The sequence below is a fragment of the Melanotaenia boesemani genome, chromosome 3 (assembly GCF_017639745.1).
Source record: "Melanotaenia boesemani isolate fMelBoe1 chromosome 3, fMelBoe1.pri, whole genome shotgun sequence".
Lineage (NCBI taxonomy): Eukaryota > Metazoa > Chordata > Actinopteri > Atheriniformes > Melanotaeniidae > Melanotaenia > Melanotaenia boesemani.
The window spans coordinates 25074045-25325283 of NC_055684.1; the positions used below are offsets into that span (position 1 = coordinate 25074045).

Below are 251239 nucleotides of genomic sequence, written 5' to 3' on the forward strand. Positions count from 1 at the left end.
TCTGAAGAAATACACCTGCCAATGTGGAGATGAATATTGTTCTCAAGGCAGAGTTTTGCTTCAGCTCGTGTTTGTACAGAAAACACGTTGGGAATTTATGTTAAAGAACAAAAACAGCATTTAATAAAGCTCAATGCATCAACTTTATCTCAATATTTCACCATGATATTCAGATCCAATAGCATAAGAATATTTTGCTATTAATCATTCATTTTTACATGTAATGAATATAACACTATTTTTTAATTTTGCATTTGTTTTTATTTTTATTTCCATCCGTCTTATACCATGATGTTGAGTTTAACATGACTTTTTTACATTAAAAATTGGCTTTATATTGTATCATTTGAGGATTGTCTAAGAAATTAGAACTGAAAGTCTCATAAATTGGTCTGAAAAAGCTCTTATAATATTGCATTTATTGCTCCTCAGATATAAATGATATATAGACAAAACTAAATCAAGGAGTGTTGTAAATTAACAGGAAAAAAAAAACTTGTAACACCACATTAACATATACTTTAAGTACATTTGGCACTCTCAATCATCCTGGGAATAATCCGACAAGTTTAGCACAAGTTTTTTCTTGTTCTATTGGCAGACATTTTCAGGCTTAGGTTGGACGGGGAGTGTCAGTGTACACTTTCAGGGCTCTCAGGAGATTCTCTCCCAGAATCAAGTCCAGACTGATTGCGTTACTACACCATTGCGTTATTTACAAACCCCAAATTTCAATAGGCTATTGTAAAACTCTTCAACATCATCCTTAGCTCTGGGATTTGGAACTTAGGATTGATGGAAATAAATTTGACTCCAATAACTTAACTGTTGAATTGACTTGAATAACGACAACTCACTCACATTCCCTCCTAGGGAGAACTTGATAGAACATTGAGCAATTGAGCTAACAAACATAAATTCATCTTTTAGTAAAGAGTTGCTTTTGTCTGACCTTGCTACCGTAAGACCTGCTTGGTTGATGGATGCCCTTTGTTAACTCTATAGTCACGAATAAACTCTCATCATTAGTAACCACCAGGTTGTGTGTTACATGTCTGACTCAGGCCTTTCCTTCAGGTTGCCTGGTCACTGTAAAATTCTCTCAAACTCATGATTTGGTTTTCATGTTGTAAACTATCAACAAGCAAACTGTTTCAAAGCAGCATGCAGAAAAATAATCATGTGTTACATCCCAATGTTGCAATAGTGGAAACACTCCAGGTGTGCATGCTATGTGCTTTGGCTAACCAGCATTACCTTTATTAAATAACATTTTTTCCAAGTGAGTCACTAATTCACGTGCTGTTGAACATCATTTACCGCCTTATGGTGTGACATTCCAGATTTTTCCACTCAAATGAAATGACAGATATAAATCAAAATATTTTCAATTATTCAGACTCACCATGGTCATGGGGCGGCGTGGCTCAGTGGATAGAGTGGTTGTCTTGCAGCCTGATGGTTGCCAGTTCGATCTTCGGCCTGTCAAGCTCATGTTGAGGTGTCCCTGAGCAAGACACACAACCCTAATGGGTTGTGGTTGGCAGCTTCCACCGTCAGTTTGGGAATGTGTGTGTGAATGGGTGAATACGATGTATAATGTAAAGTGCTTTGGATATCATATCATTTACCATTGGTATCACTGACACAAAGCACATGCTAACTTAGCATAAGTACAAAATAAGGAGCCAGCCTGGTAAAACTAAATAAAACTTAAAAATTTTTTTTTTTTTTTACTTTTTTTTTGTGGATTAACCAACACCAACGAGCACGTTAATTTTTGACAGTGTAGGTAAAGGTGGCTTAGTTATAAGAATGGTATCAGATGCAAGAAACAGACCTATGATGATTTAAATCTACAGGATAAGCTAAATTAAATTGTTGTGCTTTAGGCCTTCAGTCCTCAACACAACTTAATACTAGTGTCCAAACTGTATGTGAGGAAATGTAAGTGTGGCATAAAACTTAACAATGTAAGAATAACTGCCTTAGCTCTCTGCCACCACTGTTAGTCCCACTTACACCTTTTGTGGTTAAAACAACCTCTGATTGGTCCATGGACATCTAGTCTAAATTTGGATTATATTTGGTAAAGAAGCGAATGTTTCATAAATAGCTTAGCGGAAGACATTTAGATTTAGCCAAGGTTTAACTGTGATTGGCAGTATTTTATTATTGTCTAATGTGGGACTCAAACCAAATAGTTTTTCCATAACTCACTGAGCTATACAGCTACAAAATTATTCAACCAATGCTATATAACATCAAGCTTTCCTGCTGATAGTCTGATTTTATCATGATTGACAGACTTTGTTTACATATTTGTAGTTGTTTGTGTTATATGTGAATTAAGTGATCATTTAAATTAAACCGTTACACGTCTACATTTCGCAGGATAAATTTAGGATTTGATGCAATATTGACGTCAGGTCTTGTGTTCAGTGGTTTACTGCATCTAACTTTTTCTGTTCTCTGACACCTGAATCCTGACACAGAAAAACATCACCTCAGAGTGATGATGATGCAAATGAAGTGATGTTTAGTGATGTCATCGGACCACAGGATTTCTTGTGGTCTGAGTCATTCAGGTGAAGGATGTCATGTGACTTTTAGTAACAAACTGCTTCTGTCTGACCTGTTGTTTGATGGTTGTCCTTTGATGAACGCTCTCTAACTTCACAAATTAAATCAGGATTGCATTATTAGTAGCCACCAGGTTGTGTCGTAAGTGTCTGACTCACACCTTTCCTTCAGGATACCTGATCGCTGGAAAACTGTCTCATTCAGAGCTTTTTTTTTTTTCACTGTGTTCATCAACAAGCAGTCTGTTAAATAAAGGCTTGCATAAAAACGATTTGTTGCGTCACAATGTTGCAATATCGTGGAAACGTTTCAGGTGTGCACGCACACCAGCAATCACTTTTTAAAGGGGAATTTTTTCCAAATGAGTCACTCATTCATGTGCTGTTGAATAATGTTTATGTAAAGCATTATGGTGTGACATTTCTGATTTTTCAGATCAAACACATTACATTTGTTCAGACTCATCAGTTGAAACATTGACACAGAGTGTGTGGTACCTTAGCTTAAGTACAGAATAAAAAGCCAGCCTAGTAAAAGAATCCACCTACATATTGCTTTGTCATTGCGACCTGCGTGCAAACTGATGATGAGGAATATTTAATGAATGTAAAGCTTTTCAAGATTAAGTTAAAAAAAAATCTAAATGTGAAAAACTTTTCATGGTCTGAAAATCATCTGCCACGTTAAACTTCAGGGTTCTCTGTCCATTCATGACATTAGTGTTAAAGTCGTAGTCGTTAATTCAGTTTGATGTCAGTGTCCATAATTTCACTGTTGCCTCTGTGCTGCTCTTTGTCTGCTTTGTGAGGGATCTTCATAGGTTTTGGTACACTCATTTGTCTGCTTTATTTCTTTTTGTGTCACATCATAATGCACATTTAACCTGTAATGACTTATACAATCTGAAGAAATTTTAAAAGAAGTGGTCATTATTCCTTTGTTAAACAGCCCTTGTAAAGAGGTTACTTTCATTAATCATCCATCCAACCATCCAACCATCCATCCAACCATCCATCCATCCATCCAACCATCCATCCATGGATTGAGGGGGGGCTGGAGTATATCCCAGCAGTCATTAGACAAGAGGCAGGGTACATCCTGGACAGGCCGCCAGTCTATTGCAGGTTTAGCCCTTCATTTTGATGTTCATGTATTTGCATTTGAAATACTGCTTAAAAAGCTACTTGAATAACTTCAGGAAACTCCCAGAGGCACTGCTATAATATAAAAACGATCCAATAACTCACCATGATCGTTTACTGGATAAGCGCAACTATATTATCTCGCTTTGGGCCTTCAGTCCTCAGCACCACTCAGTACTTGGTAAGCCAAACTCTGTGTGAGGAAGGGTAAGTGTGGCATCATACTTAGTGAGGCTAAAAAATAATCCCTAGCTTGTTTCCCAGTCATATTTCACTTCAGTGGTTACTTGCCAAAGGTTTCAGTCATTCCTGTGTTAACACTTTTATTAACTGATGAAAAGCAAGCGTCGCAGACTGTGTGAACTGTGAAAGAAAGCTTTTTTCTCTTCTGCCTCTCATATTAGACTGAAGGCAAGCTGAATTTTACAGGCAGCATGTTTACATGGTGCTAAAATTCAATAATTTGTTGCATTAAATTTGATTTTAACTGAACTTACAAAATGCATGTAAATGTATTTACATGCAACCAAAATTGCATCAAAGCTCCTAAACCCGAACTGGCACACCCAAATAATATGACTTGAGTTCAAATAACTCTTGCATATACATGCTAGTTTGAACTCAAATTGTACTAATTGTACTGCATAAGCTCAGTTTAATATCTCTGCATCTTTTTGTAAAAAAAAAAAAAAAAAAAGTCATAGATTGGCCCCTTTCTATTCAGTGCAAATCTGTGATAGAAAAATGGTTAAATCTGCCATGAATGTGAACAAAAACTACCCATCCCTTCAAATGATCTTTGATGAATGGTGTTTAATCCTTTTTCTGGATACTTGCCTGTTTATGATGTGTGGTCATTGATTGTTGATTTACTGTGACTGCAGCACTGCTACACTGTTGTCCATGGTAAATAATAAAGTTTATTTATTATTCTGATTGAAAAGAGCAGTGCATAAGTGTATAATTGTATTGTCAAATTCTCAATAAAAACTTGGGTCTTAAAGGCGAAGTAACCTGTGAAGACTCCATACCAAGTTAAGGTTGCATAAAGCATTTAAAACCTGACACATCATGATTTTATAAACGCAGCATCACTTGATCAGATCAGCATTTGAGTAGCTTAAACACAACATCTTTGAAGTGTAAAGCTAATATATAAGATGATCTCCTATAGAGTTAGAAGTGACAGAAAATGTCTTAAACAGTTTTTTTAAGTCCCTGGCCTTCAAATGAGAGTTCTCTGATATAAATCCCGTTCTTTACAACTTTTTCTTCAATCCATTGCTTTCTATTTCCACGTGACCTAATTTCCTATTTCTGCTCTTACACAGTCTACGGCATCACAACACTAGTCTAAAGAGAGTAAATGGATTACCCTCCCACATATATGTATGAGGACACGAACAAAGGTCCAGTTAAACATTCATGTTGAGCTAAAACCCTTAGCTTGATTTAGCTCAACATATAACCACAGTCAGTTGTTTAGTAGTCAGTCGTTAAGCACAAGAGCACAGACTGGCGCCAACTGGTCAGTGACTTAACGTCCATCAGTTTATGACACAATGTCTTTACTGTTTTTTTTGTTTTTGTTTTTTTTGGGGGGGGTTTTTCTAAATTTCATAATGCTTTTTAACCAACATATTTCCTAATCTTTAATGAGTTTTAATGAATGCATTCAATTTACCTAAGAAACTCTGAAAAGGAAAACATGTTTTATCAAAGCATGAATGAATATATTCTGTTGCATCACAATGTTGCTTAATGGAAAAGGTCCTGTCATTTATCACACTGTTTCCAGTCACCAGCATCACTGTGTCTGATTAATTATTTCTGACAAATTGTCTCTTCCGGACTATTTATTGAGCATCCTGCCTGTCATTCCTGAATCGTCTGATCAGATGACAGATGCTAGTCTCTTAAAAAAATAAAAAAAAAAAAAGATATTTTCAGATGCACCAGCTTCAGGGTTTAAGTTCCCATTTGTATTTTTTCTAGCCATGCAGAAACAATCCTGTGACGAAGAAAAACAACACTAGCACCAGACTCATGATCCTCTGAAAGAGGAATTTACTTTAAAGACTGAACAGGCAGCAACCAAAGTACACTGTCACCACAACAGAGGACTGATCAGTTCAATAAAGCTGTTTTGAGATGATTCTGCAAACAAGTGTGCTCAACTGAAGATAAAGAAGTAGATCAGACCGACAGAAATGCCTAGTTAGCAAGTCTAGTTACATAAAATGAAACAACATCACCCTCTGCTGACTGCTTCCACTAGCGTCACAACATCGGGTATTTCCTGAGCTAAACCAAACCAAACTGTGTCAGCTGCGGTGGTGTGGTGGTCACACATCCTGCCCACAGCTGCTGATTCTGAAGGGAAAAAAACATTCACTGCTGTATCAATGTTGTAAGCTGCTGCTGTGATGACACAAGGAAGAGGTGATTATTTTGGGGCAGCTGTTCAGATTGTAAATGGATAAAAATGATCTAAAAGGAGCAAGGATCATCACATCCAGCTAATTATTGCAGATTTTCTGTAAACATACATTGATTTGGGAGAGTTGCAGCACCTCAGTGGTTGTTGTATTGTTTCAGCTGGTTGTGCTGAAGTGGGAGAGGAACAATAGAGGCCAATAACAATACTGTAGCTGTCGGAGCTGTGAGGGAGGCAAGGTCAGTGAGGTGATCCAGTAAACAGACCAACCCTGTTCCCTACCATATGGCCTCATAGCTTGACTTATTGAGGAGTATGAAAACTTTACACTATTTTCAATAAGAGTCTGATTGATGTCTTTGCCTACTAGCTGGAGTTCCTAAGCTTCAGGTCAGTTTTAGTCAGTTTTACTGATGCAGTCACTCTGACTTCCATTTCTGATTTAATTGTCTAATGTTTTTTCTTTATTTCAGTTCCAAGCCTTGGCCCTCTGCTCCTCTTTGTCTGGCAATCCCCTGCTTCCTTGTGTCAGACATAAACCCTCTTAAACCAGCCAGCCTCTCCCATGAGGACCCCACTTTGCTCAACTTGTTTCTCAATAAGCTCTCTGCTCCACTCGGCTTCACCTCCAGTGTATCCTTTTAGTTCACTGCCACTGATTGTTAAACTGTTTCGCCTTTGTTTTGCTTTTACTTGTTTGTGTCTTCATTTTGGTTCTTAGGTGCCTCAAATTGGTCCTTTCATTTCATTTTCGTTTAGTGCTGAATCACAGGAGGACAAAAAGAAAAGTTGCATGACTCCTGAATAGTGGAGGAATATGATGAAATGCAGACTATAGGGGCAAAGTCATGGTCAAGTTTTTCACCACGCTGCAGAATAAGCTTGTGCATGTCATCTGTCTTGTTAGGGTTTTAGCCTCCTCAGAAACCAAACATTACTCACATCCCACCACACTCTTACTGGCTGAACTGAATCACATGGGATCTTATGAAAAGAGGATTTTGTTTGTATTTCACAAATCAGATTCTGTTTTGAGCAGCTGCAAAATGTGTCTATAATGAGGTGCTGAAATCAGTGCAGCAGTAATCCGTCTCACTTTTCAGCGCATGCCTCAGTGGGACCATGGACGGTCAGAAGGGGTATCTCCCACTCAGCTGTCAGAGTTTATGTGTTTCATTCCAGAGGCGTCACTTTTTTCTCAAATGAAGCAAACTAACAGCTCATCTGGATTGTTTGTTTTCTAGTTTGATGATTATAAATTCTCTGATGAAACAGTGAGGAATTTGTGTGTAGTCCTGACCCTGTTTTAGATCTGTTTTAGATAGATTTCTCTCTGGGAATAATAGATTTAATTTACTTTTAATTTTATTTCATTTTAGCTGCCATTTACACTGCCTGGAAGAAACTCTGCATCTTTTTTGCTGTTACAACAGGTCACACATAATGTGTTTCTGCACATTTTTCGAGTCACGTCTCAGCCCTCATGAAGAACCTAATCAAAGAGAGGATGGTTATCTTTTATCAAATTCCTCACTGTTTCATTTTAAGTCATTTTTTGTTGTTGTTTTTATTTGTTTGTTTTTGTCTGTTATATTTGGCACTATGATGCAAGTTTTACAGCATGGAAAAAAATGCACTTTTATTTAACTAAATTTTAGCTTTTAAATCACTTGTTCTTTTTCAGATCAGGTTGGATGATCTTTTCAAGGGTTTCTTTTGTCTTTACATGGCAGTAACTCAATCCATTTAGACATGCACACATGATCAAGATGACTTTCTGAAGTTCAAACTTAGCATAAGAATGGGGAAGACAGGGGATTTAAGGGACTTTGAAGGTGGAATGGTTGTGGGTGCCAGAGAGGCTGGTCTAAGTATTTCAGGAACTGCTGATCTACTGGGATTTTCATGCATAACCGTCTCTTGGGTTTACAGAGAATGGTATGAAAAAGAGAAAATATCCAGTAAGCCGTATTTGTCTGCACAAAAATGCAATGTTGACGTCAGAGGTCAGAGAAGAACAGGCAGACTGATTCAAAATGACCTTTTGGATGTGGTGGAACTGGAGAGTCTGATTGTGGATGTAAACAAATTTGCAGCAACTGTGTGATAATATCGAATAAAGTGGACCAAAATATCTGAGGGATCTTTCCAACACCTTGTTGAATCTACGATGCAAAGAATCAAGGCAGTTCTGAAGCTAAAAGTGGGTCCAGTCTGGTACTAGCAAGGAGTACCTAAAAAAGTGGTCAGTGAGTGTATGTACTGTTTGTGTGTAGAGAAAAAAGATTATGTATATGGTGATAAATGCGTTATACTAATATTTATATGACTGCTAAGCAGCTCAGTTACTTCAAATAAGATATGACAGGAAAAAAGACTAATTTAAATTACACTGAAAATTCAGAAATTGTAAAAAACTTTTCAGACTGGTGAAGCATTCTTAAATTAATTGAACTACAAAAGCCTGGCCACAAGATGGTTTATAGTCAGGTTTACAGTCTATGATAAACAGATAACTCTGTCTATCAGTGCTGCCTTATTTTTCAACTGTCTGCAAACTATCACCCTCCAAAGGCATGCATGTCGGGTTAACTGATTACTCTAATTCTCCCTAGTAATGAATGTGGGCATCTATGTTTTGGCCCTGTAATGGACCTGCAGAGTGAGATAGGCTCAAGCTTTCCTGTGATCCTAAATTGGACTAAGCCAGTGTTTCTTAACCCAGGTTCTCAGGACCCACTGCCCTGCAAGTCTCAGACGTGTTCCTACTCCAACACACCTGATTCAAATGAATAAACTTCTTCACCAAGTTCTTTGCTGCCTTTTAATTAGCCATTCATTTAGTTTAGGTTTGTTAAAGTAGGGTTACTTCTAAAAGATGCAGTGCTGGGTGTCCTGAGGGCCTGGATTGACAAACACTGGACTAAGTGGTTTAGAAAATGAATGGATGTTTTCAATTGTATGTTTTTTTCTTTTTTTTTTTTTTTTTTTTTTAAACAAACTAGCCCACAATATAAGTTGCCTAATGACTGTGCACACATTTTAAAATCAGTATATTACAACACTACTTACAAAATTACTTATTAAATTATTAAATACTGACACTATTAAAATAGTGTAATTTTGCATTATCTTGACCAGCTAGCACAGTTAAATGCAGACTAATAATAATGCTGTTATCTTATAAAGCAATCATACAAAAAGATATTAGAGTGGCCATTTCTTTGCTTCAGAGACATTTTTACTTTTTCTATAATTCTTGCACTTCCTTTTTCACTCAATTAATGACTCATTATTCTTACATGTTGAGTTAAGCGTTTATAGTTTGAAGCCATGATGATGCTGATTTCATTACTACTTTTTAATAAAAAAAAAAGGGGGTGCACAGATGGGGGCGGTATTGCATCTGTAACTCAAGGAAATGCGTCGAAGAAGAAAATGAACCGGAAGTACGTTTTGTTTTGGTTTTTGTTGGAGCGGGAAAGCTCGGCTAGGAAGCCCACAAAGCACAAGGTAAGTTTTCAGTCCAGTTTCTAACATATGTAGTCTTTTATATATCATGTCAATAAAATCTAGTTAGCTGGTAAGTGTCTGCACAAGCTGTTATTGATAAGACAGTACAGAATACATAGGTGTTAGCCCGATTTAGCTGACGTTACCGTGCCCAACGAAAACAACTTAGCAAACTGCATCCTGTTCATGTTTAAACACCTGCAAAAAGATAAAACAATGTCAGTTACAAGAAGGTGCTATGTATTCTTATGCAGTTGTATTAAATCACGTTAATTTAATAAACAAGCAGTTGATTGACTTGAAATTAGTAAGTTAACTGACTCATATACACTACCGCTCAAAACCTTTCCATCATCCCAATCATACATACATGTATGGAAATGTCATAGCAAGATGTTTAATTACTTGCTTAATTACAGACTCCTGGATGAACAACAGCTGCAGGGAAAGTCTAAACTGCACTGTATGCACATTTTCAATTAAATAACCGCTGAAAGACACTCATTGTTGTGGCAAATCAATTTAAAACCAAATCAGGGTAGTTCAGAGTTCATAAATGAGTTATATTGTTTTTATTATTATGGCAGAGTAACAGTTTTTATTTATTTATTTTTTTTTAATGAGCTATTGCTATCGCTTAACTGCTACTTTAATAGGTATTGGCTATAATGTTTTCTTCCAGGTGTTTTTACCATGCCACCCAAGCAGCAAGATGTGCCCCCATCTAGCTCCCCAGTCCTCTTCCTGTCTGTGGATGGTGTACCGATGTCTTTCTTTCTGCGACCGGGTCCTGTTAAATGCAAGCTCCAGCCACTCATCACAGCTGGAGGAGGAGTGCTGTGTAAAATTCAGCAGCCAGGAGCCATCCTGCTGATTGATCCTGAGGAAATTAACTCTATGCCTCCATCTACTGTTCACTGGTAGGTGCTGGACTACTGTGCCATTGGCAGCTTTTAGTATTTTTAAGAAATACAGTATGAACTATTCAGCCAATTAGAAGAGGTGACATCTTGTGTACGGAGGCCGGTTTATGCATGGCCACTTTACCAAGGTTTATTTGCTTATATGAGGCTACTATCTAATTTTTATTTTTCAGGTATGTGTCCACAAAGTATATTTATGACTGCATTGAGAAAGGGGAGCAGCTGAATTTAGAGGACTACAGATTGAATCCTGAAGTGGTCCAGAGACAACCAGCTAGTCTCAACAGCAGCAAAGACAGCAGTTCTACTCGACTCTCAGGAGGTACAATGTAAACAACAACTACATTAAACTTCAAAAGAAGCATATCTGCGTGTTATATCTTCAATTTACTTATCTTACCTGAGACAAGGACCAGTTAGTCAAAGTAAAACTCAAAAATATATCAGATCGAGGAATTGTTGCTTCTAAGTTGTCATTTTTAATTAATTTTGATGTGTCCCTTATATATGATGTGTTACAGCCGTTGCTGTGTTGCAGAATTCAACTGCATATGGCTTTTTTCTGTCAGACAAGCGTTAGATGTGTTTCTGACATATGTTGTATATATTTATTTCTAATTAAATTACAATGTGATTAACGTTCCACACCCATTTTTTCTTAGTGATGCTAAAGAGACCTCTGCCAAGGATATCCTCCCTCTTCCTGGTACACTTTGTTTCAAATCACGGCTCCCTTCAATAAATATTCCTTATATCAACTTGTTGGTCACAGACAGAGAAACAGAAAAGAGAAATGACGAGGCACAAATTAGACTAATGAGATAAGCTCTGCATGCAGAGAATAGCAGGTTAGAGCACTTTGCTGCATCCTAAACTATACACCACCCAAGATGGCTGTGATTGGATTAAAGTAATACAAGCTATTTTCTTTGATTGCATCCATGCTACATCTTTGTAGTCGGATAGAAAAAATTAGCACAACACTGTGGTGATAGTTCTGTTTTTTTTTTCTTATTATTATTACATAAGGAATGTAGTTGAATTACTTCAAAAGCTTTTAAACTGTTAAACTGCTAATTGTGAAATAGTTTCTTAAATTAGGAAATTGTTTAAATCTACTTAATAATTCAATCTATTCATATATTTACATGTAGCCTTTCTTTTATTATCATCAGGGCGCGTTGCCTACACCTCTGAAGATGATGCAGCTATTTTGAATTATGTCAGCAAACGGAAGACGGAGACTGGGGGGAACCGTCTTTGGCAAGAGATGGAGAAGCAGGGTGTGACCACTCACAGCTGGCAGTCGATGAAATCCCGATACAAAGATCAGCTGGCTAAAAAACAGGCGGGGGTTGTGGAAGTGGAAATGGCAGAAGAAGACAACAAGGCGGCAGAGAACACAGAGGTAATTACCTGCCTGGAAAATACAGTTCAGTCACACACTCGTCCAACATCACGTTTCTATTGAAAAGTACAACAGTAGGGCAGCTTTCGAATGTACCAGAGTCGAGTTTAATCCAGTTCTGAATTTTCCAAAGATAACTTTTCTTGTTAGAATTTAAAATGAAAGCTTTATATGTTTGTATGTCCATCCACTGGTTGTACCTGCTTTATTAGGTGGGACTGAAATACAAACTATATGTATATAATAAATAAAATAATGATAATAAAAAAAATATATTTTCTATAATTTTTTTCCCCAAACTAGACACTAATAACAATTTATTCACATCAGTGCCATCCACCGACATTACATCACTGCAAGAGTCTGCTGTAAACTTCACAAATCTTTTGTATTAAAGCGTATTAACATTATATACTAATAAAGTTATACGTTCATTATTCACTTTGAGTACAACTTAAATTAGATTCAAATTTCCCTGTATTGTCAAGCTTATACGTCTCTCAGCTAAAAGAGGTTTTTACGTCTTGTTTTGACATCAGTTTTTATTTTCCTGATATCAGACAGCACTAACGGCTTGTCACGCAGTGGAGTTGATTGACTCAAAAGTCTTGAACCAGATAACCTTTGGATGATATTTTGCTTTACATTTTATTATTCTATTTGATGTGTGTAGATACGGCATTAAAGCTGGTGAAACACTGATGTTATTAGTTAACAGACTGATATGAAACTAATTGGACTAAAAATAAGTAGTTGATGCATGTGAGGGACATTAAGAGCATCACAGCTTCAAGGATTCAAGGAACTTTATTGTCATACCAGCTCACATTTACATGTTTATGGTACGAAATTAGAACTGAGGTCCCGGTTTGAGCCATAAGAAGGAGGAGAAGGAGCTTGTACGTTTAGCTTAAATAAATATTATTAATATGAGATTATCTACTGCTTTGAAATGTCTTTAGTCATTTAAACCATTTTATTTTCAGTTGTCATTTGGAGTTGAACTGTTAGTTATTTTCAATACACCAATTATGATGACTATTCATGGTGTATCATCATAATCATGAATTACTACTACACACCACTTTACATTCTTATTCTTTACATCAGATCTGAAATGTCTCTGTTACTTAGAGATTCTCAAATTTTTCTGCTTTCAGGTTGAAACAAATCAGGAGATTAATGATCAGAAACCTTCAAGTGAAATGGATGTTGCTCCCCCGCAGACACATTCAGCAGAATCAGACTTGACACAGGTACAGCAGAGTCCACAGATCAGTTCTTGTTTTCCTTGTGTTGGTGTTGTAGCTGATGATTTGAAGATGTCACATTTGGATCTAATCTCATCCTTGACAGAACTGGTTTGGTGTCTCCACAGATAAGTGTCCAGTGCATACCAGTACAAACCACACTTGTGGACCCTCAGACATCAAACTCTCTGAAAGAAGACGAGCAAAATAACCAACAGATGGCTGAACAACCAGATGAAAGCACACAATCAGAAACTGTGAAAGCTGAAACATCTCATTCCCTGCAAACCGAAGAGCCCGGTGCAAACTTACAGACTGTTACTGAACCTGACGCCACAGAACCAGAGAGAGATGGACCTCAAACTACTTCATCTCCACAAAAACAAAGCTCAGACGAAGAATCTCTGTCAGCTCAGCCTGAGTCTTCCCCCAAAACTACATCTTGTCAAAAACAAGAGGAGAAGCAGAAAGTCTCTGATAATCTGGAACAACCACAGCGTCGAGTCACTCGCAGGCAGCTTGAGCTTGAGGCAGCGTCATCTCCTGAGCCTTATGGGAAAAAACTCAGATCATCCTCAAGCAGTGCTTCGCAACTCACATCAACTCACCATAATATGAGGAAAACTAAATCAGTGAAGTCTGGTCCGAAAAGCACAGCAGACCAACCACCCCCCAAGAGAGCCAAAGGAAAGCATGTGGAAGCAGTGGCAGAGAGTCGGAGTCGACCAGAACAGAGTGATCATGATGCCAACTCTGAACCAGCACAAGCAGGTTTGTCACACACCTGCTAGTCTGAGAAATATTACATGACACAAAGTTATTGTTATTCCTTTCAAGCTGTGATTCAGGTACATGCTCTGTCGTGCAGAATAATAGATCTCTTCTTCTTCTCTGTTTTTCAAGATGAAGCTAATACAGCACCACAGAAAGCAGAGAAGAGAAAAGGGAAGAGACAGCTGGGGATTCTGGAACTGGCAACAAAGGAATTTGAGGTGAGAGATTTGCTGATCGGTGCCTTGTTACACCAGTAAAGGTAACTTTTTTAATTCAGTAACATAAGTTATATCATTGTCAAATATTAGGTACATCTCTATGACAACATTTTCATCACCTTTGGCAGAGCAAGTATAGAGAATGTGAAAGTAGCTAACACTGTGATGGATTGGGATTGGGCTGACATCTTGTAAGGATTGCTCTTCAGTTACTTGCTGCCATTATTTAGTGATTAGTTCGTGCTTTACTCAGCTAAAAATGGTTAAATCTTTAGGAGAATGAAACAGATGGACCTTACCAGGAGTATTTGAATAATGCTGGTAAAGTACTGAAGTCCGAGCCTTCACAAAAGTCCGACCTTTCTTTTTTGACTAATTTATTAAAGTAAACAAATTATAATTCTTCCACATACACTCAGCTGTTTTTTGTATTGTTTTTGTATTGGGATGTAACAATAATTTGATTTGACCCCGTCATATTCCTGTGTGATAGTCTGACGAAGATGATGCTCCAGATCTCCAAAACCACGCTGAAACTGCAGGCACATCAGCAGAACTCCTCCCCACTCTTACAAACACAGCTGCAGATCCTGCTTCTACACAGTCCATCCCTGAAACTAGACCCAGCCAACAGGGGAATGTGGAGGGATCTCAGACCTCAGATGACAACAGTGTTCCCAACACCGGTTCCCCTCATCCTGCTGCTGCTGAGCCGGCCGTCCCTGAACCTGTCAGTGCAACCTCAAAGGCCCACCTGTTTATATTTGAAAGTGAATCTCAGGAAGACAATTCTCAGTCTGTTGACGGTAACTCGTCAGCTGCTCCACCTGGCCTGCGGCCCACCGTAAACAAGGACGTTGCACTGTCTCTGACTCAGATGCAGCTAGAGGAGGACAAGCAGCGAATCAGAGAGCTGATGAAGCAGACAGACCAGGTGAGTGTTTTTGGTTTGTAGCTGCAGTTTTGTTTTCATTTCACACCTCAGTTGGACATCTGTTGTGTACATTTTCTTTATCTACCAAGAAACTATTAGGTGGAGTAATGATACAAATCTCATCCCTAATGTCAGATCATTTATACTGTTTTTTTGTGTAGGACTTGGTTAGTGTGACCAAAGCCTTATTAAAGACCAGTGGAGACTTCTCTCTTGCGTTGGACCTGCTTTCAAATCCCTCTGTGTCTGTACCTTTATGGAATCGCCATGACAACAGTCTGTTGCTCTCAGCTGATCCTGATGTCCTTCAGCAGCTGCAGGAGAAATATGGTGAGGAGAATGTGGCCAAGAGGATGGTGTTTCTTGAGGTGGAAGGATGAAAGTGGTCGACGGTTCAGAGACAAAGAATATGGACAAGAGTATAATTATCCATGATGTAGAATTTCAGTTTCCACGTTTGTTTATTATTGGCCATGCCAACACTTTAACATAAAACTACACATTTTTTACTGTTTCTTCATATTGCTGTTCTTACTGACTTTATTTGAAAAACCAAATATAAATTTAGATTTAGAATGAATGAATTGAAAATTGTAATGTAAATTATGGCAGTAATATTGGCTGTGATGCACCTTTTTGTTAGATTACAGAATCTTTGGTGTGTTTTAGTTTAAAAATACTTATTTGTATGTTCATCCTTTTTAATGCATTTTATGTGCTTCTGCTTTAATTCCATAATAAATATGTTTTTACTTCTTAGTAAGATGTTGTTTTCCTCTTCATTTTATCAAAAAGTAGCATAAGTATAATAAAATTTAGCCCTGCTCTGTAGTGATTTTCTGGCTCTTAAATAAACTGGTACATTTAACTAAAAGTTAAACTCACAAAGTGTGAGTTTGATCCATGAGCATCTACAGCACAGATGACTGAGAATAATGATCTTATATGAGCAAACACTTCAAACAAAATATAAGAAATTCCATAAATAAAATAATTTGACATTAAACCAGTAAATGTAATTTAATATCTTACCTTTCCCTAAATTTGTGGGACTCATGAAAAACAGATTAAATGGTAAATAGTTGGGATTTAGATGTTCTGATGGAGCCATGTATTAAACAGACCTGCAACAGTGTGAGTGGTTCTACTTCATGTGGGCAGTTGTGGTTAAATCAGGAGCTAGAGAGGGCTCAGCTCATGAAAAAGGTTATCATGCCAGGTACATTTTCCCCATTATTTAACTTCATTCCACAATTTCTACACAGTGCAACTGAAATATTTAAGTTTTTGTTAGATTTCTGTGCCTGTTCTCTTTTCCTGACTAATGCTATCCAGTACTTTAGCCAATTACACTCAGAACGACTAAGTTTCTTAAAGTTATGTTAAATTAATTTGATGTCCGAGACCCTCACCAACCATCCATTTCCAGTGCCTTTTTTAAATTTAAAATCACATATCAAGTTAATTTGCTGTTTTTAAAAGGGAAACGAGCACTCTGAGAAAAACCCCAGGAACAGGGAGAGAATCCAAACTCCACCTATAAGGGCCCTAACCAAGCCTTGTGTGACCACTGTACACCACCGAATGTCACAGTAAGATTGATCGCTTGAAAAATAAAATCATACTTGTAACAGATTCCCCACAGCTGCAAAATATATCTACAAACCTTAGAAGAATGAACAAAACAAAATGAGAGCTGTATGTGCCAAAGACATGAAAAAGATGGCAGCTTTTTTTACCAATCCACCACTTTATTTTATTTTACCCCAATATCAATTGAGTACATTCATAACTTTAAAACTAAGTTTGCCCTACACCCACATGAATACATTATATGAATAGTTTAAACCAAAATATAAATTTACAAATCTAAGAAAGAGAAAAGCATTCAAATAAACAGATAAATCAGCCATTCAAATGAACAGGATGCTGCCTGCAGGGCAGAACAAACATGAAGACCAGTTTTCGATACAGTTCAGCAGCTTTTACCCAAATGTTGCTGCAACCTTTAACTCCCAGTCCTGTATGTGATATTAAAAGATAATGACATTAACAGCAGACACATATGCAGGTAAAACTGTATGTGGACATAACAGTTAACACATCCATATATAATCCCAGTGTTTCACGGATAAAAACCGCTGGTATAAAACCTAATTTAATATGAAACATTCACATCCACCAGGACCTAGTTTACATACACGTTGATCACACTGTAAATTGGTCAGGTTGAGAACTTTAGTAAAGCAAAACATACCAAGGTCTCCAGTGAGTAACAGAACACCATGTATCCCTGGGTTTTTAATAGCTACATGTTTTTGCTCAGCATTTACTTGTAAGATATTTAGAAGATACCTCCAGTCAAGCTACACCGAACAAACAAGAGTTGCTACAATATCTCCATTTGATGTATGTGGAACCTGCTGCAGCTGATGGAGACAATGCATTTGATGTCAAAAAGTTTTCATGAATGACTACTGTTGGGAAAACCATATTCTAATAGAATAAATCTGCAAAAAAACACCTGTGTACACTGAGACAGAGACTGCACAACTTTCCAGAGTTTGCAGGATCATAGCTCCATGTACATTTTGTCACATTACTGTAGACGTTTGCTTTGGTCAGCTGGTTATAGTGGTGGTCGGAGTTTTTGTGTCAAAGAGAGCAACCTGCTCTTTCCTAGATGCCATACAGTCATTAAATAACGCGAATCATCGCCGCTGCAAAGTACAGTACCAATAAAAGAAAGGCTCTTTGTTACTTATCAGGCTGGTTTTATATCAACTCGCATCAAAGTTTGACATGTTTTCTGTGAGTGAGGCAGCTCCTCGCTCTCGTCTGATGTTAAGAGTTAGATTTAGAATTATGGCATGTGAAGAGTTAAGTGTCACTAAATGAGCAAAACTTGGGAATAAATTTAATGTTCCTACAGAATTAAGAAAAGATGAAAATGGCGACACAGTTTTTGGTTAACACATACTGATTAAAAATAGTGAAAAATACACATTCTCCCACAAGTATCGTTATGTAATGATTAGGATAGACACTTTTGATTAAAAACATGGCGTACAGTCTGTATTGCAGCTTTTTAGTTCAAAATATTACCTTATAAAAAGACCCATAGCTCCTGTCCTCCCTACAAGCATGCTTAGACAAAAGGCCAATATTTCAACTTTCTGCCTCTGAAAAACTTCAAGATAGAAGTAGCACTTAATCTTTGATCCAGCAAAATGTACATACATAAGAATAAAAAGATCACTTCTGTCCCCATGCGTCAATCAGTTTCTGTGGTAAGCAGCAAAATCCATAGCAAAAAAGACTAATATAAGCACAAAAAGGCCCCTGGGGTATGTACGATCACATGCCTAGAGCTGCTTACACAGCCCTGACGTTTCTAGCCCCATTCAGAAGAAACAAAGCAGGAAATGCAACTTGTCTGCAACAGAGTCCCCTTGCAGGACAGAAGGAAATAGCTTACAAACACAAGTATAGCAACTCAAACTGAAATCTCACATTAAAAATAAAGTTAAACTTAAAATGAAATGATTAAAAATAATGTTATGTAAGGTTAATGGGAAGAGAAGCTTTTTAAAGTGTCCTTTGGTTTTTCTAAAAAGTTTCGGGGAGTTGTTTGGCTTTGATTGTATTTGTCATTCATTTGAACAATTTTCTTTTAATGTAACTTATTTTTATTTTTTAAGGATGAAAGCTGATGTTTCCTCAGAGACATTCATCTGAAAATCAGGCCTATGCGATCCCCACTTTAGCATTAAATTACATCTGGCAAACACTTGGATAGATAAGGGGGCACTGTTCCAGTTGACAATCATTAAAACAAGTCCCCCCTGAAAAAAAAGGATTATTATAGGACTGTTTAACATACATAAAAAACACCTGCTTTGCTTGAAAGGCTAATGGCTTTAAGAAAAGAAATAAGTAGGGTGACAGCCAGTCCAAAAAATACGGCCAGCTAAATTGCATAGAACTTCAGTAGTGCACCGATGCATCAAAAGGCTGTGCTCCTTTCCTCTGTCAACTTTGGCAAGCTTGCAGAGTTCCCTCAGAAACCGCCAGAACTTCAACACCATTTGTTTCCACTTCCTTTTGTCTCCTTGGCAGAAGACACTTAAATCCCAACCGTTAATTTGGACTGTAAATACCGCATCTGGACTAAAATAACATAGGAACAAAACCATATGCCAATCAGGGGGAACCAATGTTTTATCTTACATAAATATGATCAAATTTAAAAGATGGACATGATTTAGTTTGTTAATTAGAGAGTACAATATGTACTGTATTTAATTCCTTTAGAAAAAAAGGACCATAATAGGGTAGAAAATATTTTTTAGCCAGTGTACAGGATTTTTTCTTTTTTGTTTTCTCCTCCTGACAATGATGTGAAGACCTGGACAAGGATCCAGCAAGGCAGCAGTGAGGAGGAGAGCACAGCTTGGTTTCTGAATTCATTCCTTTCTCTTTTTGAAGCCAAGACACAACCCCACCACCATTTTCTTAACAACAAAAATTGTATACAAGCACCAGTTCTGGGCTTGTCAAACAGACCCAGATTATGTTATTACACCTCCAGTTTGGTGGAGGTCTTTATGCATTTAAACCCCCATGATTAACAGGAGGTAATTGGACAGAACCCAGCAGTGCAGCCATCAACTAATAGGGACTTCAGCCTCTGCGTCCTTGTCAGAGATCTCGTCCTGGATCTCGTCTGTGTTCCCTGAGTCGCTGCTGGCCACAGAGCTGATAGAAGGAGAGTTCCTGCCGCCTTTAATCATCCGCCTACAGGTCTCCATCTGCACGTCGAGGCCTCGCTTCATGCTGCACATCTCCATGTACTCATGCAGGTGACGGTTCATGTCGCTCTTTGCTGTGGCCAGTTCCATCTGAAGGAATAAAAAAGTGATTTAAATGAGTGAAGATGGTGAAAATATGAGTAACATTCTTCAGCAACTCAGAGGCGCTATGCTTAGCTGAACAGCTTGACAGATATAAGCAGACTGGTTTCATTTAAAAGCCATTAAAATGTTTAACATGTTAACCGTTTGGATTAGCATGTTGGCCTGCAAACCTAGCCTGACTAGCATTACAGATAAAGCTGAATCAAAGGGGGCTTGCAGTTAGTTTTGCAGATCTTTTGTCACACATCAAACTTCTGGACAAATTGAAAATTGTAAGTGATGGAGGTTTAAAAAAAGAGTGAGAGAGAAAGAGGGAGAGGAAGAGAAAGAAGATTTCACAAATGTGAATACATTTGTCAAATTTTGTGACATTTCCAAAACTACAAATGTGGTCGTGAGTGTTGTGAAAATATTTAAGATTAATCTTTTTTAGAACAATGCATGTCTATACTTTTGGTACCAAACTGTCTAAATTCAGGGATTTCACAAGTAAAGATAAAATACTGACTTGCTGGTGGCACTACGCAGGACGTCTAGATTACCAAAGTCTTTATAAAGCATCTTTTTTTTTTTTTTTTAAACTTCTCCTGTCCAGCATCGTAGTAAGGAGAATGATCTGGCTGCTGTGTTGTGCTGAATAAATTTGCTTTGCCAAGGGGAGCTTTATGGGTATAAGGGTGTTGTTGATAATCTGTTTTGTTTTATTTTTTTCTTTTTTAATCTTATTTATTTATTTTAAATTATGGAATTTGCATAATCTTGCTGGACCTGACCGGAGGGGACAGAAAAAAAAGGAGAATAGTAAACAGAAGAAAAAAGAAGAGTAGAAAAAAAGGTAAGGTAAAAATGTGTTGCATTCATTTAAATAGCTTCAGTCTGAACCACAACATTGGACCATTCATTACGATGACTAAAATTAATTATCCTAAATTTCTGGACCCAGTGTTTTTAATGACATCCTTTTGTCTCCCTACATGAGAGCACTTTTTTTCTTTAAATTGAAAATGAGCCTACCTCAATCTGACCAATGGTCTCCTGGTACTCTTGCTCTCTGGTCTTAAATAGGGACTCTGTCTCATCAATGAGGCTGCCAAGACTTCCATCTTGGGAATCCTTAGAGAGCACAGACAGAGACCTCATTCATCATGCATGAGTAAATGTCTTACACAGCATGCTTAGCAACGCTTTAAACTTTGACTTGCAGAAGAAAAAAAGACATCTACTATCAAGGCACCTTAATGCAGATGGGACTCACCGGATCAGCCGCTTCACCGCCACCATCACAGGGGCAGGCCGTCGTGCAGGCTGTCGTGGCAATGGCGCATGGCACGTTGTAATTTGCAAAGTCTTCCCACAGCAACAGAGTCTCCTCATTTTCTTCCCACGTCAGGCTGTCGCAGTCATCGTCGATTTCAAACGTCTCGCGCCTAGCAACAAAGGAGTTATCTGAACAATGTCTGTATGGGACAGGGACAGAGAATGGGAGGAACAAGAAATACATGGAAAGAGGGAAGAAAGCAAGGACAAGTATGACAGCCACCAGATTCAGCGAAGGTCACATGCAAAGAGAAAGATGCACTTACAAAGATGACAACACCAAATAGAAGGAGTTCATATTAAAAAAGAGAAATAAAGGATGCAGCTGTTATGTGTCTAACAATATTCCAAAGATTAATAATAAGTAAATAAAAGAGCAAACTAATGCCCTGATATGTTTATAAATTGAGGTTTACTGAATAAGCATGCTACCTGTTAGCTGCAACATTTCATATAAACAGCAGAGGGAGAAGAAAGAACACATTACAACATCTGGAAAAACCACTGAAGCAGTGCAGACAGCACAGTCGGTGGATGTGAAAAGATCTGCCGTGTGAAGTGCCACTTACAGCTGGTTGAGCACACGTTTCATCTCATCTGTGATGTTGAGCGATGCAGGAACCTCCTCCTCTGAAGTGCTCGGCTCGGCATCCATCTCCGAATTCTCCTCGTCAGACACCGCTTTACGCTCTTTTCTCCTGCAGCACGCCGCAGCACCCTGCAAAACACACAGGCATAAAAGCATGCTTTGCATGAGTATCGACTGATAACCTAAAGAGCTGTGCAGCGAAACAGAATTTTGGTTGTTCAGCACACACTAGGTCACTAAATACATGTTTATTAGTGAGGAAGGTGATGAAGGTGAAGAAGTGCATTGACTGATAAAAAGGACAAAACCAACAGTAGTTGTACTGTACTGTACTCTTGGGTGTGCGTATATTTTTGTATGTATACACACCCTACTGTACATTTAAATTGCCTGCTGCATTTATTGATCTACAGATCAATACTTATCTGTATAGAAATTGGATGAAATGACAATTTCCATTAAAGATTGGAGAATTTACCAACACATGACGTGAGGGAGCTTCATTCACAGAGGATTTATAAACCTGGACTTCAGCCAGCAGTGTCGGCGCAATTTGATAACCTTGTGTGCAGTGAAGAGATGCCGCATCAGCGTTTGACATTTCTGTGTGCGTGTTTATGTGTGCGTGTGCATACTGTATGTAAGATTCAATACAGTAAGTGTCTTGCATGTCTACTGTATATTTATTTGTTTATGAGTGCATTGCAAGCATGCATCCCTGCACCTTTAGAGGGGTCACTAAGAGCACACTCAGTATCACTTGTCACTCAGAGAGCGACTGGCAGCTCTGATTTCATTTGTGCTGAATGTTTCCTCTGCAGAAAGATTTATATAATTACTGCGATTACTGACAACCTTTCTGACAAGCGGTGAAAATGCCTTTATGTGGATAGGATACTTGCCTTTTCTGGGATTGATCTGGCAGGGCTGACGTTAAAGATTTTTGACATATCCTCTGAGTTGCGTTGCTGAGCCACGTCACACAACTTGGCCGTGATGTCGATCCGCCTGCAAATGTCCATGTCCACCCGTCTGGCTTTCTCCTGGATCTTTGAGTCCAGGTCAGACATTTGCTGCAAAGGGATGGAGAGCTGTTAGAAGATGACCTGCTCATTAGACATTTAATCATGGATTCTTTCCTCACTATGTAAGGCTGTATGTAGAATCAATAAAATAGGTAGCACTGAATGTTGCTCTGACTAGATCAAATAAACCCAAAACCTCAAACTTTAAAGTTCAGAAAAGCCTATGCGACTGTTTCTGAACCTTTTGTCTTTTTCTTGTGAGTTCTTTAAGTTTATGATGTTGCTGGGAAAAATGCTGATTATCCCTTCTAGGTATCCTTATACATTTTTTTAACCAAATTTTGTCTTAGTTGGTTTAAGCTGTAACCGTATAACTCACCTTTACTGCTACTTATCATAACCAATTATAACCAAAACTCCTCTGACAACAAAAACATTCATTCGGTGTGAATGAGCTCATGTGAGCTCTAAAACAATACTTCTACATCTTTATTTTGTCCACATAAATTTACAAAATGTTAGATTCTGATGAGGTTTGCAGGGACAGATATGGAAGCATTCATGTATGTGCTGCTACAGTATTAGCTGTAATTGGAGGACCACATTTTCCTGTGCAATGACAGAAGGTTCACCACATCCACAAAGACACAATACACAGAGCAGCTAACATCTACAAGGCAATAAAACAATCTATAAACCCTAAGCTATTCTCTGATTCTAAATGACTTACTTGTCTCTGGATTCACAGGGACGAAGTCCAGCACAAAAAATAACATGAAAAATTGCCAATCACCAGTTGCCAAAGTGAAGATAAACAGGATAAATAAGAGCAATATCCAAATACAGTGTCTGGCTATATTTATTTTTGCACAAGCACCAGCTGTGACTGGCCTGCTGAAATATATCACAACCGTATATCACACCAGAGCACACTTGCCAGCGAACAATGCAGGGCTGCAAAGGACAGGAAGTGCTGTTGATCTATAGCGGCTATTTGAGCTCTTTTCAATGAATGCTTGTCTTGGAAGCTTTGAGGTATTACATATTTTCATAAATCTAAATAAGGAAGGAAGGAAGGATGTGAAGTACTATTCAGACAAACAGAAATGAAAGCGTAATAATAAATGCTTAGGAAAACAGCTGGAACTGAACTGTGTACACAGTTGCTTTTAGTATAGGAGTTGGCACACTACTTTGAATGAAAGGAAATCTTTGTCAGGCTACAGAAAGCAAAGGTGACATCACCACAGTGGCGAACAAATACTTACATCACTCATCAGGCTCTTGAAGACCACAAGTTCAGCTTTCAGTCTGTCCACCTTCTCATTCAGTTCATCCTGGATCTCTGATGACTCCTGGGCGCTCTGGTGGATGTCACAGTGAAGAAAACATGAAACAACTGTTAAGCTAATACTCTTTAAAAACAATAATAACAGCTATGAAATAGCATGAATTCAACATTTTGGTAAAATACTTTTGTTTCTTTCTTAGAGATGAATAAGAAGTTTCTTCCTGTCTATAGCTGGAAACTGGCTAGCTTAGCTTTGGGACTGGAAACAATGGTATTGCTGTGCCCCGTTTGCTCCACAAAATGGATTTCACACCCAGTTTTCTATGTTCTAGTTGAAAGTTGGGAAATCAGTAGAAAAAGCAGGCTATGACTGGGTTTTTGTCATATTTATTATTACCAAGAAGTTGGTTTGGTGGTGAGGTTTTTCAGGCTTTCTGAGTTGGAAAACAGACTTTGATGTGTATTCCAGTTCATGTTTTCCACTGCAAACATGAAAATTCTGACTTTCAAGTTAAAATGAAACACATTCTTACCTCTAATAGTAACATACATCAATGAGCACTCCTAATATTCTTAATTAGCATGTTGCACCTTGTGTTTTTTTACAAACACCAAAGCACACAAATGATAAGATCTGCTGTTTGCAGGTGGCACTCCCTCTGAGTCAAAGGGATATAAGAAAATACATATTTTAAAATTTTATTTATGGCATCACAAGTGTATGAATGAGTGTGAACGATGTGGATTGGTTGTCATGTTTCTTTCACCCTGGAGCACCTGTAGCTACACATGCAACCCAACACCATTAAGGTGTGAATGTGGAGTGAATAAATGGATTTAACATGAAGAGCTTTGAATGGTCAGCATAAAAATGTGCAAGATAAATCGCATTCATTTTTATTGCTATTTTCAGAAATACAGCAATGTATCTCATCACAATATCTCCCCAACACTGTGAAACTCTACACAGAGCTCTGCACTGCAAATTTAACCTGTTTTAGAACATTACAGACTAATTACTCTTCAGACTTATATTTGATTTTCATTATATTTCCTAGCAACTTGAAAAATATCCCTAATCGCACTATATTCCATGCCTCTCAGAATTATGAAATAAACAAATAAACATGGACTCAACAGTTTAAAGGTCACATTTGACTTATGTTAAAAGACAAAAATTAGGACAAATCCTGTTTAATTTCTCACTAAGAGAGCAAATAATGCTTCTGTATAAAGTCAGCATATGGTATCAGTCTACTGGCTCTGGTCCATGAACAGTAAATGGCTGTTTGTACTGAATTTACTATCTTTGAACAGATTTCCGGCTCTTCTACACACAGCGACATCTGCCTATGTACTATACAAGGTTAAGGCCCTCAGGGGGATGGCACTCGTCTCTAGCTGGCATGTTGCTGACCCAGAATCCAAGAAAAACATGCATGCTGTCAAAGATCGATTTGTGCAAAAGCAGAAAGAGGGAAGGATGCTTTATGCAATAGTTGTGCTATAGCCTTAAGGTGTGACACTTGATTTTCTCTCTACATCTATTTCCTTTGTAGGCTCTGAGCCGAAACACAGTGAAAGGCTGCTGTTGATTTTTTTATATTTATATCTATATCTCAGCCAGCAGGCTCCTCTTGATGGGTTTGTAATTTGATTTTTCTGATCTGACATTAACTTCATGGTCTTTCCAATCCAGCTGAGTCCATACTCATCAGTGTTCTAAAAATGGGTGTGATGTATGAAATGTTTTCATGTACTGAGTGATTCATGGCAAGATGTCAAGTATCAGTCTATGTGTACATAGCAGGACATAATTCATTGTCCAACCTGCTGCAGGGATTTCACCGTCGACTCCAGCTGCTCCCGTTTAGACAGCTCTTCTTCCCATCTGCAACACAGAAAACATAGGCTGGTCAGCTACCACCAGGCCCAGTCCCCAAGGGGCCCACCATATGGGGTAGTGGTACTTTTGTTGGATAATACTCCCATCTCTGATTACAAAACACCCTTTGATGGAGTGGGATAACACCCACTACCCCCTCCATTTTCATTCTTTTGTCTCCTTCCTCCTTTGTCATCTTTACAACCCCTCTGCCTCAATAAAAACTACAAGGAAGAATGGAGCACTAGCCTTTTACTAACACAACCAACATTGCTCATGAATAGTCTTTGAACCTTTGAGCGACTGCAGGGTGGAGTATTTCTGCTGCAGCCTGAATTCCTTCATGCTAGCTCATGAGTCATGAGTCTCAGGAGTGTAAGATCAGTTGCTCATTTGGAACTATTTAAAACAAAAAGAAATGTCTGAGTGACTAAGACTTGTGCAAAGAAAACTATTAAATTAAATCCCAATATCTATTGGGGATAAATAGTACTGAATTATCTCATCATCATCGTCATCATCAGGAATGATCTCATCATATTCAGTGGTTGTGCAAAAAGACAAAAACAAACAAATACATTCCTGATTATGAAGATTTAAAAGCAATATAAAATGACACAAGGCCAGCCATGTTCTCTGCAAAGCCTCTTTTGTTAGAAGGCTAAGTGCTAACCTAACTGTAAGCTTCTTTTACGCTCAGTGACAATGTTAATGTCGGGTGTGGTGGTGACAAGGTTTTTTTTTCTTTCAAGAATCCAGTAAACTCCAGAGTCAAGTCTTAAACATCAAGTTTCAAAACCTACAAGTTGTCTTTCGCTTTCAACCAAATTTTATTTTACTGAAAAAAAACACATATCTTAAAAGCATCCAGGATTTTTATCATTTAAACATAGAAATTCTCTGGAGCTTGACTTCCTGATGTTCTGGATTTGCTTTGTGAAGTGTCAGTTTGTTGTGGATGAACTTCAGTCAGAAAAAAAAAGTAAATTTAACCAGATAGAAAAAACCCATTGAGATCATGGCCAAGAGGTCTGCAGAACGTCATAAACAGACAAAAAAAATTGTGGCATACTTTCAAAATCAATTTAATGATTTACTTTGGATTTGTTATAATACATTTTTCGGTCTAAACGTTCAAGTTTTGCGTAGCCTAAAGTCACAGATATGAAAAAACATGTTTAAGTTACAATTTTTTTCGTCTCACTCAAGTCTAAAGTGGTCACATTTTTAAATTAATTCCACAGCTGTGGTAGCAAAACATATGATAACATTTGTTCAGTCATTTAGTCATAAACAAGTTAAATAGTTCCCATGATTATACTTTTTATACTTACTTAAAAGTTCTCTTCATACTTGGCTTACCATCAATACTGTACGCATTGTCACTTAAAACAAATCAAGACGTATTGGGATTTATTTATAAGCCAACTTTCTTTAGTTATAAATATAAAAATAAAAAGAGTTATTCAATTTTTTAAAAATTAGTATGTGTGGCAAATTTAGTTTGCCAAACAGAAGCAACATTTGACTCAAATGTCAACCTTTTGGTCACACCTTGTGGAACATTAATATATGTACAGTACATACTGAAAATCAGTCTACAAGTGGCGTGCTCACCATCCAACACAACTGACATTTGCCATCCACAGAGTCACACCAGTGTTGCTAAAAATAAATGTCCTCTAATTTTCTGTAAGCTATGATTAGCAAGACAGTTCTTGTTTCCCTTTCTCTTTCCCTCTCTTAATTTCACTCTTCTGCACCACAGCAGCTATGTAGTAACAAAATTTGCCGTCGATTCAATTGTATTAGACAATGTATTGCACACAAAGCCCAGAGGGCTTAGCCTTTTGCATCAGTCATTCTCCTAACAGACACTCATCTTGTGAGACAGCAGCCATGCTGAGTCACTGACTCATCCCCAAAGACTGTTTAAGGTTCTGAATAAAGAAATTCATTCAGGAGTGTGAAGTAACCAAACTGTAGCAGAAACCCATGTTATGAAGCGCCAATGTGGGCCACATGGAAGAGAATAAAAACAAAAAGGGGATTTTGTGTTTTTGTTCATGTTTGTGTGAAGTTGTGTAAGTAATGGATGTCATATACTATGTTTGTTGAAAAGATTATCTACTTTTTCTCCTCATTAAGATTGGAAACTCAAAGTAAAAATTAGGTTCTATTTTAGAAATAAATTATGCTTCACATTTTCTGCAAATAAAAAACTTGCAGAAGCCACTTTTCTATCTGTGAATGATGATGGTGATGTACAAGCACGCAACCGCCTCCACTTTAAGCACCCTCAACTTAGTTTATCATGCTTTCCAATGTTTTATTTAAAATAAAAATCTCTCACTCAACACTGCATCCTTTATGATCTATTTGGCTGGACTTTATTTAACGTTTTAACGTTTGTAGACAACAATACTGGTTTATTGTTATATGTTTATCTGTGCCACAGTGTGTGGAATGTAAGAACCCAAATGCAGGCTGACAAGGCAAGAGGTAGAAACTAAATGGTATATATATATATATATATATATATATATATATATATATATATATATATATATATATACACATACATACAGGTGAACTAACAGGAAGCAAATCAAACCAGGTGTACTAACAAGCAGGAAGCAGAAAGCAAAAACAGAATGACAAGATTAAAAAACTCAAACCAAACCCCACAGATAATAACAATCTATAAAACTACGCAGGATAAACTTCCAAAACAGCTGTCATTTGTTTTCTTGTCATTTATATTTTATATGTGTTTTAAATATTAGATTTTTTTATATAGTTTATTTTCTATGGCTGCTATCTTGGCAGGGTTTCCCTTCTAGAAGATATTTTTATTCTCAATGGGACTACCTGGTTAAATAAAGATAAAATAAAAAATGAAAAAGAAAGAAAGATGACATATGGCCATGAGTGAATTCTGGGTTTTAGCTTATCTATAGTGCTTACCATAGAGACACTCAAACACAGCCAAAACTTAAAAACATGCATCACTATAGATAAACTTTCCCAACAAAACTTAGCCTTGTTTCCATTCATGACCCGCTGAATATACACTGTCTAATTAGAGAGAAGTATTCCTTGGCAGGGCTTTCCAGCTCACTCTGCGACTGAATCCTTGTTCTGAAAATGCTGGCAGCGGTGCTTGACTGTGCCCACAACACTCGGCCTGTCTGCCGCAGGACTCTGGCTAAGGTCATCGGAGTTCACAACTGCACTACATCCTCTGCAGACACACACATTTCTCGGTATCTACATAGCTCATGTTGTCACTTCCGGAACGCCCATCAAAGCCTTCAGTTTCAGACTGTGGGTAATAACTGGACAACAAAGCTGAATGCCCACATGGGGAAAACTCTATAACAACATGTCGAAACTATTCATGTCATCTATCAAAGGTAATGGAGTCTTTTAAACAGCAAATGCTTCCACTTTAGAAATCAGCAATCCATAAGAGTCCAAAAAAAAACTACAAAATATTTTCAAGCATCTGGATAAAAATGGTAGGTCCAAACAAAAGTGACATATTTTTCCATCTTTGCCTGTGCCTTAGTTGTGGGTCTGGTCTTCTTTTGTCGTAACTGTGAGTCAAAACGAACACAGCAGGAGTCTCCTTACAAGGACAAAGACAGCAGGAGAGATGGAGCCTGCGACAACTCCTTGACGTTTGCTTACTGCTAAACATATCCTCAGAATTTATTCTCAAATGAATCAAAAACTAATGTTAAAGATATGTTGCTTCAGCCTACAAAAACAACTGGAAATACACTGATAATTAAAATGGATGTGTTTTCACTTTTGGAAGGCTAACTACAAGTTTTATGATTCCAATGAAAATTAAAACAAAATAATGATGAGCCAGTGTTTGGAGTCATCACACATGGTTTGAAATGTTCCAAATAATTAAACATAACTGAAACATAAGGCAATGTGTTTTAATTTTCCAGTTGCAAACACAGGAAATTAAATGATCTTATATCCAACAGATAACTTTTCACTTTTTGTTGTTTAATAATAGCATTCCAGCAGCACTTCCCACTTTAGACTACCTGCCTCATTCAGTCTGTCTGGAAGTTTACGTTTGCATGCAAGGCACCTCACTTTATTCTCATGACTGCGCCTGAGGATACAGAGCAGTCCTAACACATCGAATATGGATCCAGATCTGATGCACTAATGTTCCCAAGCTTAATTGTTTATAATGAAAGAGCTGAGATGCTGTAATAGTACTCATAATGATTTATGGAGGTGACAATTAAATGACTGAGTATTACTTAAATGGTCAAACATCTCTGTGATGTTCAGCTTCCAAAGGTCATACAGTGTGGATGATGATCTTATGCAACAAGCAGTAAACACCAAAATGAGCGTGGGGAAAACTCTGAGGTGTGGTTGTGTACAAGGCCACAAAGCCTCTGTAGCTCATCGTGAATTAAACTTTTAACCAGACAACACCCTTTTTAAACTGTGTGATCTGCTGGAAAATGTCAGGTCATGGAAGTTTTTGGCAACCAAAGATCAAATTATGAGCTTAAACAAAAATCCTACGTGTCAAACCACATTAAATCCCTGCTATTCCTATTTATTTTAAATGGCTTTATGTTAAATAAGTCACGTTTGAAACTTGAATCTGGCTTTATATTCAGATTTCTGTTTTGGAAATCTATGTAAATAACAGGATTTTTAAATATTTAATAGCTGATTTAAATGCTTACAAAAGGCATTTTAAAAACTTTGAGATTCTAAAAAATAATGCTCTTAATAAAACTAAATAAGTGTAAAACCTCACTGTGATCTCTTCATGAAAAAAATCCTCTTTTTTATTTAGCTGTACTCTCCTCTTTTTCTTAAACTGTAACTTATTCTTGGAAAAATATTGCTGGATTATGTCATTACTTTCTTCAGTCTAGAAAACATATTTCACACGATGCTTTAAAGTATTGATGCAATTAGACTACGCAATATTTATAAATCGAGTGAAAAATATATAACGTTATGTTGAAATTAGTGAATACTGCTGAATTTGTGGAATTACTGTATTACTTCATTTTCCTGTAATTTACACTACAGAAAATCTTACACGATTAAATTATTTTAACAGCACTGTAACAATTAATCCTTATGAGAGCTAGTATTAAAACAGGAAGAGCTAAATGATAACAGAGGAAGCGATCAATACATCAGGCAACATCCAGGACAAACACTTCATGCAGCTTAGCTGCGTACATGCAGTGAGGCCACTGGCAGCTTTGATAAATCACATCTGAGGGTCTAGAGCACACGTGATTTCTCCCATGGTGCTATGTAGGTGTGTCTGAAATGTCTATTCTATGACAACAGCCTTTCCAGTCCAGTGTTGCACAGAATATGTTCTTTTTCAGTATGTTTTTTTCATCAGTCTTGGCTGTCAAGTAGGAACAGTTCAGCACACACATCTACGGCACACATACTTGCAAAGAGGGAGCAAAATATTTGTTACATGACTATTACTATAGTAGGTCATCGACCGAATGTCGGGATGGTCTGTAATCTATAGCCTCCCCAGACTCCACAGACAAGACATGCATGGCTCACTAATGAATCAAACAGAAATGGATCAGAGTGGTAAGTGAAGCAGCACAGGAGCCCACCGTCTGGCTGCACAGGGGTCTCTGAGCAGGACAGAACACCCCAAGGACAAGACTCTTTTCATTTCTTTGATCCAGCTAACTCCATCTCCCTCTGACCTCAATAAATATCCATGACCACACACACACACACACACACACACACACACACACGCACACACACACACACACACACACACACACACACACACACACACACACAGTGACGTTTGTCTCTTATCATCCCATCTTCTTCCCATGGTAACCAATGTCTAATATGTATGCAGATGAATTTCAGACTCATCCAGTCATGTGAGATATGCACACAAACACTGATTTATGCTTTGGAAAGGCCCAAAGTCTTAAATACAACCCTCCTAACCGAGACAGGACACAGACATAAACAAGAGCAGTGCTGGTGTTGCTAGGTAACTTTAGACAGAAGGGCCCTTCTTTTCTACTGTTCCTACACATATTTTTTGTGCCTATGTTGTGTTGATCTTTTGGTACATCTTTAAACTTTCATTTTTCCATAATATGTTCAGGCGGTAGAGATATTAGGAGAAATAGTTAACTAGAATTCTTAGCAACATCACTTGTTTGGGGGAAGAAACAAATATGTTAGGGATGAAATGTTGCCTTTACCTTGGAAGCCATTGTGATAAATGTTGGTCTTTCAAAGAAGCAGGTTTAAAAAGACACTCCAACCTTCGGGTTGTAAATCATACAACCACTAAAGTGGCCAGAAATATGATTGGAAACAACATAAATAACCAGTCCCCCACCCCCGCCCCCCAGGAGTTTTTTAATGTTTGTGAGGCTACTTTAACTTGAAGCTTGTTAGTTGTTAGAAGTACTGTTCATTCAGGGAAGAGATAAAAACTGTTCTTATTAAAATCTGGTAGGTTCTAGAAAAATACATTCCTCAAGGTTTTTTTTATTTAATTGGCGCAGAGATTTTTTTTTTTTTTTTTTATCTAATGATTTTGTGTTTCTGTGGACATGACTGTATGTTAGATTTGCCTTCAGATAGACCTGATCTGAACATCATCTAGTCTGTGATTACATGAAGAGACACAAGACACCAAGATTAAAAAAAATAAATAAAAAATCCCCAGAGGAGCTGAAGATACAACCTTCCTGCCAAGCATGAAGAGGAACAGTGTACAAGTGCTCTACCGACAAATGCTCCTCTAAATGCAAAAAAGTTATCCCAACAAATACTGATTTATGTTTATTTCTACCTTTGCATTATGATATATTAATATTAATATGATATATTAATCTAAAAATAACTACAGCAACCTCATGCTGCTGTATGCCAACATGGACAAGAACCAGCAGATGTTTGTCTACTGCATATAACTGGAAGGTGCTCATGCACACACATTAATATTAAGTGCTGCAGCATCTCAGCTTCCCTCTTTCCTTTGTAGTTTTCAGATGTTAAATTGCTCTCTAGCTTGCAGTTTTCTATTTCTTATGTGAATGCTCAATATACTTTTCATAGACAGAATTGTTTCTGTCTATGAAAAGTATCTAACTGAACCACCACACAGGAAGTGTAACATGATTCAATTTAACAATTAAAAATCGTGTTTCTTGAGGCAATAATAACTGTGAACAGTAATTTCTTGTAGTTCTTTGCATAAATGCCATTTACCAATGCAGCCTTTTATCACATTTACAAGTGAATGTGTATGCACAGTAATCTGCAACATTGATGGATGTTTCTGTCTGAAACCAGGCATTTGCCTCTTAACTAAAGTTCTTACAACAGCAGCACATATGTGCACACTCAATCATGCATAAAGCTTCTATAATCTTTGTTTGTGTCAGGGGATTTTCATGTTTCATTAGCTGTCTAAAACGTGATATATCTACATTTAAGCTGCTGTAAATCTGCATTCAGTGGAACAGCTTTTCGTGAATTTCCACGCTTAAGGAGTTTTGAGAAACAGGTTCAGGTCCATCCGCAACATTAACTGGCAACAGCCCAAAGTAACATTAAGAAAACATAGCCTGGAATTATGTTCCTGATGTTGCCTGGAAAAACCAGATTGAAGGACCTGATACTGATCTGAGGGTTTGGTGAAAGACCTGCAAATCCTCCCTTTATTTCGATGGCCCCAGTGTTAGTGTTGCAACATGTCTAATCTCCAGTCCCATCCTGACCCCGCAACATTTCCAAACCCAGTTTTCCTAAAGACAAAGGTATGTGAGCTTGGCTTGTTTTCCACTGTCCATTTGAATTATCAAATTGCTTAACTCTTAAAGCCATTAGGACCCTTTTCTCTAGCTTGAGGGCAGATTAGCTTGAAAACTGTGCAAATACATTGCAAAACACGTAGGTGTTCCCTGGTAATTACCAGTCGTTTCCAACTAATAGGTCTGACCCAAGAACACTCAGAAAAAAGAGATAATTACTTATGTAAGTGTTAGTAATGGCAGTAATTCCTTAAACTGTATGAACTTGTTAAGGTGTTTTCACTAAGAAAATATTCCAACATAATAGTTTTTATAATAATGAAAGCTGGCAGTTACTTGTCTTTGTGGAAAGAACTGGCAGAGATGCAAAGGACTTTCTGTCAACAAGAGTTTCATAATTGCAACTGAAAGTGAGTTTCTGTTTTGCTGTGATGTCAAATAAGATAATACATCCTCTTTTAATTCACATGTTCTACATATCAGAACTTGTTTTAAATAAATATTAGGTCCTTCTCAGGTTATAAAATATGGTAAACAGAACTTCAGTGAAACAACGGCACACTATGAATCACACCAATTTATTATTAATTAAACAGAAAGCTTTAGCTTTCAGATGTTAGACAGATGAAGGCACATTTGAGTCTATAAAACTTTGGTATACAGAGGACTTAATGGTCAATTCAATGACTCTACAAGGTATCCAGGTCCTGAAGCAACAAAACAAGCCCATATCATCACCCCTCCACCACTGTGCTTCGTAGTTGGTATGATATGATATGATGTGTTGCAAAACATCTCTACTTTGTCTCATCTGTTCCAAGAATATGGTTCAGATCTGAGAGAAGAAGAGGCGTATTCCTCCTGACAACCCTTCCTAACAAGCTACACAGTTTCCCTGAGCATTGTATATACAGACCTTAGAAAAAACTAGTTCTGATGTCTGTGGGGGTGATTTTTAAATAAATAATGACATGTAGCTATATGTGTAGGTCAAATGAGACTGAGATCTAATTCTCAGACCTGGCATGGGAAAGGTTTTTTTTTTTTTTTTTTTTTTTGTAAATTGTGTCCTGAAATATGAAACCTTTTAACTGAAATGGAATAAATGTTTTGGTTTTTTTTCATGTGAAATCAAAGGTTACAGTGCAGTGTTATTATCAGAATTGTAAAAAGCAACTAATTACACAGATCAATCTGTCTGTGCATCCTATATTTGTGCACTACGCAGGCATAACAGAGTGCTGTGACAGAAAATCAGTTTTCCCTGCAGTCTTCATATCCCACACTGCAGCCTCATTTCTCTCTCACCAGCAAACTACTGCACTATTAAGCTGTAATGTTTCTACTGATTTAACTGACTCCTGCCCAGGTTACAAGCCAATCATAACAGCTCTGGGCTCCTTAGTATCGCCTTAACACACACAAAGATGTTTAATTGTACTGAAAAGGTTTGTCAAAACCCTTCTTTGAGGGGACCTAACATCCTGGGTTTCTTTAAAAATCCTGTATTGTGGGGCTTGGATATGCTGTTTGACAAATGACAAGGATTTGGAAATGCATAAAGAATATGAACACAAACAACAGTCTGCAAGCCTGGGCAACATCTGGGTGGAGCTGAACTGGGAGTGACTTTCCATTAAAGAAGAAATAAAGATGAAGATGTTCACTTCTGGCACAGACTCCCTGGGCAGGGTGTGTATTGTAAAGTTATGTGACACATAATGGAGCTGTAAGGCATCACAACCAAACCAGACAAATGCCTTTTGTGTCTCTGGGTACACACACCTGCTTCTTGATGTCCCAGCTAAACATGTACAGCTGAATGTAAAGGATCAAATCCGACCCATGAGACAGCTTGTTTATAATGCACAGAATGGGCTACATTTATATCCCAAGAACTTAGAACAACATGTTATGTCAACATGTGAAGAGGATATTCTTTTACTTGGGATAACAGATTGTTTGATATACTAGTTTACTCATTTTCTTCATCTTCTATGCTGAATGTCTGTCTTGAGTGTTTGTCAAACAAAACCTGGTGTGCATATAAATATATAGTAGTGTCTCCCTACCAGCCAATAGGAATTTAGAATTGAAGTACTTGTTAATCAACACTACAGATGCGCCATTATGTAAAACCACTGGTGCTTCTAAATGTCAATAACAGATTCCTCACTGTTCCAATGTCAATGATTCTTTGAAGGACCCATTTCTCTGATAAGGACAGTATTCTCAAAGCACCTAAAATCCTTTGTGCATGTCAAATACGGTACAGATGGAAACTGAGTTTTCTGTATGTGTGTATGTGTGTGTATGAGTGTGTGTGTTGGGCAGGGTGTTATTGACAGTGGGACCTTTGCTATGACCTATAACTTATTAGGACTGTTTCCTTATGTGCTTTCAGAGTGCACATAAAGAAGGAACCTTTCAAAGCTTTCCAAAGTACAAAACTTGGAAGTATTCTTCCTACCTAGGATGGATTCTTAAACTTTGTGAAACACCTCAAAACAAACCTGAACAACGTAGCTGGAAGAGAAAGGAGCAAATCAATTGCTTTTTGTAAAATTGGCATCCCAAGATTAACTCTTTTCTTAAACCTTGACCATGTCTGCATTTTCCTCTTCTTCCTCTGTTGGACTTTTTCTACACACATAAATTGTAGGGGCTTGGTTATTTATTAGCAATTTAATATAAAGTAGTCTAAGACAACACTTCCAAAAATAAAAAGAAAAAATGCCTCATCTGAGAGAGAGGAAGCTCGGTCAACCGTTTTAAAGACTCAGTATACACTGGAATACTGTATCTTAAAATCCTGTTACTAATGATCAGACTGATTTTTGATTTTTTTTTTTTACTTTTATTAAAAAATGAAAAGTCGGAGGAGTAAAAAAGTCAGAGGATGTTATGTGAGAGTTAGGGGAGGGAAACATTTCCTGCAACAAAGACACGTGCAAAAAGCCTGAGGTGTTCTAGAAACAAGCCTCCAACAAACAAAAATGTTTTAATATAATTTTTGACAGCTGTGAGTGTTGCTGTGTTTTGAAAAAAGAAAAAAGCCCCTCCAACTGTTAGAGGGGGGTAAGTCAATCACACTTTGAGCAAATAGTCCATACACAATGGACTATTTCAAATATGAAATCGCCTGAGAATCTCACAGAAACAGAAGCATTACACTAGATGACCCAGACAAAAATCACCCAAATAAAAGCTGAGTGACTATTAGCTGCTACAGACATTATTTACAAGATGTGAAACTAAGAGACTGTAGAAGGCTGGGTGCTGAACATACAATTTCATTTATTCATTTATTTTGTCCTTTTCTTTTTCTGTTATGTTTAAACTGAAAGTGAGGAATAATTTGCATAGATATAAAATGGGTGTTACATTTTTTTAATCAGTCAGCTATTTACAGAAAACAAAAACATTGATGACCAAAAGGCTCAGAGGAAAGGCACGCATATTGTGGCTTGATTTTAAGGTCAAGCATGTAAAAGCACTGATACTGATTTATCACTCCTGTCAAGACTCTCACACCATCTTCCTACCCCATGTGTAGCATTATACAGCTGCACATGGGATTGTTTTGTGAGATGCCTTGCTATTCCTGTGGAATAACAAGCTGTTGAAATATAGAGGTTATTGAGTCTTAATGCTGCATCAGCAAACACAGGCCTTTAAGAAAGGTGCAAGAGCTTTCAAATCTGAGCAGGTCTGAATGGGAAGGAAAGGCATTTGTTAAATTATTTGGTGTAAGTAACTATTTAGAGAGATGATTACGGACTTAACTAACTGCTTGCAAATGCTGCAAGCCTTAGCAGTGCATGTCTAAAACAACCCCCCAAGTAAACATCCTATGCAGTTACTCTCCTCCTTTATAAGGCAGGTGCATTTCTGCACTTTTAAATATGGCTATGCACCACTGCTCTCAGCTGTATCGATACCCATGAATAATCAACCACAGATGCAGAGCACAGCAGCAGCCTCAGACACAAGCACTGAGTGAACTAAAGCAGAAGGGGAAATCATTATAGATTGCATTGTTTATTTATTTTCTGCACTGTTTTTCACCACAGTTGCTGTAGTTGTTGTTTGTCTTGTCTTAAATAACATTTAAGTCCTTGGACTACTCTCCTCCACTCTTTCTGGAAATGAGTTCATTGAAGTGGCCACAACCAATCATGTGATGGTTTATCAATACATTGTTTTCACCAGCCTGTCTGTGGCTCTCCAGCACATCAGAGATACAGTCTTTAAGAAGAAGCTAGTAATAATCCTATATGGTCCAGACTGAAGCTCAAACATGCTCTCTCTTTAGGATCCTGTCTAATGCTGCACTCTCAGGTGGTTTGAAGTGAAACAAAAGAATTTTAGTGAGTTTAAGTTTGTTATTATGAAAAATGGGCTCTTTTTTACTTCGATTTGGACCACCACAGGGCCTCTCCACCTAAAATAATCTGATCCTAAAAAAGAAAATGCAGTCAGCGTTTCTCATCATAGTATTTTTAGATGACAATGGTGGCTCATAGTGTTAAGCTGTGTCAACCATTCCTTTTTATTGGTTCCACTGAGGGCAATCTGGGTTCATAAAGGCGATGCCACCTGCAAAATGAATACTTTGACTATGCAGTAAAAATGCTTAGAATCCTACACACATACAATTGCCTTAAAAAAAAAACTAAAAAAACTAAAAACATATTGTCAGCTTAGAAGAAAACAGCCCACAAACAGGATAAGTAAAATAATATATACTCTGATCTGGACTTCATTGTTTCAGTGAACAGAGCTACATCTCTTTCTGTCTCGCTGTAGCTCAGCAGCAGGAAGTTTTCCACTTCAAGAGGCCCCGGATCAGCGTGCCAGGACGCAAAGCTAGGCTGGCTGGATGCTGAAGCGTCGGTGCTAAGTGACGGCTTAGAGAAAATCCCTTCTCCTGAATAGACGACCTGGATTATAAGCAGGCCAGGTCAGCACCAGAGACACACAAAGAGGCTGAAGTGCAGCACATTGAGCTTCATGAAGAAATCTGATATTTGAAACACAATGCCACCTTATGGTTATGAAATTACCATTAACGTCAACTTATAATTAGCTGCAATTCTCTATTAAGACGAGCTTGAATCCTGCTCCCAAAAGAGAAGCTGAACTCTGCCTCTCAGCCCACTTAAGCATAAGAACCAAGATCAAAGCCTCAGAAAAACTGTCTTTACTGAAATCTTATTGCATTGATCCACACACACGATAAATTCAGATGCATGTTAATTATTCATGCAGGAAGAACAGACCCAGAAGGCTCAGAGAGGGGTTTGGTTCAGTGTATGTCTTGAATCACACACGCTGTGATCCAGCAGGACAGTTGTTTGACCTCTAATTAGACTCTAATAAACATCCAATTAGAATTACCAGAGCAATAAACAGGGATATCCAGTTCAAAATCAACTAGACTGCAGCTTTCTTCTAGTGTGTCCTTAAGAGTACAGTAAAGCGTCTTTAAAGCACATCAGTTTTAGGTGTAGAAAGGTCTATTAATATAGTAAATTCATATGCTGTACTCCTTTTTCTCACCTGCATCCTTTCCCTGCTCAACATAATATTGCATGTACAAGTACGGCCTTTTATTCACTATCAGCCTGTCAGTACAGTAATCTACATGAAGTTATCTGCAATACTTCTGCACAAAAATGATCACATACAAATTCTAAACAAATGTGCAATTTGCCTTTTTGGTCACATCAAGCTGTAAAAGACTAATGGATGTGCAAACTGTGTTTACTCGGCCTGTGGTGTGTTATCAGCGGACAGATAGGTTCATCAGTGTCTGCCTCTTTTTTTATGACCTCTTAAGCTACATGGTGGTGACAATTACTGTAGGAGCCTCACTGACGATCCTATTGATACATTTGATGTGGATGAGGGAAACTGGCACTGACTGTACTTGTCTCCTTTTGTATGGTCTTTATCATTTGCAGAAGCAGGTAAACCCTGCAGTCCAAACAGTGTGGTACGAAGTGGAAATGCATATCAGCTCCTTGTCTGATTGATGAAGCCTGCGCCTAGTCAGTGACGTGTTTTAAAGACAAAAAGATGCACTGTGTGAGGGACACATCTGCAAATGAGAGCAAAGGTCAATGCTGTATTTTGCAACTGCCTGAACGACTTCTTCCTTTGCCTGCGCTCCAATAATCCAAGAGGTTTTATCAAATTTGGACTTTGTGCAATCTTGCTAACAAACACAAAACCTAACAATCACATTACCTCCTCTTTAGCTCTTGCTTTTAGTGGAAGAATGAGGCAGCGAATAAAAAGGCAACACTGTTCTAAGAGAGATAGATTAGTTACGCATGTGGATGAAATCCTCCAAAAAAAGGTTAAAGAGCTTTTCCAGAGCCACAGATACATGGTGCAAGTTTTACAGAACAATGGTGTTCTGTATAAGGAAATATAATTAAGACAGGTAAGACATTTTGAAACATTGAACTCTAAACAGTAGATGTCTGTTTAAAGTTTAAGAACTAATGAGCAACTGGCCAACATACACGATGTGCATCTACTATTTAGCAACAGCGTGACTCCAGCTGTGTCTCTACATCTAAGATAGGCATTTATGCGAAAAACTGCAGGTAATAGAAGAAGTCTGTAGCTCCGTGAAAGGTATTTCTAAAATAAATATAATTCTTATTTGAAACAATCATGTACGTATGCACTTTATAGGCTTTGTCTTAACAATTCCTCTTGCAATAAAAAAAAAAGGATTAGTTTTTTGTCTTTCTGAATCAAACTCTCTTTCTAATGGACTTGAGTTTCACTAAAGGTACTGACCTTTTAAAAGATGAAGTCTCCCAGTTTGGAACAGATGGCCACACTGTACCAAAAGGACCATTTTAGAAACCTCATCTGAACTGTCTGAGCTAAAATCCCGCTCTAATTTTAATTTACCTAATGACTTTGCCTTTGCAGAGATATTCGCATATTGTACTATTATTTTATAGAGGTTTAGAGCTACAGCTACATCAGTTCCAAATGGATATTTATATTAATCCTGTCTTTTTTTTTTTTTTTTTTTTTTTTTTTTTGGGAGAGCCTGGTTTTTTTTTTATTTGTGCTATAAGCCATCTTCATTTATTCTTCACCAGTCAAATAGACGTTGTGGTTGCAGAGATATGCTTATTTTATTATTGGGGAGCAATTTAGATGTAAAAAAAAAAAAGAAAAAAAATCAGCCCAGGGATCAAAGGGGTAAATAAACTGCAAAATGTCTGCAAGTAGGTTTGGGTTGTTTGCACCTAATATAACTACCTCCTCTCTATATTGTTCTTTATATTTTTTTAATTGTGTCCTTTTTTTTTTTATTAGTCTGGGCACAATCCTGGCAATTATTTCTTTTTAAGAAGCTGCCTCTCAGTAAACAAATGCAATGTCCTAAGCATCTGTGTCTCTCCTCAGATTAAAAAAGAAATAGTCTCTAAATCAGAGTGAGGCACACTGCAAAATGACAGAAAATAAATAACTGGGGCGTCATGGTACGAATGCATGCAAGGCCGAATCAGAAGCAGGCCAACTAGCCATCGATCTTCTTGTGTGTGTCCACACTTGTAATACTTTAATAAATCAAGAGGGCTGTGTGGAATCGGTGGGCAGGGGACCCTCTGGGAGTGAGGATGCCTTACAAAGCAGTCTGTATGTGACACAGAAGAGGAGCAGAGGGGTGGGAGGCCTTGTTGAAGGGTGGAGTGAAGGAATGGCTGAACACAAAGAGCACAGAACAGAAATGGCATGGCAAGATGGGGCTCGGGATTGAATGCTGAAACGTCACTGTAGTAAAGAGGATTTAGACTGGGAGAAAGAACGAAAACAGCTAGGCAGAGAACTCAGTGATGCAATCACTGAGCTCAGAGAAGTAGGGAAAAGAGAGGCAGGGAAACACACTGATCACCATGATTACTGTTCATTAAAAAGAGGTGAGGAATGTGTCTTAATCCTAACTTTACTGAATGTAAAAGAATTCAAGAATCTTATTTGATACATGTGATAGTGCTACAACACAATTTTACAACAACTCAACAGCCATAAAATTAAGGAGATATACATTTTAGATGTGAATATTAAAGGTGGAACTATATTAGCTAAATCAGACTCTAATTCATTATTATCATTATTATTATTATTTCTTGTGAAGACAAAAGCCTCTTTTTTTGCCAACAGAAATTTAGGTTTAGGATTTCAGCTGTAGGAGGTTTCAATTTGGCAGCTTTCCCAGTCACTGCTGTTCATCTTCACCAGCAGAAATGCACAAAAAAGGATATGGTGGGGGTACAGGGGATGACTGGACAGGATATTCAATTTCCCCGAGGAGTGGGAAAGCACAGGCATTCTGTGCGACTGAGTCAGTGCTCCTCCAGTGAAGTCAGTGGTCGTCATACACGACCTCACTGTGCAGACAGAGGCTTGTTAAAATGCCTCTCTGCTTAAGTCATGATGGCGAACAGAAGCAGACGGTTGCTTGGCACATCTCCCTCCAGTAGCCAGCCTAGCCGGCTGGCAGTCTTTTTGAAGCAGCCTGGGAAGCTGCGGTTGAGCCCTCAAGGAAGCACAATTAATAAGACTCGGACACAAACAATTGGTGGGGATTGAACTATGCAAAGGAATTTCCTGCCGAGCATGAGAGAAACAGGATCAACAGCACTCAAAATGCCAAGCAGTCCCTCTGACAGCCTGACATCCTTCATGCAAAAGAGCTCAGTTGTATTAATGTGATGTCTGTCATCTATCCAATACACTCTCAGATGATTGTTAGACAATAACAGTCAGTAAAAAACCCTCACTGAGAAGGGAGAACTCACTAAGTGCATGGTGCAAAAGATGCTTCTTTAACTCAGTAATCATTTCTGTCATCAAGCTTTTAATTAATTTTCATCCTTAACTGACAATTAGTTCTCTCAGAAAATTTATTCAGTTATACATTTATTTATTTACCTCCCTACCTCCTTTTGACCATTTGAAATGTTTTTTTATATGGAATTTGTTTATACTGTCATCTTGACCAAGGCAAAAAAAAAAAAGATCCAGTACTGCAAAGGGACCTTCCTGGTAAAATAAAATTAAATCAAATAAAGCACCCAACAGACACATTTGGGGCTAATCTGGGCCACTCTTGACGCTACTTATGGCTTTAAGGCACTGGCAGGTGTTGTGAAGGCCAGGTGTGGCTGTAAAGGTCAGCAGACTTGATGCCATTGGAGCCATGTATTGGGGATGTGTGACTAGACTGGGGCAGCTGCATTCACCCAGAGTCAACATGTCATTCAAAGTAAAATGTGGGCCATGAGACAACTGCAGATGTGGGCCATATTTGGTCCCAGACATTATTTTCTATGGGGGAACTTTCTCACTACAGTGCAGCTTTGAGGATGGCTTTATCTATGGAGTTTATTTCAGCATATTTTCATATAAAAGCACCTTGCTAATATAAGGAAACAACATTTTAACTAACAGTTTTCTGGAGAAACTTGAAGTGTTTTGTTTTCTAGAGGTTATCTGTGCTGTCTTTACTCACTTTTTCTTGTACTCGTCCCTCTCTCGCTTGACTTTTGCCAGCACATTATAGAGAGCCCTCACTTCTGGGGTGATGGTGTCAATTTGGACCCCAACTCCGTCTGGATGCGTCCACGTCACCCCGGGTGCGTGCAGGGTCTCAAAGCGCTCCCCCTGTTTCCAGACGTGGGTGAAACTCCAGATGGTGCCCGGTAGTCTGGACTCGGGACCGTCCGTCTGCACGGCGACCTCACGGGTGAACGGGTGGCGGTATTGCGGTCTCTGCAGAGCTTGCTGAAGCTGGCTTTCCAGCAGTTTGTTTCTCCTCTCCAGTTCGTGGACTTTAGCAAGGAAGCAACGGAATCGCAGGTTGAGGGTTTTCAGCACATGGATGTTGGAGCCCAAGTCGTTTCGCAGGGCGCTGGTCACCGCGCCCGACCCGGTAGGGACGCTGCAGACCGGACCGGGCAAAGAGTCGGAAAAAAACAGCGAACTCATGTTGGCAAAACAAAAACAAAACAAAAAAAAATCCCCAAAACAAACAATCCAGCTACTTCTCTGTTTGGATACGACTACTTAACCTGTTGTTTTCTTTCTTGCTTTCTGTTTTTTGTTTTATCTCTGCATGCTCCTTCAAATTCCCACTCCCACTGGACGTCTCTCCTCACAATGCAGATGCTGTAGATGGGGAGACCATCACTGTCGTGGATGTTACCCCCCACGACACTAACATGGACCCCTGCAGCATGGGTAGCCAAAAACAACCCAAAAAAGTCCTTTAAGAGGCACAGAGGGCATCATCTCCTGGAGGAACTGGGGGTTTGACGCAGACCGCAATAAGCACCAGCAGCCCTTCCTGTCGCCTTCATGTCTTTCTGCGCCTTTGCTTTGTCAGGAGCTGCTGATGCTGCGCGGGTTGATGTAGCCAGCCGACTGAGGAGAAAGATGTGTCCACTTTCTTTATCATTCCCCGTCTCACTGTGTCTCTATCCGGTCTCCATGTGGTGCGGAGTGGCAGGATGCAGCACCGCAGAGCCCGGCCTCTTCGTGGATCATGTTGCAAAGTGCTAAACTAGGCACTATCACCTACATCAACCCCTCCCATATCCCTCCCCCTGCCGCTGCTTCTGTCTCACACTGTGAGGAGAGGCTACTTCAATAATGCCATTACATTTAGCCTCAGGCTAGGCTAACACACCTTCACGGTTTCTGAAAAGGTCCACAGTAGCCAAGTTATTCTTAATCTTGTGTTTACTAGTTTCTACTCCATATTTAAAACGCAGATAGAATTACAGAGCACGGAGCTGCCATAATAGCGGAGTTTCACGGTACAAATAGCCTAACAACTAGAAATAAGAGGGGGAAAAAGTCACCACATGAGTACTTAAATATTTTATTCTATTTTAAGTATTATTATTATTATTATTATTATTATTATTATGATGTTCAGAACCAAACACAAAAAAACACACAACCTCACATAAACTGCATCACTACACAGAACATAAATCTTTATCAAAGCAGAACACGCTCTACACCTGTGTAATTTTCACTCATTTAATACTTTTTCCTTTTTTATTTACTACTTTCTGTCCAAATATGTTTGTATCAGAATTTGTTTATGTTGTATCACATTTCTGTTGTACTCTCTGTCCTCTTTTTGCATGTTTACTTAAATTGCATTGTTTCTTTTCAGTGGGATCAGTAACATCTCATTTTCTAGTTTTTTTTTTTTCTGTTTCTGGGCATTACAGCACTGGGTCTCGTTTTACATATTTTCCTCATCGAGTGAGAGAAACAAAGCTGACTCTAGCTTTCTATCGAAAATAGTTTTCCCTCTGCTTTTAAAGGCGTTAATCTAAAGATTTGATGAAATTTGGGATGAACGATTTCGGAAAGTAATGCCCATTTATTTTTAATCAGGCGCCATATGGACAACCTTACCAAACAGAAACATTTAGGGTCTTCTTGCTTCACGTGTGCGCCCGCTGCCTGCCATCGTGAGAAGGAACCATGCCGAAGTCGAAAAGAGACAAGAAAAGTAGGCAAATTTTATTTTAAATAGAGATTAAAGATTTTTAAAATAATATTACTTTGACTTTTTAAGCAGTTTATTGGTATGTTAAATTTGTTTTTTTACGAGTGGAACCTAATCAGATTGAGGGTAACAAGCTAACGTTAGCATAACCATCTTCTGCATGACTGTAACACAAGTGCCTCGCGTCTGTTTAACGATGAAGTAACAAACTCACTACTTTTGGCATGATTTCTCCCCTCAGTTTCATTAACGAAAACCACCAAAAAGGGATTGGAGTCCAAACAGAAGCTAATCGAGGAGGTAAGTCTTTTCTGGTCTGCTGTCACCAGATAACCAGCAGTGTGGCTGGCTATTAAGCGTTAGCTGTGCCTGTGTATAATCTCCACTTCAATTTCTCCTGCAGTTAAGGAAATGTGTGGACACCTACAGAAACTTGTTCATATTCTCTGTGGCAAATATGAGGAATAACAAACTGAAAGACATCAGGACGGCATGGAAACACAGCAGGTAATGGAGCTTTTGCTGCTCATTCCAAATCCCAGGTCCCATAATTTGTAACCTATTAATTAAGTGCCTATGTGTGTGGCGGATTTACTGTAAATGTCGCGGTGTCATTGTGCTTGTTAAGACCATAAGCTTGAGGGATTAGAAGAGGTTACTGTGTCAGATTTGGGTCAACCTGTGTCCTAGAACACCCCAGATCGGTTGATTTCTTGGAATCAGTTAATTGTAATTCTGTACTGCAGGTACAGTCAGATTATAGTATAAATAACAAATAATATAAAAATTAAAATGAGTCTTGATCTGCCTATAATATCTGGGTCTTCTATAGACATATGCTTTTAAATGTTCTCTCTGATAGGTCACATAGGATTAATTATACATTAATTACTTTTAAAATATATTAAAATACAGCATACACACACTTACCTTCAAAACATGCCAACTCAAGACCAGAAAGTGTAGGTAATGGGACAGAACTTTTATTAAACTAAACTTGCTCTTATTTGGCAAAAGTGTGACAGATTTTTTTTTCTCTGCTCCACAGATTCTTCTTTGGTAAAAATAAAGTCATGATTGTTGCTTTGGGAAAAGGACATACAGATGAATACAAAGATAATTTGCACAAGGTAAGCAAAGCCTTGAAAGCCTGCAATAATAACCATCTGAATCACCAAAACAGACTTAAATTCTTTACACCTACACTCAGGTCAGCAGGTATCTGCGTGGAGAAGTGGGTGTGCTTTTCACAAATAAAACAAAGGATGAAGTACAAGAGTAAGGAAGATTTTGCAAAATTCACTGTTGTTGCACTTTTCTCCAAATATTGTTCATCCACTGATTATGTGTTGGGCTTTACCCACAGATATTTCAACCATTTCAAAGAAATGGACTATGCTCGTGCAGGCAACCAAGCACAGATGGACATAACTCTGGATGAGGGACCTCTTGAACAGTTTCCTCACTCAATGGAGCCTCAGTTGAGGCAGTTGGGACTTCCCACTGCTCTAAAAAAAGGCAAGAAAAAGTAGTGTGTGTGTGCGTGTATGCTGCAGTGTGTATTTCTTTTTTATTTTGTGTAAAACTAATGTTTATCAATGTACTTAATTTTTAAAAGCAATATAGGGATAAGAAATTGTGTTGCTTTAGCAACAAATGATTAACCTCTTGATGTGATTGTGTCTTGTACCTGTCTGAATTTCAGCGTATTTTAATCATTTGAATATGAAACATGAGTTTTTACCTTTTTGATATCACAGGAGTGGTAACACTGCTGAAAGACCACGACGTCTGTAAAGAAGGAGACGTGCTAACTCCTGAACAGGCTCGAATTCTGGTGAGTTCTCAGTGTTTTATAATTAATTAAAGCCCCAGTGTGTTAGAATTACTCCCATCCAGTGGTGGGATAATGTAATGCAAGCAACAGAGTCGTGCTCTACTGGAAACTCACCGTTTAAGCCCGTTTTTACAACTACGGAAGCCACAGAGAGTCATGAATAGGAAAATGTTAACATCTTGCTGAAGTTCGAGTGTCCCGTCAGGTGATGAGGTACAGGACGATACATGATTTTTTTTTTTTATGCCAATAAGTTACAAGCATGCCCTCCATATTTTTGGTACCAAGCTAATGCTAATGTTATCGTGTGAAATGGTTTTCGTGAATTGCAGACTCAGAGATCAACTGATTAAGGGAGAGAAAGAGGGAAAGAAAGCAGGGACAGTGGACCTGTCGGCACTGCAAGAGGAAGATCCCATGCTGGAACATTACTGTGTTTAATAACATGTATTTCAGCTGATTTATCAAGTGAGGTGGGCGACGTATTAATTCAAAATAATTATCTGAGACATGTTTTTGTGTCAGAATGCTTGCGGTTCTAGTGATTAAATCACAACGAGAAACTGGTATTACTTTGGTCTATTTTGTCTGACTAGAAGGAGGACAACTACTCCCACCCCCATCGATAAATCAGCTGAAATAAATTCTAAAATACGTGGGAAAGCTCTCGGAAAATACATCTGAAAAAAACACACGGTCACCTACTGGGATGACTTCTGAGTAACAACAACTGAAAACAGTTGCAGCGGATATTTTCTACTGTAAGCTAACTAACAATATAGCCATTTCTGCCGTTTTATATAGCAAGTAACAGTTAATGATCCAATTAAACGGGTGGATAAAGTAGTTGATGGACTACCCTGCCCTGTTTCAAACATAATGCCAAAATAAACTTCACTGTTAGATTGAATTAACTTACCTATCCAGCAGAAAGCCTGCAACCTCCATTTGTCCCCTTTCAGCTACCATATTTAAAGATGGTGATGCAACATGGCAGCCTTGGGTGCACCGCCACCGATGTATTTATAAACAACTCATTCTAAGCTATGAAAACACTTTCATTTGGTTGTGATTAGACTTTGGTAAATTACGTATTTATGATAGCAATTAGGCTGCAACTAATGACTATTCTGATGGTCAATTAGTCACCAACTATTAAAACGACTAGTCGACCAATCGGATTCTGTATCTCATGATTATTATAAATGGATCTTATTTCACTTTCAGCTTTGATATTTTGCATAAGGTTGTTAAATACCGTATTGACCCGAATATAGGACGACCCTGATTATAAGACGGCCCCCCTCTTTCCAAGACTAATCTTAAAAGAAAAAAAAAACAAAAACAAACTGACAAACAATTTACTTTGTTTAATAGAAACTTTATTATTGAAATTATGAAAAAAAAAGTTTAAATACGTAATATTTTGGCTATAAATGCAATCACTATAATCTTATTGCATATGCAAAGCCTAAATGTAAACAAACCATTAGCAATTTAGACTTGTAAATATGAGTACCGTAACAGTGAGATAAACGTAACGGACGATAAACAAAGAAAAAAAAAGCAGAAAACACAATATTGTATTAAACGACTTGTGCAATTAATACTGAACAGTAGCAAAACAGGCTACCACCATAATAAAACATTCAACTTAAAGTCTTGCAATGCTGCAACTAGAATGAAAATTGTCAGAACTTTGCTCATCAGATGTCTTTTCAAAAGTCTGCTTGAGGTTTTTACTCACAGACGTCCTCTGCCTCGCTGGGCTCACTGTCACTCCCACTCTCATGCTGTGGCCCTGTCTCCTCCCACAGAACATCATCCTTGCTGCTATCCAATGCATTTGATATGCAGCACTTTTTAAATCCATTGATGATGCTCTCTGGTGTTACTTCGTCCCATGCCTGGAGGATCCATTCACAAAGCCGATGTACAGCTGGCTTTTAAATATTTCTAGACAGTGTGAGTGCGTGATCATCGGACAGGAGCCACTTGGTGTACCTCTTGCACAGATTATCCTTGAAAGGCTTGTTAACCACCACATCCAACACCTGTAGCTGGCTTGTTATCCCCCCTGGTATGATGACTAAGTCTCCATTCTTCTTCCTCACCTGGGTTTTGACAGCGTCAGTCAGGTGTCCGTGAAAGGCATCCATAATGAGCATGTTTCTTTTTTTTCTGAGAGCGCTGCGCCCTGTCCCCCACACCACTTTCATTGCAGACGTACTTCCGTGGTACACAAAGTCCGCTTTACAAATCTCACATGTATTTAATTTATTTTGTTAGTTTAACGTGAAGTTATCCCAGACTTTTGACGTTCTCTGCCACCATATTTTTCCCCTGGCGGACTTCATTGCGCATGTGCAACTCTCAGCAGAGATAAAAAAAAAAAACGATGTCTCACTCTGTTTTTTTTGTTCGTTTTTGTTTTTTTGCCGACAATAAACGGCTAAATTCGTTGTCGACTATTTTTATTGTCGACAACGTCGACTAATCGTTGCAGCCCTAACAGCGATACTTGATTTTTGCTGACAAAAAGCCAAATAAGCTACACACTGTACCTTTAAAGTTGACTGTAAATTACAGAACGTTTAAATTTCACTGTGGGTCACATTGATTTCTTCTATTTTCTTACAGAAACTCTTTGCCATTGAGATGGCAGAATTCAAAGTGCAGATCAAATGTATGTGGAACTCCGAAACGGGCGAGTTTGACAACTTGGCTGGTGAGGAAGAGCCGATGCAGGATAATGAAGATGATGAAGAGGAGGATGATGGAGAATAAAACTTCTGCAAGGGCAGAAGTTTGTCTACGCTCTTTTAAAAGTCAGTTTGTCAAACTTTCAACACCAGAAGGACTTATTCTGTACTCTCCATCCTGACTGCCAGAGCAGTGCTTTCCCACTAGTCTGGCAAGTCTTTCAGGATTATTTTTTTTTTTATATCCTCCAAAACACACGTCTGACCTTCATCTTTGGACTAAGTTCAGAGGTATTGGGGTCAAAGGAAATAATCTTGTCATTGTTTTGATGTCACCTGTCTGTGATAAAATATTTCTATTAAAATCCAGTGCTTTCCCAGACAAAAAACATTTGTGCTCATCTCATAGATAATCATGTTAGAAAATCATTTTAATGTGAGGAAAGTTACTTTAGCAGAAAATATGAAATTGTCATTTTTACATTTATACAATTGTCTTTGCTAATCAACAAATGTTCCCAGCTGACCGACTCAGAGTTAATCTCCCATGTGACTTAGAAAAAGTAAAACAAAGGCAATTGAGGGAAATTGACTGTTAAGATCTATTTTTTGCCTAATTTTATACAAATGGACTGGGGTGCAGCTCATCTGAAGTAGTTTGGACACTCGTGGGCTACAAGGTCCCAGGCATCCTTGAAGGCATCAACTACTCTCTGATCCAAAGGACCCTCCTCTGCAGCAGAGAGGTTTTGCTGAAGTTGGTCCATGCTTGACATGCCGATTATGACTCCATCACCAAGATCACCCTGGACACAGACGTTAAAAGAAAAATGCAGACAATAAGTGGATTTAATTTACCCAAAAATTAAAAAAAAAAAAAAACAATAGCTTTTACTGCCTTTACAAATCCGGACTAGTAAATAACCCTGCTGTTTGTAAGATTGTGACATCTAGTGGTGAAAATGGATATTACACCCTATTAAATACACTAATTCAGGGCTACTCAATTCGGTCCTACGAGGGCCACAATCCAGCAGGTTTTCCATGTATCCCTGCACCAACACACCTGAGTCAAGTTAGGTGGCTCTAACAGCCAATCAGGTTCTACACAATGACTCATTAATTTGACTCAGGTGTGTTGGCGCAGGGATACGTGGAAAACCTGCTGGATTGCGGCCCTCATAGGACCGAATTGAGTAGCCCTGCGACTAATCCTCTGCAGTGGTAAAAAGGCACTTCAGGGGCCTCTAAAAACATGAAGGGCCTCTATAGAACCAGGGTTTCATTTTTCCTTTCTGGACTAGTGTAGAAATATGAAGACACAAATTAACATGAATCATCTGATATAAAAGACGGACATCTTTTAATTTAACTTTAGAGGATTTAAAACTAGTTATGTTAGTCCACACTGAAGTACAACTGGCCCATGGTATTTCTGAGTTTTAAGATTGGTAGAGGCCTCTTAAAACCCTGCATGTGTTTAGTAAATCAGTATGAGCAGGGCAAACAATTACTAAAATACAACTTACAGGTGTCAAAAAATGACTATTCTTTCCAATATTTTGTACATTGAAACTGTTTTTTCAGTGGGTACCTTAAGTTGGGAGTGGTGGTACATCCACCGCATGGAAGCAGATGTCAGGGAGGGTTTCTCTGAGCCGTAAACTGTCTCCAAGGACTTGAGAACCAAATCTATAGCCTGGAAATGACTCTGTTTCCAGTATCTTGCATTAAAGAGAGAAACCATCAGTAACTTATAAACCACACCAATAATGGAGACAAGTGTTTTAAATGCAAGCTGCTGGTGCTTTTACCTGTCCCTGTATGCTGCTGCCCAGTTGTTACCAAAGAAGCGTCCTGCAGGCTGAGAGCCGTTGTCTTTGTCTTCATAGTGGTACTTCCCTGTCAGAAGGCCACCTGGTAGACGAGGAATCACGTCAGAGCTCAGGCTCGTCAAGAGTACTAGTGTCGGTCAGACACATAATATTGATAAATGTGTGTGTGCACTCATGTTGATGCCTAAAATCCAACATATCAAATTAGATTTTTTTCTGACCATGGATCTAGATTAAAAGAGATCACCAAAGTGTGTGTACTTAAGTACACTTTAGTTCTCCAACACAAAATCATTGTCTTCACAGAGATCCTCGGATTAAAGCTTCACTGTCTTGTGAAAAATCTGATAGTTCTTTAAGTATTTCAGTCTCTACTTAAAACACACACTACTCCTCTGCAGTAAGTGCATATTAGGTATCTACTTCTGAATAAATTATTGAACATCTAAAAAGGGCACCAGAGAAGACATTCACACAACACTGTACCTGCTAAAGGATTGTATGCATAAAATCTCATCCCATAGTATCTCAGGCACGGCAGCAACTCTGTTTCCACCTGTCTTGTAGTGGCATTATACATCCCCTGTGAGAAGATGTGAGAAACTAATTTCCAGTGTGAACAATAGTCAAGTATGGTCACACTGAAAGTATTTTAAGAATAGTTAGGATAGGCATCAAACACTTCAATTTCCCGCATTGTGGGTAATTATTAGAAACCAATACTGGTCTTTTCTGCATCATCTGATGGTAATAATGTGTATGGAAGCCTAAAATGTTTTTCTATGTGCAAAAGTCTTCAGATACACTATATTAATTTATATATTATCAGAAGAATGTGCAAACATAAATGGGAATACAGAATATCAGGTAGAAACTGGGTTTTAATAGCTTACAATGTGGCATACATGTGATTTTGTAATTAAAATACCTGATACACAGTGGGAACAATCCAGTTGTTATGTCTGCAGATGCAAACTGTTTCAGCCACCTCCCATGATGCATAGTTGGACAGCCCAAGCTCTTTGAATTTTCCCTAAAGGTGATATTTTAATATGAAATCAGACATTAATATAATGTCCCAAGCAGAAAATACTTTTTTATTTTAAATGAGCAGTTTTATTATTCACACACTGACTAAACGTGTAACTTTCACTCAGAGCGGAGAAGGCTCCTTGCCAGCTCACCTCTTTGTGGAGTTCATTGCAGGCCCTCAGAGTGTCCTGGATGGGGTTTTGATGATCCGGGGCATGGAGGTAGAAGAGGTCCACACAGTCCGTCTGCAGCCTCTGCAGAGAGGTTTCCAGCTGGGAGCGCACACTCTCTGGCTTCAGGGTCTTCCCGTCCCAGGGGTTGGCTTTGGTGGCTATGCTTACTGTGAATTCATTTTAAAAAGTCATTTTCAGGTTTTGACATATTTTCAGTGCAGCTCAGGCACTAAGGATGTAAACAATGTAAATGTAAATTCTACCGGAAGGTACCAAAAAGAAAAAAAGACTGACAATGCAGCAGAGTGATGGCAGTAGTTTATGATTAGTAGACCATGAGCTTGAAGTGGCATCATTATTGCACCATTACTGCAGAGCCACACTGTTGTAAAAACATGCAAAATGTGGATTTGGCATTGTCCAGATAAAATAAGCAAGATTTCTTAAAAAGACATCATCTGGGTGGCAACTTATGTTGCCTTAAAACTTGTTTCTATAATTTACAACAATGGTTTCCACTTCACATCAGTCCATTTTGAGTCAGCAAAAGGCAGGATCTAGATCTTGTTTGTAATAATCTATAATAAAACTAACTGGTGTTGTATTATATATTGTAGGACAGCCTGAGATACAGCTTGTAAGGATTGTACCTCTGTGGACCGAGCAACTCAGCTAAATATGTGGATAGTGCCTCCAAAAAGAAAAAAAAAGAAGAAGAAGAATATTCTTCTGTTTTTTTTACTTATTTGGAGATTCAAGTGCTGCTAGGAATGGGATTTTGGCACATTTTTGGAGAGTACCACCCACAAGTTCAGCTGTGTTCCTCATTCCACAAAAGCATTTCCTTATAAGTTATACATCAATACAAAGGTGACTAACCAGTCTTTCAAACTATGTATTATGCAACACTAACTGCTATTATTAAAGGGGTGAAATGATCGACCAAACACAAATATGCTTACTTTTTGTGCATGTTTTGTGTGCAAAATCCTTGATTTACAAATTAACTAGCTGTTAAGTAAATAATTTTCTTCTGTGATGTAACGGAGCATAAGTCTATGGTCAAAGTTGATATGATATGATATGAAAAAAAGATCAAAATAAGGTGAAAGTGCCTGAAATATGTTGATAATTTCTGATCAAATGTACGTCACTAAATTTTATTAACAGCTCATTCAAATCCATTTTTGGTTACCCACAATTCAAAGCGGGTGTCTGTCTATCAATCTTTCTGGTACAAACTGGTTACTTTAGATTTAACATAAAAAAAAAACATGTAAAATATCGTTTAATATACCTGTTTTAGGAAGTTTCATATCTCCAATAATAGTCTCCGACTTTCCATCCACGTACATGAAGGCTGTGTCCACCTGGTTGTGCCCCCTGTCCAGGAAAGCCTTCACCATCTCCCGGCTCTGCTCGGCGTCAGCTCGACCCCCGAACGCCATGGTTCCCAACAAGGACACCGGTCGTTTAGCTGGGGAAGACATGTTTCTATGAGCCACGAGCTTAGGCAGGTGTATGAGCACGTCTTTTACTGCGTGAGCTTGACGGAGTATGCAGAGTCCGCCTGCTATTCCCCGCAGCATGCTACAATACGGCAGCTAGCGTCTTGTAAAGGGCAAAGGTCGTTTATAAATCGGAATTAGGGAGCGTCGCAAAGTTACTCCACTGGCATAAAACACAAAATGAACAGCATGAATTTCTTCAACTGTTAATAATTTTTTACTGGGTTGCTTTTCAAAAGGTACAAAGTCCATTTTTTTTCTGACCACTGCCTGTTATCTGGGCAGGTATGCTAATATTTGTTTGGGTATTTTAGTTGCGTCACGTGTGGTTCTGATTATCTTTGTGTAGTTATTGTTTTTGGCCACAAGATGTCAGCAACTCACTATTTAGACAAGGTTTCGTGATACTGTTGCCTTAGCTCTTAAAGACAAGATGTAAAAAACAACAAAAAATTAGCAATTTGCCTTGAATTTTACCCCTTTTTTCACATAAGCCTTTTAATTTATCTTCAATAAAATGTACACTGTAACTTTTTGTACTAGTAAAATCACAGTAATGGAGATGGCGCATAGAAATACATCTCCGTTTCTGAGAATTTTAATTATGGATTCATATGAGATTCGTTGACAAGGCTGCATGTGCTGCAGATGTGTGCATTTTTTTTCTTCTGAAATAATTCGGTGATATTAATCATCTCAAAGTAGTAATTTAACCTAATTAATTGAATGGCCTAATTAGCCTTCACCATGTAACCCTAAAGTCAGCGGAAATAAAAGGTTTTTGTCCCTTCTAGCATCTTTTGCCTACATGGAGGAACTGCATTTCATTCACCCTGTTATGTTTTTCTTTTTGTGGCCCCTTTGTTTTGAGAGAAATAGCTACAGATATCTGATCTAGTTGGTGACATTACAACCTGTTTGATCACCATTTTGATTGATAATCACTGTCTTCATATGTCTGTGTAAACGACTTAAACAGAAATGATGTAAATGCCTTCTGGTTGAACATCAGCTAGTTTTATGGCACATGAGTTTCTAACTAAAGTAAACCGACCTTTTCAAAACGGACTGATTCATGAGTTCGAGCATCTTGGGTCATCTGGTTAGTGAGATGATATTCTGTTGGGACCTCAAGAAATAAACATAAACAAATTAATTTGATTGCGGATAAACTAGTTAAACTAATTTAGGTTGTTGGGGGATGGGGAGGCTTGTTCTCTGCCCCCACCTCTGGCAGCGCATGTCTGAGATGAGCTCGGATATATTTGAGAGCTAATCAAAACAACATGCGGTAAAGCTGGTAGCCTCGGAGGCTGCACGGACCGCACTGACCCGGGACTCTTTCGGGTCATGAACACAGATGAGGGTAATGAAAGCTTTGTTTAGAGAGCAGCAGCGGTCACTTCTGGCTCCTGACCTTTTGACTGCCCCATCAGCTGTTTTTTACCCTGCAGAGTGACCACTGGCTGCTTCATTCACTCCCCTTTCCCAACCTCCAAATATCTTCTGTTGGTATAAAATTTAGCTTGCCTTGATATATCCACGAGGGGGTTTCATATTCCCTCGAGCAAATGGTCCTGTGCGCGTCTCAGCGTGCGCAATGCCCTGGGTTGGATTTATGCGCGCAATCCACAGCTGCATCAATATTGATTAAGCGAAGTATTTCATGCAGGGAACATCACCACGTGTTTCAAAAGCATCAAAGTCAAAGTTAAAACGTAGGGTTTTAGGTTTGCTGGTGGAAAACTTCCTAAGTTTTTTCTCACTGTGAAATGAACTTTACCGGCCGCAGGGTGTCTTTCAGACTTTCAGAAGCTGTTGGAGAATTGAATAATAGATTACTGCCTTTACTCCCCTCCTCTCCCACCCACCCCAAACTCCTGCTATCATTACCAAGTCAATGGATGGAGGCAGAAAGCACGCAGCCATCCTCCTCGAGCAGTTGCCCCTCAATCCAACATCTGCAGAGACGAGTCGTAGGTGAGCTGCGTGTTTTTTAGTCGGTGTCACGTCGGCTGTGAGTGGGAGAGCGACGCGCGTGTGATGGCTGTGTCCTCTTTGGACAGTGCTGGTTGCTTCAGAGCCGAAGATCATTCTTCATCAAGTTAAACGCTCAATTTTTTTCTCCCTTTCGCTTTTGAAGTATTATTTGGCGCTTAATTTTTTTTTCTGGGACGCAATGGGATGCGCAGCTGAATGACTTTGAGAGTTTATATATTTGAGACTTTGTTGATCAGTGAAGATGAAAATGGACAGCGTGTTTTTTTCTTTTTTCCTAATATTTATTAAAGAGGCTCACGCATTTAGTTACAATATTGCCAACAATCTCCAACCTTATATGTAAGTAAAGTTCTGTTGTTTATTGGCTGTTTTACTTGTATGTAATTGTGTTGATTTTTAAGGGCGATACTCTCCGTTTTCAGCCTCATATTTTCATTGAAGCTGGACGATTCACCTGTTGATCCACAATCTTGTGTCCAAACTCACCCAGTAACAGAAAACACAATTAGAAGGAGCATCAATCAGATGTTGTGCTCTCTCATCATAGACTTTAATGTTTTCTTAGTTTCTCTGTAATTTACATGGCTGTGTTGCTACGCAACTAAAGAGTCAGCCAGTCAAACAGGTATTTTAAACCTCACAATAACAAACAAAGAGCAACAAGATATCCTCTAACAATTTGGTCTTTCATCATGCAATTATATGTACATCTGGAGGTGATAGTGATTACTATTGTTTTATGAGATGAGCAGCTGGATGTCCTAGGATTCCTGCTGATCTCCACATGCCGAGCCTTCCTGTCTCTCCTTGGAGAGCTTCCAAAAAAGTAAATTTTCAAAGATCATGTTGCACTTTTTCTTTTTCCCAACGGGGCTCTGTGCAGTGCAGGGAATGCTGTGAAGACAGCTCTGATGGTTAACCCAGACAGGCTGTGCATAGAGACTTAACATCAGATTAGGGAGCTCACCGTGTTTTACCTGAGGGAGAAGATGTTGCCAATCTTCTCTTTCTGCTGATGCTCAGCCTCATACAAGTAAAAACATGTATGTTATGAAAATTCAGGCATTTTTGTTTTGTTTTTGTATTGCTTATTTAAAAAAAAACTGTTGTTTACTTAGATTTTTACAGACTTGGTCTTTTTTTGTGGTGAGTCTGGCTCACATCTTTTTTTAATGTGGTTGGAATCTTGTGCTTTGTGGCTGAGCTTTATATTTGGTGATGCAGGAGGAATTCCCCTAAAGTCTTTAGAGAAAAAAAGCCAAAAATCAGGCTTGATACAGGTAATGATCTAACAGGTGTTATATTGTTGACAACTGGAAAACGGCTGACACAAGCTTTGTCCATTTATCTTGATACCTCCATAAATTGCCTGCTGCCATCCATACATCTGTAAAAACACTGCCGAACATTTTGACATGTTAAGTATTTTAACTGGTGTTTGTGTTCCAGGCCCAACGTGTGTGCGGAGAGGGAGGTGACTCTGGTCGCCCAGAGGCAGCCCTGTGTGCAAGCCTTCACACGCATGGTTAAAGTGTGGAAGCAAGGCTGTGTGGGGCAGTCGTGGTGCATGGGATACGAGAGGAGGTGAGTAACCTTGTTTGTAGTCTGGCTGCTCCTCCCTTTCTACACTCAAAGCCTCTGAGTCTGCTCTTCAACAAACACTCACCCTCACCTGCAGGGGATGTAGTGATTTGCTGATTAAACTCTGGCAAGAGCAAATGATTAATTGATGATTTTTTTTTTTATAGTCTCAGTGAGTCATGCCATCAAAATGATCCAAAAAGTAATGATCCTTCATTGAACTCCTTCTCCAAACAGGATGAGACCTACCTCCCTGATCCCTTTCTTCCTCTGTATTTCTTGCTCCTGTTTTGTAATCACCGCTTTTAACCTGTCGTACAGTTAAGCTCACCCCTTTAGTAGGGGTACAAACTATCTAAAACACAGTCATCTCTAGCCAACATTCCTTTAAAGGACAATCCTCAAGCAAGCTTTGCTTCCGCTTCTTGGAGAATGTTGCTTGAGTTCCTCAGCGTGCTGCTTACGCTCCATTTCTCCACATTATTTACTGTGTCACCAAGTCAAAAGCCTGCTTTGATGGCAGCCAGGACCACAATTACTCGCTGTAAACTGAATGTGTTTCCACGGTGTGTAATGACTGCAGAGCAATGAGAGGGGTCTTAAAATACAGGGAAAGGTTCCTGCCAGTGTTACCCTTAAACATCTTAAAAGCCTGGGAAATTGAGCTTAGCTTCTATTTCATCTACATCAAAGACTCTAAGCTGTTTGATCAGGTGCTACCAGAAGCAATAGAAATGACTATTATAAATATTATTTACATGTATCTTTTCTCATACACTACTGTTTTAAAATATAAATAGTTGTGTTCTGATTTAAAAGTTTTTAATTTGAGTGTTTATTGCATTAACAGGACGGCCTACTACACAGCATACAGACAAGTGTACAAACAGGATTATCAGACTGTGCAGAAATGCTGCCCTGGGTGGTCTCAGCTAAATGGAGAGGCAGGTTGTTTGTATCGTAAGTATCTTCAGTTTATTTTTTACACTTTATGTTTAAATAAATCTTGTTTTTTTCTTGTTTGTTTGTTCTTGTGTAAAACAGAGCACATGAAGGGTTATGTGTCATTTCAAAATGTGTCAAATCCTTTCTGTGACTGAGTAGGAGGATGCGTGTCAAACATCACCATTCAGATTGAAAATGTTTTAGAGAAAGGTCTTACAGGGTCAAGAGTCACTTTGCCCATCCAGATTCCTAAACAGATGTTATCAGTTAGTGCCACATCCGAAGTACTTGTGTTGTTGCTACACTTTTAACAAGGTTCAGATGCGGATGCTGGGGAAAACCCTGACTGTCGACACTGTTAACGTGTTGACATTTGCTCTCTGGTTGGATTTGTATTGTAGTGTATAGGTCTACATCTTGAGAAATACTTAGAATTTTAGACTTAGACAGAGCTCTACAACGCTCTGCCTGTCAGCTACTGCTTGGCTGGATATATTGTACACTGTAGGGCCAAGATTCTTATAATGGAGCTGTTGAATCTTTGTTTACGTACATGTAGTCACTTTGCACTCTCATGCAGAGGTGTAACATGGCTGCACAGGTCAGGAGATTGTATAATGAGTGGGAAAAATGCCATACACCAGTCACAGTTACTGCCTCCCAAACAGTGCCAGCCCACGCTGGAAAGATCACCTGCTGATTTGCACTAGAAGAACTAAGAAAAATAAAAATGAATCTCTCACCACCTCCATGTATGGAGAAGAAGTTCTGTTGGTCACACTGAAGCTGCCGGGAGCTCATCTCTTTATGGATAACTTAGCTTCACACCGCTGCGACCAAGAAGCCTTCTTTGATGGGATTTTACAGCCAGTGATTCAGATCGCATAGCCTGCATACCATGGACCGACCCTTGGCAGAGGCTTCCTGTAAGCAGTTTGTCCTTTGGCTGATAGACTGATAGAAAGTTCCCACTTTCCAGACCTGGACCCATGTCTGCAACTGATTCATGTGCTTAAAGGGATATTGTGTTGTTTAGTTTTGTTTCATACACGCTTCGTAAACGTATTTATTAATTTTACACTGTTTCAACACTAAGAATCAAGAATGTGGCATTTGCGCAAACTCCAATTAAATTTTTTAAAGTTTGAGGTTTTTCTAGATGACTGAAACTTGCTCCCCAGTAAAAAAAAAATTCTCCACAATTCTCCAAATTCAGAGCTCTCTGACTGCTGTCTACTGCAGCTGAGACAGTGACTGCTCATAGCAACAATCAAACACACTTAAAAAAAGGAATATCCCTTTAATGCCCAGCCCTCACACCCTTAGTTCAAGCAAATTGCTCTTTGGGATCTCTTTTTAATGGGAAGTGGGCAGGATAGGGAGCAGGAGAAGATTTCCTGGATGTTCCTGTCATCACGTGTCTTATTATTGTCTCAATGCACTCTTCAAAGAGCTCTTTGTTTCCAAGGGGAAGGTTACAGTATTAAATTATACAAGGAAGTATTACACTACCTGTGCTTCTATGAGTCTGGTTTGTTTAAAAACACTCAAAACAAAATACCTTAAAGAGACATTCCTCAGTGCTGCTCATTGCCTGCACTTAAGTTATCTGTTTGGCATGACAATGGCTGCTCTCTTCAACATGAAGAACTGCTTTTATCTCTGTAACCAAAGACGTGGCAGCACTTTGAGATGGGACAAACTAATCACCCCTTTCTCTGAGCCATTGAACCTGGATAAAAGGAAGCTCATAGTACAATCCTCCCACTCTTGCGCACTTTGCTTTTTGCTATCTGTACTGTACCTCAGTCAGCACAATGCAATCTGTGTGGCAGTTTTCAACAGGACCTCCAGCATCCAAAAGGGAAAATCTGCTTTGTAAAATGCACAGCTTTAGCAAATCCTCTGAAGCCCTCCCTCCAAATGGAAGGAAGATGGGAATGCTTTGTGTTGGGAATTTAGTGTCTAGTACTTTGAGGTTTCTTTATGGGCCCTATTGTCTTTCATTCCTCTGTGTGTGTGTCTGCTAAATAAAGTCAGTGTAAGGTAATTAGGCTAATGACCCCCAGTTAGCTGAGCAGAACTGAGGATGTAATCACATGCAGGAGCTACTAGTTTGGTGTTTTTCTGGTCAGCCCTGTTCGTTTATGGCTTGCCTTTGTTTCTTTTCCCTTAAATCTTTAAGTTACACAAGATTGACATCTTCAGTTGTGAGCCCTAGCATTTTTTCCCAGACATAATTAGTCACATATTTAGAGGACAAATATCCCACAACTCAAGAAATGTTTTTTTTCCTTTTTTTTCTTATTTCATTGTGCTAAGTTCAACTCCCTCCCTCTTGTTTTCCAAGTCTTTCCATTTCAGTGGTGTTTAATTATGAGGATTTATGTGTCATTCTCACAACATGAATTTTGAGTGATCACCAGGGATTTTGAGTCTTAGCTTTCCAAGTTCTGTTGTTTTCTGACCTTATTGCATGTTTAATTTAATAACCTCATTACAAGGGATTTTTTATGGTCTTCTCCAAATGTTCTTAAACTCTTCGACCCAATTTTTATGACTTATTTTCATCCGGATGCCAGGTGGAGTGTGGTGTTGAAAAGTACTGCAGAAGTGTCCTTTGTGTGTTTGAAAAGACTTTAATTTGCTCAATCACTATCTAGCTCTACTACATGTGAAGGGCTCTTGACTTTGTGATGGCGCCTTCCTCCACTTAGGCATTTTGAGGACTTCTCAATCAGTGAGTTAAACCTTTTTCTTAGCAAGAAGCCAAAGGATGGGTGAGGATGGCCGGAGTGAGCCGGGAATGGAAACGTGCAGTTATCCTGACTGAATGCAACAATAAGCTTTGTGACAGGGGCTGAGGAGCACGCACAATGACTTCTCCAGTTTGTCTTCCTCATTAGCTGCTGAATAGGAACTGGCCTCCTTTTGTGATGGGACTGGCAAAGGTAGCTACATGTGACATAGGCCCAATGGCCACAAAGGAGGAAACAGTCCTCTGTCTATCCATGGGTGGTCTTTAGTTTGTTTGCATCATGGAACAGAAGAAAGACCACGGCAGTGGTGCATATCTGAGCATAAATAGACACCCAGGCTCATACAGAGAAGTGGAGTGGGAACAACCAGGACATTAAGTGGCGCATTTCTACAGCAAAACAGTGGTGTGGTTTAGATTGTTTGGTAGATTAAAACACTGCCTGCAGCTACTCCAACATTCCTCATGTTCTAATGAGTAACGTGCAGGAGAATCTTTTAAAGCAAATTAATGGCAAAACATTTTTAAGTTTGTGGAACTGTTGTCAAAGATGAAGCTCTATGAAACTTGAGGTTTACTTGAAACTTCCTATGCCAGCTGGAAGAACCTGCCACAGGGGCGTTTGATTGAATTTCATTTTATCTAGTGTGCCTCTGGTGAGCAAATATCAGTTTTCAGAGACAAGAAGTACGACATGGACCTAAAGTATCACATGAAATCTGTAGGTCAAGATGATAAAAGAAAGTTACAGGATTTTGCTTACAGTTTGGATACATCTTCAGTATTGAACACAAAGTGTAAAGCATACAAAATGCAGACACGTAAACACTCCAAAGGGTGTTCAGCAATTTTCAGGGCTGTAATGCATGTGTGAAAATGACCATGCAGTATGTGGAACAGCCCCTAACTTTAGGTTCTTGCATACTAAAATATTTTTTGCTTAACATTATTGTACTGTTTTGTCCAACCAACTATTGTCTTGTACTAATGGTATGTTAAGTCTTTCAAAGAAACCTGTCAGAGGTATTTTGACATAGCTACCCCTGGTTTTCACAGACCCTTTTTAAAATGACACATTCCTCTGTGGAGCAAAACATGATTTGTTGCCTCAAAATACAGTGCTTAGCTCTTTGCGTACCAATTATGGCACCAAACCGAGCCCTGAGTGCAGGCCTTTGTGTCTGTGAAGTGCCCTAAATGTGGTCTCCTAGTGAGTTGCACTCTGGGGGTTAAACACTTCGACAGAACCTAAGCAAACAACGGGTTGCCTCTGTGTTGATTTGGTCATCCCTTTCAGAAGCTGTGAGGGTGACACCGGCTGCTCTGTTTTCAGTTTGTCTGTGCGAGTCTCTGACCCCTGCTCTGTTGCACTCTTCTTATTGTGGAAGCTGCTAATCCTCTCAGAGAAGGTGTCTTTGTAACAGAGCGGAGGCATTCACAGCAACAGATGAGAGTGGGTTTTATACCACGCTGCATGCCACATTAAGGATTTATTTCAGTGAAGATTAAGCAGCGTAAGGGGCTCGGGGAGGGGGGGGCTCAAAAATGCCCTGGTTCGCTGCCAGCAGTCTTGTGTGTCTCACATCTCTGAGGGGGGAACGTACATTCCCCTTGTTGTCGCTTAGTCATGCAACCCTGAAGTGACTCTTGAGGGACATCTGACCTTTTACTGTGTTGCTGCTGAATTTGTTCATTTAAAGCTTTTCAGGAATGTCTCATTCATTTGATCTCTCACAGCTGGTGGTAACATTATTGCGCTGATATATTTGGATCTAGTTGAAAATGACAGTTTTCTTTTTCTGCTTGTCTGTCATCAGCTACTTTCACCACATTAAAATTCCCTCACATTATGTAATCATAGAAGTAGGATGGATATGTTACTGTGTCATGGCTTCTGTGGCCACACAATCTTGAGGAACAGGAAGTAGTCAGGGGGTGATTAGCAGTGGTGACAGTTTGAAGTTGGATAGTTTCACAATTTGGATGAAATTATTAGATATTACAGACAGCATAAGATTCTTTTTGAACCTCTGTTGTCTGCTGGCGTGTTTAATGTAATGCATGGAAGGCAGTTAGGAAGAGATAATGGTTTTTGGATTGTGTGTATGTATGTGTGTATATCTGTCAATCTGAATGGTCCAACTGTTAAGCAGGTGTCATAGGCTGGGGCCAGATGACAGGCGGATGTTTAGGCTAAGTACTGATCTCCATAGAGCTGTTGGAATTAGCTGACAGACATGCATGAAATTACTCCGGCTCATCTGTAATTATTAGAGAAGCCCTCTCTTCGCATGCATCTCCTTTGTGTGGAGATGTTATGTTATTTCATACGGTACAGCTGACATGGTATAGCTGAAGCCTGGTGGCAGATCTCCTTAAGCCATCTTATACTTTGACACCCTGAAGAATCCTCTCATTTCTTAAACCGATCAGCTGTCTCTTTTTAATTGCACATCTGTTTAATCAATCTGGAAATGTAATCATGGGGGTTAGCAAATACTTGTTTTTGTTAATAATGAATGAGTCTAAAATGAGCTGGTACAATGTAGTCTATGTTGTAAAATTACTAAAATCCTGGGATTTCCACAGTCCAAAACTTTTCTTAGAATAGAATGGAATAGAATAGAAAGCTTTTATTGTCATTAAACAGAGTACAATAAGATTTTGGCTTGTAGTCTATAAAAGAATCATAAAATATTTGTTTCACTTTAAAGGAGGACTTAAACTTGCATAAGTCAGCAAAACATTTGTGAGATGAAACCAGGAAAATAAATATAAACCCTGGTCACACACAACTTCAGGTTCCCTTTATAAGTCACAGTCCAAATGTGCAGATACAAATGGGCCTTTTATCCTGCCCCAACCACAACATCAATACAAATGACTTCACAATTATTTTTGCATAAAAATAAGCCGGCTGCTCTTTCCAGTGAATCATTTTAACAACCAAGAAGAAGACTAAGATAATTAATTAATCTGACACAGATATTAATGTAGTTGTGGACCAAGAAAAACATTATAGTACTTGAACACACATCCATTCATCAGTGTTCTTTACCTGCTTGCTCCAATCTGGGGTTTACAGGAGCACTGGAGAATATCCCGACTACTCTAAGGTGAGACATAAAGTACACCCTGGACATTTTGCCAGTCCCTCACACTCACAGAGCCAACATGGGACAAACACTCACACTCACTCCTTAGTGAATTTAAAACCACCAGTTAACCTAACATGCATGTTTATTTAAGTACCTGTAGAGAGAACATTCATGCACATGGAGAACATGGAAACTCCACACAGAAAGGCTCCAGCTGAGTTTCTTACCCGGGGCCTTCTTGCTGAGGTGATAATGCTAATCTTCCTAATTCTACTATCCACACAGTCCTAATAAACAACCCCAGTGCATCCATCCATCATGCAGCTATAAACACAACAGCAGTCAGACTTGCTTCTTCACAACAATCAGTGAAATCCCTCAACCAGGAAATCATTAGAAAAAGGTTTAACATTATTTATTTATATATTTATTTACATGTAATCATAATGATTAGGACTGATTATAAGAATATGGCGTGTAATGATTATGTCAAATTTGTCATCAGCCTAATTTCTGTCTTGTTTTGTACATGTTTACTGCAGTGATTTTACACACAAAACTTACTGAAACATATTATTGCTCTGTTCTGCAGCTCTTGAATGCTTTTCATGTTATTTCTACAACCACTGATGATAATTTCGGCAGTTTATATAATTAATGTGTTTGGAGAGAAACAACTCAAGCTTACAGTATTTAGGGTTACTGTTAAGAAAAGGTAAAACATAGTTTTCTCACTCGTGTCATTAGTCATTTCTCAGCATCATCCCATGTTTGACCTCCTGAACAGTCCTGAAGAAATATTGGGCAGAATTGAATTTGTGATGTGAGTTTGCTTTTATCTTTTACAACTGAAAAACCCTTGTGGAATAGCTGTATCTCACTAGAGGCAGCACACAAATGACACCGCCAGACTGAGAGTTTATGCAATATAAAGATATTTGTTTTAGAGATTCTCACCTTTAACTTCTACAGTTTGATTTCAGTCTACCTCACTAACAACATCACTTGTTTCCCCTGTTGACAAAGTGTTTATAAAAACATGCAAGTGTTGCTGCACACATTTATATCTTCTCCTGTCAGGTTTGTTTTTATAGATTCCAGTTTTTATGGGAATCATGCATGTCTTTCAGGATTTTCAGTGGTTGTGAATAAGGCTACAGAACTTGAACACTGAGTATGTGTGTTTACTAAGCAAACTGATACTTGCTGTGAGCATATTGCCAACAAATTGCATGAGAATTAGTTGTGCATGGTCATGATGCCACTAGTTGGATTAGATAAAGATAAAAAATATCATCTGTTTGAGGAAAGATTTGTACCCCTTTTGTGATTATCTGGACAGAGAGGGCTTTTTTTTTCTTTAAATCCCTTCAGGTGTCCACATGAAAACGGCCATGACAGGACATCAGTCCTCTGTACTTGTTTTTTTTTTTTTTTTTTTTTTTTTTTAACCTGTCTTGTCCAGCATCGTTGCAAACAGAATGATTGTCTGGCTGCTGTCTGGTGCTGGGCAATTTTACTCTATCAAGCAGGGATTTATACTACATGTATAAAGTCCCTCTTGATGAAAAACTTTATTAAATCAGACTCTTAATGCTGTAAGTCCTCTGTACTTGTTAATGCACTGCACTCTGCTGAGAGACTGCAAACAACAGGCTTGGTTTCAAACAGCTGTGCCTTGCTTCACAGAGATGTTAACGAAAATCTGATATACTGTACATATTGAGAAGGGTCAGGTACACAGTGTTAGGCTGTCATGACAGGATGTGATGGTGCACCTCTGAGTGGAATTCACATGTTCTGGACTACTTAGTTGCTCTCATCGTGTTTCTTTTCCAGATTCTTTGAATTTCACATTTAACTAGTGAGAATCATTTAAGTTCTCAGGATTTATGGACACAGGTTTGCTGCTGTCAAGAGATGGATGAGCCACACCCACCTTGTGGCAGCTTGAATTTTACACCATAACTCACCCAGACATGTCTGCTTTATCACAGTTTGTAGTAATGATCAAAAGTTCAGTTAATCCATCAATGTCAATCTCAGTTCAGTTCCAGTAAAACTGATCTTAAAAAAACACTTATACAAGTTGTTCCTGTCAATCATACAACTCTGATCTGTGAAAACATGGTTAACAAAATCTGTCACTTGGCCAAAAGCCTTTCATATTCTCCAAGCCAAGTGGTAGATTCCTCTTACATTGGTTGGTGTGAATAGAGGAGAGTCAAAGTTCTTCTTCAGACAGAGTTAACTGGCTGATGATAAGACTTTGAAAGAAATAGGTCAGTGTTTGAAACCACAGATGTGGACATCTCATGAAAGCAGCCAGGTGTCCCTACTTCTCTCACCCATTTGTTCTGTCTCTCCTCTTTTACCACCTTGTCTGTCCACATGTGCATATACAGCTGTGTGCAGCTATGGAGTGTGCTTCAATGGGGGCCGGTGTAGGGAAGGATCCACTCAGCTTTGTGATTGTCCTGCAGGGTTCAACGGGCCCAGCTGCCAGTATGGTAAGTAGACACATCCCAGTGTTTAATATTCACATCCTACTCTTTTCCTGTCTTTTTGAGCTCTGTTTAGTCTTTTTTTTATCAGCTACAGTCTGCACTGTCTCAGTGGAAGAATAAAGCTGTCTTCTGTTTTATTAACAATATGGAAACTCCATAGGTAGCAGGTACCTCCATAGCAGGTAACAGACAAAATGTCAATGTGCAGAATTAAATAAAGCTGTTCTCAGCATTTCACTTATTCAGATTTAGTTGGAGGCATTATGCATTTAAACGCAAAAAAATTAAACTAGTCACCACCTTTTCTTTTGGTGAAAAATCACCCTCTTGGCTTTTTTATGTCTTTTGCCTTCAATTCTGATTCACTGAACTCTGCTCAAGTGCTAATAAGAATCTCTTCACATCAGCAGTTGGCTCAACCCCCCAGAAGCCCAAGTATGTTATCAGCAACCCCATTGTTGAATTTGAGCTGTTGAAGTGAAACAGTGGAAGACTCTGTTGTTTTTCAGATAACACCACACGACAGGAAATTCCTTTTAGTGTCAACTTTTTAACAGAATTGTCCAAATTAACCACAAATCAGGTCCTTCCAGAGTGAGGAGACCCTAACTGTCAAGGTCTCTTGTTAAAAATACCCTGACATAACTGCAAGCTTTATGGTCAACATACAGGTTCCATCATATTAATCTTTAACTTATCAAGTTTGTTATCAGCTTTAATTTTCTCTAAAGTTATCTTGTGCAACATACAGTTTATAGTTTCTTGACACCTCTTACACTTCCCTCATGGTTCCTGTACATGTCCTGACTTACTTCTGATTACTTTATGCTTGAATGACAGTGTTAAGGGCACACACACCTCTGTGATTTCCACAATGTAAGTTCAAATGGTTTTATCAGCATGGCGCTACATTTGTCTCAAACATTTGCATGCAAGGTGAAGCAGGGGCTTCAACCTACCAACATGGAGTGGGTTCTTTTCCTATTCTTGAACCAAATCTTGATGGTTCTGAGCATTTTGACCAAAATAAATAGGTCTGAACCTTAAAAAGTAGTTTTTCACCTGCAACAAAAAATGCCAGGCTTTTGTTGGGCTGCAGACAAGTGGGTGGGTCATATTCATCATGTTTAATAGAGAGAGAACATGCAACCCCCATCACTGGTAGTTGATCCGTGATTGCAGTGTTTTCACTAAGGTGATTTTGTGAAAAGATTTTACTGTGAGAAAGTATGTGGAGATGTAAGGTTACGGAAAATGTAACTACCTGATACGAGCACAACTAGAATACACTTACATTCTCATGCAGAATATTACCCCTTGTCTAAAATCTGTTACTGATCTGAAAGACTTTTTCCCCCTGACACTAGCCAAGATTAGTTATTTTTGCATTGTACCTAGCATTCTGAAAAATTGGAATAATTTATGCTCTCAGAACAGGAGAAGGCAATATGAAGATGAGGATAGAACAATAAGAAGTGCTTTCAGGGAACTGTTACCTCAGAATGTGATATAATGTAATTAAGAGAGAACAGTATACAGGGATGGTGGAGGTCAAATCAAAGATCCAAAATATGATATTCCTTAAATAAAGTAGCAAACAACTACAGGGTATATGAAGATATAACACTGTATTCTCAGTGTTCTTACCAGAACATGCAGTCTGCCTCGCTCTCCATCCTTTCTATTTCCTACTATCACGCCCAGTGTTTTTATAGTTATGCAAATTTTAAAATTCTTTGCAAGTTGAGTTAAAACCAATCACTAGCCTTTACTAAAGAGAAAGGTGCAAAGGAATTCCAAACCCCAGTCCTCCATCTTTTGGTGTTTATTGGTCTGTAAACTCAGCTGCAGTTGTACTGCTCAGTCATTGGCACTGCCTACAGTAGGCTGCTGGGTGATGGTGTAGGGCTGTCACCTGACCACAGGAAGCAGTTGTGCCGATGGAAGGCAGGATATGGGCAGCTATAAACTCAGAGCTATTTCTTTGTGAGTGATGGCTTTAGTGAATTTTTCAGCCTCTATGACGGTCAAGCATATACTGTTACTGACAGGTTCTGGAGCTCTGTGGTTAAATAAACTCAACAGTTGTGGAGATATTAGCATGCTGCTCATATGCTAACGTTTTAATGCAGTTCCTCCTGTGGTCTGCATGCTTTTTCTAGCTGTCAGTTTCTCTCACTCTCTGCTGTCATGTTTATGTTAAATTGAAGCTACAGCAAGGAAGTGGCTGAGCTTCACATCAGTCAAAGATTCACTCATCATTTTCTCACTTCAGACCATCCTCAGCAGCATTCCTCTGCAGTTGTATGTGGTGACATACCCTCAAGGCACTTTTGATGTGGTTTGTCTGTGTTTGTGTATACCAGCTGGAGTGTGTTTATGCCATTCAAAGGGGCCAATTAGTGTCTTACTCACAAAAGTTGTCTAGAGCCCTCATCTGTTTTTCTTTCTTCGTAGCATTGTGCCACAGAGAATACAGGTAATTACTATTTATTTGGGTTTGTGCCTTAACTTGTAGTAAATTAAGAACTGTTGCTAAGTAACTCTCATAATCTTTTAAAGACAGTAAATCACATGTGATTGATGAAGAACTCTGAGATTCAGTCTTAAGATCATTGTCTTCATGATGGAGTCCTACATGACAGCATTAAATGAAGCAATAAATATAATTTTTCTTAACTCTTATGTGTTTTATTTATTTATTCTTACAAGTGGTTACGTTTAAACAGAGTAATGCTATGTAGGAACATATATAAGTCAGTTTTCACAGAATTTAAATCAAAATGTGGCTTCACAGAGTCCAAACTGAGACGATAAGCTGAGCTTTCTAACATTTTAAGATCTTGAAGAATTTGAAAATTGACATACATTTTATTATTTCAGCTGTCTAGCAAAACATTTTCAAGTTAGTCATGCATTAAAGACAGGATTAAACTGAATACTCTTTAATTGCTTGGGGGTTAATTGTTACAAATTGTTTTTAATTTTTATTTTTCTACGGGCCTCTAATGAAATAAGGATGGTGCGACTGATGAAACTGATCCTGTACAAGAATGAAAAAAAGAAAAAAAAAGAAATATGAAGAAAGTTTAAAGCAATCTGTGATCCTTAAAATACACCATCATATGTAAAACATGTTAGGAAAGTGTACTGCATTACTTGCTGCAGCAGTGCATCCCTAGTGTGTAGTAAATATGTGACAGAGCAGCCAGTGTATTTGTGTGTAAGGCTATGCTGTCTGCTAAGATTTGGCCTATGTCTGTGGTTTACAGTGCAGATGTAACAGCAGCACATGATTTCTTTTGTGAAGATAGTTGGGAGAAATGTTTTGCAGTTGCATCAGTTGCGTGATCTCAAACTGAGGGAGATGTATCTGATTAGCGAATCTCATAAAACCATATTTTATTCCCAAGAGAACACAACATTTCAGGTGTTGAAACCAAGACATTTTACCATTTCATGGAAAGTATTAGTTCATTCTGAATTTGATGGCAACAACACATCTTAAAAATTTGGAACGAGGCAACGAAATATTGGAAAAGTAACTGGTCTATATCAAAAACAGTTGGATGTACATTTGACGGCTTATCAGATTAACTGGGACCAGGTCAGTAACATGACTGGTAGAAAATTGGCTTTCCCAAGGTTCACCAATCTGCAACAAACTGCATCTAAAAATTGTGGAACAAATTCAGGAAAAGTGTTCCTCAATGTAAGATTGCAAAAACTTTGACGTTCTCCCCATCTAAAGTGTATAATAATACAAGATGACAGAGAAACGGGAGGAATCTGTGATTGGGACAAGGCTGAAGGTCAAAAGTGAATGTTCACAGTCTTCGTGCCTTCAAGCAGAACTGCATCAAAAGCAGGCATGATTTTCTACTGGAAGTCACTGCATAGACTCAGGGACACTTCTAGAAATCACCATCTATCTTCACTGGACCAAAGCTCATTTAAAATGGATCAGAGGTAAAATGGAAAACGGTTCTGTGGTCAGATTAATCCAAATTTAAATTTTTTTTTTTTTTTTTTTAACCATGGATGGCATGTCTTGCCTCATTCCTCTCCTCCTTAGTCAATTTCCGATGCTATGGGGTTGTATTATGGTCTGAAGGCTCTATCAATGCCTACAAATAGAAGTTTTACAGCATCTTCTCCCATTCAGACAACCTCTCTCTCAGGGAAGGCCTTACATATTTCAGCAAGACAATGCTAAACCACACACTACATCCATCACAACAGCATGGCTTCACAGAGGATGAGTCTGGATGCTGATTTGGCATGCCGTCAGTCCAGACTTTTCATCAAGAGAAAACAGTTGGCAAATCTTAAAATGAAAAATCCAGCAACAAAGGCCCAGGACCATTGAGCTGCTAGAATCCTGCACCACACAGGAATGGGATTACGTTCCTCTCCTAAAACTCCAGCGACTGGTCTCCTCTTGTCTCAGACATTTACAGACAGTTGTTAAAAGAAGAGGGGATGTTACACAGTGGTAGACATGCTGTTGTTGCCATCAAACTCAAAATGAGCTAATACTTTCCATGAAATGATAAAATGTCTTGGTTTCAACACCTGCTATGTTGTTTGTGTTGTATTGGGAATAAAAAATTTGGTTTATGAGATTTGTAAATCATTGCATTCTGTTTTTAATCTACATTTTACACAGCATTATTACTTTTTTGGAATTGGAGTTGCACATCCTCCAGTTTGGATGACCAAACCCCAGCTTCATTCAAACCCTATTTAAAGCAAAAAAAATCTTCACATTTTGTCCACGTTTATTAAAGATCTTTAAATTGCTTAGTGAATAAACAACAATCTTCAGGTTGTTCAGTTATACTGAGATTATAATAGGCTTATTCGTTATTGTTTTATCAGTTTTCATTGTTGTAAATTAAGTAAAAATAGCAGCCTCCTGCATATGATGTTTTGTCTTTTTTTTCTGCTGAAGTTCCATTTAACATTCTTGTCTATATCCAACAAGAGTTAGTCATATGGTGCCTGATGTACTTTGTATCCAGTCTGTCATCAGAGGACAAGTGCTGTTCTCTGGGATCAGCATCTTCCAAACCGCCGGCAGGGCCGATGTCTTCATAGCAGCTGACATCTGGGCTCAGCAGCAGACAAACACAGTGGCTGGCCGTCATTCTTTGTAACACAAAACTTTACCCATTAGTTTGATAGCCTGTAAATGTCTTACCTCTTATGTTGAGTTTGTAGGTCAAAAGTAAAACAGACCTTACGTCATGCAGAAAGCTGATGGATTGCATGATAAGCCCAGAAGAATAGCTTGGCACAAGTAAATAAGGAGTCAGTGATGTCAAAGTTAAAAGCTTTGAAAGCAGAGAGAGGCATGACTTGATGTGCAAAATACATCGTTCCTCTCCCACATTATTTATTTTTTATTTAAACTGCTTATTATTTCCAAGCTATGAAATACTGCACTGACACTGCACTCTCTATAATAGTAATTGCATCTTTATTTTATTATTTTCATTTATTTATTTTCATGTTTGCTTTAACCGTAAGCTCTTGTTCTGGCTCAGTTCTCAGATCCAGTACCCATGATTGTCATTATTATTACACTGTAAGCCTCCCACATGCTTTCTCATGCACATTCATGCACATTGAGCTTCTGATTGTTGGGGAAAGCTGCTATATTACAAAGTTACATTCATCTGTCCAGTGTGAGGATGAGTAAGATAACTCCTGTATTGATTTATTATGTTTGTATTTATATTCTTGTACTTTCTGTATTATTGGTTTATACAAATGCATTTACATAATTAAATTTTAGTGGATAGATCTTACATATTTTAAATAAAGATTTCTCCTACAATAAAACAGCTAATGACCACTAATGAAACAAAGTTCAGATTATTTGCCTGGTGTAACATGCCATGTCTCAAAAACAATACTATTAAATTTTACTATTCTTTTGGCTGTTTTACTACGTTGAGCACAGAGCATGTTTGCTTGTTATTGAATGGATTTTACTTTTACTTTAAAGGTACATTTCCAATATTTTAAGTAAAATTATTAACAAATGCATTGTAGCATTATAATGACCTTAATTAAGAAAAGAATTAAACTGTTAAATGTAAACTGTTCTTGTTGTTGCAACCTGTTTTACTGCATGTGCACGTTAGTATGTATATTTGACCTACATATATAAACAATACATTTATCTTAAAAAGCTTGCATATTGAGCAAGGGACATAACCACGGTAACAGCTCCTTTGAATTTCCCTGGTAAATTGATGAATATACTATAATACGCCTGTTAAAGGGTTTTAAACTCAATTCTGGTGTTCGTTGGGTGTGGTGTTGTGGGTTTCTTACTTTGCTGCATAATCTGGTTCTGGCTGCTTTGTGAAGTTGAATGCTTGCTGGGATGGTTTCAGGGTCTGTACAGAAACCCTGGAGCTATTGTAGGAAGTCATTGTCTTGTTAAAGGTCTGTCACTGAGTTGCACACAGACTTGTTTTCACACAGACATAAAGTGGGGTCATCAGGTCAAGGGACTAAATATCTTCCTACAATGTGACATTGAAATAAAGACCTGTCTAAAATAACCCTTCAAACAAATTGTCATAAAAACCTGTCTGTACCACGCAAGCTCTTGGGCTGAAACGTTAAATTGTTTAGTTAGAGATCTTTTAGATCATTTACATAGTAGCTTATAATATGTTTTAACAGGTTATCTTCTCAGATTGGCCTTGATCACTTCCTTTTACTGTATTTCTTTACTAAGCTGATAAATGGATGCCTTTCCATTTATCTTAAGAAAAGCTGGGAGTTTGTGTGTGTAGCTGTTATCAGCTGGGTGATTTCACGTCGTTCTTTGAGTTGCTTTTTGTTCCTCCTCAAATAGTTGTCTTACTCTGCAATTACTTAAGCTTCAGTAGTGTTCTATTCTTAGACTAACAGCCTCACATGTCGTAACCTGCCTTTTTTTACATCTATCCTCTCACCTCTACCAATATAGACACAGTGAATATATACGACTGATCTATCAGTTGTTCTCAGAGAGCTTCTGTCTTTTTAGAATTGTGGACCAGTGTTACAGTGTAGGTCATATGTAACCACAAATGTAGATGGTTTATGCCTTCCAAATGTCAAACACCAGCTAACACATTAGTAGCATGTTGCAGCATTGGATAAATTTTAAATCAGTGACAGTGTTCATGCATTAAAGGGTCATATGTGGTCTTTAAAAAAGACTTTGGCTTACCCTCTGCACAGAAGATTGCAAGGAGCAGCAAGTCAAAGGTCAAGTCAGCCTCTTTGGTGCAGGCTGAACTTCCATACAGAAGTCACTGGCAATAAAAAAACAGGAATGCCGCGCAGCATCTCACCATATTTGAAAATGTAGAGTAGCTGTTTGTTGCCTTTTCCCGTCACGCTGTTCTTGAGACTGACAGTGATGGGAGAGAGCAGCAGTGACACAGATGGTAACTGCCAAGTTTTGGAGATGAAGGTTCATATGGGTCATGTTGTAAAAGAGAACATCTCTTTACTCTATGGTGAACCAATTTCACACATGTTGTTTACTCAGACCAAGATTAAATGCTCTTGTTATTATTTGTTGTGTTGTGTATGTGTATGTATGCACTGTACCTGTCCCTCTGTATAAGTGACCAGCGAGAAATGTTATGAGAAATCTTCTTTTGCTATGCTGGCTTTCAGATCCTCCACATTGTAAAAATAAATCCCTGAACTTTAAGTCCCATTAACTGGTTTTTACATGGGATAAAGGAAAACATTTGTGCAACCTCCATGCCGAGTTAGCTAAGCACATAAGCGAGGAATAGCTCCAAGATTAAACTCAAGTGTGCATTGTGGTCTATAGATAGTTTTGTTGCTTGTGCACTTTTGCAGTCCTGTTATTTGACTAGAGTGACTGTGGAGCTACTTAATCTTCGGGTGGCAGTTTTAGGGCTACTGTGATTTGGTAAATGCACAGTAGAAGAGGAAGGTGGAAGAAACCTCAACACATTTATGGCAGTGCAAGAACATTTTAAGTTTAAAAGGTTACTTTGATTGAAAAATCTGGTAGTCCCATCAAGGGAAGTATTCCTGGAATATCACACCTTTCCTGTTTTCTTAACTGACTGTGCATCTGAACTGGAAACAGCATGTTGGATTGTAAGAGAGTTATGGGTCAGGAACACTGACCCATAACTCTCCTGATTATCTTGCATTTTGGTCAATGTAAGCATGAAGGACTGAAAAGACATGAGATCATGAAGGAGAGAGAGATGCCCAGCTGCAGTAGTTTGTCATTCATGACTGTCCGTTCTTCACCGAGAGGTCAAAGGGTTTTTTACATCAGGACTTACTACCACATTTGTTTCATATGCTCATCTAGCCTTATAAATGTGAATGGCTGATTATGGTATTGTAAAATCACTTTCAGGCTTTCCCTTTTTCTCTGTGATGGCTTTAACAGGTTTCAGCTGAACGTCTGTGAACAGGTTGATGTCTGCTTTTTCACTTTACTGTGTAAATATATGTCTTTGGTTCTAACCTTAAAAATACAAACATAAGATGAAAAAGTGGTAATGAATTCTGTGCTAGGAATAGCATGATGTTTTTTGTAACTTTTTTCCCATTCACAGTCACTGCCATGTTTTCTTTTTTCCAGTTGAAGGTTTAATCCTGTTCATTGAGTATTGTTAGCAGCTAGCATAATGAGACCTGGAAGCTGAAATGAGTGCAGCAGAAGCTTTCTCAGGTATTCTTCACCTCTTTGTTCTGAGCTCTTATGGCTCAGTCCTTCTTTATGTCTTTACACCCTTCCCCTTTGCTTTTTAGTGAGTAAAAATAGTAGGTGTAACTTTTTGGTTTACATGTAGCCATTTTTTCCTTCTTTCAGACAAATATACAGATTTGTTAAGTCACTGTGAAATATTTACAATGAGGCACGAGAAATAGAGCAGTATTGTGTCTGTGAAGTCGGGAGAGACGTCTCTAATTAAAGGGAGTGTGCTGCAGTCAGAGGGTGGGGTACATCCTTGCCAATATACCTACCACTGCATCCTGCACGGCACCCTAATCTCTCATAATTGTGCCGAGTTTGCTCTCCCACCGTCTCATTAGGCTCTTTACAGCATTCCTGATGAAAGGTCACTCCTGGTCGCAGTGGGGGGAAAGGGCATCCAGTCTGTTTAAATCTAAAGTGACAGGAGTTTGGAAACTACAGTTGTAGGAATAATCACCGTGGACTGATCCTTTCATCAGCCAGTGTTGCCCTGATTCTCCTGATTTGTGCTGCATACTGCAGAAGCGAAATTTCCTTATCTTCTACAATTTTTGGCTTCTATTTTTTCTTATCAGCCTTTTCTATATCCAACTGAATCAGATGTTTCACTTCACTCTTAATCTCTGTAGTTCCACTTTGTGTGTGAGTGTGTGTGTGTGTTTTTTTTTCATATGGGAGTCATTTAATAACCTGAGTCTGAATATTGACTCAACCATTGTGATCTGAGGTGTTGCTAATGCCGCTCCATTCCTCCTATATAATCACAATAAATTAGTGCTTTAGTAAAATCAACGAGACAAAAAAAGGCCATTAGTAGCTGATAGGTATTTAAATAAAACTGGCAAGCCTCACAGCAAGAAGGTCGCTGGTTTGAATCTCAGCGGGGGGGGTTCGAATCCTGAGGGCAGTGGCCTTTCTGTGTGGAGTTTGCATGTCCTCCCCGTGTATGCGTTGGTTCTCTCCGGGTACTCCGGCTTCCTCCCACCGTCCAAAGACATGCATGTTAGGTTAATTGATTACTCTAAATTCTCCCTAGGAGTGAGTGTGTGTGTGTGTGTGTGTGTGTGTGAGAATGGTTGTTTGTCCCCTATGTGTTGGCCCTGCGATGGACTGGTGACCTGTCCAGGGTGTACCCTGCCTCTCACCTGTTAATGCTGGGATAGGCTCCAGCTTACCTGCAACCCGTCATGGAATAAGCGGTACAGAGAATGAATGAATAAAACTGGCAAAAGGGTCTGCTTCGTGACAACTGCTCAGTGATTCTGGTTGCAGATATCCCTTTAATAAACACATACATGAATGTCTGTATGTTCGTGCATCATCTGTTGGAAATGACGTTTGAATTAGTTAATCATTGTAGTAGCTAGTTTTATAAGAGGGTGTAAAAGTTACAGTTTACTATCAATGTATTGTACTGATGTCATGTTGCCTTTCTGCTAGTAGCCAAACCATGAATAATGCGTCATTAATGATAATGTATTTGTTTTAAACATTTGTTTAATCAATGCTACATTTCAGGTTTTTTAACTTATTAAATTTTCCTTCATAGGACTTGTGGACAGTGGTGGCCTGTATTTGAAGGTTGCTTGACAAGAGAGGGAGGACAGAGTGAGGGGGATGACATGTTGCTAAGGGCTACAGGCTAGGACTTGAACCCAGCACAGCTGTATCAAGAAACTTCTGTCTCTTTCCATCGGACACTAACTCAACCAGTTGCGGTACCAGGTGCCACAGTGTTAGTCTTTGACATAACATTAGCATATCTCACAAAATGTTGACACTATAAGCTAAATAAATCTTAATATAAACCTGATGTCCTAACTTTAAACTTGGGTCATCTGATGTGAGAACTGTTAGAATGAAGATCCTACCATGTATGAGTTTCCACCTATTTTTTTCTAGGCATGAAAACATAAAAAGACATATGTAAAGCTTGTTTCAGTGTTAGGAAAACATCTCCCTTAATATCTTTCTCAAGCCACGTTATAAAAATAGAGCTCATTACTTCTGAACTGCATATAACCTGGGGCTATGTATTTTACTAGTTGTTCCCTTCAACTTTGAACAACTGCAGAACCATGTAAAGTCACACTTGAGCATGTGAAGCAATAATCAGAGCCTCAGTGGTTATTCCCTCAGTATATATTTACCAAGAGGCTCTGTCATGTATCTGCCACCTTTTGCCCTGCAGATAAATGGCTCTTAGTGACTTTCTCTCCACTCAGGTCCTCCACATACCTGTGTCATATTTCTCATAGATGCAGCCGGGAGGGAGACAGGGTGGAATCACAACAAGTAATTTTTGGATTCCTGCAGGCCTCTGTGCGGTGTCCCAGGCGTTCAAAACTCCTGGGTCAAAGCTGGAAAAGACAGGTCCCAACAGGAAGCACACAGATAGAGCACACGCTAAAGGTCAGTAGGGTCAAATGCTCGAGGTCCATGAGGTATTTGTTCCTCCTGTTCATTTGAGAAGGTCATAAAAATCTTGTCCTGAAGACATGAGTAGGCGCTTGCAGCTTGCTTACTTTTTTTCAATGTCACACTTCCTTCTGTAAAACTTTGTAATTGATTGTAAAATAGATCGCCACAAGTTATGAATGCGATTTATTGCTCATTTAGTTTTGTTGTATGTTGAGTCAAAACAGAGCTGTGAAAGAAAGTCAGTGTTGTCTTATACTTGTCCCAGCATTCAGATGTCTAGTTTGGCATGATTGGTCTTTGGTGAAGCTTTATGGGATTTGATTGTTGTTGTCTGGTAATGAAGAAGCTGTGATAGTCACACTCAACTTTGCCACAAAAAGGAAGAAAATGAACAGAGTAAGTCACAGCTGTCTCTAGAGAATAGGCTATCCTTTAAGTCATGTACATGAACACGTGTGCGCACGAAACCTTCAAGCTTGGTTTGCAGTGCAGTGAAATGAATTATCAAAACAGGGATTAGAGGAGCTTGGGAGTCAGCAGAGCAGAATGTTGACTAAACAAACATAAACACTGGATTTTACTGTCTTTGAGATATCACTCAGAATTCCTGTGTGGTCACAACTGGAGTTGGTTGTCAGTAAACTGCTACCAAGTGGTTTAATTGGTAACAAAACTCCAACCGACTTGTCAGCAGAATAATCTGCTTGTCATTTGCTTTGCTGTTAACACTTGCTTGAAAAAGAGGCACTGAATAAAAAAAAATAAAATCCATTTTGTCTTAAAGGAAAACAACAGAGCTGACTTTAATTGAATGATCACTACTCTCAAGAAAACAAACAAAAAAATCCCTGAAGATATAAAATGATTTTTTAAAGTTGAAAATATAAGACTGGGGCTGTTATTTATATTCTGTATGAATAGTCTGTTTCGAAGAACCTAAAACAACAGAGTCAAAGAAATGTAAAATACTCACCATGCCAGATTATAACATGAAATTATTACTGCAGTTCTACAGAAGATCCTACATCACGTGATTAAGATAATCACACTTACGATATTTAAGTTGATGATTCGTTTCTGATTTAATTGTCTCCATTACCTTTTCTCTTCATTTTAAAGAATTACTACTGAAATTTGACAGATTTTCTGTGAGGCGCCCCTATTGACGACTAATTCAGCATTAGTCTTCGTCCTGCTGTGTTCTGAACTCTCTTCAGCCAGTAAAAGTCGGTCCAATTCTGATTTTTATCTCTTAATTTGCCCCTTTCTCTCTTTCTTTTCCTCTTTTCCTCCAGTAATGTCTCTTTGTATTTCTTTGATAAATCACCTTTAATATGTTGACTTTAATGAATATTAAGTTCCTGGCTATGCACCTCTTCACTCTACCAACAACATCGAGTTCACAGAGACATGACTGTGGTTGGACTTATCATCGGTAGAGATGGGACATCTTATGGAATGAATGTCCTTACATGGAAAATAATCTGAAGCTGAATCCTTCCAAAACAAAGGAGCTTTATAATAACCTTCTACAGTAATCATGCAGACCCCTCTCCACTGGACATCAATAGGCACAGTGTGTAGTGGGTTCCAACCTTCAGATTCCTGGACACACACCTCTCTGTAGACCTCTCCTGGACTATTAACATCAGTGCAGTGGGGAAGAAGTCACAGCAGCATCTCCACTGTGGATGCACAGTAAAAAAAAAATGGTGTAGAGACTGCTTGTGAGTTTTTAGTCAGCTGGTTGAATGTATCCTTACCTATTCAATCTGTTGTTGTTGCTTTATTTTTTTATTTTATTTAATAAACTATATATGTTATACTGTATGTTGCACTGATGGTAAATGGACTTTACTTATATAGCGCTTTTTCCAGTCAGTTTGACCCCTCCAAGTGCTTTACACTACAAATCACATTCACACACTCATACCTCAATAGGCACATCGGGAGGCAACGTGGAGCTAAGTGTCTTGCCCAAGGACACTTCTTAGTCAGTTTGTAGTCAGTGGAAGCCTGGAATCGATCCCCCTACCTTTCAATTGGAAGATGACGGCTCTTCCTCCTGAGCTACAGCCACCCTCACAATATTGGATAAGATTGATCTTCAGTTTCATTGTACCATATATAGTGAAAATAAATAGCTGGCAAAACTTTTTTATTTAAACCCTCTTCCATCACTCCCCCAAACTTGAAACACATCACTGATAACCTCATGGAAGCTGAAGTTCTGTTGATAGAGATGCAGACATCTCAAACGTCAGTGAATACATATTATATATGTCTGTGTTTATTCTTTTTAAAATAAAGAGACATTTTTAACTTCTCTGCTTCCTGGAAAGCCATACCTCTTCTGTTTATATGTCATTTAGTTACTCAACTGCCACTTTGGCCACAATTACAGGCCAACAGGAAGAAACTCTCGCTCAAAACTGGCACAAAAATGCATCAAATAAGACTAAGAGTGGAAATTACAGGATCCAGAGTATAAATCAGTGTGGTAAACCAAAGCGAAAAATGTTTTACCAAAGCAGGCACATTGACAAGTGTGGCCTGCTTTGATGGTGAATTATTATCATGTGGCAGCTGTGTTTTAGTTACACGATGAATAAGAGTGGAGCAAAAATCACACAATGTCAACTTCATAAACGATTTGTAGCACATCTGGGCTGTTATTGATCAAGTGGAGAATTAACAGCAGGGGGCAATGTTGAACTTGAGCTGAGGCTTTCCAGTCAAAATGCAATCAGTTAAACTATTTTTAAATTAAATAATCTCCTGTCATTTTGTTGGTGCTTGCAGTTGGAGTTTAATATAAATATATTCAATATTTAATGCATTGATTGCCTCTGTGTCCATATGGTCTTAATGCATTTAAAGAGCTAACTCAACAGAATTTTCTTGTTTATACCCATTTACTTTCTAAAGTAGTGTAAGTTGTTGTAAACCGTACCAGAAGCTTGGCGTTTTTCATACATCTACATTTTCTAAACTTACTTAAAGCAAAGCAATAGTGTCACTGACTTATTAGTTTATACTTGTTATAAGCCAGTTTTTCTTTCTCTGTTTAATTTCCATGTAATCTATCTTTAAAATCTCACATATCATAGAGACATCAGAAAGTCAAAACAGAAACCTTAGTACTTAAGTGCTTTTACAGTGGAAACACATATTTCTGAACCAATGAGGGAATACTTGGAGAAATAATTTTGATTGTATTTAGAGGTTTCTTGTGATATCTGAATCCATTTGAAATCTGCTTAGAGTTACAGAATTTCTAAGAAAACTTTTTATAACTATTTTTAAGAGCTTTGGGGGGAGCATATTTTACCAGTTCAGACATGTTTGTGCTGCTGTCTGCCATATGTGTACAAGAACGTGTACTTTACATCCTTACAAACCATTCACACCAAAGGTCAAAGGTGAGGGCAAGTATTCTGTGAAAAGGTGTGAAGTAAGTTGTCAGTTCCAGTTCATAGATGGTTAGTTTGTCAATTGGACAACATGTCATAGATCATGTTTCTTCATTTGCCACATGTGCAGGTCAGCAGCAGAGAAATACTCTTTTGATTCTCCACTGAATGAAACCTCTGATTCAGATATGTCTCATAAAGCCTATATGCAGTTGCCACCTTTACAGCACCTGGTAAATGAAAGCAGCTGTGAGGACTGCAGGGAATGCAAGCAGGAATGAACATTAGACAAGCATATTACTGCACCAGCATCAGGGCTTGAAAAGAAAACAGGCTAGTGCTGTGTGCAGTGTTCCCGCTCATAATCCTTGAATGAATGCTGAAATTTTCCAGCTCACGACCCCCTGAGATAATATCAGAGGTCTGACAGTTTTCTTTGGCCCAGAAAGCCCCTCATGGTCGGCTGAGATGTTAGCCTTGTCCTCCGGGGAGCAGTATTGGTCATCCTTATCGGAGGAAGTCACACAATACAGCTGAGGAATGTAAACCCAAAGCTCAGCCGCAGCTGAACTTGCAGAAACATAATCAAACGTTTTGTAAAGATTTCATTTTTTCCTTCTTTTCTAGGTTACTTGGAAACAGAGATTCCACTACAAAGACGTACAGGCTTTTGCCAGATTCTGCAATTGTTTATTTCAGACTTCTCTAACAAGAGCACATACCAGCATAATTTGGCTCTCATATTGATTGTGTTGTCTTTATAGAACAATGTACAAAAGCTCCACCTTCATTCATACAGTACAAAGGAGAAACAGAGCTTTCAGAAAACTCTAAGACATTAAGTTAGACTAATGGCCTTTGAGGTTCTGATCATTTTTTTGTCTTGCAGTTAGTTTAGTGTGTTATTTAGGAAAATGGGCTGCAACTCTTTTTCCATTAAGGGTATTGTTTTACATATGCTTTTTATACATTTATTTGTTTTTAGTTAGTATGCAGAAATTGAACGGGAAAAGCCTAAAAATAGCCTAAAAATTTCCCTAAAACAAGTCATTTAAGTTGTCACACGGAGGTTGTGATACATAAGTACCTTTTATCCATACATTTTCTATACTGCTTATTCCAATTCAGAGTTGCCAGTGAGAGGCAGAGTGCATCTTGGACAGGTTGCCTGCCTACCGCAGGGCCAACACAGACAGACACTCATGCTTCCTCCTAGCCAGAATTTAGAGGCCAATTAACCTAACATGCATGTCTAATCAAATAGATTTTATAAAGCGCTCCTTTGCTTTCTGGTTGGAGGAAAGTCTGTGATGCCAAGTAGATGCATAAGACACATAATATATATCTAAACATCTGCCAGATAGTCTCATGTGATTCCTCCAGCATGGGTTCAACCTTGACTATTCCCCTCTGACTCTGACAAGGGGCATAAATTGGACTGAATACAGACCACAGTGCTCCAGGCATCTGACCCTTGTTTTTTGGTGAACTTGCACTCCAAAACCAGTCCATGGTGATTTAATGTTCATGGGAAGGAGCTAGTCTTTAAAACACTTTTTTCTCTAAAGTATGTTAAAAGTTTTGTTTCACACCCTTAGATATGGACACACTACTGGAGGTTCGGCCAAGCAATAGATTGATGGATTGGTGAGAGTGATGTATCTACTTAAAAAACATGGGAACATGTGGCTGTTTTTCTCAGCGTTTAGTGAGGACGTAGCTGCTGCTCCACCAGACTCGCTCCAGGGGTCATTGAGTTTAACTGCAAGAAGAAATTCTGTTTTTAGATGGGATATTTATTTATTTATTTTTTGTGAAAGTTCTCAAGCTATTTGACGTGTTTCCAATGTGCTCCTAACTAGCTGGGTTTCTGTGAGCTATTTAAATTTATTTATTATTTAGAAAAGTAAGGACAAGAAAGAACAAAATGTCAACGAGAAAGGTTAATGGAAACTGTGTAAAAAAAACATACAGTGATATGCTAAAGGGTTTATGTGCCCTTTTTTAGGTGGTTTTTACCTGTTTTGAAAACACATGATCCTCATTAGAAGGCATTTTTATAAATCATATCTGACATCATCACCAGTTGTTTCTGTTACACACAGTTGGTGAGAAACATAAATTAACTTACTTGACAGGTGTCTTTCCAGATATGATATATCTCAGACATTCCCAGAGATTAAACTAACACCTAAAGAGAAACTGTCTTTATTGTCCTCTTGTGGATGATTACTGCAGGTTCTTTTGTTTTGTTCTATCTTTTCTATATTTTTTGCTTATTAACGAACCCCCAGGTTTGTCACTGAATTACTGCCAAAAGCAACAGCCTGTAAGACCACCTTCTGGTGACATCGCACAGCCTCGTTTCATCACTTTAAAGCAATGAATGGAAATGTCTTAGCTGACTTCAAAACACTGGTTTGGATTTGCTTTGCTAGTGAAAAGAAACCCAATTAAAGAAAAATAAGAAAATACTTTGCAGTAGTGAATATTTATTTGACAAACATCCTGTAAGTAAAGACTTTTTTTTACAGCCTCACATTTTTTTATTTGTACACATAATATTATTTTAAATTTATTTATTTTTCTGATCTTGTTGCAAAACATTAATAAATACTTTTCTGTACATTAGGGGAGAAAAAAGAAAGGTATGTTATCAGTTCAACATACACATTCAGTTTTACCCGCCACTCTGTGTCTTCTCCTGACCCACAGCAGTTCAACATTCCTGCTTGCTTATTGGGTTGAAAGATGCTGAGAACGATGAGCGTGATACTGACCCAAGGCAGACCTCTGCTTAAGCTGTCACACAGGTGTGTGGGCTGGGGAGGTGGAGGTGAGGGGTGGGAGGTGTGTCACACATGCACTACCCAAACACACTCATTGTATAACATCAGGATCCGATAAGTACTTCAGCTTTATAGTCCTGTCTGTGACCATCACTTCTCTGCTTCATTGTGGTTGTTTTTGTCTTTTCTTTAAATCTGCCTGTGTAGCAATTCTTATTTTACAAGTAAAATTAATTCTACTAACAAGCGGGCACTGTCCCTCACCCCAAGCTCCAGAATCATTAAATCTACCTCCTGTGATGAGAAGTAGTGAGCATACGATTTAGATCTGTAACTGCAATGTCTCATCCTTCTAAGAATTGGTGTAATAATATAATTTTAGTGTATTATAAAATGTATTCTCCTAAAATATTTATTGCATTTAGGATTTTGTAGAGTTTTCAACCAGTTGGCAATAAAAAAGATGCAGTGTTTTTTGTGTGAACATTTCCACATGTTGTAAACTGAGAAGGAAATCACTTAATTGTTTGCTAAAACATTGGCAGTTTCTAGAAGGATCGAAAATGTTGTGCAGGGCAATTTTCTTTCTATTTGCACCTTTATGTCTGAACAGTAGCCCTCTTCCTTTATGAGTGTAAAGAGGGTTTACAAGCTGGTTTGTACCAAGTGAATGTTCTCCCTTGATTTGCTTCATCACTTTCAGCTCTCGGCCTGAGATTCCATCCCCTGGCGTACCAAATAAAACAGCCAAATGTCATCAAGTATAACTATGCTGTAAGGATAATCTTTCCAGACAAAGCCGCTCATGGATAACGTGACGTGTGTGTCTGTGTTCTGACATGTCGCACAAAACTGGATAATCTGCCACACGTTATTCCTTTCATTTTCAGTTTTAATATCTTCTTGTTTTGCAGAATCTCTGCAGCTCCAATTATAGCAGACAGGACTGTCATCACCTGTATCTGACCCTGGTCATTATGTGTAGTTTGGAAACTGCAGGGAAAGATTTTATCTGGTTCAGATGATGGCAGGCTTGGCAGCATGTTCAGCTGATGGAAATGAAATGGGAAGCGGTGATTTTTTGTGTATGTGTTTCAGATGATTCTGCATGATTGGCAAAGAATTAGTCCTGCGTCATGTTGGATTAAGTTTATAGGTTAAAAGCAATCAGATGAAAATTTCACTACTCCTCATTTCCTTTTGTCCACAGTACATCAATGGATACGTTTTATTCTGTTTGGGCTGCATTATCTATTTTTCTTTTTTACTGAAGTTGCTTAGGAGGCATGTATAAGGATGGAAATATAGCATACAATTTCCAACAGTAATTCTCATTAAGTTACAGACATTTGAACACTTTAGACTGAAATGTATTTACTGAGGAGATTTCAAAGTAAAATAACAGAAAAGATTTTCTTTTTTTTTTCTCTGCTTCCGTACTATTTTAACAAAAACACATTTCCAGTAAGCCATTGAATACAACAGTTTTGTTTTTGCCTCATTTCTATGTATTTAATGTCTGTGGGAATAACTTAGTCATCTTCTTTCCCAACAGATGTGAATGAATGTGAGGAAACCAATGGAGGCTGTGAGGCTCTCTGCTGTAACACTATTGGAAGTTTCTACTGCAGGTGTCCGTCTGGACAAAAACTGAATGAAGATGGAAAAACATGCCAAGGTTTGTTGTAATTCTTTTTTTTTTTTTGTGGTTGTGTTTCCCTGTGTGAGTTTTAACGAGCACTCCATGAATCACACATTCTTAAGACTCATAATAAACAGTTTGTAAAAACAGCTGCTTTGTAGGGAGATTCATAGTCTTTTTATTATTTTCTCACAAAGTTACATTCAAGCTTCAAATGGGGGTTTGACCGGACAAATCCTGGTGTGCTCCCTGGAACCAGTAGTGCATGTTTTTAAACTCATTCTCAATCCTGCGGTGTCTTTGAACAAGGTCTGTAGTCCTAAGCTGTATACAAGTCTGTGGTTATGCGAGGCAGTGTCCAGGGTTTAACATGTGAATGCATGGCCAGGTAGTTATAATGAAAAAATAAATAAATTTTAAAAATAAAATAAAATCAGCAGCTCCTATAGAGCTGTTCCAACAGTTTGGCTCCTTTGGGGAACAAAGAAGGGAGAAATCCAATTTTGAAAATACCTGTGTTAGTGTGTACTAAAGGGAGCTGGTGGACCCTCATGAACTGGTGAGGCAGACTGAATTTACATCACACAGGCCTCATGGTTGACTGGGTGCACAAAGCAATAATTTCCTAACAGTAACCCCCTTCTGCAGATATTACACTAAGAATAAATTGTTTTCATGCTACCCCACTTTAAACAGTCCAGGTCAACCTTTAAATGTTAACTGAGACATTTTTTGATAGCAATACATTTATTTTTATGTTTGTTTATCAATTTAACTTAGCTAAATAGGGTTTTTAAAATAGTCTTGTTATCTCAACGTACAAATTGTCATGATATATAATTAGTCAGCTTTAAAATTTCTTCTTGAAAAATGTTTTTGGCTCATACCTTTACTGTTTTCAGCACCTACCACAATGTTTGTTTATGTTGCCAAAACCCCATAAATAGCAAATTTAGGCTCTTCTGACCCAGACAAAGATAAGTACTATGGTTTTATCCTATGTGAAACGATTTTGGCTTCTGCTGTCCTGTAGAGGAAAGAGCAGCTATGAATCTACCGTCAATCTCCGTCCACCAAAATGAAGCTTCTCTTCAAAATTTTCCCGTGAGATTTCTTTTTGCTCCATCATCTTGATGTTTCTGATTGAGGAATCTCTGTGAATGATCGGTTTAATCAGAGTAATGATTCCTCTGTGCTGCAGCCAAACATGGAGCAGAGAGTGAGGCTGTCTGATGGAGGAACCCAGTAAGAGATCTGATCCAGGTCACGGAGAGCTGACGTGAAAGTTGTCACAGCTGGCTTTCATAGCTATCTGCCCTTTGCCCCTGGTGTATATGTTGGAGGAAAATGGCAGCCCGCAGCATTAATGTCCTAATTGGCTGGAATATTAACAGTGGTTAAAGAAGCTGGCTGGAAGCTTTTGATGGTTAGATGTTTGAGTTTGATGTGCATGCATGCTGCTGAGTCTGCGGAAAGTGATCTGCTTTTGGTGTTTACATGGAGGGCTGCAGAGTTAGTCACTTTAGTCAAGATGAGAGACAACGTGCAGTCAGTTTGAGCAAAGGATAAATAATTCTCAGCTGGACTTTGCATAGATACATTACTAGAGAATCTTGTCATTGGGGCTTGTTTTGGGGGTTGATTTTTGTGTGTTTATCTTTGTTCAATGAGAAACTTCAGCATGAGATGTTGAGATTTGGCAGGGACAAAATGAAAAAATACAACTTTAGTTCTGTTAAAAAATAAAAAAATGTAGTGTCAACATTTCGCTGTCAAGTCAAACAGGCGTTAGAGCTCAGGCCATTATAAGCATGAAGCTCTGCCAGTTCCTGGCACGTGTCACAATAATAAGTTACCAAAACCAACAGGTGTTGCTTTCTTTTTGTTGCCCCTTAGGAGGGTAGTGTGTGTACAGGGCTGTAAATATGCTGGCCTGCGGTGTCACACAAAATATTATTTTCTCTGCTGGTTTAACTCTGAGTTTGACTTCTGTGCAGATGTGTGTCAACGAAGCTTTCAGGCTTCATTTTATGAAAGAAAAGTCATAAATGTGGAGCTCACAGTCATTGTATCCTGCAGAGGTCTCTGTGGGACATTCATCTATAGGCCATTTCTCTTCAGATTGGGGATGGGATGCTGAACACAAACATTGTTTTTACACTTTTATAACTTCTATAAAATGCTGCTGTGGTACTGCTGCTTGGTTCATATGTGCTGGCAACAGATCAGAGCGCATAGTGCTGAGCTGCCGAATGGATGAATTCACCGAAAGGCTCATTCCTTTCTCAGATGTTTGGATTAAAAATAGTAAATTTGTCTCCTGGCACTTTTCAAATTTGGCTTTTCTTTAGTGGCAGTTTGGATTTCTTTCTTTCTTTTTTCTTACTCATGTCAATATCAAAAGAAGAGTATAAACAGCACATCCTGAGATATGTGCCCCCATAAATCCTTCCTGTGAATCAAATGAAAGTCTTTGAAGAAATGGTCAAATACATTGGTCCAGTAATAAAATTCCATTAATCACTAAGAGAAAGGAATCCATCAATGTTGTGTGTTTTTTTTAGTTCCTATACCACTTTATGCTTCTTCAGTGAGAGTAAAGGCTGGCAGTGAGAGGAAAGTGTGAGGACAAGCAGGAAAGAGAGGTGAGAGAGGAGGATCTGTAAAATGTGAAGGACATAGTTTTAGTGGATGGGAGGGTGAAGCAGAACAGGAGATGGAGGGAGGGATTCAAATGAGAAGTAGTTAGCTTGTCATTTCAGACTAAGATTCTTTACTGGAGCACCGGCCAGTCAAATAAATAGCTCGTAGATAATGAAATTTATATTTTGAGTGTTTTGTGATGAGTCGCACTCCAACCATGGCTTTGGCATCAGGATGGTGGTTTTTGTTTCTGGTGGCCATTAAAGTGATGGCAACTCTGGCTGCAAACTACCCACACATTTATTACAGGAGGATTTGTTACAGGCTTCCCTGCTACCATGGATACCATGGCCACAGCTTTGGCCACCTGGCCACAGGTAAGTGATCATTTTACAGCCAAAATGCAACAGAATTAACAGCTGAATTCGGAGTTTATTTACACTTTGAACGTTGCTTCATTGCTTTCAGACAAGAAGTTAATGCCCTCTTGGGACAAAGTGCAAAAAGCAGAAAGTTTTTATCTTAGTTTAAAAGTAACTTTGTGTCTGTCGTGCTGCATTCACTGTGACTGCCCTGTGACTAAAACATGAACTCTGAACCATGAGAGATGCTTTGCAGAGCTAACACACAACGGCTCCATGCCAAATACTGTCTCACTCGACTGTGTCAGTATTCTCATGACCTAATATTTCTTTTCATGTTTGGCACAGTATGTTTTCAGTGATAAACGCACATTATGAAACACCTTTTGCATTTATTATTACCATATCCCTGGTGTTCTCCCTGGTTTTAGATGTTTAATTTTGGAGATAAGTCAAGACCTTCCTGAAATAATTTATTTCCAGTGCACAATAAACAAATCGGCTATTGTAAACTGACATGTCCAAAGTTTCCATGAGGACGAGACTGTGCTGCCGGTATGGAGTTAATGTACCCACCATAAAAGCCAACAGCTGCTGAGGCTTTGGCTCAAGCTTGGCAGGGATCATGTTCTGGATGTGGAAACCAGACTGGAGGGGATCGGCTGACTGTGAGCTGCAGTCGACAGAGTAACAACAGCTCTGCAGCGCTGGTCTCATTACATGAAAAACCAAACCAAAAGACAGCATGCTGCATTGATGGAAAAATGAATGGAGGGCTCCTGCCAGCTTTCCTGGATGAAGTGAAGCTGAAATTTGGCACCAAAAAGACCAAGAAGAGGAAAGTTTAGAAGCTTGTTTCTGCTCCAAACACTATATTTGAAGATGCTGTGGGATATTACTGGGAGAAGATAGGTTTAGCCAAAGGTTTTACAAGGAACCATTATGCAAGAAGATTTAACCTCTTTATGCTCCATCCCTGCATTTGTCTTTTCTGTCTTTGTGTAGTACAGAAAAGAAGGAGGGGTGAGAGACTTTGAGACACCTGATTTATTTGCAGATTGCAGGTCACATACTGTAGTCACATTATACTGATACATCATACTGATGTTCTGATATTTACTGTATGCTGTTAGACTCAGAAACAGATTGTCTAGCTCCCATGCTTCCCTCTGTCCTTTAAAAGATGATATAAGCCTTTTTCAAGGACTCGTGTATTCATATTAATATTAATTAAGTCACATAAAGTAATGCTTTAGCTGCTATGATCAATATTTTTACACAGCTAAACACATTAATCTGTTATAGCATGATGTGAAAGAGGTCAGCTGTATTAATTAAACCACACGTTTGTAGCTTGACAGTACCTCTTTTCAGGATTTTGGTAGTTTGTAGCTTTTTGCAGCTCATGGTTTTCCTATGTTTTTGGCTAGTATTCGGTTGTTCCAGTAACAGCAGGCCTTTTTTTTACCAGTGAAAAAGCCCACCTAGATCTACAGAACCTACCTGCAGCAAATGTGAGGATAAAAAGTTAATGGAAACAGAAATGGGAAAAGAGAGAGAGAGAGAAATGTTCAACAAGTGCTCCTGACTATGTAAATTTGCTAATAAGTTTGGCATATGACTTTTGGATTTTCAGGCAAAATAAGAAGCCATACGATTAAACGTCTTTTATTATTTTGTTTAAATACCATAATGGCTTTCTGTCTCTATGGTCTTCTCCACACCAGCATATAACTAGAGATTTTGTTTCTGTGTAATTAACAAACAAGAAACACAGCCTTCAGATTTAATCATTTTACCTTTAACCCTTAAAAAGTATAACCTTTTCCATACTTTGCCAATGTTCATGTTGTACTATGAATTGATACAGCTTCATTGTTCCAAATGGATATTCATGTTAGTCCTGAAAATGTTTTCTTTTTCAGTCGGTTCGCTTAAATTTATTTAATTTGTGCTATGTGCCATATTTATTTATTCTTCACCAGATTAGCTTACTAATATTTACAGCTAATCTCACAATTGTTCCCTTTACTATCACTCAAAAAGTATTCATCTACAGTCTCATGTAGACAAAATCAGACAACCTTTGTTTAAAGTAGAATCTTGAGGGAACCAGTCCTGAGTACCTGCTGTTTGGGGCTGTAACGAACCGACCACTCTAGTGCCCGAGCGTGCACCAGCTGCTAGCTGCTACATGTAGATGGAGATGCTGTCAGTTTCAGATTAGCACATCCACATAATCTCCATTTGCTTAATCAGGAAAAAGATGTTGAATCTCACAAAAAAAACAAAAGTAAAGGCCACAAGATTTGCGTGAAGAGCACAGCTGAGTTTTAATAACTACTAAAGTGAAACTTTAACTTAAAACAGAGTTCGTGCAGAGCAGCCTCCGTGTCCATCTCAGTGTTTACACATGTTAAGATAATTACAAGGCTGTATATATGAATTTATGTGGAATTTATTCTTCCTACTTAAGAAACAAGACTGTTTTGTTTCCTCTGATGAAAGTTGAGGAATGATTTATAGACTTTATTATTAAACTGTTTATAACAAAGTGCCTAAATAAAAAATAAAAGTGTGGTTTTAACTAAAGAGCAAAGTTATTTTTCTTTAGTAGCCTTATTAATCAGCTTATTTATGAAACATTTATAAACCCCCTTTTTCACTCGAATTTAAGTGAATTCTTGAAATAGTTTCCTGCTGAAAATAGCTGCCTGAGGGCAAAAACATATTTCTCAGCCAGATAGTCAACCTGGGATTAAAAACATCTTATGAAGTGTTATATGTTTTTGCAGACATCAGCCAGCAGCCAGATGTTTTTCACACTCACCCTTTTTAACGTGTTGCAGTCAGCCGCGTTTCCATTGACTCCACTGTGATCATTGTTGCACTGCTGAAGCAAACGGGTGACTTGTCACCGGAGTGGAGGTGAGGTGGTTTGACTTAATGTCCTAATTATCTTGATCGCAGCAGACGGGCTGTTAACAGAAGTCTAAACAGAGGCGAGCTTCATAAATCAACTCAGATCTCACAGGGGGTCTGCTGTGGAACTCTCAAAACAATTTATTAGTCTTTGACCCCAGAAAAAAGCAGTGTCTAGGAACGTGATTCACCTCATTAGAAGTTTGCTCACACAGTAAGGGCATCATGTTTCACTCACCATGACTCTCAGATCAACAAATTACTTCGTTTATTTATTTATGGTTAACACACTTGGTCGAGGAATGTGTGTGTTTTGCATCCTCTGATTTAGGTTTCCATATGTTTACTCACCAAGGGGACTTTGACGAGAGGTGCAGGAATTTAAATTGGGTTTTAAATGCTCAGTAGTTGTTACCACATGGGAAAAATGTTTGTTTGAGTTGCAGTGAACTTGTAAAATACTGTTTTTCCTTTCTCATTCATCATTTCCTCTCATCCAGGGGTACATCTCTATCCTAAATCCTGTACTGTTACTCTAATAACTTGGGAGTTCATGTGCATTTCATTCTTGACCATTTTTTTTCCTTCTATTGAGATAATTTAGTCAAATTGTAGTCATTTTATCCCTGTTGTTTCTTCCTGTCTCTTTCTCTACAGATATTGATGAATGCCAGGTCCATAATGGAGGCTGCCAGCACAAATGTATTAACACCAGGGGTTCGTACTACTGCCAGTGCCACCCGGGCTCTCGCCTTCATGTGGATGGGCGTACCTGCCTCTGTGAGTAAAGCAGCAACTATGTGGCAGTGATTGCTCTGAATGAACTGCAAATAAAACAACATCCTAAATGTTAAAATATCAGATCAGGTAACATCAACTGGAACATAAAACTGGGATGATTTGTGGTCTCGTCCTTCATTTAATCCAATTAGAAATAGAATATGCAGAGGCAGTTTGCAATGTAACCTCACTTGTTCAAGACTCGTGTAAATGGTGAGACTCTGTCTTCAAGTGTTCTTAAAGTCTTTATTTAAGGGGTTTTGGTACTCATTTCATTAAAGTTAGACCACATCTGGCTCTCCATCATGTAACCACATTCACAGTGTCAGCGAAGACCGTTTGATTGAGATTTTAAAGCACTATTGTTGGGGGTTTCATATAACATTTAGTGGTTAAGTGGCATATACATTTATATTGGATAGCTAGTGCAAAGCTATTTTTTAGCTGTGTTTCTGTCAGTGAATCAGCTTTAACTGACATCCTGTCAGGTGAATGTTTTAGGCATTAATGTGACTGATGACTGTTTTACTAAATGGTAACTCTTCTGAAAATTTTCATTGTTAACTATCTGGTCTATGGGGTCCTCTGGCTACAGACAGTTTTATCAGGACAATCTGTTCTAACCACCAGGTCAAAGACAAGCAGCAATGACCAGCACTCAGTTTTTTCCTCTGTTTTTTTTTTTATACCTAAGCCCAGTTGAGATTACACCCCTCTTGTGATAGAAAGTCTTTGCAATGCTGCTCTAAAATTTCAATGTGTTCCTGTCGCCATGGTAATCTTGCACTCAAGTGTCACCTCCAAAAACAGTTCTGCCTCATTTGCATCTTGTTTATGTGGATATACTTGTACCAACACATGTAAATGGTCATATGATATGTGTTTTTTACTAAGAACAGTTATTCATTTTTAAATGGTGATCTTTCATTAGAATCTCTTTAACTTTAAACCTCACTTTTAAATAGAAGTTGGTTTTGTGTTGTTTTTGCCTTTAATGTATTATTTCAATTACAAGGCCTTATACAGGTTTTCACCAATCTATCAAATATATTTCGGTTTTACAGTCCTGCCCAATCAAAACAGCAACTAAAAAATAATATCTGCTCCATTAATAATGAATTTAATAAAATGTTTGATGACTAATTGGGCACTCTGTGACCTATACTAACAATAAATCCAGTGAAATGCCTCATAAAAATTCTTAATCTTTGCAGGACTGATGCAAAGTCATAGATAGGACCTGATCAGGCTACTAGAACTGACCAATCAGAGAACAGGAGGGAGGAGCAGGATTGGCCCCCAAGGTGCTGCTGTTCATACGATGAAAGCAAATAGCAGGCAGCAAGCCATTTATTAATTAAACTCAAACTTAAAGAGGGGACTTTAAAAGTACAAATAAATATCTTATGGCTGACGTTTTATTTACACATTGTCCTGCAGAGAATTAATCACACTTGCTGCTAGATCTGTCCTAATAGAAGCTTCATACACCGAGCAAACCTTGGCCTTCGGGTATGATGAACATCTGTCTCTTCTGCATTTTGGTGCGTTTCTTCCCAACGTTATTGTCACACTCTGCTAATATCATTTGTCAGCTGACTAAACTTGTAGAATCGGTGTTGCTGCTGTTGGGAAGACAGCTGACTCTGATTGGCTGTTCAGCATGCTGAGTTACAGAGAAGGAAGGCGTCAGTGACAACAGAAAGCTAATGGCTAATTTAACACTCCACGCAATCTCTTCTCGTTGGTCATCCCCATTTCTCCAAAACAAGCAACACTTTTCACAACAACGATGCCATGTTGAGTGAAGAAACTAAAGGCAGACTGATAATTGTAAGTCAAGAGAGACCAGCTCTGTTTGACATTACTGAAAAACACAAAACACTCTTCTATGTTTACTTGTTTTGCCTTCTGGGATCCCTCATAATATAAACCACAGAAGGATTAGAAACTGCCACAGATCCAAGTGGCTTCTGTTCATTGCTTATGATACAAAATCAGCTTTAAAGTGCTCCACGGTAATTTTCTTTTCAAAAGCAGTTTGGTAATGCTTGACTGATCTCTAATCATAAATCCAGCCCTCATCAATTACTGCTCGCATGTTGAGTCTCACATAAGCCAGTCTGAGTGGAGTCCCTTCTCTCAAACTCTGCAGCGTTCCTGTGACAGCCAATTCGTTCATCAGAAATGGCTGATCGGAGAAAAAGAGTATAAACCTGGCACTTGCTTCTACTCTGAGGAATATATACAGAGAATCCTGTCTGACATTCAGAGTCTAAATCATTATGTTTGTCTTGGCTTCATGAAGCAAAGTAGTTTCATTGCCTTGTAATGTAGATACGTTAGCAGGGACTCATCTGTCCCCAAGAGGCTCTTGTATGACAGCTGTTACTTGAAGAGAACTGACTGATTGCACCAGTAATAGCACAGTGTACATGGACTCTGTCCAGGTGAAGCTTATATTTAATGCTGCATATGTGAATGCTGGAGTCTTGATCTCCTTACAAGTGAATAACAGGACATTTTTGTAGTTTGCACTCTGTGACAAACAGCTTTATTTCATAAAAAAAACAACACATACCAAGAAGCAGAGTCAGATGTCCTTAAAACAGTTCTGTCTTAGCTTTGCGTGTCTTATCCAGCTTGATCTGCCAGTGGAGGTCAGATGTATCCCACACACTTAGCGTCTAGCTGCATAATATTTGAGCTGGAAAGCCCTCTGTGGTTTGACAAGCACTTGAGATGGATGGATCTTGACTCCAGTCTCCGAGTATGAATAACAACATCTTTGAGAGCACCAGGCTGTTCAGCTTCTACCTGTTATTTTCTCTGAAGAGATCCAGAACCATCTGTTGCTTCAAAGAGGAGAAATGCAGCCTGGAAAGACTGCTGAGCTCACACTACACTCAGGCTCATCAGCATACGAGTGTTTGTCCACCACAGGCGCCTTGTCATTCAAGTTGCTCTGTGATTTTTGGCCATTTTGTTGTGATGTAGCTCTCATGGCTCAGAGCCAAGCAGTCCTCTGAGTGTCTGTAGGAATGTCAGTAAATCAGTCATGACCTCGTTTGGCAAAATTTCTGTAGATGTGAGATTTCAGTGATTCAGACTTCTTTTTCTTAAAGACTGACTCTTTATCCCATCAATGCTGTGCTTTCCTGGCTGTTTAATTTGTTGTCTTTTTGCATTTTTCAGCTGTCCATACATGTGCTATCAGCAATGGGGGGTGTGAACACTATTGTCTACAGCAGTCTGCTGCTCATTTCCGCTGCCGCTGCAAGCCAGATTACACGCTGGCAGAGGATGGCAAGCATTGTAAACGTGAGTACAGAGGAGTACATAAAAGGAGGAATATTAATTGGATGAAATGATGAGGAAACGCTGCCAATAAAGCTAAAACATTGGCAGATTATAAAGGTGGGATTCCAAAGTTTTGATTATAACATTAAAAACACATCTGCTGCCAGTACAAATTATCCTACAGGATATCTGAAATATGATTATCTGTCATTCACTGGAAAGTGAACGCAGCAGTCTTCATTGTTTTTGTTTAATTGGTATTTTGATGTTCTTGTTTTCCTTCATCTCTCCAGTCTATGAGGTTGTGTTCTCCAGAGAAATTATACGTATATGCATCTTAAATTACTGTCTTGCAGATGCATTTACTTTGTAATTGTTGGCTGTGAACAGCTTCCTCTAATTTTAGCAGAGCTGAAGGTTCTCATCCCAGATGCCAGACAGGCTTGTACAAGTTATACACATACAACTGTACAGAAAGAGCAGTAAAGATGAGGTGGAGAACAGATTTAAAGCTCTCCAAATGCTGTACATTAAGATGAAGTACAGTCAGGTTTTACAGATTCTGTTGCGCCTGAAGCACTCTTAACTGACAGACACCATGTGGATTTATGTTGATGAGTGTGTGCTTTTTATGTTACAGTGGAGAATCCCTGTGCGGATCAGAATGGAGGCTGTATGCATGAGTGTCAGGTTGACGGTGGCAAGGCTCACTGTGACTGTAAGGCGGGCTACAAGCTGGCTGAAGATGGGAAAACTTGTGAAGGTAAATTAACCAACAATCAGACTTGTCATATTGTGAGTGGTTTATGTGCAGCTGGGAATTAAAGTTGAGTGTTAAAAGGGATAGATATAAGAGGAATAATAAAACAAAAAACAACTGCACATTTTACCCTGTTCAAATATTGTCAAATAAAATTTAAAAGATCATAACTGCAGAATTAGCAGTAAAAGAAAAATGAGGTGCAGTGTTCAATACAAAAGAAAGAGAAATGGAAATAATAAACAAAAAGGATGCATAATTTTGAAGCCAGATTGTGATTAGGACCTGCTCACGTTGTAAAATGAATAGTTCTTAGGAACAGGAAGGGACTTGTTTCATGAGAAATACTTTACAGATGTCATTTAACCTGATGCATTTGTTCCCACAGTTAAGTGTATTTTTTATCAATTTTTCCCCAGATATCGATGAGTGTGAGACAGAAGAAGCCGACTGTGCTCACGGCTGTCACAACACTCTGGGCTCTTACACGTGTGTTTGCAACGCTGCGTATGAGCTGGGATCTGATGGAAAACACTGTTACAGTCAGTTTAAACCTTCACCTCAGTATTAATACTTGTGTACAACCTGATGCTCAGGTGATATATCATGCATTTTAATATGTTACTGCTCATGCTGACGCCAATGTCTATTTCCCCGTAAACTAAAGGAATTGAGATGGAGATAGTGAACAGCTGTGAGAACAACAATGGCGGATGTTCACATCACTGCCAGCATTCAACCAGTGGGCCTGTTTGTACCTGTAACCATGGTTACAGGCTAGATGAAGACCTTAAAACTTGTGTTGGTAAGATACTGTGATGCGCTTGTAGTGGCATAAAGTTACATTAGTTCATGTATTAAACAGCTGCTTTAAATTAGTATCCATTCACAGGAAGTCTCCATAAACTACAGAACTAAATAAATTATTAGGCAGTCATCAATGTTTTATAACATAGTGTTTTGACAAATTTTTATCAGTACATTTGTAAATATCCTCATTTTTGAAACAAGCAAGTGTTTGTAAAATCGGAAAGACAATCCTGGTTGATGAATCTGATGCTTTTAAATGACTGGTTTTGTTTGCAATTTCTATTTCCTGTTACTGGTTTTCAGTCTGTCTGTTTTCTTGACAATATACCAAAAAAGAATATTACTTATATAAACATCTTTTAGTTAAATATGGAGTTACGGAAAGATTTTATTGCATAGATATTTTGGAGTCAAACCAGCACACGTCTAGTTGCTCATTTGTTTGGAACAGTTGGCTAAAATCAGACTGTTCAGAGATGATATGGCTCATTTAAAAATCATTTCCTGTATCTGTGCCATGTGGGTTTCCCCCAAAGATTTTTACATGTCACGATTTCATGGGAGGATCCATATCAAAGCTATTATTGTCATATAAACTCAAGAGGAAATCCTTTTTATTTTTTAATAATGACAATTATATTAAAGCTGATTATAAAATTGCTCGTTAGTAGCACTTTTTATATCCTAGTTGACATACACACAAAAAAGAAAATGGACTTTTCTGAGTCTCAAACAGAAACTCAAACATCTGGCACAGGCATGAGGAATGCCTTCCTAATACATACCTTCCTAATGAGGGCTTTATTCTCTTCTCCTTCATCTAAATTACCATGAAGTTCAACCTTCATTGGATTTGTTTCAGCTAGCTGGACTAATGCATTCAGTTGGCTGGCTGGTAAAAGCTTAGTTGTGAAGAAATTTAACAACAGAGCTTATATTCAAGAAGAGATCCAAACACATTTGGTTTGAGTTATCACATTTTATGATTGATATGTATAGAGCACCTTTAGCTGAGCTAGCGTACACTTAAAAACAAGTGAGAAACAAGACTGCAGATTCCCTGAAGTTTGTAAAAATGTCTTTTAGATGTGCTCAAAAATCACTTTCTGTTTGGTTTGTAGAGTTCAAAGTAAAAGAGTTTGCTGGTCAGGAGGTTAGAGATATGTGCTGGGGGTTTACGTGATGGGGAGGGAGCTGAAGTTTGTTATACAATATCATTGTTAAGTTGTAACTTAACCTTAATTGGCTGTTAAATCAGCACAGTTTAACAATCTCATAACTTTTTTTTCTGTGATCAGTGAAGCATATGCTACAGCTGGATTATAGCTTTTGTCCTCCTGCTTGTCGTTGTGTTTGGCAGATGTTGATGAGTGTGGAGAGCAGAGCTACTGTTGTGAGCAGGATTGCACCAACTACCCCGGGGGTTATGAATGCTACTGCTCAGCGGGATACAGACTCAACTCAGATGGTTGTAGCTGTGATGGTATGGTCAACCCTCAACAAATACATGAAGGCACTTTTGATATCTAAAATATGTTGTTTTGTTGAGCTCTGGTTGGTGAAATTAACTTGCCACAGGTTTACCTCTTGATGCAACAAAAGCTTTTGACTGCATTGTGTTTGTGTTATTTAGATGTTGATGAGTGTCTGGCTGCTAATGGTGGTTGTGATCACACATGCCAGAACACCGCCGGCTCCTTCCAGTGTTTCTGCCGCCGGGGTTTACGGCTGCATGAAGACCGACAATCCTGCATCCGTTAGTATCCACAATCATAGTGTTAAAGAAAAAAGTGGGTGAGGAGGAAATTATCCAGCAAATTCAGAGTTAACATTTGTTTCCTTAATTTTGAGACATGTTCTGCATATTCTAATAATAGAAAACTGACAGTAAGTCTTTCTATCTAAGCAGCATATGATGCATTGTGCAATGTTTCATGTGCCTCTTTTCTCCCACTGCAGCATTAGAAGGAGCCGTCGAGGCTCTGTCCAGTGGAGCTGCCATCGAGCTGCCTCTGATTCGCCCTCAGCTCACCTTGCTCCAAGACTACAGCCAACCCCTGGAGCGCTATGACGACTATGAAGATGATGAGGGGGAGCTGAGGGCTGAGAGCAACCTGGCAGAGAAATTTGGTGTGTTTCCCCCACCAGCTATTAATGAGTCATTATCATTAACAGGAAACCTGTATCTGATTACCTGGCTCCATTGAAGTTGTCAGGCAGACTCATTTAGTGAAAGTAGGAGCAGACCTCATGTTGGGGGTTAATCACCTTGTTTCGTGCTCCCAGACTGTTCATACTTACCAATAAACCACAACAGTTTCCCTGGCAGGAATGCTGAGGCTTATGGGGCCTGGCAGCTGGTTGGAAATTGAAGCACAGAGTCAAGTTCTGCTTTGTTTTACCTAAACTTGGTAGACGCATGTGAACATGCGGTCAACAGTACTGAAAGTTGATGGAGACTGCCACATACATGCTGATTTCAATATATTTAACTTTACAAAGGTGTAATTGTGGTGGAGTACTGTCTGTATACATATATCTGTGGTTTGGAGTCATGCACAGTTGGAAAGTTCCACATCTGAGTGGGTTGAACGTCATAAAAAAGTCAGTGGAAGCATTGAAAAAATCAGAGCTCAAGTATGACAAATTACAAATGAGATTTTAGCTGGTTGTTGGGGTTAAAGGGTCACGTTGTTGTTTACAGTGTGTTTGGATGACACCTTCGGCAGCGATTGTAGCCTGACGTGTGACGACTGCACCAACGGGGGGAAATGCAACATTTGGAAAACCAGCTGTGATTGCCCTGATGGATGGACAGGCATCATCTGCAACCAGAGTAAGAATTGACCTTTTACACACTTCTCACACACAAACATCTGTATATCACTGCATGTTACCACCATTTCAGGTTGTTTTCGGAGATAATTGTGTTATTTTTCAATCTCTCCAGCTTGCCCAGACGGGTATTTTGGTAAAAACTGCTCCTTTCCCTGTAAGTGTAAAAATGGTGCCAGCTGTGATCCCATCAGCGGAAGCTGCCGCTGTCCTCCTGGTGTGAGTGGAGACTTGTGTCAAGATGGTGAGATGCCTCCCTCGTCCATAAAACCCTTCTCTCGGTCTCGTAGTTTGCAATAAAAAGAAGATAAGCAGTTTTCTGCATTTTTTCTGTGTAAATGGAGGATTTCTTGTGTGCAGGTTGTCCTAAAGGCTTCTTTGGGAAACAGTGCAACAAGAAGTGTAATTGTGCCAATAATGGCCGCTGCCACCGGACCTATGGAGCCTGTCTTTGTGATCCTGGACTTTATGGCCGCTTCTGTCACCTTCGTGAGTTTCACTTTTTTACACATTTCTAACATGCCAACTAACCATAAGAACAGTTACGCAAGTATCTATTTGCAGTAAAGAAAGTTGTTGAATACTAATTTTAGTTTAATCTCAGCTGTTTCTCTGCACCACAACATGAAAATTTGAAATGAAATGAAAAATAATCCCCAAACGGAAATTTAAATGATATATTTTCCATGTTTCAATCCCTCCATATTCATCCTCAGCATGTCCTAAGTGGACTTTCGGATCCGGCTGCTCTAAGGAATGTCAGTGTGACCAGAAAAACACTCAGGAGTGTCACCGTCGCCATGGCACCTGTATCTGTAAACCTGGTTACCAGGGTAATACCTGCAAGGAAGGTGAGATTACTGTATTTTAATTGGAGATATTGTTACTGATTTTCATTTTCAACCTTTGATGATGTTGTTCATAATAAAAAAAACACCAGGGAAACAGAAAAAAACAGGTGACATTTGATCTTTCTGTGCACCTGAAGGTACAAGCTTGGTCAAAAGAAAGATGGAAAAGTAGTTGCAAAATCTGCTGTATCTTCAGTGAGTGCAATTGGTGTAATACAAACATCCAAACAGATCTCATATGCTAATGTCAAATGCTTGTGGTGAAAGAAAGAAACTAAGATTCAGCCTCCTAAATCAACATATGTGACAGTACAAAGGGTGGGATTTACTAAATTGGTCAGACAGGCTTTATATGACCGGGAGGTGAGAGTGTAAATTTCTTGTTTTGTCTCTAGAATGCAGACCTGGTACTTTTGGCGTCGGCTGTGAGAGGAGGTGTGCCTGTCCACCGGGAGTGTCATGCAATCATGTGACTGGACAGTGCCAAAAAAAGTGCCCTCCTGGTCATCACGGTGAGGACTGTGATCAAGGTAAGTGGTTGTGAAAGTTGGCACGTTGTATTTCGGTTCATTTTATGACGCCCTGTGTGCTGTGTGTCCTGTGTCAAGAGTGTCCAGTGGGAAGATTTGGAGAAGGCTGCGTCCAGTCTTGTAACTGCACCGGTGCCCCATGTGACAAAGTGACGGGACAATGCCATTGTCCAGCAGGCACTGTTGGACACCATTGTGAGAATGGTGAGTGCAAACATGATATTTAAAACACTTATCTTTACATGATAAGAGCTGTAAGAAAATGATCAACCTTTCTCAGTGTGTCCGGAGGGCTTCTGGGGTCCTGGCTGCAGAGAAATCTGCCCGGCTTGTGAAAACGGCGGCATGTGTGATAAACACAACGGGTCGTGTAACTGTCCTCCAGGATTCATAGGAAGACTCTGTCAAAACTGTGAGTTGGTTTCCTTAGCAACATGTATTAAACATGATGAGCAGGATGACAGTACTGTGGAATATGGAGGTGGTGCAGTCTGGATGTAAAATGAAGCAACAGGCTAGAAAACAGAGGATTACTTCTTCTCTGAGATCACTGGTTAAAATCCTTCATCTGCCTTAGATGTTTCTTCAAGCAGGACTCAGTGTCTGAATCCTGGTGTCATGGGTACTTGATGTGTTTCACATGCAATCAGTTGGTTACAGTAGATTACCCCACCCCCCACCCCCCTTGTACACAGCATGCCCAAATGGACGTTTCGGTCAAAGATGCCAGATGAAATGTGTTTGTGAGAACAATGCTCGCTGTGACCCAGTGACTGGGCGGTGTAGCTGCGCTCCAGGCTGGACCGGACACAACTGCAAGAAAGGTAAACGTAACCATGTGCCATCAGATATGATCTGTTTTTGTTTTTTGTTTGTTTTTTAAAATGAGCAAGCAAAAATTTTCTTTGATGTGTCTCATACTTGCACACCTCGTGCTGCAGCTTGTGATGCAGGACACTGGGGAGCTGACTGTGCAGAAACCTGCGACTGCAGAAACGGAGACAGCAGCTGTGATGCTGTGACCGGCCTGTGCAGCTGTGAGGCTGGTTTCACTGGAAAACACTGCCATCAGAGTAAGTTGTGCAGTTGATGCAGCTTTCAACATCAGCAGGGTTTATTCTACTGTGATGTTAATGTTATCATTTTACTCTATTTTAACTTATTTCAAGTGTTATTGACAGAGAAATTAAAACTGAAAGTCAGTCATTAAAAACTGGGCTTTGGTTAGAGCTTAAAATCTGGACTGCAGTGTTATTTAGCAAGCAGGTGTACATCTTGAAGATCTTAGGAAACTCCCCTAAATGTAAATTGTTGATCCGATTATAGTAGAAACTCATTTTTTTTGTCTCTAATGGTGGTTTAATGTTGAATTTAACAATGTGGTCCCTTGGTTCTCCTTCTCCTGGGCTGGACCACATCCATTTGTAAAGATAAAACTCCTATATGTAAATTATTTTAACAGCATCTTTTACATTTGTGACACAATCATGCTGACAGAACTGCAGACTCAAGGAAACAGAAGTAGTTCCCATTACAGTGAGTGTCTCCCGTGTCTGTATTTTGTTACAGTGACAAACAGAACCACTCACATTGTTATCACACTTGTTAGAAATAAAAGTTAACAGGTTTAAATTGATGATGAAAATTTGTAAAGCAAATTGTTTCAATTTGTTTGTGGTGTAGCTGTTATTATAGAAGTTACCAGCAGAGGACATCAAAGACAAATATTCAAATAATACACCATGTTTTTCATTTTGTGCTTCTGTGGCATCTTGATTGTATAGTGTATTTGTATTATTTTATAGTCTTGTTGCTCTTGCATGTGATATTTTCTCAGAGTGCCCGTCAGGTATGTTTGGTCTTGGTTGCCGCCATCGATGTCAGTGTGAAAACAAAGCACTGTGTGACCATGTGAGTGGAGCTTGTACCTGCCGGGTGGGATGGACAGGCACCTTCTGTGAAAAACGTAAGAGAAGCTTCTTGACTGTGAAGTCAAACCCACCCATTTAATGTGAAGTAAAACATGATGTTTGTGTTGCAGCATGTCCTCAGGGTTTCTACAGTCTAGACTGCCAAAAGAAGTGTTTGTGTATGAATGGTGGGAGCTGCAATCACATCAGCGGTGTTTGTTCCTGTCCTGCTGGCTGGATCGGTCCATTCTGCAACTTGAGTAAGTGATGTGTGCAGGTTTTGTAAAAAGAGTAAAATCCGAGGCTCAGATTTTTTTAGGACATTTCTGTAGCAGCTTTACATCAGTGAGAACACACTTCAAAGTCTGACTCAAAGTAGACAATAAAGCACTTGCAGTTTTTGAGTTATTTGGGAAAGCTTAACCCAGTCACACATGAGAAAGTACCTACTTGATGGTCCCCATGCTCAGACCTGTATTACTTATCAAACACTGGAATTCCCACTTTTGATCAGCAGAGTTCATCAGAAGGTAATGATATTGTTTGTCTATCTCCTGGCAGCATGCCCAGCCGGTTTCTATGGGGAAGGATGTAACCAAACCTGTAGCTGCAGCAATGGCGGCATCTGCCACCCGGCCAGCGGGCAGTGTGTGTGCACCCCGGGCTGGACTGGACCCAACTGCAAAGAGGGTGAGTTTATACGACAGAGACAACTGATCATCTATGCTACAGGTAAAGCAGAGGTCACAAAATATTTTTTTTTTTCTCCCAGATTGCCCTGCTGGGTTTTATGGAGCAGACTGTCAGAAGCGCTGCTTGTGCCAGAACGGAGCTGCCTGTAACAAGACGGATGGAAAATGTACGTGTGCTCGGGGTTGGACCGGCACAGCCTGCGAACTGGGTAAGACTCAAGAGTCTGTCATTTATAATTACATTGTACTTTGCAAACTAATGTGAATTTCTGGAAAATGCTGACATTTCCATAAAGCCCAATGAGCTTCACCCATTTTATGTAATCCTTTTTTTGTTTGTTTTTATTAGGAAAGTGAAAATTAAAACATATGCACCAAAATGTAGCAAATTATCTGGCGTGGTGCAGGAAAACTGTGCACACCCAACAGCAGCAACAGCTAATATTTGCAGCTGTATAGATCCTTTGTTCTTCCCTCAAATACTGTAAATGGAGCCAAACATCATTTAAAATCTAAATAACCATTATGCTGTTTGTGATCTTTTTATTAGCTGTATTTTAATTCTCCCAGATAGAAGACATTTATCTTTCTATATACACTACCGTTCAAAAGTTTGGGGTCACTTCCCTATTGAATCCCATGGCAAAGTGACCCCAAACTTTTGAACCGTAGTGTATTTTACCCTAATCTTCTCAAGGTTTCTACAAACTGATGTGAGCTATAACCGCCTGTGGCATCTAAAAAGATCAGCCACCAGTCAGCAGAGCAGGATCGTTAATGGGATCTTCTGTAATTTGATATCAGTTCAGTCACACTGAATTCATCCTTTTGTTTTTCAAAACTATCTTGTATAGCCACAAAGCATTGGACTTTTTGCTGCCATAATGATGGTGGTTATTCTGGAGAGAACCTGAACTTGGAGTAAACATTTAAAGCAGTGGCCTGTGGTTTCCTTTTTACTGTACTCAGGAAATGTACTATTTGGAGATTAATTTGCAGCCTAAGCTAATTTATTTTTGCCTCAAGTCTGGCTATTTGCTGGAAATGAGTGTGTTTCTGCGTCACAGCAGTCAGCTCAGCAAAAGTCAACCCAGCAATGATGTTCCAGCTCTTTCTCCCTCTGAGCTCTCCATCACACACTATCCTCCCTCTGCGCCTGTTATAAACTTTTGAGTAGTGCCAGTTGATCCCCCTCCTCATGCTCAGGAAACCTTTAATCTGGTCACAGGAATGTCTTTACCCTCCAAACTCTGCAGCCACTAACCCTGATTACTTGCTTGGCTCTTGGTTTGGTTAGAAAATGTTAGGGGAAAAGTAGACAATGTTGGATTCCTCAGCAGAAAATGAGAGAAAGTTTCCCTTTGATTCACATCACAATGTCTCAGAGTTCTCTCTCTCTCGCTCATTCTGGCTTGTGTGTGTGTTATTGTATGTGCTGCATGTTCACACAGAGTGTGTAGCGGGTCGATTCGGGGCGGACTGCCAGCAGCGGTGTGAATGTGAGAACGGTGGCCAGTGTGACAGACAGATGGGTCTCTGCAGCTGCAGCGCCGGCTGGACCGGAGAGCGCTGTGAGAAAGGTGAGAATGAACTGTGACCTCATGCAAACTGCTGCACTGTGAAAGCTAAGCTGCCATGATGGCGATTAGGTGTGTTTTTGTTCATTGTCACCTCTAATCTGCGCATTCCTGTGGGCAGCTTGTGAAGCAGGACTGTTTGGTGTGGGCTGCGAGGAGCAATGTCAGTGTGTGCACGGAGCTTCGTGTCATCATGTGACTGGAGAGTGCCAGTGTCTGCCAGGGTGGAGGGGCAAACTCTGTGACAAAGGTACAAACCTGGTGCTAATGAGGACTTTTCGTGATTTGCAGGGTTCAAGCCAGGGACTGTTTCTCCAACAGAAAATTCTGTTTGGCTGTGTTCAATGTTTTGTCCGTGTCAGCTAACATCAAGTTCAAAGCTGCAGATTTTTTTTCTTTTAATAATGATTCAGTTATGTAATGATTTAAGTACATTGAAACCTTAATCAGAAGATAATGTTTTATCATTTCTAACTATATTTTAGATAATTTTATTTTAGGACGGTTAAAACCATTTTTTTTTTAAAATAATCCATAGGGGGAAATTCTTTTTCTGCATTTAACCCATCCTAGTTGCTAGGAGCAGTGGGTGCCAGATTCCGGCACCCTGGGAGCAGTCGGGGGTTAAGGGCCTTGTTTAGGGACCCACAGTGGTTTTTACTTTAGTTGCCAGCCCGGGGACTTGAACCCAGGTTCTCCACACCGAAGGCTACCACTCCCCATAAAAGCCTATTTGGAGCCTTGATGACAAAAAAAAAAAAAAAAACTAATTTACTATTTATTTGGTGCAAAGAGCATCTGTAACAGTCACATCTGACAGAAAAAAACAGAAACGTTCACATGTGGTTCCAAAACTAAATCTGCAGATTAATTTAATAAAATACATAATTGTACATCAGCATATTTAGATTATTGTCTGTAATGATGTGGTAGTGATACTGACCAGATTTACCTGTCAGCAGTCTTTCTCTTTTGTCAGTTTCCCTCCTGCTTTGGCTGCAGCAGCTGTGCTGCTTGTTAATTTGATAGAAATCTATGATTGTGATTGGTCTGCTTAAGCCGACTCTGCCTGGTTTAAATGAACATGGACACACCAAGAGTTTGATAACCTGGATTGATTTTCTGAGTTAACTAGTACCACACTGCTTAGTGAGATGTCCATTGCTGGAGTTTGTATAACCAGATGACCTAAAGATAACCTTCATATGTTGAACCAGCTTTGTGGTACAGACTCCTGGTCTCCAGTGTTATTCCAATTCATGTTGCTCATCCAACACATACACATGCACACGCACACACACACACACATCTTGTGAATTTAATTTATTGGCCATCCTTTTCCTTTCTATAGTATTACAGTGGTATCTGTTGCATATCTGGTCTGCTGTTCTTGAAGCTTCTCTCTGTTTTTAGTTATTTAACTTATCCAGATGCTTGTCAGGCAGTTAAAATATATTCGCTTAATAAAAAAGTGCAACAAGAGTAATCAGGGAAAAAGCCTATAGTTTCTGTCAAATTCAATGTCACCTCTTTTTAAATATGAGAGAAAAAAATAGATGTGCAGTATTAAATATGTGGTTTTATTTTGCCTCCATGTCCTCCAGCATGCTTGCCTGGTACATATGGAGAGAGTTGCATGCAGCGCTGCAGCTGTCCATCGGGCACATCCTGCCACCACATCTCTGGAGAGTGCGGCTGTCCTCCTGGATTCACTGGCAACGGCTGTGAGCAGAGTGAGTCCTGCAGCACTCATTTGTATCTGCTAAATGCTGTGCTTCATTCAGGTCTGAATAAGAAGAAGCTTCTGTGTTATCATATGCTCATTCATGCAAAGATTATAAACAAACTCTTATTGCTTAAGAAAGCAAGAAACAACTCCAAGCACAAGGCTCAGGTAAACTTTTCTCTGTCAGCTTGTCTCCCAGGAACATTTGGAAATAATTGTAACCAGGTCTGCCAGTGCTCGGAGACAAACCAGCTCTGCCACCCGGTGTCTGGATCATGTTACTGCGCTCCAGGTTTTCATGGCCCCAAATGTGACAAAGGTCTGTCTAAACAGCCAAGATAAACATAAATAACCACAACAATGAAGGCAGATTAGAGTGAGTGAAGTTTTCTGACTCTGGTTACAGTGTGTGGGGAGGGTCGTTATGGTCCAAACTGTGAACGAGAGTGTCAGTGTGAGAATGGAGGGAAGTGTGTCCCTTCAACAGGAGCCTGTGACTGTCTGTCAGGATTTATTGGACCGCGCTGCAACATCAGTGAGTTTTTCCCCAAACTTCAGTAATAAATAATAACGAGTGTTAGGGTGTAAGATGAGTATGGCGTGTTTGTCTGTGGTGTCAGCGTGTCCAGCCGGGCGTTACGGTGTCGACTGCACCCAGATAGCAATATGTGGAGATGGAGCCCAGAATGACCCGGTCAGTGGTCAGTGCGTGTGCATCCCTGGACACAGAGCAGAGGACTGTGGACAAGGTGAGTTATCATTACCGGCTCTTTTTGCCTTATTCGTTTTGCCTTTTGCCTGAATCACATTGACCTCTGTGGATGTTTTTGTCAGTTTAATTTGAGTGTGTGTGTTGGGCCTCAGGTTGCCCTCCAGGCTGGTTTGGGGCAGACTGCACCCGACGCTGTAACTGCAGTAATGGAGGAGTGTGTGATTCTCAGACAGGCAACTGCACCTGTGGTCTGGGCTGGACTGGAGCTCACTGTAACACAGGTGGCAGCATTTCATTTACTGCATCCGCTTTGTATTATGTTATGAGGTCTGAGTGTTTGAGGCTGATATTTCTGTGTTCCTGCCTTGTTCGTTAGAGTGTCCCGCGGGCCGATTTGGTGCCAACTGTCAGCTGAAATGTAGCTGTCATAACAACGGCTCTTGTGACAGAGTGATGGGGACGTGTCAGTGTGGACCAGGCTACTACGGACATCTATGTGAACACGGTGAGAACTTGATTTTATTATTATTACAAATCCAAACAAGATTAAAACCAAAAATTTGACCTCTCTTTGATCTGCATGAACATACTCTACCCTCATACATTTCTGTGTCCCACAGGCTTCCATTTTTACACAGAAACACATCAGTGAGTCACACAGTAGAAATGGCTGATGTGTTCAGGTTCAGATGAATGTGGACACTGCAGCAACAACCTGCTGCTGTAAATTCTTCGTAAGAGCCGCATGTTTAATTCAGGCTCTTCTGTCGTTGAATTGCTTCCAAAACTGAGTGAATGACTCAGTTTTGCATGAAGTTCGAAGAGAGTCCTGAAGATGTACTAGAGTGTAAAAAATACACAAAACCTCTAGAGGCAGCTGTAGAGAAATTATTAATCAAGAGAGGGATTTCTTAATCATGTACTCATGGATTGCTGTGCCCCAATCTTTTTACCCAAATAATAATTTCTGTTTCTACAAACATTTTCACTGTTTATTCATGTTTAAATTAGTTTGTTAAAATCTAAAAGACCAAGTTGCTCTGGGAAATGATATATTTAGATTTTTAAAAAGTCTTGTTGTGACTTTTGACTTTCACACAAGCACCGTTGATCTTTACTGAATGTGTTGATGTCATGTGAGATTTACCCACCAAGTGCTTTCCATAATATTTTGGTAAGAAACCTACCCTACCTAGGGCAGACAGAATGAAATTAAGTTAAATTGATTGAAGGCTAATTAATTTATTTGTCCCAAAAGGGAAATTACAAAGTTAAAGTAGCTTTTTTTTTCCTTAAAAAAATGAATAAAAATAATAATTATTTAGAAGAATATAGTGCTTTGTTCCAGATGGTTGCTGGCAGGAATGATCTCTGGTAACTTTCTGTCTTGCACTGGAGTTGACAAAGACTCACACTGACACTGTAGTTTCTTGACTGTGTTGTGTGGAGGATGTGAAGAAGTGTTTTCAGCAGCTTGTGCAGCTTCTTTTCTAGATCAGCTCCAGCGGCTCCAGAGTTATCCCCAGCACTGAACCAGCCTTCTTGAGTCTCTGACTCTGAAGCTGCTGAAAAGCTGACTGCACTTTCCACCACAGACTCTTAGAAGATACGCAACATCTTGGTGCAGACATGGAATAATCTTAGCTTCCTTACGAAGTAGAGTCGGCTCTGTCCTTTCTTGTAGATGCCTCTGTGTTGTATTTCCAATCTAGTCTGTTGTATAGCTGAACTCCGAGGTATTTGTTTTCCTCCACCTCTTCTGTTATGTAATTCCGCACCATCTCACAAATTCTCTGTTCTCTTCTTGTCCAGCACCTCACTGTTCTTGTCGGGACGATGCTGTCCACACATAAGCTGATATAATCTGTCACACCCACTCATGGCATTGATGTCATCTTCATGTGGTTCACACAGGACAGTCCACTCTGTGGCCTCAAAGCACCCTCTCAGAGCATCTTCAGCTTCATTAGACCAGGTTTTTATAGTGTTGTCATACTTAGACAACAGACTTTTCATAAATACAATTCATTAAGACATATATACACAATTATATATTATACATACACACTATTATTCATGTATACAATTGTCTATTTAGACCATACATATCACATTCAACCCGTAGCTAGCGTAAACTGATGCAGTCACATTATAAAACAAACAGCAGTAATTGGTTATTTTGAGATCTGACCAGCTGTTCTGATCTTAAACATCGTGATATTAAATGAATGAGAACAAAATGGATTTAACCACAAAAATGATCTGCATTATTTTTTTCTTAACATCTGGACCACATGAAGGAGAGAGAAGTGTTTAAGGTGTAGCTGAAGCTGCTGCTTTCTGACCATTTACCAGTATTTTCAGCTGCTCCCATCTATGCTGGTTTATTTAGCACTTTGCTCCATGTTTGCTAGCTTGATAGAAATTCAAGGTTGGATTTTATTGTCATTTTTGTGCGTACACATGAAACGAGAAATTGTACTCTGGACCAGCAAAGAGCAATAAATCTGGCTAATTATAATAAATAAAATACAATAAGACAATACTAGAAGTCTGATCAGACATTTAATCTGTATTTAAAAGAGTGCATTGGGCTCAGCATCCAGATGTGTTTAAACAGAGTTTCTCTCAGGCGCTTCACTCTGAGCTTCATCTAAAAGGGATTCAAAGTTAAACTCATAAGTTTATATTTCATTATGAATTAAAAGCTTATTAAAGGTTGACTTTAAATCTTCTCTCCACAGCCTGCCCTCCTGGTCTCTATGGCCCGCTGTGCCAGCTGCAATGCGACTGCATGAACAGTGCCTCCTGTCACCCTGAGTCGGGCCAATGCATCTGTCCTCCAGGGTTTCATGGAGCCCGCTGTCACAAAGGTCAGTCAAATCTGCTCACCCCCTCCCCGCAATATAATGGAGGCATAATAGGATTATGGTCATTTTGTTTATGTTGAATTTATCCTCTGAAAAAAATTTTTTTTATGTCCTCAAACTTTCTCCTAGTGTGTGAGCAAGGCAGCTTCGGTCAGGGCTGCGCTGAGGTGTGTGACTGCGAAGACGAAGCTGCATGCGATCCTGTGACAGGAAGGTGCGTCTGCCCCTCGGGGAAGACTGGACCCAGATGTGACATCGGTAATCTTTGATTCCCTTTTCAAACACATGATTATGGCATCTTAACAAGTGACAGAAGCTGAAAATGTCAGATGTCTTCAGCCGTTACGTTTGCTGTTAGGTTTTCTCTAAGCAGCTGCTGGCTGAAGCAGAGAAATTAAAGTAGTTCAGCTCTATATTTCTGGTTCTACCAATTTAACTGCAGCAAAAAGAAAAAGGAAAAATTTATGGATCTTCCCAAACTGTTTTTACAGCAAAATTCAGATGTGGCCAAATAAAGCAGTTAATCCAAGAAAATTTTGTGCTGTCACATCAAGATAGTAAAACAGTGTTATCTGAAAATAACAAAATAACATGATCTGGTGAAAATAGGATTTAAAAAAAAAAATTGAAGGCACAAATTTTTCATTATTGAACAGGAAATACCATTTTTCAGGTGTGAATTAAACCTGCTGAAGTCAATTAATTTGATCTCCTAGTTGTTGCTTTAGTTATTTTTCTGATGGTAACCACATTATACCATAGTCCTATATAACTGTACATCACTGTGAAGTTACTTTCCCAACGTTATAATGTGCTCTATATAATTATAGGATGCGGTTGGCATATGACTTTGCATCTGTAATATAAGCTGTAATTAAAGCTGTCATTTCCCTCTGGACAGATTAAGTATTATGTAACTAAAATTTGTCCTTGGATACAGTGGGTGAGTAAATGAACTTAGTAAAAACTTGTGAAAAGGCAGGACTGGAGAAGAATGACATCCTCTGATGATCCGGTGTTTTAATGAAAGCCGCTTCTGTTACACTGGCTGTTTTGTGTCAGACTGCAGAGGGGATCGCTACGGGCCTGACTGCACGGAGACCTGCTGGTGTGAGAATGGGGCGCAGTGCGACCGTCGCACCGGCCGCTGTCGCTGCCTGCACAGCTGGATTGGACTCTCCTGTCAGGAAGGTACAGTAGTGACTAACAGGCGCTGCGCCAGCACTCACCTCATGACTACATCCAAGCTGGCGGCAGGTGACATTCTTTGCTCCCTCGAGTCAGAAGCAAGCAGGCATTCTCGCTGACTTGGTGAAATGAGAGTAAATAACTAGAATAAGTGCTGACAGTGTTATCGTCTTTGTGAGGCAGAACTGCAGCGGCTGCACTTTGCAACAGTGTGGTTTGTGTTCTGATCGAATATGAGCATTGTGTGCTTGTTGAGCTGGACTCATCTCTTTGTTTTCCCTCCAGGAGGACCTCCAAGTTACACCTCTGAGAACAGCAGAGGGAACTCACAACATGACAACTCATTATAGCAGCTCCACATAGCTGGAAAACTAAACCTGGGACATGATAAGCAAGTTTTCACTGAAGGGACCTAAGTGAGTGAAGGTTTCCGACAGGAAGCTGCAGCAGCTGGAAAATTTTATTGAAAGAGACTCACCGATGAGAAGCTCAGTTGCAAATTAGTGTCCGAGCTGTGTTCTATATAAATAAACAGATGTGTGCCAAAGAGGGAACTGAACGGTGAGCTGGTGGCAACCTGTGGAAGAAGAAATCTTCAGGAGAAGAATTTCCATATTTCCACATCCAGAGTGCAGAAACAACAGACTGTGGTTGCTTTTACTGCACTTTACCCATTTCTCTTTCTTTTGCAGGTTCTGTATATATGTAAAGTAACCTGTGATAGTTTAATACAATCAACAGTGTGACTGAATCGGATCCAACTTCTGACACTGATGCGGTTTTGGAAATGATTTTACTGTTTTATTCTTGTTGAGTCTCTACAACAATCAAGACCTACGATCCTGCAATTTTTAGGTGCAACCCTTCCCCAACACACCTGAATCAAATGAATGGCTCGTTACCAGCCATCTGCAGAGCTGAATGACATGTGGATGAGGGAATTGAGCCATTTGATTCAGGCGTGCTGGAGAAGGGTTGCATCTGAAAGTTCCAGGATAGTAGATCTGCATGAGGCTGACTGAACTTGGGCGCCCCTGCTCTACAAGATGAAGTACAACTCTCAGTCTAATGGTGCTAAGATCCTTTACTGTACATATGATTATAGTGAAGCTCATTTTGTGTAGACTAAAGTCAGCGTTCATGTGCAGCTTCAGCGCAGGTTAGGTGCCGTAATGTTCTTTGTTTGAACAGATTTTCTGTATAAATTGCTTCATATTTAAATTTCACCATTTGGTTGTTTATTTTTGATGTTTTTTTCCACTGAAAAACCCACAAAAAGTCACAAATAAAGACAGACACAACCAGGCTTGGTTTACCATTCTTCTTTTTTATCATTATTTCATTTTCATGAAGGATCGAAGCTGTACATCTGTCTAAATTTCTGATTCAAGCACAGTGCAGATAGCAATGCCTGCAAGAAAAAAAAAACTAAATAAAAAGAAAAGGCAGAGGTGATCACAACCAGAAATATGTACAAAGGTCAGAGTATGTACAGACTCACTATGTCGTCCTCTCAGTGAATTTAGAGCAATGCTGCATTCAAGCATTCCTCATTTTTCATACACAATGCAGAAAAGAAAACAAAATAGGTTTTTTGTGAGTCTAAAAATCAATACAATACTGACAGGAAAATGCAGCATGATGAAGAAAATAAAAAGTTCTTTAAACTTTCTCTACAGCATTAAAGGCTAAAACATAAAAATATATCCTCTGTATCATCTAAGCTCCATCTATGTTTCATGTCAGAATGAAGCAAACATGTTAAAACTAGAACCTCTTAAAGCATTAATTCTCCTGCACAGGTGAGGGCATCACACGCACACACACACTAGCTCACGCTCACAGACCTTGAAGTTATTCCTACAGTGTGCATCAACCTTTTTGAACCATGAGATCTTTGTGGAGCAGGTGAGCAGGGTGAGAAATAACAGCCTCGCAGAATGCACAGCGCTGAATTTCTTGCCATATGAGAGGATTGATGCCACTCCAACATCTGGCTGCTTAATATGACGTTACATACAGTCTGCTGGATTAGCTTGGCATAAAGACTGGAACCAGGCTGCCAGGAACACAATCTGTCTAACAGCATATCAAAACTTGCACCTTGAAAAACAGATTTCCACTAATTCGCAAAACAATGAAAGTTCTTCATTTATGGGCCACCTCTCCGAGCTTCTGCACATCCATAACAAGAAGCAGGAAGCAGTGGGATGGTGTGATGAGCTTCCTTCCAGTGTATCATCACTGTTAAGGTTCAGGTTATATTTTGCTTAACAGATAAATCTGAGACTGAAATCGTGTACACACTTTACAACCGCATAGAAGGAACCATTCAGGATTGCAATGGTTGAAATATTCAAATGATGGGTGCTGGTTGCTACTTAGATGTTTTATTAACCCCACTTGAAAGGTGCAGCCAATCACTGGTTGACAGAAAAATAGAGCAGAGTCTATCTCATTCTACAGGAACTAATATGTAGTCGATCTCTGTTGTTTTACCGGCGCACTTCACTACAACCTGTTTCTGAGGAGAGACTCGCGTTAGAAACGGGTCTCTTTTTAAAGCCAGCAAAATTATTATTAATTAAACAAATTCTGATCTGTGTTAAAACAATGTAGACCAGCAACTCTTTAAGGTTCTCTAATGTCTCAGTCTAAAACGAGTACTCTGAAAGAACCGTGTTGATGCTCTAGAAACTTCAACCATGATATAGTTTTATTCTGAAAAACTGCACATAATTGAGAAGATTCAGATCTGACAATTAGTTCTTTCTTATATAACTTTGCGTTTCTTGAGTAGGACACTGTAAAAGGAGGCGCATTTCTAATTGAGTTATACAACCTCTGGTTGCATAATGACAAAAAAATTTTGAAAAACACCCTGATCAAACTGCAAATAGCTGTTTTTATACTTTCTTATCGTATGGGTGAAACAAACATGTTCTGGTGTGTTAATAAGTGTTACAAGTGCTGGCGGGTGGATTACGTTACTGTAGGACAGAATGAAACCAGCTGTTTCCAGTCCTTGTGCTGAGCTGTACTGTGCTCATCTTTAGCAGACAGATTTTAATGTGGCATCAGCCTCACTTTCATTCTCAGCATGAAAGAAAATAAGCTAACATCAGACTTCCCTTCTAAGTCTCAGACTTCCTCGTTCCCTGCAGATGAAAATATCAAGACATAGAAACTCCACAGACAAATTAACTACATTTTCTTGGTTTATCGTTTTTTTTCTCCCCCCCCTCTTTATTTTGAGAAAAACAGTGCTGGCTTGCACCAATTTTATTTACTCAGACATACAAGACACAGCAAATCAAACTTAAACAGGGATCAACTAACACAACAGGCTAAAGCGTGGGATTAGTTTAGTTGTCCTGTTCCCACACACACAACACACACACAAGATTAACAGCAGACACCATAAATGACTTTGCTGCTATTAAAAATAACATACAAGTAGGATTGAAGCAGACTGTAAACCTCATCCACACAAATCCCACACAGTGACGCTCACTGTGTGTTTATTATCCCCTCCACTTTAGCTAAGATCCTCCTACATCTGAGGCAGTTTTCTTGATCTGCACTATTTTTTTTTCTTTATGCTAAGAATCAACAGTTTATCAGCTGTTAGTAAAGATTTGATATCTACATGTATTAGTAAGCTGAAAAGCATCACCTTTCTTGTCCTGTAGGTACTGTAGGCTGGGTGAGGAAGGTCCATGCTGAGAAGATGTATCACATGCTATCCACTTGTGCTTTAATCACAGAAAGAAAGCACCCAAAGGACAAAGAATGGTACAGGGTGGCGTCATAATGTCTGCATTAATACTTTTTGTCAGGCCTGTTGGTGCCTGAAACAAACCCTACAGTTCCTAAAGCACTTAGCCGTACTATGTATTTTGTATATGAAGGAAATATTTGTTAACTAGTATAGCAGTTTGGTTGGGTAAAGGTATATACTGTACGGAGTAAAGTCCATACCATAAATAGATAACAAGCTGCACATGCTTCAAGATGACCCTATCCCTATAATCTTACATGACGCGAGTGAAACACTGGAGTGTGACGGCTAAAAGAGAACAACAAGAAGATCTTTGGCTCGAGCCACGCTTAAGGAGTCACTGGTCCTCCCCAGTGTCCACACATGAAAGAGAGACGAAAGACGAGTAAATACAACCTTCTGACCACCAACACACACCTGAAACCCCCTTCTCCATTCCCTGAGCTGCCGCCTCTCGCTGATTGACTGGACACACAACTCCTTCCTCCCAGTAAGCGAGCAATAAACACCACTTCCACCAGTTTACTGGGGACATGTGAGCCGAAAGGCGTCTGTCAAGCTGCTTGTCTGCACCAAGAGCCCGAAGCACAGTTTGATGTAACTGTAAATAAGGCAAAATACTCAAACCAAACTTGATTAAGGAGTGGTTTCTGTGCGATGCTGATCGCTCCCCATGCAGCCAATCCTCAGCCTGGAGAATGGAGGACAGCTGCAGGGAACCACAGTGAAGCAAGGCCCTATGGCTGCAGCTCCTGTTGTTAGAGGATTGAATAAACAGCTCTCTTCAGTGGCAGACAAGTTGCCGTAACACATCAGCCTAAGCTTCTGACCTCCATCACAGCAGAGAATTCATTGATCAGGATGGAGAAGCTTCTCCTGCAGAGGGCAGTCAGTCCTGTTGAGTTCAGGACTGCAGCGCCACACACAGACAACGGGATCGTCAGAGTTTGAGGCTGAACAGACACACTGCCAGTGAAGACACAGAGGGAGGACGAAGAGAGGGAATTATCAAGAGGCGATGTGATTCTATAGTGCAATGGTTGTGAGATAAGACAACATTAATACCCATCCTCTCCCTTCTTTAAAACTACCCTCCAACACCTTTACTGACAGTACTAAAGTGCTGATTGTTGAAGCCCACAAGAGGGCTGGTAATGTCGAACACACAAACTTTCTTTCCGAGAAACCTTGACGGACTTTTACAGTACACAAGTGTTTGTAAACAGAACGTCTCTGGAACAAACGCATGGCTATGGTACATGTGCAACAGTAGTTCTCATATACTCGTACGAACTTCATCTACCTTTTAGTTGCATTCGTTTTGTTTTTTTTTGTTTTTTAAATAAAGAAAAAAAATGATAAAAAAAAAAGAACCAAGAGGTCTGGCTGCCAAGCAAGCGTGTGCTTTTTTTTCTTTCTTTTTTTTTTTAAAAAGATATTTTTCTCATTTTTCTCTATGGTTTTAAAATACGTTCAGCTGAATTGGATGTGTAACTGATTACGTATGAGCGCATACCCCTAACCTCTCTTCCACTTCTGACTTTCTTTTTTAATCCTGTGCTGTACTGTAGAGGTGACTGTATCCCCCCCCCCCCCTTTTCTTTTCTTATCCCTGTAACTCTAAATGAGGTGCCCTGCGTGGCCGTGGTGTGGCCAGACTCATGCGCCAGGGTCTCTCAGTAAAAGCTCAAGCAAACAGAGGATCAGGCAAAGGTGGCGCTGCGGCTGCAGGCCAGGTGCAGCCCTGCCGGGCGGGGCCCTGCCGCCCGTTAGGAGCGGTAGTCTTTTTTACTGTAGGGCTTGTTCCCCAGGATGCTGTCCACCTCATGTGTGATAGATGACGACAACTTTGGAAGAACCTGTGAACACAGAAGATGGATAAGTTGTTTGCAGTTATAGTCTTGTCCATTCCTTCAGGTAAAATCATCAGAAACTGATGATTTGAGTTTGCATGTGCTCGTCGTTTTGTAGTTTTGACTGACTGAGGTGACGGCTAAAACTTCAGAGGGTTCCTAACTGAGTGAAATGCCCCAGACCTTACAGAGTAGCAGCAATTAAAACAGCTGTAAAAATTCTACAAGTACTACGTTAAGAGCCTGAGTACTTTTTTTCATGCAGGTGCTTATAGCTTTTAGATAAATTTATCTTGTTAAACTGTTTTGTGTGAATAAATATGACAGTAATGGGAGTTTAAGCAGCCTGTAATGACATCTTTCTCGTACGGTTCTGAATTTTGAACTTTGTTAATAAAGTAATATTTTATCTTATATTTTTATCTTATTATACTAACAACATATATAATGCAAAAGATTAATAATCCTAATATGTAATAGGTGATGCAGACACACACACACACACTGCATCAGATTCTCATTTCCAAGTCCTTAACCATCTTTCATTATCTCATCTTTTGCATCATGGTCAAAGAAAAGAGTTTAGGAGAAGATCACAGGATTTGTTTGTTTTTTTTTTTTTTTAACTTTACCTTACCCTGAGTCTCCATTATCAAACTTGCCACTACATTACAGTCAGTGTTGGGCACCTTACTTTAAAAAAGTAATTATAGTTACTAGTTCTTGCACAAAGTTACATTTATTCATAATGAAACTGAATATTAAATCTGACTAATGAATGAAATGGAAACCTAGTGAAATAAATTACACTAATCTCAGGCTGCTGGATGTCGTGATTTTAACTGCTTACAGCTACCATGGAAAGAAGCTTTATTTCTGGTTATGATGAACATTCCTCCAAGCATTCTTGTCTTTAATCTCTGAGTGAAAAGTGATGTCTGTGGTTCCAGATAAAAAAAAAAAAAAAAAAAAAAAACTTTCCGTTTTCTCTGGAATCATATTAATGCAAAGGTATTTACTAAACAAATAAAGGCCAAACATCAACATTATCTATCAGGTTGGACCATTTTCTAAGTTTATCGGAAAACCAACTCTGATTTGTTGGTTCCACCCATGTGGTTAAATGGGGCGTTGTCGCTAATAAAGCCGTCAGATCTGACTCTAAATAAAGTGAAAACTCTACGATAAAAGGCGCAGACCCACTTTGCTTGCACCCAGTCACAACATGGCAACTTTACTACTTAAACACTGAGTGTAATCTCCAGCTTAAACCGTGTCACTCCTCCTCCTCCCCACAGGAGCAGCAGCACAATATAGTCCGAACAAAATGTGAAACTTCACCCAAAACAAAAAGAAAGCTTATCTTCGACAGTAACGGTATTGTAACGACGGAAAAAGTAAATATTTAATTACCCGTTACTGAAAAACGTAACACTGTTAGTAACGCTGTTATTCCCATCACTCATTACAGTACACAGTGAAAAAGATAATAAAAATTTGGCTATTTTGACCAATCAGCCTCTTGTTTTTTTATTAGCTGGATTTGTACTTTTTTTTTAACAATATTTTTGTCCAAAACAATGACATGCTCATCAAAATGATAAAATATATGATCGCTGACAAAATATCTGACTTTATATGTTTTGTTTTGTATATAAAACGTTAACGTCAAAGTGAGGCATCGGGAATTTTTACAGAAAATCCAGGCTGAATACGAATGCTCCCGTCGATCTCATTCCTTTATATGACTATTAAATTTGTTTTTTTCTTGCATTTTTTTTAATATTATGTTATTGTTTTTAATGTACCCAGCTGCAACAATAATCTAATTTCCATTTAAGGGATCAATAAAGTCATATATCCATCCATCAATCTGTGGCTGTAAAAAGCCATTAGCTCAGTAGACAATATGGACAATAAATAAAAAACAAACTCTTCCAGATTTCCTGAGAAAAAAGGTTTTGTGTGAAGGGCTGTGATCTATTTAAGAGAGTGGGATATAAAATTTAGGCAAAAGAAAAACTGAGGAGCCCTTGGGAAATGTGAGCATAACATTTTGGAAATAACATGAAATGTACTGAGGGAGAGGAGACTTATAGTGGTGCAAACACACAGAAGCACACAGGAGTGTACACAATGCATCAGAATGGAGGAAAGTAGGGATGCTCTTTACTGCGGGCTACACATAATGTGAAGAGAAGACGTAAACCCCCACCAGTCTGAGAACCCCATTAAAGAATGCGTCTTATCAGCAGAGGAAGAAGTAGCCATGAGCTCATCTCCAATCCCACATGGCAACTGATACTCAGCTGACCTTATTAACATGGTACAGTAAAGCAGCCAAGCGTGCCACAGCAAACCCTGATTAAATGGGCCCAGTCCCATTTTTTTCATAATTGAAGCTCATTGTTTGCTCTGTGGAGGAAAAAGAAAAGAAAAAAAAGAAAAGAAAGGAGGGCACGCATACACCAATACACACGTTCTGCAGCCTCACCTGAATCGCTCCTATGTTTTCCATCAGCTGGTCGGTGTTGGACGCCCCTAAAAGGACAGAGCTCACCCCCTCGTTCCGAAGGCACCACGCTGCAGGAGATCAGTAAACAGCCATGACACCCCCACCATGACAAAGCACACACACTCTGGCGATATCCTGGGTTTACACACAATCACACACACTGTACAAACAAGACCCACAATAAGCTTTTTTTTTTTTCTTCTTCTTCTTCTTATTGGATGAGGAGCAACTATCCCTTCACGGTTAAATCATCCTGATAAAAACCGTCCACAGATTACATATGACAACATTATACCCGGGCACGAACCTCACACTCATCACACGGTGCGGCTCATTTACATATTGTAATATAAAAACTCCTGCATTCAATTTTCCTCAAATATATAACTATTATCGGTTCTTGTACAGCAGAATATCGACTTACATTAACATTTTATGACTTAAGAATTAACATGGAAGCAGCAGCTTTTTAATCTTAAAATGGCCCAAGAAGAGCCATTTTAAATGGAATCGATAGTTTTCTGTGGATTATTTCCTCAACCTGAAAAGTAGTGACTTTACCTGATAAGGAAGCCCAAAATCAAATGAACTCATTGCTTGGAGTTGACTGGATAGATCTTTCATGTAGGCCATGAGAGGCTGTAGCTGAATGAATGTAACCAGCAGAAGACAACAACACTGACAAAACAAAAGCTTGACATTGATCGGTTTTGATCGGCTACTCATCAGATCAAAGCTTTGGTAAACATTGTGAAAAATGATCAAGTAAAACAAAAGATGAAGATATCTGACTGGAAGTACCTTAACACAAAATACAGTAGTTGTATAAATGTCTTGTTGGATTCCATCACTGCACTCTGCTGAGGACAAGCAGGAAACCTGCCTTTCTGTGATTGCTCTGAACACAAAAATAACACATCCCCGGCTCCATGTGCTATTATATTTGTGAGCTGTATTATGCAATACAACTGCATCTTTTTGCAATTGAGGAAGATACACTTGTAAGCAGATTACAGCATAATGGCAATGAGTATGTTGCTGTAAAAATAGTAGGATTATGATTCTACACAAATCTTTCACCAAAATGAGAGTATCAGGAAAAAAAGGCCCTATTAAAAGGTTTTTCTCTGGTTTGACACAAGAGTAAAGTGTCCCTTATGGCACTAACACCCACAACATCTATTAACTCTGTTTCTCTGGTCGCAGACACGTTCTGAAACCTGAATTTAGCATCTGCTCCAGCAGCAGCAGCCTCAAGCATAAAGGCAGGAAGGAGTCTGTCATTGTTATCTAGTTCTTATTCAATATTGCAGTACCACTGTGATGTAGAGGACTACTTGGTACAAATAAATCTCCTGTGCTGCCTTCAGGAGTGCTGAAAAGATTTATGGAAATTGGTAGAGTTCAGACTGTCCACTAATGGGCCGTGAAAACTAATCTATGACACTGTCTTACTGTGGGGGTGAAAAACTGCAGTAATCTGCTCTGAGATCAAAGAAAGACCCCCAGATTTATTCACAATGTCATGTCAGGCGCTTTAACAGCCCTCACAGGACTGGGCATCTTTACAATTTTCACATTCTCATTTTGCTGCCCGGCAGTGAATCGATATCTGTCATCCACTAGATTTATTTCTGGGATGCTATTTTGATGCTGACACTTGAAACTGCTAAATACATGTAAACACCACGGAGAACCTCACACCTGTAGATGCAAATATAAACTATAAGCATGTTTGCATTCCTTTTGTTTATATTTATGAGGTTGATGTCTTCATGGTTTTACAAGAATTCCAAGCTTAGGCGACTGCTTTTTAAAAAACTCTGACTTTTTTTTGTCTGTGATGCATTTTACACTACGGCTATAGCAACACAAGACACACACATACGTGACAGTACAACAGTCAAACTAGACAGCTGGTAGAGCGCTGCTGACCCCGGCCTGTCCGAGGCAGAGGGACGGACAGACAGACAGAAAGAGAGAGAGCAGCAGAGTGTATCTGCGTACCGATGGCGAGTTGGGGCAGAGTGCAGCCCAGCCGCTCCGCGATTGCCTGCAGCTCTTTCAACTTCGCCTGCTGACGCCGGCCCTCCTCGCTTAAGATCTTGTCCTTCAACCACTGGTAGCCCTGTCGAAAACACAGCACACCTGCTCAAAAACACAGCCCTGCTCACACCGCTGCGCTGCAGCTCCCGTGTCACCAGGGCCTGTTTTCAAACACGTGACTCTGTCTCCTGCTGTCAACACCTCAGCCAAGTTTATACTGTCTTAACGCCAAAGTTGCAAATACTTTCAAAAATATATATAAAATAGATGACTACACTGAAAAAATATAGTATATATATTCAAGATGAAAAGGTGATGTATAGCTGGAAGGATGCTATTAGTAACAAATTAGGACTAGTTAGAGTAATGAGTTAATTAAAAAGCCAAAACCACAAACATCCACAGGCAACACTGAGCCAGACAGGAAGATAGCACTGCACAACACCAACACAAGGCGCTAGTTTCATGAACCAAAGGTGGTCTAACCGACAGTCACTGACACACAATCCACAGAAACACAACATGCCACTTCACCACAGTGGGACAAAACACTGCACAAAGTCGGGCGTTAGCTTAGAGCTGGGATCCTCGATCCTGGTCCTCGAGGGTTAGTGTCCTGCAGGTTTTATAAGTTTTCCTGCTGCAACATACCTGATTCAGACTCAGACTTGTTCAGAGCTTGATGTAAAGCTTTGCACAAGACTGCTGATTATCCATTAATTTGAGTCAGGTGTGTTGCAGGACACCGTCCCTTAAGGACCAGGACTGATGATCCCTGGCTTAGAGGTTGGATGCCAAAAGCTGAACCTTTTTTCAGCCGCACAATATGGCAAATTAGATAATGTGTGATCACTTCACAGTAGAATATTCTACGGGGTTTCTTCGTGTTTACTCACTTAAATCCTGACAACTTCCACTCGTCATTAATGATCAGTTTAAATAAGCTTTTTGTTTCCTCATGCTGAGAGGAAAACACGCCTCTCACATATGAGTGGCCTGAAATAACACACTGCACTAGTTTAGGATTCAGTTTACTCATTTAGTTTCAGTTACTGTTTATGGTTATAGCATTAAAGCTATTTGTTTGTGAGCACACATGCTTTGTGTTTGCTCATGTGCGTGCTCTAAAATGCATTAAGCCAACACCGGCTGACAAACAGGGTCGAACAACACCGCTTGTGAAGATGTGCACAGCGCATGGTGTCAACATGGCACTGAAAGCACACAGGTACACAACCTGAAAGACACAAAGGCACAATGAAACAAACAACCAGCAACCAGAAAGGGAAACGCACGACAGTACGAGCGGCACAGATGATCGGAGTTGGTGGTAAAGGCGGGAAACAGCGAGCGGGGTGTCATCTACCTTCAGAGATGCCCGAGAGTAGGGAGGCACCCTGCCGTCGTATTTCCCTGAGATGATCCCACAGGCCAACGGAGACCATGTCATGGCCCCGACACCTGAGAACAGAAAAGTGTCAAAATCATCCGTGCCAGACAGGAGCTCACTTTCTCAAGGAGCTGATGTGTCTTGGTAGGGATTTTAGTCAGTCTCATTTTGAACAAGTTCATAAAAGATGGACTGTGACACTGATCTGGTCATATTTTCAGAATTACAAACTCACAGCTTCAAAAGTAATATGAGAAATTATTCTATATGCCTATTTTGTGTATAAATTATAGGTTTGTGTTTATAATACAAAATTATTTCCACTAAAATATTGCAGGTTAGTGCAAACATTTGTGCTTAAACTTTATCTCTTGGAGGCTGTCGTGACTTAGATCATCCAGTCTGCAGTTTGATCCCTGACTCCTCCATCTGTTGAAGTGATGGTGAACTCTGCATTAACTCGGATTTACTCGTTGGTGTGTAAGAGTGTGTATAATAGGGGGGGAAATTGCTGCATGTACAGAAAAAGAAAAAATGCATGAAAAAGTAACGTAATGTAAAGAGCTTTGTAAACCTTAGCCAAGCTTAGAAAGGTACCATAAAAGTGATGCTCATCTACCACTTCTTCACCAGGAGCCACAAACGCATGGCTGCTCACCTATCTTATGGAAGAGCTCGGGCAGCTGTACCTCTACTTTCTCCCTCTGGAACATGTGATACTCAGCCTGCTCACAGATGGGAGGAATCTGGTTGAACTGTCGGGCAACCGAGTACGCTTCCTGAAGGAATATACACAATAAACAATTCTGTGGTTTGCAATTCTATAAATTTACAATAATAGGGAGTCATCTGCACAGACACAATTTGTCTCACCATTATTTCCATCGGGCTCCAGCGGGACGTTCCCCAGTACATGGCCATGCCTTGATTTATCACATGGGTCATTGCTCGAACCGTTTCTGCAAACACACGTATGCATAAATGCTAAAAACATTTTCAGTTTTGGTGTAACCCCGTGTTTTTTTTCAGCACGCTACTGTATGTTGCAGTAAATGTCCCTTAAATCTACTGTATGTTAATCTGCTTGCTATTTAATGTTACAAAAGACACATATTTTATCATTTGCAATCCAAATTGCCTGAGCTATTGAGGAGGGAGGTGGAAAAGCTGATTATGTTAATCATAAAGCTGAGCGGTCTGATGAGGATGACATCTTGTCTCAACACGGCACACTTGAATGACATTCATGTTAAAATTCAGTTTTTTTTTGTTTTTTTTTTTGGATCTGCAACATACTACATGAAAAAGGGCCCCTGGCTAAATAAATAAGAGATGACAACCATATGTACACTGGTTCAAATCTTTAATTGCACACAAAGTAGGTTGACACACTGGATGACAGCTTATGTATTTTAAGCACTGAGGGTTAAAAATATGTTAGGGATGATTTTTTTTTTTAATATTCTGGGTGAATGTATAAAAGATTATCTCATGGTATTGCTTTTGCACATCTCTGTATTTGTTTTCCTTTCAACAAGGTAAGAATTTTATTAAACAGCCACATCTGACATGCCTGTGCTGTTCAAAGAAATCTCACATCTTCCAGTTTTAATTTAAATCTTTCCATTGGTGAGAGGTACAATTTGTTTTATGTGACTGCAGAACAAAATATATACATGTCAGATAATAATCAGGACAGGAGTGTAAGGAAACCAGGTTGTGTCAACCCTCAGTAATCCTGCATCCATTTATTAACTTTACTGATGCTCTGCTTCTGACAAATCAACCATGTTCATCATCGAGTGGGTGTTTGGCTTAAGAGGGTTTCTCTTTAGTGACAGGGTAGTACCAGTAGTTCCCCTCCTGTTCACCCTGTTTACCCAGTTAGCTACTGATAAAAAAAAATACCACAGATGGCTTAACCACTATAGATTTGAAGATATAACCTCAAAGCTGTGCATGTTGTCTGTGTGCGGTTGTTAAAAGGCAGATGGAATCGCCTTGACTTGTACATCGGTAACCACCGGCCACATCTGCCAACAAGACACTGAAGAATTGTGAAAGAGCAAGAACCAAAGAAGCATCAAACAGGAGGCAGAAAGACGACCTCTGATTCAACCCTAACCTGAAGAGGAACTCTACCACTGGAGCAGATGGATGCTGTGCGACCAGCTGAGCCCACACACGGTTAAAACTCTGCCATTTAAAGGTCTCTAGCATCAGTATCCATCATCATTCTGACTGTGGAGGTGGAAGTACCCGGACAACATGCAGCATTTTAAAAATAGATGTTTCAGTTACAAGAGGTTTGAATATCCAAGTCTTCACACTGCAGTAGTCATAAGGATGCACGAGAGCTGTTTTTTATAAAAATGACAAAACAGAAACTCTTGGTTACCTTCCATAGGTGTGTTCGGGTCCGGTCTGTTTGCAAACACCACATCAACGTAGTCTAGCTGCAGTCTTTCTAGAGAGGCTTTTAAACCTGAAAACAAGCAGCACAATTGGTAAGAGTGAACCTCTGCAGAGGCTGCTACAGTAATGAAGTGTGTGATCAAAATTAGTGCAAAGGATTCTCACAGTTTAACTGGGTTAATGTCCCCAAAAGTTTTCTTTGCAACTGCGATAACCTCAAGAGAAATTTGGCTATTAAGGAGCAGCTTTGATTCCCTCGACCCCATAGCAACTAATTAGGAAGTAATTTGTTGCTGCAGCGTCAACATTTAATCCATTAACACGCTGCACTGCTACTTACCTTCTATAATGTGTTTCCGGGATAAACCTCTTTCAGTCTCTGCTCTACAAAAACAAAACAGGGAGCTTGTGTTATAAAAAAAAAGCATTTTAAATATGACTAAACCTGCACCTCAGTGTTGCATAACATCATTTTATCCCTTTTATGTTTTTAGTTTCTTTTTTTTTTATGGAATAACCTGAAATAGCACATGAAAGCTTTACATTTTGCAACCAGATTTACAGACTTACTTTCCACCCCAGAAGATCTTTGTTGTTATCACCAGACTTGAACGTCTAAAAAAAAAAAAAAAAAAGGATAATGACTGTACATCTGTAAGAACACCTGCCAAACAAATCCTCTGAATTTCAACTAAATAAGCTGATGTTATGGAGTTGGTGATATTTCCGCCTACACTAAACAGGTTTTATATTTCAATACAAGTGGGTGTACAAACAATAATGGAAAACTCAGACCCATCATTAGGACCTTGTTTTATCAGTGTTAAAATCACCAATACCCTGTATTAAGTGTAACTGTCACTGAATGAGCGGAAGTGTATAACCTGATCTCATATAACCTACAAATGTCAATCCAGTAGCGATAAGACAGAAGATGAGCCACTACAAGTTCATCCATTATTCAGCATCTTTGAGGAGCGACACTCGAGTGAGGGCACAGCATGGCCTCCCACATTAATCTTGTGTGTTATGAATTGGAACCTTTACTGTTCCAGTTCACAACACACAGCCGAGGCGGAAGATGATAGAAGATTAAGCAGGTTGGCTTGAAAGGAAATGAAAAAACACTGAGCTTAATTAAAGTGTGCCTCATACCTCCATCCCTTCTTCTTTATGATGTTTCCAAGCACCACCTCTGCCCTGCGAAGGAGACAAAGAGGAAGATTAAATAAAGATAGTCTTGAAATGATAAAATCATTTACACGTGACTGAGGACTGATTAAAGGATGTGGTCTGACTCTGCACACACTGTATAATGCATAAGGGAGCTTTCAAGCAAAAGAGCACCTGTTTAGGATTGGTGGTTGTGAATTAGCTGCCAGGTCAGAGTCAGCAGGACCTGAGCCCAGCTGTGCTGTCAAACCACATGTCGCTCATTAGCAGCCGAAGGGGTGCTAATGAGTGGCATTACGTTTAACATGGGGCTCATTAGCATTGGGCAGAAAGCTGTCAGTAGGATGTCTTTCAAGTCCACTCACTCTAACAAAGCACCATACACCTTGTAGCACAATTACACACAAAACCACTTTGAACAGGAGTTAAAAAATAAGTCATAGCTGAGACTTGGTTTGAACTTGTTTTGGCTGCAGTGATGAAAATGGTTATCTGCTCTGTTTTATTGGAAAGTACCAAAACTACACCTCATCTACCTACAACACAGCACACTCCAGCTTCAGGCGACTTGTGTGTAGCACACAGAGTGGTGCTATAGTACGACAAGTTGCAAGTCAAGTATTTGGTGATGTGCAAAACTTCGGATGTGTAGACTCTTATCAATCACAAACTGACATCAGGCTGATGTTTGATGGATCATTCTCAGATTCATTCTGCAGCAGGACGATGAGTCACACAGAAATGTCTTCAGACAAGAAAAGGTCTGGCAACTTATTTTGCTCCCCTCATTAAGCCTGATGTCAGGCGTTATGTCAGCCTGAGACGAAATGAATAGAGAAGAAACTAAATCCTAAGAAAAACTGTGGAAAGCTTCCCAATATGCTTGGAACTGAGTAAAGATGTGCTGCATATTTACTGCAATTTATAGGTTGAAATTAAAATGATCTGTGTCATTATTTATGTGGATTTTCAAAAACAGAGGCATTTGTGCCTGTACCCATCATTTATACATTTGATTAATTGATTGTTTTATTCGAACAAAAGACAAATTAAAAAAACATTACTACATGGATCGGTACAATGAAATATGCCTAGCCTTTAGAATTTATTTATAATGACAGCTACAACTGCTGTTTCCTTTCAGCCAAAAACAGAAACAAGTATTTAACTTAAGATACCTTTAGTATATCTATGACCTTAATCTCTCTCAAATCATATTAAAAGGAAGTGAAATTTTTTTTACTTTAATCATAGGGCCATAATAACAAGAAATGAAGTCTAAATCTAATAAGGCAAGCATGCAAACCTCCTCCTGATGCTGTTGAACTGAACCGATTCAGACGTCAAACACTGACATGTCTGTATCAACATGACTTAAGTTAACAAGTTACTGCTACCCTATAAAGTGCTATGAGCTTTCTACTGATATGTCCGATATCAGGCACTGTTGCCAACTGGACAAGCTCTGTATCACCTCACCGTTTCATGTTATCTTAACAGAGCACTTCATTCTCAGACTGCAGGCTTATCTGAAATTCTAAAGTAGACCAGAAGGCAGAGCCCTCAAAGGTTCTTCTCCAGTGGAGCTATCTACCAGTCCAGGTTAAGGAGGCAGACAACCTCTCTGCATTCAAGATTAGACTTCAAACTCTTGTCTTTTGTTAGGGCTTATAGTTGGTGCTGGCTCAGGTGACCGTGAACCACTGCTTAGCTATTCTGCTAAAGGCTCAGGCGGCTGAGGCTCTCCTGTGATACACTGAGTACTTCACCTCTGCCCTTCTCCCTCTCTCAGTGCGTTTATATGCCATTACTGCATATCATTAACTCTATGTCTCCCTCCGGTTGTTTGGGCTTTTTCTCTTCGTGTATCTTTTGCATAGATTTCTGGCTCTTGAGCTGTGTGTTTCTGTTCTGTGGTCACTGGCCCAACTATCCTGTCTAATGTTTATTCATTGTAGTTTCTCTTTTTTGCTGCCCCCTCATCCCATCCAATCTAGGCAGAGGGTCTGGTTCTAAGGGAGGTATCCTGCTGTTGAAGGACTTTTGTTCTTTCTATTCTCACCAAGTGTGTCACTGGGAATGTTTTAGTTTCTTTCTTTAAAATAGTACAAGTAAGATTATTTTTACATGCAGTGTGAGGAGAATTTGCTAAAGAACACAAAGACTGGGCTCTGGAGGAATGAAAAATAAAGGTCATGTGGTCTGACGAGTCCATATGTGCCAATCACTTAAATTTAAAGTGATGGGGCACTGAGACAAGAAGAGCAGTGGCTAAACTGATCTTCCCATCAAGGCTTGAGCGTTCTTTACAGGGCTGTGGTAACATTGGTGTTATCTGAGGTTGTCTCAGCAGATCAGGTCTAGGTTTTTAACGCCATTTGTCCAAAAAATAAGATCTGCTTACTACCTCAGTACACAGAATAAATATATTTTTCCATCAAAAGATTTTTTTTCAGTCCTGATGGCATATTTCAAGATGATAGTGTCAACATTTATTGGGCTCAAATTGCTTAAGAGCAGTTCAGAAAGTGTGATACAAAATTTTCACACATGGATTGACCAGAACAGAGCCCACACCTTAAAACTATGTAGAATCTCTGGGATGTGCTGGAGAAAACAGTTTGCAGTGGTCTAATTTTCCCACCATCATTACAAAGTCTTGGTGAAAAATTAATCCAGAACAAAATGATGCCAAGGCAAATATGTGCTGTAATAAAAGCAGAAGAAACTCAAACAGTTACAACATTAGTGTGATTTTTTTGCAGAAGGCAGTGTAAATGAAACTTATGAGGCACTGCATACACTTTACAGTTCATTTTATATTAATATATGCTTTGCATATATAAGGAGATGGAAATGAGAATGCAAAACATTTCACTGGTGATATTACTTTCTCATCCAGTGAATTGTTTTGATAAACTAATTACTCTAAATTTAGTTTCTTTTTAAGTTGATTTGTGTGTTTTGTTTTTTACTGAATTCTCCTGCATTTTCATTATTTATATAATTGCTGCTTTGTTTGTTCCTTATCCAAGATAAAATTAATAAAATATTTAAACCCCCCCGATTCCTGTATTTTTTGCCTGGTACGCCTTGCATATCCAACCAGCAGTGTGAATACAGAAGTACAAGTAACAAATCAAACCCTGCCAGCTGGACCCACATATTTTTAAATAAGGACTGAAGCTTTCCCCTGAGAGCAATAACGTGTTTGCAAGCTTACAGTAACTGTGTGTGTGTTTTCTTCAAACACCCACATGAAGCTCGAGTGTTGCCCTTTTGAAATGTGAGTAATTCAAGTGCCCAAACAGAAGGTACAGGGCGCCTTGAGCAGGCTGACTTTCTTCATCCACCCATTAATTAGGTCTTTATGCTGCAGAGTTGATGCTATGACTTACAGCGAAACTCTTGATATAATGGTGCATTATTTCTGCAATAATAAGACAGTATTACCTTCAAATTTCTCAGTAATTGTGCTCACTGGTTTCACATAATATCAGGCATTCGTTACACATCTAAACACACCTGAGCTTTAGAGAAAATGGAGACTAAAATTGTGTTCTGCCATTTTCTTGGAAACTGCGAAACACTTTGATACCATACAGTACTTGTCTGATGATAACAGCAACTACAGGACATGGGATAAGCAGGGCATGTTGTTGGTGCATATTTAGTTACATTTCTGAGACATCTTGGTCTGTGCTTTGCTATGGATACTAGTCAAGCATGACAAACAATATTTATATATTCTTGTGTTGAATGTTTTGTCAATATTTTCTAGAGCAAAGCTACAACAAACTGCTTAAATATCATGTTTATCTGTTTACGCTTGCAACAGAGAAACAACTTTACAGCAGCTGACTGTGCGCGACCCCACCGCCAACGCTACACATTCTCTGAGTCTGACGGATAAAAGAATCAAAAGCCAGAATAAAGGACTTCACATGAAAGTGAAGTGAGAGTAAGTGTGTAATATAAGCTACTTGGTTCGTCTTTGAAGTGAAAGCTGTCAGGATTAACACCTGTGCAGCAGATCAGACACTGACACAGGACAGATTTGTCTGTGTTTAACTGTAGTTTAAGGAGACATGCTCATCAGAGATAGTTTGTTATACTTTTCTGTCAAAGATCAAACTTGTGCTCATTTTTCTGGCCCCGAAATATACTAATGCAGATGTGCATCCCACAACAGCTAACGACGCATTAGATGAGCCATGAAGACAACCACTGAAAGCTACTTTTAGTTCCTCTTTGTTGTCTTCAGAGATACTCTAATGCATCTCTCAAAACATAATGAATAAAGTAGAATATTTTCTTGGGAGGATTAAAAGGAGGACTTGCTCCAGTTAATCAGATATACTGTTTGGAAAGGATAATCCGTTGGATTTTTTTAAAGCACCCGAGTTACTACAAAGCCAGATTAAACCACAATGGAATTTAAACCACTGCACCATCCAGATGTACATCAACACAGGGCTGTTCTCTAAAGTTAAAATATCAGTGCCTCTCCTCTAAATTAAAGTCATGCATATCAAATCTAATTTCAGGTATACATGCAAGCAGAAAGACAGCAATCTCATATGAGCATTAACAGGTGTACATTCATTGACACAACTCCATTAAAATGAAGAGTTCTTTAAGAAAAACAAAGTGGGGCCAGTTTCCCAACTGGATGCCATTAATTCACCGTTGAACAAGAAATCTTTAAGCGGCTGCTAAACCTCAAATAAACTTAAATGATGGGAAATGTGCCTGTAGAGCAGCATTAAAGTTAGTTTTATAGATTAGGGGTTTTGAAATCAGCAAGATTTTTTAATCTCTCCACTGAAGATGAAATTTTAGTGAACATTTATGTCCCATATTTCATGCTCATCACTTTATTTACCTAAGCAACTGGCCAACTGCCTTATTTACAAGAAATAACTAAAAATAGCTGCGGGTACCTGACACGATACACACTGCCAAATGCGTTGTTGTTTCTTTTTGGCGCGAGGCACATGAGTTGAGTAGGAGTTCATGTTCATGCTGCTTAAAGAATGCGGCCATATGCTTGTCCACCTCCAAAAAGGGTCCAAGTGTTCTGATGTCAGTGAATTTTTAGCACAATTTATTATTTATTCAGAGCTTTTTATTTGTGATCTGATCATTAGAGACACATCTTAAAGGTTGATGGGAGATGCGTATTCATACTGACGGAACTGGAAAGACTGAAAATTTAAACAGGACAGTGGGTCTTTATAAAAAGATAAAAAAAAAAATTATATATATATATATATATATATATATATATATATATATATATATATATATATATATATATATAAAATAATGGAATTAAATGCAAATGCAAAGATGGATGCATGTTTGCATAATTACACCTTTACATCTGGTCCTTTTAAGCACAAATGAGAAATGTGTTTATGAATGTGTTTATTTACATATAAAGCCAGAAAGTAAAATCCAATAACAAGTGATCACTTCAAGTAAATATGAAGATGTATTCTAACACCAGGGGCAATCTGGCAGCCGTCTGCTTGTGAGTGGGTCACCCATGTATAAACAAATCAGAGACACATATAGAGAGTATGACAGAGGTTCTCAACAGCTTCTGCAAATTAATCAGAAAAAGAAAAATGCAGTGATATACTGACTGTTTTTATACAACTGCAGTATGATTAACACAATTACATTAACAGTTTAACTTCCAGATGTCAGAATGTAGCACTGTAGGATTTATATCAATACTCCCTGGTACATTAAACATCACCACCGTGGACCAAACTCACAGTGAGCAGATTTATAGTCAGATACCTGGTCAAAGTTAGCACTGATGCTTACTGATAAAAGAGCTGCAGTACATATACTCACTTCCCAGCAGCATAGACCTCCGCTGTGTCAAACAGATTGATGCCATTTTCATAGGCCAGAGTCATCAGCTGCTCTGCCATCTGTTGAGAGAACAGGGGGTGAGGAACAGAGATTTGGGAGGAGTTTGAGGTTAGGGTACTGATGTGAAGTGTTAGGGCTTTTTAAACATTTATCTTCCCTCACAGGACTAAAGAAGGCTGCAGTGCCTTTCTTATTCAGTTTATTCCTTGACTGCTGGCTCTTTCACAGTTTGTTTTCACTACAGGTAAAAATAGTCTCCATGAGCAGCTTTAGATAGGCCAGCTCATATTGAGGGTGTCCATTCCCAAGACTTGACTGATGGAAAATGACAAAAATCCATCTGCTCTCACCTCATCTGTTATCTGTCCACCAAACGTCACCCATGTTCCTGCAGAAGATGATACAAAGGCGGGGTCAGAATACAAGTATGCACACATGTAAAAAAAAAATTTAAAAGGCAGAGTTTGAGGCACTTTATACTTTCTGTGAACTCAGTAGAAATCAGTTTTCAAACAACACTTTTTGTAGGTTATAGAGCAAGGTCAGCAGGGTTATGTATTCCACTCTGAGTGCAGCAAACTTCTCTGTGTGTCTCATGTTCTTACCTAATCCAAGGCAGGATACCCGCAGGCCAGACTTCCCAAGGTTCCTGTCAAAACACAGAAATACATTTACATTAATACATCAGAGAGTTGGCAGTGATTTGCAATGCTTTTGCACTCCAGTTGTGACTGGCCCGCTCCCATCATAAGACTCATTTTTATTATTTTACAATGACTGCCTGTTAAATAAATAGAAAACCCTATACATCTCCTGTAACATTAGCCCCTCTGTTCTTCAGGTTTCCACTGCAAAGAAGGCTTACAGTCATAGAGACTGAGACGAATGGGGTTTTGTATGGATTTGGAGTCCGCCTGTATCCACTGCAGCACTGACACATGTAGAGTGGATGGGTGAAGAAAAGACACTAGCATGTGAGCTGATGATGAGTGTGTGCATGTGTGTGTGTGTGTGTGTGTGTGTACGTAATTGTGTGCATTAAATGTCAGGGAAAATCAGAGACAGGAAGTAGGTCTTAAGTGGTCCCACCATGACATCCACTGAAATTTCTCACAGCACACCAGGATCCCTCCGCCTCCTTCTGACTAAAATCCCCTGCAGCAATGCGGAAGCTTTTCTACTCACAACAACTGGCTTCTAAAGTCGGCATCTCCTAGCCAATCACAGTCCAGATCAACCCCTCAGCTGACAATCACAGCTTTTGGTTTGATCTTTGATTTCTGCAAGCTTTATGAGGTTTCCAAGGCGCTCTTCACTAGTATGCAGTGTCACTGGAGAATTGTTTCAGGTTGTATCAAAATGAACCAAATGGTATCCTCAACTGCAAAAAACATATAAATAACTAAAAAAAAAAATTGATTTACAAAACTGAGGAAATCTGTGTGAAAAAAAATTAAATCTGCCATCAGTGATGATGTAAGGTGTGCAGGAGTTAAAGTGAGCTTGTGGTAGGATCTAACATACTTTTGTAAGACTGAGCTGTATAGAGTAGTTCAAATTAAACAGAGTAAAGAAGAAGACAGAAGTGTGTGCCTGTGTGCAGATTTGTATACTAAATAATAGCTTGGGACTACAGGTCTGAGTGGGACAGTGTGTTTTTGAGCATGTGTGTGTTATGAAGCTATGAATAGATTGCTGAGCTGCTGCAGTGGGTAGTGAAACATCTTCAGAGTTGTCTGAGCACAAAGTAAAAAAAAAACTGAATAAATAATTTCTCAACAGCATCATGCTCTGCTCATGTTCAACTTGCTTCTACAAAGAGCCTCATTAAAATTATGCTTTTTTGGTCAGCGAGTTCTGTAATCATGTTATTGTGTAGCTGATCAACAAATAACTAGCTCTTAATTGCATGAGTAAAACTGCCCCTTGGGGTGCTGGCTGCTGTGCAGTTTCACAGACATCACTGAAACTAAAAGCAGCTCTCTGGCCAAAACTGTTAGTAGAGCATTTTTGTGGGGTTTAATATGGACAGAGACTTTGTCCAGTATTCAAGGAAGATTTCATTTTTTTATTTTACGCTTGGCTGCATCTTATAGACTAAGATTTGATCAGAGATTTGACTTTTCTTGATGAAACCTCATTATGATTCAGAAGTGTGGTAAGAAATTGAGATGTGCTACAAACCTGAATGCCACTAAAGTTGTACCATTTTCATCCATGTGTGTTTTGGCTCATGACTGCGCAAAACTTTATGTGTAAAGTTTGCAAAAGGATGCTTTAACCATGAAACATGCACAGTATACAATGAGGTAGAGTACAGTAGCTGTACATTTAAGCACTCCCCTAAACCTAAAAATAAAGTTATCAAACTACAGTATCAGAATACACAGCTCTGCCCTTGCCATTCTTCCCATTGTAAGGATGTTCCATTGTCAGCACATTGTTCTCTTCAATATTTTACTAGGCTGGCCTTGAGTACTGCTTTGCGCATTGCTGCAACGACCCTCTGCCAGGGTTTGTGAGCAGGTGGGGTCAGGTTCCAGCTGAGTCTCAGCAGACATGAACCCCACCAGTAAAGTCATCCCTCTAACACCCTCCTCAATAATGAAGGAGACTGATACAGTAGAGGACAGTAACTGCATGGCAGCTGCAGGACAAAGCCAGAGGGGTTATTGACAAGCCAAGTTACTGTTATAGTACATAGAGTGACCATAGAAAATGTCATGTGGTTTCCTTTGAAAGACTAGATAATTGTCTAAAGATTTGTTAACAACTCTCTGAAAAGAGCACAAAGTTTAAGAGAAAGGCAAAAGCTATTTTAACATATTTACAGTATTAGTAAGTCCTTGCAATACTAGTGTCTTTGTATTGCTGTACATATACCACATTAAACTGTGGTGTCTCTGTAACACCTGTAGCAAGACTTGTCTGTAAGCCAAAGCCCAACCACCTTGCAGCATCTTACAGTCTTTGGGATTTTGGTGACCATTTAAGGGATTATTTTTCTTAGGTGTCTTTGAAGAAGAGGTGTAAAATATGGCTGTCTCCATTCTGTCTTCAAACGAACATAGGGTATAAATAAAATCTGCATGATTCTTGTCTGTCAAACGTTCCAGTCTGCTGTTGGTCTCTATGCTATTTGACCCCTTTAGAAAAGCCTGTATTTAACCTTCATTCTGCCATCACATTGATTCTCACTCACTACAGATTTCAACTACATGTTTATTATAAATCAATTATTAATATTATGTGTTCGTATCCTCATTAACTTTCTAAATCAAAAGATATGGGGGTTATGTAGTTATCCATTATTGGATTATCATTCCCAGAAATGAGTTCGGTCTGCATCTATACTGAATATATAGCCCTTGTGGTAGATTGTGTGACCAGAGTGGCTAAAAGGTAGCAGTGGGCAAAAGTCTTCCAAAGTGGTTCCAAAAATTTATTCTGCAAGGTGCATGTTTCAACAAAATATAATGCAAATAAAACGTAATGTAACTTAACGGTCAACTTTGACCAACTAAACATAACTGAAATCTAACAAACCAAACATAAATCTCACATGCACCCTGCTACATTATCTTGGCTCTTCTGAACACATAAAAAAGGCAAGCCTTATATAACCTTCAGTCCTGTTAACAAAATGGTTTCCCTAGGCTCCTACCACTTGACAGGAGAGTCTATCCTTTACACATAATTCCAACATACAATTAAGTTACTCATTCACAGTACACTTCAATAAGCACTAACACAATTGTTAATAATTGTATCCTGGTACCACACGCACAACTGGGCAATAGAAAAATCAAAACAATTCCTGTAACAAAACATAATCAGTCCCCCCCCCCCCCCATACCTGATCCCTTCCAGTGACATCACTAATCAGGACAACCCTTATAAATACAAGAAGTGATGTGCTTTTCCTCCTTTTGCTCCTGGAACACATGGTAAGTATTGGGAGTAACATATTCAAATGAAATATTGAACAAACAAAATGGTTTTAACCAAATAAACAGAACTAAAGGTTTGAAAACTGGTCTGAGGCTTGCTTTAAACAGATGTTTATGTATATTAGCTGTACTAAAGCAAAACACAAACAAACCCGGGATAGTTGGTGTCTGCTGAGCACTGAGCAACGATGAAGCCAACGTTGTTAAACTCAAATCAAACAGATATGGGCTGTTGAAATCATGTGAAACAGTGGCAAATGGTGTGGACTCACCCACTTTGTCACAGCCCCGCATACTGTTGTTCTATTTCTTGTATTATTTTAGTGTTATATTTTCTATATTATTTACTGTGAACTTGTATTTTGCAAACTACTCAACCACTTACTTTCACGACACAGAGTATCGGCTAAATATCTACTACGTTAAATACATCGTAAACACGTGTCTAAGAGCCATTGTTGAGAGCATTGAAGGGGCTGATGTACAGTTGTGTGTGAGGAAATGTGCACTGGTTAGAACTGTAGGCATGAAGTGAAGATGGGTGAGTGGGAGAGAGGCCAAGCAGTCAGTGGACAGGATGATGAACGAGGAAAAAAAAAAGGTCACAGACCTGGAACGTGTTGAGAGATTTGTGCACTGAGCACAACTATTAATATAACCTCACTCGTGGCTTTAACTTCAGAAAAACACACATAGCGAATGCCATTTGCACGTGGTTTCCTCCTCAATTCAGGTTTATATAACATCAGCTTGGAGGAAAGAGGGAAGGAAGAGACAACAGTGAACTTCAAATACTGCTTTACAATCATCCCGACATTTATAAGAAAGGTTTTTAAAGGGAGTTACAAGGATTAGATAAAGGAAATGAAAAGTTCAGCAAAATACAAAGATTTCATCATCATTTGCTCCTCTTTGTATTAGCTGGAACAAGAAAAGCAAACGGTATGCCAGCCTCAATTATCCCGTTTCCTCTCTGGTGAGAAACTTGAATGGCTGAGCTGTCTGTTGTGCACTTCCTACAGCTTTCCACCTGAAAGTTTTGTTCATTTCTCTCTGCTGGATGACCTTCTTTTGTAACTCTGGACAAAAAGCTTCTGTTCTTCAGTTAAAGGACCAAGATGAATTTTTGGGGGTCAGCCTTGACTAGAGTTGATTGAATGAAGAAATTTTCCTGGAGTTGAATAGACAGGAATAATTTGACATTTCTGGAAATATGCTAATCTGTCTCTGTATTGAAAGTCAGATTGATACCACTCTCATATCAGTGTGCCAAGTATGCAGCAAGAGAAAGGACACTATAAGCACAGCCTCAAAATTATGCTGGAAGGTGAAGCAGTTTGCCTTGTTTTGTTAACTCAAGAATAAGCATCTAGAGCTCATTAAAAACTGCAGTATACCTTGTTTATTTGACTCATAAAAGGAAGAATAAAGAAAATGTGCGATTATAAACAGCACCAACTGTTTCACCTAACTTTTAGCAAGTTGGAACAGTTCACTTAAACATTATTACTTTCCCAAATAGTCCTCCTTTTTTCTTCCATCAAGCTCTTTAGACTGACTAATCTATAAACCTCTAGACACTCACAAGGATCTTTAGATTTTTAAACAACCATTCTTGTTTTGCTAATGATTTTTTTTGGCTGCATCTCACATGGAGATTCTGTCAACTGGGCATCGATGCAAAAGGTTTAACTTGAAGATAAAAAAAAAAAAATGGAGTTGTGCAGCTTTACTAGCTTCTGTGTTTGTTTTGTTATGCAGATTTTGACTTTCAAGATATACTGAATCTTTAAACACTGCTACACACAGTGCTCTGTTATTTGCTTTTAGTCCCACATGTTAAAGAACCACGAGACGATGTCAAATGTGATTTAATCTGGAGGATGCAAACGGCTTCAGAAGCCAGAAACATAGATAGAGCCACTGGCATTAAAGCACTTTAAGACAGCTGTCAATGGCAGTTTATTTTATTGTTTTTTGTTTTTTTTTTAGTCTGGCATTAACAGATTGCAGACTCAAGAGTTTTTTTTCCTGCGGCTGAATTTGTTTTTCATCTAGCTCAAGCATTTTCAGAAGCACTTGTCGGGGCATAAATCTGCCGGAGCCCACAGAGACGGAAAATCATCAGCTGTATGCTGCAGAGGGGCAAACTGGAAATATTCTAAGTTTAACCAATGTCTCTTACACAACATCTTCAGAGACACACTGAAATGTGCTCAAATGTGATATGAAATCACAGGGAAGAATACTGATGTTTTGGACTGCACCAACAAAAATTGTATTTCTGAAATCCTAATTTAATGGAAAAATAGTATTTTAAAGTGTCAAACATAAACTTAAAGACAAAAGTTTTTTCAACCAGGTCTTAATTTTTCCTCACCCAGCAAACACTTGAGAACTGCAACAAAGCAAGCACACAAAAGATTACGTAGCAGCTGTGAAAGTGTTTGTCTGATCTGAATGTGCAACTGTGTCAAAACAAACACACATACTGCCATCAGCGTTTCAGAACATTTTAGCAAAGATCTCTGGTACAACTCAGGAGAATTCAAGTCTCACAGGAAGTGTGCTGTTGTTACATAACAAAACATAACATAACATAACATAACATAACATAACATAACACAACATAACACAACATAACACAACAGAGAAAGTCATCTAGAAAAAAAGTGATGCTATGGAGTCTGAACAGGTAAAAAGGTTTTGTTCAGACTGATTAACAGTGGCTCTTCATATTTGTATTTTTTCCAAACCGTGGCCTTAAAATTTTAGATTTTCACAATTTTTCTAGTTAATTAAAAGTTTATTGAATGCACAAATGAATATAACTCTTGTTCACACACTTTACAGACCTTGGTAGTTAAGTGAACATTTGAAACAGGATCCCTCAATAAACAGCACAATTTTACTGAATAAAAAAATCTGTTGCAAGTGAACTGCTGCAAAATGCTTGGAGGTCATTTCAGAAAGTAAAGTTCAATCTCCTGTGGCTGTTAATGCTCTATCCTCCTCCTCATGTATTCCTATAAGCTTTTTTTCTGTTTACTCTGATTTAAATAAATAAGGGCATGAAAATCCAATTTAAACACCTTGTTCAAATAATTAAAAATCTCCTAGATGGGCTATGGGCCTGACACAGGTAAATTAGATAGTGCCAGCACTTAATCCATGTCCGAGGCTATGATTGCTCAAACCCCACCTTAGGTCTGATTAGAACGGACTTCTTTTGTACTCGTCACATAATATGATGCCCCCCTGCACAAATAACACAGCCACTGAAGGAATCCTTGCAATAATGTTGTCAGACACAATAAAAATCAGAGACAGTTGCAAACAGAAGCCTGGTTACTTTGCAGTGCATATTTGCTCTGTCTTACTGCACTGCAGCTGTTTGTCTGTTGTTAGTTTTGCCAATCTGGCTCAATGGTACAAGGATTTTTTTTCAGTTTTGTGCAAAGCAAAAATTCACACATCAGTAAACCCAGCTTTGGTTGAAAAATCCCATTATATTCTTTCACAAAGGTCACCAACAATTATTGAATTAATGAGTTAGTTTACTAAACTGAGTTGCCATCAGTGTGAATTAGATTTAAAGATAAAAAGGCATTTACTAGTTCATTCAAGTCTTTTTTTTTTCTTATTGTATAATCACAACTTTTCACAACTTCTAGTATTTCATAGGATGAATCAGTAAAACAGAATAAAAAAATCATCGCAGCTCAAATCACAAAAGCTAATGAAAGGGTTTTACATAAAAACGACCAACAGCCCAATAACAACTTGTAAAAAGGTTTATAAAAATAAAATTATACTAGACAAACAGCTAAGAAATGTTTCCATCTGCTTAATTAAAAAAAATTGGGGTTTACATATTCATGATACACATGACTGATCATGATGTTGTGTAAGCTGACGCTCTGGCCTCCTACTGTAGTGCAGCTTCACTCCAGTGTGAACTGCAGCTTTTTTCTTCAATCACTGCCTTACATGTTGCATAACAAGCAGCTCAAACGTCTTTCATGCAGAAACTAATGCTGAATGAAATTTGATAGTGGAGAGCCTGTTTACTTAGTGCTCATTTTTACTTCACACTTTAAACACAACTTATTGTTAGCAGCTTTATAATCGGCATATGTTAGTATCTCCCTTTTTTTCCTTTACTAAATTTGTATCTTCACTTACTATTTACAGAACCAAACAGTATTGGACAAGAATATTTGTTTGACTATAATTTAGATTTTAAATAAAAGAAAAACTTGCTTCTTCTTGTGAGTGTATTATTTAAGCTAATTGTGAAGCATCTATGAAAATAACATGCAGAGAAGGGAGTGGTGCTACAGTAAGACGCACACACAGAGGCTCTAATTAAACCTCATCAGTGAGGCGAAAAAAGAACAGCTGTCTTAGTTTTCTTCTTCGTATGTATCACTTCCAGACAAGCTTATAAACACGCAGGCAGCATATTTCTCAATCCCGCAAACTCATTCGCTCCAACACAGACTAACCTTGCTGCATCACAATCCTGCATCAATAAAATGAACCATCTCTGTTTAGCAGTTTCTCCTAAAATGCCCAAAGCCAACAGATGGCAAATGTTGTGTGCGTACGTAAGATGGTACCTAAGAGGCTGCTGTGGCGTGAAATCTGTGCTGTGGCTGAGTCTTCGTATTGACTTCAAAGGGGTCAAAGTGTATTTGCAGTACGTGCGATCTGTTCAGTCCTCACGGTCTATGTATGATTCATATTTCAAGAGGGAGTTCAGGCAGTGGAAAGCAGGCTCCCTGATGATGAGAGCCCTCACAATGCAGGAAATTGTCCCAGCAGGCACCCACACTCACTACGCCCCAAATCTCACACCCACAGCTTTTGTTACCCGAGCCAGAGCGATGCGTGGTTCTCCATTTGTGTGACAAAATAGTGATTGTTTCACTAATCTTCTATAACAAACATGGAACCATTCCAATAACTAAACTCCATTACTTCAGCTTTCACTTTGCCAGTAGAATTAAGGCGGTATAGTGATAATTAATCACTATAAATTTGTAAATGGTTCCATATGAAAAGTACTTTTTTTTGTCACATTTATCGTGTCGTTTTTATTGCCATCTGGTTTTCAAGTCGCTTTAAGGTGCACAAAACAAAGACAACCATGGTGGACAAGTAATGTCATTGACAATGACACAGGACAACTTCACATAACATGATGGTGGGATTTAAATGGCATCCATCTACTGGTGGTAGATGGATGCCATTTAAATCACACCACACTGCTGGTGGCCATCTACTCAGGCTGTGACTCAATGTTAACTTCACAACTACAAGTGAACCTCCAGTGATGAGAGGAATGTTAAGGCGAGCTACTTGGAAGATTTGCACCAGGGAAGGAGGTGAGTCAGCTCTGATTTGTGTGGCCTCTGCAGTAAACGACACTGACTGCAACACCAGCAAAGGTGTTTTGCAGCTGGAGATGCTTTGCTTTGGAAACATATAAATTACCACAGTGTTTTAAAGTAAATTCTTGCACTTTTTTCTACGCAAAGCCCAAAAATGGCAGTCCAGCTGAAATGTAATAGTCAAACCCATCTACCTCAGCATTACTTTCAAGATTTGCTAAACCTCAGCGAATAAAATTCCCAATCAGCAGGGTTTGGTTGACTGAAAGAGGCGCTAATACCAGACCGAACTGCAGAGGACTGGTGCCTCACCTGCACTGCTTGCCCAATCTTACAGCCATTCTTCCGTTTCCTGAGAGAGACTACTTTACATAATCACAAGCCATTTTGTGTGCTTCATTAATTCAGTCCTGACTGAAAGCATTTAATCATTCCTTGGAAGAAGTGCAAGCTCACAGTCTAGCATGATGATTTTAACCAGTGGTATCAGTCAGACGCAGAGTCCCATTTCAGAACGACAGGCACTTTCATAAAGCTGCCGCAATCTCTTCATGCTTAGAGGAGACGCTTACTTTAAAGGTTTCTGTGGCCTTGTGGGGAGAGGTCACTTCCTACATAACCTGCATGCTAGCTCATAGATGCAGACAGACTTGAGTCAAGGCTGCTATTCAAGGATACAGAGAGGACTGTATGCAAATGAGCCTAATTTGAATTTCACACTGCTATTCTCCAGTGCGGATAATCGGGCAAAGTTTTGTTTGGTGGTTAAGGCAGCTTTAACTGTATTCTTCTGGGGCACAGTTATAAAACCACTAACCTCCTTGGCTGTCAGAATGGCAAAATGAAAAGTTTCCTTTCACTTTAGCAAAAAAAAAAAAAAAAAAAAAAAAAAAAAGCTCTAGGATGAAAAGAAAATTTGACGGCCATGTTAAAGGGTTTGCCAGCTTCAACTCCAAGAGGCATGTTTGAGAGATTCACAGTGACATGAGCACAGATCACCCCAGCACACTGTACTTCCTCTTGGGCATAGTGGCTACACCAGCATTAACCATCGCCATTTCCCTTCCCTTCTTTCACTCTCTCCTTCCTTCCCCTTTCATTCCTATCTCTTCAAAACAAAACCACAAACACTACATCATGCCCTAAGTGCATGAATCTCTGTTCTTCACGCTGCATCAAGGCGTGCATTACCTTTGGTTTACATCAGATGCAAGCCCAGCTCCCAAACACATCCCGTTATGTACATTGTACTGCACTGCAAAGAGATGAGAACACAAACAGCCGCTGGCCCCCGAGCTGAAAATGATTTTTCTCATTCAATATCATTAGCCTCAATGATGACAGTGTGCCAACACAACGAGGCTGCCGCTAGCAAATCAGATGCTAAGGATTGTGATGTGACTTAAGACAACACCACTGAGGATGGGTAATGTTCCTCTAATTAAGCTTTAGATCTCCATTTTAGTCAAAAAGACTTATGTGTCAGTTTGTTCTCTTTATCTTGATGGTTTTTTTACTAAATTGCATTACTTGAAAACAAACGTTTCATTTTACTATGACATGCTTATGAAATAAATGAAAATGAAATGAAAAATACTTTTGTTTATCCCAGAGGGAAATTGTAATGATGTAGTAGGTTTCTATCACAACTAAAGCACACTACAACATTCACGTAACAGGATTATACAAATATAGAACATAATACGTTCTTCAAATTATTTGTGCTAGAAAAAAAAGACCATATAAGAAACAGAAGGATTAAATCCAGCACATTTTGACTGAAATTATATAATTATTATTATAATTATTCATTATATCCTGTTCTCTGAAATCTTTGTCAAAAAATTTATATAATCGTAATTTTTTTTTTTTTTTTACAAAAGATAACAAGAAACACCTCTGGCAATATTTGGTTGCTCATAATGAGGCTATAGACATTAATGACTAGAATAACATTAGACTATATTTTAATACATCAGCCTTTATTATATCAAACTGTTCGGCAAAGAACGGATGAAAAAATTTTGTATAGTTTTATAATGTCTTCTTTTAATTCAGTATTTTACATAAAACCATCAAACAGCAGTTTGATCAAAGGCAGGAATATATCCACTGAGTATGTTATTATTGTGAAATAAAATGGTAGAACTGAATGAAATGTCATGCAAAGCAGAAATGCTTCCTACTGGCCAGCTTGTAGCAGATCATAATGTACTGTACATCACTGTGCTGATTCTGCACAGATTTTATGTTCTGTACCACTGCTCAATCTGCCACTCGTTCCTAAACCCTCAGCGCTTTAAATGTGCATTTAAAGATATTGCACTTCATCTTTATTCTTCAGGTCCTTTTTCAGCCCTTGTGTAATAGCTGGGCTAATCTGAATAATTCAGCACACAAATGGAAAACATTTGCATTTTGAAATAAATGCATTTATGTAATAAACATGTGCCTAAATGCCCAAATACGGGGTGTTAGATAAAACTCAGTCTTTATATCCCTTGAGGTTCCTGCACATAAACAGGCTCAGTACTTTCTCATGAATAAAATAGAAAGCCGTCTAACCACATCAGAATAGAAGCAACAGAATTAATACTACAACTATTAAGCGAAAGGTGGGGATAAAATTTCTGTTACATCATTCTCCTCATTCAAGCTCCTGGTACTCATTGCACTTTGTTTTTATTTACACATCAATGATGTTAAGCTGAATATATAAAACAGAACTGTGTGACTTCATGAATATTTTGATTTAGAGATTGGAAATACAAGTGATTAAATTATTTCTTCAACAACAGAATTGGTAACAAACAGCAGTGTTAGAAATTCAAGTTTAATATTTACCCAGTGTAAAGTGAATAAATGGTAATTATCGGGTAATTTTACACAAAAAATAATAATCTGGAAAAATACCAGTTTCCTTTTAATCCTGAACAAAACGTGGCTTACTGAGATTTGTTTATGGGGCTTGTTTGTTTCCACAGCAGATCAGAACTTAATTATTAACTAAATTAAAGTCACTTAGAAACTAATATATGCAAAAATATAATAAAATAAAGTCACGTCTGTTGTCGTGGCCAGAAGTTAAATTATTCACTTTCTGTCATAAACAGGTACATTTGTTTATTTGTGAGCAATGTCAAACAGGTGGATTTTTTGGCTGTTTTGACAGAGAGAAATAATCATTCTCTCTTTTATTATAGACTTGAAGAGAAGCCAGGATTAACAGTAAACATCTTAAAGGTCTACAGCCAGATATTAAAGGTACAAGTTAACACTTTGGACATACCCTACCTATATTTCATGCCAGTCTTCACACTTTGCTCGCTGGAGGAAGGCACACTCTGAACAGATAGTTGGCCAAGACTGCGAGCCACCATTGCAACAGCTCTGAACTTGCTGCGGGTGCCTGTGTTGGGGCTGTTGGCATTCTGTCGGTTTAGCCGGTCCTCTGTGTTGCGGCTGACCCCCCCACGATGGTCCGTGCACACTAATGACACCTGCATCCTGGCTTCTGCCTGACCGTCCTAATTCGGACTTCTCTAATCAAATTCCCTTCCAGATAAATCAGTCCCCGAGGTGGAAAGTCCGAAGATCTTCTCGAAGCCTGAGGCAGTTTAATCCAAAGGATGCTGTCACTCCAAACTGAGCTACACACAACAAAATCACAGCCCAGTCTCTAAAGTGACTGACAAGCTCACAATGTCAAGTTAAAAAAAGACAGAAGTGTAACAGAGGTGGGAGGGCTGATGGGAATGTGTGCAAAGAGTGATGGTCAAATGAAAGTCCTGTCAAAGAAGTCCAAACCCAGAAGCTACATTATCACATCTCCTCTTCAGCTGGTATGACAAAGAAATCTGTAACAACTGTAGTCTTCAAAGGCATGAAAAGCAAGTCCAATTCAGTGTAATGGATAAAACAAAAATCAAAAAACAAGTTGTTTGAATTTCCCTTTAAGTTTTTCCTTGATTCATTCAAGTCTTCTTGCTTAACAGATCAGAGGCCAACAGGCAGACCCTGTGGTTTCCTTCTAAAACTGAGCTCAGAGTGGCGCAGATAACACCTCTTGCAGTCAAGCTTTAAGAGTGGCAACGAATATATCCACACCAAGAGATAGAGAGAATGAAACACGGCACACAGTTCCAGTAGGTTTTCATCTCCCCCTATAAGTCCGCCTTGACAGTTGCGCTGGCTGATGCATATTCCACTGACTACTATTGCATGTTAGTAAAAGGGCAACCTCAGATTCACTTCTCAGCTTTGACTGTTGCCTGGATTAAACTTACATCTGTATGCCTTGTGCTCAGCATAAAGAGGAACGGAGTGCACAGGCGAGAGATAGGAGGAGAGAGGGGGAGAGAGTGAGAAGGAGGGAGGGAATGTGGTGGGAGGGATATGAAGAGAAGCTATGAGGAGAAATATTCAGAGAGCCACAGCAGTGTGAGAGCAAAGCAAGCATTGAAATCTGGTGTGTTTACAGCACCTCTCTTAAGAAAGAAAGTGCATTTTTGAGCACGTCTTTGTCTGTCTGTTGCCCTGCAGTGGGGTTTAGTTAATTCTGTCTGGAGAACATGGGGAGGCTGAGTGCTTAGGAGTCCGGAGCCTTTGGCCTCAGAAAAAAAGGGGCTCTCACGTGGGTTTGTTCAACAGCCCATGAAATATTGATTATGTAACTTTCTATGTTACAATATTAAGATGGATGTCACAGACATTTAAGATAGTGTTTTTGGCTTCATACAACATATTTCTTGAATCCATATTCTATTTAATCATGAATAGAATAATTAATTAAAAGAGAGGATAACACTCCAGAAACTATAATATAATCTACAGAATCATTTCTCATCATTGTTATTATTACTAGATTTTAATCTGATTATATATAATAGTTTCTCTTAGTGAAAAAAAAAATACTATAATGGCTGGAGGTTGAAAGTAAACGCCACAGAAGCTGGATTCAATGCAACACTGGCTGCGGATTGATGAGACAATAGATGAGGCACACACAGTAATATAATACTGAAGCTTATCTGAGTGGACCAGCTGTGTGCTTAGGAGATAATTAAAAGAGATGCCATCAGGAGCAGACATGTATAGTATAGTGAAGCAGTCAAAGAAGTGACCTGCATCAAACGAAAAGGGGCTGTTGCTAACTGGCAGGTCTATTCTTGGAGTAACAACCTTTTGGTTTCCTAGTCTTAACCAGAACCCTGGAGGGAAAGGTGGTTTTAATTGAACTGAAATCTGATTTCTGTCTGACACTGTGTGCAAAGAGTGGATAAGCCAAGCTCTCAAACTGCCACCCTCCAGCTCCTTCTTTGACACAAATACAAATTAAAGAGTTTTAAAAGGGCTGACTAATGCTGTGCAGGACGATGGGAAATGATTAGGGTTCATTTTGACACCCCTGCTCCCTTTTTGCAGAGCAGATTAGCATGACTTGACATCTCTTTAGCACAGGGTATAGTCCAAGCACTCACCACCACTACTGCTGTGGAAACATGATGCCGCACTTCATGGGACTCTGCTCCAGGGCCCCCACCCCCAGGAGTCGTGACATGGGGGAAGTACTCAGAATTGGAAGAGGCCATGGACAGGGATTCAGGCCATGCAGATACAGTGTCAGCCTTGTGATCTGTGCTATGCATATACACAGTACAAGCCTGGCAAACATCCCACAGCTACATATGAGGACATGTCATCAAAATCCAGCTGAAGTATGCACCTAATGATATTCAAAAAAGCATTAAATACAAAATCAAGATTTGAAAATTGCAATCTTAGGGCAGAATTTTTCCACAAATGTAAGCTTACAGTTACAATTCTTGTCATTACAAAAAAAGGTTGTATTGACCATTGATTTATTGACTGCTGTGATCCATCAAAAAAAAAAAAAAAAAAAAAAAAAAAAATCAAAGCACCATTTTTTCATACTTTTAGCATGTTTTACAACTGACCAATTCCCACCAAATAAATACTACTTTAACAGTTGTGAAAAATGCCCAACACATTTATAAACGCTGCATGCATCAATGCTTTGCAAATAACAAAAACAGCAGGAAAAAACACAAAAACATGCAAACCCAGTGAGCAAAAAAAATATGCTCAATCCTTTAAATCCTGCCTGTCACACTTACTATGATTTAATAATTCACAACAGGCACATCTGCCAACCCAGCCCTGACAGCATGCATTTCACTCTTTACACTATATCTAGAAAACAAAAACTGAACCAAAAGAGGAGATAAGCAGAATAGACAATAATTAAACATGACTGACACCTCATCACTGCATGAAGACATGTACAGCGCTCTGAAAGAAATTACAATGCTAGCACGCTTTAAGCAAAAACCAGAGCTTTTGTTCAACACAATAAACATGTAACACCGAAAATTTTACAGATAAGTAGTTTCATCTTTTTGTTTTTATGATCTATTGACATTTGTGTATTTGATTCATTACCTACATTTTCACTTGAAATAAAAAAAAAAAAAAAAAAATGACTTCGAAGGATGCATTGACTGATAGGGACAAATACTCTGTTTAATCAACCTCTGCACTATTTTAAAGAACACTTTAACTGGGATTTCCTTTCCCAACACTGTTATCGAGCACATACCGGCCTGATCTATGAGCTACTCTGTGGTCATCCATCAAAGTGTGCTGGAGAACATTTGGAATTAACTTCTATTCAATGTTTGCCGCAAGATAAATCTGTCACAAACTGAAAATAATAACCACTGCAACTGTCACTGTTTAAATGGGATATTTTTAAAGTTATTTCCAAGGTGTATAAGATATAAGAGTGTAATTCGGGTTGATCCAAAGCCAATAAACAGCTGTTCTTTTACAATCAGAGTATTCTTATATTGATGCAGAAGCAAGCAACTAAACAATCCCTAAAAACTAAATCCTATTAGTTACCATTATTAGACTCAGTAGCAGGTTGTGGGATTGCAGAGATGAACAAATCTCCTCCCACTCCACATATTATCACAATGTCCTCCCATGTGTCAGGGCCCTCGCCTACTTCCTTTGATTAAATGCCTGATTTGCTGTTATCCAAAGATCTGAGCATCTGAAATCCTTTAGACACTCAATCACTGTGAGTGAATGTAGAGAACTGATAGAGCCCTTTACCTCATTCAATGTGTGGGGGAGGCAGAGGAGAGAGAAGCTGAGGATTCACAGCAGAACTTGTGCATCTCCCTGATCACGACTGTAGCCGAGTAAAAGTAACTAGAACAAATGGCACCGTTTTTCAGGAGAGTGCAGATCAAGATATTAAACAAACAACTGGAGGAAGACAATCACATTTAAAGGCTATATGCAATCCAACAGATGATATTAAATGGTTATTAAAAAAAGAAAAAAATCTTTTGTATTCTACTTATTGATATTCCTACATCCTTTGTTGTCAATACTTGAAAAGAAAGTTATAGAACACACACTCATACAATCAGAATTATTGGTTTTGTTCTGCTCATCCTTACATCTCCAGTGAGAAAAAGGATAAAGCCATTGATGATACCAAGCCATAATGAGGCCTCAAGAGTCTTTTCTGCTTGTACTGGAGTTTCAGCTCAGACCATTGACCTCTACCAAACTACTGCCCTCATACAGCAGCAGAGAAGCACAGTGAAAGAGCGGAGAAGACAACTACTTTAATCAAAGTTCCTCAGAAACTACTCTGACTACAGAAGTACTGTTGGATACTATCATGAGCTGTGATCTTACCCAACAATGGTGGTAATAAACTCTTACTACATTGGAAGGAGGACCCCCAAAACTGACATTTATTACCAGAGTGTGTGTTGCACTGTGTCTTCACATATACAGCCACGGGGGCAGACTGGGTATTCCATCGATCTGAGTTTGGCACATAAACTGGCATCCAACGTAGCGGCAAGATGCCAAGCCTCATCTGTCAAACTTATGACTTCCCGTATCCCTCTCAGGGCGTACAGCAGTGATAGGGAGTCCCTTGCCAGAATAAAAAATTCAACACACAAATCCTGCATAAACACACAAAAGCTGCATAAATAGAAAAACGTATACTTATTAATATTAATCCAGACAGTTCAATTGCTTCCTGTCACTCTTGTTCAGCCTTCCTGTTTGTGAATATATGACTGATCGAGCCTTTCAGGGCCTTTCAGCCATGACAATTTGTTGCAGGCAACAACTGTTGGTGCAGCATACAGTATATCCAGCCAAAAAGAAAAAGAAAAAGAGCACAGCTGCATCATTTCTGTCAGCCAGATGTCCACTAACTATCTAAATACCACTTACTGACAGACTGATGGAACAGAATTTGCACAGATTTAAGCTACTCCGTGACAACATTTGAGATGTGATGGAGAGACTGAGAACAGTGTATGAGTGGGTGAAGGAGCTTAAGAGAGTTGATGGAAAGAGATGTGAGGTCAGACAGATTGACAGTGGTGATCGACAGATGAGATAATGCCTTTCTAGCAACTTAATGCATCCGGAAGGGGTGTCTTAATATTTCTGAGTGCTGACTCTTAAGTCACTGTAATGAGTAATTAACACAAGAAAAACACAGAGTGTCGCTGTTTACAGGTTATGTTGGCTTCTGTACTCTTCTGTAAAAAGACCTGTAGCAAATGCTGATCTGAATAATCTTAACTGTAACAAAAAAAAGTACTGGGGAATTTAAGTGACAATAATAAAAATGTAAAGACATTTGGAAAATGAGGTGTAGCTCTTCAGACATTTTGGAAATTCCTGCGGACATATAAGAGCGAAGAGAGACACAGGTCACATCTGTGAGCACCGAGTGCTGCAATTCTTAACTCTCCAGTGAACATGACAGATTCCCTGCAGACAGCCGGGCTCAGGAGGAGTTGTCAGTTCAGCTGTCCCCACTAACACATCCAACAGAGCAAGAAAGCTGAGACAATCAAAAAACAGATAACAGGAAACCCCTAACTTACGTAACAACACATTTTTTGCTTAAAATTAAGGTGCTCAGTTTTGTTATGTATAATATTGGAAAATATCGCTATTCAAATACATTTACACTAATCCTTTAACGTTTACACAAGACCACAGCAGTATCCATAAATGTGTATGTAATATGCCATTTGTGGCGCAGAAAAACACAGCGTAAGCAGATATGTTGACCACTGCTGTACAGTTGCAATCTCACATTCATGTAGCCATTGCAACATCATGACTCAAATAACAAGGTACGCTCAAACCACACAGATGATTTGCACAGCCGGAGGGAGTGCATTCACTAATCTGAAGAAAGAAAGAGTGAGTAGAGGAAATAGAATAATACATCCTGTTCAAAGGCAGATCCTCCCGCCTGCCTGCGTGCATTTATCATAGCTGAAGAATTGTTCACACAGAAAAACCTTGCAAGACACAATTGCTTTCTAATGTATGCATTTCGGAGGAAAGATGAGGGTAATTGCTTGCAGCACCCTTCCATGTTGTACCCAGTAATTTGATCCCAAGGTTTTTGAAAATTGCATTTTTATTCAATTATAACACAATAAATAGAGCCTGAAAAAATAAAGGTTAAATGAAATAAATCCGGAAATGCTGAGCTTCTAAAAGCAATCAAAGATTGTTTACATTGACCTACCAATGTACAGCAAACGCCATTTGAACAAAGCTTGTGATGGTCGTGTGAACATAGACCAAACGAAGGGGGTTAAACTGAGCTTAGGGAGCAGGAGGTTCCATTTTATTCTTAGATGCTGATTCTGTGAACCTGAATGACCTCTACCTGTAGAGCACAGAAACAGGGCAGCTATAATGTGGTCAGAGGGTTGTTACTAAATCTCTGATGTTGGATAGAAAAACTTTTTTCTGTCTGAGATTTCAGTCTGTGCAAACACAAGAACCTGATAAAGCGTGCTCTGAGAAAATCTCAGGCAAAACTGATCACAATATACACAAATGTTATGCCTTAACAACAAACTACTGAAAACCTAACAATGTGATGGTTTGCTTATACAACAAAAGCTGTCAGAGCACTGGACTCAGCACTAGCAGTTACAGTCTGTTCTCATTGTTAAAATCAAACTAAAATATGAGCAAAAGCAAATGTCCTTTTAAAAGCACAATGAAAGGAAACATCTTTTAATGGTTTACCTAAAGCAAATTTAAGCTGACTACAATTCTAAATAAACTTGCAACACCACCTTTTGCTGCATTTCTAAAAAGTCAACCATGTGTGAAACAGAAAATTTCCCTCTACATTAAATTCATGTCACACATCCCCGACTAAACCATAGAAATGTATGAAAAGCTTCAGTAACACCCTCTAAACCAGAGTAATATAATGAGAAGCACTGTAGCTTAGTGTTTTCTAGCTCCACAGCCACAGAAAAATAGGTGTAACACTTGCTAAAGGTTAAAACTAAATTTTAAGTTGCCCACACATCTAGCATTAACACTCTAGGGTTTTTAAACTAATACAATATATATTTTTATTAGGATATGAAATGTGGACACAGCATGTTTTGACTGGTATTAAACATAAATCTTTATGGGATACAAAACAGTAACATACAATTTTTAAAGCTTCTAAAAGGCTACGGAACGTCTCTGGTGACAAACACACAGACTTAAAGGCATAGCTGTGGCATAATGGAATGAATGCAGGGGACACACACACACACACACACACACACACACACACACACATATATATATATATATATATATATATATATATATATATATATATATATATATATATATATATATATATATATATATATATATATATATATGAGTGGAAGAACAGTTTAATGTGGAGCTTGTTCAACTGTTTCCATCTGCAGCTGTGGACACAAGTAGCTTGCTAAATTTAGCCTTTGAGTGGGGGATTGCCTGAAGAAAAACGTCATAGTAGCCCAGACTGAAACACATGCTATAGCACTACTGAGATAAAGGAAAAAAGTAATAACAGCCTAGAGAACAGTGCACACTTGTCGTTTAATTTCAAAAAAGGTTTGTTTGTGTAGATAAGAGGGGAAGAAAGTGGCAGAGAAAGAGGCTAGTGCAGTTGATGATAGAGAAAGAAGCAGAGACACAAATGCTCAAACGTGTCTGAATGATGCTCTGAAGAAAAGGAAAATAAAATAGAATTCCTCTACACTGCCACCTTATGATCGACTGGCATTTGAAATGGATCTGGTCACTGCTTGTCCTGGTTTTAACAACGTTCCATGCTCATTAAAAACTGACACAGAATTTTTCATTGTTTAGGAGTAGAAAGAATGAGTGACTGCATCAAGTCATGCAGTACAGCCAGAGGTATTTGAATTATGACCCTCTTTTTTAAATAAGCCGCTGAAGTGGAGCATTTGCACCACCCCGTGGAAATTAATTGTGTTAGCACATTTCCACAAGCACAGCTTCCAAGACAGCATTCACTTGACCACAGTGATTTTTATATTTTATATATATATATATATATATATATATATATATATATATATATATATATATATAAATAAATCGTAATTTTTTTTTTCCAACCATTATTATTATTATTACCATTGCAGATTAATTAACTGTTATTTGGCTGAGCAGTTTATTAAATAATTGTGGCAACTCTTTAGCTTTCCATTAATTGTTTTACTAAGTATAAAAAAATGCTGAATGACAAGAAAAGTAAGAGGTGGATTAAAGTAGTGGAGTATTTGAAGACATTTTAACAGAAAAGACAAAAAGTGGAGATGAGAAAGAAAATTAATTGTTCATCAGCAGGCTACAAAAGCACCCTAGAACTTAAACACAGGGGATGTTTTACTACAATTTTATCCCTAATAACCCTAAACCAGTGTAACGTTGTTTTTGCATACACCAGCATTAACATTTTTCTGCCCCCTAGTGGAGTCTGGTCAATGTTACAATTATACAACTAAAAACAGAAAACAATATATGGACCTGATCAAAAAAAGAAAAAAAAATCATAATAAGTTCTTCAACAAGGTAGTTTTAGAAATATTTCATTACAGAAAGGTCAAGCAAAATTGTACAGAAAAGCATTACTACACACAGAGAAACACCTCTAGTCAAACATAGCTTTCTATCTGTAAACACCCAAATGGGGGTCATTAGCACATCCATTACTGTGAAGTCACTCCAGAAATCTATACTCACTCAGTCTTTCTCTATACAGTCCAGGAGACATAAGGCTTCCTGTCTCGCCTCGCTGAACTCAAGCTGGCTCCTTTAACCACCGCCTGGCTCTTTCAGTCGGAGGACATGAAGAGAAAGTTTACCGCTGTTCAAATGAGCCTGCTGAGTGGTAGTATTTTGTTTCAAGAGCAACATAATGGAAATAAAGGAACTACTCTATAATATGAACTTCCTGATATAACATAACATTAACAAAATAACCTTAAGCAGGATCAAAGATATAAGATAAAGGTGCTCACCCACCTTTAAGTATTCATATATCAGCTTTATTAGCTTAGAGCTGTAAATATGAATCCCTTTTTTCTGCTCCACCTTAGAGCAGCGAGTATTTCTCCCTGTAAATAAGATCTGTGTGGATATTGTTATTAATAATGTTCAATAATGTTTCCATATTTCTGGAATAATTGGAAAAGGTATTGTGCAATTACTGGAAAAGAATAGTTACGGTAAATGGGAACTAGTAGCAATACAGAGTCGTCCTGCTGACCACACACCTGAAATAGTGATGAGTTTGACTCAGAGATTGTATGTACTTGCTGACCTAGTTACAACCCTAATTACAGAATTGAAGGCGATCCCAGTACAGTGGGAACCTGACAAGATTTCCTCTGCTAATACTAATACAGAAACACAAGAAAATCATAAATCATGTTTGGATTTGTTGCTAGATAAGAACTTACAGCTATATTTTATTATACTGTAGGACATGCTCTTGGTAATATTAACTCTTCTTCATGCGCGCTCACAAAGCTGCACCAGATCCTGTCACAGGCCAGTGGCTGAGCTTTACACAGCAGGAAGGTAACTACAAGTAGTGACATACAACACGGACTGCAGAGACAGACGTACTTGGTAAAATCAGCCAGCCAAACCTGCGTTCTAGTCACTGGTCCGAGTGAAAAACAACAGCAGCCGTGCCTGTGTGTGATGAAAGCTATCCACGCCCATGACAATGACAACATGGGACCAACAGGCCATATCAGCCAACACAACAGATGCTGAGCCTATTGCTCTGTCAGTTCAACAGTCCATAAAATTACTTGTCTGGTTACCTGGGATGGACAAAAATCAGCTAACATTTTCCAGTTGTTTCTGTTTAGATAGTACACATCACACACATTGGAAGTAAAGTATAAGTGCTACATAGAAACAAAATATACACAAAACATAAAAACTCAAGTCTTTATATTATGTTTTGATGTTAAAACTCAACATACCGACATTAATACCTCAAAGTGTTTGACAAAATTTTTTCATACGCTACTGATATTGTACCAGTACAGTGCACATTATTCTAACATCCCATCTCAAAAACATCACGTATAAAAAGTTACGTGCAGCCAAATTTACAATTTTGAAATGCATATCGTTTACATAATGTACAAGGCTTATTTATTTATTTTTTTTTTTTTCATGAAGGAGTTGCACAATTTTCTCAAGCCACTAAAGAACATTTAACAGATTTTCACGGACCAAGAAATCAAAATCTTTTGGACTTTTCCAACAGTGATATTGCTTCAGAAGAGACAAGTCTCACAAAATCATTATTTTTACCAAGATAAAAAGTCACATATCATTCATTCATTTTTTTTCTATACCGCTCAGTCCAATTCAGGGTCACGGGTGCCACTTACCTAAACTAACAATATCAAGCATTGAAATCTTTAAAATATTTGAAACATACTTAAAATGGCTGTTTTATGTTTGTGAGGCAACATTTTCATTGTTCAGAAGGGAAGAAAAAAAGTCTGATTGAAGAGAGAAGGATAAGAGAATAAAAAGTCAGTGTGAATTTAAGGGGCCAGATAACTCCTTACGGAGCAGTCTGTCCTTCCCCTGCAGTTTGGCAAATATGCCACCGACCTAGATGATTAAAATAAAACCTGGCCCCAGTACCTTCACATGAGTGCAGTCTGACCAGAGGACAGAACAAGGCTGAGGTGATACTAGCAAAGAAGAAGCAAAGGAATACTTACCTGTTACTACATTATGTCTATGATATGTATCTGAATAAAATCCAAGTTTGAGACGGACAAACTTGTGAACACATGCAGACAAGTACACACACCTGTTCAGCAAACATCTGAGCCTCTGAGATCTCCACCACAAAACTGATTTAGCCTGCTGCTTCTCAGTCCCCACCCCGTCCCGGTCAGGGGAGCAACTCAGTCCCTGTCCAGCTCTACTGCTCTCTTACCTGTACTTCATGCCTGTCTGAAAAGACACACACTCCTCCAAGGCCAAGCCATTCATCTTCAGAAAGTCTTCCATGTTCTTAATCTGAGCGGCGATCCTCTGCTCTCGCAGTCTCTGCAGCTCAGCCTGGTCAGTGGGCCTGGACGGGGGCTGATTCAGCCCCTGGTCCGAATGGTAGCGGTTGATCCCGCTCCGGATACTCTCGCTGTACGACATAGACAGCATCTTGCCGCTGCCACTGCTGCTGCTCTTCCGAACACCGCTGCTTGGCGCTGGCGGTTTGGAGATCTGCAGATTTTCAGGAGGACAATAACTGGACCTGCGTCTGCCGGGAGGCCCCCGGGGGCCACCGGCATACCCTCCCGCAAACATGCTCCCCCCCTCCTCCTTCTCCTCCTTCTCGTGATGCTGGATCAACCCGTGCAATGAAAAATAAAGTAATGACAGGGATGAAGCGAGGAACTGGCCAGGCACAGCCACCTCCTTAAATAGCACCTGCTGTCATGAAAAAAAACCCTCTCCTGCTTGGGGCAGCTCATGGCCATGCATCCTGTAATCAGAGTCGCACAACATAGCCCAGCACTACCCTCCCCTTACAGGTACACAATGGCAGGGTTACAGTGACAGGGAGCATCCAGGTGACTTGTTGGTCATTCAGGAGCAGGACAAAAAAGGGCACATGCAGTCTAAAAAGGGGAGGCATTAAAACATGCGCAGAGCAACAGGAGGGGACATATTACTTCTATCACTTCTAAGCTAATAAGTAGACTAAAACTAATATGAAGAGCAAAACATAAACTTGCTGAACATAGTTAATGATACAATTTGTGAATATCCCACATATGGGTGTAATGAGACTGCACTGAAAAAGTAGAAATCAGCACAATAAGGAGCAGAAAAGTGATCCAGTCTTACAATAAGCACTTGCCACAAATCATTAATGCAAGATTGGTGTCTTTATCAATTTCAGACAGTTATTTCTCTTTAGGAAACATTTAACAACTAGACTGCTATTCCTATTTTTGTTAAACAAAAATATCTGATTTCTCCATGAATTGGATCTTAATAAAGAAAAATAAAAGTATTTTGCTTAAATTAATCAACAGAGGGCAGCACTGTGTCAGCCCCATTATCACTACAAGAATGCAACTTAATGCCAAATGCACCAGTGAACACTGACCACAAACAACATTTTACAGCAAAGGCAGAAGATCGCATATAGACTGCGACTGCACATTTAATACACTGTTGATACACAACACCCAAACCTACAAAACAACTACATTAAAATAAACAGTATATAATATAAACATATTATAAACAATACTTCTAATAAGATACTGAAATTGTTCATAATTGCATGCAGCTGCTGAAAATCAGATATAAAAAAGTTCTGAAATCATGCTGAAACTAGTAACTAGAAATAATTTATTCAACTAATAATTTATGAAAGATTACAGATTATATGACAATGTGCAAAAAATCTATAAAAATAACCAATAAATAATCAAAAACTGCACTATTACAAGATAATTACAACAGTTACTAAATGAAATGAAATCACAGTGCATGTTATTATCTGAAGCCTTAACATCAAATTATATTTAACTGCTGATCTGAAATGTAGTTTAGGTTCCAGACTATATCGATCCGTTAAATGTCTATCGACAACAAACACGTGAACAGTCCTTTCTTTGTATCTAAGCAAATCATCTCAGCGAGCCCTGAGACTGAAATGAAACCGCCATCAAAATTAAAGAAAGTAAAAAAAAAAACAACATTAAATTTTCAATTATGACTTAAAAGATAATTCACACTGAAATCAGCATAATTAATGTTGGCTTGAGATTTTAAAATAGATTTTAAGAAGCTGTTGGTTATTGCTGAGTATTATTGTTACTGATGTCATTAAGACATGGTAAAAAAAAAAAAAAATCTGTCTTCATAAACAAGTTGCAACAAATCTCATCCTGGCACACAGACAGAAGGCATAAATACAGAAGACTTCTGGCTAGGCTGCATGCAGACAACACAGTATCCTCACAGTCGTACAGACACACTAACAAAACACTCAACAGTCGTCAGCGCAAATCTTTCTTCAAACTTACTCGATTTCTTGGAGGTCGGCTCATGAGCGAGGTTGTGGGGTGCCAGTTTGCTCTTATAAACACAGACTGCGGACAGTCATGAAGCAGGTCCACCCAAACTGGGAGTGTCTTACTAGGAAATGTCTAAACCTATTAGTGAATGAGATAGTGCATCCCTCCCCTCACCACTTGGACAATACTCTTATCACCACAACCAACACCTCTCCTCCTCCCCTCCCTGCGAGATCTCATGGAAGAAATCCATTTATGTCGTTTAGTGGCCGGTCTTGTTTTTGCTAACCGCAGCAAATAATATCAGCCCTGAATTATTCACTAAAGCTTTTGAACTAAAAGCCTCTGATTGTTGTTCCACAGGAAAGAATGCTAAGAGATGGACAATAACGAGTGGATGAAGTTGTGTGCATATGAAGCACAAACCACACACACACTGTATCATACAAATAAACTGTATATACACACACATGCAGAAAATAGACAAACCACCAAACATGTCCAACTATTCTTTAACCAAAGTACACCAGTAAGCAGGGGTCCAGCATCTCTCCCCATCTCAGTGGTCTTATGTTGAGATTACTGTTAATATCAGACACTGCTTCATCATAATGAGGCTCACAGACACAATTACTCCAGTGTGGCTGCTCCATGGTAACCTTATTGATAACAAAATGGAATTCCTTTTATAGCTATGAGTTTATGTAAATGATCACACTGCAATAAGGCTCAATCTAAATGTTACTGGTATGTCTGTAAACATGAGTTGAAAATATAAGACTGCAAGACATTTTATGTAAAGGGCTATTTTGACATATTGTAAAAAAAAAAAAAACAACTTGACAATTTGTTGTTATGTTCATATTACCTCAAATTTTAGCTCCCTTATTACATTTTTAAAAATTATAGAAATGAAATTAGATAGAGGATGGAATAAATCTTTTCTTCAGGACAGACTATGTGAAAGTCTACTACTGTAATGTTGCATGACTTCCTAAATAAATGATAAGAAGCAACATTTTATCCAGAAATAATGCTAATATCTGATATTCTGAATTAAACAATCAAATTAATTGCACAATAGAGACGACCCTGGTTCAGATCCCAGTCTGGGGCCTTTTGCCCACTCTCTTTGACCATTTTCCTGTAAAGTAATGTGATATAAAGGCCACTAGATTCCCAGAAATCCTTTAAAACACCAATCCTGAACTTTAATAATAATAATGGATTAGATTTATACAGCGCTTTTCGAGGCCCTTTACATTGTATCCATCATTCATTCACTCCTCATTCATACTTGGTGATGGTAAGCTAAAGGCGGCAGCCAATCTGCGTTCATCCACATTCATCCACATACATACACCAGCGACACGGGAAGAAAGGAGGGTGAAATGTCTTGCCCAATGACAAGAAAGATTGCCTGGGGGAGTGGAAATCAAGCTGCCAACCTTCAGATTATTGGACGATGGCTCTTCAACCTGAGCCACTGTCGCACTTTGGCTCTTTCCAGCCAGCAAAACTGAGTCCCATGTTGACTACTGTCTTACGTCTTGGGCTGTTTCTTTCTTTACCTCACTTCCTGTGTTCAGTTTATTTGTTGAATCAGCCATGGTACGCTTGGGCTGATATCCAGTTGCTAGTGTGTGACGCGGTGCCATAAATAAAAATGCTGCTGTAAAGTGATGCATCAGGATGGGGGAAAAAAAAAAGTTGTGAAATGCAGCTTTTCAGCCTCAGGGTGCTGCTGGACAGCTGTGGCTCCAGGAATGTACATAGTAAATGTCACTGTGCCATCAAATTAAGTCAGAAACACAAAGTTATAAAGTCAAAAAGATATGTAATGTTACTTAAAAGAAAAAAAGTTCCATCAAATGCAACAGGTATTTATGGGTTCATGAACCGTTTACTAGCTCTAAAAACATAATAGTGGAGTTGTGACTTTTAAGGTTAACCTTAAACTTGTCTGCCTCTGTCATATTAAAATGTCAACCTGATTATCTTGTTTTTTCCCCCCAATTGGTAATCTATACCAAGAGATGAAGACCAGAAGTCAACTACAATACTTCAGCAAAGCACTCAGTCCCCTGAGAACTGTAGCCAATGTCAGAAATACTTCACAATAAGAATTCAGAGAAGTTCAGGTGAACTGCATTTACATCAGCGCAGTTCAGCGTGTTCAGGTAAATGCGCTGAACTGCATACAAAACACTCTAAACTCTCTATCAGCTACATGCTGTTTAAAGAAGCTCTCACATCCCTCGTCAGGTTATTTCAGTTATCCACTTCATTCATTTGACCAAAACAACATCTTGCATGATGGCTGTGTGGATAACGAACCAACAAGTGACAATGAACAAAAATACCAAAAGGTACAGGTTAATCCAGCAGTCGTTTTGTGTGTTGCGCATTCTTGCGGAGCCGCCATTACTGTGCTTAATTACCTGGTATCTGCTGACATAGACAGCAGCATGAATATCTGAACAGAGATTGTTAGACAGTGGTCGACAACTATTGATAAGAGTATTTTATCTGGGAGATCTCAAAGTTATTCTGTTTTTCATATTAGATATCAGCGCATTAATGTAAACTATATTTCATCTGACAGAAACTGCTGACAATCCACACTGGAATATACAACGCAAATCTCATTATAATAGGTTAGCAAAAGCTGGTAAAGAAATAGCTTCAAACTATTTCAAAAGCAGTTAATTTTCCATTTTGTCATATTTGGCATAGTTTTGATATAACCAGTTTAGGCTGCAGAACATTGTCCAAGATCTGTTAGCGTTACTGACAGAATGTTTTGTTTTTGTTTTTTTTCTGGTCACAACTTTGCCCTGATAAGCTAAAATATTAATGTTACATTTTACAAGATCTCCCATATTTGTAATTTACTTTCAGCAACACTGCAGCCCATTGCCTCTTATTCCGTTAGCATTAACTAACATAACAAATGTTACCTGTTGCATCATGTTTAGCTGCATGGCAACATGGATATGTAAAGTTTAATGTCAGATTGACAACTGTTGAATAATATTTACCAGGTTTTTGTTTTTGGGAATAAAATCCAGTGTTTCCTTTGCCATGGCATCATGTGATTCCTCCTCTGCTCACTGTATGTTGTGTGCTCCGCCCTGATGCGAACACACCAGTATCACACAAGACCATCAGCGAACGTGTCACACAGACAGCAGCAATCTTCATGAAGTAAATGTCAGTGATCTTTGCATCTACTTTTTACCACAATTAAGTTTTCCGCTGCGGTTCAAACAGCCAAGAAATGCACAAGTCTTGTTCTCATCTGTTCTGCGCTGACATGCACAGAAATGCCACCTCAGCAATGGTGGACAGTCTACTTCTGGTGTATGCCTGGATTTGTCTATACAGCTTCAAAATGTGTTCACCATTCATTCAACTGAGATACTGGCAGAGTACACCCAAATGAAGGCTGTTATTACCCACGATGGCTCAAGTTTGACTGAAATTTTTTTTTACTTTGTTACCAGTATCATGTCGCTGGGCTGTTCGAGAGTGAGACATATAGGGGGATTAATCAATACCCTTCACATAGGCTGGGATGCAGCTACTGGGACGGTTTACACTTTAAAAGGACAGAAATGTACAAGGCACCAAGAATCCAATAGTGAGCTCATTGCAAGCACATCCACATAGTCAGGTTTTTTTTTTAACTGGATCAGCAGAATAATGCCTGATATTAAGTCCATAAAATATGATCCCTACTCTAAAGCAGTCAAAAGACTGACCATCTAAATGCTCACTACTAGAGAAGTGTGTGTGGTCCACTCCATGAAGGAATCTTCCCATTCCCAGAAAGGCTCAAAATGGTCTCTCTGGTTTTAAGAAGATGACACATCATTTTCAACTCTCAAGAGCTGTAAAAGATGCATTTTAGAGGAGAAACGATGACTGAAGAAACTGATTATCTGCTTCGTTGTGTCAAAAAAGTGTTGAAAAAGCAGTTGAGTCAAATACGAGAGCCTTAATCCGATGTAGACAAGTACAACAGTGGGAGTCTCAAGTGTCACTACAGAAAAAAAAACCCAGAAAAACAGAAACAGGAGGAAAAAACAAATTTACACTGAGAAATATTGTTGATTCAAAGGTTTTGTGAGCAACCTTGCAACAAAATCCATCATCACCCGTATCAGGTTTAGGCTGGATGTGCACAGGCAGCTAAATAGTAGATGGTAAGTCTTATCTATGCTGCATAAAGGTGGATGCATGGTTTTAAATAACAGAACAGCAAGTCTTCACCACAAGGTTACTATGGTGAAATAAAATAAAAGAAATACTAAAAAGCTCTAAACATTTACTGCAAACACGAAACAACAGGGATTCAGGTAAAAGAAATTCTCATCTTGGACTGAAGTGGTTCTGGGACAAAGCAGTGAGCATCAGATTAGAGACAGACAGGTACCTGTAGAACTGCAGCTGTCGTTTGGGGCTCCCATAACGAGCACTGAAGACATCAAGAAAAAGGAGGAAAAAAGGAAAGCTTTGATTAATAAAAAGGCAGAAGAGAAAAAGAATTAGTGGCGAGAAGTTAAACACAGACAAAAAGGTGATAATGAATATTAAAGGCAAGTTAAAGACAAGAAAATGTGGGTAGGAAACAGAAAAAAATCTCAAAGAGGCAAACACAGACTGTAGTTATGGAAGTATGCACAATGAAGTTTGTTCAATAGGTTGTCTGGATAAACCTAACAGCTTGAATAAAGACAACTGGGCTTTATTCAAGTACTTAGGATTACCATGACCTGTATGATTAGGAATGTACACCAACACAGAAAAGCCTTCAGCACTTAAATAATTGCCTTACCTTTACAAGAATAATTCCAATATTCCACACAATTCCTAATCTAAAATGAACAAATCTACACTACAGATACATTTTATAGCTTAAAAAGAAAAAAATAACTGCAACTACTGCCAACTACTTTATTTCAGAGTTACAAAAACTATGATCTATGCCATGCATCAGGATCTACATTTTACATATCACTGTTTTTAGTAGATTATTTCACATCACTAAACTAAAGCAACTAAAAAAAAAAATTAAGGAAACTCTTTGGTTTTATGAAGTTTAATAAGACAGACTGCAGCAGCATGAATCTGCTATTATGTTTGCTGTCAAAATAAATAATTGATTTAATAGTAATAAAACATTGTTTATAAAATGACAAATCTGTAACCTAGCAGTTATGTTGTATTTCTTTATATGATATGAACATAATACCATTTAAAGTTTAATGAAGCTTTTTTCTAGTGAATTCTAAGCTTGGAGTCGTGCAGTAATTTGAATGAACTGTGAGATAAGCTGTGAAATTCTGAACGGCTAATAAACAGCTGTATGTCAGCTCTTTGTAAGACGACGGCCAGTCAGTGGATGTCAAACTGTCCTTCCAAAATCTCCCTCTTTACACTGCAACGGTCTTATTACTCACATCTCCAAAAGACGAGGGTCCGATAACCTGTCTAGTGGTTTCAGTGATGTATAGAAAAATGCTACGTACATAGTGACAGCGAAGTGAGAAAGAGCCATAAAGCTAACTAACTAAGAAAAGAAAAGTTTGGAAAGTGTGCCTTTTTAAGAAATAAGCTGAAGGGTCTCTGGCACCACATGCTGGTAATTTCTAAGAGTGCAGGACTGTGAACATTAGTAGGCCAATCAAATGGTCTAATATCTCAGTGACAACAATGATAAAATCTTTTAATATTTTTCTTTTTAATCGTAGTCTACTTTTCCCCAAGTCCTTATAAAATTCTCCATCTCTACTTAACAACATGATGTCTTTCCACTAACTGAACAGTTGAAAATAAAAATGCTGTGATGTGTTTTTTTGTATAAAAGTGTCTGCCCAGGATTATACTCTAAGAACAAAACTTGGACTTCCTAGTTAAAGACATCAAATATAAGATTAATCCACTAAGATTAAGTATAATCATAACAGTTTTTTTCTAAAGGGCAAACAAAGATATGAATAATAGATAAGACTCCAGGTAAATAAATATTAATATCAACTTGGATATAGATAATTGGGACTCTGTATAGTCAGTAAGACCACTTGTATGCCTAGTTCTGTTTGCACATTTACAATTTTAATTTCTGTGCAACATTTTACATTCTGCTTTAGACCCTCTGCATTTGACTGATGCAAAGGTTTTGTTGAAAATCAGTTTGCATAACATAATCATTATGTTTTCACAACATATTGTTAACTTAGCATAGCTGCACTTAATGAGACGCATTTACCAATCAAGTAGTTTAGGAAACTACTACATTTATACAACAATGTAAATGGCTTCTTTTTAATTAATTTTGTGAAGTCAAACTGAGCAAATATAGAAATTTAAAAAATATCTAGATAATCTAGCAAATGTTTTGTCTTAAGCTACACACAAATAAAGGCTACATGTTTAATTGTCTTTATATGATTTGTCTTGCACTTTGAGTTCTGTACACAAGTACCAGATTCCATAATGACAAAAAGTAGCATTGAAGGCATTTCAGAGTTTGAAATTCCTTGAAGAAAAATTTGAAAATGTTGACAACCTATCCTACAGTCCAGAGCTATTTTTTATGTCAGATTTCAGCAAAGCTATGTAGGAATAACAAAAAGGGCAAAATAAGCCGCTAAAGCTAACCATTCGAAGCAGATTAGGGGTTTTTTTGTTTTGTTTTTTAAAAAGGTCAACCTTATTTATTTCCATTCTTACAGGTAGTAAAAACAAAAGTAATTACCTGTTATATAATCTTTACTAATAACCTTAAAATGCAAACATTTCCTTAGTAATTGACTTACAGGCATGCACATCATACTGCATATGTAAAGGAATGTGACTGCGTCTGCAAATGCCCATCAGCTCACCTGTATATCATTCCAGGTGAGCCAGTCTGTCGAAGGGAGAGGCGGGCAGGGGAGTCTGTGGTAGATTCAGGATACATGGAGGCAGGTGGGAGGGGGTGAGACCAGCCTGCCGGGGGTGGTGCTCTTTCACTGGGACCACAAGGTACAGTCAGGGAGTCTGATCAGGGACTCTGGGGAAAAAAAGAAAACACACACACATACATATATGGGTCAGTGGGTAATATTTATAAGAATTTCAATCCAAACAGTTAAACATCATTCTTACATCTCTTTCAGAGGGGAAAAATTAAAGATTGCTTAGTTCATAAGGCTAAGCTACTCAAAGGCAGGATATGACAGACTTGGACACGTAGATGAACCACAACTGTTTTAGCATGTCACATGTTGATTTTTAACATATCAGAAGTACAGAAAGAGTATCAGATGTATTACATATACATTTGTATGTATAACAATGACAAACGCAGCCCAACACACACACATCAAAGGGAGCCAATCTCCTTCTGAAATTACTTGTTTTTAGGACCAGCTATTTTACTAATCACTAATGTACATTATAATGTAATTAATATGACCAGCTTTGTAACTAGTTTGGCAAACAAAGAATAAAAAGCTGCCTCGTACTTTAACAAAATGTTTAATGTATTCTTAAACAATTTTCCTTGACCGTGATGGAAATTATCAAGAGGTCGATATAAGAGGGTTTTAGGATTTTTTAAGGAAAACCAAGCATGTTGTCTTAGCCTAAATACAACTACAATTTGCTGTTGTAATCTATCAGTTGGGGTGTAACTACAACTGTACATTATGTACACATCAAATCATGCACTATTTTACACTGTTGTATGAAGGGCAGAAATATTGATAGCAATAGTGGAGATAATACTTCATGGCCATATGCTCGGAGGATTAAAACAAAGGTAAGAAAGGAAAAGAAAAAGCCATTTGACAAAACGGTGGGCCATTTTAGACTTGGGTCTTAAAACAGAACGTTTCAGATAGAGGTGACAGCTGTTGCAACAATGTACAGTTTGAGAGAAATTTTATCAAATTAAAGCACATAGACCTTTACCATTACAGGTCTAAAATACGATCCATAAATAGGCACAGCATAGATTATTCAAGGTTTCTGGCTATTAAATGACCTACACCAATGTAAAATATAGTAACACTATAATAACAATGAAGGTCTAATTTTAGTCATAGTCAAATTTAGTGTGGCAACTGAACAAGACACACAGGTACAACTTAAGCCCACAACATATTACTTGTTAGTCCTTAAATTTACTGCAACATTTGATTAACCAAAAACAGACATGCCTACTGCACTTTGTTATATCCACCTGGACATTCACATCAAAGACAACTAAAAGATTGAAGAAAGAGTAAGGTAAATTTTAAAATAATCACTGCTTCCCAGACAAACCAAGAGGAAATGACATCAGGTGAACAATGGTACAGAAGCACATCCACAGTGGACAGAACTTTGTTGACTAGCCGCCAACAGCACATCAGGCTGCCAAAATATCTAATAAACAAGCCTCTTGTCCATTTATTTTTTCTTGTTTTGGCAGTTTCCTGAACTTGAGCAGAGTGAACTGTTTTTCACAGGACTGCTATATTTCTGTACCACTAGATGGAGACATATCCTCATTCAGCAGATTTAATGATGGACTAAACCAGACTAATTTAATCTCTGGTTTTCCACTGCTGCAAGATAAAAATCAATAAATGACACATTCTTAAAAAAAAGACCATTACATCAAAACATAACATTCTTACTGTGAAAGCAGCATAAAAAGTAGGGAAGAAATAAAAAAGCATCACAGAATAACGAATAAAAAGAATCCATCCTTTACTTCAACTATGGCTGCCAAGTAATGCACCTATGTGCATTCACTACAGCAAACCACATGCGATCCAGCGCTGAGAGCAACTTCATTCTATGAATTATTCAATGTGTCTGCCCAAGAAGCAGGGCATTGCTGTAGATAGGTCTCTATAAAAGAGCTGAGCAAGGCTTGGGTAGGTAGTTAGAGCTACTCATATGCCATTAACTTAAACTTCAAAAAAACCCCATGGAAATAATTTCAGTAAACAGTTTACAGTGGGTAAAAATCAAGCAAAAGACAAAGTGGCATCTACAGTATGTCATCCTGACAAAGCTATAAGCTGAGAACATCATGCTACTCTATTTCACCAGTGACTGCACTCGGTAAGTCATGGCTCATAAATGACAACATGACGATAACGCGAAGGTGACTTTCTCCTCCTCTCAATTTCCCAGGCAGCGAATACACATCCCATGTTCCCAAGGACACATTAAACATTCCCTACCCACTCATTTCAATCATGGCACTATGGATCACAGGTTATTCCTGCTATCAGAGGATAATGATAGCATGACCCTGATGGGCAAAAGGCATGATTTTAGATTTACAACACAGCACAGCAAAGTCCTTGTGGATCATTTGTCACTGATGAGAAACAGAGGGCACTGTAGGCTGGACGGGAAGGTTTTTAAGAGCTTGCTCTTGCAGAACTTTAAATCATTTGTTCTAACGGATCATTTAGGATATACCAAATTCAAAAGTATGCAAACATCAAATCATACATGTATGCCTTTTGTGTAATCACGGTGAAGAATAGGTTCAAGTTCTAAAATATCTTGGAAAAAAGGTAGCATTGGCAAAGGTCAATATTGGTCAAATACTATTCCTGAGATGCCATGACATCAAGTGTGAAGATTTTTTATTTTTCTTTCTCATGTTGCATCACACTTAACATCTGTAGATTTACAAACAAAATCAGCAATATGATGGCATTCTCTAGGACTTTTTGGTTGCATTTTTCTGAACCTATATTTTTTTAGAAAAAATTTATCAAATCTTCACATCTAATCTTTTTCTGCAAGCTCTGACAATACACCTCTGAACAGAAAGAATCATCACAAACGTGAAACTTATTGGTTAATGTTTTTCTATTCCAACACAGATTTTTGCAACGTAAGACACAAAGTTGATTATAAAGACAAGTAAGGAACTTTTTTGTGGCTTGAAATCCGAGTAAAATTTTACATTAAACATTATTTACTAAGTTAATTAAGAAGCTTTAAAGTCCTTCTCTACAGTTTAAAGCCATGATCTTACTAAATGTTTGTAAAATAAAGTTAACCTAACCATCTATAATAGTTACTTTAGCCATTTCATGCTAAAACTGAGCGAAACTAACTACAGGCTTCCTGCGGAGTTACATTCAGTGCAAGTTCGACTGACACTAACAGAACAGCAGAGACAATCTGTGAAAGCTGAACCTACCAGCACAGCTATGACTGATGTCAAAGACATAATAGATCACAAGTTGATACCAATCATAAGTTTTACATCATACTGCTACAACCAGTGACTTAAAGGCACCCTGTACAAAAAAAAAAAAGACAAATTAAAAGGAAAAAAATCTGACAGGACAACCACTCACTTGATCCAAAAATTTACCAACCACATTAAGAACATAAAAATGAGTAGGAAAAATAACTAACGATGCCCCTGTGCACCACTTCTACCTTTTGCCCTCTCTAAAGTCCAAATGTAGATGGTTTCCAGTTGTTTAATCTATTTATACACCTTACAAAATACTTGCACGTTCATCAGACCTTACTGTAGCACACTGTAGAGCAATGCAGCAGAGATGCCTGTAGAGAGCTGCAGTTGGAGAGGATGCTGCTGCTGCTGCTTACTGCAGCAATGCGGTACACTACAGACACATCCTGACTCAAGTTAGAGGGCTCAGATTTACTGCGCTAATGGGCAAAGGTGCACTTTGCCGATTAAAACTGCAGACAGAGCAAGAAACAAGAGAAAAAAATGGGCTGATAGGAAGAACAACCGCTCTGTTTTCTATGTGTCTAAGCTACCCATTAGGATCATGATTTAGAGGTGAGACAAATCAAAACTTGAGCAATTGTGGCGAAAACATACATATTAGACAGAAACGCAGTCCTATGCATCACAGTCTAATAAAAAAATTTAGCATAAGTGGTGTTCAGAAAAGTCTTCTCTCCCGACTTAAGATAGTCCTCTGCCCATGGTAAATACCTTCATGAAGTTAAAGTAAAGTGTAGTTAACTGATTTTTTTTTGTTTTTTTTGGCAGAAACAGAGGAATCAATATAGTCTAGATGTACAGCAAGCATTCAAAACTGACTTTAGTTTATGCTATTGTTTTACAGGTATCCTGTAGAAAGAACCAACACACCCACATGAACACAGCCCCCTGAGTTTAGCTGCAGTATTACAGCTTTCCTCAACATGGCCTGAAGCTTTCTGAATACATGTTTCAGTGGCATCTGAAACTGTTTCAGTGCAATACAGCACCAGAGGCATGTAAACATTTAATTTTATTCACCAACATTCAGATAAAAAGGAGCACATTTGATATTTACTATTTAATCTAGAACTTAGCAAAGTATAAAATATTTTACATTAGTACCAACATAATGACGCCTGTAGATCATTTCATTTGAAATAAACACTAAATAATTAGTTTGATGTTATCATAAAGTCATCAGTTTGCCTTATAAGTTAGTACTTTGTATCCAGTTACTTAGTGAGGTGTGTTTTTGCAAAAACAAATAAGTACTTTGTACCAATGATAATCAGATAAATTGATTTTAATGTATTAATGACTGGGTGCTCAGACTTTGAAGAAGCTTCCCAATTATTATGAGCTAATCCATTGTTTTAAACTTTAATACTCAACCTAAATGAAAAGTAGTAGAAAGGATCAATAAGTGGGCTTTTAGGGAAACAAAATGTGAATAGCACCCTTGTGACTTAATGCATTACAAATAGAGAGAGGTAGTGGTCAGAGAGGAATGACTTGAATGGGAGGGATGGTGATGATAAAGGCAGATATCCATCTTTGTGAATTCACTTAAGCTTTTCTCATATGCCCTCCACACAAAATGCAAAATTGAGTCAGAATGGGCTGCTCATCATGGTTTCCATCCATAAATCCACCTACACCCAGCCTGAGTGAATTCCCTCTTGAGAAAAAGCTTACGTGAGCAAGGCAAGCAGGGAAGCATGGCTGGCCTGGAAAGCATAGCACGGTCTTGTGTAGTATGTTGGCAGCTGCGGAAAACACACACAGATCCGAGCAGATGGCTGCGGAAGAGGGAGACAAGCTAACAGACGAGAACTGCCGGGGATATCCTACAAGGGAGTTCAGTCAAGCAGAGGGAGAGAGAAAAGCAAACCTATACCAGTTCTTAGTTGGGCTATAAAGATGTAAAGATTCAGAAGCAATCTCTTCTTCATCTACAGCGACATTTATAGGATGAAAGTTAAATGCATGTAAAGATAAGATTCCATGCAAGAGCATCGTCTTAGTCTGACAGTTTGTTGTTTTTAGTGGCATCCTCTTTGTCAAGCTCCAGAGGGCCCCTGATTGCAGAAACTATGCAGGTCACTGGCTGCCAACAGAGAAAAAAATGGAAAAAAAAAAAAACTAACAGCACTTTGCATAAATTGCCTTTTTATTCAGCAGACTTCTGATACAAATCCCCCCAGTTAAGACTTTAAAAGCGCAATGGAGAGCTGTGCTGTCAGGAATCATTAAATTATATGACAGCTGCAGCTGTTGTACATGCAGACATATAGACGTTTTCTACATATTATGGTCAAACTTTAAGCCATGCCCATCATAAGCCGCAGTGGCAGGGTCAGCACGGATTAGAGTTCAGCTGTAACTGTCTCATGTAGAGTTTCAAACATTGGTGTTATAATCCTTAATATATTAATTATATCAACGCAAATTTCTTACACTTTTTGTGACACGTGTTCGTAATTCATTCACTTTACTTCCATTCTATAATTGCATTTTTTAACATCATAATGTTTTTCCCCTCTGGGCATGGCATATAAACTGTGTAAAACAGATTTAGCTAGGACATATTCTGCATGAAAAAAAAACAAACACTATTTTGTGACAACTAGAGACAAAAGCTGAGGCAAATCATGATTAAACATTGTACTTTCAAAGTCATTGGGCATCATTCACCAATCTCTCCTTACGAATCTGCCTAAATTTGTTCTTAAGTTGTACTTAAGAAGTTAAACAACTGACCCGGTTATTTCATATTTAACATGAAACTTCGTCTGTGGCAGAGTGTTGTGCACGCAGCAGTGTTGGTGTCTTTAAATGCCAATGTGACGAATACATTTTCATACTTTCTCATGAGCTCATAAGGAGACTAGTTCTCCCTCAGTTTAAAAAAATCCTGGAGGACACCCTGGTGTTAACATACCAGACTATTCAGTTGTTCCATGTGCAGCTGAATAACTTAGTTTTCCAGATTAAATGTTTGTTCTTGGCTTGGATTTTGTGAAACAAATTTCTAAATAAATGTGACTTATAGTCCAGTGCGATTTATACATGTTTTTTCCTCACATTTTATGACTGTTGCGACTTATAGTCCAGTAAATAATAAAATGCTTTGTATTTCACCAAAGGTTATTTAAAAATATGACAAAAATTTTACTGTAGTTTTATTTTTGTATTTTTATAAATAGAACAGCAGAAAACACAAATACTAAATGTCAGCTTTCAGATATTCCTAAACGTACAAGTGTTCGTAGGATCAAATCCAACATACGAAGATTTTGGTGAATGCTACAATTTTTACAAATTGTAAGTAGGATTTAAGAACTAATTTGTTTGTAAGAATGGTTGGTGAATGAGGCCTATTGTACTTTTTAAGTCATTAAACAAAGTTTTATTTACTGCAAACATAAAATAGGCTTACGACCGCTGGTAAATATGAAAAGTTGGCATACAAACTTGGGCCTCTAAAGCTGAAAAGAAGCATTTATTGGCACTGCAGGGAGAGAGCACGCTGCAGTGAACAAAGAGCACAGAGGAGCATACTGCAGTAGAAATATGAAACCATGTTTCTCTTGTTCTCGGTCCATCTAAGCTCTTCTTCAAGCCAAAAACAAAAGATATTTAAAAATTAGCTTAAGAGAAAAGTGCATTTGAAAGAACTGGTACCGTATCATACATTCAGATTGTATCACTTATCATATTTAAACTTTTAGCATGTGCCCAGATCTGTTAAACTAGACTGGGAGGATTATCAGACCATACCTTATATACACTTTAATGCACCAATATGTTCAAATGAACTGCATGCTCTTGTACTTGTTGGGTTGGAACCCTGTTTAAATTACAACTAAAGCAGTCACTTAGACATTTTCAGTTTCCCTGGCAGTATTTTTTTTTTTTAGTAAGCCATTAACTTTTATGCCGTACATTCCTGACCCCAGAGTCCACTGGGGTTTTTTTTTTTTTTTTTTTTTTAAACTATGTATAGTTTGTCCCGTTTTTCATCCTTGTTCAAGTACTACGTAGCAGTGGTATTCGCATCACTGCACATAAAATTACACATGGGCATGAGGAGGCTGCACAGAGGAGTTTTATATTTAGTTCTGCATAGGTGAGCAGAACGTTTTAAGTTAATTACAAAAATAAATAGAACAACACATAGCTAAGAAGTGAGACGTGAAATAGCAGAAGTCAACACCAAAACAACAGTTATAAGAGAAAGCCATGAGGATTAGTAAAAATAAATATTACTACTAATACAATCAATTATTGCAAGAGACATACAGTACCTTAATGCAGTACGTTTCCGTATTTGTGCCAGTACTGAACAACATACCTAGCCATGACCTAGCCCTTTGCCAGTGTAGAGAAACAAAGCATCTACTAAATACATCAGATTTGCCTTAGCTGAAAAGTTTAATTTTTGAGAGATAATAAATAGCTTCCATTTCTGGCTGAAAACCAAAACAAAAGTCAGAATTAAAACTGCCCTGATATTTCATTGGGAACTAATAATTATGTCATTCACTGATTGAATATTGGTCTTATATCACAGATCCAGTTGTTGCAGAAAACACTGCTGATTAAATTATAAATAGGTCTACATTAAAATGGAAATTTAAACTTACAGTCATTCTGTTGGTACAGAATTAATTATATATATGCAGAACTGTTTTTCATATAAATTTGTCTCCGAGGTTTCCTACAATTTAGACACAGAACTTCACCGTCATGAACCTGTTGCCAGAAAGAAAATAAGCTTATGATAGTCAGCAATCTGCAACTTCAGCAAGTCCTTTGTTTGGAGACCTTTTAGTGTCAAAAATACAAAATATAAGACAGCAGCTTGTCGTGTGTGCAAGCAAATAATCTAAGCCAGGGAAATTGTGTTGAATCGAATCAAACGCTTAACTACAGAGAAGACACTGTGCAGCAGATATTGGCGATACTTTCTGAATTATTGACATTCAGAAGACAACATGAAAACTAAAGGGACTACAGAGAAGTAACTATTCTATCACAAATAAACAACTACATGAGAAAATATTGGATTTTGCTGCTAATGGACAGAAAACTTTGAGTCAAATTATAGTACATCTACCATTTAGGAAATACAGACACTAAACAAATCTATCTTATAATGTTACCAAGTAAGCATTTTTGTAGCTGTATTTTTTAACCGATTTTTTTCTCTCTGAAAAAGAAAAAGAAAAAAAAATACCCTCACCACATGCACAGAAAAGACATAATTCAGCCCTCTACAGTACCATAATAACCAGATTACAGGGTGGGCTCCAAATTTGCTCTAAGCTAATCAAACTTTATGTTTATTAAATCACATCAGCAGCCGACATTATAACAGTATATGCACTGAACAAGCACTGAAAAAAAATGTCCAGTGACCTTATGGTACAGCTTTATTTTAACATATTCTTCAAACACAAATCCAAGAGAGATCTAATCTGAAAATGGAGCATGTTTGTTTGGAAAGTTACAGACCACATGCAACCAAAGCATAAACAGACATGATAGCCGCTGGTGGTGTTTAAGTTGCACCCTTGATTCTGTACAGATGGCACAGAGCCACTGCAGAGATGAGAATTGTTCAGTACTCAGATTTAAATAGATCATTAAAAAAATCTACCATTTTTGTTAATGAACCATCTTACACTGACTTACATAACACAAGTATTAACTTGATACCTCAAATCTTCAATTTTTCCAGCCCATCAAATTAACTCTTCACCCTCAAGATACTACCATTTCACCCGTATTATTTTCTGACATGGAAAACAGAACAAATATGGAAAAGAAAAAATCCTGACTAGAAATTAGGAATAAGAAGAGACAGAGAGAAAGAGAGAGAGATACACTGAAAAACTGATGCTGAGTAGAAATGTGGTTAAAAAGCTGAGTAAGAAGTTGAAAGCAAACTGGTCCAGAGAGGCTCAATAGTGCAAAACAGCAGTTTGGCTCTTCTACTTCTTACTTCCCCTTCACTCCTCACATATGCTATGTGAACCAAGTTTGATTTGAACTTATTGTATGAATTCAAAATCTTTAATCTTTCTTTTTTGGCAGAAATAGCATACGCAAAAAAAAAATAATAACATACAATAAAAAAATTCTGATTGACTGAGCAAGAGGAAATTTGGAGAGATGCTGTCTCTCAGTTGTCATCACTTTAACTTCCTAAGCAGAAGAACAAATACCCTGGTCATTTCTGGCAGCAAAGCTTTAACAAATTTAAAAATGTTGGTCTGTCAGACCGTATCCGTGACTCAGCTGATGGAATAATGTCCAATAATCAGGAGGTTTGAATCTCACTAGATCCTAGTCCTTGTGTTCTTAAGCAAAACATTATCCACTTTGCCTCCAGTGTTGGCATTGCTGGTATATGAATGTGTATGAATGTTGGGTGGTGGTCAGAGAGGCCGTTAGCACGGTTTGGCTGCCACGTTTTTGTCAAGTCTTTACGGGGCAGCTGTGGCTTTACATGCACCCTTCAATCACCAAGTATGAATGTAGCATGAATGAATAATGGATTCACTATAAAGAGCTTTAGGTGTCTTGAAAATATCTATATTTGTATATCTAATCAGTTTATTTTTCAAAGCTTGTTCAGCTAATCTACTTCCACCTGATAAAAAGAATGTGTCCTGTATGTCTGTGTGCAGAATTCAGGGGCTATACCTAAAATTTTTAATACAATCTTGAGGCATTTAATGCCAAACATTAACTATGAAACTAATCCAACTTAAACCATTACTTAACCCTGTATTACCAATCAGTAGTGTCTTGTTTTAGCAGAGATCAAGATTATGGCTTGTGCTTGAACAAAACATGACTTTCCTTTTCTTCTGTGGGTCAGTCTGACTGAAGAACTGAGGGAGGTGATGTGTCTGGGGTGTTATTTTGCACTAACATTTCAAACTGTGGTAAATGTGCTTTCACACATTTCTAGTACTGCTATGGTGTTAATGTGGTTGAGCATTACACAAGAAGGAACTCCCCCACCTCCCTCCACCCCTCTTCCTGATAAAGGCCTCTGTGAACCACTGTCATGTACGGAGCACTGGGTGCACACTTGTGATTTGGGTTTGAAGTGGCAATCAAAAGCTGATCATGTGGTTTCCTGGTGCACTGGTGATGATTACTGCAGCAACTAATCTTTGGCCGAGAGCCTTTGTGTTTGACTAGATATTAACCTTTTCAAATTACAATAATTCATAAATCTAACAAATTTATATTTCTTTGACAGTATGTTCAATTTACATTTTAAACAAGTATTTTTTTCTTAAGAGAGTATTCAACACAAATAAAGTTTTGAATATGCTTTATATTTGAAAAACCATTATGATAAATAAAAAAAATAGTTTTTTTTTTCCTCTACAAAAGTTTACTTACTTTTATTTATTTTTCTGGTTCTTTTTAAAACCTCTTGTTTATTGTTTATTTGTTTATTATTCTCTTGTTTGCTAAATTTTGTTAATTCCAGTTTATACTGAACGCTGTTTTGCCCTTTTGCTGCAACTGATAAAGTACAATAAATCTGCTGAAATTCAAATCTCAGAGTACAAATCTGGACAGCAGCTAAAATTAGTAGATAATTATTTGTATTGATCAGACATGTATGTAGTCACAGCCGCTACCTGAGGTAATTCCTAGCATCTTCCGTTCCCCTCCATGTTGCAGAGACATAGTGACAAACAAATTACACTTACAGTCTAACCACCCACTCAGCAGCATTCCTCACTCAGAGTCCATGATACTTTGACAAGGACATACTGTACACTCAGCCACACATAAATCAAAATGTGCATGTTACAAATTCATAACAAGCAGTTTCCATTATGTGGACTGCTTTAATTAGATATAGTACATGTGCAGGTAAATTAACTTGCTAAGAAAAGCATTTTCAAAACAGAAAAAATATAAAGAAAATGCCCATTTCTCCGGGTCTAAACACTTGTTGGTAGGCCTGTCGCGATAAGCAATAAGTCAATTAATTGAACGATAAGAAAATAAGAGCACGATAAGTTTGCCGGCCGCGATAATTTTTTTTCGTCCCCCCTTTACCATAGACTGTGTATGACAATAGGTTTCACTATGGAGTATTTCGACTAAACGCTCTGGTTTCTTGCGGAGTGATCTCTCTAGTGTCACACTTGACTGCAGCATGTTGCAGCACGAGCCGGTAAGCCGCATTTGTTTTGCACGGCTGCCAACACGCAATGGCCGTGAGACTTGCGTATTTAAGTGGCTTCTCACGCTCTCGCGCTAAACCTCCGATTCTCATGCTGAAATATGTAAATAATAGATGCAAGCATCTCCTCTTTTATTGTTTCGCTGCTTCCCACATGTAAGCAGAACACACACATTCTAGCTTACGACGTCAGTACAAAGCCCCCACTTCCTGGTCTACTGTAATAACCCCTGTAATCCGCAGGCACATTACGCAAATAGAATCAGCCTATATACTACCGTATATGACAAAATACACATTAAGAGCAATGCCGGCTAATCGAGAGGTTTGGGAGGATTCCCAGTGGGCCGCATAACTTTTGGGCCGGTGTCCCGGCGTATGTGAATGTGGTATCCCAGCTAACTGCTGGGTTGTAGTTACTTATAAGGCCAACAGAGGGCAGAATGACTTTGTTTCACAAGCAGTAGATTTTGAAGAGCAGAAGAAGAACACGGGTTTTTGTTCGATGTAAAGTGCTGAAGTTTGGTTCGTCATTAAAACCGGCATGCTTGTCTACTTGTCTGGAGTTTATTTGAAGATGCAACAGTGAAAAAGGCGCTTTTATTTATTTAGTTTATTGACCTTTGAAAATGTGTACTTGCATTATTACGGCATATGTCACTATATTAGTTGAGAATGGTCTCAAAATGACACATTAGCGCTCTGCGCAATATTATCGTTTATCGCGATAATTTCTGAGAAAATTTATCGTACAGCTAAATTTGTTATCATGACAGGCCTACTTGTTGGTAAGAAATATTGGGGATTATTTAAAAACACAAGTCAACCAAATATGCTGTAATGTGCTGCAGGCTTCATTTGAGTTTTAGAAGTGCAACTCCAGCTGCGTGAGTGAGCATTCACAAACTGTTTTAGACCAAATGATTCAGGTAGAATAAGATAACCTTCAATTCCTATGTGGACAGATTGATTTTTGTACAATGACCTTATATCCACTGGGTGATGTCTTTTTTTTGGTTTTGGTTTCAGCAACAAGGTTTAGGGTAGAAGATATTTGGACACATTCACTGTGTTATTAAAACTCAGCAATGCAGTTCTAATTAAATGGCAGACCAATTAAAGCATTCCACAGTCAACAACATAACTGCAGAAATCAGTATATGCCCATAGCACATTAAGCACTTCATGTTAAATATTTAGTGCATGCATGACATCAGCAGTTTGTTTAAATTATTAATTTAAATGTCATTTAGTCTTTACTTTAGATTTTGCTGCTAAAGCACAATCTCCCAGTGAGGAGAACACATGGTTTTAATTAGCATTAATTAGAAAAAATGTCCAGGATTCTAAAAGTTAGTAGATTAAGTGCTGCAAGCTTTAGGCACAGAAGTAAGTGTCTGGGCTAGGGCGAATGGTTAACATAGTTTTGATAAGTGTTAGTGTGGCAAAACTTTTTTTTTTTTAACTGATATATTTTGTTACAAAAACAGCTGGATTTGTTTTGTTACTGAGCTTCAAACTGGATTCACAGTTGATATTAAGCCTTCATTCCTAGTAGAAAATGCTGCTCAGGGCAAGAAGCTTTGTTTTATCAGTGATATTCTGTATAGTGCACAGTGCAATTGCTCATGGAAATGTGAAGGATTATTTCAGGACACAGCATTTACTTCATCACTAGGCATATGTGATCGTTTTGGTATTATCCAGGTCCACTAGTGGTGAAATGGTTACAAAAAAAAAGATGAAAATTTCAGTCTTTGGGTGTGGTTCTGGTTTCCACATATTCTTCTTACATCCACCCCAACTCTGCTCTGGAACAAACCATGAATTTGGAAAATCCATTAAAATGACAACAGTGTTTTTACATTAAGAAATTAGCTATTAGACTATTTCATCCATCATACTGTGCTAGCAGTGAAAGCCTGAAGACTTCTGGAACAATCCCCCTGTTTGACATAATGCTTGTGATTCAAACGTGCTTTAAATGCCAGCTGAGAAAGGTTATGGCCTCTGCTCTGGTTGTCAGCTGTGAGACAGAGACAGTCTGAACCATTATGTTCTCCCTTGGCCATAATTGTAACTCCAGCATCAGAAGCAGACTGTAGATAAAATCCTTCTTCAGATCAGCTTTAAGAGCACAGGCTTCCATCCCACTAATGACATACATGTGCACAGATCTGACACACTCATGGATGACTTGGCAAGGTCACTTTCCCCATACACAGACCACCTCAGGACACTAGGGCATCTGCTCGTTTATAAACAACATACTGCTCCTTATTGTTGTTCCAGAGCACAACATCATTCACTTTATGACTAGATCATTTGTACTCCAGAAGGCACTGCAACTAATTGCTTAAAAAAATTACTCAACATGCAAAAATAACAATAAGCTTATTTTCAAGCACCAACTCAGACAGCTTACACAGCTGGTTGTTGTCCTCTTTATTTTTTTAATATTGTGGAATTAGATGATTGCTCTGAGGGCAAATACAGGACCTGCACTGCAGCAAACGCATAAAACATATAACGCTTCTGCTGAAAGTAGGACAAACTTAATGGCCATATGCAAGTGTCCACACAATGACTGTATGGTAGTGCCTGCATCCATCTAGGCAGGTTTATACATCAAAAGCTTTATGAGTCTCTATAGAAAGATGTGTAATACTAATGTCAATCCCCTCTTTTTCTGTACAAACAAAACCATGGTTCTTGCACCATCAAGCATATCCTTAATGTGAGGCTTCCTGAAGCATAAATGGTTAAAATTGTACTGCTTATTCAGGTCCACATATATGCCATTGGCTGGCCCACGGTCTGTGTCACAGGCAATAATTGCTGAAGTTCAAATGCTGGTTCACCGCGCCCCTTCAGGCAACAGCAGCTACTTTCTAGAGAGAATGCTTCCATGTATGAACCCTTGTTTTGATCCTGTATGTCAGTGCAATGTGTTCAGGTGTTGCAGTTAATCAACATGCCATCTGTACTGTTATATTAGACGTTGTAAACTGTGAGGCTAATAGCTTGTGTGAAGATGTGGAAAAACTGCTAGCAGCAACAATAAATGTGAGCTTTTAACCTGGGGTCAGTTTTTACCTTTCTGTCATTGTTATATTGCTCAAGACTCCAAAGTGTGACTGCTTTCTTTAAAAAATTTCACTGATGGTTTTCTGTAAGGGTTAAACGACATGGAAAATTTTAAGATTTCTTTCAGAATTCAGGAACCTTTATAAAACCATTATAAAATTGTCTGTTAGATCCAAAGTAAAAAAAGTACTTTGCAGCTGAAAACTGGTCACAAAAAGACACCACAAAACATAATCAGGCAATGTTTTCTCAATAAATGACACTTCATCTAGACACAAAAGAAACACCAAAATATCCCACCACCAGCATAACTATGTTTAACTCCATCGGCTACGGGAATGTACCTCAGTAGTTCTTTATGGTTATGGGTCAGGAAATTATCACGGAAACCTTGTTCCCTTACAACTCTTCAGTTTTCAAAACAATCATTTTACATTTTGCCAAAATCTCTGTGACACTATTTATTCCTCACCCTTTGATATCTTTTGAAAATAGCATTTAGATTAGAAAGACTGAAAGATAGGTATTATGAGCACTCCAAATGTGAGGATAGAATATAATTATTGTTCAAGAGTTGCTAAACCCATTATTTCTGCAGTTTGCTCATTCCCTTTATCTGTATGAGCTGGATTATTAGTTTTGATTAATGAGGTGAGTGGAGAAGGTGGAATCTTTAAAGCAGCCAGAGAAGTACCTACAATGTGCTCTGTGTGCAGACTGTGCTGTCTGTTCAATTAGCTATTACCTATAATAACTATATCTAATTAAACCTGTTGGTAATTGCAAATGATTAGAAGACATTAAATGCCTGATCAGGAACTTTTTTAAAGCTTAAATCATTTTGGACTTGTACAACAGATTATGATAACTGAACATTTGTCTAGCCACAATTTCCTGAATCCTGCCACATCCAGGCATCATTATCTAATCATCCTTTATTAGTCCCACAGTGGGGAAATTCTTTTTCTGCATTTAACCCATTCTAGTTGCTGGGAACAGTGGGCTGTCAGATTCCAGCACCCGGGGAACAGTTGGGGGTTGAGGGCCTTGTTCAGGGATCCACTGTGGTTTTTACCTTAGTTTCAAGCCCAGAGACTTGAACCCAGGTTCTCCAGACCCAAGCCCACCTCTGCATCTGTAACCACTAGGCTACCACTCCCCATCTCAACATTGATTGAAAAGTTTATTTGAAGATAATGAAAAAATATTAAAACAAAAATTGAAATAAGAATAAAAAGAAAAAAGATGTTTAACAGAAATGGGTGGAAGCATAAGCTTGTCACCCCATTAATTTACAAGTTTTAGTCATTAAACCAAAAAGACAATTATCATTAACTTCTAAGCATTACTTAATCCTATAATAAAACAGTAATAATACTCAGTATACAACCATATAACAGTGATATAAATATAGCAATTATTATTTTTATATAATCTATGATTACAATAATTAATTAAATTGATGGGGTTATGCAGTAATAACAATAATAATAATAATAATAATAATAATAACAATAACAACAACAACAATAACAATAATAACCACAACAACGATAATAATAAAGTCATTACAATGCCTCTACATTCCATACAATTTCTGTACTGTTTTCGTACCATAGTTTTATATACTGATTTAAATATGTGGATATGTGGGCATTGCCTGTGTCCTTTGCAATCAGGTGTTCATGGTTAGAGTGCAAATGAAATGCGGACCTGTACTAGATTTAACATTTGAAATTAAAAAGGTGCTTATGGAATATGACTAGCACAAGCTCATAAAGACAGCTGGACCTAAAGTTCAGGATGATGCAAATCTATTTGTGATATGTTACAAAAGCTTCTGATGGGATACATCTTCTTTCAGGATAGGCTTTGGGCATTTACAACCACTATAAAAGGGGCCACAGATTTTAATGACAAAATGCTAGAACTGTTATTTGCAAATAACCCCATTTGATTTGTGCATCCAGACATAAGCAACCTATCAGCAAGTGTTGCTATGGTAACAATGTTAGAACTAGCAACTACTGAGCTAGGTTGGTCCCACAGCACACTACTGGCATTGCCATTTCTCTAGATTTGACCCCATTGTCAGCTGACATAACAGACATAACATTCAGTTTAAGGGGCCAGACATTGATATAACAGATAAAAAGCTAAAAAAAAACAAAAAACAAAAAAACATACAGACTAAGAAGTGATTTATAAAAGTGTGTGTGAAATTAATGTGGTTTTTCACAAAGTACTTTGAATAGTCAACAAAACCAGAAAGATGTCACAAATATAGTTAATTGACCATTTTCCTTAACTCCACCATACATCATTATTTTTAGTTTGCTAATGTTAATATCTGAATCCGATATCTGAATGTGTGTCTGTATCTCTAGTAGACTGTCGCTCTGCCTCCCACAGTGCAGTCCATCTGTCTCTCAACCTGGTTTCGCTGCCTCTACACTACTTTCTAGGTTATTGACAAATGTATGTACTGTTTTATTGCTCCCACAAATAACCCTTTGTTTGGTAATTAGTGATAATTAAAATTCTGTTACACAAAAAAGTAAGTTTTAATTAAATTTCCCCTGGTGTTTATGATTAACAAATAGAGTGCATTCTTCTGTTGATGTTTTTGTTTGTTTTGCATGAACAACAGAGGCCCCAACAGCACAATAAGATACACATCAAATAGGATTTTTAACCTCTGGTGATATAAGTTGCATCATATGGAGAATAGCATTCCTCTAAAGAACCCTTAACTCCCAGATTCCTATGTTGGGAAATCTGATACAATGAAAATTGTATCTTTTGTGAAAGATGCATGCTGTTAATAGCAACTGGTAATAACTAATAATAGTCATAGTTCTGAAAACCTTTAAACATATGCAACATTGAATTATTAAAGCACACCTCAAGTATTATATTTATAAGATTCCACCAGACCAGTGACAGGATGACTGAGAAATCCAAATGTCAAGCATACTTGAGGATGTTGAAATACTCCCTTCCTTGTTTCACTTTTTGTTAAAGAACCTAAAATAAAAAATACAAAATTGGTCATTTACTTCAGATGTAGATAACTACTGTTATTATTATTATTATTCTAAAAGATTGAGGGCTGTGTCCTTATGAGTAATGACTGTCTCATTGGCAGTAGTCCTCATGGCCCATCTGACCAGCTTTTAGCTTTAGCTGACCCATAAGAAATTCCGTGTTTTCCATTTTTTTTCCAAGACTAAATCAGTTTACGTGAACATTATTGTGATTATGGTCATTATTGCTGTTGTTGTTATTGTGTAAGGTTTCATAAGGCTGTAGTAAACCACACATCACTACTTATCAAGAGAGCAACCAACGAACAAAATGAATCCAATTTAAATGTTTTCCCAAAAAAAAAAAAAAAAAAAAAGATAAGAAAAAACCTTCTTAAGTAAACTGAAGACAATTAATGTAGCTGCTTCATAACCTTAATGCAGTGTTTCCCCTACCACTTTATTAGGTGGGCGTCCCATCACCCCTCCACTCTCTATTGGGCACGGTGATACCTACATAATTTGTAAACACAGGAATAGAAAGTTCCCTCATTTGATCAGTGAGGTGGATCAGGCATTTCAGTCCGATATCTGATCCATGAATCACACCTATATTGAAGCCCGATACCAATATTGGATCAGCCCCAACTCTAATTTTGATAAGTGTGTTTATATTAAGCTAGCCAATTATCTCAAGTATTCAGGAAACCAACATCCAAGTGTTAGCAAAGTTGTTATTCAGAAAGGTAGGCAGGTTCCTTAACCTCTTCTGTCCTGGAATCACCTGCACCGAGTCTGGCTGTATGTTTTACAAAAAAAAAACCAACAACAGTCTTGTTCCAAAATTTTTGCTGTATGAAATACGGCAGGCATTTAAAAAAAATTTCAAACTTTCATTCCTCTCATCTCAAGTACCCTATATAAAAATAACACAAAGTCTTTATTTAGGCATGTCCACATGGCTCCGAAGCCGGTTCAGGTGTGGAAATGGTGTGAAAACGGTGGTGAAAACCGTCCCCACGACACTGCTGTAGTACATACTACAAGGCTGTGGGGGGTGCTAAAGAGTAACACTCCAAAGCTAGAGCGAAACAACGCATGCACAGATAAATGCTAACTGCGTGTTGCAGGAAGTACACATTGGAAGCAGAGAAGAGAAGATAGCTGAGGACTCACTGTGGAGCAAAACAGAAACATTTCTTTGGAGTAACGAAGAAGTTGAGCTTCTTCTTCAAAAAATGCTTGACTACAAAGCATAAAAAACTTGAGAAAGGGTGGATTGGGAATCAGCGCGTGTTCGTCACATTGACGTCATATCCTCCTGTTGTGTGGCTTTGCTGTACGCACAGTACCGCAGATGGCAGAGGACTCAAACCTATCCACTTTGGTGGCTTCAGACATGGTCGGTTTCATGGAGGCTAATCCCTGGCTTCGTGGGGATGAAATGGTGGTTTGCTAAAATACTTTTGCGGTTTTGCTGAAATCTGGCGTCGTGGGGACGGCCCCTTAGTTTGCAGCTGGTCCTACACGTGCTGAAGAACCAGCACACTCAGGAGCATAAGGTGTTGATGAGGGATACTTAGAGAGGAATGAATGAGTTGCATCAACACCATCAAATCAATCTGCCCTCTCTAAACACTTCCAGTAATTGTCAAAAGAAACAAACCTAGCTGAAAGAAAATTGGTTTGCCAAGGTGGATTAATTTCCCCTAAGATAAACACACAACACAATCACAAACACGCCATCACTAACAAGACAATGTCTCATGAGTCAGATGCACACATCAACCATGACACTAAGCACTAAGCCATTATTTACACCTGCTAGACTGCTGACATAATTCACATGGACCGTCTACACATAGTTGCAGTGCATCATGATTCATGTGGTTTTGTCTGTCAATTGCATCTACACTCATTGCATGATTATATGTAGATCTGAGTGCTAAAACAATCTCAAAGATGGACTAAAGTTAATGATTAATTGGGGAAAAAAAATCTAGCTATTAAACACAGGCATTCCCCATCAGAAATCACAAGATACTACTATAACATTCTGAAACAAACCCCCAGGGGGAAACAGTATTTTATGTCACATGACTGAAAAAGCAAAACTATTTATATTGTTTACTTGGGGCTAAACTGCTTACAATCAATAAAAAAAGAATAACAGCTATTTTAATATATAGCGTTTTTGCATTGCAGTAATAAACAATAACAAGTAGTCATCAATTTAGAGTTAGGAGAATCTTTATTTCAGGTAAAGAGTGTTAAGAGTAAAACTGAACCTTTCCCACACTTGCTTCAAACACAGCTCAAAAAAAATAAATAAAGGGAACACTTAAACAATACAATGTAACTCCAAGTCAATCACACTATTGTGAAATCAAACTGTCTACTTAGGAAGCAACACTAATTGACAATCAATTTACATGCTGTTGTGCAAATGGAATAGACAACAGGTGGAAATTAGCAAGACACTCCCAATAAAGGAGTGGTTCTGCAGGGGGTGACCACAGACCACTTCTCAGTTCCTGTGCTTTCTGGCTGATGTTTTGGTCACTTTTGAATGCTGGCGGTGCTTTCACTCTAGTGGTAGCATGAGACGAAGTCTACAACCCACATAAGTGGCTCAAGTAGTGCAGCTCGTCCAGGATGGCACATCAATGCAAGCTGTGGCAAGAAGGTTTGCTGTGTCTGTCAGAGTAGTGTCCAGAGCATGGAGGCACTACCAGGACACAGGCCAGTACATCAGGAGACATGGAGGAGGCCGTAGGAGGACTGCTACCTCTGCCTTTGTGCAAGGAGGAACAGGAGGAGCACTGTTAGCGCCCTGCAAAATGACCATCAGCAGGCCACAAATGTGCATGTGTCTGCTCAAATGGTCATAAACAGACTCCATGAGGATGGTATGAGGGCCTAATGTCTACAGGTGGAGGTTGTGCTTACAGCCCAACACCGTGCAGGACATTTGGCATTTGCCAGAGAACACCAAGATTGGCAGCTTCATCACTGGCGCCCTGTGCTCTTCACAGATGAAAGCAGGTTTACACTGAGCACATGTGACAGAGTCTGGAGACACCGTCAAGAATGTTCTGCTGCCTGCAACATCCTCCAGCATGACCAGTTTGGCAGCGAGTCAGTAATGGTGAGGGGTGGCATTTCTTTGGGGGGCCGCACAGCCCTCCATGTGCTCGCCAGAAGTAGCCTGACTGCCATTAGGTACCGAGATGAGATCCTCAGACCCCTTGTGAACCATATGCTGGTGCGGTTGGCCCTGGGTTCCTCCTAATGCAAGACATTGCTAGACCTCATGTGGTTGGAGTGTGTCAGCAGTTCCTGCAAGATGAAGGCATTGGTGCTATGGACTGCCCCACCCGTTCCCCAGACCTGAATCCAATTGAGCAAGCCTGGGACATCATGTCTCTCTCCATCCACCAACGCCATGTTGCACCACAGACTGTCCAGGAGTTGGTGGATGCTTTAGTCCAGGTCTGGGAGGAGATCCCTCAGGAGACCATCTACCTCCTCATCAGGAGCATGCCCCGGTGTTGTAGAGAGGCCACACACACTACTGAGCATCATTTTGACTTGTTTTAAGGACATTACTTCAAAGTTGGATCAGCCTGTAGTGTGTTTTTCCACTTTAATTTTGAGTGTGACTCCAAATCCAGACCTCCAGGGGTAATAAATTTGATTTCCATTGATAACTTTTGTGTGATTTTGTTGTCAGCACATTCAACTATGTAAAGAACAAAGTGTTTAATAACAATGTTTCATTCATTCAGATCTAGGATGTGTTATTTTAGTGTTCCCTTTATCTTTTGAGGAGTCTATTATCCACTCTCACAGCCAGTGGAAGGGAGGGGGAGGAGGCAGCCGCAACGCAGATAGTGCAGAGCAAGTAGGTGCAAAACTGCGGATAAAGTGTGGATGAATCACCCTTCTCATTGTCTCAGATGGGCTTCACACCTGTGGGGGATGTGAAGCCCATCAACATTTTCCAGATGAGAGGGTTCAACACCTTATTGATACGAGGCAAAGACGAGGTAGGATACATGCAACATCTTGTGGCAGCCACACTCAGCTGTGAAGTGACACCACATTTTCAAAACTCATCACAGACTAATTTTCCATAAATGGCTGAAACGCTAAGGCAAACGCTGAGGATAGAAAACAGTCCAACTTCTGAAAAATGACCATTTCACTGAGTGTGGTGGCTCTAAAAATTCTTAAAGTTCAGATCTCAGATAACGTGTTAATGTTTATAAAACATTAAAAAAAAATATTGGATCCATTTTAAGCCATAATACATACACATCATTGTGGTAGGACTCACAGAACCCATTTTGGTTTGTGGTTTGAGTTTTGGATTCCTGGCTTATATGTTTCCATCACGTGGACTGTGGGAAAAAAAGACCCTCAACCTCAAGACATCTTGAGAAAACAGGATTCTCTGAACTTTTTTGTTTGTTTGTTTGGGTGTTGTGTTTGTCGTTACTAAGTATACCTGATTATTTATAGCAAATATTAACATAAATAATGAATATATATATATATATATATATATATATATATATAAAAACGCGGGTTGCGTGTATGTTTTGTTCAGAATTATTCTATATATCTATAAATATACGCATTGCTTGGATCTACTTCATGTTCTGTCTTTATTCACACACCTTGGCTCCATGGTTGGACTTACTTCTGGTTGCCCTATCTGTCGACATTGGCAGTAGTCAGATCCTCAGCCAAACATACAGTTACATACAGTTCAGAAATTACAATGACGATAGATTCAGCTTGTTCAGCTGTATTTCCGTGATGGACATAAGGTTCTCTGCATAACATGTGTTTCCATCTACACCTCCCTAGGTGATAAGGAATATAGAGCAGTTTATATTTAGATGTCTTCTCATATAGTAATCATCCATCTCATATAGAAAATATATTTCTGTGTTAACAATGGAAAAGATGCTGGAATTTAAAGTATTGCATTGGTACTGGGCTTTGATGCTGATATTTTTGGATAAGATATCCACCTGTAGTCACAGATTTGCATATAAATCCTAATTCTGACTCCTAGACTAGTTACTGAGTTACTAGCAATTTTGCCACTGAGTGACTAATATAGGCTTTCCTATTCATTCTTATTCTTATCATAAAAAGGACAACTCCAGCGTCCTCACAGCGTCAAAAAACATGTGTGTTAAGTCAATTGGTGACTATATTCACCCTCAGAGCGAGTGTTGGCTGTTTGTCTATTTTGGCAATGTGACAGATTGACATGTTCAGGGTGCACCCCACCTCTTGCCCAAAATCAAATGGGATATATTTCCAATACAGAACATGGATCAGTTACAACTAGGGCTGGGCGATTAATCGATAAATTGAATTTTCCATTTCTTGAGATTTATTTTTATGAAAATCTGGATTATTTTTCCCAAGTTATTTAGCAGCAGATTTAGGCCTCCCTCCACACCAGAACGGTGTTTGTTTGACAGATTTTCAGTGAAGTGACCCTTCACTCACGCCTGGGATTTAGCTGTGCGTAAGTGCAGTGAGAAATGCTGCTCTCTATGAGATGCAGAAGTCAACTTAACCCACAAACCCTAGTAAAGAGACAACCTTCATCAGGGGAATTATTTCTGCAGTGGATCCTGTATGATAAGGATCCAGATGGAAAGAGATCACAGATGTATTGTGTTGCATATTTCTATGTAAGATATGAAGTCGTTTATATGGTGGAAAAGCTATGACAATATATGCTTTATTTTTGCTGGCATTCATCTATATAAACAAATGTTTTTAATAAGTTTATTTATGTTTTGTAAAAGAAAAGAAAAAAAAAATCGATTCAAATCGGAAATCGAATAGTTATAAAAAAATCTAATATTTTATTTTTAGGCCATATCGCCAAGCCCTAGTTACAACCATATGAATCCCAAACCACTTTCACTTAAGGTTTAGCATTTTATCAACATATAACCCGACACTGTGTGGAAATACTCATCCCCACCCTTCACACATGTTACAATAGCGATGTCGTCGGAGTACTTCTGAACATGGCATGCTGGAGATCTATATGCCAAGTCAGCAGTGCAGTGTGTAGAGAAAGGGTGGTGCCCCAGTATTGCTCACCAAAGTTTGTGAAACACACTTTCCCAGCCGAACATACTGTGACCTCTGAGTGAGATAGTTATGGATCCAGGTGACAAAAAGAGGATCCACCCCCCAACCTCTCAAGCTTTCTCTTCAGTGACTGAGGCTGGACGGTATTAAAGGCGAACATAAAGTCAAAGAACATCAGCCTCACATAACCCCCTGCTCCATCCATGAAGGAAAGAGACCGTTGGAGCATATAGAGTACTGCATCATCTACCCCTATGCTTTCCTGACAGGCAAACTGTAGAGGGTCTAGCGCCCACTCTACTTGAGGTTATTGTGTTATTGTGCTGCATGCCCCTCCCCCATCCAAAACAATGCACAACAGGCTCAGTCCTCACGCAGCACTCTGCTCCAGGCTGTGGTCAGAGCAGGAGATGTTCACCTCTGCTTCATGACCAGACTGAAAATGAAATACTTAAGTTGTCCCTGGTTGATCCTGCCCTGGCTTGCCGTCAGATATTAATGCCTTTTAATGAAGAGTGTGTACAAAAACATTTAAAAATTTAAAAGTACTGTAACATTTTGTAGACTTAATTAGAGAACAGCTGCAACAGTTAGTTAAAGTACTTAAAATGCCACTTTAACTTTAAGTCTGTTCATTTTGGGCCAGGGATATTTTCTATTTCTACTCTTCTAAATTGAAATGCAATTAAATGCTTTTTTAAATTGAGTCCAACCCCTAGTTTTATTTTTTAAGCTACATATTTGTGTGGCTAAATGCATTAAAGAATTGCATAATAGCATCTGTGATATCGTTAGAGAGGAATTTAAACAAATATGTGATATAATTTTTTGTCAATATTGCCCCCATCCCTAAAGCACAGTGTCATAATACTTAGCCTTGAGGTGTAAAATAGCTTTTAAGCCAATGAAAACAGAGAGCCCCTCCACTTGGATAGGCCAATTTGACAGATTTGCAATAAAATAAAAAAGTGGTGGTCATGAGTGCTAAAATCACTTCTTAAAAATCATCTTCAAACCAACAACCTCACCCAGTTGCAAACTTGAAATCAAAGTCACAGATGATAAGCTCAGGGATATGAGAGAAACTAACTTTACTCAGCCTCTACAGACATCAATATACAAAGAGAAAAGAGGGAAAAAAACAAAGAGGAAATCAGGTTGACTCTTTATTCATGTTTGTCCGCCTTTAAAAGGCTGATATTCTTCAAAGTGTTTTATTATATTATGAAAAATGAAGATTAAACTGTGAGTTAAATCATCCATACAACTTATGATGTATGTCTAATTAAATTATAGACTCTTACAGTCTTAGAAATGACCAAATGAAAAGCCTATACAACTTGTTATATGATTCCATCTAGTTATTCATTTAAATATGTGTTTTAAATTAAAACTTGTAAGAGGAAACATAGAATTGAAAAACATATTACAGATGCTACTATATAAGAGGAAAAGTTACCCTGGTTGCTAGGCAACAGCAGAAAGAAGTAATTTATGAGACTGCATGAACATTTTTACATTGTGTGTGAAATCTATTACAATAGGTGCAGTGTAAGTGGTTTGAAGCAACGCAGCCCAAGAGAAGCTGAATACTTAACTACAAAAGCTCTCAGCAGTGCACATAAACATACACACAAATAATTACTGACAACCATTTTAGATGCGATACAAGGATTGCTTCATAGCGGTGGCCAATTATAGATATTTTTACCAGGCTTAGTAATCCAAGCCTCTTTATTCATGAAGGCCTTTGCATCTATTGGTGTTATTTACATGTGTAATAAGTTAAAAAAAATAACACTGGTAAAGCACATCTTCCCAATATTATTATATCAAGGAATTACATACTTTTTTATCCTTTGAACAACAAGCTCCCACATGTGGCATTTGTGCCTGGTTGCAACAACTTAATAGTCAAAAATTTCCAGTTTAATCTTAAAATATCTAAATCTGTTGAATTGCCACCTAAATGTGGTGGAGGGGTATGAGTATCATACTGATCTTTAGAAATGTGTTGTTGTGGGCACTGGGCCCTGGTGGGGTCTTCCAAAGCAAAGTGGTCTCAGGGCCATAGCGAATTGTCAGGGTACATTTTATTTTTTCATTTTGCCATGGGAGATTGGAGACATGAAGATTAAATGGCCCTCCATTAAGTTTCTTTAGTTTTTTACCAGTTGGCAAACTCGTTCTTGTGGTGAAAATGAGCCATTACTGACAGATGTTGGTTATAGCGAGATAAACGCTTATCAAGACATCGTTTACATAAACATTTAAATTTCTTATTAGATGAATATAAACCTCTTTCCTGATAAGTGGAAGAAAATGGATGGATCAGTGACATTGTCTTGAATTCATGTATGTAGCTTCCTTATGAAATTAAGAAGTGTCAGTGTGAGACTGGCACAACAAGAGGGGTATGCACATCCATCAACCACAAATTCCACAGCTTCTTATAGTTTATAAATCATCCCATCAGTGCAGATTAATAAGCCAAACTGATGAATTGCTTCACCTCCAGTTAATTTAGTGGAGGAAATCTGGAAGCATATCATAGCTGACTGCAGGGCAGGGACTTATATGCATCCGCAGGTGCACACAGTTGGAACTGCTGCCATAACACAGAACAGAGAAGCTTGGATTACAACACTCAGGAAGACTGATTTATTTCTCTAATAAGGCCATAATGCTATTATATCGCCACACAATTGATTATTTTTTGTTCCCATATTAATGTTCAAAATGCACAATTAAATCTTACTATGATTTAAGTGTTCTTAAACATTACAGTGTTTGTAATTTGTTCATTTTATGACTTCAAAACCAGAAATATTTGATAGCAGCATGACTTGACTTAAAGGAAAATTTGATGTTTTATAAATATGAAAAGAACAAAAATCTATACCTAAAAAGTGTTTCCAAAACACTGAATTTGGCATAAACATAAATACTATTATTTTAATTAATTCTATGGCTTTGATATTATAATAACACCACAAAGAATTCTAAGTTATGTAAAATGATCAAGATTTTTGCAATTGGAACTGAAATGTAAAAGGCCATCAGGTCATTTGAGTTTAACCGACACAGTAGTCAAAAAAGAGGACAGAAGCAGTGTGAATAGGAATAACAACACTTGTCTCAGCAAAGCTTTTTCCTGTTTTCTTCCCCCTAGTCTTGTTATGGCAGTGAAAACCCATCTGTTTTCTGTTGCATCATGTTAGTAACATTCTCTCCCAGATATATGCTAGTTAACCCCAAAGGGTAACATGAAGGCCAACCAAAATCTTTGAGGTCAACAGAAAATAGTGAGGTCAATCCATTTATTGCTCAATAAGTCAAATATATTACAATTATTTCAATATTAGTGACTAATAGAAAATTGAACTACTTACTGGGGTATTACAATATTTTAGTTACCTCCCTGTGAAAACAGTAACATACCTACAGACAGCTATAAATTAGCTGTCTGTATACAAAGCTAAATCAGTAGTTACTAAAATATGTTCCAAAGTCTTGATTGTAGCTTCTGCAATTAGAAAACTGCACTCTTTTTACGTTTTAATCCCAGGTTAGATTGTAACTAAGTGAATACAACACAATTTTTCTGTTTCCTCTTTTTCGAAACTACATAAGAACCATGAGATTGATGAGGCAAACACATCTGCTTCAGAGCTGTACTCTGTGATTGTACAGTATCACAAAGTTCTTGGACACATATATGCTTACATGTGCACAAGTGCATAGCTTTTTGGGAGTTCCAAAACAGGGCTAATGATGCTAAACAGACCACTAAATCTCAAATTATTACTAAGCTCAGTTTAAAAAACTGAAGCAACCAGTATATTAGCATAAAAACTGTTACAAAAGTATGGATAAGGCTAAATGAGAGCAAATTTCTTTCACTGTCTAACATCATCACTTCCTCCCTTCAACCAACGACTGTTAGTTCATATTTTCGTTAATGTTTTCTAGGAAAAGTCTGTTGGCACTTTTTGACAACTGACTGCAGTGAGTCGTGCTTAGTTTGGAATTTTGGTATGCAAGTAACCTAAATCAAGTTTCATGCAAATGCTGCTGTTGGTGCTGTTTTACTGCATATTTGTTGTTAGCCAAGTTGTATCAAAAGTGCCAAAATAACCTTAAAGATACCTTTTTATAAATAATATCTCATGCATTTAACACTGCAGTTTAAGAGGCTCTTTGCTCAAATGAAGTTTAGTTATATCATAATTTAAATAATCTCTGCAATTATATTGCAATATGTCTTTATACTGTAACTGTGTACAATAGTTTACTTAAGAATCAGATGGTTAAAGGTCCAGCAGAACTGAAACATCATCAGAGAAGCAGCATTGTCTTTGTTTCTAGCATAACAACTATTAGGTATGACACTAAAACAAAGCATTTCTGCATGTCAAATCAAGCAATGATTCTTTTGTCACTGGATGTCAAATTGAATTCATTTTTAGGGATTTTGTTTTAAGTAATAACAGAAGAATTGTTGAGGCATTCTATTAGTGTGCTTCCATTAAAAAAAACTAAAGAAAAACTTATCAAAAAGATAATAAATCTTACTCTTGTTGTGCCATGTCTCATCATAAAGCTTTTTGTTGAAAACTAACACTGCAGATAAGCCATAACAGCAAGCTCACAATAAGAGTTTTCTACTGAAAGACACAGTAACTGCAGACCTTTCAGAAAAAGCCTGTTTTTTTTCTGCAGTACAGATGTACCAACAAAGTGAAAGGACACCAGCACATGGGTCTGTCTTTTTTCTGCTTGATACAGAGCATTCAACAGCTTACTGCACCAAACTGAACCCCTGCAGCATGCCTCTCTTGTGCTTTCTTCTTGGACTAGAGCCCATGGGCAGTCAAGCACACACACTGTATAAGAATGCAAAACAATCACACCTACACACCTTTACAAGCACACAAATGCAAATATAGTAGCCACAACAATTAGACTCAGCATGAGCACCCACACACAAGCAGATGATAACACGTTCGGCCAGGCACAGATGGCTGTCACAACCTCTTGGTAATATACATCACAATGCTGGGACAACAGTTAGAACCTTGGTTTTGGGTGTTGCTCGCTGTGACAACTGCAACAGATGGAACTGCTGCAGCAGCTGGGCAGGTAAGGTGAAACAGAGCCAAACCTACTGCGAGAATGCAGTGTGTGTGTGTGTGTTTTAGCACAAGCCTGCACCCATGTATTTGAAGCTGACCATTCAAATGGAGTTCTTCATAAATTTTTGGGAATTGCCAAGTCTTAAGCAAGAATTCAAAAGGACAGAGCATGTATAAAACACGACAGACATGCAGACAAAGGAGAGTAATGGAGTAGAGACAGAAGAAAGAGACAGCAAAATACTATCTAGTATAATAACGTATGCAAAGACGGTTTTCAATGCAGTGGTACCATCAACAACACTGACAGCTCCCAGACAGTCAGAGAGATCTGGAGATGTAGATACGCTACCTTGCTAGCATAGTGTGAGACAATGTTAAATCCTGCTGCTGCATACAGATAGTATGGTACTTGCTTGCCAGTAGGAAGAAACGAGAATGATCGTCAGGACTCACACTGACAACAAAGTGAGAGGAGAGGAGAGGAGAGGAGAGGAGGGGAGAGGAGAAAGCATAGAGATGCCAAAGAAATGTAGAGTCAGACCTAGCGATGATGCTCTTAAAAACACCCACCTCAGTCTGTGGCTTTTCCTGACGCAGTGAGCAGAAATTGGGGGTAAAATGCAGAACAGTTAGGAACAGCAGCCAAAATCCGAGAGAGAAGGAAAACAAAGAGCAAAGAGGAGAGGAATGACACAAGAGTGGAGAATGTGAGATCCAGTGCAACCAAGATTATGCGTGAGACGAGCATGTGTGTCTGACATGACATCACGAGACAGAACAAAAGTGACACAAGAAAGAGAAGGGATGGGGGAAAAAAAGAAACAAAATAAATGTGCAGGCTTGGACTCACTGAGCAGAGCAGATGTGATAAAGGAAATGCCCCTCCCTCATTCCTCTTCTCTGAGTTACACACACACACACACCTCCATTTGCACTTTCAGCATTTGAGTAAGCTTGTATTCAGTGAATCAGAGTGCCCTGTGAGTGGTAAGTGAAATTAAGGGTGGGCAGGACAAGCACAAACAAACATTAGTGTTAATTCTTTACACACTGACAAGATAATGTGTGGTTTATACTGAAACTGGCTCAACTTTACTTGACTGCGTAGTTTGTGAAGAAAGCTAACTAACCTAGAGAGGAGGAGATTGCCAGGTGTTGGCAAGCTCTACAAAGAAAAAAAGAAAAAGAGATATGCTAATCATATGACTTTTGTTAGAAGGTAACATAATATGAGCAGACAGATACCTGTCCTCCAACCAAACATCCTCTAAGTACCGAACTGTATGCTGAAATGTCTTCAAGCTATGAATCCATTTAAAGTCCAGTGCCCTTTTATTGGCTGGGCCACTCAACACTCTCAACAACCTGGGCATTGTTTGAAACAGAAAGACAATTTTAACAGGTACAATTTCAGAAAAACTTATTCCACTTTACTGATAGCATTTGTAAGTTATGCTAGGACAAATCAATAGCCTATAAAACCACAGCCTTCAAAGAGCCGAAGGAGGTTTAACTTAATGATATTGATGCTTAAAACAATGCTTATCAAACTGACTACTAACAACCAATAGCAACCCAAGTTGCCTCTCGTGTTACTAGGACAGTGTTTCCCACAGACCAGGTAGCAATTTGTGGTGCTCCCATGGTGGCGGTGAGGGAATGGTGTGTGGGGTTGTCATGGGGGTCAGTGGAGTTGGTCACTGGATTGCATGTAAAGTGTGTGTAGCGGGCGGCATTCAAACAAACATTTTCTGAGCTGTCATATTAAATATATGTTCTTCAAAGATGTCACCATGTGATTTAAAAAAAAAAAAATCTGTATGCATTTTCTTGTTAGCATCACTGTGTTAATATACTGAAAATGTCTTCTTCTGGCACGGATCATGTTTTGTAAACTGTAAAATCATTTGCCGGGTATTGTAAGGGTTTGAAGCAAAATTGCTGGAATCCTTACAAGAACTTTGGTGCTTGGAGTGAATTTGTATTGCCTCCCGTGATGAGCAGTTGCAGATAACTTTATAGCGATGCATAACTGCAACCAACAGGTGTCCACAACTGGCGTCTAGATGGATGGATGGATGGATGGATGGATAGATGGATGGATGGAAGGATAGATAGATAGATATTCTAATTATCAATACTGACCAATATTGATAATTATTAAATAAATAAATAAATTTTATAATTATCAATATTGATAACCAAATTATAATAATTATTATAACCAAATAAATTTTAAATATATTTTAAGTGCAGCCCTGGCCATTTTATGCTTTTGCTTAAAGACCTACTTTTAATAAAAGGACACACAAACAATGAATTCATATACAATCCTTTATTCAACCACCTGTTAACCATGTAAGAGTATTCTTTAGATGGAAAAAAAATCTACTTAGGACCTGAGAGACTTCAACAAGTACTGACAAACATAAAGAATGAAGTGACCAGAAAATCTGATAAACATTTAAATAACCTTTTTATGAAAATTATATATATATATATATATATATATATATATATATATATATATATATATATATATATATATATATATATATATATATATATATATATATATATAAAATGGCTTCTTTTGGTGGGAAGAGCACAATACCAGTTTTATGGCCAATTTCCACCGGATGTGTGTGTACCAAGTTCCGGTTGCACCATGGTTTTGTTCCAACCTCCAGCACATCCAACATGTTCAGAACGTGGCATGCTCAGCAGTTCAGATAAGGCCAGACAGGAAAGTGAGCAGTGTAAAGCATCCACTAAATTTCAAAATAAAAGATTTGCACTCACTAAACTATGTAAACATTATGTTAATAATGGTCAGGGGGGCTCATGTTTTGTTTTGTTTTTTTTCCCCCCAATCACAGACAACATGTTTAGCCCAGAAGTGGATAATCACAAGATTCTCCAATTCTCCTTTGATTTTGTGATCTACGTAGACTGCCGAGATGCTTGATGTATGATGCACTCCCGGTGTGAGTTGCTGTCCCGTGGAGGCCAGAACAAAACCACGACGCAGCTGGAACATGGCGCACACAGACCCGGTGGACACTGGCCATTAGGTAGCTCAGAAACTGATAGAAGTAGGCTACCATGTAAACAAACACCCTTCAGCATAGCATCACTATGTTTTTTTTTTTGTTGTTGTTTTTTTTTTCCCTCACCCCCAACCAAAGCCCCCCAACCCATTGACATGACAATTTCCTCCTCTCCTTGCTGCGACATTTTTTGCAATACATTTGCAATACGTGTTTTGGGGCAGGGCTTGGTGACGCAGTGTGCCTGGGTCTGCGTTTGTGATTGGGTAGGAGGAAGTAATGACTATTGTATTAAGCTAGATGATAGTCTAATGAAAAAGGAAGGGAAACAGTTTTTCTATTGAACTTGTTTTTCTCTCACATCTATCGAATGATATATATGTTATTAAATTAAAGTTCAGCCCTACGTCAGAATGTGGGAGTGAATATGGAATTCACACTGCCTACTAGTGCATAAATTGACTTCATAACCATGACAGCATTGAAGACGCATAGAAGTATGACAAGCGGCAATGTATGACAACAGACATACCAATTATGTAAGTAACGGAGCATAAATGGGCCCTGACTCTAGTAACTCTTGTAAGTGACAATAGCATCGGTGTATGTGACTGTCGATATGTGATGTTACTGTTTGCATTATGTATCACTGCTGGCTGCAAATCATATAATCAGCCAATGACAACAAAACAATTTATTGCAATCATGCCAACTGAAGTATGAAATGTTAAAAATGCCATTAGCATTTACATTTTCCAGCTAAAATCACTGCCGTCATTGCAAAAAAGAATGACAGCAATGATGAATGATAGCTTGTATTCTTTAAGATACTTTGTGGCAGATGATTTTCTAAGCACTTGTGCTTCTGTAATGTTATGTACCTCTGCAGGGCTCTAGACTAGCTTGTTGCATTGGTAGCACTGATGCACCTAACTTTTTAATTTGGGTGTACCAGCAAAAAATCTGAGTGAACCCCAATTTTTACAGTATTGCTCTCAGCAGCTCATTTTAATGCATTTTAAGGATTGTCTTTTGATCATTAAACATAGACAGTTATTTAAGGTGGTGTGAACAACAATGAGGTTAAGAAAAATGTATTTTTTTGAAGCATCAAAGTTAAATAGAAAAAAATATTTAAAAAAATTAAATTTAAAGTTCTAGCTTTACTAAACTGAATGAAACTATATATTTTTTTATTTTAAAATTGCTCATGGGATTGTGCTGCTTCTGGCAATTTTCTCTCCTCAGGATTTACGTTTATTCTTTTCATGATAATTATCTACCTAGTCTTGAATTTTGTGAAAGGTACCTCCTCGTTGGGTTCATTACATGTCATATTTATGGCTGCTTTAACAGCAGAAACATCCAGGGTTTTTGTTATTCAGTTTTTATGGAGGCTGCTCTCATGTTTGAAGACATTTATCAGCCAGTAAATTATCTCTCTGATGCTTCAATAGATGCATCAATAATAAAAGTCCTTCAACTAGACCTGTGAAATGTTAGGCACACAGGTGCAACCGAGAAAAAAAAAAAGTTAGTCGCATTCACCACATGGTCACAATCTAGAGAACTGCTCTGTATCGGGTTTGTTTTCAGAGTTGGATTCAGACCAGCTTCCTTTCAATTTATGTTAAGGATTTGCCTCCCCCTATGTTTATGTGTCTATAGATATATATGTAGCATTTGTGTTCCCCAGAGGCTGAGGGAACAGCTACAGCTTCATTGTTGCGCACCACTGTCTCTGGCCTTTCTCTGTGCACTCAAGCCCATTCACAGCATCAATTTCTTCCAGCTAGACTCCAGCTCCACAGATTGCTCTTCTCCAGTAATGACACCAACCATTGCAGATCTGCTAGATAATCTGATGGTGCCACTGTATATTTTTTCCATCTGCATTCAAACAGGAGCTCTAAAATTAATAATGCATCTGTCCTCCTTCCCAACATATGCTCATGTGACATATGTGCATGCAGACAGATTAGGACTATATTTATATTTGAAGAATTTGTGACCTCTAATAGCCATGCAAGGGGTAAAAATATCAAAACATTATCATTATATTTTATTTCTACTTAAGTAATGCTTTTGTCAAAACCCAACCAGGAAGTGAGAAGTATGTTTTAGTAAAGTGTCTCCATATAACTGAGGACTTGTTAATTAAAATTGTTTTTTTTTAAGGAATTGTTCTGGATCATCTAAGTCCAGTGAGTGATTTTAAAACCTCTTTAACTGGAAACCGGGCTATAAATGAATAAATTTCAGCCCTGATCTAGGCTAAACAATTTTTACTACTTCCACAAACACAAATGTGATCTCAAAAGCTGTCTTCAAGTACTTTTAACCTATGACGCCATGATGTAAGGACCGGCTCTGTTCTATGTACATCTGGTGGTGCAGTCAGCATGTACTCTGCGTGTAAATGCTCTGGAGCTTTGCCAGACAATTACATAAGGAAAAAAAAGTGAATCTTCTGCAATCATGCCAGATGCTTGCACGTCTGCCCCTTCTTCCAACCAGCTCAGCTGTTTAAGAAACACTTAGGCCAGAAATGTTAACCCACATCTTTCTGCTATCACTGAATGAAAGGCTAAAACTTTATATGGTCTGATAACAGTTCATGTAGTTTATAGTTACGTTAGGGTATTCTGAGCAACACTTCAGATATTTTATTAAGCTGTAACCCACTATGATCCTGGCAGATCCTGGAGCTTCAAAAGATTGTTATAGGCTATACATTTAAGCAGAATTGTGTTTAGGCAGGGGATGAGGACAGGTTTTAAAATCCTGCTAGCATTTTAGTTCAACAGTGGCACTTTGTTGTTAATAGAGATATGTAAAAACCATGTAATAAAACAAAGGATTAATGATAAGTTGTAAAGCTGACTGTAAAACAAAAATATATAAAACAGATGGGGAAAAAATTAAATTAATTTAGTTAACTTTTTATGTAGGACCACATACATTACTGTGCAGTTGACAAGTACAAGAAAAGTACAAGTAAAATAACTAATTATGTAGCAACACATGATGAACTTGAATTAACAAACTAGTCATCAATAAATCAAATCACTGCTATGAACAGATTAACCAGTAATACTAATCATTTTAAGTAACAAGTTTAATTTATAATAATACAGTGCATTTTTGGTGATTTAAATAAAAATTTCTAATAGCAACATTTTTATGGTCCCACCCTGGTCCCAAATATAAATACTTAGAATAAGAGCAGAAATTATGCAGACAGATATTACATGCACATTGTATCTTTTTAAAACACTTGAACATTAGGCTAGTTTTTCTTTCAGCATCACACTGAATTGAATCTGGTCTCCTTTGGGTATTACTGAGGAGAAGGCCATTAAGCTTTTATTACTACAGTCTCTGCCTGGTCTCCCTGGGATTACCACACAAAGAACAGGACAAGTGACAGGCATTAAGTAAACAAAATTACAGACTGAGGAAATGGAGCCAGTTTACAGTCTCACCACTGTGCCATGTTTAAAGTGGAGCAGGAAAAAACGGTCTCCATTGGATAAATGTTGGTTTTGTAAGTAACAGAAATGGTTTGATATAGATACCCCTAGGGCTGCTCAATTATGAGAAAAATTATAATCACGATTATTTTGATTGAAACTGAGATCTCGATTATTTAGCACGATTAGAGAAAGAGAGAGAGTGTGCGCGGGGTGGGGTTGTGGTGGGGTGGGGGGGCAGAAGCATTGTCTGTGGTAATGCAGACTAGTTTCTTTCCACCAGGTTCCCATAGCTATTGTTTGTCTCAGACCAGCAGCTGTGTTCTGCCCGGTGTGATCTTAATAGTCTGGAGACATTTCGTTTTCACGTTGAAATCCGCGTCAATAAAATCTGGCGCGACATTCATTTACGGCTCTATGGTGTGGCTTGACCACAGGTCAGTAGGGGTGGCGAAACATTGGACTGCAGCCACGTCCTTCGCAACATCCTCACCACACTCATCATACAGGGCAATTTGCAAAGTTGTGTTATAGCATGGGGGCACTCGAGACCCTCTTAGCATAATTCTAACACATTAAAATTAAAATAGTATTGTTTAATCCTATAGCTCATGTAAAATCATATCGATATCATTAACTAGGCCTGTCACGATAACAAATGTAGCTGTACGATAAATTTTCTCAGAAATTATCGCGATAAACGATAATATTGCGCAGAGCGCTAATGTGTCATTTTGAGACCATTCTCAACTAATATAGTGACATATGCCGTAATAATGCAAGTACACATTTTCAAAGGTCAATAAACTAAATAAATAAAAGCGCCTTTTTCACTGTTGCATCTTCAAATAAACTCCAGACAAGTAGACAAGCATGCCGGTTTTAATGACGAACCAAACTTCAGCACTTTACATCGAACAAAAACCCGTGTTCTTCTTCTGCTCTTCAAAATCTACTGCTTGTGAAACAAAGTCATTCTGCCCTCTGTTGGCCTTATAAGTAACTACAACCCAGCAGTTAGCTGGGATACCACATTCACATACGCCGGGACACCGGCCCAAAAGTTATGCGGCCCACTGGGAATCCTCCCAAACCTCTCGATTAGCCGGCATTGCTCTTAATGTGTATTTTGTCATATACGGTAGTATATAGGCTGATTCTATTTGCGTAATGTGCCTGCGGATTACAGGGGTTATTACGGTAGACCAGGAAGTGGGGGCTTTGTACTGACGTCGTAAGCTAGAATGTGTGTGTTCTGCTTACATGTGGGAAGCAGCGAAACAATAAAAGAGGAGATGCTTGCATCTATTATTTACATATTTCAGCATGAGAATCGGAGGTTTAGCGCGAGAGCGTGAGAAGCCACTTAAATACGCAAGTCTCACGGCCATTGCGTGTTGGCAGCCGTGCAAAACAAATGCGGCTTACCGGCTCGTGCTGCAACATGCTGCAGTCAAGTGTGACACTAGAGAGATCACTCCGCAAGAAACCAGAGCGTTTAGTCGAAATACTCCATAGTGAAACCTATTGTCATACACAGTCTATGGTAAAGGGGGGACGAAAAAAAATTATCGCGGCCGGCAAACTTATCGTGCTCTTATTTTCTTATCGTTCAATTAATTGACTTATTGCTTATCGCGACAGGCCTATCATTAACAAACTTGAGATATCCCCCAGCCCTAGTAAAAGGTTCTTTAAAGCCATCTGACAGGTTCAAAAGTACCACAGATCCTTCTTCTCTATTCTAAGATGCTTGCCATACATATGGGTCTGTTTCTCCACCTGTTTGTTGCAGAAAATAATCAAAAGTTTGCAGTCACATCATAGCACTTAGATGCCTTACACCCAAAAGAACTTAGAAAGCTCCGAACCTATAAAGTTTGTGATTTATCACAGGAAAGTTGCTTCATGTGCAAAACAGATAAATAAATAAAAATTTTGGGGGCTATTTAAATAGCAGTATTCCAAAGTATCGGGCGTCGTTGTTTCCTTTCTGTAGCTGGATCTATGGTTTAAGAACGAAGAACATGGTTTAAACCAGAGACTGTTGATGTTTTGTTTTTGCAAAGCAACCTTGCTTCAAAATAATGTCCCCCAGCAACATTTCAGAAAGATGGTATGATTCAGTGCAATATGATAGGGCTGGGCAATTAATTGAATTTTAATCGCGATTACGAACTGGGTTTTCAACAATCATAAAAATGAAAGGATCCGATTATTTTTGTCCTTCGCAGTTTCCTCTTGTGCTGTTTTCAGTTGCAAATCGAGCACCGCAGACATTCCCTCCTCCTCCCACAGCCCCGTCTGCTTTAGTTTTATTAAGTGCCAGTTGCAAACACACCACCAGTTATGGGCTGGACACACGGGAGGCGAAGTCGCTCCTTCTCCATTCATTTTCTATCGAACTTGCGTGATGAGGCGGAAATCGCTGCCCTCCTCCAGCCAAGCGGCAGGTGACATTCCCGCAAGTGAAATGTTGCGCTCGTTCACGGGGGCTTGCGACCCGACACAAGAAAATAGAAAAATGTTCAATTTTTGTGAGTTGCGACTAAAAAATCCAGAGACACAGAGAGATGAACGTTATAAACAAACAGAACTTTTTCTCAGTTAACACAGTGAACAACTCGGGATCACTGCCATCTCGTCTCCATGTTAGTGGAGAGTCTCTCCTGCCCTGGATGATAAGGGGGTTGTGACGAACGTCGCTACAGTACGATGTTTCGCCACCGCTGCAGACCTGTGGTCAAGCCGCACCATAGAGCCGTATATTAATGTTGCGCTACATTTTATTGACGCGGATTTCAACGTGAAAACGAAATGTCTCCAGATGGTTTTTCCAGATCACACCGGGCAAAACGTAGCTGCTGGTCTGAGACAAACAAAAGCTATGGGGACCTGGTGGAAAGAAACTATACTGTATTACCACAGACAAACTTCAAATGTCACACTGACCCCCCCCACACACACACACCCCACCCCCAAATGCCCTCTCTCTTTCTCTAATTGTGTTAAATAATCGCGATCTCAATTTCAATCAAAATAATTGTGATTATCATTTTTCCCCATAATCGAGCAGCTCTACAATATGATACAAGTTATATAAAGTACGTAAGCGCATGTTCTGTTGATAAACTACCGCCGAAGATCATTACTGTGCTATGTGCAAGTCACAGTTCAGGTCGTGGGTTATATATAAATGGGTTTGGTCCAGATTTGGCTGGGAGACGATTACGGGATCATATGGTCATTATCATAACAGGTGCGCATAGGTTCAAGTTGAAAAAACTGGATCCATGTAGGACTGCTCAAGGCTGGAGATTTCATTCATTCAGCTTCCAATTAGGTGGCTGAGATGGGCCAATTTAACATGATTTAAAATCACTTCTATTTCAGGGCTATATGTCTTCTCATTTACTGCATTTCCTGTTTGCTGTAACCAAGCAGGTTTTTATCTTAATAAAACAGGAGTGGCTTACTGATGTGAGGGGGATGGAATAAAAAATTGTTTTTTAAATGCATTTACTGCAAAACCAATAACAAGATATCTGCCTTCTTTCATCCATTTCTCCCTCTCTTTTCCCGTCTTTAGTGTTATTGCTTTAGAAGCGTGATTTGTTGTTTGTAGCCCAAAAAAGTCTGAGAAGTGCCTTAACAGAATAAATTGGCACATTACTGCCACCAAGTGGTCTGGAGTGTGGAACAGAATGTTTCCAAAGGCCCGATCTGTCAAAACAATAGTTCCTCTGCTACATTTTCCCTATCCTATCGGTAAATGGGATTGGGAAATGTTGCAGTGCCCTCCACTGCTGTAATGGGAGATATGGCAGAGGAATACAAAACTCAGACATTTTTAAAAGAATGAAAGAGGACATTTGAACAAATTTGATAAAATGCACAAGGTAAGTAAAAATCAATCTTGCGAAAATTGAATACCTTACTAATATGACTAGTATGGGGAACCACGTTAGCCTTCCTCATGCTGACCTGTGTGTCTGCAGCCTCAAGGAACACAGTCAGCCTGACTAATCAGCCAAGAATTAATGACACACTGTCAGCATTGCCATCCAACTCAGAGGGAAGAAAGTCACCAAAACAATTTGATCTTAGTTAACCCCAAGTTTCATCAACTGCTGACATCTTTAAAAATACAATAAATGTTCCTGTCACAAACTTTAAAGAAATGATTACAATTAAACCCCACATATGTTTCTAACATATTTACAGTGCAGAGATGAGTCAGTGAATCACAACTGCTAATAGTCACAACGCCAGTAAAAATTTACATTTGAGCCCTTTTGTAAAAGCACAAAGCCCCACAATTCCTCATTCAGCAACTTCTGAGTTTAACTTAGGCTAGGTTCACACTGCAGGGCATAAAGCTCAATTTGGATTTTTTTGTGAAATTTTTTGAGGGTCCGTTTACATTTCCAATTAAATGTGACTTGTTTGTGATCTCCTGTATGAACCTTAGGCGCATCAAAAGTGTCCCGCATGCGTAGAAGACAACAGGACGTGACAGTGAGCGTGCATGTGACGTCTTCATGTTTGCAGAAGTAAACATGGACGGTAACAGCAGAGCATATGTTGCAATTTTAAAGTTATTGTCCAACCGTCGCCAACACATTTTCAATGGCCTTGTTTTATGGAGGAGATTACAAAAGTTTTTGGCCATGGCATTTTGTGGAGTAGCGGCAGCAACGTCTGTACAGAGAAACGTGTGTACGAAGTTGCAGCCAGGAGTGGTGGAGTGTCTTTACAGGTAAAAGTTTATAAACAATGTTGTGTATGCAAGGCTCCAGACAGCGACCAAATGGTCGCATTTTACGACTAAAATGTGAGACAGTGCGAGTGAATTTTTTGCAATGGCGACCAATACATTTGCCGGTCTTTTTCTTGTAGTAGTTACAATTGAATTGATTTTGTCGCTAACAAACTTCTGCTCCCCTCTTCAGCCCAGTAGTTCACAGTAATGCACAAATTAGCTGCTGGTTTGCCGACTCAAACTAACTTCAATACGAGAAAAGCAGACCAACACCAACGAAGAAGACGACAGCCAATGTGCATGTGAGGGGGGATGAACGACTACTGTGATAGTAAGGGCAAGGCAAGGCAGTTTATTTGTATAGCACATTTCATGTACAGGACAATTCAAAGTGCTTTACATAAAACAAAGACATTACAGATATTTAGAATAGTAAAAGGCATCAACACATAATCAACACATAATCACAATAAAATAATAAATTACATTAAAATGATTAAAAGCAAGATAAGTTAAAAAAAAAAAAAAAAAAAAAAAAAAAAAAAAAAAGTTACCGTGCAGATTTCATGCATAGGCACATGAGAAAAGAAAAGTTTTTAACCTGGATTTAAAAATGTCTACATTTGGGGAAAGTTTAATCTCCACTGGCAGTTTGTTCCATTTGTTTGCAGCATAACAGCTAAATGCTGCTTCTCCATGTTTAGTCTGGACTCTGGTCTGGACTAGTTGACCAGAGTCTTTGGATCTAAGAGCTCTGCTAGGTTTATATTCTCTGAACATATCACAGATGTATTCTGGGCCTAAACCATTCTGGGATTTGTAAATGATCAGAAGGGTTTTAAAATCTATTCTGTGACTGACTGGAAGCCAGTGTAAAGATTTCAAAACTGGTGTGATGTGTTCAGATCTCTTAGTCCTGGTTAAAACTCTAGCAGCAGCACTCTGGATGAGCTGCAGATGTTTAATGCTCTTTTTAGGAAGTCCTGTTAAAAGACCATTACAGTAATCCAGTCTACTGGAGATGAACGCATGGATGAGTTTCTCTTGGTCTTTCTGGGAGACTAAACTTTTAATTCTGTTGATGTTTCTGAGCTGGTAAAAAGCTGTCTTAGTGACAGCTTTGATATGGCTGCTGAAAGTCAGATCTGAGTCTATCAACACTCCCAGGTTACGAACTTGGTTGGTAATTTTAAGAGCCCGAGTCTCCAGGTGTTTACCAATGCTGACTCTCTTCTCTTTGCTACCAAACAGAATAATCTCAGTTTTGTCTTCATTTAATTGTAGGAAATTCTCCCTCATCCAGGTGTTTATTTGCTCCAGACACTGACACAATAAGTCTATTGGACTGCAGTCGTCTGGTGACAGAGACACATAAAGTTGTGTATCATCTGCATAACTTTGATAACTAATGCTATAGTTTTGTAATATTTTACCCAAAGGGAGCATATACAAGTTGAACAGAAGAGGTCCAAGGACTGACCCCTGGGGGACTCCACAAGTCATGGCCACTCGCTCGGATTCATAGCTGCCGATCGTAACAAAATAACTCCGGCCTTCTAAATAGGACCTGAACCAGTTAAGGACCGCTCCAGAAAGTCCAACCCAGTTTTCCAGCCTGTGCAACAGGATTCTGTGATCTACAGTATCAAACGCAGCACTGAGATCCAACAGAACCAGGACTGATACTTGACCAGAATCGGTATTCAACCTAATGTCATTTAACACTTTGACCAGAGCTGTTTCAGTGCTGTGATGAGGTCGGAAGCCGGACTGAAATTTATCAAGATTTCCACTTTCATTTAAAAAGTCATGAAGCTGGTGAAATACAACTTTTTCAATAATCTTGGAAATAAAAGAGAGGTTAGAGACAGGTCTATAGTTGTTCATTACAGAGGCGTCTAGAGTCCTTTTCTTTAGGAGTGGCTTAATAGCAGCTATCTTTAGTGACTTGGGAAAAATGCCTGATGCCAGCGAGCTGTTAACTATCAGTAGGAGATCACTTTCTACTGAGGTAAAAACTGTTTTTAAAAAGTCGGATGGTATCATGTCCAGAGTGCATGTTGTTGATTTCAAATGCCAAACTGTTTCTTGTAGGACTTTTAAATTCACCATTTTAAATTGTGACATGACATCAGAATTATTTCCGGGTTTTAGACACAGACTAATTTTCTTGTTTGACTGTGTGGAATTAATATTTTGCCTAATTGTTTTAATTTTTTGGCTAAAAAAGTTTGCAAATTGGTTGCATTTCTCAGTGGAAAGGAGCTCTGGGCTTATCTGTTTAGGAGGATTTGTAAGTTTTTCAATCATAGCAAACAGAGTGCGAGAATTGTTGACATTCCTGTTAATCATTTCAGATAAATGCAGCTCTCTGGCCTTGCACAACTCATTGTTATAGTTACGCAGGCTTTGTTTGTACAGCTCATAGTAAATTTGAAGTTTATTTTTCCGCCATTTCCGCTCAGTTTTTCTGCATTCTCTTTTTAGGCTGGTAACCACAGTGGTGTTTCTCCATGGTGTTTTCTGTTTGCTCAAGTTGCTCTTGATTCTTATCGGTGCAACAGCATCCATTACATTCAAGATTTTCAGATTGAAATGATCCAGGAGTCTATCAACTGACTCTGCACTGGTTGTTGGTAACATAGCTATGGCCTCCACAAACTTAGCACTTGTTCTTTCATTAATGTACCTCTTCCTAACGGAGAAGCAGGTTGGTTGAACATTCTGAGTGATCAGTAAATCAAACAAAATACAAAAATGGTCAGACAAGGCCAAGTCAGTGACCGCAGCAGAAGAAATATCAACACCCTTTGAAATAACCAGGTCCAGAATGTGACCTCGAATGTGGGTCGGTTGTTTTATATGTTGCCACAAACCAAACATGTCCAATATGGAACAAAATTCCTTGACATTACCATCCGTCATGTTATCTATGTGAATGTTAAAATCCCCAGTTAAGATGAAATGGTTACAATCAGTAGAGATAACCGACAATAATTCAGAAAATTCATCAATAAAATTTACACAGTGTCCTGGACGTCTGTAGATGATTAGAAATAGGATTTTAGGAATGCCCCTTAAAATAAAACTAAGATATTCAAAAGAAGTAAAATCACCAAATGACATTTCTTTACACTGGAATGAATCTTTAAATAAGGCAGCTTCTCCTCCCCCTTTCCTCCCGTTTCGACATTTATTCATGAAACTAAAATGAGGGGGTGCTGTTTCATTAAGAACTGTAGCACTTGTGTCTTCTGTTAACCATGTTTCTGTCAGAAAAAGAAAATCTAAACTGTGAGAAATGATGAAGTCATTAACTAACAGTGACTTGTTGGACAGAGATCTAACATTTAGTACAGCTAGCTTTATGAAGTTTACACTGGTCTCTGTTGTATTCTGAGTTATACAAGGTACAGTTAACAGATTAGATCGATTCACCCCACAAGCTGACCGTGTTCGATTCCTTATTTTACTAACTAACACAGGAATCCTACTGGGTCCAGGCTTGATCTCAGAACAGCTGTCACTAGTAGCAAAACTACAGCAAGGACCCTGAATGCATCATGGCATGTTATCTTTGTTGTGAATTCTGCTGCTCTGGGAACCTCCTCCCATGCCCTGCTCGGTCAGGACAGATGATCTAATAGGAGGATGAGGAGGGGGAGGGGGGGGAGCCCTGTATTTCTTGGTAGATGGTGGTCGCTGGGGTTCAGACCTGGATAGAGACATCCTTTTAAGACCTTGGGTGATGTGGAGAAGAGGGTCTGGTGAGGGGGGAGAGCTGGCAGTTGATCGCTTCTCTGCTGTGTCCTTCGCTCTTATCTGTACACTCATGTTTGGGTTTGCCGTCCCAACAGCATGACGCAAGTGTGCACCAAGTAATCTGCATCCAGTTAGATTTGGATGCACACCATCAGGTCTGAATCGCTCCTTACAGTTCCAAAAGATATTGAAGTTATCAATGAACTTTATCCCATGGGTGATACATGCGTTTGATAGCCATGTGTTCAGGCCAAGAAGCCTACTGAAAAGTTCAATTCCTTTACCTGCTGTAGGAATGGGTCCTGAAATGTAAACATGGTGTGCTCCCAACTGACACAGTCTCTCCAACAGCAGAGAAAAGTCTTTTTTCAGGATCTCAGAGCCAATTTTCCTCCTCAGAATATCAAAAGACCCTGTGTGGACAATAATCTTCATACCATCTGGATGTGAAGACAGAATGGTCGGCAACATCTCTGTCAGTTCCCTGACTGATGTATCAAAAAGTGTTAAATTTTCCGTCTTTGCCATCCTGACATGCTGTGTTATAGAGTCCCCAATCAGAATTGTGTCTATTTGTTTTTGTGTGGAGGTGCCGATAGCTTCTCTAGTCCTCCTGTTTGTGGGATTTTGGCCTCTCCTCCTGGTCTGGTTAGCCCTGGGCTGAGTTTTAGGGCTATTTCTTGAATTTTGATAAATCCTTGCATTACATTCATCATCATTCATTTTAATATGACTCAACACATCATATTTATTATGCAGTGAGACTTCAGATGGTGGAGTGAGTGCTGGAGCTTTAAATTTCCTGCTGGATTTACCTCTGCGACGAACAACATCAGACCAGGTTCTGGCCGGGGTTGATGACTTTGGTCTGGCACCAACAGTGTTCCAGAAGGAGAGATCAGTCTGATGGTCCGGTTTGGGATTTTCCTCAGCTATTCCAATGTCATTTGAACACATCCAGGGAAGTGTATCAGCCAGGTCTGTAGCGGGAGGCTCCACATTCGACATGCCTTCGCGTATGAAGATGTGACTCAATCCATTTGACAACTCAGTAGCTTGTACAGAAGCTACTACAGAGTCAATAAATTCTTCATTCACACGAATGTCTTGCAGTGTTTCAATCCTCTTCTCCAGCTGTGTTATCCTCAAAGAAAGTTGCTCACACTCAGTGCAGCTCACTGATACTGCAGGGTTAGGAGACATCGTTCCACTAGTTCTCCGATGGAAATCAACTAAATTTATCAAAAAATATATTCGTTCCAGTGATTTATAAGTGACCAGGAGTCCTTGTTCCTAAATTTCTTGCCGGTAAAGATAAGAAAAAAGAAGAAAAAAAGAAGAAAAATGCAAGCAGAAAGGAGAGCAGAGCAGGAAACGTCCGCACGGCAGCAAAGCAGGAAGCAGGAAGATAGTAGACAGATAGTAATGTCTATTAAAGTAGAGTGTGGACAAAAGTCATGTTCGACTACAAAGTGAATATCAAATCATCAAATCTGATTTGATTTGACAAGTTCTATGTCTACTTATTTTGTATTAGTGCGGCCAGCAAGATGTTTTTTTTTATGCTGTGTCAACTGCTGAGCAAAAAAAATGTGAATTTTAAACATTGTAATTTCTGAATTTATTGTTCAAGTATTTATCCCTAATACTGTGAAAATGAGAGGAAAAGTGAATATTTGCTTTGCAAGGCGATTTCAGTGTGCGTCCCTAAATTTTCTGCTTCCGCTCCTAAAAATTTAAGTTAGGGGCCACTGTGCTCCTCGTAAAAAAAGTTAGTCTGGAGCCCTGGTATGACATGTAGGTCGCATTAATGTAAAGTGTAAGATATGTATCAGATTTAGATACGTTCAGACTGTTATGAAAAGATCAGATACAGGTCGCATAGGGGCAAAAAAAAATCGGATTTGGGTCACTTCAGCTTGCAGTGTGAACCTAGCCTTAGTAGATGTGAATATAAAGATATGGTTTTGACAGATGTCTAAAGTTGACAAGACAAGGGAGGGACTATAACCCAGACTGTTGAGGTTTTGAGATGTGTACTGTACAACAGTAGCAGGAGAATGTTTAAATAAGATACTGTCTTTACTACGTGTTCACTTAGGTCCCATAACCTAAACCTGCTCTCTGTCCCTCCTACACATTTGAAGATTTGTTTTGACAGAGCTTTTGCCTCCACTGCCCCTAAACCCCCACCCCCCATAACCATAAATGTAGGAGGTTCTGCAACAGCAAACAGTAATTGCACAGCTAGTAGTGATTCATGAAATTGCACAGCATCAGCACTCTTCTGTGCATTTCCTGGAATTTACATACAACTCACAAAGAAATACAAATATTCTATTCAGCAAACAAGTTGACAACGGCAACGGACTCCCGTCCTCTTTCGTACATTATTAGCTTGTGTGCTTGTCCCTACAGACAACTTTATTTGTGCATGAAAACACTAAATACAACAAGGTGATAAGTAGTAGGTGATAAGTCTGGACTGCTAAGTTCAGTGTTTCTCATTAACCTTTGCATTTATAAATGTTCTAGTTTTTTTTTTTTAAGTTTTCAGTTTCTGTGCAATTACCTTGTCACCATCTGCTCTGAAAATAAGTGAACACCAGTCTTTAGTTCACATTTTGTAGATAGTGGCAGAGGAAGTTTTCAAAACTGTGTCACTGGCAAACAAAGTTCCCCAGAGTAATTAACTGGGAGAAATGGCTGCTAAAAACACCTCTTTCTGTTCTACTTAAGCCATGCTGGATAATCTAGAGTCTAGAATATAATCTAGATTCTAGGCGGGACCAGAGCCGTGGAACTCTTTGCCATTGCAGGTCAGACAGACTTTATCTGTGTCCAGTTTTAAGTCCCTTCTTAACACCCACCTCTTTTCATTGGCGTTCCACTCAGAATGAGTTTGCTTTCATTGCTTGTATTAGCTTGTGCACATGTTTAAAATATTGACAGAAGTAAACATTTAAACACAAAATAATATAATTCCATGTCCATTGTGTTTCCAAACTGTAAGATCAAGAATCATAATTTAGATTTAACATTAAGTGCAAAAGCTAAATCTATCCATGTGTTACTAATAACAGGAAAATTCAAGTTCATGATACCACTATTGGTTGAAAACTGTCTATTACTAATTTTATCTTTAAAAAAGATCCTCAGGCCATCCATTTACATCTTTAATGTCTGCAGGCCAAAGCAAATAAGGGATCTAATCATGGGGATGCAAAGTGCAGCAGCCTAATTGCATCATTAGCTAAACCAATGACTCAGTCACAGAGACATCAGCTTCACCCTACCCCCACCTCACCCTCCTCTGCCCCATCCAAAAATAGGGAGTCAGGCCTCAAGCTCTTTACTGTACAGCTGCTCAAGCAGAATAAATCTTACATGTTATGTGCAGCAGCGCAAAATGTTAACGTTCCAGAAATATCTAACAGAAAAACAACATTAATGAGACTGTGCTATAATTGTCATCAAGACACTCTTTAAACAGTGTTGTTTGTCCTTCAGGGTGTGGCAAAGATTACTTCTTTTGCTTAAACAGATCATGTAATGATGTACACTCAAAATGACAGGCACATTTTGTTTAAATTGTTGAACAGCAATGCAACTAGGTTGATTATTTTTTTAACTGCACCCAAATGAAATCATATAACTGCACATAATTTTGATATGTCATTTTAAAAGTTACAAATCTCTCTTGACGCAATGCACTACGAACAAAGCATCCGTCATTTTTGGTTGACTTTTGTTGGCATGCTTTGCTAACAATGACTGGAAGTGGTTCAAGGGGCAGTTTCTCAGCAATTTGAAATGCAGTCTACCAGAAGAGAACTTTATATTTCCTGCATCTGTAAAATGAAAAAAAAAAGAAAAGAAATTAACACCTCCGGTTCTTCCTGTGTTAAGTGTCAAAGTGAAGATGAGGGCTTCGACTTAATCAGACTGTGGTAATGCAGTCATTTTGCAAAATGCTGCATGAAGGGAGGGATTTCTTAACTAACCATTTGTGAATATACAATTTCTCGTGGCCATAGTTAAGATCTTAGGTCAAAGGATTTGTAGATTTTGATATTATAAGTTTCAGCGTCGTCTCGGTGATATATCAGATTAATGGAAGACTTAACCTGGCCTGTGCTGCACTGTATTAGCCACAGTCAGCGTATGCAGCACAATCTGACTGCGACTGCAGCTGCTGAGGATGGAGAGCTTCTGGAACTGACGTCTCCATGTCGGGTCACATCTGCAGAGCGTTCACTCAATGTGAAGATACGATGTTTCGCTGGTTTCACTCGCTCATGTGCACTCACTGTGTACGCATCTCTTTTCCGTGAGCGTGTAGTAAATGTTACCTCGAGGCTAATTTTACACTGCCCGGCCAATTTGAGACGCTGATGTCAATTCATTATGCCCACGGATTGCAAAGAACTTGGGGCTTACCACTCAGCTCACTTAGCTAATCACGGCTAATACAATGAGTTCCAATTGCAAACACCACTCTTTATATCACATGACACCTGTTTATACCACGCCGTAATGTTATGAATGTCCCAGTATTGTGTCAATTTGGTAGCAATTGATGGCTACTTACCGTGATTTAACGTTGCGTTGACATTAAATTGCAATCTTTAACAAATACCCCGACACAAATAAATTCATTTAAGAGAAGCATATGCGCTGCCAAAAGTCTAAAAAACCTAAACACCAACTAAAATGAATGAAGAAAAGCCTAATGTGCTTACCTTTGGCGAAAACCTTCTCTTCCTTCTCAACTGTAGTCAAGACCCCTCCGGATTTTGTTGCTCCGACACAGCTACCACGCGCCGCACCTTTGCCCCGCCTACTGGTCGTGGTCGAGCTACCATTGGTCAGTGAGAACTCAACTGCAGCCAAGCCGAGGCTTCTCAATGGCCAGCCAACCTGCCAATCTATTCGTAATTTGCTTCCCGCGTTCTGAGTAGTGCTTCTCAATACATTACAATGTGCAGCCTATATTTAGACGTCAACAACCGCTGCGAATGTGAAGTCAGTGTGACCTCCAGTATTAATATACTATAGAGAAAGACAAACAGATTTGTCAGATTTATTTTTGACAAGTGGGACAAGAAAAGCTGTCAAAATATGAGGCAATTTGTGTAATAACCCACAATGAAGCAAAAATCAACATTTATTGTACAAAGCATTTGTACCAATTATCCAAGTTGTATTTTAGGTTCAAAGCACCTTCAATAAGCAACTAAAGCAAAATGAGACTATAACCAGCCAGCAGAAGCAGAGTCATGGTCAGTGAAGAGAATTATTTGTTACTTATACTCTTGGTTCTTGAATTTGCTCTCAGTGAATCCAGAATTGTAAAGTGGGCTGTGCAGTTTGCAGGATTGTAGGTGAACATCACTAGAGTCAGTCTTTCATAATAAGCGGAGCCTTGACTTGAGCTGCAACCTCAGCCCCCATAAGTTCCTCTACAATCGTTAGGGCAAACTCGAAACTGGTTCCTGGCCCACGGCTGGTGATGTAATGTCCATCCTTCTGTACTCGAGCCTCTGAATATTTATAGTGGTCTAAAAAAAGACAAAGAGCATACCATAAAGATAATAACAATTTAAGAGTTTAAAGCTACAAACTGGGAGCCATATGTGATTTAAGAACACAGCAAGCACAGTTATCCATCAACATTTCAATTGACCCAGTTCTAGTATGTTCTGTCAAATTCCTGCATCCGTTTTCACCTCTGAGTGGTGCGCTCTGCTACTGCAGGGTGGCATGAGGCAGGGAAAGAGCTAGTGCAGCTCCATCTGCTGCATTTTACAAATAATTACAACAGTGTATTAATAAAAAAAACACACACACACACACACAAACCCAAGCTATACATGAAGTCTATTTTCTTTACCTCCAGCCATCATCTTCTCCTTCATGGCAGGATGTGTGGTGACTGTGCTGCCGTAGCCGATGCCATGTGCAAGAAGAGCAGTAGGACCTGCAGATAGGCAAAGCTGTTAAAGGTTTGTTTAATACCTTCCTACTGTAAAGACACACTGAAGAACATGTTCTGTTGCTCCAGTCAGTCCTGTTTTCATCTTTATACAGCTGTCAAGGGTAAGATAAAACAGAAGACTGCATCCTAGAATTCCTCCTTCAAGTTCTCCACAAAGCTCAGACAGCAAATGAAATGAAAAATATAGCATACAAAGCACTTTACATTATGGATTTCAATTAATAATAAATGAATGACACATGTACAAAATATCTAATAACGCTGCGTCATAAAGATGTCCTCAACCCTGGCATTGTTTCTAAGAATACACTCGTACAGTATACAGTTTCACTTTCTCTCTAAAGACTGCAGCAGATTGAGAGGGGGGGGGGGGAGCTGAGGACATTGACTGCTGCTGCATTAACTTTGGTAATGTCCTACCACTGCAGTGAGCTCGTCCAAAATCTGTTAATAAATAGAAAGTTATTGATTATGCTCCTTTGGCTGCCTTCCCGTGCAGTCTAAAGATTGCACTTTCCCCTGGCAGAACAGCAGAGTGCCGGTTAAAGCCAAGCTACTCCTGTTACAAGTCCCCACCCAGAAGACGCCAGTCTAGGATTGAGAGGGGTGGATGCAAAGAAAAAGGGAGATGATGACTATTTTTCTATCATCTGATGAGTGATTCATATGTATGTATTTTTCAGCATTTTAGTTCTTTTCAGTTATTATATTTCACTTGTCGAGGTGATACATGTCATGTTATGGCAGAAAGGTCTTGCATTGGGTCCTTGTGAATTAAGGCTCATTAAAGTGTAGATTCCTGTGAGGATTCCTGTTATTTCTAGGACACCCTTCAATCCACTTTGCTGCAGTGGTTTCCCTGTCCCTATTTAAAATGTCCTTCCCATGTCCTTTGTCACATAAAATCTAGTGTACATGCGTCTGGATTTCCTCAAACACACAAAATGATTTTTCACTTCAGGGATAAGCAAGATTCACAAATGACCATAAACTAATTACATGGGGCATTTATTGACTGTTTCATTTTCAAAATGGGGTTAAGAGACACTACAGATTTTTGGCAGATTTTCTCAGTGTTTATATCAGGATGAAAATGTTGTGAAGTGTGGTTTCTCAGCCTTGGGACACTGCTGGTCAGCGACAGCTCCAGAAATGTACATAATAAATGTCACTGTGCCCTTAAAGCGAGTCAGAGATGCAGAGATTTAAGGTCGCGAGGATACATAGGGCCTCTTTAAGGTGTGTGATAAACATGTTCAGAATATATCTAGGTACAAAAACACCAGAAAATCTCCTCAATCAACCACTAGCACAAACAATCTTCTGGGTTGCCTTCTCAGTTTGTTTTGTGTCTTTGGCCACCTGTTATGTAAGAAAGCTGTCTAATCATCCTTGTAGTATTTGGCTGAGTCTGAACAGGTAGTACACTCCTGTACACTTCACAGTTCATTGATTGCTTCCATTGCATCTTCTCTAAATACTACTGATCCAAGCCCTCTCACACCATGCAGACTAAAGCCACAGCACTGTCTCCATGTGGTTTACAGATGATGATGTAAGCATTGGATAACAGGTCATCTGAGGTCCTTCACATGCTTTTTAAGATGTTTCACCTCATCTTAGAGGTTAGTAAATGTTTGCACTTTGTGAAAAATCCTCTGAATTTTCCCCTGATAGCAGTCTCTTGGTAAACTTTGATAATGAAAATGGAAACCTCCTGGCCAGTGTTGTACACCTGACAGGATGCTGACAATGGAGTTTTCTTTGCCCCTTTTTTTGGAAAGAATCATATATTCCTTCACCACTGCTCTCTATACTGGCTTTTTATGTTGACAAGATTACTCTGTCCTCTTTTTCTTTGTTCCTTCCTTTAGTAAGAATGAATCACACAGTTGAGTCTGACACTTGTGATGTTCCTGTTATCTCCCAAATAGATTTTTTTTTATTTCTTGCAGCCTGTGCATGGCTTGTTTTACTTACATTCCTTTCTGTTGTTAACTAATGGCTACAACTCTGAAATGCCAATGTCACACTCTGACCTTGTTCAGATTTGGGCTACCTTTAATTGCAAACACGTACATAAAATATTTTTTGAGTTAAACTACACTTCAGTCCCAGAAAAATAGAGTTCTAAATGGCAGACCGCTACAATGCATAAACCTTTACTGAAATTTGGATGTAAGTACCTTCAAATAAAAGCTTAAAGTCTGTTCTCTAAGTCTACATTTATTATACAACTGTAGCCTGAAGATGTTCTTAAATAACCATCTACTTCAATAAATTACAATCAAAAACAAGATGTTCAAGTTAAAGGTCATTACATATTCAAGCTTTATTCCATATAAAGACATCACTGACAGAGACTGGCTCTGTATAATTAGCACCAATTTGTTTTCACAAACTGTACCTGCACAGATGGCTGCAATCAGGCCTTTTCTACCATCTTGATCCTTCAACACCTCCTTCACAGCAGGAGACTGCAAGAGAGCGTGGAAACCAGATGCACAACGAGTCATTTGTAGGCCATGTGATTCCACTCTGCATATATTACTGTATAACTGTAACATAAACAAACTGGAAATGTGTTTAACACATCCATCATACAGAGCCTCTGTAACCAAACAGAAACATAAATGAAAAATTAAAAACAGAGAGAAAAGGTTCCAGTACAAACAGGTTCATTAAACAAAGTGCAAAATAGAACTACTTTAATACTGAATATCACAAGTTTTACTTAAGGAAAACTCTATAGTAATTTATAGAATAGAAATGTGAAGGGATAGAGACCTTACTTTAAAAGTACAAAATAAGTACATGAAATTTACTTAAATTATTTTTAGACACATATGACAGACTTCTATTCTTTCACATTTCTGATGAAATATTCCTGCAATGGGAAGCATTCGTGCTTTTGAGAAGTGTAAAAGTAACACCGGACGTTATTCTTTACCTGCTGATCCTCATCTGGCGACAGACACCAGCTCAAAACGTGGCAGCAGAAACTTACAGCAGGACTTCCTGCAGCTGCCACAACCTGCCGCGATTCTCCATAGCTTTCCAGAGCTGCTGGAGCTGCTGACAGGCCAGCGTAACAGCGCTAACGGCTCAGACTGATACGGTTCAGGACCACCTTGTTCATATTTAGCTGAGGAGATTCAGGAGGGGAAAAGTCTTCCAGCTCAAAGACGCTCTGTGGTGTAGGTGCTTTGTGAATCTCGCTATCAGTGAGCTGAGCTATTGTCTGTCAATCATTTCTGCCTGTGTTTCCTGACGCGTCCACAACGTTTCCACTGCCATTAAACCGGGGTGGCGCCTTGCTGTCCCAACGTGACCCACCACCCCCTTTACACAGTCAAGTTTTTCAGTCTTGTTTTCTATACAGCGCCAAGTCACAATAGAAGTCATTTAAAGTCACCTTTCCTCTAAAACAGTTTTATACTGTTATTTTACAGCCTGATGTTATTTATCTGATGTCACTGATGCTCTCTGTGTCCACGGCAGAGTTCTTCCCCAATGCCATACACATAGACACGTGTTATTGTAGTCATTTCTGATGCCTTTTTATAGCTTAGTATGGATCCAATATTCTTTGTATGTTTTCTTAGTGTCAACATGTTATCTGAGATCTGGGGCCTCATTTGTAAATGTTGCGTATGCATAAAGCAGAGCCTGAGAGCGGCGTGCGTCAGTTTCTGCACAAAGGTTGTGATTTATAAAAACAAACTTAACGGGAGAATGTGCGCACCTGTACGCAAACTCTAAACCTTGCGCATGAACATTTTGGAGATGGAGGGGAAACTGGCAATACAGCTGGTGAGATGTTGAATTTAAGCTGCATTCATCTCGTGCATTTAACCATTCATATCAGACTTGTAGACCATCGTAATCATAAACACAGAGGCCTGCAATATTATAGATGTATTCCTGGATGGAGCCATTCAGTCCATAAGTTACAACATAGCATGTTCATACATACATCTTCAAATTATATAGCAATGGCACTTATTGGTACATTAATTGTGACAAGGTGTGTAGCAATTAGTGTAATTACGTAGTAAACATATAAATACTGCAGTGATCCTCATGTGTAATGTTTTACAATGGATGCACCGACACTGCTTGAAGATTATGCCAATGGCAGGATCAGGATGGAGAGTTTTTAGAGCGCACAAAGACTTCTTGGCCTATGATGATGACTGGCTGAAATCCCGATTTATATTCCCTAGAGCATTGCCCTTAAATCTTTGTGCTTAAAAGGGATATATCATGAAAAATCCACTTTTTTAGCCTTTAAATACATGTTTTTGTGCACTATTAGTGTTAATCAATGCAGAAAATTTAAATAAATTCTCTCCTGATGCTGTGTATATATCTTTATATTCTTTTTGGGTCATATTTTTCAGTCTGTTTAGTTTTCTCTATTCTCTATTATGTTTTCTTATCTATTATGTCACAGTATTTGCTGTGGGTCTGTTAAATAGGGTCCTGAACGTCCGGGTATCAAATTTTGTGAATCTGCTTTTTTTTCCCCCTCTAAGAGATTCTGTAGTCCACGTTTAGTTATGCTGAAGTTACCAGTAGTCAATTCCTTACATCGCCCCCTGGCATCAGAGCCACTTCGAAGTGCCAGGTTGGATTAAATTTTTCACGGAAATGTACCGACATCAATGAGGAACGTTTTTTTTTGTTTGCACCAACCACTTCAAGGACGAGTGCTTCCGCAACCTCCGCCAGTATTAAGTTGGATTTGCAGAAAGACTGCGTCTGAATGAGGGGTCAGTTCCTTCTCTCTATGGAAACTACGGAGACAGCAAAGCGGTAAGCTCCAAATAACACTAAAATTACTTCAATCTTTATTTTAGACATGCATTTTGTGTGTTGATATGATATACCGGCCGTTGTTTTGATAGTATTAGCATTGTGCGTTTTGTTTCTGTTAGTACTGTGTGCAAACTTTTAGCTTCCTACCTGAGGATATAACTGTACTGCGTGCTTTGAATAAAACAATTTAGCTTTGTTTTTTGACGTTTTGTGTAGTGGAACATGATCCAAATGCATTCATGTACTTTCTTGACGCTCGTGTTAGCTAACTCCTTAACAATGTCGAGGCCTTGTTTATCTTATTCATAGTAGTGTGGAAAAAGTAGTGTTGGGGGTGGGGGGACAACAGCTGGTAGAGATGGCATGGGATGCTGAAAAATACATGGAAGTATATGGGGAATTTATCAGTGAAGGACGAACAGAAAGGGAGACAGGAGGATATATAAGTGACTTGAATATATAAGGCTGGATGGACACGTTTTTCGTTGTTGACATCTCTAGTAAACTTGCCAATAAAATGTTTCTCTGCTGGTAGATAATCTGCTATCAAACTACAAATATGGCCGAATGGGGTGGAGTGGAACGCTCTGCGACCTGGAGAGAAGCAGGGCATGAAATGCCTCATTTACATTTAAAGAGTCGGCACCAACCAAAACGAGTCGCTCTAAAGACGCACCTCAGAACAGGGTTAATAAGGGGTGTGTGGAGCAAGAATAACCAGGAATTCAGACCAAACCATTGCGGTTCTACTTTATATAGACCACAAATTAATGATTTACAGGTGAAAAGGAAGGATTTAAAAGAATGATATGTCCACTTTAACTGGGCCCAGTGTTACATCAGCCAACCAGCCGGAACTGTGCAATCCCAGTGCATCTGCACCACTCTGGTTTCTGGCAACCAGCTCGTTCCAGCGGGAATTAGCCAACAGGTAGGCTGATATCTGTTTGATATGATCAAAATTCTAACTGGAATATATCTCTGCCATCCCTGAGTCCAAAAATATCAGCCATTTTGGTGTTATGGTATTATTAAAAAAGGCTACTCGATACATTAAGTTTCTTTACACTGTGGGAGAACAGGCCAACATAAAAAGGCAATTGCAGCAATTTCCAGTTTCCAAAATGTAATCGGCGCGAATGACTGCACTCACATTGCTATAAGGGCTCCAAACGAGAAAGAATTTGTCTATTTGAACCATAAAAATATATTTTCGATCAAATTACAACTTATTTGTGACTCAAACATGATTCTGACTAATTTACTGGCACAGTGGTCAAGGTCAACACATGACTCATTCATCCTGATGCACGGCAGTTTAAGGAATAAATTGCAGGCAGGCGTTGCACGTGATGGCCGGCTGCTTGGCAAGTAAATACACATTGTGGGAATTCTAACAATTAAAACCTGATTCATGATAAATATTTTGGTATAACTTGCGAGTAACAGCGGCAACACCCTACGGCACTGGCTCCTCACTAAATTTGCAAACCTGCAGAGCTTGTGTGTGTGCTGTTGTGGTGCGAGCCATCGGCCTTCTCAAAAAATGGTGGTGTATGGATGCATCGGGGGGCTGACTGCTGTACCACCCCAAAAAGGTGTGCAGAATAATCTGGGCATGTGGTGTCCTGCACTACGTCACACTAAGGAATGCCATTCCTCTTCGACCTGGCCTCCCTCCCCCTCACCGTGAGGGCCCTGATGAGCAGCCCACTCTCCAACCTAGAGAGTTTCAACGGGGAGCAGGGCTATGTGACGGTGTCATGCAGTTCTTTTAATGAGCTCCCCCAATATGACCCCCAAATAAAATGTTTTTGCGAGCCTCCACCGCACCAACAAGCACCTTGACTTCAGTCTCTGTGACATTGCGTTTACTTGTCTTCATGGTTGCCATGATTAAGCATAAAATGCCACAGATCAGCTGGCTTATTTATATGCATAAGGTACTTTGCTATGACCATTTATAGTGGAATGTGGGTTGTGTAGAAGGCAGGATATGAGCCAGTTTCACCTGCGCAAAGTTCCACGAAGAGTGCGATTTATAAAGGGGGAAACTGCTTCCACCTGTGCGTACACCTGGTTTTATAAATCTGAATATTTTTTGGTGTACGCGAACATTGTGTTTTGGGCACACATACACTTTTAGTAAGGATCCTATGCACAGTTTTATAAATAAGGCCCCTGAACTTTAAGAATATTTAAGGCGACTTCAAAGAATGAAACAGTCTTCATCAGGACATATAGAAGTTTAACTTTTTTCTGTCCTGAGTGTTTTGCGTCCCAACATTTCAGTTATTTATGAAAAATTAGTCCATGATCAGGTTTAAAAAATGCAATGTAAATTCACAGCTGAGTGTAGCTGTCACATGATGCTTAAATTATTTTGTCCTCACGTGTCATATTCCCACTGTAAAGCTGTAATGGGTACGAGTTCATGAATACATGATTCAGCAAAGCTGATTTTAAGGTTGCTGATATTTACATCCTGTTTATTAAGCCTGTATATAAGTTACATGTATGAAAGTAACACCAATGAACCAAAATCAAGCTAACTACTAATTACTAGGCATGCTAAGATGGCTAGAAATTAGTATAAACTTAAAATACAAATAAACTTAAGCAGATGTCTCTATGATTAGGGATGGCTAGGGAAAATGAAACTTCTCTCTCAGAGAAATCAACCAAAGTGTACTGAGTGTCAGAATGAAGCTGAAAATCTGATATCAGGTGATCTTATTTAGTCTTATGTATTCAGATCAAATTTGAGTCATTCAGCTTGGCTTTGTTTGTTAGTAGCTTACGCTTACAGACCAACTGTGAAACTTGTTTTTACATTGAGTGTCAAACTTGCCATTTTTATCATTTGAGAAGCAATTCCTTGGTAGCTCTTCAAGATGGATGCATTATACACACATAAGAGCATGAGGTTAATTCAAGTATTTCTCACCTCAGCCAGATTCTGGGCCCCTGGCATTCCTCCTGGCAGAAGCACCACATCATATGGGCCCTTGGGGGAAAAAAAGGCATACTGTCAAGCTTTGTCATTATAGAAATATGTCTTCTCCAAAGAGTCTATAAACTATTGTTCCACAGCATAATAATGAGGCTAATCATTTGCTCTAGTGTGCAAGGTTATGATTTAATGTATCACTGCTTGTTGGTTGATTTTGACCCCCACCTGTTTGCTGGCTTCCTCCAGACTAGCATCAGGACAGATGACAACGTTTCTGCTGCACTGGACTGGCTCTTTTCCCGTCAGACCTGCAACTGTCACCGCAATCTGCAGATATAAAAAGAAATAGTGTTGAGACTGTACGACGTTGGACTTTGACATTTAACTTGGCGTCTATCTGCACTCGCTGGAAAGGTTATTAGACTGTCTGAAGTTGGCAAACTGCTGAGCAAATAGCGGACTAACTTTTAAGCCTACAGAGAAAAGAATGTTAGATTGCTCGTTGAGTAATGCTTGCACTCATTTTAGCAAACTGCAAACTTAAACACTATTCTACATGACTGTTTCCAGTTATGTGGTAAATATTCCTTTAGAATGACATTTAAATTAGAAAGTTAAAATAATGATGGCGTCGTGATTCAACGACTGTGAGGGTAGCAAATTGTTAATTCAAGTTAGCAGGCTAAGTTGCTAACTGCTAGCATGTCATGAAGCCTGCTGACTAACAAGTACAAACCCCAGCTCTGCGCATTATGTCGACAGGAATAACGGTTTCCATTTCCTCTGCACCTTTAGACAAGATTACTAATGCCCTCTTTCCTGCCATGGTTAACTTAAACTTGTGCTTCTGCAGGTGCAAAGACGCATTCACTTCAGTACGCAGCAGCGCAACTTCTAGCACTGACAGGCATGCGCTACAACGAGGCTTGCCAGACTTCGTCCCTTTATCCCCCTTTGCGGATACAGTCTACATCCACGTTCCTGCCCCCGAGCACGTAGTCATCCTTGGATGTTTGAAGTCAGAATATTTTAAATCTGGGACAAAATTATATTAGTAAAATATGTAGTACAATTATGATAACCTACATGATACCCAAGATCCCGTTGCTCTGTCCAGTTCCAGTTTTAAATGTAGTTTGTCTCCCGAATGAATGATAACACACTAATACAGCCCCACGTTATATTCTTGAGGTCACTGACATTGTTCAATAAAATGATTTTAGTTACAGGTAATACCTTGGGGGCACAGAAATAACACTCGTAGATCTCAGTTTTATTTGTACAGTACAGTCCGGAGTGTAGTTTTAAATTGTGTGATCACTTGAGATTTGAAAAATTATGGACACATGGATTTTGGTAATGGTAGAAACATGCTCCTATCATCCATCCCCAACCACTTAAATTGGGAATCATGTTTTGTAAATAAATGTCAATTCATGCAATTAGCATCTTCTTTACTCTGTTCAAGAATTCAGGGGGGGCACAGCCTGGCCCAGTAAAATGTACCCTGAACAAGTCAGCAGTTTTTCTGAGGATCAGCAAAGAGACAAAGATGATAATACAAACTCACACTCAATTTAGAGTCACCAACTAACTTAAAACATGTCTGAAGAAACCACAGCACAAGAAGGATCCCAGCCAATGAGTGGGATAAACCTAAAACCTTTTTACTAAAAGGTAACTGCACCACAGTGTCTCCCCAAATGAATGTCTCCCAATCAAATTAATAATATAGTATACTGGAAGCCATTTGAAACCCACATCTAAAAATGTTCTGACATGTGAAAAGTAAACAGAAAAAATAATAATAAAAAACAAACAAACAAAAGAACAAAAATGTAAAAATTCTGCATGTCTTACAGCAGCATGTGTCCTTGGAGTCCAACTCATCTATACCTTCAGTAGACATGGGAATGACTGAAAAGCATTAAAACATAATAATCAAAGGCTCTAAACTGGAACATTTTCACTCTTAAAAATGCACCATTTACAGGTGGTGTGTAGCTCACCTGGTTGAGCTGCTAACTTATTTACAGAGGCCACATTTCCTTGACACAGCTGGCCCAGGTTTGAATCCTGGCCAAAGGCCCTTTGCTGAATGTGAACCCCCCTTTTCAAGCAACTATTTTTTTTTATTTTCAATTTAAGAACATTTTCTATATTATGTTTAAAAAATATACAGTGTTAACAGAAAATTTGATGCAACTCAGTGGTACAAATATTAATGAAATATGTTGCTGGCATCAACTTCAACATGGTCAGATATTTTCAGAAATATCAAATAAAGTTAAACTACACCATATCAAAATAGTATTGCTGTATTATCAATATAACATACAGCTTACAGGCAATGGTAGGGCCAGAACCGATTTTTACATTAGATTGCCATTTTAGTTGTAATGATCAGTTCATTATTTCCTAGAATCTAACTTTTTTTAACGTCACATTTACATGTGCCACCCTTTTCCAGGTCCATGTTCCTGCCTAGAAACCTTATCAAAACAGTCTGTAGACCCACCTCTGTTCACATGATCTGCAAATCACTGCCACTGATATTAAAATAAAAATATTTCATAGCTTATCTGCAAACTGCAAAGAACCTGTTAACAAAAGCTGCATGCTTACATTAAACCAACTCGCTTGTAACTGTCTGGTAACAAGGCAATACTTTCTTTCTTCCAGTAGGTGGAGGCATTAGCCAGCGATTCAGGGAAAAATGTCATGAGCTTGAGGAAGATGTTTCTGTTTCTAAGTTATTTTCACTACTTTTGTGAATCCAAAGACTTAAAAAGCAACTTTGATTTGGACACTAAAGGAAAAGCCACCTATACTTTAAGAAAAAAAAAATCTTTAGTTTGGTGAATCACAGACTTATTATACTTTGTATGAAGCTATTTTACAAGGCCAACTGAATGAACTAAGTGAATTTGGTTTTGAAAACAGGTCTCCAAGATCACCAAGTTGTTCAAGAGTTGTCTGAAAAGTTTTGCACCAATCTGTTGAAAAAGTTAGGCACTCATATTCCAGTGTAAATCCTAGACTTGATGTCTGGGGCTTTAGTGTGCAGGCGTACATCCTAGTTAATGTGCCTTCTTGCATTCTGCTACTGAGATTCACTGTCACATTTGTACAACAAACTAGAGCCCAGTGAAATGGCGGATTAGACAAAGCGTAGGGGGTGCTGGCAGCAGGTTGTTGATTGCGTGCCTGCGAGTGAATTCAAGAAGCAGCGGTGATTACCAACATATGTAGCTTGGGGATCAGCTGAACCAGACCCGCAATGGCACTCGAGCTAATTTCCATACATTAATTCACTTATGTACATTTACTAATTCCCTTCAGTATGTTATCATCAAGTGCATGATTATACTAGGAAAATGTTTCAAAGTGACTTGTATCACAGAAGCAAGGCTGAGACATGGTGAGACGATCTGAGTAACATCTGATGAATACAGTTCTGTAAGTGTTTGCACAGGGTTTTATCATCTCATATCAAGGGTCAAGTCTTTGTAAGTGACTAAAACAATACTCAGGAAATAGTTAATGTGCATTACATGAGACAACTAGCAATTAAAAATATATATATTACATTGTGTGCAAAATTATAAGCAATGGATTGTCTGGTGGAGTGCTTTTTTTTTGTTTCCTTTATGTTTTGATCCAGAATTATGAAAAACTCAGTAAATGAGCTTCACTGAGATGTTCTTCATGGCGGTCCTTGTAGTTTCTTTTTTGGCATACACCCCCTTACTATCATCATATATTCATTTCCAGTTATTGAATAGTTTCCTTCTTATGCACTTTTGCTTTTGTTTGTTATAATTTGCTAAAAACAACAGTGCCCACCATTAGTAATATTTTTAATCAAGCTATTTGTTTGTGTCCTACATTTTATCTTGGGGGAAGTTGGGAGGATGGAGAAACAAAAGTAGCACAAAGCATACTTTGTTTTGGTGCTTTCTACAATTTGTGACAGTGAGAAGTTGTAATGTAAGAAACTGTGGGGAATTAATGTAAAATGTCTTGACTTGTCAGTGTGACATGACAGCAAATTATTATCCTCAGTATGCAGAATGTGTAAGTATTGTATGTTTTTATGTTTGGAAATATGATTAGCCTGTGGAATAACAGGCATCTTCATCAATGGATGCCTTGGCATGTTATTATTTCTCCCATGCTCCCTCATGCCTGCATCAGAAGGCTTGTCTCTGCTCGGCTTTATCTGGGTCCTCACAGAGGTCTGCTGAGAAACCTGAAGGGCTTCTGGAATCAAACCTCAGGGGGGACAAGAATGCAGAAACTTATTCTATTTTTTATTTATTTATTTTTTTATATGACGGGTACAGAGAAAAAAGAAAATCCTCAAACTAAAATGAGGGAATTCCACAAATTACTGTTTGTCACAAAGTAATCCTGTTACTATTGCAAAGAATATGAAACGGTGTAAACATGGAACTAAACTGCTAATATGGATGTAGCTTACAAGCAGAGGCCCTGTTCATTTGAGATATACGGCAGCAAACCTATTCAGATCCCAAGCACGGAGGAGTGCCACAAAATTCAAAGTGCTTATAGTGAATATTTGCCTCTACACAGAGATATAAAAAATATCTTTATTTATTCTTTGCGCTACCTCATTTTTCTAACTAGTTCCCCTCTTGGTGAACTAATGGCAGCATTCAGGGTTTGCATTTTTGCAGTCGGAAAACTGATGAATATTTAGGAGCAGTTTATCTTCCCATCTGTGCACAGGCTTTATCTTGTGTCTGTTTCACACACTGTAAGCCTCTGAGTGCATGGAATGAGTGACAAGCATATAATCTTGATCGCATCTTGATGCTATTACCTTATGCTGCCAAGCGCTCAGGTGACAGCTGGGAGACAGTGAGGAGATCTGGGGGGAAAAAGGTGACATTGAATTTTATGCACCTGCTCCTGCAGGCAGCTGCAGCTTGCAGACACTAGATGGCGCCAGTTGAGTAAAGACAACTCGGTAGTGTTCCCTGCAAAGACTCAGAAGAAAATGAAACAAAAAAAGTTGTGTTTGTAAGGTGAATCTCCTTGAAATCATTTAGTTTTCAGATGTATAATCTTCTGTTAACTAATCATAAACTAAAATATATATACATAAGGTGTACAGTATGTCACAACATTCATTAAACAATTTGTGTTAAATGCTTTTGAATATCCAAAATGAGATTCCTGTAAATCCAATCCATAACAAATTGTTTTCAACCACAGAGGCTGTATTATAAATTAAGGCAGCACATTAATGTGTTGTTTAGCTTATTGAGTGTGTGTAACAACATGGACCAGAATTGCCTCACAGTCATTTCTGGTTGCAATAATCTGCCTCTTCTCAAATTATACCCCCCACCCAAGGAGGAGGAGGAGGAAGAGAGGGGGCGTAAATTTGAGGACTCTCCTTTTTCTTTCTTCTCTCTCTCTGTCTTTCAGAGTATCAGTCTGTTTTGCTCTCAGCTTGCCTCTATTAGATGTCTTAATGCTGTACAGTGTGGCCTATCTTCAAACAGGAGCTCTGATGATAGTGGCCCTGCAGCGGTGCTTCCCCCCAGCCTCAGCCTCGGCCTGCTCCTCTGCACAGAGGGCAATAAAGACACAAGGAGGATTAGTGTTGTATGCCTAACAAAGTGGTTGCCAGAGAGTGAGAGGGCCATGCCCATGGGCGCACCCACAACCCCGCTCAGCTTCGCTCAGCTCTGTTGAGGTCCCCCTCCCCTGCCTGGGCTTCCCTAAGGTCCGCTCGCTCTCAGGGAGCTCTGCGGATGTGTGATAGACTCTGAGTGGGTGAATTCATGTTGATGCTAAGGAGGCAGAGGACGCAGACAGATAATCCAAAGCTTAAGCAGCGCTGTAGTAACTTTCCCCCTTAAACAAGAGAACATATGTGCAAACAGTTAAATATAATTCAATCACTTGTTTATGGTGACATTTTTTGCTAACGACAGTAAAGTCAGACAAAAAGTTCCAACTTTTGACAAGTAGGTCCTTGAAAAAAGGAACATAATCATGTAGTTTATCCTACACAGCAACCTCATGGTCCAAGATGAGGATATTACATCGTCTTTGTGTTGATTTATCCCACTCAGCATCCAATGAAAAACACATAGCACAGGCCGGCTAAAGGCCTTATGGATATCTCTCACACTATAACCAGTGTGCTTATACAAATGGAGCACCATATAATTGTACAAGTGTGATAAACAGAGGGGCTGTGGTCTTGTAAAAGTTGTCACATTAGATAGTAGTGTTAAATCTGTCATTACTGTGGAGGAACGTGTGTGTGGGTGCAGGCCGGCGAAGACAGTAGCTTTTGGTTTGATGGAGAGCCGTGTACAGGACAGGACAGGTGAACCAAACAGCTGCTACCCCTATTTTTCCCCTTAAAAAAATCCAAGCGTGACAGATCGGGCCATGACTCTCACACATAACGGCCTGCTTTTCACACGGTAGCTGTCTCAGGCCACGTTACACACGTCTTGTAGATGGTCCATTTTGTGCGTTGGGTAATGAAATTTACGCCGGAGACTCCAGAATATGCAGACATATGGTGTGTGTTAATGCTCCTTTCTCCTTTTTTTGTGTTGCAGCCCAACAGTGTGGTGTGCTCCTGCCTGTCTGGTTTTCGGTCCTCTTTACTCCTCAGGCTGGTTGCCTTTTACTTTTGTCACGCCAACCAGGACCCACACAGCAGCATGAACCACTGCATAAGGAGAAAAGGCCAAGTTCTGTTAATACCTGGCTAAGTTTACATGTTCATTCACACTTGATTATTGAGGAAGCCCTGAGTTCTGAATTGTTTCAGTATGTCAGAAAAAAAAGAAGGGTATGGAGCACTGTGAGGAAGCAAAAGATCCACAATGTAGGTTCAATGATTAACAAAAATGTTGCAGCATAACTGAAACTGTCAATGTAAACATTACTAAGGAACTAATTTTGCAGGAAAACTAAACACCAGAACACATTCACAACTTAAATGCATCATATGTTTTTCAGGAAGACTGCTCATTATGTTGAGACTAGTTACTGAAAACTTAATTACTTTATTAATTCGTAACTCAGCATAAATTAAAGCACAACAAAATATTCTGATCATGTAATTATTATTTATTTTTTTCACTTTAGGCCTCTGAATTGACAACAGCTGTACTGTTTGTGAAGTTTTTCTCTTCGTATAGGAAATAGCTACCCAATGGTCTCTCTTTGCAAAGCATTATAGTGGTAAAAACGCATGCAGGTGCAGTTTAATTTTACCTGTGTAAGCCTTTATAGATTAACACATTTACCAGTCCCAGCTCAGCTTTAAGTATACTATCCTAACTCTGAAATTAAACTGGATTCCACCCACTTAATCCCCTACTTTTTTATTTAAATGCCTACTACATTATCTGACTTAGTGTCTGAGACCTTTCCAACAATTTTCTATTAAAATTCCCTGGAACTGGTATGAAAACATTGCCACAAATATGATGGATTCTTTCTTGTTGTTAAAGGAGATGCTTGCTGCAAGTGAGTGTAATTTTTCTGGGTTTGGGAGAAGACAAACCACCTATAAATAAATCCCATGAGATCTCAATTATGTTTTTCTATTTTTTCTTTCTCACTATTCCCAAACGTTTGATTTCCACTTTAAAAGGAGACTGATATATCCCTATGATTGGAAATGTTCAATGCACTTGTGGAAATGGGTGCACTGTCCTGTGCAGATAAGGTTTCGAATGCAAGATCTGTCTCTCTGAAATAGAAGCCTGACAAACAGTGCTGTCTCTCCCAGACACAGTGGGAGAGGAGTGTGCTCAGATGGAAGTCTTTGAGACCAGCCTTTTTAATATCGGCGCCGCTGTAACATCAGTAAGGTGACATTTCAGCAGCACCATCAAGATCCAACAGTGGCCATGCTGCTTCGACAATCAATTATCCATGCATAACATCCCACCAGTGTGTGCAACATGAATCAGTCCTGGACCAGGCTTCTCCTCTGCCTTGATTCTCAAGAAAAGAGAGACCTTTCATTCGACCCTTAAGAAAGAGAGAAATGCTCTGTGTGCTGATAAGGGAGTGAAGAGAGGAAAGTTGGGGGGGGGGGGGGGTGAGGGGGGGCAGGCAAATCAGGGCTGATATTTATTTGTATTATCTTGAAAGAAGCTCAAATTGGTATCATTCCAGCAACTGTGAATTGTGATCCAGAGAAGCACAATGACAACTCCCAAGTGGATACCAGTGTTATGATTGCTCTGGCAGAATGCATTCTTTGTATTGCTCCGTGGACTACAGGGAAGAATCTCTATCTGTTGCCCAAGGAGAAGGAAATGTGCTTCACAGCACATATTGCTCATATCAACTTTTGAGACCAGTTTAGTTGTGATGTGATTGTTATCAAGGCAGTGGCTGTATGTAATTTACTTCCACAAATAGCTGACACGAACAGGAACTTTTCAGCAGATTTGTGCCCCAGAATAGATTGTTTAGAATACAACAGCAGGAAAAATAAATTCTGGTGCATTTGGCTGCAGACTTACACACAGTAAAGCCACTACACAACACATGCTTCATCTAGCCACGATCATATCTGATAAAGTTGTATGTGCAGCCTTCATGCAACATGCATGATGGTTAGTAGAATATTTCCCATGCTCAAACCTCACACTAAGTGAAGTCAGAGGGCCCAGATTGGTGCAAGAGTCTACTCCCTGAACCCAAAAGCTCTCTTCAGTGTTTGACAAACAGCACCATTCCCCCCGCTCGCCTTCATTTCCATCTGTATGCTATCACTTGGCTGTCAGCGGCCGGATTGGCCTGTAGTTTGCAGGATGAAAGGCAGAGAGAGATCCTGTTGAGTGAATAATCTTGCCAGTTTACAGAAGAGAGTGGATGTCAACTTGACAGACTGTGAGTAGCACACAGATTTTGGGATTCACGGGCAATCCAATAGTCTCTTTAAGTCTGGACGTGTGAATGTGAAATCAATAGTACATCCATAAAACAGTTTGTTTGCTGGACCCCCAAAAGCTTTGTTATGAAAATACGAGTCATGGATCTTTACCTTGTGGATTGAGGACACTGAAAAGGGGACTATAAACACGGGGATTTCAGCGTGAAAATCTGGAAACATTTATTTTTACAGTCAATGAAGCCATGCACCATTCAACTACACCTATTTGTGAATTTAAAAACATGAAACCAGTTAGTGATAATATGAAATCTCCCATGTGTAAAATTCCTAATTATACTGCCAGTGAATGGCTTGCTTTTAATTACTATATTCACCTGTGATGCTTCAAATCAAAGATGTCACATTCTGTAGGTAAAGCTTAGCGTTTGAGACATCTCCTCAGAACTTGAAACGCTCCACATACAAACACTTCATCCTCAGACACTGTGGCACCATGACCTGCACTGTTGGAGATATTCAATAGACTTCGGTGGCACCTTTACAGACATATGTATGTGCATCAGCATGCACATAGCTGTCTGGGTTGGCACTGCCATCGTGCTCTGCTGTTTATTTGATATGCAAAGGAGCGCTGTGGAGCAGCTCCACGGTCTTTGCTAAAGTACTTTACTCCTCACATAACCCAAAGTGGCAGCAGCAGCATCAGGATGAGCTCCAAGAGCGAGGTGGCTCCCTCTCGGTAATTTATAATGCACTTAACTCCTCTACCCTGTTGATTGTCTGCATTACCAAGAATCAAACACCAGGCAAAACAAATAAAAAATGCCACTTTTTATTCAGGTTTAACACTGTCAAGAGCACAAGTCTTTTATTATGTTCCTGTTTGTTTTACACCAGAGGCTGTGTGGAACAGAAACCAGGGATTATGGTGGCAAAGAAAAACCACTTCAAACTGCTTTCATAAACACCTTCAAAGAGCAGTGCCTTGAAGAGAAGAAGAATAAACATAAAATATGTTGGTTGAAGTGTAGTTAAATTTAACAAAGTTTGGAAAAATGCCCAAACATATCAGTACTGAAAATGCTTCAGAGAGGTTACAAACAAAAGCAGGGATCCTAACCACACCCATGCCAACCTATGAACTTCCCAGAATACTGTGCTGCTGCTCTGGCCCTTGTGCTGTCTGGATTGATCATTGCTTTGGAGAGGAGGGGAGGGATGGGAAGGCATTATTAAATGTGGTCTGTGGAGGGCCTGCAGGTAGCTCCCAGGATCAGACACAGGGAGAGTGAGAGGGGGTTGTTTGGCTTAAGTGTTTTTTATTAGGCTAGATGGAGACCTAAACTCCATAACAGAGCTTCAACCCCTTCTCCCAGACAGGGGCCCTCTTTCCCTTCTCACTCCAAACAGACCCATATCAAAACAACTGCCCCTCACAGACATGCCCTGTGAAAATGGTGTGCTGTCTCTCTCTTTCTCTCTCTCTTTTTTCACTTTAATTTGGCTCAGATTTCTCCCTCTAAATATACAATGCAATTTCCTTTATCAACTGCAACATGCCTATTTCTCCACTTTTAAACCCACAGTTATTACTGTTGAAAACAAAACTGCTCAGGGAGAACCGACAGTAGGCTTGTATGTTCATGAATAGACTGTAAAATTAATGACATACTCCGATAGCTTGTACTAACTCTGTTGCGGATGCCTTTTGTCTGTCTGCACTCTAAACCCAAAGCAAGAAATAGTGAAAGCAGCTCAGCCAAGTTTGAGTTTGGCTCCACCTCTGCTCCATATTTTTTCACACAATGCAGCATCGCATATTAGAGCCAGCTGGCTTGATGACATAACTTCCTACTCCGGTTGTAGTGATATGGTGACATGAACATGTGTAAGCTTGCATTTACACTGCCCATCACTAACACAAGAACTCCCTGAACATCTGCTCTAAATGAGGACAGTAAGTCAAAGATGGAGACCGCCCTCGGAGGCCCCCATGTGTTAATTGACGAGCAGGACCAGTTGTTAAAAATTTCTTTGATGGAATGACTTTATACAAACTTTACAGTAGCTGCTTTGTATAATTTAATGTACTCCCGTTCCTGCAAAGTGTTATGAAAAATATGAGGGAATATTCTTCCCAGAGTTGATGAGTATCTTATCTCAACTCAGTTTTGCAAACCCAGAAAAAAAAACAACAACTTTTTCCCATCTGGTTTGCCATCACTCCAACTGCTGCTGTTATATGAGTGTGAAACACAATGGTTTCCACTGGGCACAGAGGACAGGGAAAGGAGGAGGAATAATTGAGGAGAGGGACGGATCCAGTTGAAAGATCCAGCTGTTGGGCCATCTGAACCCTGGGAAAGTCTGATACTGCTTTTAATGTATGTGTGATCACCTCGCCAGCACATCAGCCTGACTTACAAAGCCTACAAAAAAAGTAGGGAACAGGTGGAGGGGAAAGCTTGGCAAAGGGTGAAAAAAGGCTGAGTGCAGGGTCACTTCTTATTGCCAACATTATGTGGTACTTTGAACCCTAGTTTTTGTCCCTTCCAACGCAGTAAATCATTTTTTATCTTCCTAATTTTCCCACAGTCTTCTTTTCTGTTGTCTCTGTATGTTGCATGCAGCAGTTTGTGTAACTCTGTGAACAGATTGAAAAGATGAGAAGGACAGAAAAATAATAATATTAATAAAAACAAACTTGTTCCTGAGTATTAATGTGGTGCAATGCGGGTGCAGACTGTACATCAGTGTGTGCACTCAGTCCTCTGTTTCTGTAATGTTTCATTGAACAAAACAAACAGCCAGCCCCTCAATCCAGTTTTATCCATAACCTCTGAAATGAGACTTTATGTTTCATACAAACAGCATCTTGGTTACATCAATAATCCTGCAAATGAAATCGATTTCCCCTCCCGCTCGTCCAATTCTGATCACAGCTGGGTTCCCCATATGGAGTATTAATGGGGTGGAGCACCCTGAGCCTGATCTAAAGCTGGAGAATTCTGGGCACATCACAACATCAAATCCCACTGTAATTACCTTCATGCAAACACAGGGGCCCTCTCCAACACAATATGGGTTGAATAAATGGGATTTATGTGCATTGTTTTTGACGCTGGAATTGATCTTGAAAATTGTTTGGCGCAATTTAACAAGATGCTTAAGGAAACTGAAAGCATACTATCTCTGGGTAGCTCATCTACACTTTTTGTCACCAGAGACTTTCTGGTAAAATACAACAATCAGCTAATTATTGTTTCTCTATACATTCAAATTACTGAGATCATGGATCTTGACAATCATCACTGATCATTTTCCTTAAGATGAAATTTTCCAAATCGAAGATGAAACCAATTTTAGCCAAGCAGACTGCTAAGCAGCTGGTTTTTCTCAATTAGCTTACACATGTATTCCAGCTCAATTTTGGCACAGCAAATAAAATGCCATTTTGTCACTAGATTATACCATTTGCATTAAGGCTATTGTCTTAATTCCCCTAGGCTGCAGTGTTAAGAAATCGCTACACATGCACAGGGCCAGGCTGTATCCTCTCTTACAGACGTCCCTATCCCATCATGCACACCCCAGCCTTCTCTCTCCAGCAGGTGGGGGTGGTCATGCACCACGCAACACGGTTATGGGCTTAAGTCTGAAATCTACATACTGAAATGACTTCAGCTCTCTCTCACAATGCCAAACTTGCTGGAAGTCTGATGAGTTTATTTCATCAATTCCAGAAATGCTGCAGAGAGAAGGGGGGTGGGAGGCAGACAGACAGCAAACTGGAGATGGACAGAGGGAGAGAAGAGAGGGACTATTTCTACATATAATAGCCTCAGAGTGTTTGCATGTATGTATGCACTTGCAGCTGTCCCCCTCATCAATGCCTACATGCATGGATGTGTGGAGGTAAGTTTGATGTGGTTCCTCTGCCCTCTGAGTAGGACAGTGACTGCTGTCCATCTGCTCCGGGGGTCTCAGGTGTGTGTTATCTCTTCTCCTGCCCCTGGGAACTTCCAACAGATATGTCAGTCAGCCTGGTCTGAACTGCTCTTGTAAATTACTCACTAAACAGCCCTGCTCTGGATTCTGCATTCGGGGGAAAATCAATTATTTGACCCCCCCTTTGCATTTCACAGTCCATTTTCAGCATGCTGGGGCCAATTACACCCAGCAGAAAGACTACTTTTTATGTCATTCCCACGATGACCTCCATCTTGCTGCTCCACACGGAGCACTGTTAATGCACCAACTACAAGCACTTGTGCCACGAAGGAGCGTGCTAATGCACTGGTTACCCACACTTTAGCCACACCAACACACCAATACAGCAGCTGAGAGACTGCAACATTGCCGCACACAGCCCACTGCAGTGTCTCTCGACTGGGAGGTGATCATCCCGTGTCCAGTGCACTGAGCGAATGCCACTGACGGTTTGACAGCCCTAATGAAAGCTGATTACCAGGAGGCATCTATTAATTTGCCCTTAATCATGACAAAGAGAGTCTGTGGCTAACAGCTGTGAAATGGCAGCCGCCGCGCGGAAATGAGGCTCAGGGAAAGGCCGGGGACAAGGGGTTAGGCCCTGCGCTGTCATTAACTGCCTGCCATTGTGTGCGCTCGCTCAGAGCTTAGCTACAGGTAACTCAATAAGATAACACAGAGCTCGCTCGGCCCTGCTCTTTGTGAAAAGCTACTGCTGTGAATCCTGGGCGGCTGTGCAAAGAATAGGAGGATATTGGTTTGCATGCTCCGAGCAGGAGTTCTTATGATCCAGGTGAGAAGCTGACAGTAACAGGTTTAGGCTCTGTTCCTTCATCTGCTGCAGGGTGCTGAGGGAGAAGTCAATCATGGACTGAAGGGGTTGCTGAATAAGGAACTGAGCCAGCTTTTCAAGCAGACAGTGCAACAAATGTGCGCGCAGTCAAGGCCTGATTTTTAGATTTTCAGAATGTGAAATGGTAAAGCCTTTCTGGTGAGTTTGATTGAAATTTTGAAAATGAAGAAAAATAACCAAGTCCAGCAAATTTCATGCGTTGAGGGCACATCTTAATGAAATCATCATACTTGAATATTCACATCGGTGTCAAATCCTGGTTGTAGCTGCTTTGGTGGGTTGATGTGGTGATGTTGAGAGGAGGAGGCCTTCACGGGGGTCTGAATGATCTGCCTGGCTGCAGTGTCTAATGTGGTTTATGGGACCCTTGGGAAACATTTGAAGGGAAGATAATTACAGGGGTTGTCACAAGGTTTGTGATACAACAACACAGATGAGTATTTTAACCCTTGTAATGATTTATCATAGGACTAATGATCTTTTAGTTTCTGTTGTGTTCAGAACTGAAACACGTTCTTTTCAGCATTAACATTAACAGCATTTCAGCATCAACAGATCTCATCTGCACATACACTTGTGTAGTCAAACTATTTATGTAGCTGATTTATATTTATCTTCAGAAAACCATCTCAAGTTTGTGTCAAGTACAACTCATGCAACATTTAAGCTAAGACACATTTTTGGAACTGTGGTTGTTAATCATTGAAAGGGTTAAAGTTCTTGATCCATCTTTGGTGATAAATCAAGGCTCTCACTGGTATACATTCTTGTAGCTGTATTTTTATTTTTTTAATTTATACCATAGATACAGATTAACTGTGAAAACCTGCCGTTTTTGAAAACTATAAACTGTGTTGGTTTGACTTTCTGGTGCAGTGTGTAAAAATATCACACACTGAAAATGTAATATATAATTAAAACTGTGTTTATTTTGACATCTAATCACTATACTAAAGTAACGGTTATGTTTTTATTCTCTTAGAATGAGCCATTTGTATCTACTTGCTGTGGGTCCATATATGTGGCAGCTGCCATATTTGTGCTGCCACTTTTACTGTGGTGTCTTTGAAGGGAGAAACAATTCTGTGTGTGTAGTGAGAATGCTCTGAGCTTTAAAACTGCAGTACCGGCTTCAATTTATTGGTGCCAGAGCACAGTTTGGGTAAAGTAGTGCCTTAAAAGGTACATAGAAGAAAACAGTACACAATTTAAAAGTAGTAACCTGTCCAGTCATCACTGCACATGAGGCCACTGTATCCACTCTCAGATGAAAACTTGTTTATGTCTGGAAGAATTTTGGCCTTTGAAATAATTTCTATACCCATCCTTACCACTAGAAGTCAGGAATTCTCACACATTGCACCTTTAATTTCCATCTACAACAGGGCTACTCAATTCGGTCCTACGAGGGCCGCAATCCAGCAGGTTTCCCATGTATCCCTGCACCAACACACCTGAGTCAAATTAATGAGTCATTGTGTAGAACCTGATTGGCTGTTAAAGCCACCTAATTTGACTCAGGTGTGTTGGTGCAGGGATACATGGAAAACCTGCTGGATTGCGGCCCTCGTAGGACCGAATTGAGTAGCCCTGGTCTACAACAATGTTAAATCTGTTGTGTTTCAGAGAGCATGAAGCATCAAATAGTCCTGTTCCTTATTCCTAAGTTTACTATCCATTTAAAGAAGCACACTAATACGATGAAAACTCAATCATTTGAGCCTTTACTGTTATACTGTTTACTTGTGTAGTCACAGCCATTTCTGTACTCATTTCCATTTGTTAATACAGATACTCTTCGTGCAATAACATACATTTTCAACATTCACCCAAATTCTTGTTACATCATGACATTCAGCTGCCATGTGCAGCTGTGTGACAAGGTATTTCACCTGGAATGTCTTACTACCTAAAAATACACTGTGGCATTTAAAAGTTGCTCATGCATCAGGAAAAGTAGTTTCCCCACGCTCCTTGAACATTTTCAATAATTCTTTTATTTTTCTAGTAAAATCTTATCCACAAATCTATAGTTAGGAATTGAAAGTAAAATGGTTGCCATTAAAAAAAACAGATATAGCCCGGGCTTACACGTTTTAATGTTCATCATTTAGGAATGGAACATAATGTTTTTCCTAAACTTCCATCCTAAATTATGATCATTTTTTGGGGGGCATGTGGACAAATGATCCTGTTATTTGTGAGGCTGAGCTGGGGATGTAGACGGGACACATCTACAAGCAATCTGTCCATGCCACAGATTAAATAGGACTGTCCCATTCATTCGGTTGTGTATCATGAGTAAAGGGTGTGATCTGTGCTTTCTCTTGCTTGTCAACATGATTTACAATGAGTGCTGCTTAGTGTTTATAGGTTTATAACTATTTTACCTCTTGAGATTTGTTCATTTGTTGTATAATTTTAAACCACAGAGTGTGTGAATTAATGGATTAGTGTGCTGATACCAGTGGGTAGCCTTTGTGTTGTGCACGTATGCTGCCATTACACACATTAAACATCTTGTTCTGTGAAGAGCAAACAACCACATAAACATAAATTATGTACATACAAAATGCAACAATTACAAATGATCAGTTAATTACAACGAGGAGACAAAACACAACAAACCATATATTAAGAAAAAGCCCACAAAACTGATTAAAGAATTCACAAAACAACATAAAAAAGCACAAAAACAAACAAGACAGCACATCAAAATGGAACCACACACACAAAAAAAGAAAACAGAAAACAAAAATAAAAAAGAATTTCAAGAAATACACAATCTTACAAAAAAGTAAATAAAAATGTATCACAAAAAAAAAAATCATACGCAGAGATAATATGCACAAAAATTTGGACACAACTAAATTTGACAAATCAGAATGTTCTCAAAACGCAACAAGGCACAATGGTCTTTAAAAAAAAATATCCCACATTTCACAAAACTCAAAAGGAGAAACGGGGTAGACTGCACCACAAACAAACCATAAAAAACCATCAATTAACAAAACGGAGCACCACCAGAGATAAAACAACGCTTTAGAAAACATGGCAAAACGCTTTATAAAACACCAATAAACAAGACAGAAAATAACAATTCACCAATCATTTTTGATACATCCTTTTTACAAATCCTTCTGAAGTGTTCGTGCTTATGTTGTATACCTTGGGGGTCACCATAATTCCTCACTCAATTGAAGGAGAAAAAAAAGAAAATTAATTGAAAAATCTAAATCTAACTGGTATTTCCCTGAAATCAAATATCTCACTAAGTGAATGTTATTATTTCATCTGCTTCTGATTTTCTGTTGTATTTGGCTTGAGTGTGAAAGCGTTCATTCTGACGAGGACCTGCCTGCAGGAGGACTGCAGGGCTTGGCTGTGACATGACGAACAAGGCAGAACATTTCGTTTGGCTTCATATGAATTAATCAGTGGAAATGGGCAGACATGTTGAGCAAACAGTCATTTGAAGACTCTGCTGAGACACTGATGGGAGCCGTGATTCAATTAGATACCGAGAGCTCCTAAAGATGCAACAAGTATTTTAGCTCAGGAGGGAAGACAACAGCCACAGCTGACTGACACGGGTGACAACAGTGATAAATAGGGATTGATTCAGGAGAGATTTAATGTTATTTGTAAATAAAAAATAGCTTATTCTTTTCTTTTTTTTTCATTTAAATGTAGACCCACAGCTTTATACTCCCATGCTTATGACTTGCTTGATATAGGTTATGAACATACTCCATCAGTGTGAAACACACTTATACTGCATCAGAAAACAGCATTAAATCTACACAAGAAAAAAATGGAAGTCTTTAATAGTGGGCATCATCCAAGCCACAACCATCCAGCGACAAAATGGCAGTTCTTTCTGCTCATTAAAAAGCTTAGTGGTTGTGCCCCTAGATGCTTTTAATGTATTTCGAATGGAATAAAAATGTGTAATATCACTTATCAAACCTACACCTACACAAATGTAGTTATTTTTCAAGTAGCCCAACAACCTTTGGTCTGATTGTGATATTTGTGCTTGTATTTACAACTTTTAAAAATAAACTGTGGATAAAATTTGCAAGTCTACAATAACAAAAGCTCTTTGGAGTCCCGACAACTCAAAGGAACATATTGCCACAAAACAAAAATATTAATATCCATCAGAAAAACAACTCTTATTTCAAATCTGACTCTACTGAACAGCAATTGTTATAGCTGGAATGTAATTCTAGCAAAATAATCAAGCACTCATCCTGTTCTTGAGCTAACAAGAAGCATATAAGTATCTGATTTAAATAGTATAACATCATGAAACAGTCAGGATTTCAGAGAAATTGATTGGTATTGCTTTGAGCAGCGGTATTACTGAAGTGTGTCATCAAAGACATGAAGTGTTGTTACTGTGGCAGCTTTAGAGGCTTCTTTATCCAACCCGTCTCCCGTCAGTCAAGCTTTGTGTCTCCGTTTGGCTATATCAATCAGACGATTACAAAAGCATTCTTTCTAGTTACTAGTTAAGTGCTGTCAGGCTTATTTGCATAAACCAGTGGCTGAATATACGTGATCAAGTGACACATTTTTGAAGCAAAAGAGAACTCATATCACAACCAATTTATGGCCACTGGTTTATGAAGCAAGATATTTGGAGACTTGATTAATGTTTTTGTTAGCATTTAGCCACTACAGGCTTTAAATCTATAGGATGTTGCATTTTTGGCTGGTATTTTGTTGGTGTTGTCAGTTTTGGGGTTTGGGCAGTGGGGAGTTGAGGAGCACCCAATCTCCCCCCCCCCCCAACTCACCCATCATCTGTGAGAAGAGTCTGCTTGCCCCTGCTAAGTTTGCAAAGTCCAATTTTCAGCTAATATGGAGGTCGCAACAGCAAGCGCAGAGGGCGTAGTAGGACATAATGGCTATGGGATTGTAAATATTGGTTTTAGAGAGACACAATTGGAGGGCAAGCGGAGAGAAATTTCCATAGAGTATGTGCTAGCGCCATTGGAGGCCTTGGTGCAGCAGAATAGATTTTCCATTCTAGTGTGTCACATTAGATTTTCGGAGGTGCTCAGTGGCAGGTACATGTCATTAGTAACACTTTAGCACAGTAATGAACCTTTTTATTTATCCGGTGCTCCTCTCATGAATGAATAAGGAGGCGCTCTCCAACTGTGCCCAGCCGTGAGAAGCAGACAGAAGAGGCAGAGACGCAGAGAGCCTGCAGCACTGTGAAGTCGAAAAGGGGGACGAGGAGCCCTGGGGAATGCTGAGCAGGGTTAAACGATCATTATTGTGACCCCCTTACTTGCACGCTCTCTAACACACACATGCACTCACGTAGGCATCAGTGAACAAAACAGGGATACAAACACATGCACACACACACACACACACACACACACATACACTCCCCAGCTCCACTCCCTGGGGTCCTGATCTGACACTCTATTTACACACACATTTACACAGTCTACTCCCTCCTTTATAAAGCTGACAGGTACTTAAGCGGTACATTACTCTGAGGAGCTCAAGCCTCATGGCGGTGTAACCAAACTGTCCATTCACTGCAAGCCTTGTCTCACTGTTCATTCAATAATGGCCTCTGAGAAATGCACAAGTAATGAGCGGGTTGTAAGTGGGCAGGCAGACGCCGAGCATCAGGGCACTTTTAAAATGGCCCCAGCTCATTGGTGGAAAAGAATAATCTGTCAGGGTTCAGTAGCTCGTATGGCTGTGCTACCTAAAGCTGCTCAGACCTGCAGATTTTAGCAGGGTTACTTAATGTGTGTCTGCTTCTACGAGCTTCTCTACTTCCTGTGCTGCATCATTAATCAGTAGCGCAGCGAAATTTATTTGGTTTTATCGTCACTAAGTAATTAATTGCATGTAATGGAGTGACGTAATTGAATGTCATTTTAATGACTTACAGTTCAGAAAAAAAATATGCATTTAAATCACAATCAGCAATGGGAAAGCATATATGTAAAATAAGATATTTGCCCTGCTTCTTTACTCATTTTCATTATGCAGGACAGCTCTTTCTGCATGTTTTCAGGTCAACGTGAGTCGGCAAAACTGCTAAATTTGAGGGTAACATCATCAAGTATAAGGTGACTCATAATGAAAAAAAATTGGACTGAAAATTAATATAATATGATAATAATAATATATATATTCTGTTCCAGTGTTTTGTTTTTTTTAAATACTGCAGCTTTTTTTTTTTTTTTTTTTTAATTTAGCTGCCTATCATCTGGCAATCAAATACATCCACATTGCAAGACCTGCAAACTACAGAAGATGTAATTCATAGATGAAGTGGCCCAGGTGACATGTCTTATACATTATAACTGGAAGCCACTGTGGAAATGAATGAGATGAAAGTATTTTAGAATGAATTTTAAACTATGATGATTGTTTAATATAAAATATGATGAGATTCACTTTGAAATCTTTACATCCATTGAATTTACAATCCTTTTGATGCAGCACAATGGACTGAATTTAATCTTAGAAAATGCATTCAACACCTCACCCTAAACATTTTAATTTCTGCAATACTATTTTTTTAAATCTTATTTTGATCTTTATGCTAAGACATAATACATATTTACCTTAAAAATAAGTATGCCTGACAAATTTGTAAAAGCTTCAGGCTCTAGTTTCATGATAAATACAGTTTTTTATATTTATATTGTGATGCACTAGAGCAACTATAGTGACCTTTAGTGACTCCTACACCTCTAAAGATGTTTGGCCCTGCAATTTCCACCTGAGGTGTAAGTTACTATATTGACTGTATTTACTGTTATAAATCTTTTGCTATGATCTCCCACTTCATTAGGGTGACACTGTCATGTTTGGTACCTTTAGATTTTCTGATTATTTGTATTTGTTCCCCACCGTTGCATTTATAATTTGATCCTACCTCTAGGTTACCACATAGGCACCCATTGGACAAAATTCCCTCTCAGTGCCACTAAATCAAACCTTTATTTCTTTCACAGTTAGAGAAGTCTTTGATATTACTGAACAGTGCAAAGCTTGTTTATCTATGGAAAAACAAAAATGTTTCAAAAGAAGAAAAACCTCAAACCTCCAACCATACATGGACAATCAGAGGTGGAAGTTTCACCTTTAATTCCCAATTAAAAAAACAAAACAAAATGAAACAAAACAAATGCAACAATTACATTACACATGTACATTATGTTAATGAAACTATTTACTATGTTTTAAACTGGGTTGCTGACCTACTACATTTAAAATGTAACATACCAGGCATTGTGAATTTGTTGTAGGTCAGTGACTTTAACCAAACCTCAATCTTAGCACCTCCTCTTGGGCTCACCTCAGACTGGCTGGTGCAGTGAAGCGGTTAGAGTGGCAATGGCTGGCGTGGTCAGGGCCCCATGTCACTCCCAGCGTCCTCAGTGTTCATTTCCCTTTCATCTTGAGTGTGAAATCGGTGCCGGTGCAGCACTGACCTCAGCATTAAGAGGTCAACTATTGAAATCTGATGTGCGCCTCTCTGACTGAGGGACTTCAACAGATGGAGGGAAAGAGTGGGGAGGTAAACCGAGGGCAAAGGAGGTGCTTAAGATTAACAAGTTGTCCATGATTGCTGCTTCGATTAAAATAAGTTAAGACCATGAAACCGTGTTTTTAAAGCCAGCAAATAGATAACAATCTGAACATTTTTTATTTATGTGAACATAAGGTAAGTCAAGATGCATTCATAAATTTGAATTTAAATAGAAATGCTCATAGCTTGTTTGTTTTCATTACAAACCCCTCATAGAATCACTTTAGGCACTTTTGAAATGCATCTATTTTCCAGAAAATCACATTTGACTCATATATGTTCCTTCACATTTAAAGCTACAGATATCTTAGAGTAGAGAAACTCTAAAATAACTTTAAACTTTACAGCTTTTGGCAGCTTTCTACAAAATACTCGCCAGAACTTCCTGTCTCCGTGTGTCTCAAACACAAAGTTGAGCATTTAAAGTCAATTCGACACCTCATCTCAGTGTGAATCCCCTCTGAAAGCATATGTGATATGAAGCGTCAGAGAAGTTTGAGGTCTTGTCTCATATTTCCCATCGGCTACACTTTCATCCCTCTCTCTGCAGCAGACCACCCCCAGCAACCTTGCCCAAATAAGGTGTTCTGCCTTCAATACTCTCCCCTCTGAAGAATCTGAAGAGTTCAGAATCCGTCGAAACTTTGGATCTCAAACACAAACATCTTTTATTCAAAGGGTGTCTGTAATCACAAATAAATAGCTTTTCTGCCGATGAGCATAAGGCACAAGAGAGAGAGGAGCCTATCTCAGGAGCAGATAACTGGTAGATATGATTCCTTAGATAAGGAGCAGTAATTTGGCTTTTAGAGATAGCTCCGGGGGCTGCTGTGCGGAGCTGCGCTGATTTACTGTGTGTATGGGAGGTTGTTTTTTTTCCCCACATTTTTATCTCTCCTGTTGAAGGGCTTTTCATCTCTGATGATTTTCTCTTTTTTTTCTTATGTATTTCCCCCAGAAGGTGAGATCACAAACACACAGAAGGCAGAGTGGCATGTTTTAAAGCGATGGACAAAATACAAATATTTGAAAATGTATTTCATGGTAATTATGTCAGGTTTCATGGCCTTGGCACAGTACTGAGGCACAGCCTGGATGCCTTAATTTGTATAGAAATTGTAATCATTTGTTCATTTCAAGGTGAAAATTGCATTTTTTAATTTAAATTGTATCCTGCGTGATAGGCTATTATCTAGAAAAATTGTCTCTGTGTATGGCGGTCTATGCCCTGCCGTCACGCCTGTTTAGAGCCCACTTCTCCTGAGAAAGGGCTTGTATATGAATCTCCTGACTGAATGCACCCAGCTTGTTCTTCACTTAGGGCTGCCACTGCACTCATTTCCATTTTTGTTATTAATATTAATTAGTTTGAGAACGCAGCTCAGATTTTAAATGTAAATCGAGCTCAGCTTCACAGTGATTTTTATCTTGCTCCGATTTCTTAGATTTACAACTTTACTTTGACTTTTTTCTGCTCTGTTTTGTCTTTTAAAATGGCTTTAAGGGAGGTGTAGAGATATGCATTTGCTGCATTGGATAGAAAAGTCTAGACTGATATAATGAAGTATCAGTTAACTGATTGGGTGTAACACAGGTGAAGGATTTTACGATGGGGACACACTGATGTCTGGTAAATCAGATGACTTCAATGTAGGACATTACCTTTTTGAGCTCCTGCTTTTCACTTACATATGACTGATCATCTGTCTATAATACCTGAGAGGGGTAACCATGAAATTCAAAATACCTGAAATATTCTGAAAATAAGATCCCTCCAAGTGCAAAATACATAGTTGGGAAGGAGATATATGCACAGAAAGCTGTGCTTCTTTGTCTGTGTCAGGGGGATCCTTGAGGTGACGAGCACAAAGCTGAGGCTCAGGTACACAGCGTATGCTGGCATAATTACAGGATTTGGGGGATTATTATACTGTAAGTACTTTCATGGCGACAGCTGGGAGCTTTTTACTCCCTGTGACACATAATCTCAAAGAATAAAACCAAGACCCCCAGAGCATCTCTTAATCATTTCTTAGCATACCTGCACACGGTTCTGAACTCTTTCTGAAGAAAAATTTGTAAAATTGGAATATAATTATCGCATCTGGTTTAAATCGCTCTAAAGTTTGTTTTCAAATGCAGTTTTTCTTTTAAAATGAAGACATTTCTGGCCTGATTTTTTTCCCCTCGTTGGTTTTTTGTATTTTACCTCTTTCCTCTTTATGGCTTTCCTCACTCTTCAGCAGCAGGTTATTTATCACAGCATGCTCAGGTTCAGGAGCCTGGTCCTAAATTAGATCTGAATCAGAGCCTCTATTCCATGGCTCATTGTCAAAGTAGGTATGACCAGGCTGAGGCTGTGTGGCTCCTTCCTGAGTGATAGGGCCTCCTGGTCTCTACAGCAAGGCTCAGGACTTTCATTTCCATCCCTGTGATCTAAACAAACCCATTACCGCCAGCCATTTATACTCCGGGGCAGTACGCAAGCCCAGGGCCTGAGGATGCAGCCTACAGCTAAGCCACCATGGCACAGAGCCACCTTCAATGGCCATATGACCATATAGAGAAGGAAGTGGAGGCACGGAGAGCTCGGCCCTCTACACTTTATCTAAACCACTCCAGAGAGGCGAGTGGAATCGGCTCTTGTGGGCTCTGTTTATCCTCTGCTCCTGTAGTCAATCAATTAGGGGATCAAAGAGGAGATGAGGGAAGTGTCACAAAGCTCTCCCACACACCAGTGCCTGAGCTGCCACTTTGTCCAGTTCGAGTGACAGCAGACCGAAGGGAAACAAAACTCCTGGGCTGGCAACTCTGGAAACAGGCAGGAGCAAAGGGGACAACCATAACACATGCCAAGGTCTAATCTGGACAACCAGAACACAAACCTTTAGAGAAATATATGAGGAATGACACACAGCAGGCAGAGAACCTCCTAACAATTCATTTTTAATGTGTTGAGAAGTCGACTGAAATCTCTCAGTCATTGCTGACTTTACTCTTTGGTATTTGATAGTTGTCATACCACAATAAATAAATAAATAAATACACACAGAATTTCATGTGTTGCCATTAGACACAGAATAAAATTCTAATTTGCATAAAATTGAAATAAGCCTTGATGTTAAAAAGTGTTGATAAGACTATAGTTTGTAGCTGATTCAAATCTGTAGTTCTAAAAGGGAAAACTGAATATTCACCATCTGTTTATTCTTACTTATAAAATTTGAGTAACATTTACCTCATGATAACATGTCGGATAGAAGTTAATTCAGATGAGAACACACTTTTTTTTTTAGCATTGGGTTGATATCCTGATGCAATTTGATGTTAATGATGCTTAAAATTATAATGCCTTTAATGTGTTTTATTTTAACGCAGATAAACAGTATTGGTTGTGATTTGATGTTATAAAAACTCTAAATACATCTCACACCATGCACTCTGGCACAATTTGCAATCTGTGCCACTTTACACAAGAGTATGTATCAACATTTTATAGGTGCTGTGACTGTAGACACAGCCAACATGTTTAAAACATTCTTATTGTTTTCCATCAGGACTGAGAGACCATACCTAAGGCATGTTGGACATATCTCCAGCAGTGCTGTTGGTAAAAAGTGAATGAGTCTCACTGTTCTGACATGTAATATAAAACACAGCGGATGCTGCCATACCGCACTGGTTAGTTCCCCTGCATTCACACCATACCGCAGAGATTTGCAGGCTACATTCCCCAGACAGCAATGGGAGAGGCAAGGGCTGCTGGTCAGCGGACAGAATGAATTACTTCCTACAGCTGCAGCTTTGACACACTCTCTGTCTGTGTCTCTCGGTTTTTGGATGTCTGAGCTCTCGTCACTCGCTAATCACATCACCAGTGCTGGAACAATCAGTGGCCCAGTGACCCCACAACTATTACACATAGACAGGGTAATAGTTAAATGCAAATAGATAAAATATGTAGAAGATTTGTAATTGATTTGTTTTATAAATCATAGCAAGGTTATTAATAAAATGGGAAATAGCATTTTCCTCAGTAATTTCTTTAGTCTACTGAATCACAGGAATGTGACTGTTTTCAATGCCCAGTAGAACAGACATGATGAAGTTAGTTTTACAATGATTAAAATGAGACTAAAAGCTGTAAATGCTCATAAAAAAAAAAAAAAAATCAAAACAGAGTTAATATCATTCTTTCTTAGTCACTAAATGATCAATCAATCATAAAATATTTGTCAAAAAACTAATCTAAAATATGGCAGTAGCCCAATAAAAGTGTAGAAATTGTGCCAGAATAACTTTTATTTAATTGCATGTTGTTTTGTTCCAGGAAGTATTCAATGTATGTAAAACAAAAGAATAAAGTTATTCATTTTAAGCCTAATCATGTATATTTTTTATGCCTGACCTTAATCAACCACGAATGACAGCAATGCCAAAAGAGTAAAGTTGTTGGACAATATGGGTTAGGTGGACTCAAAGTTTCTCTGTGTCCATGGTATAATATCACCGTCCACCCCCTCTTAACTCTATGTAAGCCTTTTTGAACATGTAATAGTTGTGCAACATCACATTTGTTACAGTTTCACGAAATGCAAAACATAAGTATGTTACAGTATGCAAAGAAAAAGCCAAGCTTGAAATGTTTTTGTAGCCTTGAAAATGTAATTATTTCACATATTTGAGTATGCTTATTTAGGTTTACATGACACAAGAAGAAAAAAAAGTCCAACCAAAAATAGACTTTTAAAACACATAGTCCCATCAAAGTTGCATGAAACCAAGATATAAAAAATGGACAAATACAGCTAGATAATGCAAGTAGAGGGCGAATTACTCCTGCATGTACATGCTAAACTAACCTCAGTGCGCTGCACATGTTCTAAAGTTTCATATTTTTGCTTCCTTTTTGGGGGTATTTTTGCATAACAGTATAGCGTATGCATGTATCAATGCAGCCAAATTCCTCTCATTATTTTCCTGGTGCTTTTGTCAGATGGCTAAAAGGGTGTGACTGAAAAGCAGCCCAGACTGCATGCCAACTTACAGTCATACAATGAATTTCAATACTGTTTTCTAATAAAATTAAAACTCTCGTGTCATCTGACAAAATCACCATTCAAGTAACTTAAAGACAACATCTGTGCAGTGACTATGCTTATACCTACATGTCTGATGATCTCCCAGGGGAATAGAAGCAGCAGAATATTTTTAACATTTTTTCACACTGTCCAAACATTTTGGCAT

General features: G+C 38.9%; 7 protein-coding genes across 15 annotated transcripts; 3 read left to right on the plus strand and 4 right to left on the minus strand.

The window, feature by feature from the left end:
* Positions 1-9362: 9362 nt before the first annotated feature.
* Positions 9363-15941, plus strand: LOC121636253 (telomeric repeat binding factor 2, interacting protein). 2 transcript variants are annotated; one of them, XM_041979603.1, is made up of 9 exons: positions 9363-9675; positions 10358-10595; positions 10772-10920; positions 11774-12006; positions 13167-13308; positions 13356-14027; positions 14160-14248; positions 14742-15182; positions 15344-15941. In XM_041979603.1, exons 2-9 carry the CDS (start codon positions 10369-10371, stop codon positions 15560-15562), a joined length of 2172 nt encoding a protein of 723 aa, XP_041835537.1. In that variant the 5' UTR covers positions 9363-9675; positions 10358-10368; the 3' UTR covers positions 15563-15941. The 2 variants fall into 2 exon arrangements, with proteins under 2 accessions (XP_041835537.1, XP_041835538.1); XM_041979604.1 differs by having other exon boundaries at positions 9366-9675; positions 13167-13262; positions 13385-14027.
* A 977-nt stretch (positions 15942-16918) lies between these two features.
* iffo2b (intermediate filament family orphan 2b) lies at positions 16919-44870 on the minus strand. Of its 3 annotated transcripts, XM_041979607.1 has the most exons (9): positions 44027-44870; positions 43588-43996; positions 26151-26211; positions 24298-24393; positions 22907-23077; positions 21985-22133; positions 21354-21555; positions 21113-21211; positions 16919-20083 (listed from the first exon to the last, which is right to left on the minus strand). In XM_041979607.1, the coding sequence occupies exons 1-9, from the start codon at positions 44061-44063 to the stop codon at positions 19850-19852; spliced, it is 1458 nt and encodes a 485-aa protein (XP_041835541.1). In that variant the 5' UTR covers positions 44064-44870; the 3' UTR covers positions 16919-19849. The 3 variants fall into 3 exon arrangements, with proteins under 3 accessions (XP_041835541.1, XP_041835539.1, XP_041835540.1); XM_041979605.1 differs by having other exon boundaries at positions 43588-44870; XM_041979606.1 differs by having other exon boundaries at positions 21354-21525; positions 43588-44867.
* A 504-nt stretch (positions 44871-45374) lies between these two features.
* On the plus strand, positions 45375-50531 carry mrto4 (MRT4 homolog, ribosome maturation factor). Its single transcript, XM_041979610.1, has 8 exons — positions 45375-45606; positions 45845-45903; positions 46007-46110; positions 46652-46733; positions 46814-46881; positions 46970-47121; positions 47364-47440; positions 50081-50531. The coding sequence occupies exons 1-8, from the start codon at positions 45579-45581 to the stop codon at positions 50225-50227; spliced, it is 717 nt and encodes a 238-aa protein (XP_041835544.1). The 5' UTR covers positions 45375-45578; the 3' UTR covers positions 50228-50531.
* Positions 50532-50555: 24 nt separating this feature from the next.
* On the minus strand, positions 50556-54957 carry akr7a3 (aldo-keto reductase family 7, member A3 (aflatoxin aldehyde reductase)). The gene is made up of 7 exons (XM_041979609.1): positions 54480-54957; positions 53162-53349; positions 52906-53010; positions 52464-52560; positions 51957-52059; positions 51737-51866; positions 50556-50948 (listed from the first exon to the last, which is right to left on the minus strand). The coding sequence occupies exons 1-7, from the start codon at positions 54769-54771 to the stop codon at positions 50787-50789; spliced, it is 1077 nt and encodes a 358-aa protein (XP_041835543.1). The 5' UTR covers positions 54772-54957; the 3' UTR covers positions 50556-50786.
* A 1634-nt stretch (positions 54958-56591) lies between these two features.
* megf6b (multiple EGF-like-domains 6b) lies at positions 56592-114525 on the plus strand. Of its 3 annotated transcripts, none has more exons than XM_041979721.1 (38): positions 56592-57030; positions 58141-58275; positions 59123-59232; positions 67479-67583; positions 86526-86648; positions 93197-93319; positions 96515-96640; positions 97260-97382; positions 97799-97921; positions 98047-98184; positions 99550-99672; positions 99823-99945; positions 100149-100319; positions 100894-101025; positions 101140-101268; positions 101385-101513; positions 101741-101875; positions 102271-102405; positions 102484-102609; positions 102686-102817; positions 103101-103229; positions 103347-103478; positions 104243-104371; positions 104447-104575; positions 104877-105005; positions 105088-105216; positions 106459-106587; positions 106706-106834; positions 108189-108317; positions 108510-108629; positions 108717-108845; positions 108931-109059; positions 109175-109303; positions 109399-109527; positions 111767-111895; positions 112022-112150; positions 112955-113083; positions 113366-114525. In XM_041979721.1, the coding sequence occupies exons 1-38, from the start codon at positions 56933-56935 to the stop codon at positions 113428-113430; spliced, it is 4791 nt and encodes a 1596-aa protein (XP_041835655.1). In that variant the 5' UTR covers positions 56592-56932; the 3' UTR covers positions 113431-114525. The 3 variants fall into 3 exon arrangements, with proteins under 3 accessions (XP_041835655.1, XP_041835654.1, XP_041835657.1); XM_041979720.1 differs by having other exon boundaries at positions 56593-57030; positions 108498-108629; XM_041979723.1 differs by lacking the exons at positions 56592-57030; positions 58141-58275; positions 59123-59232; positions 67479-67583; positions 86526-86648 and adding an exon at positions 89501-89632 and having other exon boundaries at positions 108498-108629.
* A 1794-nt stretch (positions 114526-116319) lies between these two features.
* Positions 116320-215704, minus strand: kcnab2a (potassium voltage-gated channel subfamily A regulatory beta subunit 2a). 4 transcript variants are annotated; one of them, XM_041979726.1, is made up of 16 exons: positions 215624-215704; positions 166863-167032; positions 164411-164452; positions 134748-134791; positions 134493-134530; positions 134122-134201; positions 128236-128280; positions 127651-127695; positions 127421-127464; positions 127064-127150; positions 125539-125624; positions 125324-125444; positions 124642-124736; positions 123237-123357; positions 121209-121297; positions 116320-118720 (listed from the first exon to the last, which is right to left on the minus strand). In XM_041979726.1, the coding sequence occupies exons 2-16, from the start codon at positions 166937-166939 to the stop codon at positions 118631-118633; spliced, it is 1104 nt and encodes a 367-aa protein (XP_041835660.1). In that variant the 5' UTR covers positions 166940-167032; positions 215624-215704; the 3' UTR covers positions 116320-118630. The 4 variants fall into 4 exon arrangements, with proteins under 4 accessions (XP_041835660.1, XP_041835659.1, XP_041835661.1 ...); XM_041979725.1 differs by lacking the exon at positions 215624-215704 and adding an exon at positions 196405-196614; XM_041979727.1 differs by lacking the exons at positions 164411-164452; positions 215624-215704 and adding an exon at positions 196405-196613.
* Positions 215705-215950: 246 nt separating this feature from the next.
* park7 (parkinson protein 7) lies at positions 215951-225573 on the minus strand. The gene is made up of 6 exons (XM_041981058.1): positions 225390-225573; positions 224879-224980; positions 224648-224707; positions 219287-219356; positions 216775-216861; positions 215951-216442 (listed from the first exon to the last, which is right to left on the minus strand). Exons 1-6 carry the CDS (start codon positions 225477-225479, stop codon positions 216282-216284), a joined length of 570 nt encoding a protein of 189 aa, XP_041836992.1. The 5' UTR covers positions 225480-225573; the 3' UTR covers positions 215951-216281.
* Positions 225574-251239: the final 25666 nt, after the last annotated feature.

What these genes read in the sequence shown, in the direction of transcription:
- LOC121636253 (XM_041979603.1), top strand. Translation starts at nt 10,369, where the DNA reads ATGCCACCCAAGCAGCAAGATGTGCCCCCATCTAGCTCCCCAGTCCTC. An exon ending in TTCTACTCGACTCTCAGGAG is followed by an intron (nt 10,921 to 11,773) that starts GTACAATGTAAA and finishes TATTATCATCAG; the next exon opens with GGCGCGTTGCCTACACCTCT. An exon ending in CTCTGAACCAGCACAAGCAG is followed by an intron (nt 14,028 to 14,159) that starts GTTTGTCACACA and finishes CTGTTTTTCAAG; the next exon opens with ATGAAGCTAATACAGCACCA.
- iffo2b (XM_041979605.1), bottom strand. Translation starts at nt 44,063, where the DNA reads ATGAGTTCGCTGTTTTTTTCCGACTCTTTGCCCGGTCCGGTCTGCAGC. An exon ending in TCAAGAGCCTGATGAGTGAT is followed by an intron (nt 23,078 to 24,297) that starts GTAAGTATTTGT and finishes ATCCCTTTGCAG; the next exon opens with CAAATGTCTGACCTGGACTC. An exon ending in CCAGATCAATCCCAGAAAAG is followed by an intron (nt 22,134 to 22,906) that starts GCAAGTATCCTA and finishes TGTGTTTTGCAG; the next exon opens with GGTGCTGCGGCGTGCTGCAG.
- mrto4 (XM_041979610.1), top strand. Translation starts at nt 45,579, where the DNA reads ATGCCGAAGTCGAAAAGAGACAAGAAAA. An exon ending in ACGGCATGGAAACACAGCAG is followed by an intron (nt 46,111 to 46,651) that starts GTAATGGAGCTT and finishes TCTGCTCCACAG; the next exon opens with ATTCTTCTTTGGTAAAAATA. An exon ending in ACAAAGGATGAAGTACAAGA is followed by an intron (nt 46,882 to 46,969) that starts GTAAGGAAGATT and finishes CTTTACCCACAG; the next exon opens with ATATTTCAACCATTTCAAAG.
- akr7a3 (XM_041979609.1), bottom strand. Translation starts at nt 54,771, where the DNA reads ATGCTGCGGGGAATAGCAGGCGGACTCTGCATACTCCGTCAAGCTCAC. An exon ending in GCAGCAGCATACAGGGACAG is followed by an intron (nt 51,867 to 51,956) that starts GTAAAAGCACCA and finishes CTTTAATGCAAG; the next exon opens with ATACTGGAAACAGAGTCATT. An exon ending in ACCACCACTCCCAACTTAAG is followed by an intron (nt 50,949 to 51,736) that starts GTACCCACTGAA and finishes GTCTGTGTCCAG; the next exon opens with GGTGATCTTGGTGATGGAGT.
- megf6b (XM_041979720.1), top strand. Translation starts at nt 56,933, where the DNA reads ATGAAAATGGACAGCGTGTTTTTTTCTTTTTTCCTAATATTTATTAAA. An exon ending in CGGACACAACTGCAAGAAAG is followed by an intron (nt 103,230 to 103,346) that starts GTAAACGTAACC and finishes CTCGTGCTGCAG; the next exon opens with CTTGTGATGCAGGACACTGG. An exon ending in CGGACATCTATGTGAACACG is followed by an intron (nt 109,528 to 111,766) that starts GTGAGAACTTGA and finishes TTCTCTCCACAG; the next exon opens with CCTGCCCTCCTGGTCTCTAT.
- kcnab2a (XM_041979724.1), bottom strand. Translation starts at nt 146,994, where the DNA reads ATGCAGGTGTCATTAGTGTGCACGGACCATCGTGGGGGGGTCAGCCGC. An exon ending in CCCGAACACACCTATGGAAG is followed by an intron (nt 125,625 to 127,063) that starts GTAACCAAGAGT and finishes GTGTGTTTGCAG; the next exon opens with AAACGGTTCGAGCAATGACC. An exon ending in ACTCTCGGGCATCTCTGAAG is followed by an intron (nt 123,358 to 124,641) that starts GTAGATGACACC and finishes TGTTTTCGACAG; the next exon opens with GGCTACCAGTGGTTGAAGGA.
- park7 (XM_041981058.1), bottom strand. Translation starts at nt 225,479, where the DNA reads ATGGCAGGAAAGAGGGCATTAGTAATCTTGTCTAAAGGTGCAGAGGAA. An exon ending in GGGCCCAGAATCTGGCTGAG is followed by an intron (nt 219,357 to 224,647) that starts GTGAGAAATACT and finishes GCTCTCTTGCAG; the next exon opens with TCTCCTGCTGTGAAGGAGGT. An exon ending in GATTGCAGCCATCTGTGCAG is followed by an intron (nt 216,862 to 219,286) that starts GTACAGTTTGTG and finishes GCCTATCTGCAG; the next exon opens with GTCCTACTGCTCTTCTTGCA.